Genomic DNA, 288,358 nt, shown 5'->3' with positions numbered 1-288,358 from the left:
AGGAAAATCCCAATACAGTCCAGGAGCTATAGGTAATAAGTATTAGTGAGTAAAACAAGGGTTGAGGTTGAGGAGCAACACAAAGCAGAACAAGTATGCAGAGGCTACATCATGAAGCATATGCTATTGTACTGTGAAGGGAGTTTAGATTTTATTTTGTAGATAATGGGAAACTATTGAAGAATATTGCCACAAAAAGAATTTCATGTCATAATTATAACTAGTGTCTATGTAATGAATTTTGGAGGTAGAGAGGGTCCATAGGTGAGGACATTTGGGAAATTATTAGATGAGCCCAGAAAAGACATTGGTGTCTTCACTAGGGTGGTGACAACTAGAAGGGAAAAATAAGGTAATGAAATGCAGTGTTTTATGAGAAAGGTAGTAAAAACAACAAGACTTAAGAGTTGATTGAATATGGAAGATGTTGTCCTAGAACCAGTTTTGTAAAAATTATCTGTGTGATGGACTATTCAATAAGATCTCCTTAATTCATTACAATTGAGGGCAAAGGTTGATTTGATTTGTCTCATGTCTGAGTTACAGAATATTCATCCATACAAATGGATAAAGAAGATGTGGTATATATACACAATGGAATATTACTCAGCCACAAGAAATGGTGAAATCTGGCCATTTGCGACAACATGGATGGACCTTGAGGGTATTATGCTAAGGGAAATAAGTCAGAGAGAGAAAGTCAAATACCATATGATCTCACTGATAAGTAGAAGATAAAAACAACGACAAACAAACACATAGCAATGGAGACTGGATAGGTAGTTACCAGAGGGGAAGGGGGAAGGGGGAAGTGGGAGGGCACAAGGAGTGATTAGGTTCACATGTGAAGTGATAGACCATAATTAGTTTTCGGGTGGTGAACATGATGTAATCTACACAGAATTCAAAATATATTACGATGTACATCTGAAAGCTATACAATGTTATAATCCACTGTTACTGCGATAAAAAAAAAGTAAAACAAAAAGAATATTCGTCCATACAGAAAAAAATATTTAATATACTTATGCACAGAAAGTTTGCCAGTCACATTTTGGTTTTATTTTAAAAAGAATTAAAGATAATTTTTGCAGAAGGAAAGACTCACACAGGAAATTCTTACTCTATCAGACAGTATTATTGCCAAATTTAAGACATTATATTAATTTGCTAGGGCTGCCATAACAAAGTACCACAGGCTGGGTGATTGAAACGACAGAAATTTATTTTTCTCACAACTTTGGAGGCTAGAAATCAGAGATCAAGGCGTCCACAGGGTTGATTTCCCCTGAGGCCTCTCTCTGACTTGCAGATGGCCGTCTTCTCCCTGTGTTGTCACACTGTCTTCCTTCTGTGTGCGTCTCTGTCCTAACCCTCTGTTCTTCGAAGGACACCAGTGTTTTTGGATAAGGGCCCACTTTCACGGCCTCATTTTACCTTAACACGTCTTATAGACCCAGTCTCCAAATACAGTCACATTCTGAGGTACTAGGGGTTAGAATTTCAGCATAGGAATTTTGGGGGGCACAATTGAGCCCATAACAGATATGGACTAGGGTAATGATCTCAAAAGGTATTTTCATTTTTATACCATTACAGTAAAAAATTACGAATGAGTGTCCTATGACAAAGGTTACATAAATTAAGAAAATTTTAGCAAAACAATTTTCTGAAATTAAAGCACCTAAGTTCAATTTACCTTCCCCAGTTAATGAACGAGAGAATGTCTTCTCAACACTGACTAATGCAGTTTATTTATTTACAAGAAAGCCCTAGTAACAACAGAAAAGAAAGAAAGCGTAAAGAGATCTCATTACACCTCAACGATGTTTGTCAAAGCACTGGTCAGGTTCATTGTACACTTTACATTTACTTGTCAGAGAAATCGGAATGTATCTGTTCAGCAATGGAAGCCAGTTGGAGGAGTTTTGGTAGTTGCTGTTCAGGTGGGTTCATGTCCAAAATTTTAAAGGAACTGAGACTTTAAAATCAAGGTCTGTGGGGGCCAGCCCCGTGGCTGAGTGGTTGGGTCCGCGCGCTCTGCTTCGGTGGCCCAGGGTTTCACCGGTTCGGATCCTGGGCGCAGACATGGTACCACTCATCAAGCCATGCTGAGGTGGCATCCCACATGCCACAACTAGAAGGACCCACATCTAAAAGAAATACACAACTATGTACCGGGGGCTTTGGGAGAAAAAGGAAAAATAAAATCTTTAAAAAAAAAAAAAAATCAAGGTTCGTAAAGACTGAAAATGATCACTAGTCAGAGAACATCTCTATTGTGCTAAAGCACCAATACTCACTGACACGAAATGAGAGTTCACTTTGGAATTTAAGACGGAGAAGAGCTAGTGTCAGGTGTCATGTGTGAATAGATTTGGGGGCCTCTTTATTTAACAGTTTTTTAAAATTTCTATGTTGGAGCACAACATACCGTGCACTAAAAAATTATAGCAGCCTAAAATTTTCTGTGAGATTTTTTTCTTAAGAAAACAAAATGTCAAACCATGTCTCTGGATATTTACACAAAATAGGTGATAAGACATTCCAAGGAGAGAACATGCTCTTATAACGCTTATCTTAACGCTGTGAAAAGCAAGAATTTCAGGTCCTACTCCCACCTCCTTCGTTTCCTCTCTGCAGCCTCAAATTTAACTACTTTTTAGTTCTAGCTCTCTCTTTGTAAGCAAACTATGCAAAAGAATAGCTATTTGTTTCACGTTTTGTTAACGTCGGGGGTGAGGGTAGAGGGTGTAGCAACCAGTAAGAATTCTAAGATTCTTGGAAGTGCATCTCACTGTAAAAACTATTTTAGTCGTGAAAATCAACAACTACCCGGCTGCCAGACTATAACAACAGCAGCAAACAGTAACAGCAAAAAGACCTAAGTGAGGGTGTGGGGCCAAGAAGTAATATTTATTGTATTCCTACTCCGAGTTAAATAGTGTGTTAGATTATTAGTATGTTCTGTTTAATTTAGTCTTTAAAAAAACTGGAAAAGTAAGGCTCAGGGAGGTGAAATGATTTTGCCAGTTTACTATGACCAGCCAACAATGAAATTAGTATTTTAAAATAGGTCTGACTCCCCAGTTATGCTCGTATCCCCACAGCGTACCCTAGAAGGCCGGGGGGGGTCAGTTCTGCCAGCATAACTGTGGTCAGAACAATCAAGAGAGCCAAGGAAGTCATATTTGTCCGGATTAAACAACTCAACCTACAAACCACTCAACTCTAATATAAGGCAGAAAACTGGATTTCAAAATAAAAGAAAAAAGAGGAGGGCAAGGACACAAAACTGAGTTTCAGAGAAGAGAGCAAGTGAGAGATTAGAAATAAATCTTGCCTGATTTGCTCCCACGGGCAAGAAAAATAATATTTTTCAATCCTGCTTAACCCAAAGTAATCTGAGTTATTTAAAGTATTATAACCACTGGTGACCAACCAGAGAGTTTATTCTACCTTCTCATAAGCAAGGCCTCTCAGAAGCAGGAAGTGCATGCAAAAAGGGCCCAAGTGATCGAAATGACAGTGAGTAGCTTCCGTTATGTATGAAGAGGGTCCCATGTCTGCACCTCATGTGTGTCGAGAGTTCCACCCTACACAGCTAGACCAGGAAGTCTCTTCTCCATTCAGCCTGAGAAACCAGGATATTCTCTCTCCTAGGAGGCATTCAAACACAAGCAGAGTCATAAAGCCAGAGAGACATTTGCACACCATTTAGGCCAATACGTTACTTTTCAAAGGAGGGCCAGCATCTTTAGATCCACCAGTGGTTAACAGCAGAATCCCAGATTAGAAAACTCAAGATTTCAGAAATCCAACTTTTTCTCCAAAATAAATGCATAGTTTCATTTGCAAAGTAGGGCATCATTACCTAAAGATAACAGCATCTGCAGAAATACTTACTTAGCAACTAAATCACAAGGTCTCCCTCAGAGCTTCCTTTAGGCTAGACATAGTCCGCGCTTAGCCAGCTGGCCTGAAAAACTACCAACAAACACAAAAAAGCCAAAAGAACTGCAGAGCTCATCCCACGCCCCCATCTACTCAGAGGAGTATCTGTAGCACCTTTTTTTGAGACTGAGGGTTATAAAGCTAATGAAAGGAGAAGTGCCTGGCCTTGCTTCCTCTGTGGCATGCTTTTAATACCTGGAAATACTTACCTTTCTAGTTAACCAAATGCACAACTTTTTATTCAACTGTTTCTTAAATTGAAGGCCGGCACTATTTGCAAAGACCGTGATAGCTATGACCTGTTCAGTGGCCTCAGCTCTGCCAGCAATGAACACGGGCAGACCACAGACACCGGGGTGTGTCAGAACCACCCATAACTACAGTGTCTGGGGTCCACAGGAGTACTCAGTAATGCTGGTTTCCTGGCAGCCTAAGAGGTCTTAAGGGAAGACACCTTCACTGTCCTGCTTCTAAAAATGCATTTTGGAAGCTCCCATTTCTGCTATCCTAATTTCGTCATGTTGTTTTCCTAATTTATTTTATTTGCCACAGGAGCAAATATTTCCATATTAACGCTATACTGATTATAAATAAAAAAATAAGTGTATGTCATACGTATTTCTCTAATTTACAAGAAGCTGCATTTTAAATTCACACATGAACACATACAAAGAAAGAGATGATAATTCTGCAACAAATTATCTGGTAAAAAAATGTTCTTATTTACTTTGACTTAAACACAGAGGCAGAAAGACTCATCTGACAGAGCTTGCTTGAATCACTCACAGCATCATAGTTTCATGGAGCACTAATTACATGAAAGCTGAGGAAACAGGAAAATTTATGAAATAAAGACCCTGCCTCCATGGATTCTGGTCCGAGTAAAGCTGATAAACATGAACTTAAATGCAGTGCGGGTCAGTATATAAAATGTCCCCTGCACACCAAGTGCCTGATTCAGACGGTTTACCACGAGGAATTACATGAGAGAATCTTCTGCCAGAACAGGAGACTGCAAACTGCAGCCCACAGGCCAAGTCCACCTGCCGCCTTTTTTATGTGGCCCATGAGCTAAATGGCTTTTTTATATTTCTAAACAGTTGGATGAAATTCTAAAGAAGAGTAATATATTATGACACTTGAAAATTGTTTGAAAGTAGCATTTCAATGTCCACAGGGTTCTATTGGAACACAGCCCCACTCATTTCTTTACATTTTCTCTATGTCTCCATTCATGTTATAACAGTGTTTAACGGTTGCTACAGAGGTTGTATGGCCCAGAAGCCTGAAATATTTACTATCCAGGCCTTCACAAAAAAAATATGTCAATCCCTGGCCTTGTGGATCAAGGTTGAATTGAATCTTGAAGGATAAGGCAGAATTTGTACTGGTAGGATAGCGAGGGGGGTGATTTAGAAAAAGATGAGCCAGGCGTAGCACTAGGAAGGCACACAGCTTATTCAGAAGGGAGTGAACACGTCAGTGCTACTGGGGTGGGGAGTTGATGAAGTCGGTGAAGAGGCCATCCACTGGAAAGACACAGCAGGCACGGCATGAGGAGAGTGAGGAGGAAAGAAGTGCTTCTCCCCACACCCACCCCCAGCCCCAAACCACTTCCATTTTCCTGCAGAAAATAAAAACCAATAAAGGCCTTTTTAAACACAGAGTGATGTATTCAAAGAAAAGTTTTTCAAAAGACTAATTTGGTGACAATGTGGATGGATAGGAAGTTGGTAGAAAAATGACGAGAAAAAGATAAGGGAAACTGAAAATAAAGATTTAGATAGAAGACCCTTAAATAGTTCTATCAGCAAAGAAGGAAGACAGAAAATCATGTGGTTGCCTCGTTGATGTCTGTATAGCTGCAGGGATCCACATAGAGGGTACTCTTAATATATACTGCTTGGATAAATGCACAGATGGATAAAAGGAAGGAAGGAGGGAGGGAGAGAGGAAGGGGGACAGAGAGGAAGGAAGCGAGGGAAAAAACATTTGAGAGATTTTGTCAATCGACTAAGTGAAGTAAAGAATAAACACATGAACAAGTTTAGAGTTTAGCTTTAGCCATGTAGCGTTTTAGGCAACAAAGAGGCATTCACAAGAAAATGGCTACCAGCAGTGGGAAATGTGAGCTGCCAGCTCTGGAGCAAGATCAGAATGGAGATAGAGATAGAAGCATCCATCTACTCCTTTAAAGATCGGCCCCATGAGTCTGAGAGTCCCAACAAGCTTCTCCTGAATAGTTGGTAGGAGCTTATTACGCTTATATTTACTTTAAGGTGGGTAGGCAACTTTCTAAACCTTCAAGAGAAAGTTGTAAAGGCAGAATCTGTCACTGTGTCTAGCAATTTGCAAGGTATATTAGAGGTGATCTTATTAACATAACAAGCATTAGCCTCTGAGATTCCACACCCGTATCATTACTTCCATCAACAACACAGAGAGAGAGGCATCAGGGCACCATTCTGTTATTTGCAAACAGACGCTTGCTTCTGGAAAATTATGATGCAGACTACGTGAATGGGAAAAAATACTGGTTTCATTTTTTCCCTCACCTGGATATCTCTTAAGTAGAGTCTGGGAAACTGGTTTTAAAAAGTGTGCTTATAATTGTTCTGTATTTATTCTCAAAGCTACCCTGGAACGCTTCCCTGACAATCCCATTTCTAGCAATTATCATTTTAAATTATGTTTTAACAACTAAATGACTCTAGGAGCACAGAAAGGGACATGAACAGTTTCACGGTGTGACACACTTTCTGTGAACCGCACTGAAGCCAGAGGGTTGCAATAAATAAAGTGGCTTTTATCTCGATCAAACTTACTCAAAGATGTACGCATGTATCTCCAAAAACCCGTAGGCAGTTCCCCACTTCCTGATGAACACTGGCTTTTCTTGAAATATATGCTTAGCGGTGGAATCTAGGAAGGATCTGTCTGTGTTTTATAAGCATCATTATCAGAACAAAGGCATTCAGGGAATGAAAAATATCTCCACTGGGGATTTATGTTTGTTAAGAACTCAGAAAACACAGAATCTGCACCTGCTACAAGATAATATTGGGCTTACAAAGCAAAACAAAGATTTCAACACAAAGCTAAAGATATTTATACTCATCGGGATATTTACTGAACTGAGTCATGAGAAAATTAAAACCTAAATGACTTGTTATAAAGGCACTGAAAGTCCAGAATATTAAGACACTATGAGATACAAAGAATAGAGATTTGTGCCGGAAAACAATAGAAAAGATACTATAGATCAGATTACGAAGGAAGGAAGGGTGGAACAGGCCCTGCCAGTTCTTACTATTCATTCTGCCCACACACACATCTTACACTAAGTTTCCTATTTTTAATTGAGGTAGAAAAGGCCTCACATTCTACACTCTGGTAGTCCTGTTATGAATAACGCTGAGACCTCAAAGATGGCAACAAGAAGTTAAACTGGTTTTCTAAATCTTTATCTACAGCATATTCCACATGACATTGTCCATGCTGTCCCCATGTAATAGCATAACCTTTTCCACCTCCATCATGTAACTGAGGCTCTCCTGTCAGCTTTATGCCTGTGACAATGAAATGTACAGGAACCCCCAAAGCTGCCTACCGAAGCTCATAGAAGGTCAAGGGATAAACTAAGCGGTCTGCATATTCCTGCTGTTCTTATCATTGCCAGTAATAATACCTCGAATTTAAATAATAGCTTTCCTCCAAGGAGTCAGAATGCTTTCATATGTATAGTACTTTATTCAGCTTTACTACTTTCCTATAAACAAAAGATAGTGAAGATTTGTTGATTCCATTTTAGATGGAAGAACTGAGAGACAAGTTAATAGTTAACCAAAAATGATGCCAGAGTACGCATGATCCTTTAACCTAGGTTTCTAATTCAAAATCCCATCTTCTCTACGCTAAATTATAATTATGCAAAACTTATCTTTGGCAAGTGGTAGCTTTTTCTTGGATATTTGGAAAAAGCCTAAAGAATTAAAGGTAATTCCTGATTGCAAGTTTGAATGCAAATAATCTTTATTGAGATATAACAAGCCAAGTATTTCCAATCTTATCATTCTAATGTCAAACTTTCTAGTGTCAGAAATAATATTTGGGGGCCAGCCCCATGGTGTAGTGGTGAAGTTCTGCACAATCTGCTTCAGTGGCCCAGGTTCTCAGGTTTGGATCCCAGGTGCAGACCTACACCACTTGTTAAGCCATGCTGTGGAGGTGACCCACATACAAAATAGAGGAAGATTGGCACAGATATTAGCTCAGGGCTAATCTTCCTCAGCAAAAAAAAAAAATAATAATAATAATTGGCCGTATGATGATTAAGTATTTAAGCCTAGTTGCTACCCTGTATCTGGAGACTTTGTTTCCAGTTTTCTAATGTTCTTGACTCAGGAGTCAACTTGAAAAGAATGAGAGAAGATCTCAGTTCTTAGGAGGAAACACAAAATATAGAGTCATATTAATTATTACCGTGTTATTTCACAGGTCAAAAAATACTGCTTAGACGTGATTATTGATGAACCAGAACTGTCTAGAGGCAGGCACGAAGGTGTCAAAATGGAAACAAAAAGTGGGACAGAGGAGCTGCCCAGAAAGGAGAACAGAGTCTTGTGGTTCCTTACAGCAACCATTAGAAGAGAGAGGAGGGCCAAAGGTTGATGATGTCACATATGAACAGGGCATATTACACATGGAAACAGGCAAGAAAAAGTTTATTTACAAAGCAAAGCTGGTACCATCAGATCCAAAAAGATGCTTGATAGGAAATCTCTCACAAAGACTAATGGAGTCCACGATTACCACGTGATGGGTATTATGCTAAGTACCTTCCACTCATTTCTTCATTTGATTCTTACTACTCTGCACATAGGTGTTATTTTGCCCAGTTTACAGGTGAGAAATTAGGTTAAGAGATGCTGCCTGACTTGCCATAGGTCCCACAGCTGTTAATTGATAGAGTCAGAATAAGAGCCTAAAATAATCTCCTTCCAAAGTTTGCTCTTAACCACTCTGCCGTGCTGACTAATTTCGAGAAAAAAGATTAAACCTTTGAGAAAAACTAACAAGGACTTTTTTTCAAGGATTTTATCTCTCACACCAGTTCCTCTGTGTTTCCCTTTTTCTCTTGGACTAAAATACTCCCCCATTTACTGAGGGAGGGGTAGGTCAGAGAAACATTCACATATTACACCTATTACTCATGTCTCGAGGGAACCTGAAGGGCAACTCTGTTGGCATAGTCGTGAGCACAAGCGTAATTAAGAATTTCTAGTACCTGAGTGAGCTCCAGGATTTATCCTCCACCCCAGCCCATTATAGACCCAAATATCATCATGCACACACACATGCCAAATCCAAGTCAGTCAAGAGCATTCCTGGATACCATCATGTGCGGATCTATATAGTAGAAACTGGCCAGCTCTGCACCCTATCTAGTTTTTCTCCTGCTGGGTTCAGCTGTCCCCACCCTGGCACTAGCATCATTTGGCCATCAGAGAAGAGAAATAGCATATTCACAAGAGTGCCCAAGTAGCCAACAGAATAACTAGCTTCCATCAAAAACTAACCCTATCAGTAAAATCTGTAAAAATCTCTCAATGGTTAAGTACAGCATACAGAGCCAATCACAGCCTTGCTTTCTTCCCTGCTTCATCTCCCACTCTTCTCTTCCCACACTCCACCCTAATACATGGAATCACTTCCCAATCCGTAAATACACAATGCTCTTTCATGATACTAGGTTTTTGAAAATGCTGTTCTTTTTCCCAAGGTGGCTTTTTCTCCCTGAGCCAGTTGACAAACTCATTATCCTCCTCCAGATCCAGCTCAAACGTCCTCCCCTCTTTTCTGTATTACCTTCCCCCTTCTGTGCTCTTGGACCTGTAGAAGGCCTGTGTTCTAGTGCCCGTGATATTGCACAGAGAATTTATTCACATGTCTGTCTTCCCAGCGAATCTGCAAATCCAGCGCCTAGAGCAGAGCCCAACATATAGTAAACAATAGACGGAGACTGGATGGTCTGTGAGTGAACGAAGGAATGAGCCTGAGAACTGTGCTTTTGCTCAAATGCTTTACAGTTTTAGTTCAGACTTGTAAGTTTAGGCAGGTACTTTGGGTTACTGACATAATCGTTCTCCATGAATTCAAATAAAAGCTGTAAACATTGGTAGTTATCCAATAGAAAAAAATTCTACTTGAGATGAATGGGACTACAGAATTGGAGAGCTCACAGGACCCAAGCTCAGGAACCAGAAAGAGGTGGAGGAAGAGGAAGTGACTAAGAAGGGCAGCGTGCTAACTGGGTCGCTGTATCATCACACACACCGACAACAGCTCTGATTTACGTTACATTGCTTCAATGCTAGGAGGAGTCTTGATTCTTTGGCTAATTTTCCTCTCAGGTGACAGTGATTGGATTTCTGGCCCTTGACAGTGGTAAGGCCTTCTCCTGCTGAGCCCGTTTGTTGCCGTTCTCTCCGGCATCATTCCTCTACCGAGAATGGATTTCCTCTTTCTGGTCATCACCATTGTTTTCTTGATAAATTCTGCAGTGATTGTCATTACAGTTTGTTAGCACCCTTTGCTCTTAGAAATTACATAGTGTGATTAATGAACATTTTGCCAAAAATGTCTTCATGTTACATTCTCTGATGTATTCTCAAAAGATTGTCTTAAGGATAAAGAAAGAGGTAAAAAAAAAAAAAAAAAAAAGTCAGGGGAAATATACCTCTAAGAGCAAGGACATTTGAGATATGTTATTTGTGTTAACTGACTTTATATTCACAATAAAGACTTCAACATTTTAAGTGAACAGAATTTGCTGGGGGAAAAATAGAGTAATAGACAAATCTTATTATTTCAATAATCCATTCAATCAGCATAAGCCTGGCACTCTGCTACGTATAGATGACAAAGTCAAACAACAGAAATTTCCTAACTTATAGTTGTTCATAATCTACACGAAATAATCTAATTATAATGCAGTGAAAACAGTGAAAATAGAGACAATCTGTGTAATGGGTATAAATCTCCCTTTACAAATTTGTATGCACAAGAAATATATTTGTTATTTTCTGTAATTATGCTTAATTACATTTTATACCAAGTCCACATCTTCCAGGCCAGTAGAAAATTTGCCCTTGGTAACTCTTAGTTCCTTCTCCGCCATCCTCTCACCTGGGTCATTGGAATTGGGGAGGAAAGAAGAGTGGAGAGCTTGCCCTCTGATCTTTGTTTATTGTTTGTCCTGTCTGCAGGACTCCTCAGGCCCAGGGGCCTTCAACCACCTCTGTGACCTGCAGGAGAAACGAGAAGCTCTTACCTGGCTGCAGATAGCTTTCTCTGCCTGAGTTCCCCAGGCAGCTGGTCTTGGAGGCCTCACTGAAGAGGGGCAGAATTGTGAATGATTAAGAAGGCTGACTTCGGCATCACTTGGATTCACATCATGAACGTGCCATATCTGTGTGACCTCCGGCAGATGTTCTTCCATTTCCTAAGCTTCAGATTTTCATCTGTAAAGTGGAGATATGTATATTTACCTACCTCCCAGAGTTGTTGTGAGGACAAAATTGAGGTAATGTAACATAAAGTACTTAGCACAATTCCTGGTACATAGTCAGTGTTCAGTAGCAGTCAGCTGCTCTCATTATCATTGCTGTTGCTATTGTCATTGTTGTTACTATTACTGATCATATTCAGGGCATTGCCGAAAGGAGCGTAGAGGTCCTCTCTGCTCCCAGGACCTACAGATCTCTTTCTCTTCCTTCTTTCCCCAGGCCAGGAAATTCTTTTCACCTGGGAGAGAGGTTCCCATGTTCTTCACCACTTTCACCTGGATTCTCCCCTGCTGGTTGCACATCACTTTATCTTGATATTTCTCCTACAGTCACCTAGGAAAATGGCCCCGATGGCTTTATGTGGTTTTTTGGAGAGGCAAGGAGGCTTCTTTCCCCAAAACATCCTTAGACAAAGAATAGGGAGGAGGGGAAAGGGGGAAATACAGAAAGAAAAAAAAGCATTAATTTGTATCTCAAAATATTATTTAGCTGCACTGATGCAAAGTGGTATGAGAACATTAAAAAGGAAAAACTTAACTCCCTCTGGGGAAAGCAGAGAAAGGTATAGGTGATCACATCTGCATCCTAAAAGATGACCCATGTTCACTGTGGCAAAAAGGCTGGGCAGGTGCATTCCCTCACTCTCCCGTAAGCTCTCCGAGGGAAGGACCAAAATTCTAATTTGTTCTCCAACGTACCTCTAATCTTTCCAGGTGCCTGGCACATCACAGACATTTAATAAACCTTTGTTTGATAAATAAAGTAAATTTCTGAAGAAGAAATAACATGCATAAAACCACAAGCCTTAAAAAAGTTTAGATGTTCAGAGAAGTAACAGGTAGATGGAAGCAAAGCTTTAGAGGGTGAGGGGCGAGAGAGAGAGAGTGACTAATGGAAATAAAACATGTTATAGAACTAACTGGGATGAACTCATTGGTCTTACTAAAAAGTTTCAATTCTTCATGTAATGGAAGTATTGATTTAAGCAGAGGAGTGACCAAACCAGGTATAAATGATGAGGATGTGGGGCAAGGCTGGACACAAGAGAGAGTAGTTAGAGAACTAGGCAAAGTCTGCGGTGGTCCAGGAAAGGAAATTGAACTACTAGACATAATTACCACTCCTCTGTAATAGAATTCTGTAATAGAATTGTAACAGCTTTGTGGAGGGGAGGGCTAAGTGAGCTTCCCCACCTCTTGTCACTAGGCTTGGCCATATGTCTTCCTTTGACAGATAGGATGTTAGTGGGCATGGCTCAAGTATAAGCTTGAAATGTGCTTGTGCACTTGAGGTAAGCTTTTGAGCTGAGGGGATCTGCCATGAGAAGAATATGCTTCAGTAGCCACTGAACCTCAGCCTAGGCCTCAGAATGAGACACATGTGGCAGGCCTGAACACAGCATTCAGCCTGCAGCTCACAACCCAGACTCTGGAGCCCAGCCTCACCCAACTGAGACTCATGAGAATAAATCATGTTGTTTTAAGGCAGCCATTGAATTTTAGAGTAGTTTCTTAAAGGATCCTCTGGATTCTAAAACTTGAGATTTTTTAAAACTTGGTGGCCCCCTCTTCACACTGGTGTCTCTGCTATTTACAGTCTCCACAAAACTTTTAAAATTAAGAGAAAGTCCTACATTCTGGCTGGAGTCCTTGAGGAAGCCTGTTACTTTGTTCCTAGGGAAAAATGAGAAGAGTACCAAATCATTGTTTGGAAGAAAAACCTGAACTTGATGAAAAACTTCCAAAGCAAATGCTTCAGAATGGAAAGTTAAGGTTTAATAATGTAAATTGGGAAATTTTTTAGAAGAGCTTTCACAGATGTGTTTTAAGAAAATGTTTCTGTTCACAAACTGGATGTGAGCCATACTATAAGTATCAAGGACTGCATATTTGCAGAGTCGTCTGTCTCACTCTATGAGTATTTGAAATGGAAAACAAGGATAGAGAAGATGGTATGAAAGTCTTACAGGCCCAATTCTTCCTCCACTTCATGTTACTACTAAAAAGAAGCTAGACTGGCTAAGGCTGGCACACACTTACCTGAATGACTGCATTCACATGAGGTATTACTTAAGGCAGAAAAACTCTGTTGCGTTATGGTGTTATAGGGTTATGAGTTTCAATGGTTCCTAAAGCAAAATCACAGCTTCTTGGCTAGGTGTGGAGTTTTCCTTGAAGAGAGTTTATCTTCTCATTGTCAACCATCTTGGATGAGCTCCAATGGGAGGCAAGAAATGAGGACCTAGGGCCTTAGATCGAGGTGGACAGCATCTTCTCTTTGGTCCTAGGAATTTGGAAGGGGCTCTGAGTCATGGCTATGCTGAGACATTCCTGGCAAGATGTCAGCCAGCCTGAAGCTGGACCAATAAGAGATCTGAGGTCCTGTCTACTTGAAGAATAACCACTTTTATAGCAATAGTAAGTTACTGCCTTTGTTGTACTTTCCTTCCATGGTGCCCAAACCTTTAATAAAGTCTAGTTAACATGTTAACCTGGTCTTAGTTGTGCTGTGGGAAGTTAGGGAGGGGTCTATCTCATTTTTTGGATGGAGGAGAGCAAGGGTCAGGCTTACGTGAGATCAGAAAGGCAGCAGTGGTGGTTGTCTTTCTTGGAGGACAAGAGAGCTGAGACCATATGTTTAGTGGCTTCATGAGCAGGGCCAACAGCAGAGGCAGCAGTGTGATGAGGAGGCCACCTGCCCTGGTCAGATGCGAGGCAGGACCCAGGAAAACGCTCGGAAGTAAAGAAGTCTTATTTCCAGGGATTAGGCTGGCAGAGGCACAAGCTATAATAGTTGGGGAATTAAAAGAAAGCATGATCTTACTTTCTAGTGACTAACTGGTAAACTCTGGAACATTTGGATTACAGAAATTACTCAATTTATCACCAAATAATATTTTTCCAATTTATGAAAGACTTTTTACTTAAAATGTAAAATTAATGCAATCCGATAAGAAAAATTAAGAGCACAATCCAAAATGTAAATTCTCAAAGATAAATATATTTTTCACCTTAAAAAATGTCTAGCTTTGTAAAGAAGACTAACTTACATGGCAAATAACCATGGCCATGGACATATAAACAAAATATAGATGGCTAGGAGTGAAGGCCATTAGTAAGGACTTATCTAAAATTAGATGCTTTTTTCCAATGCCAAGAGCACATTAATGAGAAAGAGGAAATCGTAGTCTTGGCTTTTTAAAGATGCATTTGGCTTCTCTCTTTAAAGACTACTCTCCTGGAGTGAAAGCATTAATATTTGGAGAAAATGTATACTTTCAAAAAATGCAGAACATTGTCTTTTGATTAATTATTTATAGCAGCTTAAAACAGTTTGATTTCTGTAGCCAAGTTAATTTCAGAAACAGATTGAGAAAAAAACAAGCTTGGTCTCCTTGTCCTAAAAAAAAAAGATATGTCTGGTGCTTTTGCCTGAAGTTTAGGTTTTAACTGATAATATTTAATATTATTTAAAATTCTTAAATTTAAAAACAGGTTTTTAACAAACGCATGACATTCTACTTATTCACTTCTAACATTAATAAAATAGAAAACCCAACTACACTGATTTTTGCAAGTGTGTCATCCTTTTATTTTGCTTACATTCTTACCCAAGTAAGGATCTGTTTGAGCATAATGAATGACAAGGAAAGGGATCCACTTCTGTGAAATCTTTGAGAGGAAAGGCGTTCATTTATCTCTCATGCCATTGCACCTTATTGTAGCTCCCTTGTGTGCACATTGTACATTCAGGACCACCATAAACATTTTAAATAAGAAAATGATTTGGTGGGGTATAGAAAATAAAATAAGAAAACAATTTCAGTAGAGTAATTAGTTTAATGCACATCCTTGTTCTTCACAGAAAAGATAATACAGACTTCATAAAAAGCCATTGAATCTTTCCAATGTTCTCTGAAATCATTCTGTAAATAATGTAAGCTCTCAACATGCCAAAAATAAGACTGTCTTATATGAAGGGGCAAATGGAGATACGTTTGCTTCTCACAAAAACGGACAAACAACTGTTCATTGGAATTTTAAATCTTTAAGATCTTAGTACATTTTCTCTTGAGAATCGGCATTACTTTCTTGCTTTCATTTACAATCACAGTCCAGGGCTGCTTCTTATTAATATTTATTTACTTATTTATTTGTCGAACATCTGAACTCATGCCTGATTAGCCCCAGACATTTGTAGGGCCTTGTCAGAACTATAAGTGACAGGACACAGGGGACATAGTTCTCCAACAGTGCCAACACTCTTCTATCTAAAGAGGAAAATAAGCAACCTATATGCACTGCTTAAAAAGTTTATTATTTAAAATCTATTCTTTCGTCTTCAAAAACTGCATAAAAACTAAATATTCCTCCTAATGTAGAATGTATTAAAGTGCTCCTTTATCGCTGCTTAAAAATATATCTATCCAACGCACAATGGTATCACCCTAAATAGAAACACCTGGGGTGGAATATTGGCAGATGCCAGCCAAAGAAACTTTCGTGCATAAAAAGGAAGCGTGTTAAGACTAGAGACCTATCTATTATTGATGAAATGGAGTGTCAGGAGGAAATGCAAGGAGACGAGCAATAGCAAAGTCATGAATTAAATGGTGACTTAAAAGCAAGAGTTCCTAGTTGCCTGGCACATGACACTTCCCTACTAAAGTTTATTCAGTGGGGAACGATAACACAGTGCTGTTGCTTCAAAGAGGTACGTTCAATATACAGAAAAACTACTTCAATAACAAGATGTTAGGGAGAGTGACATCAGGACCTAATGCAGTTATTTTAACAGCTTGTCCACCAAAAAAGTCTCATGCCTTCCTTGGCTCCACACACATCAGGGCTTTCTGTGATGTGTATCTTTCCTACACAGAAACAAAAGTCAAACCTGCAGTTTATCTTGTCTGAACCTGCTACACCAGAGATGAGTTTTGCAACTGTGATAACATTATAAAAATATTAATACTGAAAGAGAAGTCTCAGAATGTGGAGGAGGTTAATTCCTGAGTAGCTCTCCCCAGCAAAAACACCAATAACCAAGCACACGTTTGGATCCGGTCTCTGTGATGTCCTTGGAGCTACTCCCATAACAGTCACTTTCAAAAGCTCACAATGAAGGGAAAGTAGTCCTTCCGATATCTTTGTAACAGAAGGGGAAAGGGATTTGACCTTTAATGAAATTCCTTTTCACAGCCCTTTACTCTTCCCTTAAGTACCTTGAGAAAAAGGGTATGTGTCTTATTCATTCATGATTACTCAGTGCCTATCATGACATTTATTATTTAATTAGTTCTCACAAAAGCTTATTGAATAGAAGAATAAATGAAATAAGTAAAAATGTCTAGGAGACTTTCATCTACATATTTCTTTATCTATAATGTAAGGGTAAGCACAGTAGCAAGCACTCAGTGAATGATCCACCAGCATCATGAGTCAAGTGACCAAAAGCAACAAGGCGTAATTTACTTTATTCCCTTGGAGTCTATGCTTTTGAATAAAGCGAACACAACTCAATGCACCTTAAGAATCAAGGAAAATAAAAGTTAGATCAGTGATTATATCATTTTGGAGTCCTTTAATAATTACTCCTGAAAGTTTTAGATTATGTTCCTAACAAGTTTGACAGCATTTTTTGTAACTCAGCTAGTATGTGTAGAATTGAATTCTTTATTTGGGATGGACAATATCACCTTGAAATAATAACGGCAAATAGCTTTTCTGGACAACCTGTCCAGAAACAAAAAACCATCGAGAGTTCCAGGATAGGCGTAGTTAGTGTTGGGGTAAAATTAAAAAATAAATAAATTACATGACTCACCAACTGATCACTGTACCTTCTGAGCACATTTATTTTTAGAGGTATTCAAGTGTTACCTCTTATTTTCACTGACACTTCTGCCAAAGTATTCTTCAGTCTTTGGAACTACTTCTCAGACTATTGGATACTTTCAAACATAAAATTGCTCTCCTGCACATGCACAACTATACTTCACCCCTACATATCTTCCACTCCTACCCCAACATGCACATCCCCTCCAGGAAAGCAGTAAGATTAATAAAAATAAAATATTGAAAGCAAATAAATAGATGGCACACTTAATATAGTATAGTATGAAGAGGTTTTATTTACAAAGAGATTATTCAAAAAGGAGTTCGTGGCACATATATTAGAACCACAAAGGATTATCGAGAATCCATGGCTATTAGCCGCCATTCGCCCACCTCCATAGACTTGGAGGGATGAAGGAAAGGAGAAGTTACTGGAAGCCAAAAGAAGAGGAGAGTGTATCACAGCAGGCTGCCTTGAGAGGACTAAAGGCTTTCTGTGGAGGAACCGAGTCAGCCTGAGAAAACCTCACAGGAAGAAGGCTGGGAAGCTGGAGAGCGCTGATGTTATGAAAACATGTCAGCCCTGCAGGGAGAGGCAGGGTGGAGTAGGGGAGAGAGTGGATTTGTGGGAGAAAAAGAAAGTTATCTGGTATGGCAACATTGGAAGAAGCCTGAGCAAGGGAGAAAAAGCCACTCATTTGCAACAATGAATGCTTATCTTATTTCCCCTTGGCAGATGCGTTTGGGTATGAATGACCCTGGAAATAATGGGATTCTGCTCCCAGAGAATCCAACAAATATCCGTTGATCAGCAGTTACTATGTGTCAAGAATTACTCCAAACACTAGGGATTAGGATATGAATAAAGCACGGACACTGTCCTGCAGAAGGTCATAGTCAGGGAAAGATTTAGGCCCATAAACAGATCATTGCAACATAATATAAAAAGCACAGTCAGTCAAAGCATGAAGTCCTTAAGGGCATGGACTAAATTGTGTTCTTTTTTGTATAACCAGCACCTAGCAAAATGCCTGGCACATACTAGGGCTAAATAAATGTTGAATAAGTGAAAAGTATTATAGGGAATATACAGGGAGGCAAGCTTGGAAGAGCCAGCTCTGCCCTCTGACAAGTCTTCAGCAAACCTGTGAGATGGCGAAAATGTGCAGTTCACAGGTGTGTTGTTTTACTCCTTCATTTACACAATTTTTCATTATTTATTCCTTAAAAATATTTAGGGTTTCCTTTTAGTTCGTCTATGTCAGTGAAATGCTCCATCAACCCCACGTAGACTGCCGCTTGTCCCCTCTGTTATGAATTATCCCATTTCCTAGCTCCCTGTTCTGTTTTTTGTGTATGTGTGTACATACATTTACATACACACACACACACATTTTTAAACATATAATGTATGTTTTGAAATTATTCAATATATAAAATATTGTAGGTGATAAAGAAGGCATACTGAATCATTGGGAAAAAATGGTCTACTCAATTGCAGTGGGACAATTAGCTGGCAATTTGGGATGAAAGTAAATTTATAGTCTATTTCATGCTTCATATTACATTAATTTCAGGTTGAGTTAAGGTTTTAAAATGGAAAAATGAAGTGATAAAAATACAGGGAGAAAATTAGTACTATGTATGTTCACCTTGAGATAGGAAAATTTTAGTTTGAAAAAAATTACTGTAAATAAAGGTGAAAAATAAATGACGATGAGAAAAATATTTGCAATATGTATGACATAGGGTTGATATCCATCATTAAACAGAGAAGAGGGCTCTGTGACCAGGCTTGGAAGCACCTGTGAAAGCAGCATTTCCCCACAATATAAATAAAGCCAGTGTGTATACTGTTTCTCTCCTACACTGTAGCTTAGTAAATGAATAGAAAACACAAGGTAAAATTATAGCAATATTGGCCAGAGCGTGAGCAAGTTGAGGACATACACAGGTTTGTGAAGAACTCTTACAAATCAAAAAGAAAAAGCAAACATGTCAATAGTAACTAGGTAAAAGGCATGAATAAGCAATTACAAAGTATAAGCGGACATTAAACATATGAAAAAATATTTATTTTTTTTAATCTAACAAGTTGACAATGCTTTAAAAGAGAATAAAATCCAATTTGGGATAAAATTTAGGAAAATTAGCACTAGTATACTTTCTTGTCAATATAAGTTGCTTCAGCTTTTCTATGCAATAGACTCTTGTACTGAATATAAAAGACAGCCATGGGGCCAGCCTGGTGGCACATTGGTTAAGTTCACGTGTTCCGCTTTGGCAGCCTGGGGTTTGCTGGTTTGGATCCTGGGTATGAACCTGTGCACCACTGCTGTGGCAGACATCCCACATATAAAGTAGGGGAAGATGGGCATGGATGTTAGCTCAGGGCCAGTCTTCCTTAGCAAAAAGAGGATTGGTGGCGAATGTTAGCTCAGGGCTAATCTTCCTCAAAAAAATAAATAAATAAAAAATAAGTAAATAAAAGACAACCATGATATTGTCTAAGAGAAGCCAGATTTAAAAAAAAATGAATAGATAAAAACATAATATGGCTCTTTGACAATATGAAGAAATTATTGATAATTTGTTAATGATTGATATTGATACTGTGGTTTGTTTTGTGAAAGACTTCTTCTATTTTAGAGGTAAATATTGAAGTGTTTATGGATGAAATGAAAGGTCATCTGGATTTGCTTTAACATAATTCTAGACTGGAGGGATAGGAGAAGGTAGAGATAAAACAAGATGGCCATGTCTTGATAACTGTCGATGGCACAGGGAGAGTCATTACACAGTTTTTCTACTCTTTGATATATCAAAAAAGATCCATAGTAAAAAATTTTTAAGCTGTTCGTATCCTAACATTCACATTTTGTAAGAAATACGATTATATATGCATTATGGGTAGAAAAAAGAACAGATGGAAAGATACTGAAAGTTAACAGTAGTTATCTTGGGTAGTTTATTTTTCTCCCCTTTGCTTCCCCATGTATTCTGAAATTTTTACAATGAACATAAATTACTTTTATTGCCAGTAAAATAAGTTTCTTAAAAACGCATTCAGTGCAGTCACCTTAATCTTAGAAAACAGGAGCCATGAAAAACCAATTAATATATTTTTTTTTAGGAGACATTTTTATCTTCAAGTATTTCACCATTTTTATATTCCTTTCCTTCCCTCCACCTGTTTTCAGTTCACAACTATTAGGCATACTGTTCACTGGCTTAGATTCACTTTTCTTTCATAATTTATTTTCTATTCCATCTCTTTTCTTCTTCCTACTTGGTACATCTCAATATTAGGTCTTCATTTTAACTAACCACAATTAAACATTACTAACTAAATCCAACATTTACCTCATCACACTTTCATCTGAAACCTATGAGGACTCATTTATAATATAAGCTACAAGAAACAGAGCAAAATGAAAAAAATGCCTTAAGATATTTCAATTATTCAGGCGGACATCATTGTAATGGACTTGTAAGCAGTAACGTTAGAGGCCACCAAAGTAGAAGTGTGCTTTAAACGAATTTTTTAAATAACAGTGAATTATATTTGTCCCTTGCACTTGGGCAGAGCGGAGTAATTCAAGAGCAAAGAGAAAAGTGAGTTTACAATAAAATGTTTAAGGGCACAAAGTTGGGTCTTCTGCCTCCTCCTACCCCCGCCCCCATCAAGTTTGCAGAATACTTGTTTTGCAATGATAATAAGAACCTTATCATTATCTTTATTATCATCCCAACATTGTACTGAGCATATTCCATCTATGGTCACTGATCTCCATAACTACCTCCACAGTTTTATACTAGTATCCCTCTATTACAGTGGAAGAAACTGAAACTCAAAGAAAGATTAAGTATATAGTTCAAAGTTGCACAGCCTGGATTCAAATACTATTTCTATCTTATGTCAAAGCCTGCGCTCTTTCAATTCCACCACACTGCGTTTATGAACAGAGTGCATTACATGGATTGATGGGGAATAAGATGGGAAAATAGTGAGGGCAAGAAAGCATGAGATGTAGCAACATTAAAGGGAGAATAAATGTTCATTTCAGATGTGATGGTTATTCTTATTCTATGTTTTCAGCAGTAAACGTGCACTAAAGGAATTTATAACAACATTTTAAATTTAAAAAGACATCCCTCTTGCCATTTGCTGCATCCCAATGTGTACTGGGACAATTCATGGATTCAGAGGATATTAAAGCTGGAAGGAACAAGAGAAATCATCTAATAGAATCTTTCCCTTCTATGAAAAGAAAAAGCAGCTATAAGAGAATATTGTGAAGTGCTTCTTTATAAGCTCAATTGCTATTGCTACTTATGATACTAAAAAACAATTGGGTGTGAATTTGATTTTGTCTGAAAATTCCTCTAGTAGCATACACATCTATACTCTAAGTGCGGTAAACATGACATATATTCGAGTAAATCAGCTACAGTAGAAGGGGCAAGACACTGAACTGGAACTAGAAGCCTGAGGCTTTGGTTTCCCTTGGGTTTCTAACAAGTCGTGTGTCCTTAATGACTTAGACTGTCAGATTACTGATGAGTAAATAGAAGCATTTGGACTGAGCTCCCTTCTCTTGGACTCTGCAAAGGGGAACAACTTTAGAGTCCTGGCAGCGAGGATGCAGCTCCTTTGTTGACAAGCAAGAGGGTGTTGTGATTAGACTTGAAGTCACCTGGACAAATCACGTTTTCTCAAGATATAAGTAAATCCACAGGTACACACTCTATCTCCCAAAGTTTGGATTAGTAAATGAATAGAAAATGTAAAGGAAAATTACAGCAATACGAGGCAGACTGTGAACAGTGTAAGGTTATCCACAGTCTTTTTATATAGACATTTGTAACTCAGTTAAGATAGTGTAACCTTAACCAACTAGAAAAAAAATCAGGGTGAGCAAGAAACTGAGACTTTGAGATCTCAGGCAACTGACTCATGAGAGAGCCACAGGAAGAGTCAAACATTGATTTGTTTAAGAAATTGGTTAAAGTAAAAGAAAATATAGCTATATAACATTTTCTATATGTCTCCACTCAGGTTTTTAAAAATTAACCTTGTTTATTGCTTTACCTCTATATTGGGATCTATTGATTTGTAAATAAGTGATATAACTTTCATTATTAATATTCTGCATCTACTTTTTATTTTTTAAAGATTTTTTATTTTTTCCTTTTTTCTCCCAAAGCCCCCTGGTACAAAGTTATATATTTTTTAGTTGTGGGTCCTTCTAGTTGTGGCATGTGGGCCGCCGCCTCAGCATGGCTTGATGAGCGGTACCATGTCCACGCCCAGGATTTGAACCGGTGAAACCCTGGGCCGCCAAAGCAGAGCGCACAAACTTAACTACTTGGCCACTGGGCCGGCTCCTGCATCTACTTTTTAAAAATCTAATTCAAATAAATCTGCAAATGATTCAGTAAATAGCTATTCAGACACCTCACTCACTAGTATGTGGGGTATTATGGCATTAGTTACACTTTCAAAGTGTCTGAGAGAAATGGCCTCAACATAAAAATGTGATGCTATTTTTGTGGTGGCATCACCAGGGGCAGGCACCGCTAGAATCTGGAGACTGGAATCTGCAAATTTATGGCCTTCATACATTTTGTTACTCCCACTCACCAATTTTGTTCATACATGCCTCGTTCTTTGACTCAAATGACATGGATAGTAACACAGCAGACAAGAAAAAAATTAACCGTGGCTATGTCTGCTAAGTAGTGACACAGATTATTTTGAGGAAAAATAATAAGCACTATTTGAAGACCCATTTACTCTAGAACACTGCATTTTTCCTTTATTTTGCAATCCTATTCTACTTTAAATACTGCTTCACAGTGTTTTCATTTGTTTATGTATTTACCAAACCAAATTCTCTAGTATGTTGTAGATAAATATAACTAGAAGTCATGTGAACTGCTTGATCTACCTTTTCCGCTTTATTAGTAATTACTCATTTGTCTTGCTAAGAAATATCAGAAGGGCTTATTTTTCAAAATTTGAAATCAGTGTTCAGATTGATCCTCTGAAAGTAAAGTCAAGCTCTGAGAAATTTCTTTGAGGGCAAATAAATACAAGGAAGTCAAAATATGGATGCAGTTTCCTGTTTCATAGAGAAAGCCCTCCCAGTAAGGCTCTCAATGTACCCACTGACTGGATAGCCTGGCAGTTCCATAGGCCATCTTGCTATACTCTGATATACCTATTATACCAATTTACTCATACCCAAATATAATAATATATACTAACAGAGAACAATGCAATGTTGGAAATGTCACTGGGTACCATTGCAGACATAAGGCATACGCAGCAAGGAATGAAAGAAGAGGAAGAAATAAGATAGAAGACAAAGAGACAGATATAGTGGAGACCAAAAAAAAGGAGGGGTAAGGCTAGCAAAAAGTACAGAAAAATAATTTAAAATGAAACAGAATGGTAGTGAGAAGTATAATGTCCAATACCGTGTAATACTTGGCCGTGTGGCTTATTCTCTTATACTTAAAATTGACCTGCAGTCTTTCATCAGAAAAGTGGCTTATCTGAATGATTTATATGGCATATTTGGAAAAACAGTCCTTTTGACAGGCTTTTTTTTTCTTTCCTGCTATTATCACCCCCACTGAAAGGAAAGAAATAGACACATGTAGGATCAAAATATTTCTGAGTGTCATTCAAGAATTTTTTTTTCTTTTGAGGAAGATTAGCGCTGAGCTACTGCCAGTCCTCCTCTTTTTGCTGAGGAAGCCTGGCCCTGAGCTAACGTCTGTATCCATCTTCCTCCACTTTATATGTGGGACAGCCACCACAGCATGGCGTGCCAAGTGGTGCCATGTCCACACCCAGGATCCAAACCAGGGAACCCCGGGCGGCTGAGAAGCGGAGCGTGTGAACTTAACCGCTGTGCCACAGGGCCGCCCCCTCAAGAACTTTTTATACGTCTGTATCCTGGCTCAACACAAGACTAGCTCACTTTGATCAACTCCTAGCATCCTTTAGAGGTAGGAATACATAAAATATTCATAAATCAAGTCATATATTAAATATATAAGTGAAATTCTTCCTGTAAAAACATTTTCTTAAAATAAAAACTTCTTTTGTAAAATAATCCCTGGCTTATATATTATATATTTTTTGTATTTCTTATGTTCATTTATTGTATTTGCTCAGAGCGTGGCAAACCTGAGTTTTTGCTGAAAGACTAAATTTTGCGTTTGTTTTATTAATGGATACATTCCAAAGCTTGTTGGTTTTTAAATTAGTTTATGCCATAGGTAGGCTCCACTTACATGTTGAATTTTCCTACGTATTGATTAATGTGTTTAGTCTTCTTACGTGTCTTTACCCCAGTGAATAGTATTCAGGGTAATATGAAAAGAAACCCTAATTAAATGTAAAAATATTCTAAAGAACTACTCAAAATAGTACTGACAGATGTTCAATGAAATGTTCTATTTTCCTAATAATTAAAAGGCAATTGATTGAAGAGAAAAGTGTGCTTCTTATCCCTTTTGTGCTGTAACTGGTAGCATTTTAATTGCCCAAAGCTTTGCTCATCTTCTTTCATGGTTCATGTTCATGAATGTTCACTACATAGTTGAAAACTGGGGATACATGCTTCCTTTCTTCCTAGAAGATCCGTTTATGTCACTAGCTCTTCAGATTATTTCTTCTTAAAATTTAGGATGAATAAAATACAAAAGCTTTGAATTGTGTTGTTTATTATAACGAAGATGGTACAACAGTATCTCTGCTGAGATTTCTGTATGTTCTTGAGATTCTAAAGAAAATATTCTTTGGATTTTTATGGCTTGAACTTTTTGGTCAATTGCAGAAATTGCTTCGCCCTATGAGAAACTTTTTGGATTGAAATTTGGATAACATAAGGGGTCAATATCCAAAATACACAATGAACTCATACATCTCAACAACAAAAAAACAAACAAGCCAATTAAAAAATGGACAAAAGATCTGAACAGACATTTTTCCAAAGAAGATATACAGATGGCCAAAGGTACATGAAAAGATGTTCAACATCACTAATTATTAGGGAAATGCAAATCAAAACTGCAATGAGATATCATCTCACACCCATCAGAATGGCTATAAATAACAAGACAGGAAATAATAAGTATTGGAGAGGATGTGGAGAAAAGGGAACTCTCATACACTGCTGGTGGGAGTGCAAACTTGTGCAGCCACCATGGAAAACAGTATGAAGATTCCTCAAAAAATTAAGAATAGAACTACCATAAGATTCAGCTATCCCACTACTGGGTATTTATCCAAAGAACATGAAAACATGAATGTGTAAAGATATATCCACCCCTATGTTCATTGCTGCATTATTCACAATAGCCAAGACTTGGAAGCAACCTAAGTGCCCATCAAGGGACGAATGGATAAAGAAGATGTGGGATATATACACAATGGAATACTCAGCTATGAAAAAAATGAAATCTTGCCGTTTGTGACAACACGGATGTGCCCTGAGGGTGTTATGCTAAGTGAAATAAGTCAGATGGGGAAAATCAAATACTGTATGATTTGATTCACAAATAGAAGATAAAAACAACAACAACAAAGAAACACATAGATACAGAGACTAGATTGGTAGTTATCAGAGGGGAAGGGAGAAGGGCGAAAGGGGTGACTAGGCACATGTGTGTGGTGATGATGGTAACTACTCTTTGGGTGGTGAACATGGTGTAATCTACACAGAAATCAAAATATAATATGTATACCTGAAATTTATATAGTATTATAAACCCATGTTACCTCAATAAAATAAAGTTTAAAATTTTTTTTTAAAAAAGAATAACTTTGGGTAAGATCATCTGTCCGCAAATCCCAGAATTAATTATTTAAAAGAAGAAAATAGAATAGCTACAGTTTCCAAAGAGTAGGAAACTGGAAGGAAGCATACCTATCCACTTTTCTTTATTCCAAAGACATCCGACGTCTTTGTGCTAGCACACTGCTCCCCAGGGCTGTCACTGTACTTAGATCTGCTCTGTTGAGCAGGTCTTCACCATTAAGGATTTAACTATGTTGTGCCCCTAAATGGATCTTGAGTTTGTTTGGAGTTTTTGGCAGAGAAACCCAGGTCTTCCCATTGCTAGGGAACCCTCTTCAATCTAGGAAGTCTGTCTTTCCTGACTGGGTGTGCAGCTCGAAAAGGAAAGCATAGGAAGCAGGGAGAAAAGAAGGGCATCGTGGACAAGTTAATTGTCAGTTTCTAGACAGATCACTTGATATTTTTATTCTATACTCAATTAGAGCCTCTCTTAGTATTAAACATGTAGAATTTGAAAGCATAAAAGCATAGAAAAGAGTGGAAATAATTTGGGGCAGAGAATCTTTAAGAATTTCTCGTATAACACCATGTAAACAGCTGCTTCTAGCCTTCCACCTCCACACAGTCAATAACACACATCCAGATAAGCAACAGGAAGAGAATAGAGTTGCCATTGCTATCATGGAGAGAATGTTTCATGAGATTGATTTTCCTGTCACCATGAAATCCCACAATGGCCGTATACACATTGAGACTTTGTGGCTAACTTCATATCTGCAAGCTTGTGAAGTGGGGGTTAACTGCCACTTTTTGTAAATAGTCAGGTAACCTGACTTCTTTTAAGATTGGGATGTGTGAGTCCAAGTGAATTTTCTTATCTTTGAGCAGAATAATTCTTTCTTTCCTTCACCAAATAGAGATTGACAAACTTGAATAAGACATGGTTCCTGACCTTGAGCACTTAACAATTTCATGACAAAGACAAACATATAAATCAAATCAGGCAGATAATCTATCTTGAACCTGAATCAAATAAGTGGAGGCAAAACAAATGCACTGCGGTATGACCAGTGTGTACTAGGGGCTCTCTTGGATCATTCCGAGGACAATATAGTCAGCCTGCTGACGAATGTGCCTATACCGAGGCTGAATATACAGGTCTCAGCACAGTTTCTGAACTAACTCATGGTCCAGAAGGCTGGAATACTATTAGTTTACCCTCCTTCTGTATAATGACAGCTCAGACAATGTCCCCCAGGTAGCATTTCATTTTTACTCATAAGTGCCAAACACAACTGTTATGTTGACCCCAATCACAGACCTCTTTTTTTAATTTATTAAGACTTTATGTTTTTAGTGCAATTTTAGGTTCACAGCAAAATTGAGAGGAAGGAACAGATTTTCCATATATCCCTGCCCCCACACATGCATAGCCTCCCACAATATCAATATCCTCCACCAGAGTGGTGCATTTGTTACAATGGATGAACCTACATTGACACACCGTTATCACTCAAAGTCCGTAGTTTACAATGTGGTTTGCTGTTGGTGTTGTACATTCTATGGGTTTGGACAAACATATAATGGCATGTATCAATCATTACAGTATAATACGGAATTGTTTCACTGCCCTAAAAATCCTCTTTGCTCTGCTTATTTATCCCTCCTTATCTTCCACTCCCCTACAACCAGTGATTTTTTATTGTCTCTATGTCTTATCTGGAATGTCATCCAGTTGGAATAACATAGCATGGAGCCCTTTCTGATCGGCTTCTTTCACTCAGTAAGATGCATTTAAGGTTTATCCATGTCTTTTGATAGAGTGATAGCTTATTTCTTTTTAACACTGAATAATGTTCCATTGTCTGGATGTGCCACTGTTTATATATCCATTCACCTACTGAAGGACATCTTCTTTGCTTCCAAGTTTGGGCAATTTTGAATAAAGCTGCTATAAACATCTGTGTGCAGGTTTTCATGGGGACTTAAGTTTTCAACTCCTTTGGGTAAATACCAAGGAGCCTGATTGCTGGATTGTACGACAAGAGTTATGTTTAGTTTTGTGAGAAACCGCCAAACTGTCTTTCAAAGTGGCTGTACCATTTTCCATTCCCACTAGCAACAAATGAGCATTCCTGTTGCTCCACATCCTTCCCAGTATTTGGTGTTGTCAGTGTTCCAGATTTTGGCCACTCTAATAGATGTGTAGTGGTATCTTGTTGTTTTAATTTGCATTTCCCTGATGACATGATGTGGAGCATCTTTTCATATGCTTATTTGCCATCTGTACATCTTCTTTGGTGAGGCGTCTATTAAGCTCTTTGGTCCATTTCTCAATCTGGTTGCTTTCTTATTGTTGAGTTTTAAATGTTCTTTGTATATATTTTTTTTAAACATATGTTTTACCCTTTTTAACAAGGCCACGTTTCTTTCTTTTTTTTTTTCCTTTTTCTCCCCAAAGCCCCCGGTACATAGTTGTATATTCTTCGTTGTGGGTCCTTCTAGTTGTGGCATGTGGGACACTGCCTCAGCATGGTTTGATGAGCAGTGCCATGTCCGCGCCCAGGATTCGAACCAACGAAACACTGGGCCGCCTGCAGCGGAGCGCGGGAACTTAACCACTCAGCCACGGGACCAGGCCCCGTTCTTTGTATATTTTAGATAACAGTCTCTTATCAAATGTGTCTTTTGCAAATATTTTCTCCCAGTCTGTGGCTTGTCTTATTCTCTCTCTCTTTTTTTATAATACCTAATTTATAGGGCTGTTATCCTTTTTCTTTTTTTAAGATTGGCCTGAGCTAACATCTGTTGCCAATCATCTTTTTTTCTTCTTCTTCTTTTTCTTCTCCCCAAAGCTCCCCAGTACATAGTTGTATATTCTAGCTGTAGGGCCTTCTAGCTCTGCTATGTGGGACGCCACCTCAACATGCTTGATGAGCGGTGCTAGGTCTGCGCCCAGGATCCAAATCAGCAAAACCCTGGGCCACTGAAGAAGAGAGTGTGAACTTAACCACTCAGCCATGGGGCCAGCCCCTGTCTTATTCTCTTGACATTATGTTTCACAGAGCAGAAGTTTTTGATTTTGGTGAAGTCCAGCTTATCCATTATTTCCTTCATAGCTCATGCCATTTCTGTTGTAACTAAAAAGTTATCACCATACCCAACGTCATCTAGGTTTTCTCCTACATTATCTTCTAGGAGTTTTATAGTTTTGCATTTTATATCTAGGTATGTGGTCCATTTTGAGTTAAATTTTGTGAAGGATGTGGGGTCTGTGTCTAGATTCATTTTTTTCATGTGGAAGTCCAGTTGCTCCAGCACCATATGTCAAAAAGACTATCTTTTCGCCATTATATTGCCTTTGCTCCATTGTCCAAGATCAGTTGATTATATTTTTTGGGATCAGTTTCTCAACTCTCTATTCTGTTCTATTGATCTATTTGTCTATTCTTTTGCCAATACCACACTGTCTTGATTACTGTGACTTTATAGTAAGTTTTGAAGTCGAGCAGTGTCAGTCTTCCAATATATTGTGTGGGCTGTTCTGGGTCTTTTGCCTCTCTGCATAAGCTTTAGATTTAGAAGAGTAACTTCCCTGACCTTCAGTTCCCTCAACTGTAAAATGAGGATAATAATAATATACCCACTTCCTGAAACTGTGTTTCAGCATTTAGCAAAGTAACAAGGAAGTAGTATGCACTTAATGTCTTTGATATTTTTCCTGAATTATTTCAATAAGGCCAAAATTAATTAAGTGTGTATATATGCATTCCAAGTGTGTGTGTGTGTTTACAGGGCGTATACATGTCAGCTTCTTGGAGGACAGGGCTTAGGTTCTTATGATTTCACAATCCTTTTTTTTACATATAACCTTTTTATTTTGCACTTCCTGTTTTAACTTTAAACATAGAAGGGACAATTTCTAGACAATCAATAGAACAGCTGCTAGGGGAAAAAAATAGAAATGAAGTGGCTAAATGATTGAAGGTTGACACTTAAAAGAATGGTCTTGCAGTTAACAGCTGTGTATTCCAGAAATAAATATCTGATAAATACACCATAACAAAGAGCAAAAATTGCTATCTAATGTTAAGAATTCATAGCTAGAGAGCTGAGAACTATTGAAAAACAATGGCAAATTTTCAGCATTGACCTTATTTTCTAAACGAGTTATAGTTACATGATAAGAAACAGGAAAAATAAGAATAAATCCCCTGACAAAGTCTAAATTGTGTGGCATTTAAGGCGTACATGAACACTGTGAAATATACTTTAGACATCATCTGAAGCTTTTAAAACATGTTTTGAATATTGAACAATAAATGTAGGTCATTGTAAATGGCCATGTTCTCCTTCAGCTCTAACAATCTGTCTGTTCTTGTCATCTGATCTTGGTCTACACGGAGACATTACACTCTGCATCCCCCCCCCCCTCCCCCCCCCCCCCCCACACACACATACCCACCATTCTCTTGTCTTTTGTCCTTTCAGTGGTGTAGATCTGCCATCTTCTCTGTGTGATGAGAGGGCTTACGAAATTAGAAAGCCTGGGTACTCTTCTGTGAGGTCCCATTTCCTGAATGTGATACATTGGGCAAGCTTTTGCCTCTCTGAGCTTTAGTTTCCTTATTGTAAAATAGAGAGTCAAGTGAGCTAATCTCTGACACAGACCTTTAAGAAAAAATTTTGAAGCATCACCCAAATGCAAGATATCATTATTAATCTCAGGAAATACTGTGAACTGGGTAGTAAAAAGGACCAGTTTCTAGGTAGTATTTCTCCCAGGAAACAAAACAAACCCTGAATCTATTTGGCTTCCTGTTTCTGTATCTCCTAGCTACAGCAAATTCAGAGGTATGTGAAAATCACTCTAGTGCCTTCCTTAGCTGATATGTACTTCCCAGTTCACGTGGATTACATAAGCCTTCACTTATTCACTTAGCAAATACTGATTGAGTACCTTTTGTACCTTTTTAATGTCAAGAACCACACTTGATGTTTCTGGACAGATCTGTGAAAAAAACATAGATCCTGGCTCTCTTGGAGCTTAGCATTCTATCTGAAGGTGGAAGGAGGGAAGGTGGGTGGAGAAGGGAACAGACAATAAATAATAAATATGGAAAATCACTAATATTCACTGTATGTTAGAGGATGATAGTGCTGTGGGAAAAAGGAGCAGAGCACATAAAGGGACGGGGAAGCCTGTCGGGAAAGGGTTGTCAGCCGAGTGGAAGGAGGGGTCTAGTTGCATCATCTAACAGAGTAGGCCTCCAGGAGAAAGTGACTTCTGAGCAAAGACTTGAAGGCTGAGAGGATTACTCAGGAGACTATCTGGAGAAGAATGTTCCATGAAAGGGACACCCAGTGCCAAAGCCCCATGGTGGAGCTTTCTTGGCATGTTTGAGAACAGCTTTGTGTCTGGAGAAGAGTGAGTCAGGGGAGAGCAGCAGGAAAGGAAGTTAGAAAATAACATCATACCTAAAATGTGTGACTCTTATCAAAACTTTCAAAGATAAGCTTCTTTGTTCTGTACATTCTAAAAGCAAGAAGACTTCAGCTTTTGCTCTGATGCCTAGAATTGTTTCAACAATACTTGACTACTTCTTATCCCTTACTGGTGGAAAAACACTACACTGGTGGTGTAGTACCCATTGACTGTTTTCCTTCAGCCCTTTTCCTCTTTTCTGACTATAACCAGCTTTGAAAAGCCTGAACTCCTCTCACACACACCCTAAATTTGCTTTAACAGCTGCTCCCAGTAGGCTGTAGCTTTCTTTCCAGGTTTTCTCCCTGCTCTCCATTAAAGTCCTTCTACCCCAGGGTAGTTGGTCCACAGGGACAATCTTCTCTTCCCCTTTATGCCCTTCATCCAGCTGCCCAAAGAAAACAACTGTCAACAAGAGAGAAAACTTAGGGGGTCTCCATTCCTATTTGATTACAAGGAAGGGGAGAACAGGATGAACCCAAGAGCATGTAATTTAAAAATCAAGCCCATCTCCCCCATGTTGAAGTCAGAGAAATGGAGGCACAAAGATATTCCTTGCTTTTCTTTCATCACAAGAAACCATAAGATACTGTGAGTATTATGATACTGTTTACCCCAGGCAGGACGGGAAACCTTACAACATTACTCTACGACAGAAGTGGAATTATGCTCTCCTCTATCAAATTTTCTTCCTTGGTTCAGACTCTGTTTCATTGAATTAAATTTATATTTATCAGATAAAGCCGTTTAGTATTTTTGCCGGGTTTGCACTGGGAAGGGTTTAGATTTTTTCTGAGAAGTTTTAATAAAACATAAACTGGTTCCACTAAGATTCTTTTTAAAAATTCAGACAATCTGATCTTTAGGGCAGGATTTTTTGAACAGTTGTAATAATTTCCTAACACCTTCTGTAATACATCATTATGCTGTTTTATAGCACATTTGGGTGATAACTTTTATATTCGTTTTATCCAAATCCTGACATCATGTAGATCTGGCATTAAATTATTTTGTTTGGGATTCTACTTTTAAGTAGCTGAATGTCAAAATAACTTAAAAGGATGTTTTAAGAAGAACGAACAAAGAGAAAACATCTGCCCTCCAGTTTGGCAGGTTTCTATGGATACAATCCTGTCTATAAGAGAAAATTAGGTCACTGTGGAATTTAGTATAAGGAGAGCATTCGAAAGAGCTTGCATTCTTTGCTAAGCAGGGGCTGTTAAGGAAAACCGTTCAGAGAAAGAACCCTGAAACTTTAGAGTTATCTAGTCTTACCTAACCTCTTCCACCAGTTTGCTTCATTCTGATTTCTGCACTTCCCTCCCCCTTATAGACGCACTTTCTTTACTAGGAAGTCTATATTCTCTAATGGCAGTGGGGAGACTCGCCGTGACTTTCCAAACCTCTCAGCGGTAGACAGACATTGTTTCCGATGCCCTTCCCTCTGAGGAAATCAAGCTGATTGTTTCTACTTTGTTTGGAAATCCCAAGGCTTCCATTATGCATGGGTCATCCCTCAGGCTCTCCTGAGGAGAGTGAAAGGGATCGGGCAAATGCAAACACTCTCAAAGTTTTCTTCTGCCAATCTTCAAGGTCAATGTGGTTCTTCTTTGGCCAAAATGATGCCATTAGCCAGTCAATCAATGATAAAGGACAGAGGAAAAGAAAAAGTGGGATATCTTGAAAGCCACAAGAAAAAAAATCATGAAAAATATTGGTAGATTTGACTATATATGAGTTTGTCTTTATAAAACTAAATATATTTCCGTAAGTCAAAAAATATCATAAATACATATAGTGTATCTCTGGAAAGAAGTACAAGAAATGTGTTTCAGTGGTCGTCTCCACTGAAAGGAAGCAAGAGATTAATTTTAAAGAGAATAGTCTACTACGCTGATGGTAGTATAGCAAAATGGGCACTCTCAGAATTGCTAGGGAAAGTCGAAATTGAACATCCTGTCAAAAAAGCAATTTGCCATCTCAATCAAGGAACTTAAAAAGTTTCATGCCTTTTATCTTAGTAATTCCATTTTCAGGAATGTATTTTAAAGAAATAAGCTGAAATGTAGAGGAGGGTTTTTATAGCAAATATGTTACTGAAGTATTTTTTATAAAAGTGAAAACATAGGAAAATTTAAAAGCCCCGAATGAGGTAAGATTAGGTAACCCTTTTCCTATTTCTCATTATTTCGTACATACGTTTGTTCTAGCAGCCATCATATTGGGTTCTCTTTATTTGCATGCATGTCTCTTTAAGAGAGTGAGTGTTCAGAGCGGGACAAAGAAATTTCATTTGTTTAATCCCAGAGCCTACTATAATAACTGGGACCCATTTGGCTCTCAGTTAACACTTGTAAAATTAAGGCAACTGTATTTTATTTGTGTCAACCATGCAATCCATAATAATCACTGAGATCATTATTTCTCCCCACCTCCTAAGGCCTACACACCCATAAACATTAGAATAATTCAATCCATTTTGCAGTTTAGCTAAATTAGACTGTTTAAAATAAACTGAATTTAGGTGTGTCCATTTGTATATATAGAAAGCTATTGGCACAGTCACAAACAAACTGAATTATATCTCTGTATTTTACCATGGTTAGTATTGATGTAAAGATAATCAGTAAGACAAGAGAAAATATTTCACGTCAGATTTAAGATTTTACATGAAATTATCAATGCTTCAAAAATCAACAGCTTCTCTGTCAGCTGGATCCCAGGAGATATGTGAAACTGACACAGCATGGAATAATAATTACAGAATTTAGAAAATCAAATATGTATTTGTGTATACCAAGCTTCAGGCTATTTTCTGTACCTTAAAAATAGTTTTAACTAAGGTGTTTTAAAAGGCAGTCTTTTGGGTTTAAGCCTCCTACCTCCGCTGAATTACATCGAGGGCAATGAGAAAAATTGCAGGCGAGATCACAGAGCACTGTTGGAAAACTATTTTTGACTATTATTTGGAAGTTGTCTGTACGCGGAAGTGTAACAGCTGCACTTCACTTCGGTCCAATTCTGATCTTTGCGATTTTCTCTAAGATGTGCCAAGCCTCAGTAAATTATATGAGAAAGGAACAATGCAATCATTATTTACCCAAATTGTAATGCCTTCCTATTTCACTTCAGGAGTAGAATTAAATGAATCGATAAGTGGAAGTGTTCATGTGTGGAGGATTGAGGTGCCCACACACGCAACTTTTACCCAGGGTTTGGGGGTGAGTGGAGGTGAAAAATTATTTTGGTATTAAAGAATTGGAATACTAGTAGCGTTTTTAAAAAGCCTGAAGAATTAAATCCACTTAATTCCTAAGTATCTCTTAATATCATGTAACTCTGGCTTACATATAAAAAAATACAGGAAAAAATAAACAGCTAAATGATGGGCAAGAGGGAGAAAACTCACCTTAAACAACTCAAGCAATTCCTCCAGGAAGGAGAAGGGAAGAAGAAAGGAAGAAAGGGAGGGAGGAAGGAGGGAAGGAAAGAAGGGAGGGAGGGAAGGCAGGGAGGGAGGGAAGAGAGGGGAGAAGGAAGGAAGGGATAGAGAAATCTAGAGCTTGTACAGCACCTAAGACATCTTCTTACAGGGTGTTGACTACCTCCTGGCCAGGTGGGCAGCAACCCTGAAGGCAGAGACAATATGGCACACCAGAAGCACACAGAGAGCGGAAAAATCCACTCTTCCTAAGGTGTGGAGAACCCATGGGGGACAGGGAAGGGAGGGCAAAGCTAGATGACTTAGGAGGCTATTGCAGTAAATGGTGCCAATCTAAGTTCATTGTAAAGATTTTTTTTTTTAAAGATTTTATTTTTTTCCTTTTTCTCCCCAAAGCCCCCCGGTACATAGTCGTATATTCTTCGTTGTGGGTCCTTCTAGTTGTGGCATGTGGGACGCTGCCTCAGCGTGGCTTGATGAGCAGTGCCATGTCCATGCCCAGGATTCAAACCAACGAAACACTGGGCCTCCTGCAACGGAGCGCATGAACTTAACCACTCGGCCACGGGGCCAGCCCCACCATTGTAAAGATTTTTAACCAGTCTTCCCTCTCTGAGAGGCTGAGAAATATACCTTATTTCCCAGAGAAAACTTGTTCTCTGTAGTGAAGATGGAGGAAAGTAGATTAATTGAATATTTAGAAGATAAAATTAACAAAACATAGTAACAGATTGGCTACGGGTACAAGGCACAAGGAATAGTCAAAGATTTGTATAACTGGGCAGATGAGAATGCCATCCATTTAAGGAAAGCTGAAAATATAAACAAAATGGGTAAAATTTATTGAGAATTCATTGTGCAATTGGCATTGTTCTAAATGCTTTCCACATCTTATAAAATTTGTTCTTTACAACTCTGTGATACAGGTACTGCTACTGTTTTCTCCATCCTATAGACGAGGAACTGAGGCAAAGAAAGATACAACAACATGTCCACTTTCGCATAGATAACAAGTAGTAGATCTAGGTATTGAGTCCAGAGTCATCCTTTTAGCCACTTGTCTATACTGGCCCCTGTTCAGAAATGTCCCTCACTGCCCCACCCCCAGACTATCTCCCTTGGGTTGTACAGTCTAAAGGACCTCTTTCTCCTTCTCACCTCATGGCTTTCATTCTCTTACCATGGTCACTTGCGATGCTCACAATAATAGCTTCCTAGTAGCTAAGTTGCTATCAAATCTCCAGGCCAAAAAATATTTCTATCCCTGTGTTGATATCACCTCTCCGGGCCGCAAGTTATCACTGTAATTTGAGGTTGAGGGAAGCAAAGAAGAATATTCCAGTTTGCACACCTAATGGTCAAATGTAGGTTTATGGAAAAAATGGATTATCTCAGTCAGCGCAGGCTACATAACAAAACACCACAGACCGGGTGGCTTAACCAGCAGAAGTTTATTTTCTCACGGTTCTGGAGTCACTGGCATGGTTGGGTTCTGGTGATGACTCTCTTCCTGGCTTGCAGATGGCTGCCTTCTTGCTGTATCCTCATGTGGCCTTTTCTTGGTGTGTGCACATGGGGAATGAGAGAGCCCCCTCTTCTTATTAGGCCACCAATCCTGTCAGACTAAGATCCCAGCCTTATAAACCGGTTTTAGGAGGTACCCTTAGTTACATCCTAAAAGCCCTATCTCTAAATATAGTCATGGCAGAGCTTAGGGCTTCAGCATATGAATTTGGTGGGACACAATTCAGTCTGCACAGACCCAAGGGTCTTCTTTAAGAAAAATCATGCAGAATTAGTACAGAGCCCCTCAAAGGTCCATCAGTCTTTCATTCAGATCTGAGTTGGGGAGGTAGAGGGAAAGGTGCAGGGAACTCGTTGAAAAGAAGAGAGACTTGGGAAGCAAATCTTAGTTCAGTGAGCACGACAGAGTAAAGCAGGAGGCCACCCCTGCAGGAAGTGTTGACAATGGCTGCTTCTGGCTGCTTCCAAACCCCCAAACCCTCCATCACAGTGATGGTCACCAATGTCTATGCCAAACAATGAAGGCTAAGAGGACTTGCTCAATATCACAGTTCCTCCTGGGGCCTCCAGAAATAGAACAGGTTTTGAAGTGAGTTAGAGGGCCAAATAGAGTAGGTGGGGATATCTGCCAGAGAAATCACTGAAACTGTGATACAGTAATGTAGGCTGGTATAGCCTGGGACGCACAGATTACATTACCTGTGACCTCAGCCATGTTAGCATGACTCTGATTTTAATAGTCAAATTTAGGTCAAATATCCTTCTTCCACCTATGTTAAGCTCTGAGAGTCAGCCCCAAGCAGATTATCTATGTATTCTCTTTTTTTAAGAGAACAACTCTAAGTACATCCCCTCTATCAGGATGACCAACCATCGTGGTTTTTCCCAGGACTGAAGGGTTTTCAGAGATGCAGTCCTTCCACTAACACGTAGATAGTCTGGGCAAACCAGGACAGTCAGTCACCCTAAGCCTAGCTCCTACCCTAAGAAGGTAGAAGATTCCTTCTGGGTGGGACCAGAGAAAATGTTATCCCCATAACCCCCCGAACAGGGTGCTGGCCCCATCAGGGAATCCCTAGTTCTGATTTCACTCGGAGTCGAATCTTTCTCCTTCCTTAGACTCGAGAGCGATAAAGAAAGGCCACTGTTTGAAACAGTTTGGAACTCAGAGCCCTTGTGTTATTTACAAGGCTGGGTAGCTGGCCCATAGCTGTAATTTGCTGATTTGGTTTTTTAGAAATTGTATTAAAATACTATTTATCTTGATTACCGAGTTTTGGGTGCCCCTTAAATTTTACTCCAGAGGCAAATGCCTCATTTGCTTCACCCTAGCCGGGACTTGTCAATAAGTAACAGGATTGGAACTCAGTTTCCAAGTGGTTCCTGGTGACCGGTCAGGGGCCCCCAACTGTCCAGCCCTCAGTCTACGTCAAACCCTCAGTCAGACTAAATGAGGTCCTAGCAGCTGGCCAGGTGTGCCTGTGATACTCAAGTATGCAGTAAGTTAAAAATGTTGGGCGGGGCAGGCCTGGTGACACAGCGGTTAAGTTCACACATCCCGCTTTGGCGGCCAGGGTTCGCAGTTCGGATCCCAGGCGCGGACATGGCACTGCTTGGCACGCCATGCTGTGGTAGGCATCCCACGTATAAAGTAGAGGAAGATGGGCATGGATGTTAGCTCAGGGCCAGTCTTCCTCAGCAAAAAGAGGAGGATTGGCAGCAGTTAGCTCAGGGCTAATCTTCCTCAAAAAAACCCCACAAAATGTTGGGCTTATGTTCTAGAAATTTTACCACGCTTGTGTTAAAAGCAAATGATGGTGATTTGATTCTTGGAAAATAAATGTACAGTACAGTACACACTTTTAATTCCAGCAGAGGGGTATAATTTGATGCAGAAAACAGCATGGTGTTAGAAAGAGCACAACTCTCGAAATCAAATGGGATCTCTGATACTAAAAACTACAGGATCTTGGGCAAGTTAATTCACTTTACTGAACCTCAGTTCTATCAACTGTAAAATAAAAACAGTCCTCACCTCACAGAGCTGTGTGTGAGGATTACATGAATGAGCACGTGTGACCCGTACATCGGGCACCTGGCACAGAGGGAGCACACTCTGAATGCTAATTCTCTTTCTCTCCTCGCTTTTCCTGCCAGGACTACTCACCGCTTCTCACCGAAACCATTTTTTGTGACTTTAGTGTTTGTGGATCTAGAATTTTATCTTAAGAAGTACACTGGACATATTTTCAAATATTTGAGAAGGAAAATACTTATGTTGTCATTGCACTATTAGGTTCAAAGTATAGTTTGTTTTGTATTCCCCTGAACTGTTGGATGTCTGAAAAGTAAACGATCAGGCTAAAGGTTTCTAAAATCCAATATGATTTTTTAAAAAAAATATTTATTGAGCACAGCAGTTTTTTCTCTCTAGGTTCCCTTAATAATACTAGTACTCTACTTCAGATTTCTAAATAAAAAATGTTAACATTCAAATGCTGCTGTGTTCAGTGCTCTCAGACAAGAGCTACCCTTGATCAAAAGGACTTCCTCCCTCTTGCTCTGGCCTCTCCCTGAGCTCACAGCTTCCCCAGCGACTGCTTCCATCCTCATTTCTCTGTAAGTCCAGACCCTTCCGTCAGTATCACATGGGAAAAAGCCACTCATAGAACAATCTCAAACATTTTCCAGTAAAAAAAACAACCAACCACTTGATTTAGAAAGTGCATGATAAATGAAGGCGGTAGTGAAATGATGATGACGGCTTCTCTGGCTCTGTTTTATGCAGTGCATAGGGATAGAGGAGCAACCGATTTTTTTTAACCTCTTATTTTGTGCTACAATAATGTCTTCAAGAACACTAGATCTCAAAACAGATTATCATCTGTTAATAATGTCAACATTTCATCAGGGAATACAGTATGTTCAGAATCTGGTTCTTTGCTTGTGACACATTTCTTAATGAAATTCTATTATCTTACAGCAACTAACGGAATCTACCCCATGGCCTGGTGCCATCAGTTGCATTTTAGAGAATTACTGTTTTATAGGAGCACTATTATGCTTATTTTATTTGATGGGGTTTACATTAAATCATCAGAAAATAGATCTCTTAAAGGAACTAGTGGCAATGATGTCTGCATATATACTTTTTCAGAAAGTTATAATGTCATCAACTTTCAAATAACTTTGTGTGTGTAGGTTTGACATGCATAAAAGAATTGGTTTTATCCTCCAATCTTGACTGAATCACAAGAGGTTAGGGCTAGAAGGTATTTTAGAGCTCTTCTAGTCCAACACCTCATTTTGCAGACATTTTAACGTGAACATTTTGATGACTTGCCCAAGGCCAAAAAGCTGGGGTGTGGCAGATCCAGAACTAGAGCCCGGGTTTCCTAGTTTCCAGACCAATGATCGTCCTACTTAACCATACTCCATGATTGTTGCATTGGCTCCCGGCATCTTCCTGTCCACAAATGTACTTCTGTGATAAGGAGAATGAGCCACTCATATCATAGCCTCTCAGGAGAGTGGGGCTGTGTGGTGGCTTCAAAGTGGAAGGCCTAAAGAAATGAATTCTGATACAATAGATAACACAAGATGTAAACATTTGTTGAAATTTCAAGCAAGAAGAGGAGCTCCTGTCCCTTGTCCCCTTTAAGAAACAAAGAAAAAAAAAAGGAAAAATTCTCAATGCCTTGAGTTTCAGGAAAAATGCTCTATTAGTGAGTCAGACTTTCAAAATAATGTTAGCAAAGGAAGTGACTGCCAATGCGTGGGCGAGACTTTTTTTAGAAGTCACATAAAAAAATAGCTCTATGTGCACAGTTCTGAAACATTCTTCCTCCACTCTTCACGGCTTCCTCATATGTCCAGGCTGACATGGATTAATTTAGATTTATTTTGCTTTCTCACCTCTTGCTTCATGTACCCCAAGATTCATCCCAAGAACACTATTATTTTCTTCCAATAGTCCATGTACCTTAACACTTACGTGATTTTGCTGTCGCTCATTTCCCTCCTTCTTCTCTACTTGTCAAAATCTTAATCGTCCTTCAACATTTGTTTAATACCACCTCCTTGAAGCCTTTGCCAATTTGCAAATTTCCGATTAGTGACTATTTCCCATAGCACTTTTGTTGCACCTCTTAGAGAAACCAGTCTACCTCGTTCTGTGAAGTCCATGGCTGTCTCCCCTGCTAGATTCAGCTCTACTTGAGACCTAGGAAAATATCTCCTTTTGATATGTGCCAGGGACATGTAAAGTAAGTATCAGGGATTCCGCAGTAAACACGAAAAAGCTCTTAGCTTCAAGAAACTATCTAAAATGTAGCATGCAAATATAGCGTAGGTTCCAGTCCCCTGACAGAAAGCAGACCTGCCACAGGATCTGGATGCAAGTAATTTATTTGAGAAGTGAGGGGTGAAGAAATGAGATAGTAAAGGAAAGGAAGCCAAAAGGGGGCATATTAATAATAAGCAGGTTTCCATGGAAACAAAGAGTCGAGTGGTGATTGCCAAGGGCTGGGGTTGGGAAAATGGAGAGATGTTGGTCAAAGGGTACCAACTTTCAATTACAAGGTGAATAAGGTCTGAGGATCTAATGTACAGCATGCTAACTATAGTAAATAATATCGTATTGTACACTTGAAAACTTTTAAGAGAGTAATATTAAGCATTCTCACCACACGCACAAAAAATGGTACCTGTGTGAGGTGAAGAATCTGTTAATTAACCATTGTGGTAATCATTTCACAATGTATACGTATATCAAATCATCATGTTGCATACTTGAAATATATACAATTGTATATGTCAATTATAATTTTATATATATTGAAATATATACAATTTTATACGTCAATAAACCTGGAAAAAATAATAAGTAGGTTTCTACTGTGGGGCCCAGTCCTGCCAAGGACTCTCTGAGAAACCACGCAGAATGCGCCTCAGAGTGTCCTAAAGGGAGACGTAGGCGTATAAACGCCTCCATTCTGCCCTCCTTGTTTGAGCGCCGCTCCTGGGGGATTGACTCAGTCACTGCTGGCCAGCCCTATTCTGAGGCCAAGCCCTCCTCAGAGTAGCCGGAGAAGGCCCTGAGGCAGAGACGCAAGTGCCCGAGGCAGGAAGCTGTTGGCAGGTCCTGCAGCTGTCCACCACAGCTGCAGGTGACCTTCAGAGCAGACCAGGAAGACACAGGAGAGCAGCAACAGTATCGGCTACAGGGCCTTCAACAGCAACTGCTGAGTTTACCTAAACTGTCGAGATTAAATAAATCTAGTTGCTACCCTTAATGAAATGTAAATAATGAGAAAGTACTGACTTTACTCTTTTCTAAAGAAACTAGGGGGACTTTTTAAGTATAATTTCCCTACCAAACCAAAATACATATCATATTTGATTTTCTGTGAATTACTGAGTTACACAAAAATTTTACTTTCATGAATAAATTCGATCGTTCCTGATAGAGGCTACTCTCCAAGAGTACGTTTGGAAAGGGCTTCTTGTCAGAGGTATACGCTTTATTTTCCTTGAGATTTCATCTTCCTCGTTTTTAAGAGTAATACATACTAATTATAGAAATGTTATAAAATACAAAGAAAAAAGGAGAAAAAGAAAATAATTCATTGGTGCCACCAAATACTTGCACAGAAAAATAAAATGAAATTATCCTGACTGCAGGGCCCAAGCACTTCCCGTAATGAGATTGTCCACTAAACATGGCGTCGCCTATGCTAGATTATTGATAAACTTATTGTATTGTCAAAAGATACACTTATTACCATTTTTTGAAGAGTTAAATTCCTTAAGCAGAATCAGCAGCCTAGAGAGAATATTGCTGCTTATATTACAGACACGTAGAAGTTTTAAAGCTATTCATTTATTATTGATTTCTAATTATCCCACACTTTGGTAAGAAAGTATAGTCAGGCCGATGTTAATATTTGGAATGTGTAGAAGTTTCATCCCCAGCCTAGCACGTGACAATTTTTGTGACTATTCTGTGGATTCTCAAAAAGGTTTTGTAGGGCCTGGCCCAGTGGCATAATGGTTAATTTTGCACACTTTGCCCAGGGTTTGCTGGTTTGGATCCTGGGCACGGACCTATGCACCACTTATCAAGCCACACTGTGGCAGCATCCTGCATATAAAGTAGAGGAATATGAGCACCTGAGTTAGCTCAGGGCCAATCTTCCTCAGCAAAAAGAGGAGGATGGCAGCAGATGTTAGCTCAGGGCTAATCTTCCTCAATAAATAAATAAATAAATAAAATAAGTAAATAAACAAAAAGGTTTTGCAGTCTCGGCTTTTTGAAGGATATGCTTGCTCTCCCTGCTTCACACTGAAATCCTGAGGATTCCTTAGGTGGCAGTATTGCTTATCATCAACTGCATTCTTCCTGAGAGAGGAATTGTTAAATTGAACACTTTAAAATTACTTATATTTTATTATCTTTCTGAAGAAAATTCATGCTGTTATAATGTATTTCAGGTAGATAAAGTCATATTTTAAGAATATTCACTTTCTATCGCAAAGGTACATTCTTATTCAATGACTTTTAGGAGGTAGTATCAAATTCACATATTATGTTGGTATGGCTTTTAAGACACACAACATAAATACAAAACGTAAGAGAATGGCCTGTGAACATCATAATAAGTCTAAGCTCAGTTATTCAACAAATTTTTATTCAATGCTCATTCTGTTCCTGGAATTGTTTTAAGCTCTAGGAAAACAGGAGTTAACAAAACAGAGTTCCCTGGCCTCATGGCACTGCCATGCAATGCAGAGGAATCCGTCTTGCAGTTTTCCTATTATCTTTGTCATAAGCTCTTAGAACTTTGATTATCACATCTTGCAATCAGACCATACCCCATCCTCCATGGGCTGTTAATAAATATTAATCAAAGAGACTAATAAGTCCTAAATAGAGAAAGCCTTCAATTCTGTTTTTGATTAACTTTACGCAGTAATGCAGATTGACAACTGTGAGTCAGATGCGCTATTAGAAGTTGTTAGTTGGTTTTTACAGAAATGAAATTACATTATGAACCTCAAAAGTAGAAGAATCAAGCGCCAGTGTAAGAAAATGGGTATCAAAGGTATTTCTATATGGTTGATTTATTTTATTTATTTTACAAATAGATTTGTAATCTTTATAAACCCATTACTAATCGTTCCACTTGCGTAACAGAATGAAAAGGAAGGTTTAAGGCTCCAACACTATTACAGTAGCAGAAAAGAATGTCCAGCCATAGGGCTAGGAACTGGGAATTGGCTTTGATTGAAGCAATGATAATCATGCTACCAACATCTAGAAATAATACGGACCAAACGTGGCCTATTCTTACTTAAAACGAATCATTATAACTAATAACATTTTTTAAACACTAATGTAATCATGCACTGTGCATTTCATTTACATCATATTTAATCTTCCCAGTAAGTCTCCCTACAATGAGGGATTCTCCCACTTTATTGATGAGGGAATTGAGACTGAGGGAGGCGAAGTGACCTGTCCAAGAGTAAAGACGGCGTTCATGATGCACATTTGAATCACTGTATCATTTGCCCCCAAAAGTACCAAACTCACTGGTTCCCAGTTAGCCTTCCTGGGCTTATCAAATCAGGCACAGAGGTCAAAGTAGAAAGTCTCTAGTTTAGCACTTAATTCAGCAAACTGGAGCAATGAAAATAATTTGAAAAAGAAATGTAAGTATGTCAGGGTCAGACCTTTAGATAGAGTCTAGCTATTTCCTTGGATTCTACTTTATTTAACTCTTCTTCGCATTCATCCACAAAAGGAGTGAGACTGAAAATACAGATAATCACAACTAATCTTTAGTCGTGGTCATTTATGACGAATGTACTTGGAGAAAACCTTCTCTTGAATTCTCTGAGTTAGCTAAAAAGTCCCAGAAAATCCTATACTGTGACCAATGGGCTGAAATTTTAAAATAATAATAATAATAAAATAATAATAATAATAACCATAAACCAAACTTTTAGTATCTTAAACTATAACTGAGTGTAACTGAATAATTGGGTGTAACAACTGTTTCCCAAATTGCCCCTCTGCCCTTCCCTACAGTATCACACTTGCTGCCCTAGTCAGCTGTATATGGAGAATAATTTACCCATGACGAAGTCAAAGTTTAGCATGACAGGATACATAAAAGGGAAAGAGGCTACTTTTTCCATTGCCAGTGACTTTTGGAGGTGATCCTAATACAAAACGTGTATTTGGGGTGGTTTATATTGCAATGTTTTTCTTAATTATGAACAAAAATACTCATATGGACAAATAGAGCATGCAGAAGTAGTTCCCACTGAAGTCTCATATTCTAGATTTTGGTAATTAAATGGTGAGAAAGAGCTGGAATTTAGACTTGACAAATAGTCAGACACTTAAGGCTATGAAAAATTTGGCAGTAGACTTTGCCATGGTATACATTCAAGACAGCCGTTTCTAAATCCATCTGCCATATTTTGTAAGCAGCCTTCGATAGAGCTGTTTCAAAATGGGTGAGATCTATTTAAATCATTTCCTCCACCCAAAGAATCTGAACTTGACAGACACGGACTAAACGAATCTAACCTGTTTTTCAATATCAGGATCTACTGGGAAGCCAGCCAACCAAGAAGAAATAACAACTGTCTAGTGTAGGAGAAACAAAATCACGTATAGCAGAGCCAAGTGAAAACTGAGTTAGGGGAGACCACACTGATTTCAGACAAAAGCCAGCTGCGTTTGGAGGAAGACTGAGTCCCAAAACCAATCTTTGACTAAAGGTGCCGTGGAGAAGATGATAGCGAAATGTTTATCCGGAAAGAAAAGAAAATTGTTCTTTCTTTACACTGTTTAGTGAGTCCTTCAGAGGTGTGGTCTGGCTGAATGCCCAAAGCAACAGGGAGAATTTCTGGCAAATGTTTTGCCATCCCATACCTGAAGGCTGGTATACCTGTGTGATGAGACTGTGTTTGTATTAGCCTCGGGGCAGAGGGGGTACCTTTAAAAAAAAATAGGTTTGAGGCAGAAGTAGCACCAGTACCGGAAATTCTGGACTAAAATTAAGGCAAGAGGAGAAGTAATACTTTATTTCCATTTTCTGATAAATACTAACATATGGATCTTGACAATATACTTAGATGGAATCTTTCAATAAGATTGCAAGGAAACTGAGTCACTGGAAAAATGAAGATATCTTTATATAAACTCTAAAACCATAAGAATGTAAGAGTTAACAAAACATATTCTCTGTCTTCATTTAGGAAAAGAACAGGCATTGTCTGAAAGAAGGGAGGGTATATATTCTACTACTCAGAACTCAAAATCTTTCTTCTATTTGGACCCCAAGATCTTTTAAACTCTAGAATTCGTTTTCTCTTTGCCTTGCAGTAAGATGCATTTGGATTTGTTATGTGTAAATGACATGGAGAGTTGCGTAAATGATGTTATTTAAGGAACATTAGAAAAGCCTCTCAAAATTTCTCCCACAGTCCTGATATTCCATCATTACACAGTCATCTCTTGGTCCATTGGATTGTCATTCCTAAGAGTACACAGTTAAAATACTAATATTTCTGAGTGGGATAACACATTAAGCTGTTGTGTAGCATAACCTTTCATTGACCATGTGTACACCAGTTTGCATTCCATAGTAGCAGCTATCTGAGAGGAAATCCAGTTGGTGACAAGATACAGGTAAACTTTGATTAGAAGGAAATGAAGACAGAAGATGGACTTCAGTGACTTGATCCCTGGAGAGGCTCACTCCACAATCAGGAATGAAAATATATATGCACAAAGTCTAATAGGCCTGAAAATGTATTTCCAGCCAACAGAATTTATCTTAACCTCACCCTTAGCTTTGCTAATATTTTAATTATATTCCAGATTTTATTGCTAAAAAAAGACTTCAGAGATTATCTAGCTCAAACTGTTCAGTTAGAGAATACGGAAACGGAGATCCAGAAATGTTAAGTGGTTACCAAGGTTACCAGCAGAATCCCCTCCAGATACCTAGGTCAGCTTTCTTCCAATTATTCTATGCCAGTGTTTGCCAATCATCAGTCATTTGTATTTCCTCTTCACTTTTTTTAATATTTTTTTCTGAAAGTTATTCACTGTTTTTTACTTAATACTCTTATATAAAGAAGAAACTTTATATCACGACCACAAATAGAAAACCAGGACCATTTGCCATAAATAGAAAGTAACAGTGAATATTAATACAATAGAGTAAAAATGATTAAACATGGTAATATATTTTAGCCAGTATCTTACTTGCTGAAAAATCTTAGAGGCCTGTTCTGCCTAGTTAAAATAGGCGATCTGAGAAATTTAGACACAGATTAACACCAAATTATGACTTCCTCCTGAATGCAATCACAGGGATTGAAAGGCGGTTGCAGAGAAAGTAGCATAGTCTTTATGTGATTCAATGCTAAATAATGCCATATCAATGAACCGCGTGTCTCATCTGCTGCCTCAACATATCATCTTGGATATTATCAGTGGTAAGTGTCCCACACTTCCAGAAAACACCGTTTAGTGGTATTTTGGATTGATAAACTGAGTTATATAATACTTAAATTTCATAGGATAATGCTAATTGAATTTTAGGTCCAAAAAACAGATTAATTGCCTGATTTGAATGATTTGGTGCTGACTTAAAAGCTTCTTAATTACCACCTGAGAAGGATTTACGAATCACAGCACCCAGTATGAGGGGGTCTGGTCCAGGGGCCTCATCCTGGTGGGGTCACGGCTACTGACCAGGCCACGGTCTGGTACAGAAACATGTCCACACACCCTGCCCTCAGGACTGGACTCTCCTGGGCTCCATTTTCCACACCTGGGAGCAGCACAAGCTGCTAGATGATGAGATAGAGTAAAAGTACCCAAGAAGGATTTCATGTGGAAAATAATCATTTAATATACAGGACATTTTATTCAGTGACTTGCATGAGACCGAACTGCTTGAGATTATGGACTAACCCCCATAATGCTAACTCTCAACTGATTACTTCATTCTGGAAATCAGCTCTTTGGTTCAGCATCGTCACCTCCCAACTCCAGGGTAAACCCTGGCCAGTCTTTCCCCACTCAGAGTCCGCCTTCTACCCTTGTGGATTAGTAGTACTCACTCAGTTAAAAATAAAGTGAAGCTTTGTCTCCCCACCAAATAACAATAATCACAATAATTAGCATAGTAAAGAAAATAAATAGAAGTTTGATTATACTCTTAAGAGCATTTACCTCGGAATTAGAGACCCATATTTGAACAGTTACTTAGCTCTACCACTCAGTAGCTATGAGAGCGAGGGGAAAACACCCAACACAGCATGTTTCCTCATTAAGAAGTGATAAATAATTATACTTTACTCATGGATTATGATGAGAATAAACTGAGTTAACATTTCAGGTTAGTTGGATTTGACTAAATATTAGTTTAATTAATTTGTATATTCATTTATTAAAACAATAGTTCTCCAAAGTTCTTCTCCATTCTCCCACAATAATACTGTGAATAGCCTTTCCAGGCTTCAGCTCTAAAAAGTACTTCACTTTAGAAAAATTGAGCATATAAGTAGATTTAAATATTTTGTATTTTGAAGAACAGGGCAACTAGACTGATGAAACCCACTCTTCAAAAATATTATGCTTATTATTAACATTCCTCTCTTACTAAATCTCATGACTGCTTCTCCAAACAGAGTTTTTTAACGTAATTTTTCTCGAGCTTTGATAGAATGTGACTTGTGGGCAATAGGCCAATAGACAGGCTATGTAAAAGTAGATGATGATTCAAAATACTATTAAACTAGAATAAACTATACAATGAAACAGCTGGATTCGTCCTTATAAATAATATAACTCTCACCAAACTCAATCTTTTCAATAATGTATATTAAGGGATTAGAAACTATTCCTAGCATAGTTACAGGTTTGAAGAGATAGAAAAGAGTACTTCAGTATGTCCTGTGAATGCCATACATATCTGGGGCGGGGGGGAGTATAAATGATATATATATGGAAATAATACTGACCAAAGAATAAAGAACATTTAGCCAAGTGCAGTATTACGACTGAGTAAAGATTTTATGTTCACATCTTACATTATATTCTAGTTGTCTTTCCTGATGTTTGGTATTTAGGCTGTAAAATATTTCTTAAATTTAATTGTAAAACTATATTTCCACCCTGTAGCACCTTGGAAATAAATCCCTACAAAAATCAAGAAATCTACCAATACCTCTTTTTCCTGAATAAGTAGCTCTTTCTAGATAACTTTGCTTATTGGAGTGTGAATTTAATTTTCTCTTTGCATCAACTCTGCTAATTTAAACGAACTCTATTGCATTCATTTGAATTCCAAAGTTGAACAAATATCTCTGTTATACTTAAATATCTAGAAGAGTCTTTCTCAAAATGTTGGCTTGACTGTTTTTATTAGAATCAGCTGGAATAATTGTTAAAAGGCCAGTCTCCTGGGCTCCACCACCCCAATCCCACTGTGGTAGGCAGAATAATAACCTCCTACAGACATCTACATCCTAACCCCAGAATCAGTGACTATGTCATGTTACATGGCAAAGGAGAATTAAACTTGTGGATGGAATTAAGCTTGTCAACTGACCTTAAAATAGGGAGATTATCCCAGATTTTCCACAGGGGTCCAATGTAATCACAGGGCCCTTAAAAGGGGATTAGGAGGCAGAAGAGGAGAATTGATGTGAGGAAAATGTGACTACAAAAGAAAGAGAGGTGTAATGTTGCCGGCTTTGAAGATGGAGGGTGGGGCCGCGAGCCAAAGAATCTAGGCAGCCCTTAGAAGGTGGAAAGGGCAAGAAAATGGATTCTCCTCCAGAGCCTCCAGAAGGAACATAACCCTCAGACACCTTGACTTTAAGCTAGTGAGACCAGAGTTGGACTTCTAACCTACAGAATTATAAGATACATGTGTGTCGTTTAAGCCACTAAGTTTGTGGTAATTTATTACAATAGTGATAGGAAAGTAATATACATGCCAAATCAAGATCTCTGGATATGAGGTCCAGGAATTTGCCTTTTTATCAGCCTGACAGGTGATTCTTTTTTACTCTAACATTTGAAAACTTAACACTAGTTTTGAGTTCTAACACTAGTCTTGGCTTCCTTTTTTAAAATCTGAAGATATTTTTTTAAAAAGGCTAATTTTCTGCCTTAATCTAATAGGCAAAAAAGAAGGGAAAGAGTAATCAGACTTTTGTTTGAAAGACGTATAAACTTGAAGAAGTTAAGAAATAACAAGTTAACGTGCAGTGATATAGACTGAACATTTTTTTAAGAGGATAGGACATTACAGATTCTCTATTCAAGTGCTATAGGATTTAAAGAACAGAAAGATTAATGTTGGTTGGAGTACATGGGAAAGATTAAATGGGTTTTCAATGATAAGAGCACTTGAATATTTATGAAGTGTTAGGGATGAGAGTATTTAGAAAAGCAAGGATATGTTAAGAACTGAGGTGGTGCTTTTTTTTTATTGCAGTAACACTGGATTATAACATTATATAGCTTTCAGGTGTACATCATAATATATTTCGAATTCTGTGTAGATTACATCCTGCTCACCACTCAAAAACTAATTATAGTCCATTACCACACACATGTACCTAATCCCCACTTTTCCTTTCTCCCCTCCCCCCTTCCTCTACAGTAACCACCAATCCAATCTCTGTTGCTATGTGTTTGTTTTTCATTGTTTGTGTCTTCTACTTATGAGTAACATCATACGGTATTTGACTTTCTCCCTCTGACTTATTTCACTTAGCGTAATACCCTCAAGGTCCATCCATGTTGTCACAAATGGCTGGATTTAATCATTTCTTATGGCCCAGTAGTATTCCATTATGTATATATACCACATCTCCTCTATCCATTCGTCCCTTGATGGGCACCTAGGTTGCTTCCAAGTCTTGGCTATTGTGAACAATGCTGCAATGAACATAGGGATACATGTATCTTTATGCATTTGTGTTTTCCAGTTCCTTGGATAAATACCCAGCTGTGGAATGGCTGGACAATATGGTAGATCTATTCTTAATTTTTTGAGGAGTCTCCATACTGCTTTCCATGGCGGCTGCACGAGCTTGCACTCCCACCAGCAGTGTACAAGTGTTCTTTTCTCTCCACATCCTCTCCAACATTTGTTGTTTCCTGTCTTGTTAATTATAGCCATTCTGACTGGAGTGAGGTGATAGCTTGTTGTAGTTTTGATTTGCATTTCCCTGATAGCTAATGATGTTGAACATCTTTTCATGTGCCTGTTGCCATCCTTATATCTTCTTTGGAGAAATCTCTGTTCAGATCTTTCGCCCATTTTTTAATTGGGTTGTTGGTTTTTTGTTGTTGAGATGCATGAGTTCTTTGTACATTTCGTGAGGTGGTACATTTTGAGGGACCATGAAACTAATGTGACTAACATGTGGGAGGGAAGCTGGTGGAGCTATGAGAAGACAGTGGCTATAGTAGGGAATTCTGGGAAATTAAGTCAGAGGGTTAGTGTGGATGCTCATTATACACAGTTCTGTAAGTCAAAGATTTTTGACTAAACTGTGGACAAATTGTTGTTGAATGGAATACTCTTGAGCGTTTCTAAGCATGGTTACCTGATAAAAGTGGTCTTTGAGGGAAATTGATCTGCTAGTGCTATATACAATAAGTAAGGGAAAGAGCTAAGGCCACCACTCAGTCAGGAGGCTTTTAAGTATCTTATGTTTACAGTGCCCAAGGTTGGGTTTAAAAAAGAATGGCAGATACTAGACTAGAGTTGGAGACGTTAGTATGAACTCACGTTTAGCTTTGTGTAGATACAGATGGATGCATACAGAAATGTATAGGTATGTGAATACACACGTCCTAATATACATACATATATTTCCTTGCTCTGTCAGTTGAAAGGGCTAAAAGCAACATACCCCAGCAGCAATGGGCATATCAAGTGCCCAAATCTTGGTTTCTAGTACCATTCTCCAATAAAAGGAACAAGGAATCATTGGAGAAATGGTTGATTCTATGACTGTGACAGTATAATAGGAAGAATAATGGCTCCCCAAAGATGTCCACATCTTAATTCCTGGAACCTGTGAATATATTATATGGTTATAAGAGAGTAAATGAGGAACACGAAAAGGAGAGTGGTAAGAAGAAAACCAAGATAAGGTAGCCAAAGAAAAAGAAGACTTCATTTGTTTCTTCACAAATATTTATTGAGAATTTATCTTGTGCCAGACACAGTATTAGACCCCAAGGATACACAATAAACAAGACACAACTCCTATCTACATAAAAATTACATTCTGTAACAAATCACAGGCAAGAAATAAAAGACCAACAAGCCAGATAGAGATCGTGATAAGAACTACGAAGGGAGATGCAATAAAGAGTAACTACGTACAGTGAAGTCAAGAAAGAACTCTCTAGGACTATGTCTTTTAAGCTGAGACTTAAAAATGAAAACGAGCTAGCTGTGCAAAATGCTGAACTTGGTAGGCAAAGAGAACAGGAAATGCAAAGGCCATGGTGTCAGGAAGCACTTGGGGAATTTGAGAAACAGGAGAGAGGGCAATGAGATTGATGGAGGTGACTTTGTAGAGGTAGATAGAAGCCATGTCCTGCAGAGTCTTGTAGGGCAGCCTAAGAAGTATGGATCCACTCCCAAGACAGTGAGAAGCCATTGAATGAGTCTAAGGAACAAGTGACATGGCCAGATTCCTGTTTTTAAATAATTCCAATTGCTACGTGAAAAACTATTTTTGAATAAGAACAAGAAAGGAAGCAAAGAGACCAGTTGGAGAACTATTTCAAACAGTACAGAAAAGAGATTACGGAGGCTTAATTTGGGATGGTGGTGTACAGAAGGGGGAAACTCGCAAAATCAGATATTTTTTGTTGGTAGAAACAAAAGAACTGAATGACTGATTGGATGTAGGGAATTGCAGAAAGAGAAAAATTCAAGCTGATATCTAAGTTTTATTTCAGGAAAAGGATGAATGGTCGTGCCAAATATTGAGATGAAGAAGAGTAGTGGAAGACTAGATTTGTGAAGAAAAGCTAAAGCTTGGCTTTGGACATTGAGCTAGAAATTTAATTTTGAAATCCACTAGTACGTACAAGGTACTTAAATCTATGAGACCAAATGAGATGACCTGAGGAGAAAGTTCTGATAGAATTGAAAAGAGGGCTAGCTCTGAGCCTTGGCAAAGAGAAGGGGAAAGAGTGAGGTAAGAGGAAAACCGGGAGACTGTGGTATTACAGCGGCAAGGGAAGATGTTCCAAGGAGGGGGTATTTGGCTGTGTCAAACGCTGTCAAGGCACCCAGTGAGAGAGGGACAGAGTTAGGTGTAGCAATGCAGAAACTGTGGGAGACCTTGACAAAAGGCGTTTCAATGAAGAGGTGGAAATGGAAGCTAGATTAGAATGAGGGGAAGAATTAATCGGAAGTAGTAAAGAGGTGACAGTGAGCCTTGATAACGTGCTCAACCTGTTTAACAAATAGATGCAGAGAAATTGGGCAATAGCTGCAAAAGAATGTAGGATTATCAGAAGTGTGTTTACTACTTTTTTTTAACACAGAACACATTAGCTATGTTAATTGATATGATCCAGTAGAAAGGGTGAGAGGAGAGGAGACACAGAGCCCAGTCCATGAGGAAGCCCAAGGGTATTAAATCCAGAGAAGAGTAGAAGGATTTGCATTTGATAGGGGCAGGGCTAATTCCTTCACTGTGACCAACCGGGCACAGGTTCTGTTTGGGTAGATTTAGGGTGGGAAGATGAGGCACTTTACCTTTGGCGCCTTCTCTTTTCTCAGTTAAGCTCAGGGAAGGGGTGTTAAGGGTGAAGAGAAAGTTTGAAATAGTCATCTGAGAAAGTGAAAAGCAAATTAACTAGGAAAACATACAGGAGTCCTAGGCAGTACTGAATGGACATTTGAAGTTTTACTCATGAATGTCAAGTATTATCAGTCAGCCTAGTTTTCCCCACCAGTGTTCAGCTACTGAAGTGCAGACAAGGAGAGGAGATGTGGACTGGAGTTACAGTGCATGTGGATAAAGAGCTGAGGCAATGGGAGACCAGAGTGAATAAAATAGAATAGGAGGCGATAGTCCTAAGGGAGGATGCCTTAAATAAAGACTTAGAAGGGAGTTTCTTTACTGCTGATGACAGATTTCAGTGTAGGTGGCAAAGGTAGAGTTGAGGAAGAGACTGAAGGAGGAGAGGTCAAGGAACAGAGAAGCTAAAGTTTAGGGTATTTCATTCACACAGTTCATGCAATCACTAAGAACAATGATAGGAATTAGGATGTACAGGAAGGCAGTGAATCAGGAATTGAAGTTTTAAGCGAAGAAGGAGAAATGATTAGGAAGGTAGCCAGGAATTACCACCAAGAAGATGTCACAGATGTTAAAACTAGATAGGAACGCACAGAGTACCTGTTCAGCTAAGTTTATAAGGATATTGTCCTAAAGACATTGCAGCATATAAAGGAAAATATACGTACTGCTGCTTAACTAACAATGCTTTCTAAAATAAATGTCTTCATTTTTTAATCACACACTCCTACCAATCAAGAATTTTCAGCATATACTGTTGTGAGGGACTGTTATTGGCCACACCAAGATATGTCTCTCTGGCGTAAGGATTATTTGGGGCTTGTTGCTTTTGATACAGTGGGACAGCGAAGGAGGCTCTGAGGAGTGGAACTTGCTTGCCTTTTGTTAAGAGACATTTACATTGTAAAGGAAATCTTCATCTGTAAAGATACCTCCCTCTCTGTACCGGGAAGAAGAGGGGGATGACTTTATCTCCAGAAACTCTTAATCAATACCAAAGGCAAGGACTTAAATCTGCATAATAATCTTACTCCTGTTTCTGGTAACCTCCTGTAACTGACTCCCCCCCTACCCCCAACATCCGCCTTTGTCGTCAGCTGAGATGATACTTAAGGTGGGGGCTTCAGCCATTTTGGCAAGTTGCTCAGCTTGCCTGGGCCTCCCACGTATACATGTTATAAAGCTTTGTTTAATTTTCTCCTGCTATTCTGTCTCATGTGAATTTAATTCGTTTTCCGGCCAGACGATCCCAGAGAGGGTAGAGGCAATGTCTTCCTCCCCTACACTATAATATTTATTTACTTATGAATTACATATATGCTACTCTAAAAATATTTATGGAAGAAATTTTAAAGGATGAAAATTTATGTAAAATAAACTATATTTAAACCTATTATTTCATTTTATTATGGTAACACCTTTTTGCCCTCACTAGAAAATTATTTATCACTTTACAATGAAAAATATTTCATTTTTTTAAATCCTGATTTAGACTTTTTAAATACGTGTTTTAAAGTTCTGGGACTAAGTTTAGTTTATATCACTACTTGATTTTAATGACTTTCCTAACTGACAAAGAAACCTCATAAAAGCATTCATACCCAAATGAAAGAAGTGTATCATTGACTATGGTTGCCAAATTCTGATACTCATTTTCCAATCCCATCTACCAAATATACAAAGGTTTTTGGTAACTTTTATATAGTAAATTTCAATTTAACCTGGTCTCAATCAGCTTTCCTATAAGCCAATCTAAAGGTATAACATTTTTATGTTTGTAACAAATGAATTTAAAACTCACTGAAATTTATTATTTGGATGGTTTAAAAAAGTTGGAAAATTCTCTTTTAAGCGTACAGATAAGGGATTTTTATATGTGCTTACTTAATCATTTTCAGCTATGAGATCACATAAAGACAGAAAATTTGCAAAGGTTTATATTCAAAATGTTTTCCCCGTAACACAAATATCTCTCAAAAACAACTCACTTTCTCACCAATTGCTAAAATACTATTTTTAACTTCAAGGAACAGATTAAATATAAGCATTTTTTTTTTTTTCTAAAAAGCTGTTAGGTAAAATACGTATTTGGAACAACTGTTTTCACAATGGAAAATGATTTACTCTCTTGGCCTCACCAGTCTCTGGGGCCTCTGCACACTTACTCCAGCAGCCATTGCAGTGACATACTCTGTGGATGTCAACCAAATCCATGCGAGTACAACCCAAGAGTGCCTCTCCTCCAGCCCCTGGGTTCTCTTTTGATGCTGAGACATAAAGATGCCATGAGACTGCTTTGTAGTCACACATGCACAAGCCAGAAGGGCAGGGAAATTAAAGCCCCACAGGGTGAACTTTCGTATTAGTCAGGGTTCTCCAGAGAAACAGAATCAGTAGGGTATATATATATATATGTATATATATGTATAATGAGATTTACTCTGAGTATTGGCTTATGTACTGGTGGAGGCTAGAAAGTCCCATAATCTGCCATCTGCAAGCTGGAGACCCAGGAAAGCCAATGGTGCAGTTTGAAAGTCTGAGAGCTGGAGAGACAATGTTACAGATTCCGGGCCAGGTCTGAAGGCCTGAGAGCCAGGAGCTCCGAGGGCAGTAGAAAGTCAATGTCCCACCATTCAGTTGGGCAGACAGTTCAACTTGTTCTATTCAGGCCCTCCATGGATTAAATAATGCCCACTCACACTGGGGAGGACAGTCTGTTTTAATCAGTCCGCTAATTCAAATGCTAATCTCTTCCAGAAACACCTTCACAGACACACCTAGAAATAATGTTTAACCAGATAACCGGGCATCCGTTGCCCATTCAAGTTACTAGATAAAACTGACCACGATAATCTTAGATTAGTAGAAGGGGGCCAGAAGATTATTACTTCCCCATTTCTCCTCCTAAGGGACAATGAAGGGAAGATGAAGTCACTTCTACATTCTCGTGGAAGATGATCACATGAGACTGCGCTGTGGCATTTGATACTGACAGTGGGAAACTCGATAATGCAACTTCGTATTACCTGTCTCTCATTCGCTGCCTCACTCCCCTTTTCTACCATTCGTGGGCACAAAGGCTTGCATTGCTAGGTGGGGATGTAGCACATAAGCCTTCCCTTCAGGCTCTGGACCCAAGCTAATATAAATACTTATCCCTGAGATAAGGTATGAACCTCTTATTGTAGAAAATATGTTCGGGGTAACACCTCCTCTAATTATACAATACTTCAGATAATATGGGAAATATGATCGTCTGATCTATTTAATCAAGAACATATAAACTGCATCATGTGGTAATATGATTTTACACAAATGTGAGTGCCAGTGTAAAATCGTCCACACTGTGGGACTTTTTTCTCGGTCATACCTCATGTCCTGTATGTGAAGTGTGATTATCGTCAGACCCATATGGAACTCCAGTCAATCAGTATATTAAATGTAAGTAAAGTTTAATATCTCTAGCTACCTAGCTAGCTACCTATCTATCTATAGATTTGACTGCATCCCTTAGGAGCATACATCTCGCTATGGAGCCAAGCCTTCTAGAAGTTACCGTTAATGTCTATTTTGCAACAATTCCCTCCGTGGTGGTAGTGAAGTCATCAGACATCTATGTTCCACAAAATAGGAGAGAATTATAGCCCAGGAGATGGGAAAATAATATTCATAAATTGTGAAAGTTAAATTTAATCACCTCCTAAAAAGATAAAAGGTAATACTTTTTATTGTGGGGAATCCTTTTCTCAAACAATATTTGCTAATTTCTTATTCTGTATTTAATTATAAATTAATTTTCATTTTAAGATAAATTGCTGTATAGAATATTTTGTGTATCATTGATCACTAATTTCATCTTTTAAGTATAGTATTAATTCTGAGCCTCAATTCAAAATATTTGTCATTACATGTGTATATATCAGCGATTTATTTACATTATATTTCCTCTAACAGATATGAGGCATCTCCTGTCCAACGTCATGTACATTTTAACATTTAAACTGATATTTTTCTATTCTATAAAAAGTAGTATTTTATCCCACAAATTTTAACTTTCAGAATTATATATACAAATATATTATTTTGTAAAACAGTAGAATTAATATGTATTTAATTCATAATAAGTCCTACAAACATTTGGGGAACGTTTAGCTCAGAAAACAGCAAAATTCTAACAGCTGCATTCTGGCTCAAGGTCAAAAATCACAGATTAAGTAAATACTGTTGTTTGAAATTATAATTTAAATACCAGTTATAATTAAGTGTATTAAAAAGTTCAGTGTCTAACTTGAAAATAATTGTATATTGACAGATGACATTTTAATCATAGCATCCAATTAGAAGGAATATGTGTAGTTCTTTAAAAAAATCTCATTTGTTCACTTTACATCCTTCCAGTCTAATATGACCCCCCTTTGCAGCCAGTTATAGTATTGTTTTTACTAGTAATATACTATTAACTATAGCGTTTATAAAACAAAGTTTTTTCAGATTAACTCTTCAGAGAAGATGGGTCATAGTTAGGCCACTCTCTTAGCTTGGGTTCCCCAGAAAGCATGGCCTGGCAACATCTTGCATGCTATTACTTTATCATAGATTCCCATCCCAGGGAAGCAAGAGCGAGAAAAAAGGGCTGGGAGGCAGAGGGCATTCAGAAGAGCACGTTACCCAGTCACCGCTGTTTGGTATCGCGAACAACTGATTGTCATAGGACTGTCTTCCAAGTGGCCTTATGAATTTCTGCTTCGCCAGACATTCCATAAGAAAAGAAGAGAGAAGAATTTACATTCCAGCTCTTATTTCCCACTGGAAAAAGTTCTCTGTGCAGGAAATTACTCTCTTGCACCTCCAAGTTGGGCATGCCCAGGTTAGGAGCAGGTCCTACACCATCTTATGATTCAGAGGCAACAGGGAAGTCCTGGAGTGGAAGGTGAGAGGCAAGAGACACCGGCAGGAGGAATAGTGCTGCTGCCTTGCAGCCCTGAGAAACTGGTTAGGTAGACGCAGCGGAACACAGCCTATCCAGGGTTAGTTCCAACAGGGGTGGCTGGGGTAAAACAGGAAGGTCTGAGGAAGTACCTATGTTGCCTGATATAGGCACCAACTGTATATTTTTTTCCCCTCACTTAAAAAAATTAATTACAAAATTAACACAGTCATCATAGAAAAGTTGAATATTTTACAACGAGAAATACAACCAAAAAATTACTATTTACATTTTGTTTAATTCTCTTCCAAAATTGTAGTTTCTTTTTATTACTGACATAATGGATATTTGACTTTTTCTAAAATTGTTTACTTAAGTAAATAAACAATCACATTGTAAAATTTCAAAAATGCAGTAATATATAGAGTTACAAGTGAAAAAGTTACTTTCATACCTCAAGCCTTCCTGCCCCAAACTCTCACCCCTGTCAGAAAGAATTCTTTGGTAGAAGATTCTGCCAGACCATTTTCTGTACACATTACACTTACATACATGTACATATATCTGTATAAATATCCACATACACAGCATATAAATTATGTATTTTTATTTTTATGTAAGTAGGATTGTGTGTATAAATATTGTTCTGTGACCCATATTATTCACTTAATTACATCTTGGATATATTTCCATGTTAGAATATATTAAAATGCCAATCTTTTTAATATTCATTCAAAGAGAGAAAGAGAGATTCAGAGCCTCATCTATGTCCTTCAAAAGAGCTTTATAATTTTCTTCTTGGAAATTACTGACATTCTCTTCTTTACCCTTTTCATTTTCAAATCATAAATATTTCAAACATATAGTGAAGTACACAGGTTAAAATAAATTTGTACTTGAATTCATACATAAACAATATAAATGGATATTTTTATTTAAATAAAACATTCAAATACACTTGATACTCTTTTGGTAATTCTCCCCGAATTCCATTTCTTTTGCAATTCATCTAACATAATCATTAGCCTGAAGTTCGTATTTCTTCTTGCCCATATTTTTATGCTTTCTAGATAAATATGGGACCCTAAACAATATAAAAATTAGCCTATGTGTACTAAAATTTATATAAATGATATATTATCCTTGCATAACTTGTTTTTAATTCAAAAATACATTTTTGAGAAATATCTGTGTAGATACATGTAGATCTAATTCACTCATTTAACCTGATCCAGCTCATTCTACTATACAAATGCACAAAAATTTATTATTCATTTACCCACTAAGGGACTTAGATTGTTTTCAGTGTTTTACTCTTACGATCAATGTTGTAGTGTGGGCTTGCACATATCTCCTTGTGTACATGTGCAATATTTCCTATAGGATATACAAATAGACACGGAATTCCCAGTTTTTAGGATAAGACATGTTCGACTTTACTACATATTGACAAATTGCTTACCAATGTAGTTTTGTTAAGTAGGATTCCATTTGGCTGCAAGTGTAAAAGAACTAACTACAGCAACTGCTATGTTTGCAATTCTCTTTGTCTTTTGCTCATGGTGACAGGCTAGTTGCCATGGCTCCAGCCATCATTTTGAGTATAAATCAGAAGGGTGAACAGGGATAGAGACAACAGAAGTTTTCACAGAAACATCCCCAGAATATTTCTCCTTATATCTCATTGGCCAGAAACGTTTCATATGGAGCCCTTATCTTCAAGGATGACTGAGAGACAGGAGACAAGATTGATATGACTGGGTTAGACTCATCATGAGTCATCATTCGGAACTCACCTCTTTTCGTCCTGGACAAAATTGTTCTTCTGTTCTTTACGAAGAAAGGGGAATGGATATCGGATAGGCAGCTATCCATGTAGTGTCTGCTACGGTGGTTGTACAAATTCATGCTGCTATTAGGTGTCTTTTTGCTTTTGTTTTGAGGCTTTTTATTTTTTCAGTCATTTCAATTTTTAGGTGTCTGTTGTGTGTTATATGTAAACTCAATAGTTCACATTGGCATTTTCCTGATGCTAAAGTAGTTCAGCTCTTGTTCACATGTTAACTAGCCATCTGGATCTCCTCTTCTGTGAATGGCGTTTGTATTTTTGTCCTCTTTTGCTCTTGTTCTTCATCTATTTGAGGAGCTCGTTATATATTCTACATGTGAAGTATTTTATAAGTTGCATACATTGTAAATATTTTCTCCCAATCTGTGACTTGTCTTTTAATTTTATTTTCATGTCTATTATGAAACATAGATTGTTCATTTTAATGTTGTCAAATTATCAATATTTTCCTTTTTGTGTCTGTTTTAAGAAAGCCTTTCCTATCCTGAAGTCACAAATTCTCCTATATTGTTCTAAAAGTTTTAAAGTTTTGTTCTTTATATTTAAATTTCATTCATCTGGAATACATTCTTATAGATAGTGTGAGGCAGAGATTTTATTTTTTTCCCATGTGGCTAACAGTTGTCCCAGCATCATTTATTGAGTAGTCTTTTCTTTTAGCCCTGAATTGTAATGCCCTGGCTGACATACACCAAATTCTCACGTGTGTCAGTTCCTGTCTCCAGGTTTTATTTTTGTTGGTCAATTTATTTCTGAAACAATAACACAGTTTTATTAATATAATTTTAGGATAGCAACATCTAGTAGAGAAATATCACTGACATTGATTTATTCATTGCATGCAAAAATGTTAAGTTGCCCTGTATGTCATTAGCAGCTGCCATACAGATTTCCTATTGATTTTGGTACCTTGCTCTTGTATGCAGAAAATTTGCTTAACTTTCCTATTAGTTCTAGTTGTTTGGCTGTAGATACTATTGGATTTTCTATGCAAATAATCTTTAAATAGTAAATATTTGATTCTTCCTAACCCATACAACTGTTATTTCTTTCTGATTTTATTTCATTGTGTAGAAACTTCAGAGCAATGATAATTACTTGTGAGATAATAAGCATTATTTGCTCATTCCTAATATTAACAGGAATTTTATAATGCTCAAACATTCTTCCTGGGATAAACCATATCTGAACATAATGTATTTTTTAAAATATTTGTTTGATCCAGTTTGTCAATACTGTAAAATATTGCATGTGTACTCATTAGGGAGGTTAACCTACAATTTCCTTTCCTTTATTTGTTTTTCTAGTTTTGGTATCTCAAGTACATTCAACTCATAAAAGCTGCTGGAGAATTTCTCTCTTTTTCTATGTTTTTGTAATGTTTTTACAAAAGAGGAATTTTTTTGTGCTTTGAAATATTGGTAAAACTTGCCTATAAAACTGTCTGGACTTGATGCCTTTATTTTGGTTAGATTTTTGCCTGTTGATTCCATTTTTCTGATGGCTGTCTCCTCAGCCACAGATTTAGGTAATTTAAATTTTTATAGAAATTTTCCCATTTGCGATATGTTCAAGATTTATTTTTGTAAAGTTTTAATATATAATTTTCTTACGATTTTTGGTATTTTAATTTGTACTGTATCTGTAATTACTTTATCTTTATTCCTAATATTATTTATTTGTGCCCTCTCTTTGCATTATTGATCAATATTTCTGAGGATTATCTATTTTATTACTCTTTGGGAAGAACCAGCTTTTGGTTTAGTGATCAATGCAGTTAATCAAGGACCCAGTCATCTTTCTTCTTGTGGCACACAGTCTTCATTGTGCAGTAACCAAGGTCATCTCAGAATGGGAATAGAAAATGGAGGATGGGCATGTAAATGATTTTTGTGTACCAGGAGACTCGAAGTGGCATAGATCACTTCTGTCCACACGATCCCAACCCAACTGTAAGAGATCTGAGAAATATATTTGAACTATATTGTCCAGGAAGAAAAGGAGGAAAGGAATATTCTGTGTTCATTTCACTCTTACTTCTACATGAAGAATATATTCATCTCCTCCCCAGAGAAGACGACCCAAAGTCCCTTCCAGTCAGTGCATTCAGCTCTAAGTCCAAAATATCTGAGGAATGTGCAGTCTTCTCCCATATGTGAATATTTGGTTTCTCCTGAAATGGATGGTATGAACTAAAGACACAATGGGTCTTCACTACCACTCCCAAACATACATACATACAAATCTACTATCACGGACGGAATAATTATAACAACTCTTATCGGTGATGGGAAAAATGGAAAGCACGCAGCAGAACCTAGTGCATATCCATCTCAACAGATCTCCAAAGTCGCTGCAGAATTGGAAGACAGTCTGAAAGGTCACACATCAAGAGTTAATGTGCCAGTCCTAGAAGTGACTAAAAATCAGCTACATGGTCCCAATAAAATTCTAAGAAGCTTGTGAAAGTATTTTAGTTAGATGCCCCCCAAAAAGAGGAGAAAATGGATGTCAATGAACTCCAGCAGTCCTTGTCATCATGGTGAATTGATCCTTTTATCATTAAGTAATCAACTTCTTTAACCCTAATAATGATGTTGCTGTAAAGATTTTTTTCTAGAATCAATGCCAGATTTATTTTGGTTCGATTCTTTGTATGACTTTTTTTTATCCCATTTCTTTCAATCCCTTGAGATCGTTATATTTTAAGTGTGATTCTTGAATAAAAAACATAGCTTAAACTTAGATGTTTTTTAACCCAGTGTGAGAATCTCTATTTTTCAGGTGAACTTAATCCATTTTTGTTTTTACAAGTTTGATGCTAGGGAACAAATATTTTCAAAGGATAAAACTTTCATTCAACATTTATTGAATAAATCTTTGTTTATTCAATGGAAGCGAAATAAAGAAGAAAAGAGTTTACCACTTGCAGACCCCCCCAAGTACTTGGATCTGGGGGTAAGTGAACAGAAACATTCGTGGAAGGTATGGACTCCAGGAATATGTCTGGGAACTACTGATAAAGAAAGAAGAAAATCACAGGACTGTTTTCGGATGAAGCACTTTTTCTAGTAGCGCACTGAATCTACCTAATTCCAGGCGATATAACAAGGTAGGCTAATAGCTCTAATGAAAGGACTCAAAGTGTCCTTGGGCTCACTTTGGCTCAAACACAATAAAAACTCATTTTTCTCACACATAAACAGACCAAGACAGCTGCAAGTTAGTGGGAGGAGCTGGAAAGGATTCCGTCCCATGCAATCTTTCAGGGACCCAGGCTGAAGAAGGTTTTTCCTTATCTTCCCCAAATAACATCCATGGTCACCCGGAGCACCAACATCTAGCCAGTGAAGAGGAAAGGAGCTTGTTTGAGCATGTGCCCATCTCTGTGCATCAGAGCAGGAGGCAACATGATGCTGATAGGTCTCAGAGTTAACATCATCAGTAAGGAGACATATCAACATCATATGCCTCCTGCTCTGATCACTGAGAAGGGCACAACATCACTTCTGTGGTAATCTTGCCAAAATGCCTAACCCAAATGCAATCATGAGGAAACATCAGACAAACACAAAATGAGGCACATTCTTCAAAATACCTCACCAGCACTCTTCAAAAGTGCCAAGGTCATGAAAGACAAAGAAAGACTGAGGAACTCACAGATTGGAGCAGACCAAGGAGATATGACAATGTGTGATCTCTATGCAATTGAATAACATCTATAGATTTGTTAATAGTATTTTCTCAATATTAATTTCCTGCTCTGTAATTGTCCTGTGGTAAGTTGTTAACGTTTGAGCTAACTAGGTGAAATAAATACAGAAATTCTCTGTAATATTTAATAACTTTTTGTAATCCTAAATTTTTTCAAAATTAAAAATTAAAAAAAGAAATGAATAAGCAACTTCCCATCACGCTCCCACACAGATGGACAGTTGTTGCCAGAGAGAAAAAGGATCATAGACACCGCTCAGGTGCCACTGCCCTTTCTGTTTTTCATCCTTTACCTAAAGTATCATTAGATTAGCTACATCTGTGTAAATGTATTTATAATTAGGGTGCCCACCACCCTTTTTGGAGCCTAGCTAACACACACAGTTATCTCAGAGTGTAAATGTTTAATCCCCCACCTTCCTGCACAAATCTAACTCCTTTGGAAGTTTCCACACTTTCCCAGTTATGCCTCCAGTGTTCCCCTTAGGCTCACTAGTGTCTGGAGAGACAGGGATGTCCAGTCCGGCTCTAAGCATTAACCGTAACCGAGTGGCAGCATGGAAGGTGGGTGATACCTGGGGTCTCTAACGCCTCGGACACCAATGTGATGTTGTCTCCAACAGTCTTGACTGCTCCTAATCCAGGATTATTATATTCAGTAGACAGAAATTTTAACTGAATTGACCAGGGCCCTTTGAGTTAAAGGACATGAAACAGTTGAGATTAGGGCTAGAAAGGGCCAGTGCTGTTGAGCACAAGATGCACAGGAACACATTGTTTTCTCTGGAAATGATACAAGAAGCTCAAAGATGAGGCAACAGTGAAGAGTCCCAGGTGGAGAGAGTGGGCCACCGGGAAAGAGTTGGCAACTGTTCTGGTTTATAAAGAGAGAAGAAAACCATGAGTATATTCGCTGGTGGATCACTTTGTCCAGGGCACTGGATTAGTTAAGGTGGGCTAACTGACTCAGAGCGATGAAAGGTGACCCAAAATGTATAATGGTTCAAACAAAATGGAAATTTATTTCTCTCATACATAAACAGCTCAAGGCAGCTGAATATTTTCAGGTGGCACTGGGGTCTTTTTGCCCCACCACAGTCATTCAGTGGTTCAGACTAAAGGAGACTTTACAAGCTTCCCTACATGCTTTCAACATCATCCCGGATGTTGACAGTCAGCAAGAGAAAGGGGAAGGAGCATGTAGGACCACATAGACCTAGTATAAAAGTGACACACCACACTTTCTCTTAGAATCCACTGGCTACATAGAATTTAGTCTTATAGATATGCTTGACTGCAAAGAATGCTGGGTAATGTTTAGTAGTTTGTCCAAATGGCGTGGGGAACAGTAGTTAGCCTGTGCCAAAGACCTCCATATACACATGCTTTGTAAACAATTAAATTTTTAGCATTTCTATCTAGGGTAAAGGAAAATTTTTAAAATATATATACATCAGAGTCTTTGTTCTCTAGAAAATTATAGGGATTATAGATGTTGGGTTATTGGAAGTATTCTATTTACTCCTACTCTTCCTAAGGTATGACCTTTCTTTTGTGATAGATGGGGGAGGAGGTCAGATGCAAAGTACAAACAACTGGGCTCCTTAAGAGAGTTGTTCTCTCTTAAGAGAAGAGCAGACCGCCAGAGGGTATCGGTGACGGCATCAGATTGCGGGTCCCCCAAAAGTTGTTTCCTCTTCACCACCTTTTTCACATTCATATCCCTCTCCAATTAACTTGGATGTTTGTAGGAAGTATCTTAAGCATCATGAAATCACTGTGAAGGATTCACCAGGCCCATCAGATTCCCTCTGTTCTGTGGTTGCTTCTGATTTCTTTCAGTTGATGCTAAGAGATAAAGCAAAGAGATTCACACAAGGAGATTTCCATGAAACAATGCAAACCCGTCACACCTTTCGGAAAGAAACTGAGGAAACTTTTTTTTTTTAATAATGTTAACCTCAAGGCATTATTTTTATAAACTAAACACAGCATACTATAGTAAGAATCAGCCAAACTGTGGGCTGCTTATATATTAAAAGGCTAAATGGAAACAAATTCATTTCTTACGCTGATAGCTATTCTCTCTCCTGACTCTTCCACTTTTCAATCCAAAGGTGGTGGATTCAGAATTAGAAGACTCAGTCCTAGTTCCTGCTCTGCCACTTAGTAACTATGAATTTTGGCAAACTAATTTCTCTATCCGTATTTATTCGTCTGTAAAACAGGGATAACAAGAACTGCTTTGCCTCGCCAGGGTGGTATGAGGCAGGAAGGAGATGCAACAGATGACAACTTTATAAATCACTGTACAGATTACATTTGTACATGATCACTAACAGCCTTGGGATCAGAGTGACAAGGATCTGACCCAGGGTATTTTCTTTTTCTTTTTCTTTTTTTTTTTTTGAGGAAGATTAGCCCTGAGCTAACTACTGCTAGTCCTCCTCTCTTTTGCTGAGGAAGCCTGGCCCTGAGCTAACATCCATGCCCATCTTCCTCTACTTTATATGTGGGATGCCTACCACAGCATGGTGTGCCAAGCAGTGCCATGTCCGCACCTGGGATCCGAACCAGCGAACCCCGGGCCACGGAGAAACGGAACGTGTGCACTTAACCGCCGCACCACCGGGCCGGCCCCCCAGGGTATTTTCTTAGTGCTGACATTACCTCACACTCTTGGCTATATTTGTTGACCTTCGGGGCACTGTGCCAGAGATACCTTTCTGTGTTTTTATTCCGTTTCTGGTTTCCTGATAGGATATGTGTTTTACTTCTGCTTTTTATGCAAAATTTCATTCTTCAGCAAATGCTTTTCAGTTGATTGCAATTTTTATTTTTTACAGAACCAGAGTTTGGTCCCATATAAATCTGTTTTATTAAATTTAAAATCAATTCATTTAAAAACAATGAAATAATTTAAAAAACAAACAAATGTTCAAAAGGTTTTGCAAAAAAAAGGAAATCTATTGCTAAATGAATTATTAAAATGTTATTTTTGACAAAATTTTGTTCATATGAAGAGAAAACATTACAGCGAAGGAAAAAATTAAATTTCATCATATGATCAATGGTAACAAAAAGTGTGTTTGTAAATCTAATGATTTATTACAATGTAATGAAAAAACATTGTTTTCCATGCCCACAAATGTTCCTTTATTTTCAGATCGCTGCTTCAGAGTTACTGCTTTACTCAGACTTTCCCTCGGAAACGGTCACCATCTGCCTGATTAGTCTGTTTCCTTGGTATCCTGCCCATTCTAGCTATTTAAGTTTCTGCTCTATTTCAAGAAATGCACTCATTAGGAATGGTCACATCTGCTATCACTTGAAAAGAAGTACACATATTCAAAAATCATATAACAGAACCTTGATATTTTATTAACTATAAACAGGAAAAGTCTCCTTTCAACTTCTTTACCCTTAAATGCTAACAAAGGATGGCAAGATCTTTAAGGTCCCTCCTCAAAATTCCAGGAATCTGAAATAAAAAAGGAGTGCTCAAATAGTAAAATTACAACTGACATTTTGCTTATGTACACATTTATCAGCACATACAGAAAAAACATGCCATCTGTTTAAGATATTTAACTGAATACCAACAGAGAATAACAATTATAAAAACAGGTATATTAGCCTATTCTGATGACTGTTTATATCTGGCCATCTCCTAAAGCTCCTAAAATAATAAGATACTACATCTTATATATAGGGGGGTGTGTGTGTGTGTATATATATATATATATATATATATGTAATTTTTCCCCTAAACTTTCTAGAATGTATGCTCCACATGGACTGGTATTTTTATATTTCTTCTCACTAATGTGTTCCAAATAATGGAATACATAGTACATATCTGACTCTTAGGTAGAATTCTAAGATGGTCTTCCAAGATTCCTGGTCCCTGATGTACATATATCTTCTTCCACTTATTCAATCAAACACCAATCTATGTATTGCTGTGAAGGGATTTTACAGGTGTAATTAACGTCTCAAGTCAGTTGACCTTAAGATAGGGGGACCATCCTGGTGGGCCTGACCTGATCACAAGTGTCGTTTTTAAAATGGAGAGTTTTCTCTGCTGATCACAGAAGAGGAAGACAGAGAGACACATTCTGACTGGTCTAGAAAAACACAACAGCAGGTTGCAGATAAGGCCAGGTGGTAGGGAATGGTGGCAGCCTCTAGGAGCTAAGAGCAGACTCCAGCTCAAGGCCAGCAAGAAAGCAGGGATCTAAGTCCTGCAACCACAAGGAATTGAATTCCGCCCACTCGAATGAGCTTGAATTAGAACCTGAAGCCAGATGAGAAGTGCAGTCCCAGCCAACACCTTGATTTAAGCCCGATGGGACTTGAGCAGAGAATCCAGTCACGTTGTGTTGTGCCTGGACTTCTGACCTACAGAACAGTGAGTCAACAACTTTGTGTTGCTTTAAGCTGCCAAGTTTGTGATAATTTATGACACGGCAATAGAAAACTAATACACTGCCCTGTAGTAGGCATTCATTAAATATTTGTGGAATGAATGAATGAAATTTTGCTATGCTACATGGTAAAGGTTAGATAGTTTTATGAAAAGAGCAAAGTGTGAGATTATATAGATACGTAAAGTAGTGAGTAAAGCCATCTGGGGGCTATGGAACAGTTTAGGAGCCCTATCAGCTTTCACACTGCACCCTCTCTACGCTACCCTTACCCTCCAGGTCAATGTGCTGTGGCAGATATTAACTCCAACTAGTAACCATGCTGGAGTCTGGGGAGATTATAAGTGGAGCTGCAGCCAGGCAAGGCAGAATACTCTCTACAAAGTTCTTGCAATTTTATAACTAAGTTTCTGATTTTTTTTTTTTTTTGAGAAAGATTAGCCCTGAGCTAACTACTGCCAGTCCTCCTCTTTTTTACTGAAGAAGCGTGGCCCTGAGCTAATATCCGTGCCCATCTTCCTCTACTTTATATGTGGGATGCCTACCACAGCATGGCGTGCCAAGCGGTGTCATGTCCGAACCTGAGATCCAAACTGGCCAACCCCAGGCCGCCGAGAAGCAGAACGTGTGAACTTAACCGCTGAGCCACCGGGCGGGCCCCAGTTTCTGATATTTTTAATAACCACACACCTGCATTATTCATTACATTTATGTGACATTAATATGTCATCTTTAAATAGAAAACAGATACTAAAACATTAATTACAATTCAAGGAAAAGGTACATGTAAAAATAAGTATATCTCCATTCATGTTTTACACTTAAATGAAAGTAAGTCCATAAACTCATCTCAAATCTATGTTGAGTATAGGTGAGCTATAATTTATATATACATTTTTAGTACATGAAATAGAATTTATCTCATTTAGAATAACTGTACTATTAAATTTAAGGTTGAATTTGCCACCAACATTTTGAAATTTTACCCTATCTTCTTTTCAAATATGGCATATATAATTAGAAAAGATTCAAATAAATATACAATCCATGCTCTCAGAAATCAATACTGTAAAGTTTCAGAAAGCCATCAAGGAAAGTTTGACCATAAATGGTTAGAAAGAAACTAAGTTGGTGTTGGGTGTCTTGACGTTACATAGAAAGCAAGGTTATAGGATTCAGGGAGAAATTGTAAAAGATGATGCAGGGGCTGGCCCGGTGGCGCAGCGGTTAGGTGTGCACGTTCTTCTTCTCAGCGGGCCGGGGTTTGCTGGTTCAGATCCTGGGTGCGGACATGGCACCACTTGGCACACCATGCTGTGGCAGGCGTCCCACATATAAAGTGGAGGAAGATGGGCATGGATGTTAGCTCAGGGCCAGTCTTCCTCAGTAAAAAGAGGAGGATTGGCAGTAGTCAGCTCAGGTCTAATCTTCCTAAAAAAAATAAATACATAAAATAAATAAAAAGATGATGCATATTATTCACAATAGCCAAAACTTGGAAGCAGCCCAAGTGTCCATCAATAGATAATGGATAAAGAACATGTGGTATATACATACAATGGAATACTGCTCAGCCATAGAAAAAGACAAAATCACACCATTTGCAACAACATGGATGGACCTTGAAGGTATTATGCCAAGTGAAATAAGCCAGAGAAAGACAAACACCATATGATTTCACTCATATATGGAAGATAAATAAATACATAGATAAAGAGAACAGATTAGTGGTTAGCAAAGGGGAAGGGGTGAGTGGAGGGTGAAACGGTAAAGGGGCACATATCTATGGTGACAGATGAAAACTAGACTATTGGTGGTGAACACAATGCAGTCTATACAGAAACTGACATATAATAATATACACCTGAAATTACACAATGTTGTAAGCCAATCTGACCTCACTAAAATAATTACATATAAAAAAAGATGATGCATAGCACTTTTTAAATGCATTGGCTTCTGTAGTATTATAGAAAATTGATACCTGTTGGTCTTAAAGGTATTTATTTATACACCACTACTTTTCAACAAGGATTTGAGGGGAAAAGATAAGTCATTCATAAAGTCTAATAAACATAAATGAAAAAATTGAAATGATGAAAAGGAGAAGCCAAAGCGTTCATTTCAAGGTCTAATATAGTTGTTATAACTGAGCATTAAATTTGGCTATGGCTACATCTGTTGTAAGAAAGGAGATATACTATTAAAACAATATTAAAGGAAAAAATATAAAAGTGATCTTACAAGTTTCCCTTGATCTGGCCACTCTCATGATTTCTTTTCTTTTAACCAAGAAAGAGGTTGATATATTGCCCTTGGCAAATATATTTTGGACAACTTTATACGTAGCCATTAGGAAAAGAAGTCAAAGAACATGTTATGAAAGTGACGAAATGGTACAATAAAAAGTGTTAATAAAAAACCAAGGCAGAGGCCAGCCCCTTGGTGTAGTGATTGAGTTTGGCATGCTCTGTTTCAGTGGCCCAGGTTCACAGGTTTGGATCCCAGGTGTAGAACTACACCACTCCTCATGCTATGGCAGCAATCCACATACAAAATAGAGGAAGATTGGCACACTTGTTAGCTCAGGGTTAATCTTCCTCAAGGAAAAAAAAAACAAGGCAGAAAGAAGAATTGTTAAACAACATTCTCATGGGAGTATGGTTCACCTAGTCTTGCCCACTCTGAGCACAATTATCTTAAATGAATTATTTAACTATAACAATACATGGCTGAGTTATTTAACTGTAATTTTTATAAAGGCAAAAGGATTTTGTAAGGATTTTGAAGCTATATAGAACAACAATTATATTCCATTAAGTAGTTAATATAAGTATATATATATATTTAATTTAACATATGATATATTTATGTGTGTGTGTGTATATATATATATATAAGGACTATAAAGGCTAGTCACGGGAATCCTCTTTAATAAAAAATACTGAAAACCCCCCATCAAGGAGGTGAAGAATAACTTCTGTTCTAGTCTTCTCTGAATTTTTCTTTTTATACCATCAAACTTCCATTGATTCACTTTTAGTTAATTCCCTATCTTGATCTTATCTTTCAGTATGCAGATATTCAAACTACTCTGATTTTATTAGAATAAGCTTGATAATTGTAGAAAGAGGGCTTTGGGTGTAACCTGAGTTATTCATTCTCTATCTACCATTATGCCCTATTTAACATTATCTGTTCTGCTTGGTTGTTACTGACGCATCATTAGTAGTAAAATATATTGACTATAGGCACTTGTGTATTAATATCTTCAAATAAGCCTGGCCTAGAAAGGTAGGTTATGAAAATAATATGACATATATGAAACTACTTTGAAAAAAGTTAAAAGCATCATGTAAAACAAGATTATTAGCATTTCATTTAAATGTATTATGTTGTCCGATAATACCAGAAACCCTTCTTACCTTTCACATTGAGATAATCCAGGATTAAAACAGCCTAGATCTGGAGCTGGCCTGGAGGTGTAGTGGTTAAGTTCATGCACTCTGCTTCGGCAACCCAGGGTTCATGGGTTTGGATCCTGGGCACAGACCTACACTCCAGTCATCAAGCCATGCTGTGGTAGCATCCCACAAACAAAAAGTATGGGGCAGGCCTGGTTGTGCAGTGGTTAAGTGCACATGTTCCCCTTTGGTGGTCCAGGGTCCACCAGTTCGGATCCTGGGTGTCGACATGGCACCGCTTGGCAAACCATGCTGTGGTAGGCGTCCCACATATAAAGTAGAGGAAGACGGGCATGGATGTTAGCTCAGGGCCAGTCTTCCTCAGCAAAAAGAGGAAGATTGGCACAAGTGTTAGCTCAGGGTGAATCTTGCTCAAGCAAAAAAAGGGAGATTGGCAACAGATGTTAGCTTAGGACCAATCTTCCTCACCAAAAAAACAAAAAACAGCCTAGATCAAAGAGATCTTGGAATGAAACTAAAACACCCTTATAATAACAAGAGAACAAAGTAGACATAAAGTCAAGAAGCATTGCTAGAGAAAAAGAGGGAAATTTTGTAACACTGAAGGGATTAATCCACTAGGAAAATATCATAATTCTAAATCTGTATGCACCTAATAACATAGCTTTAAAATACATAAAGCAAAGTTTGACAAATCTCAAAGGACAAATATACAAACCAACAAGCTTTACAAGACACTTAAACCTCTCTCAAGAGTCAATAAAAAGAGCAGACAAAATATCACTATGGGTATAGAAAATTTAAACAACACAATTAGCAAACTTGAATTAGCCAGCAAAAATAGAACACTGCATCCAACAACATCAGAATACAAATTCTTTCCAAGTGCTTGTGCAATAAAAATAAATAAAAGATGCATTTTAGAACTAAATGTAAAAGGTAAATTATAAATCTTCTGGAAGAAGATATGGAAGAATATCTTCATGTCTTTGAAGTAGGCAAATGTTTCTCAAATGGGACACAAAAGATGATAAACTAAAAGGAAAAGAAAACATTGGCTTAGCTTAAAGTTTAAAATTTGTATTTGTCGGGGCTGGCCCTGTGGCTGAGTGGTTAAGTTCGTGCACTCCGCTGCAGGCAGCCCAGTGTTTCGTTGGTTCGAATCCTGGGCGCAGACCCGGCACTGCTCATCAGACCATGCTGAGGCAGTGTCCCACAAGCCACAACTAGAAGGACCCACCACGAAGAATATACAACTATGTACTGGGGGCTTTGGGGAGAAAAAGGAAAAAAATAAAATCTTTAAAAAAAAATTTGTATTTATCAAAAGACACCATTAAGAAAGTAAAAAGCCAAGCTATAGGGTGGAAAACTATATTTTATTTTGATATATTTAACAAATAACTCATGTCCAGAATGATTTAACATGAAGAACTCATACAGGGGCTGGCTTGGTGGTGCAGTGGTTAAGGTCCGCATCGCTTCGGCAGCCCAAGGTTCACCAGTTCAGATCCCCTTTGCACCACTTATCAAGCCATGCTGTGTCAGGTGTCCCACATATAAAGTAGAGGAAGATGGGCACAGATGTTAGCTCAGGGCCAATCTTCCTCAAAAAAAGAAAAAAAGAATTCACACAAATAAAAAAGAAAATGATAATAATCCAATAGATAAATGAACAAAAGACTTCATAGAACACTTTACAAAAGAGTATATCCAAATAGCCAATAAAATATGAAGGTGAGCATCTTATTTGTCAGGCTAATCAAATTAAAAACATAAAGAGACACCACTTTATATCACCAACATTATTAAAATTACAAAGCGACAATATCAAGTGCTGGTGAAGAGGTAGAACAAGCGGACCACATATATGCCTCTGCGAGTGTAAATTAGAACAACCACTTTAGAAACTGTTTGGCAGCATCTACTAAAGCTGGATATACGCATATCACATGTTCAAGGAATTTCACCCCTAGGCATAAACCCAACAGAAACGTATACATGTGTTCAACAAAGACATGGGTAAAAATGTTTATAGCAGGACTATTTGTAATAGCCAGAAACTGGAAACAAGGCAACTGTCCATCTACAGCGGAACAAATTATTGTGTATTCATACCATGAAATACTACTATATGGCAATAAAAACGAACGGACTACAACCACAACAACACAAATGAATCTCACAAACACATACACATAGTGCTGAGTGAAGGAATCCAGGTACAAAAGAGAAGATGCTGTGTGAGTCCACTGATGCGAGTTCAAAACAGGCAAAGCGAAGCTGTACTGTTGGACGTCAGATCAGAGGTTTCTGTTGGGCAAGGGAGTTAGGAAGTGGAAACGGGTTTCTGAGATTCTCTTATTGTTCTGGTTGCTGATTACTTGGGAGTGAAAATCAACTGAGCTACGATTTGTACATTGCTGTGCACGTTACACGTCAGTATATCTTATTAAGAAGCAGAACTAATGCACCATCCACCTCATCATCCCAATACCTCAGTGGAATAGCGCTTCACTGACATGTCCCTATGTACCTGAGTACGTTGACTGACTAAAAGTTAACACTTGAAAGATTGATAAGCCTATTGCTAAAACTTCAGATAAAATTATATGAGCACTAACTATTTATTTGAAATCAAAAAGCTTGCTAATTACCTATGGATATTCCACCTACACGTGGTTTATTTCTTTGTTTGTAGTGCCGCAGATGACTATGTGTAATTAACTAAAATCTGAACATCAATTTGTATTTTAAACCTGACTAGGGGTCGGCCCAGTGGCGCAGTGCTTAAATTCGCGCATTCCGCTTCGGCGGCCCGGGGTTTGCCGGTTCGGATCCCAGGTGCAGACACGGCACTGCTTCGTAAGCCATGCTGTGGCAGGCGTCCCACATATGAAGTAGAGGAAGATGGGCACGGATGTTAGCTTAGGGCCAGTCTTCCTCGGCAAAAAAAAGAGGATTGGCAGCAGTTAGCTCAGGGTTAATCTTTCTCAAAAAAACAAACAAACAATAAACATACTAAAAATAATATCAATTGAATTATACGATTAACAAAGATTGAGAAGAAGGTTATGGTTTGTCAGTAATAATTAGTCTTCTAAACTGTCCTAAAAAATTAAAATGATAATAATCCAGAAGCAATTTAGCTACTAATCCATGGCAGAGGCCATTAAAGTTTAAGATTTCAGTAATTAAGGACAAAGAAATGTACAAACTAGAGTCATTGGTGTCTAAAAACTAAAAAAAAGAATATGATACAAACATTTAATATGTAAGATAAAGAAGCCCAGTGGATTATAATAAAGTTATAGGTGCCGTGTTAGTTTTCTATGGCTGCATAACAAATTATCACAAATTTAGCAGCTTGAAGACAGCACAAATTTATTAGGTCATAATAAATTTGGGTCAGGAGTCCAGATACAAGTTAACTGAGTCCTCAACTCAGGCTCTCATCAGGCTGAAACCAAGGTGTCGACTGGAGCTACAACGGCATCTGAAGCTCTGGGGTCCTCTTCCTGGCTCACTGGTTGTTGGCAAAATTCATTTGCTTGCCACTGCAGGCCTGAGTTCCCTGTTTTCTTGCTGGCTATCAGCTGAGGGCTTTTCTCAGCTTCTAGATGCTGCCTACCATTCCCTGCCACGTGGTCTTTTCCTCAAAATGGCAAGTCTTTAAGGCCAGAAGGAAAATCTGTCCCTTCAGTCTGCTTAAATGGAGTCATATATAAACTAATCTAGGAAGCGACTGTTCCATCATATTCATAGGCCCCACTCCGTCTCAGGGGGAGGGGAATCTCTGCGGTCTGTATACCGAGGAGTGGGGATTTGGGGGTCGTCGTAGAATCCTGCTTACCACAGGTTCATATTAGTCGTATATAAATTCCCAGCATAAGAAGCATATTTGATGAATTTAAAAATCCACTTTATTGTGATGTGAAGATTAGAAAGAAATGTGATAGATATATTTAAAGGAGGAGGAGAAATTGTGATGACTCAATGTTAAAAATTATACGGAGATAATACATAAATATATTATAAAACTATATAAATTTAACATTATCATGCTAAAGTGCAGTACACAATTTAAAAATAGAAACCCATTTGGATTGCCAATATTTTTGCTTTTTATCCTAAAATAGTTAATTTTAAGAGAAATAACCTATGCAAGGATGTTATTGAATTTTTCTAATATTTTACAAAAAGAATAACTCTAGAAATCATTTGCAACAAGATATAAAAAATTACTTTGTAGCTAATCTACCTGTGAAATATAAGCTGTCATTGAATTTGTTTAATGACTGCAGGCATTTACATATAGCATAGAGCTTAAATTGTTTTCAACATTTCTAAAATAAAATGCAGCACTTTCTTCCCTGAAACTACTGTTCTTTCCTAATTTGTCTATTTCTATTCATGGCATCACCATCCTCCCAGTCACTAAAATTAGAAACTTGAAAGTCATCTTCCATGCCTTTCCCCACCTTATCCCCATCACAAATAGAGTCACTAGGTCATATCATTCCCCTCCTTCATTAAGAAAACATTTACCGAGGGTCTGCTGCCTTTAGGCACCATGCCAGCCTCCCAAACTGGCACAGTGAGTTAAGTCATGACTCCTGCTTCAAGGACCTCAGCATCCAGTGTGGTCGTTTTACAATGTTTCCCTCAATTTCCATTCTTACTGCGCCTGTTTTGTGTTGAAAGCCCCCCACCTAGTTGTCTTCCCTCTAAACAATCCTTACGTCTAGTTCATTCTGTGTACTGCTGCCAGATGAATTATTGATTCATTCACTCATTCATTCTTTGACACCTCTGTTAGGCACTGGTCTAAATGCTAAGACTACAGTACTGAACAAGACAGCCGAAAGCCCCTGCCCTCAGGAAGCATATGTTCTAGAGCAAGAAGGAAGATACATATATAAAGAATATTTCATATAACATCTGGGAGTGACAATTATCCTATAGAGCCTCTTTCACTGTGTCACTCCGTCTCAATCTTCATTTGCTCTTCGATGTTGAAAATATAAGTTCTTGACATTCAGGACCTTCCTCAGTGTGCTCTTTCTTCCTTTTCACTGCTCCTTTTTACAAATTGTCTCCCTTCTAAAGGCTAGCCTTCTGAGTTCTTCATTCTACTGCTTCCATGCCCATGCTTACCTTTTTTTCCTATCTTCTGGCTACCTTCTTCCCCTACCCAATTCTACCTAATCATCCTCAAATTTGCTGTAGTCTTTCCTGACTATTTCAACCCAAAATGCTTTCTCTCTTCCGACCTTCCTGTAGTATTTATTATCTATAACTATTTTTTTTAAAGCCCATATTTTCTGGTAATATAATCTGTTGCTTTTTTGCAAGTATGTATGCATTTCATATTTCCACCAGATCCCCAGCTCCTTTAGGGCAAAAACTATATCTGTCTCAGTATCTTTTTTTTTTTTTTTTTGCTGGGAAAGATCTGCCCTGTACTAATATCTGTTGCTAATCTTCCCCTTTCTCTGTTTTTTTTCCTCTCCCCAAAGCCCCAGCACATAGTTGTATATTGTAGTTGTAAGTCCGTCTAGTTCTTCAGTGTGAGCCACTGCCACAGCATGGCTACTGACAGATGAGTGGAGTGGTTCCATGCCTGGGAATGGAACTCATGCTGCTAAAGCAGAATGTGTGGAACTTCATCCACTAGGCCATCAGGGCTGGCTCTCAGTATCTTTAATACTAATTTTCACGAAGATACAGATGAATTTTTCCTTCTTTCAGAATTAGATTAGTCTTCTATCCAATAAATAGTCCCTTTACACAGTAGTCATTCTCAGATAATTAAACCATTTTGTATACAATTTTTCCTCACAAAAACAGAAGAGTACTCACATAAAGAAAAAAATTACTATCACTAATACAAAAACAGGAAGTTTTTGAAAAAATGTCTTGATAAATTCCTATAGAAAGTCTACAAAAATAGCAAGACCTCTATGTCCAACCTGTTTTTGTCTTCTCCAGTGTACATTCTTCCCAGGATTTTGTAACCTCCAGAGCATCATGGCTTTGACACTGTAGTCACTCACCTCACAATAATGCTCTGTACTGAGCACTGATTGTGCTCCCGGCACTGTGCTGAGCACTTTATGAATGTTATCTTCAAGTCTTTAGCCTCATCCTACAGTAGATACTATTACTCTCATTTCACTTAGAGGAAGACAGACTTCCATGACCAGCAATATGGCAATCTATATCTGAAAAACCTCCAAAAAACACACAAAACAATGCTGGATAAAATATAACAAATATCTTTGTAAATGGATAGCTGAGTTTGCAAGAAAGTAAAGGAAATCCTCAGAGGTTAAACATGAAGAGAAAACTAAAAACTAGAGCTAAAAGTGTGAAGTGATGGTGGGTTGTCTTGGGGCAGGCACGGGAGTCATTCTCATTCACTCTAAGTGTAGATATATGAGTAGGTAAGCCTTGGATCAGGCAAGGTGGGGCATTAGAACTGAGACCTTCTGCAAAAAGATGGGCTCATTGGGATCCAATGAAAGGATGAAGTAGAAAAAAAGTAACACAGCGACACTGGGAGACACAATAGCTTGTCATCTCATTGCATTCTGGGTCAGAAAACAAAGTTTCCTCTTAGAATTTGCCTCAGAACAGCATTCAGATTTGATTTTAGAATTTATACTCTCTGTAGGGCCTGGAAACCTTTAAGCCAAGAAATTCCCAGCCTCAGTGCCAACTCCTTGCCTCTGATTTGTCTAAGGCCTACTCTCCTCTCCCTGTCTGTCCATTAATATCAAAGCTGATAATACTCACGGGGAGACTTGCAGAAGCAAAGACCAAATCAGTCTCTGAAAAGATTCTCTTTATCCTTGTAGTATTCTTTGCTTTGGAATCTATCTTGTCTGTTATTGATATAGCCACCCCAACTTTCCTTTGAGTAGTGTTGGCATGGTCTATCTTTTTCTATCCTTTTACCTTTAAACTGTATCTTATTATTTAAAGCAGATTTCTTGCAGATAGTGCATAGTTAGGACTTGGGTTTTCATCTAATCTGTCAATATCTGCCTTTTAATTAGACTTGAGGAGACCCTCTACAGATCTCGGGAACTCTCTCTCTCTCTGTAATTCTCTCCTCCTTGATATTCTGACTTGTAGACCCTAACCTCCTTGGCCTTTCCACATTCCCAGTTCTATCTCCTCACCTCAGAAAATCTGCCAGGCTCCTCCTGTGCATACTTTCCCTGGAAACCCTCTTTTTTTAATTGAAGTATGTTGAAACCCTTTTAATCATGGAGCTCATCTCATTTGTTTCTTGTCTCTTTGGGATCATTGTCTTTGTTGCTTAATGTTTGTTGTCTTTAAAAACTGTTGTTTCATATATTTTGCCTGGATTTTTAAGTGTTTCAGGCATAAAAGTAAATACAGTCCTTGTTACTCCATCTTGCCTAGATGTGGAAGTACAAACCACTCTAGAAGGACATTCCATACAGGATTCCCACAAATAAAGCTCTGATTAAAATGCACCACCCATCTAAATTACAAAACACATGAGGAAATAATCCATCATGAGTTAAAGTCAATAAACACAAAAAAAAGCATGCTTAGACCCCAAGAACTTTAGAAAGTAGAATTATTAGATATTGATCATAGCATAGTCAATCATGTTTCAAATGATTCAACATATTTTAAAAAATTAGAAACGAAATGACTTTCTCCAAGAGTACCAGGCACTTTTGAAAAAATACCAAAGAGAACTTCTAGAACTGAAAAATATAGTCATTGAAATTACATATATAGAAACAGAAGTTCATTAAGTTTGATTTGCCTAAAATTACCCAACTTGTATGCGGTAGATCTGGAACACAAGCTGTTCTATGTAAAACCAATGCTTGTGATCTTTTTATTACACTGTATCCTGAATTTAGTGGAAAAATGAATGAGCAATGAGTCCTTTCCACATATAATGTCTCCTCCCAGTCTTTTCATTTAACATTAACTAATATTTGAGTCATTGATAATGAAATTAACACAACATGCATATAATAGTGACCTTAAGGATCATCATTAACACACATGCTTTAGGCCAACATAAATGAAGGTCATTTTATTGAACCCAAACTTGAATAAAACTGGGCGTACTTTGTTTCAACTTCAGATCCATGTCGCCTTGGAAATACATCCAAAATTAATACATATATGACTCTAAAAGCAAATTATGCATATTCCAATCACTCTTCAAAACTTCATGAAAACCTTCTTTGCACATCTTGTTTTACTCAAAGTTCCTTTCTGCCTACCAAAATAAAACAAACAATAACAAAACATAACTCCCCTCTTCAGTTTCATATTGTTTTTTTTCTCCTATCTCTTCCTTCCTTCTGTTGCCACTTCTTTATTATATAAAAAAGTCAGTCTTATTCCAGTTCCTCTCTTATACATCTCTGTGATGTACTTGAAAACAATTTTGATTCTTGATTTTTCTTGGTCCCTTCCATCCCATTGTCGCCTTTATTTTTTTGGAGATGGAGATCAGAATAAACGTGATTTAACTTTTGGCTTGAATCACCCACAAGAGGGATCTGGCTTGGGAACAAACCACACCACATTCACCAACCCTTTCCTCTTGTTGTTTTAATTAACATTTTTGCAGAAGTGAATCCTGTTAAAAATGAAGTTGTATGATTAGAAAAATTTGAGTGAGAATTCAGTACAAATGTGGCTTTAATGAACATCAAGCTATTTAAGTCTTAGTTCATTTTAAATCAAAGAATATTTGAATCTTAGCACTGAAATGGAAATCAGAGGTCTCATATATACATATATATGTATACAGACACACATATATACATATATTTTTGTTAATTTAATTTATTTATTTTGGTTCTTACTAATCTAACTGCAATATTGTTTTTATTTTAGATTCTAAATTTGCCTTAACAGTTTAAAACTATAGTAAACAGAAAGACCCTTTGTTCAGAAAAGAAGTAATAGCTACAAAACTCTGACATAATGTCCTAAAAGGTGAGGTGTGACTGACTCATAACAACTAGTCAGCTACACGAGTGGAGTGCTGTAATGCAACTTCAGTGTAATGGAAAAACAATGAGTTTTCAAGAATGTTTGGTAGGACCAGCCCAGTGGCTCAGCGGTTAAGTTCACACGCTCCACTTTGTCGGCCGAGGGTTCACTGGTTCGGATCCTGGGTGTGGACCTATGCACTCCCTGTCAAGCCATGCTGTGACAGGTGTCCCACATAAAATAGAGGAAGATGGGCATGGATGTTAGCTCAGGGCCAGTCTTCTCCAGTAAAAAGAGGAGGATGGGTGGCAGATGTTAGCTCAGGGCTAATCTTCCTCAAAAAAAAAAAAAAAAGAACAAAGAATGCTTGGTGGATAGCTTCAGAACCATTTTGTACAATTCTCCTTTCAAGTTTTTCCTTCCTTTTGGTTGGACAAAGGTATTTCCAAATACTTGGGAAATGATAACTTTTTATTCCCAGTGATTGGTTGATATGAACGCACCTCTCTGAGGTAAGCCCTCATCTCTTGCTGGAACCTCCTCCCCCATTGTTCTAAGGATCTTTATACAAAGTAAGGTATAAATGACTAACAGAAGTTTAAAATATCACTCTTTTCATTATGGAACTTTTCAAACGTATATAAAATAGAATGAATAGGATGGTAAACTTCCAAGTACCATTATCACCCAGCTTCAAAAGTATTCATGTTTTGCCAGTTCTATAAAAAATTACCTTTTCTTGTCTATTAATAAGGATGGATATTATTTTAAAGGAGATCTTCCTGTAAATCTTTGTTCCTAACCTAGATCATAACTGTAAATGGTTATTCTGTTTCTATCTGTAAAGAGAATCAGGATCCATTCAGAGGAGAAAGATACATGAAGCTTATCTCCACTGCAGAAAGCAGGAAGTGATTCCTTCCTTTGGTAAAAATACAGTGTTTGACTACAAAAGGCCTCTGTTCAACTTTTGAAAAGTGTGGTGCCGGAAATCTCTTTGACACTCAAAAGGATTTTCCACACAATTTTGGATAAATCATCATATTTCACTATATTTATAGAGGTTTCTCTTTTCCTTCTTGGTGTTTTCATTCTAGAGTGGATGTTTGTATGAGGTGGAAGAAGAGGATTTCAAGCAGGTTTTTCTTGATCTCCCATTATCCAAACTTTTGAATATAATAGAAGCTTGCCCTGAATACCACAGATAATTAAAATATGAGAGTCCTAATGTTACTTCCTCCTTTAATGATACTTCAGGGACTGGACTGGTGGTGTAGTGGTTAAGTTTGCACACTCTGCTTCAGTGGCCCAGGGTTCACAGGTTCGGATCCTGGGCACAGAGCTACACACTCTTCATCAAGTCACACTGTGGTGGTGTGTCACATATAAAATAGAGGAAAATGGGCACAGGTGTTAGCTCAGCAACAACCTTCCTCACAAAAAAAAGAGAGAGAAAAAATAATATTTCACTCTGACAGTCAAAGACTATTTTTTTTTTAAAGATTTTATTTTTTCCTTTTTCTCCCCAAAGCCCCCGGGTACATAGTTGTATATTCTTCGTTGTGGGTCCTTCTAGTTGTGGCATGTGGGACGCTGCCTCAGCGTGGCTTGATGAGCAGTGCCATGTCCGCGCCCAGGATTTGAACCAAAAAAACACTGGGCCGCCTGCAGCGGAGCACGGGAACTTAACCACTCGGCCATGGGGCCAGCCCCTCAAAGGCTATTTTAAAGCAGGGCAAGTGTGTAATGGTAGAAAAAACAAAGTAAAGACAATAACTAAGTCCATGAAAGACAGATGTTATATTTAGAGAGAGGAAAAAAAGGCAGATGACTACTTCATTTCTTATACCAAAATAAACTTCAGGTGAATTAAAGATTTAAACAACATAAAAATTGAAACCACAAAAGTACCAGAAGATAACTTGGGAGAATTCCTAAACACAGTCTTATAATGGAGAAGGTCTTTTACACTATGACACAAATCCAGAAGCCATGAAGGAACCCAACTGGATCAATGGGCCATGTTTAGTTGCAAGGGTGGCTGGGAAGTTAAGTGTCTGCCAAAGGGACCAGGACTGTTAAAAATTGACTTGGAGCAGTTAGTATTCATTGCTCAGGCTGGACACATTGCCACCCTGAACAAAATCAAGATTCAGCCAGGAGGTAAGGAGGTGGGAGGACATTTATAGATAAACAACTAACAGGATCTGCCATAATTACTGTGTCCTTTCCTTGCAGAATCCTTAAATCTTGTCATAGCATTGCCTGATCTTTATCTTTTCCTAACATTTTACTTTAATTACATTGGCCAAATAAGTGCTATGTCAAAAAATTATCAAAAATATAAATTATAAAATATTTGCTACTATAGAAAATAACTAGTATAAGTTTTAGAAATAAATACTATTATTATAACATGGAACAATAGATAGTCTCAGTTAAAGAAAACATATTTACCTAGTCTACATAAAAAGAAAGAAAATGTTAATACTTTATCGACTTATCAAAAAAGAAAATTTCAAATCAATTTAAAAATAAAAATAATCACTATAAGGGATAGCAAATTATTTTAGATGAAAATGAATCACAGATTTTTCTTCATTTAATACATCTTAGAACTGTTATTCACATCAGATTAACAATATAATATGCAGCCTTTATAGTTGCAAAATATAGAAAAGAAAATAATAAGTAGAAGTACATAATCTTGGGCCAGCCCAGTGGCGCAGCAGTTAAGTTCACACATTCTGCTTCGGCGGCCCAGGATTTGCCAGTTTGGATCCCGGGTGTGGACATGGCACTGCTCAGCAAGCCATGCTGTGGCAGGTGTCCCACATATAAAGTAGAGGAAGATGGGCATGGATGTTAGCTCAGGGCCGGTCTTCCTCAGAAAAAAGAAGAGGATTGGCAGCAGATGTTAGCTCAGGGCTGATCTTCCTCAAAAAAAAAAAAAAAAGAAGTACACAATCTTCCAATAATTATTTAGTTAGGTGAATTTAGTCCTGGGATGTTATGATGACTGGTTTAGTAGAATGGTTTAAAAAGGAAACATACTTATACCATCTAAGAACGAAGATTATATAAGCGGCATATTGCCCCATGACCTCAGCCAGAAAGCTCAGGAAATAAGAACATCAATACATAATGCATTTAAGAAACTTCAGGCCAAAATCATCTCATGCTTTGGTTAATGCCTAGTCTTAAAAGACTGATTATTTTACCTGATGAAAGCACAATTTTGAACAAGCCAGGCTGTGTGCTTAATTGATAAATTTTTAGCTGACTGGGAAAATAATATGGCACTATATTTTTCAACCTACTGTATTTGTTTTGATTTTTCAAACAAAAAAATCCTTGACATGCTTTTCTAGCTGGTCAAGAATCCCCAAAAGTATGGAAATTTAATGGATATCCTTTTTATTAGCTAAGACATAAAAAATATTTATATCAAATAGCAAAATACAAATTCAGAAATCCTCATCAACTTTAGGATTTATTAATAAACAAAGCCTATGGAGAAATGGCAAAACTGAAAATATAAAATCGACTTCTATATCTCAGTCCAAAAGAACAAAGAATCTCTATTCCAAACAAAAACGTAATTATCTATGCTACCTATCATGATTACTCAAACACTGCAGCTAAATCAATGCATTTTGACCTAGCTATGGCTGTGTAGACAGGTATCTAGATAACTCAGATTTTAAAGCCTTTTCATTCAGCAATACTCTTCATAATCTTATGGAAGATATTTTTGGTTATTTCCAAATGGTAGCAAAAGCTTATTTATAATTTAGATTTTAGTTATATAAACTTTCAGCATTCTCCAATCTATTAGCATAATTCTAAATCACCACTACTTTTCATTACATTTCATTCTATTTGTTACAGACCGATTGCCTTTATTAGTCAACTTTGCTTCAGTTACAAATGGTCCCAGAAATCTGTTACTTAAAATAACATGGCTTATTCCTTGCTCACATTACATGTTGGCCGACAAGTTTGCCTGTGGTTTTGCTCCATCGATCTTTTCCTGGGACCCTACTGAAGGAATAGTTTCTGTGTAGAACATCCTATTCTTATGGCAATGAGAAAGAAAAAGATTGTTGGCAGAAAAATCCAATGGCCTATGTCACTTTTGTTTACATATCATTGACCAAAGCAAATCACATGGCCAAATTTGACATTGAGGCAGGAAAGTACACTCCATTGACCGGGAGGCACTGCTAGCCACGTGGCAACGGATGGGGACATATAATCCTCTTACAGATAAGCAGGGAGCAATTTGTGAGGAATACAATCTACCAGTCCTATATTCTTAGGTTAAATATATTGGAGTCATTAAAAAACAAAACAAAAACCTGTCTTCTTTCCTCCTCCCATCCAATCAGTTACAAACTCCCTTCAATTCTTTCCCCCAATGTACTCTGAGTATTGCTTGATTGGAGATTGTCCTAAGAAGGAACTGCCATCCAAGAGAAGTTAGAGAATACAGAATGGGATCATGGTTGTTTTAAAGGGGCTCTAACAATCAGCTTCATAAAAACTACATCCCAGTCTGCTGAAAGAACTTACAGATGTGATGAGGGATTCCCTGATAAGTTAGATGAGTTGTAATGATTATAAGAGAAACCAGAAGATGGATGTTGGATACATATTCTGATTACAAAAGTGCTACGGTATAGCGTGACTTTGGCAAGTAGTTTAAACTTGAGAGCTTTGGTTTTCTTATTTACTCAATGGGAATAGTAATATCTAGTCCGTAATGTCATTGAGAGGCTTAAATGAAACGAGATGACAATAACACAGGGTTGAATTTTAAAATATTAGCTCTTTTCTCTATTAAAAAAAGTTTCCAGAGGGGCTGGCCCCATGGCCGAGTGGTTTAGTTTGCGCGCTCCGCTGCAGGTGGCCCAGTGTTTCATCAGTTCGAATCCTGGGCGCGGACATGGCACTGCTCATCAAGCCATGCTGAGGCAGCGTCCCACATGCCACAACTAGAAGGACCCACAACTAAGGATATACAACTATGTTCCGGGGGCGGTTTGGGGAGAAAAAGGAAAAAAATTTTTAAAAAAAGTATTAAAAAAATAAAAAAATAAATAAGAAATAATAAAACAAGTTTCCAGAAATGCATAACAAATACACCAGTGCCTAACAAAACTTTAGAAAAGATTATTAACCAATTATTTTGAGTGTAGAATGGGAAACAATGATTAGCTATGTTCACCATGAAGCAATTCAGAACAAGACATACCAAGCTTTCTTTTCTTTTCTTTTCTTTTGTCCTTGGATAAGGTTGTTAAATTGATAGGTGGAAAAATGCTGCAGGCATTCTTTTTGAACTAGCAAGGTATTTTTCAAAATCACTTATAATACAGATGAAAATAAGATAAAGGAAGGGTAAGAGGATTTATTGCTTGTTGAACAAATTCACCTAAACAGTATCTAATAATGGATTTTTGTCCACACAGAGATTGGTGGCTTTGTACTTGTTCTTCATTGTATTATTGATTTGGATTTGAGTATACTATACATGATTTGCTTTTCACATAATTGGACACTGTTTAGTCAGGGTTCTCCAGCAAAACAGAACCAAGAGGTGATAGATACATGGAGATAGTAATCTATCTACCTATAATCTATATCTCTCTCTCTAAAGAGATCTCTCTGTCTATATATCTATACGTATCTCTCTATATATATCTAAGAGAGAGACGGAGAGATTTTATTTAATGAACTCACTTACACAATTGTGGAGTGGGCAAGTTTGAAATCTGCAGGGCAGGCCAGCAAGCTGGAAACTTTGTAGGAGTTGACGCTGCAGTCTTGAGGCAGAATTTCTTCTTCTGTGGGAACTCTCAGTTCTTGCTCTTAGGGCCTTCAACTAATTGGATGAGGCCCACTCACGTTATTGAAGGTAATCTCCTTTACTTATAGTGAACTGTTACCCACATTTTCAAAATACCTTCAAAGTAATATCTAGATAGTATTTAATTAAATAACCAGGTAGCAGAGCCTAGCCAAATTGACACATAAAACTAACCATCACAGATACCAAAAAGGTGGAAGAAATAGTCAATATACTGTATTACACAATGTGGAATTAAAAAAAATCCTTAAGCCTGAAATATTAAATTCAAACTAAAATAATGCACTAGATTAAATACTATGAGTTGCACAAATACAGCACCGGGGAAACTTGACTTGATGAACATTCACAGGGAAAATGTTTCAATAGTAATTGCTGTAAACAATGTTTTTCAACAGCAGGATGTGACCTGCCAAGAATTCCAATTTCTTCTTTCCCTCCTTTTTCTTTCATTTTTTTCTCTTCTTCTTTCCTTCCACAGAGATTTACTGAGCACTTACTATGTGGCAGACACTGTCCTAGGCAAATGGAATATAGCAGTTAATAATATAGGCAGAAGTCCTGCACTCATGAATCTTAGAATCTATTTGTGGAGGTAGAGAATAAACAAGTAAACAAATAAAAATATGCCATAACTTCAGGCACTGAAAAGAAAGAAGAAAAATCGAACAGTGTTAAGTGGAGGCTCTTTGTGGTTAGAGCAGCTGGTGAAGAACTTTATGAGGATATGACATTTGAGCAGACTTCAGTGAAGGAAGGAAGGAAGGCATGCGCAGCTCTGTTGAAGAGTATTTCATGCAGAGAGTACGGTAAATCTAAAGGCTCGGAGACAGTACAATTCTTGATATATTCAGGAAACAACAAGACACTCAGTGTGATAGGATTATAGTAGAGGGATAGAAGTGTGTGGGAGGGGCTGAGATTTATGAGAGAGGCAGAGGCCGTGTCACGTATGGCCTTACAGAGGGCGGGAAGAAGTTTGCCTTTTATTATGTGTGATGGGAGGATTTTAAAAAGGGATGTGAGGTCATTTGATTTACATTTTAAAAAGGTCATTCTAGCTAATGTCTGTAGAATAAACAAGAGGAGTAAAAGTGGAAGCAGGAAGACTGCTAGAATAGTCTATTGTAGAAGTCGAAGCAAGAGCTGATGATGGCTTAGCTTGGAGTGCTAGCAATTAAGAGTGAAATGCAATCAAATATAGGATGCATTTTGAAGACAGAGCTACAGAATGTACTATGAATTAAACGTGGAATACCAGAGAAAGAGGGGAATCAATGTTATCTAAGTTTTCGGCCACTAGGGGAGTGGTGATACCATTTACTACATGGGGATTCTGTGGGAGGGGTTTTTATGTGTGGTAAGTTCAAGAGTTCTATTTTGGACATGAGCTATTCAAATGGAGATGCCATGGGACAGTTTGGGCTAAGACGGGAGGTTGGGGTTGGAGGTATTAATTTGGGAGTCATCTGCTTATCTATGATATTTAAAGTCATGGATTTTGATTAAATTATTTAGGAAGAACAGTGGATGGTGAAGAAAACCAAGGGTACTCCCAACATTTAGAACTTAAGAGGGAAACCATCTGCAAAGGGGTTGAGGCCAGTGACTTAAGAGAGAGTGATGTTTTGGAAGCCAGGTAAAGAAAATGTTTCAAGAAGGAGGAAGGGACCAACTTTTAGATGCTGCTGAACAGTTAAGATGAGGATACATGCCATCTTAAGCTGTATTAATAGAAGCTTAGAATAAGGGATATAAAATTTATATTCCATACTAGATTAGTCAAAATATATCTTTACCTGCCATGTAGGGTACCATGATCAAGTGATAGTGACAATGGGAGTGTGTCCAGATTAGGAGCAAGATGGTGAGGGGTCAATATCTGGCCATTTGAAATATCACAAAAGCAACTGAATTTTTTTATGTGAGGAAGAGACATCTTACAGGACTTATTAGTTATCTTCGAGTATTTTAAAGGCTCTATGTTTAATATAAATTTAGAAACATGAACTAGGACCAATTTGAGGAAGTCACCAGGAGCACATTTCTGCTCAATAAAGGGAACTATTTTCTAACACTTACAGCTAATGCCACATCTTAAGAACATCGAATCACTGAAAATTTCACATTTTCACCAAGTCACAGACTTTCTAGAAAGGCCTTTTGTGTTGAGTAGGACTAATATTAGCTGAACTCCAATATCCTTTTCAAGCCCTAAGTCTCGTTGTTCATCCTCAGATTTTTGTTTCCACGATAGTCTTCCTTATTCAACAATCTTCAGCAGCTGCCTATTTGCCTCAAAACAAAATTCAAACGCCTCTGCCTAGCTTTAAAAAACTTCCATAACTTTGCCCTAACTTACAACTTCCTCTTCATCTTCCTTTCTGATTATGAACTCTCTGCTCTAGTATGGCTTGCTTCTTCCTTCTCTACCACAGAATTTGCTCCTCATGTCATCTCACCTTTTCTTATCTCCTTACCTGGGACGTCTAGTTCCTCTTCTTTCACTTCTTTTTTCTTTTTTTCATTAAAAGAATTAGTGAAAGTTAATAGAAGCTCAAGGAAAACTTTGCCCTTTTGCTTCAGGACACAAACCATCTGATTCTTCTCAACTGCCATTGCAGTAATCTAACACTTTACCTCATGTAAACAATTATACATTGAATTTTACATTGTAGTGTAGTATTATGTCACCATTTCAAAAGTGCAAATCTCATCCTCTCAACAAGATTTTTATCCACTACAATAGATACAATTCATTGAGCTCCTACTTTGTTCCATTATCTCGTTATATTAAATCCTCATGAAAACCTCCTAAAGGTAGGTGTAGAAGCTGTCAGCAGGCCCCTCATATTCCCTGGTCACCATTCTAGCGCTTGTCCATGCAGTCTACCTGGTGACTGTCTGGGAGCTTTCTCTTGCCTGTGAACATGGGACATCTCGGAAGCACAGGGAGTTAAGGAATCGAAGAGGATTCTTCACCAAAGATAGAAGGGAGTTGGAGGATAAGTACCTCGAGCTTCCTCACTCCTCTAAGACATGTTTAACATGGTTTCCCATAGTTCCCCAATGGAATCAAGCCCTCATCCCTTGCCCACAGTGACTACCTATCTGATGACACACCCTTCATTGGCTTCCTTTCCGTCCCTGTCTCACTTCCCCTGTGCAATGAGGCTTCCTGGGATCAGCTCCCAAATAATTTACAACCCAGTTCTAGTCTCGGGGTCTGCTTCTGGGGGAACCCAACCTACGCCAACAGGTATTGCTATCCACACATATAACAGATGTGAAAATTGAGACTCAGAGAGATTAAGTAACTTGGCCAGAGTTATAGAGCTCTGCCACAGAGTGGCAGAGGAGGGATTCAAACAGTCTGTCTGCCCCAGCATCCCAGGTTTGGGACTGGTTTACTGTCTGCATCATTACACTGTAACACTCTGTGAACACTCACCAAAGACTTCGTCAAGTGACTATAAAAACCATAAAGATTTCAAGTCAGTTTAGTTCTCTTCCTAATACAATTTATCTTAGTGTTAAATGCTGGACTTATTTACGTGGCTAGTTGATTAAATGTCTACCTCTCTCTCTAAACTGTATGCTCCATGAGAGCAAAGACCATGTCTATTTTGGCTCCCCATTGTTTCCCTGGTACTTAATAAAGATTTATAAGTGGGAGCAAAGAAGTACTGGAAGCCACAGGTAAGCAGGAATCATGAGGTGGAGCGGGGTGGTTGGTACTGAGGGTGGAGTCCGAACCAGCGGTGGCTATGTTAGGCGGAGAAACAGAACGAAGTAGTGACAGCACTTGAGTCATGGGGATGGTGTCGCCCCTGAAAGAGATAATAACACAGTCCCCATTCTTCAGACATGACCACAAGCATGCCTGTTAGTTCCCTAGAGCTGCTTCTGGATCCTGAACAACACAAGACATTATAGTTCCCTATGAGACTAGACATTTTACTGTGGGACAGTTTTCTTGTCCTACCTGACTTCCACAGGAATCTTTATAATAAACTTTCATCACCTGCGGTGAACTGACCACACTTTTGAACTCAACAGCTTACATATCTGTCAATTAAGGATAATAACATTGTCATACTTTTCCAGACTTGTGAAAGAGACACTGCACAAGAAAGCATGTTGACAAATTTAACATTTTCTATGAATACAAGACATGAATTTTGGACCACTTTTAATAAAATAAACATGCTATCAAATTATTTCTTCAAAAACGCTGTTGTAATATTCATGATAGTTTTTCTTGAATCTTTCCCATTTGGCTATCAATAAGCTATTTTATGTCCAATGCATAATCACCGTTGCTCCTATTATATTATCTAGCTCAAAATACATGTTAAAAAAAGAAGACAGGAAATATGTTGGGAATCCAGCAATACATAGATAGTCTTAGAAAATCACTCCCTCTGGTCAGCATTGCTCCAGGGATATTTGCATTGCTGGGAAATGATGAGTTCTCATCCCAGTGACATTATGATTAATGCTGAATAACTTAGCCATTCGTGCTAAATAGCCTTAGTAGGTCATAGAGTAGGATAAATTAAATATTAAAATAGTCAAGCATAACAAAAATAACATTCCAAAGTATCTATAATTAATTGAACTAAGTTCTTCATCACGTTCTCAAACCCTGGTGTAGAAGGTGGTGTCAGTGTGAAGCCCATACCTCCTTAGCACTCACCTGTTCTGGGCATGCAAAGGCCTCTCACTGCAAATATCAGTAACTCTCTACCTGAGGGCTTTCTCTAGCCAGGGGAGACCCTCAGCCTGCACACAAGGCAATCTGGAGCCGTTGGAGAGGAGATGCTTCCAGGAGCAGCCCTCAACCAACGACAAATGGGAACTGATGAATACAAACCACAGTTTCTTTGTCCTTCAGGTGTGACAACCCTCGGGCTGGGGCTGTGTTGTCTCCCAGAGCTGTGCAGTGGCAGTGAGCCCCATTGCTCTTAGCAGTATCCTGCTCATTAAGACATCCTGAATGGCTTCCTTCCCATCCCTACTCGCCTACTGAAATTTCCTGGGATCACCTCCCAAATAAACAACTTCATAGTCAAGTCCTAGTTTCAGAATCTGCTTCTGGGGAAACCCAAACTAAGCTACCTGGTCTGCAAACCAATGCCAACTTTTAATAAATTCATGAAAAAGTGACAAAGAAAGACGTACTATACGATGCACATTTCATGAAGCTAAATTTATGTAACTCAAAAGACTTCTTTTTTTCTGGAATTCTTTCCTTCTCTTTTCTTGTCTTTTTTCTCCCTTCCTTCCTCTCTCTCCCTCCTCCTCCCCCTCCTCCTCTTCCTTCTTCCTCTCTCTTTCTGCCTTGAAGCGTCCTTTTCTTTCATGAAATAGAGTGGTTGAAAATGATAGTTAATAACAACAAAATATTTCTCACTTCACAAAATTTAAAGTTGGCAAACTCGTAACAATTCAATAGTTTCTCAATTTTTGTGGAAGCTTTACTAGTCTGTAAAGTCCAGAAATCTGGAAATTACTGCTGAGCTACATGTTATATTTCATTGTTATTTTAATGATTAGATAAAGAATGAGTAGAAAGTTAAAAAATGAAAAAGTTGTGTTAAGATAACAGGTGAAGTTGAAAAGTTCTGCAAAAGAACATGCGAATTGAGAAATAAGTATAGTTAGAAATACCTTAGAAAGGTAGTTACCAGGAAACTCCCAGGTAGACCAAAGAACACAGCCTGAATTAGAGATTTTGCAGGACTCCTAAGGTGAAGAGGTCAAAGGTTAGCTGGATTCCGTGACCGTGCTTCAGGTGGCCTTTAAATTGTTGCTGACATACACAAAGAACAGGAGTGTAATTATGAGGGAAATATGGACTTCCCTATTTTCTTTCCCCTGAAACCATTCCACTTCCTTTTTTCTTTCATTTTTACCATGGAGCACTGTCATGGAAAGGAACCAAGGCACAGAAAGGAAATATATAAATGTTCCTGGTCAGAGGAAAATAATAGGCAAAGAAAAACACACTAGACATAATGGAGGGGAAATTTCTGATAAAGAATAATGAAAAATCAGCAAATAAAGACAGACGAATAAGGACAAACTAAATAAAAAGTAGAGACATTTTTCTCCCCTTCTTTCAAGAAAAGGGGTATTTAGAGCCAACTGCTCTAGGCTCTTTTAACCATATATAAGTTTAAATGTTTCAAGAGGGCTCCTGATAATTTCCTTTGAAGTTTCATAGCCTCAGAGATGATAATATCCTTTAATTTCTCCAAGGTGTTTATACTTTTCATAAATCTCATTTAGTTATTATACCACATACTGTAATCTCTGCAGAGCTATTTATTTTATCATCAAAATAATCTCCTTTAACCTGTAACTGCTCAACATTACTTTCTCAAAATATGTCCCTAATGAGGAAATTTGTGCTCTTGAGGATTTTGAGATGAGGTCAGCAAATGCAGTAGGGCTATTAGAGGTTAGGAGTAAAGGCTTCCTTTCAAAATTTTTGGGTCATTGAAATCTTCTGATGCTATTTAGATAAATCTGGAAGCCTACTTGTATGGCTGAGCATCTACTGGGGCTTGAAACACAATTTGGGATTCTTCAAACACAGCTGTAAGCTTTTCATCACTTCTTATCTAGTCTTCCTCTCAGTAACTCCTAATATATTTGCTCTGAACCCCTTGAGGCTCTCTAAAATTGTATTAACTCAGAATTACCTTTTCACTTACTGGGGTATCAACACTGCAAAATATTTCAGAATGTATTACACGCATATTTGAGTGGCCAATAAAATCAGAATGAGCCAAATTCATTTTTTTAATTAAACATTCATATTCTTCTCACTCACAAGTCTTTGTCCAGCATTTTCGATTGTTTATTCTTCATTAAATACTATATTTAATTCAATATCTGGAGTAACTTTCCTAAAATTATAGGTTGTTTTACTAAAAGTAAAAGCTACTTTGAATTTTCCTCTTTTCTTTTGTATATTGTTCTGTTTTTCAGTACCTCCCTGTTTAGTATTATCTGTGAATTTAATTAACAGACTGTTTACTTCCCTTTGTTAACTGATGTTACGTAACACCACACCTAACACCAATTCTGTGCTGCAATGTCTCTCTCCAAATAGATTTTTCATAGTTTTTGTTTTAAAAATAGTTCTTGGTTTTTGACTCATGAAACTTTAAGGAATATATTTATGCCAGAAAATTCAAGGGCTTGGAAGAAAAGAACAGGAAGACCTAGAAGCAGAAATTGAGGGAGAAATTAGCAGAAAAAAAGAGAACATGAGACTCTAAATGAGAGCAGGGCAGAAGATCAAGGTGAGTAGAAAAAGAAAAAAGGAAACACAAAAATAAAGAAAGTAGAAACATTTAACCCTTTTGGAAAAAATAAAGTCACTGAAGATAGAAGATGGATTTGAGATGAAGGAAATACACAAGGAATAGTAAAGATCAAAGCCTAGATCTGTCCAATAAAAGGAGTATACAAAATATTTGAAAATAACTCATCTAAAATATGTGGTAATTTCTTTGGATGAACAGGACAGCACCACTCTAAGACTGAATATAAGGTAAGATATCACTATTAGGTTGATAAACTAATAGACATAGTATGTCTTTCCTACTAGTTGAGCAATTGATGTCCAAGGATGTGAACTGACCTAATCCAGGGTTTGTTAAAAGCATGGAGATCTGGGGGCTGGCCCCGTGGCCGAGTGGTTAAGTTCGTCCGCTCCGCTGCAGGCGGCCCAGTGTTTCGTTGGTTCGAATCTTGGGCGCAGACATGGCACTGCTCATCAAACCACGCTGAGGCAGCGTCCCACATGCCACAACTAGAAGAACCCACAACGAAGAATACACAACTATGTACCGGGGGGCTTTGGGGAGAAAAGAAAAAAAAAAAAAAAAGCATGGAGATCTGTTAAAGCATTTGGCCAGGCTAGGCAGTAGGATAAACCACAGGTTCTACTTGCAGTATAGTTTTCTGGATACACACACCTAAAAGTAACTAGAAAATAGTATAACTCAGTATATACAGAAAACAGTATATAATTGGTGTTGGACTGCGTTAAATATTGGCCTTTAAGTGCTATAGAATTTTCAACAAAGGGGAAGGAGATAATTCTGCAAATTAGAGTGGTGAGCCTGACCTGGAATCTCACGCAGCATACAGGTGGTGTGTGGGCACTTAGGGAAGATCAGTGATAACCAAGAGCTGGGGTAACCTGCCAGAATAATGTCCTATAGTCAGAGGCTGATGGTGGTAACTGGGGTGGGAGTGTTGGAGGACTGGGATGCTAACATACCGTAGGCTCTCAAGCACAGGCTACATGAAAATTTGCTGGCAGTGAGTGGAACAGGTACTTTGATGGTCTAACTCTGAGAGTCTAAGTTTAAAAGAAAAACTGATTTCAGCGAGGTGACTGTAAGAAGCAGTACTTCATTATTGTCCTTAAGGATTACGACTTTACTTCATTATGCACTTTCTCATTTCCTAACCTCCTTTCTAGAATAGCACAGAGTTTAGCAATCCAATACCAACATCTCTTATCCATCTACCTAATCAATGACATTGAGCCGGCTTTCTCATCTACTCTTCTTTCTTTCATTCAGGACCACTGCACACCTCCTTCTTGATTAGCATATTATACTCTAGCATAGTGGTTCTTAAACTTAAATGTGTAAACTTGGAGGGCTCATTAAAATATAGATTGCTGCACAGTTTCTGATTCAGAAGGTCTGGGCTGGGGTTCCCAAATTTGTATTTTTGCCAGTTCCTAGGATAATACCGGTCAGAGACTACTCTTGTGACTAGTCCATCTTACTCTCCCAAGTGGTACAATGCATAACAGCACCATGAAGGAGTCCTCAAGATTACTGTTTAATCAAGTTTGTCATGGATTTGGCAAATAGACTCATGCAAACTTCTAAAGGAAAGGAAAATGTCTTGTGTGCACCTTGCCCCCTTTCAGTGGTCGATTCCTTTTCTCCTGGGCCTCTATTACAACCCTTTCCCAACCCCCATGTGGTCCTATATTGATTTGATCATCTTTAGCAGAGAAAATATTGATCTCAAAGATCAATATTTAATGGTATTTAATGTGGGATTCCTCCTGGGAGAATTTAAACGATAAGAAAAATATATATGAATCCAAAAGGGCAAATTACTAGTACTGTAATTTCAAACAATGGGAATGATTCCTCCACCTACATGAACGCACAGAGTAGTTTATTATAGAAGACAAAACAAAACCAACCAACCTTTGGCCATATTAAGGGTGAGACTTCAGTTTAGTGCTAATTTTTGAAACTATACATAATTATAACTGGCACTTGGGGCCTTCTTGACATTTGCGTTGTTGAAGGTGCTCCGTACGTTCGCATGTGCATCGTGGAGCATGCCCTGCTGTCTTTTGCACACAAACGAGGACAAAGTGCGTTGATGAGTGTTGTCTGTGGCATCGCTCCTCTCCACACCTCGTTAGTACTCAACAGACTTGCACTGGCACAGGTAAATGTGTGTGTGTGAGACAGGGAGAGAGATGGATGGTCGGTGGAGAAAATAAAACGTGTACGGTCTTGCTTCACAACCACTATCTCCACCAAAATTCTTAGCCCTTCCCACATGGACCTCTTTAGCCATTTCGTTTTCTTGTCTTGAATTTCAGAACCTAATTTTTTATTGCATTTTAGTTTTCAGTTTGTAGTAGTCGTATAGTGATTTAAATTATGCAACGAAAATGAAAACATAAATATCACTGCCTCGACCTTCGAAGCAATACCCACCCTCCCCCGGGGCCTCGGCTGTCTGGTTTCTGCGCCGCCGGCTAAGGGTGTTTTTTCCACCGGCCCGGAAGCGAGGCAGTGGCTCCGAGGCATCTTCCTTTCCCTTTCCCCATCCTTCCTCCCACCGCCTCCCTGCCCCTCCCGCCTCGCCTAGTCTTCAGCGCGCAGGGGGACCGCGTGCTCAGGTACTCACTCCTCCCCTCCTCCGCCCCACCGGCCCATCAAACAAAGCCCAGGCAGACAGGCGCGCGCCGCCGGCAACACCGACGGGAGAAGCCGCCCCGCAGCCACGCGCTCGCACCGGAGCGGGACGGGGAGCGCGTCCGCGCCCCGCGCGTGCCCGCCGCTTCCTTCCCTCCCGACTCTTCCTTTTCCTCTCTCCAGGCCCGGCCCCCCTACCCCCACGCCGGGAACGCGCCTGCGCAGAAGAGCCGTCGCTCTCCTCCCCCGCCCTTCCTTCCCTCCGCTCCTCCTCCTGTGCCCCGCCTTCCTTTCTCTCTTGTCGATTTCACTGAGAGCTCCAGGTTAGGAGCAGTTCAGTCCATTTCCCCACTACCCCGCCCCCCTTCCTCTTTTCTCCCCACCCCTCCCATCCCCAGCCCGGTGGAGGATGAAGCGGCTGCAGTGGCCCCAGCCCCAGCAGCGGCACCGGCGGTGGCTGCGGTGGGGGTGGCCGGAACTGGGGTGGTGAAGAAGCGGTGGCGGCGGCGGCGGTGGCTGAGGGAGCGGCAGCCGCCCCAGCCGCTTCCCCTGTGCTTCCCTTCCTCTTTAGGGCAGCCAGGAAGTTTTTCGCTTCTGTGCATGTGTGTGTGCGTGAGTGTGGGTGTGTAAGGTGAAGGTTTGGGCGGCGTTTGTGCCGGCGTTGGGTTTTTTGCCCACTTCGCTTCCCGTAACCCGGGCAGCTCCGGAGCCTGGGCTGTGGCCCGAGGAGGGGGCGCGGCGGCGGGCTCTCTCCTTTTGTTGTTGTTTCCTCCGCCCGGGGAGCTGAAGGGGGGACGCGCCTGGGTGGGGCGGCTCGGAGCCCGGGCCTGGTGGCCCCCGGGGCTCCCGGGCGGGCAGGGTAGGGCAGAGGAGAGCGGGCTTCAACATGATGGCGGCCGAGGGCGGCAGTGAGGAGGGCGGCCCGGTGACCGCCGGGGCAGCAGGCGGCGGCGCGGCCGCAGGCTCCAGCGCCTATCCGGCAGTGTGTCGGGTGAAGATCCCCGCGGCTCTGCCTGTGGCAGCCGCCCCCTATCCTGGGCTGGCGGAGCCCGGAGTGGCCGGGACTCTGGGTGGCGGAGCCGCTGTGGGGTCAGGGTTCTTAGGGACCGGGTCTGTGGCGGGGACACTGGGGGGAGCCGGACTGTCAGGGGGAGGTGCTGCTGCTGGCGTGGCTGGTGCCGCCGCCGGCGGCCCTGGCGGGGAGATGGCTCTCACCAAGGGGACCACTTCGTTGCCTGCCGACACCTTCGGGGCGGGCGGCGGGTTCCCTCCTCTGCCGCCCCCTCCCCTGCTGCCCCCTTTGGGCGCGGGCCTGGGAACAGTGGACGAAGGTGATTCTCTGGATGGACCAGAATACGAGGAGGAAGAGGTGGCCATCCCGCTGACCGCTCCTCCAACTAACCAGTAAGTCAAGACCGCTGTTCTGGGACTGGGGAAGCTAGCTCCTGGAAAGGAGTCGGGGAACATACCTCCTTCTTTCAGCTGTGATTTGTTCTGAAAAGTTTTGAAGCTTCAGGTTCCCTGCGTAGGGATTTAAGATGATCTCTCATCTTCCCTACAGGCATACTCCTTGGCGTCTTTGTATATTTATTGCTCCTCTGGGAAGACGTAAAGTTTTTAAGATGGGAAGCATGGGAAAATGTGTCTCCAGTGAGAACCGGATATGGTTCTGCCCCTTCCAAATTGAGGTGGCGGTCTGGGATTCAGCTGAGCTTGCAGCTCCCGAGGCAGGCAGAGTCTGTATCAACGTGTGTGTGTTCCCTGTTGAAGCTAGACGATTAGTGGGAAGCTTTGAATATTTGAATGAGTATTGTACTGATAGCATTTGAAACATGCGTTGGTCAGAATGCTTTGTTTTTGTTGCACTGCAAATCCCAACTTCTGCCTATTGAAAGCATAGAGATGCAGAAAAGTCTGGATGACTGACGAAACTGTGGGTCAGTGAGAAAGGAAAGGAGTTCCGCGAATTACAGGTGTGATTAAGGGCCCATGCTCCAGCAATCTCTAACTTGTGCCATAGAATTCCCATTTATTAATATTAGTGTAATTCTTTTTATAGCTGCGACTTTGTAAGTAGAATATTGAAGTAAAACATAATAGTGTGCTTCCCTTCAACACTTTTTGTTGGTGGCCAATACAATATTTTATTTGAAAATTTGGCAGTCTACTGCACAATATATAGAGCAAATGACTTTTCTGTATGAAGTTAACACCTCCCCCTTACTTCTTCTCTTCCTAAGTGAACTTAGGTATGCGTTTATAAAGGTGGACCTTGAGGAGAGGGAAATGATGGTGGGAAGTGGTAATAGGCAAAACTTGTTTTACAGATCCCTCACCTCTGTCTTCATTGACCTTTAGAATTTCGACAACCTTTAATGAGTATCAGAGGAAAAAAGATTTGGTTCATATGTTGACAGTCACTCCGGACAATTGAAAGGTTTTTTTTTTGGATAAGCTGTTTTGGAGGATTTAGAAAGGACTCATAAAAAGACTTAGGAAAAGATTCTGTAATAATCCATTTTTGACTTAAGGCTGCATCTTCTGATATTTAAGGTGGAAAATGAAAGCTAGTCGTATTTATGTCAACCATGGTATAGGAGTGTTGTATTCCTTTTATATTCAACATGAGTTCAATTTTTTTGTGTAATTTTACTCCAACTTACTATGTTAAGTCTATGTATTGCAGACTTTTCTGAAGGTGTTCTGAGAGTGTTAAACATTCGAATTTTCAGCACTGTTTGCACACTTTCAAGCCATTTTGAAAAATTCAGTCAGGTTTGAATTTTAAGTGCCCACTACCTTTTCAGCACTGTCCTTATAGTAAACAAAGTGCAGCTTTTCATACTGAAAGAATGCTGTCTTATTCCAGTTCATCCCTGGATTGAGTTAGGCATATTTAGTGTATTGTAGTTCTAAGTATTTTTAAGTAGAATTTATTTTGTAGAGCAATTTTAGGTTCACAGCAAAATTGAGCGGAAAATACAGAGCATTGCCATTAAATTTTTAATAATAAACATGAGTGGGTACATAGGAAAAATTGTGTTTGTGAGAAGTCCATTGTGTAAGATTTTCATCATTACCTCATCTGTATTTGGGAATAAAAATAATATCTGTATGACTATGTACATGAGAATTGTTCATGTTCTAAAAAGTATCCTCCGTTTCTGGTGTGTTTTTTAAATTTGCCACTGAGAAGTACAAATTTCCCTCTTTTCTTTATCTTAGATATCAACCCAGTCACTGGAGGCAATACAGTGTAGTGGTTAAGCGTGCAAATTCTGAAGTTAGACAAGATTTGGGTTGGAATCCTGACTCTGCCACTTACTAGCTGTGTGATCTTGGAAAGGTCAGTTTCCCCATCTGTAAAATGGGGATAATAATGGTACTTCCCTCATATGGTCGTTTTTAAAGTTTAATGAAAACCCTGAACATATTCAGCACAGTGCCTGACACATAGTAGGTGTTCAATAAGTAAATAATCTCCCCAAATAACAATAATATAATTTTATTGTGATTAAATTGCCTACTAATTCTATTGGTATAGGCACTCCCTTACTAATATCTATTTTAAAGAGTGTTTTGAGCTCCAAAGGCCTGCCTACCATGATTAATTGTATTAAAAATTTTACTTTTACTTCATAAAGTCTTCCAGCAAATTAAGCAGGTTTAGAGATGAAATTCAAGTACTTTCTATAGATTCCTATTTTTAAATGAAAGGAGGAAAAAGCCTTAGTGACTTGGTTGAATAATGTCAAATCTGTCATAAAAGTATTGAAGAAACGTTTTTGGCCTAAATTAATATTTGATTACTAGTGACTGTTCACCTTAGTTCTTGATAGGATGGTATTAGGGAGGTTGGGGTCACAGGATTGAATCCACAGTGGTTTGTTACACTAGGGTTCCCTGGTCACAGACTTCAACCTTGTATCCAGCTAGTGCGGTGTGTTGGTCACAAGAGAGTCAAGTGACAATATGTAGATAGACCAGTGCAAATATATTAATGCTGTTAGTATTTCGTACATTGTTTTTTTGTGTGCATGGTGAATCATTAGTCTCATGTTTATTAGTGAGCATTTTCATCAGATTCGTTAAGGCTGGAAAAGTTTGTATAATTTTAACTGTTACACTTATTTGAGTATTTTCTTCTGGGGGAATTTTAGATCTAGTAGGAAATCAAGTAAACCAATTAGTATGATTCAGCCTAGCTTAAGATAAATATCATGAGTGAAGTATGTGCAAATGGTCATGAAGGTTAAAAGAATAAGAAGTTTATATAGTTAGGATCAATAAAGTCTTTGAGGAAAAGTAGCAGGTATGTTTTCCCTGCTGCTTCATTTATTTTCTGAACAAGAAGTTATTGGGTCCTATGCCCTTTGCCTAATGATTCTATCAGAAGAGAAAGAGTTATGAGTTAAATGAGTATAAACTTTTGACCCTTAGTGGAGTCTGTCCTACTGAACTCTTAATTATTTACCTGTGGTCTGGAGGGAGGTTGAAGGGGGCGCCTGTAGTTACTGAAAAGACAGAGCCCCAGCTAAAGGCTAGACTTGGTCTGGATCATTCATTAGCCACTCTGGGGAAACCAGGCAAACATTATTGACAGAGACAAAAAGAAAAAGGACAGCCTTAAATTAGGAAGAAGAAAGAGAAGATGCAGAGTAGGCCTTGCTTTGCTCCTGTCTCTTTACTGGCCATTAGGAGAGTGAGAGAATGCCTTTAAGAGCAGCTCGAAGACCCAAAACAATGGTACCTTGGAGGGGGGTGCTTATAATGATTATTAACAATAACAATTATTACTGCTGACATTTCTTGGTTGCTTACTACCTAACAGGAATGTTCTAATTGGTTTACATGTGTTGTTTTAGTTATGTATTGCTTTACTCCAAAACTTAATTGCTAAAACGTTTATTTGCTCTTGATTCTGAAACTTGGGCAGGACCTGATGGGGACTGCTCCATGTGTCATTTCTTGGCCACAATGTTCCAGGTGACTTCTTAGCTCATAAGTGTGGCGCATCAGCTGGGATGGCTAGAACAGCTGGTGGATAGCTAGGCATCTCTCCCTCTCCCCACCCCCCCTTCCCTGTCCCTCCCTCTATCTCCCCTCCTCCCCCTCTCTACCCACTCCTGTAGTCTCTCTACTTCATTAGCTTGAGCTTCTTCACAGCATGGGCGGCTGGGTTTAGCGAGGGAGCTATCCCAGAGGACAAGCCTCACTGTGCCAACACTTAGCAAGACTGTGTGTTCTTCATGTTAATGTTCTGCTGGCCAGTGCTAATCACATGACCCGCTCCAGATTTAATATGGGAAGGGACTGTACAAAGGCATCGCTGCTGGGAGGTGAGATTTCTTGGGAGCACCAAAGTACAGCCGGACTGCGTGTATTTACATGTAGTATCAGATAATACTGGAAGACTAGCGGTGAGGGAGGAGGTGGGAGAAAGGGCAAGTACTGAAGAGTCCTTCCCTTAGGCTCAATGTGGTAGATTGTCTTTTATTAAATGATTCAGATATCCCTACAATATTTTGCTTCTGACCACCATTATATTAATTTTAAACCAAAGATACTGAGTGTAGATGTTGGTTATGGGTAATTATTGGAATATGCATATATATATATGGTAGGTGTGTTATCTTGAAATTACCTGCAGTACATTTCAGTTGTGGGCTAAGTTAAAAGTAGTTGTTATCAGATATAATTTACTGATAACTTCTTCATATGTCTAATCATTATCTCAGCAGGATTTGGGGTATAATTTTAGGTGTTTCAATGATTACATGAATAAAACAATGAACGTTATGGGGGACAAAAAGAAATATAAAAGAATATACAATTAGTGGAAGATGAGGCATTAGTGATAGAAAAATAAGATGATTAAATTGGAGACACATTATATGGATACGTTTTTCAAATTAGAGGATACTTATGGAAAAGTTGGAAGAATGAAAGTGTATGAAAGAATGATTGAAATTTCGTACTGTAATCCTCTTTCACTGAAGTTTTCTAGAAAGTTTGACTAACTTTTGTAGCATTGGTGTTTGATATTATATTAGTAAGAGTGATATGTAAAGATACATAGTATTTTAGTGATAGAGGAAACTCTCAGTGCCCAGGCGCAGAAGCAGACTTAGGTAGAGTGGTTGCTTAGGGTCACATAGCTAGATAGTGGGAGAACTGAGACAGAATCCAGTCCCCATAATTTTTCAGTTAGGTTTAGATTTGAGTAATATTTATAATTAATTTTGGGGTGGAGGGGATGGAAAGGCAGATGCCCAGTATTGACTGAACATTTACCATATTCTGGGCACTTTACATAGATTATCTCATTTAAGTCTCACAACTATACAGTGAGAATAGCTATTCACACTTTTATTGTTAAGAAGACTGAATGATAGAACTGGAATTCTAATGCAAATACTTTACTTTTTCCTTTGTCTTGCCCTCTTCTAATACATATAATACACATGTATGTCCATGTACCCATACAAAACTTAGTATGCTTCAGGGCTGGCCAGTCACTGGGTGTTAGGACTGAATTGTGCCCCCTAGATTCATAATTTGAAGCCTTAACCCCTGATGTGGCTGTTTATGGAGATAGGACCTTTAAGGAGGTAATTAAGGTTAAATGAGGTCATAAGGGTGACCATAATCCAATAGGACTGGTCTTATAAGAAGAGGCACCAGGAGTACCTGTGCGCAGAGAAGAGGCCGTGTGAGTTCGTGGCCATCTGCAAGCCAAGAGGAGAGGCCTCACTAGAAACAAGCTCTGCTAGTACCTTAATTTTGGACTCGGCCTCCAGAACTGTGAGGAAATAATTTCTGCTGTTTGAGCCATCCAGTCTGTGATATTTTGTTATAGTAGCCTGAGGTGACTGATATACTGGGTAACCCTGCGTCTTTAAAAATGGCTTTGGATGATTTTGGAGCAGATTAAATACACATCTACTACTTGAGAAACAGGATCCTCATTCTTTTATTTCCTGTCGTTCATTGTAGGAAAGAACAACTTTGTGCTTTACCTTCTTTCTTTGTGAGTTAGTGTCTTCTATCTCCTCTTTTGGCTCTCTACCTGTGTTGAAAGATGGAAAACATGTTTAAATGCATGTCTGGTTATTATAGTGTGAAAAGATCCTACATATGACCATGGATGGTAGCCATGGAAAATCCTATGGGTGAGACATTACTCCAGCAAATTTTCTGTATTCACTCTGTATTCATTGTTGTGATGTTCAATATAGCTTTTAAAATTCCTTTTATATATCTGTCTCAAGCTAAGGGAAAGACCTAGAGATCCCCCTCGACTCTTTTTTTTTTTTCAGATTTTTTTATTCTTTTCCTTTTTCTCCCCAAAGCCCCCCGGTACATAGTTGTATATTCTTCGTTGTGGGTCCCTCTAGTTGCGGCTTGTGGGACGCTGCCTCAGTGTGGTTTGATGAGCAGTGCCGTGTCCACGCCCAGGATTCCAACCAACGAAACACTGGGCCGCCTGCAGCGAAGCGCACGAACTTAACCACTCGGCCACGGGGCCAGCCCCCCCCCCCCCCCCGACTCTTTTAAGCCTTCTTTGTAGGTGTAATCCATTAGACTGGGTTCACAGTTAAGATGCTTATATAATAGAACCATCTCTCTCTCTCTCTTGCATCCATGTCTGTCTACCTAAATATTGATTCGTCTCTCAGATTTTTAAGTTAAACTTATTTTGAGGTTATTGTAGATTCACATTCAGTTGTAAGAAATAATATAGAGATGTGTCCTTCATTGAATTTTCCTCAGTGGCAACATCTGGTATCACAACCAGGAAATTGACATTGATATATTTCACCCGTTGTACATACACTTGTGTGTGTGTGTGTGTGAAGCATTTAGTTCTATATAGTTTTATCATGTGTAGATTTGTGTAATCATCACCATAGTAAAGATAAAGAACAGTTTCATCACCACCAGGATCCCTTGTGCTGCCCTTTTTATAACAAAACTCACCTCCTTTCTCTCCTCCTTCCATTTGTAACCCCTGGCAAGCACTAATCTCTCTTCATTTGGTTATTTCAAAAAGCTTATGTAAATGAAATCATATAGTATGTACCTTTTGGAATTAGCATGTGTCAGTCAACACAATTCCCTCAAGATTCATCCAAGTTGTTGCATGTATAATATTTTGTTCCTTTTCATTGCTGAGTAGTATTCCATGGTATGGATGTACTACAGTTTGTTCAACTGTTAGAAAACACCCATTAGAGAAGACTCATTAGGAAACGTTTGGTTTGTTTCCAGTTTTGTCTATTATAAGAAAAACTGCTGTGAACATTTGTGTTTATATTTTTGTGTGAACATGTGATTTTATTTCTGTCAGATAATGCCAAAGAGTGCAATTGCTGAATTATAAGGTAGTTGCATGTTCAGTCTTACAAGAAGCTGCCAATCTGTTTTCTAAAGTGGTTGTATCCTTTTACATTCTCCCCAGCAATGTATGAGTGATCTTGATTCTCTGTGTCCTAACCAGCATTTGATGTCATCATTTTTATTTTAGCTATTCTCATAGATATCTAGTGATATCTCACTGTGGTTTTAATTTGCATTTCCCTAATGGCTGTTGACGTTGATATGTGCTAATTTGCTCTCTGTATATCCTCTTTGGTGAAGTGTCTGTTCATCTTGTTTGCCCATTTTCCTATAGGATTGTTTGGGTCTTTTTATTGCTGGATTTTGAGAGCTCTTTAAGTATTCTGTTGGTCCTTTGTCTAATATGTGGTTTGCAAATATTTTCTCCCATTTTGTAGCTTGTCTTTTTCTCCTTTTAATGGTCTGCTTTTGCAGAGCAAAAGTTTTTAATTTTGACGAGACTTAATTTATTGATGTTTCCTTTTGTAGGCTGTGCTTTTGAAGGCAAGTCTAAGAACTCTTTGCCTAGCCTAGGTCTCAGAGATTTTCTCCTAATTTTCCCTAAAAGTTTAATAATTTTATGTTTTAGAGTTAAGTCCATGATCCATTTTTAAAATTTCATTTTAATAAAAGATATGAAGTTCAAGTTGAGGTTCAGATTTTTCCTGTGGATATTTAATTGCTTCAGTGCCATTTGTTGGAAAGGCAAATATCCTTCTTCCATTGAATTGCTTTTGTGCTTTTGTCGTAAATCAGTTGGGCACATATGTATGGGTTTACTCCTGAGTTTTCTGTTGTGTTCCATTGATCTCTATGTCTCTATCTGCTAATGTCATACTCTTGATTACTGTAGGTATGTAGTAATCCTTAATATTGGGTAGAGTGATTCGTTTCACTTTTCAATATGGTTTTAGCTATTTTGAGGCTTGTGTCGTACAAATTTTAGAACAAGCTTGTCCATGTCTACAAAAACTTTTCTGAGATTTTCATAGGAATTGCATTAAGTCTGTAGATCAGTTTGGGGAGAATTGACATCTTAACTATGTTGACATAGTATGTACCTTCATTTATTTAGGTCTTCTTTGATTTCTTTAATTAGCATTTTGTAATTTTAAGAGTATCAGTTCTGTATACTTGTTAAATTTATACTTAAGTTTCCCTTCTTTGGAGCAATTTTGTAAATGTTATTATGTTTTCAATTTCAGTTTTCACATGTTCATTGTTAGTAGATAGAAATGTGATTCATTTTTGTATGTTGGTCTTGTGTCCTGCACCCTTGCTAAACTTACCTTTCAGTTCTAAGAGGTTCTTACAGATTCCTTGGGATTTTCTACATAGATAATCATGTCAAGTGCAAATAGGGACAGTTTTTACTTCTTTATTTGCAATCTGTATCCTTTTATTTCTTTTTCTTGTCTTGTTACAGTGGCTAGTACTATATTGAATGAGGATAGTGAGAGCAGACATTCTTGCTTTTTGTTCCTTGTCTTAGGTTGAAAGCATTTAGCATTAAGCATGATAGTAACTAGAGGCTTTTTTTGTTGGGGTAGGATAGATACTCTTTATCAAGTCGAGGTGGATCACCTCTCCTCCTAGTTTACTCAGAGTTTTTGTTATGAATGGTTGCTGGATTTTGTCAAATGCTTTTTCTGGGTTCGTTTATATGATTGTATGATTTTTTTCTTTAGCTTGTGATATGGTAGATTATACTGATTTTTTTAAATGTTGAACCAGCCTTGCATACCTGGAATAAATCCCACTTGATTATGGTGTATAATGCATTACAAACATTGCTGAATTTGGGTGGTTGATATTTTCAGGATTTTTGTGTCTAAGTTCATGAGAGATATTGGTCTGTAGCTTTCCTGTGACATTTTTGTTTCATTTCAGTATTTGGGTAGTACTGGCCTCATGGTATGAGGTAGGACATGTTCCCTCCTCTTCCGTTCTTTGAAAGGGTTTGTGACATATTGGTATTAATTCTTCTTTAAATAGTTGGTAGAATTCTTTTGTTAAAACATCTCAGATTGGGATTTCCTTTTTTGGAGATTTTAAATTATGAATTCATTTTTTTTTTTTTTGGAAGATTAGCCCTGAGCTAACATCTATTGCCAATCCTCCTCTTTTTGCTGAGAAAGACTGGCCCTGAACATCCATGCGCATCTTCCTATACTTTATATGTGGGACGCCTACCACAGCATAGCTTGCCAAGCAGTGTCATGTCTGCACCCAGGATCTGAACTGGCGAACCCCAGGCTGCTGAAGCAGAACACGTGCACTTAACTGCTGTGCCACTGGGCTGGCCCCTGCATTCATTTTTTTAATGGTTATTGGATTGTGTTTATTAGTTTATTTTGGTAGCAAGTAGTTTTGAGGAATTAATTAATTTCTTTTAATTTGTCTTATTTATGAGCATAAACTTATTTGTATTGTTCCTAATTATCCTTTTAATGGCTGTAGGATATTATTCTTGATATTGGTAGATTGTATCTTCTTTTTGTTTTCTTAGTCTTGCTAAAGACTTACCAGTTTTATTAACTTTTTCAAAGAATTAGCTTTATGTGTTGTTGATTTTCCTCTATGATTTTCTTGTTTTCACTTTGATTGATTTTTGCCCTTATTTTTATTGTACCCCTTCTTCTGATTGCTTTGGGTTTATTTTGCTCCTATTTTCCTAGTTTCTTGAGGTAGGAAATTTAGATTATTGACTTGAGACCATTCCTGTTTCCTAATGTAAGCATTTAATGCTGTACCTCTTCCTCTTAGCACTGCTGTAGCTATATCCCACATCTTTTGACGTGTCTTTTCATTTTCATTCAATTCCATGTTTCTTTTTTTAATTTTTACTAACCCATGGATTATTTAGAAGTATGTTGTTTAATTTCCAGGTGTTTTGAGATTTACCAGTTGTCTTTCTGTGACTGATTTCTAGTTAGAATCCATTATTGGTCAGAGAACATACTGTTATGATTTCAGTACTTAAAAATTTTTCAGGTTTGTTTTATGGACCAGGATATGGTCTGTTTTGGTGAATGTTCCATGGACACTTGAAAAAAATGTGCGTTTGTCCTTTTTTTGGTGGAGTGATCTATATATGTCACATTCTCTTGGTTGATTGTGTTGTTTAGAACTTTTAAATCTTTGCTGATTTTCTGTTTAATATTTCTGTGAGTTTTGGAGAGGGGAGTCTTGAAGTACCCAACTCTAATCATGAATTTGTCTATTTCTCCTTTCAGCTCTATCAGTTTTTGCGTGATGCATTTTGAAGCTCTGTTGTTTGGTGTGTACATATTTAGGACTGCCACATATTCCTGGTGGATTGACATTTTTATCATTATATAATGTCCTTCTTTTGTCTCTAGCAATTGTCTTTGCTTTAAAGTCTATCTAATATTAATATAGCCACTCTTGCTTTTCTTTTGTTTACATGCATCTTTTTCCATACTTTGCTTTTCACACGCCTTATTTTAAGTAAGTTAATTGTAGACAGCCTATAGTTGGGTCATTTTTTTTTAAGTCCACACTGCCAATCTCTGCCTTTATTTGGTGTACAGTAGTCCCCTCTTATCACAAGAGATACGTTCCAAAACCCCCAGTGCTTGCCTGACATTGCAGATAGTACCAAACCCTATATATGCTATGTTTTTTCCTATATATCTGTACCTATGGTAAAGTTTGTTTTATAAGTTAGGCACAGTGAGAGATTAACAACAAAAATAGACCAGTTGTAACAATATGCTGTAATAAAAGTTTTGTGAATGTGGTCTCTCACTCTCAAAATATGTTATTGTACTGTACTCACTCTTCTTGTGATGATGTGAGATGATAACAGTGCCTAAGTGATGACATAGGTGAATGACGTAGTGTTAAGCTACTGTTAAGCTTGATACCTCAGAAGAAGGAGGATCAAGCCATGACAATGGCAGTGGTTGGATGTCAGGAGCAGATGATGTTGATAGTTGGTTGACCACAAGCACTGTGGTACTCTGACAGTTGATCTGATAATCAAGATGGCTACTAAGTGACTAACGGGTGTGTAGTGTATACTGCGTGGATTTGCTGGACAAAGGGATGCTTCATGTCTTGAGTGGGATGGAGCAGAGGATACAAGATTTCATCACACTACTCAGAGTGGCATGCAATTGAAAACTTATGAGTTTATTTCTGGAAGTTTCCATTTAATATTTTTGGGCTGAGATTGACCAGGGGTACCTGACACCACCGAACATGAAACCTTAGATAGGGAGGACTACTATGTTTTAACTATTTACATTTACAGTAATTATTGATAAGTTAGTACTTAAGTCTGGCATTTTACTTTTTGTTTTCTGTTTGTCCTGTTTCTCATTTCTTTTTCTCTTTTCTTCCCTTCCTATGGGTTATTGAACATTTGTTAGGATTTTATCCTGATTTATTCGTAATGTTTTTTGAATTTATCACTTTGTAGAATTTTCTTAGTGATTGTCTTGGATATTAAAGTATACATATGTAATTTCCTGCAGTCTGTTGGTCTAAACATTTTATCAGTTTGAACGAAGTGTGGAAACTGTTCTTCCATTTAGATGCTTTTACCCTCCCACTTTGTAAATATCATTGTCTTGAATATTTCTTCTGCATACATTGAGTAACCTCATCAGATGGTATTAACATTTTTTTATTGGGGTAAAATATTCATGACATAAAATTTTACCATTTTAACCATTTTTCAGTGTACAGCTCTGTGATGTAAAGTACATTCACATTGTTGTTGCACATTACCACCATCTGTTTCCAGAACTTTTCTGTCTTCTTCAACTGAAACTATGCACCCATTAAACACTAACTCCCCATTCCCCTCTCTGCTAGCCCATGGCAACCATCATTTTACTTTCTGTTTCGATGAATTTGATACTGCAGGTACCTCATATAAGTGGAATTGTATAATTTGTCCTTTTGTGACTGACTTATTTCACCTTAGCATAGTGTCTTCAAGGCTCATCTGTGTTGTAGCATTTATTGGAGTTTTCTTTTTAAGGCTAAGTGCTGTTCTAGCCTTATCCCACGTTTTGTTTATCCACTTATCCAGCAATGGATACTTGTGTTGCTTCCACCTTTTGGCTATTGTGAATAATGCTGCTTGAACATGATGTACAAATGTCTGTTCAAGTCACTGCTTTCATTTTGGAAATACACTGGGAATTGAAATTGCTGGACCACATGGTAATTCTGTGTTTAAGTTTTTGAGGGATTGCCATGCTATTTTCTGTAATGCCTATACCATTTGACATTTCCATTAGCAGTGCACAAGGGTTCCAATTGCTCCACATCCTTACCACCACTTGTTGTTTTCTGTTTTGTTTTGATAATAGCTATCCTAATGGGTGTGAAATGGTATTTCATTGTTGTTTGACTTGTATTTCCCTAATAAATAGTGATATTGAGCATCTTTTCATGTGTTTATTGGTCATTTGTTTATCTTCTTTGGAGAAATGTCTGTTCAAGTCCTTTGCCCATTTTTAATCAGGTTGTTTGTTCTTTTGTTGAGTTTTAGGAGTTCTTTGTATATTCTGGGTATCTCTCCCTTTTCAGATAAATGGTTTGCAAATATTTCTCCCATTCCATGGATTGCCTTTTAACTCTGTGTCAGAGGTTTTTAATTTTGATGAACTCTAACTTACCTATTTTTTTTGCCTGTATAATTTTTATTTCATCCATTAACTATGATTTTAAAACCTCTTGAGTAGAAGAGTAGTGTACTGAGTCTATTGTTTTTATTCATATTTCTGCTTTTCCCATTGTTCTTTCTTCTTTCCTGATGTTCCAGGATTCCTTCTTATCATTTGAAGAACTTTCTTAGCCATTCTTGAAGGATATATCTACTAGTGACAAATTCTTTTAGTTTTCCTTTTCCTATTTATGTCTTTATTCCCCCTCATTCCTGAAAGATAATTTTGTCAGATATAGAATTCATGGTTGGCAATTCTTTTCTTTCAGCACTTAAAAAATTTTTTGTCACTTTTTTCTGAACTTTGTGGTTTCAGATGAGAAACGTACTGTTGTTCGAATTGGTGTTCCCCTATACATAATTCATCCTTTGTTTGCGGTTGCTTTCAAGATTTTTCCTTTGTCATTGTTTTCAGACGCTTAGTGATGATATGTCAAGGTATGGTTTCTGGTGGGTTTACCTTTCTGTGGTCTGCTTACTTGAATCTATGGGTTCATGTCTTTCTCTGAATTTGGAAGTTTTCAGCCATTATTTTCTTGAATACTCTTTCAACTCCGCCATCTTTCTCTTCTCTTTATGGGACTCCAGTGGTAGGGACTTAGATCTTCTGTTATTGTCCCATGGATCTTTGAGACTTTGTTAGTTTCTTTTCAGTAATTTTTCTCTCTTTTGTTCAGACTGGGTAAATTCTATTGCTCTGTCCTCAAGTTCACTGATTCTGTCCTGTGTAGTGCCTATTATTGAGCTCATCCAATAAGTTTTTCTTTTCTTATTGCAGTTTTCAGTTCTATAATTTCCATTTGATTTTTTCTAATTTCTTTTTCTTGGCTTGGATTTGTATTTTTTTGTCTGTTTCAAGAGAATTTGTAATTGATTGATGATGAACTTTTATGATGGCTGCTTTGAAATCTTTGTTGGATAACTCCAATATCTAGTGTCATATCAGTGTTGGTGTCTGTTGATTGTCTTTGTCTCATTCAAGTAGTGATTTTGTTGGTTCTTGGTATGATGAGTGATGTTTTTGTTGGGTGTTTTGTTTTCTATATAATTTTTTTCTTTTAGTTTTTAAATTTTTATTTATTTATTTTTGAGGAAGATTAGCCCTGAGCTAACATCTGCTGCCAATCCTTCTCTTTTTGCTGAGGAAGACTGGTCCTGAGCTAACATCTATGCCTATCTTCCTCTACTTTATATGTGGGACGCCTGCCACAGCATGGCCTGAGAAGTGGTGCGTAGGTCTGCACCTGGGATCCGAACTGGCAAACCCCAGGCTGCCGAAGGGGAACATGTGAACTTAACCTCTGTGCCACAGGCTGGCCCCTATATAATTTTTCAAAACTACTTTTTCTTTTAAGTATGGTTAATAGATGTTGACTGTAGAAAATTTGGAGACTGTTGGAAAATACAAACAAAAAAATTGCTCTTACACTACCAAATATAGCTACTGTTGAATTTTTTGCATATTATTTACATATGAAAGAAAATATGTATATATTCCCATCCATCCAAATATAATTATAGCTAATGTTTTTACATATGAGGAAACTGAGATAAGGAGAATTTAGGTAACTTTGCTAGGTCACAAAACTACCAAATTATTTAAACCCAAGCTTTTGACTCCTCGGTTCTATACTTTTAACCACTGTGGTACACTTTCTCTTGTTCTGTTTTTTTTCCTTACCACTTCAGAAAAACTGTTTCAATAGGAGAAAGAACTTTTTTGAGGAGGAATAGTCAATAGCTTAATAACCCTCTTCAGGCATTTTGCATAGTGTTTAAGTAGTTCAATATGTGTTTATAGATATTTGAATATGTTTAGATACATAAACAGTCATCTTTTGGTATCCAAGGGTATTGGTTCCAGGACCCCTCCCTCCCCAGGATAGCAAAATCTGCAGATGCTCAAATCTCTTAGTCAGGCCCTCCATATCCACAGGTTCCCCATCCACAGATACAGAGGACCAACTGTATATACATGCATTTTGGAAGATTATCTTAGGTAGCAGAGAAAGGAGCTTTGATACCTCTTGTTAACGTATTCACTAAGGGATATTTAAATAAATACAGTCATGTCTCGCTTAATGACGGGGGTATATTCTGAGAAATGCATCGTGAGGCAATTTTGTCATTGTATGAATATCACAGAGTGTAATTACACAAACCTGGATGGTGTAGCCTACTACACACCTAGGCTACATGGTAGTAATCGTAGGTGACCATCTTTGTTTGTATACATGGTCTATTGTTGACCAAACATTGTTATGCTGCGCATGACTGCAAATACTTCCTTAAATTTGAATGGGAAGTGGTAATAGGTCTTTTTTTCTTTTACAAGTTTTTGTCTCCTATCAAGAGAATAGTCTTGTTTTTTTTTAAACTAATCATTGCTAGCTTCTTTACTTATTTATTGAGCAATGAATGTGTGGAAATTCCGCACGTTATCTCACTTAAGTGACTGTAACGTTGCTCATCATATCTGTGTAGTAAGCTTGGTTGTGGACCCCCATCAAGTGAATTTTAGTGTAGCTGCCTGAGCATGGATTTAGGGGAAATTCCTAATCACTGGGTTAAATGGTGACTATATGAGGACTTAGGGATATTTTACTGCCTTTTAGTTCCTACTTGACTAAGAAAACTAATCCAGGCGTTGGCCTGGTGGCGCAGTGGTTAAGTTCACACGCTCTGCTACTCAGCGGCCCGGGGTTCGCCAGTTCGGATCTCGGGTGTGGACATGGCACTGCTTGGCATGCCATGCTGTGGTAGGCGTCCCACATAGAAAGTAGAGAAAGATGGGCACGGATGTTAGCTCAGGGCCAGGCTTCCTCAGCAAAAAGAGGAGGACTGGCAGTAGTTAGCTCAGGGCTAATCTTCCTCAAAAAAAAAAAAAAAAAAAGGAAAGAAAACTAATCCAGGTATCTAGAGTGGAATTGCTGCTGCACTTATTTACTTATCAGACACAGCACTGCTTATGGCTGGTGATAAGAGAAATAAAACTTAAATTAGTTTTCAGTACTTCCTTGGAACCCTCTAAGAATTTCTCTACATTTGTCATTGCTGGCAATTAAAGATGAGTTAACTTTGTGGTTTGATGTTTGCTTTTAGTCATTGAATAAATTTAATTTTTCGTGGAATTCAGAAGAAAGGAATGTACATCTCACACTGACAGGAGACTACATCCTGTAATTAATACTAGAATTCCTGAATATCATCCTCAGAATGTTTTCATCGTGAATTCATTTTTGAAATAACTATAGAAGTGAATAAAAAATACCTAATATTTTTTTATTTTGACACTTTTTTTAGGGACCTGTTCTATGTAATGTGATAAAAGAACATTAAACACTAAAGTAGTGTCAGAAATCCTACAAAGTCTTAGAGTGCTGTGGAGAAACAGTGTCTTTTAATAAATTAGTGTTAATTTTTATGGAAATGGTCTTCTTTGCCTCGTGCACAGAGCCTCTGAGTGAGTACAACAAAAGAACAGTTGAAATATAATAGCTAGCAGCCATATGGTGGTATGCTTTAAATGCCACAGAAAGGAGCTGGTGCGTTATAGTGTAAGTATGTGGAATCCATAGAATGTGATCCTCTGCTACTTAACTTTTCAAAACAGTTTTTTTCTTAAAGTTTTCAGTCAATCTGTCTTTTTCTCCTCCCCCCACTCCAATCTAATCATTTATTAGGATTGTTCTTTTCTATCTCCTAAATTGCCCTAGAATCTTTTTTTTTAATCTCCCCCTATGGCTTCAAACTCTTGTTTTCTCTTTCCTCCTGTTGGAGTGGTCTGTTAATTTTCTCTCTGTCACTGATCTCTTTCCCTGACAATTACTACCTCTCTTTGTCAATGGCTTTCAAAATTTTTTTATTTTATGTAAGTAAAAATTAAGAAATTCATTGTGCATTGTGACACACTTTATGTGTCTATAAATACAAAAAAATGAAACTAAAATTGCATGAAACATACCCTTTTTAAAGATTATTACTGGTGACGCATACTATTTTCTTTTTACCTCTGTTCTAGTCTACTTAAAAAAAATACTGGTGGAGAGGCACTAAATTGAATTTGAGACTCCCAGCAGTTTGAAAAACTGCTTGATATTACTGCCAGCATGATTTTGTAAAGACAAATCTTATCATACTCTTTCTTGAAACCTTTCCACAAGTCTGCATTGTCTAGAGTAGTGGCTTTCAAATCTCATTTTGACCATGACTCACCAAAAGAAGTAGATTTTACATCTGTGACCCAGCAGACATATATAAACAGCTATATATAACAGAAACAAAAGTTTCATGAAACAGTACTTACCCTGGCTACTGTGATGCACTCTATTTACAGTTTTGTTCTTTTCTATTTCACTTCATTAAAAAGAATGCTGACTGTGAGTTATTAAATTGATTTCTTGACCCAGTGGCTTGAGACCTGCAAGTTGAGACCAAAAAATTAAAGCGTACTTAATGCTGTTTATTCCTTAAACTTTCTATGCTATTTTCTGTCATTTACTATTTCTTCTGTCTGGGGTGCCCTTCTCCCTACCTTGATTGTGTGGCAACCTCTCATTCATTCTTGTAAACATAGCTGAGACATTACTGAAGGTGATGTATAATGACAAAAATAAAGGTTTCTTCTCAAACGGTGGCAACAGAGCTCTCATTAAACAGACTCGGAAACAAGTGTTTCCTCAGAGCATTAAACCACAATATCTCAATTAAATTAACAATAACAATGAAATTAAATGCTTTCTAGTTAGAAAGACCTGACAGTAACCTGGTTGGTAGTATTGACGTATTCAGATAATGGGGATTGTAGCAGTGACCTGGGCATAGTGGACTCACAGAAGATGGAGACTTCGGCGGGGCTTGGCAGTGATCATCTAAGCTCCAGGGAGTGGGCTTTTTTATCTGGTGCAGTTATTTTTTTTATTACATAATTGTTTTCATTAAATATATAAATTACCTATGTCCTTTGGTCCAGATTTCAAGCTCAATAAGCAACCTTTCTCAAGTTTTTATGTTGAAAAATCTGCAGAAAAGTTGTAAGAATAGGGTACTGAGAAACCATATATCCTTTACCTTTTGCCACACTTTGTTTATCCTTTTGTCTTTATGTGTATGTATCTATTACTTTTACTGAACTGTTCGTGAGTTACTTACAGAGATTCTGTCCCTTCCCCCTTCAATACTTCATCATGTGTTTCCTGGGAATAAGGACAATAGCCTACATAGCCAAATAGAATGAATTTAACAGTAATATAATTCATATTCACACATCCTCAGTTGCTCCTATAATGTCCTTTATATCTGTTTATTTTTTTAATGAATTGCATTTAATTGTTATGTGTCTAGTTTCCTGTAATCTAGAACTGTTCCCTTAACTTCCTTTTTTCTTTTAGGATACTGACATTTTTGAAGAGTGCAGGACAGTTGTTTTGTAGTATGTATCTCAGTTTGTATTTGTCTGATTGTTTCCCCTTCATTAGATTTAGGTTAACCGTTCTTGGCAGAAATACTCCGCAGGTCATGAGTTTTTGGTACATCGCAACCAGGGTCACATGATGTCAGTTGTCCTATTGATGACATACACAAGTTTGAACTTGGTTTAGGTGGATTCCACCAGATTTTGCCATTAACAAAAGGTAATAAGCAATAAGTACCCAGTGGTTTAAGTATTTATTGATGATTTTTACCTGAATTGATTACTCTGTTGTAATGGTATTGTAAAATGGTCATTTTTTTTTTCCTATTTATCATTCCTTTGAAATTTATTAGTTGGCATTCTTCATCACACAACCTTCTATTTATAGTTTGGTTTCCCACTTAACAGGCCTGCAGGGGGAGAGTAAGCTAGGAAGAGATGTATGCAGGCATTTATTTTTTGTCGTTAATAGAAGCATTGTTGCGGTTTCTTTATTAGCCACTTGTAAACTTTGTTAGAGTGGACCAGCGGTCTTGAGTCCAGTCACACCTTCAACTTGACTGACTTGAATTTGAGTTACAGACCCTGGAGAAGTCACCTTGGTTATTGATTCTTTATGAAGTCTCTTGGCAGCCAGCGAGTTAATTCTGCCTGGCACCTTACCCTTTTGTTTCACATGTTTTTACAGTGACCTTTTCAAAATAATTAGGGCTAGGAGGATGCTTATCAGAAAAGGCATTGGATTTTGGTTAAATGTGGTTAAAAGTGATGGATAATTAACAGCAATGCTGTTTGAGTAAAATAGTGAATGCTTGTAGGTAGGCTTAAAGGAGTGTTGCATTTTTCCAATTCAATTTCTTTTTTTCGGAGGAAGAGTAGCCCTGAGCTAACATCTGTTGCCAATCTTCCTCTTTTTTTGCATGAGAAAGATTAGCCCTGAGCTAAAATCTGTGCCAGTCTTCGTCCAGTTCATATGTAGGTCACTGCCACAGCGTGGCTGACACGTGATGTAGGTCCGCACCCCAGATCTGGGTGTAGATTAAGCTGGGGAGAAATGACATCTTGACAGTATTGAGTCCTGTTATCCACAGTCGTGTAATATTTCTCATTTTATTTAGTTCTTCTTTGATTTTGTTCACCAGAGTTTTATAGTTTTCCTCATATAGCTCTTGTACATGTTTTGTTAGATTTATACCTGAGTCTTTAAGTTTTTGGGATGCTGATAAAAATGGTAATGTGTTTTAAATTTCACATGCCACTAGTTCATAGCTGGTATATAGAAAGCTATTGGCTTTTGTATGTTAACCTTGCTATAATCTATTATTAGTTCCAGGAGTTTTTTTATTGATGCTTTTAGATTTTGTATGTAGACAATCTTGTCATCTGCAAAGAAAAACAGGTTTATTTTTTCCTTCCCAAGTTTTTTGTCTTTTATTTCTTTTTCTTGTCTAACATGTTAGTTAAAACTTCTAGTGTGATGATGAAAAGGACTGGTGGGAGAGGACATTCTTGCCTTGTTCCCAATCTTAGTGGGGAAACTTCAAGTTTCTCACTGTTAAGTGTAATGTCAGTTGTAGGTTTTTCGTCAAGTTCTTTAAAGTTGTAAGATTTTTCTGAAGTTAAGGAAGTTCCCTTGTGTTTCTAGATTTGAGAGGTTTTGTCTTATCTTTTTTTCCTGCTGAGGAGGGTTCACCTTGAGCTAACATCAGCTGCCAATCTTCCTCTTTTTGTATGGGAGCTGCTGCCACAGCATGGCCACTGATAGATGAGTGTTATAGGTCCATGCCCAGGAACCGAACCCGGGCTGGCTGCTGAAGTGGAGTGTGCTGAACTTAACCACCAGGCCACCGGGGCTGGCCCTGTCTTATTTAATGAGTGTTGAATTTTTGTCAAATGTTTTTTCTGCATCTGTTTTACGATCGTGAGATATTTCCTTAACTTGTTGATGTGATGAATTACAATAATTGATTTTCAGATATTGAACCAGCCTTGCATACCTGGGAATCTCACTTGGTCATGGTGTATAATTATTTTTGTACATTGTTGGATTTGATTTGCTAATATTTTGTTGAGGATTTTGCATCTCTGTTGATGAGAGATACTGGTCTGCAGTTTTCTTTTATAATTTCTTTGTCTGGTTTTGGTGTTAGGATATTGCTGACCTTATAGAATCAGTTAGGAAGTATTCCTTCTACTTCTGTCTTCTGGAAGAGATTGTGGAGAATTGGTATAATTTCTTCCTAAAGTGTTTGGTGGAATTCACAGTGAACCCATGTGGGCCTGGTGCTTTCTATTTTGGAAGGTTATTACTTATTGATTCAATTTCTTTAATAGACATAGGCCACTCAGATCATCAGTTTTTTCTTGTGTGAGTTTTGACAAATTGTTTTATTCAAGGAGTTGGTCTGTTTCATCTAGGTTATCAAATTTGTGGGCATAGAGTTGTTCGTAGCGTATGCTTTGTTTTGGTGAGGAAAACTGACCCTGAGCTAACATCTGTTGCCAATCTTCCTCTTTTTTTTTCTCCCTAAAACCCCAGTACATAGTGGTATATCTGCGTTGTAGGTCATCCTAGGTCTTCTATGTGGGGTGCTGCCACAGCATGGCCTGATGAGCAGTACTAGGTCTGCACCCAGGATCTGAACCAGTCAACCCCGGGCCGCTGAAGTGGAGCACACGAACTTAACCACTTGGCTATGGGGCCGGCCCCTTTAATTTCTGATATTAGTAATTTGTGTCTTCTTTTTCGTCTTAGCCTAGCTAGAGGCTTATTGAGTTTATTGATCTTTTCAAAGGCCACCTTTGGGTTCATTGATTTTTTTTCTCTATTGATTTCCTGTTTTCAATTTCAATTTTAATTTCAAAATACTGAGCTTTGCTCTAGTTTTTATTTCTTTTCTTCTGCTTACTTTGGGTTTAATTTGCTCTTCTTTTTCTAGTTTCCTAAGGTAGATACTTAAATTATTGATTTTAGATCTTTTTTTCTAATTTATGTGTTCAGTACTATGAATTTCTCACTAAGGACTATTTTTGCTACATCTCACAGATTTTAATGTTATGTTTTCATTTTCATTTAGTTCAAAATGTTTTTAAATTTCTCTTGAGATTTCTTTGCTGCATGTGTCATTTAGAAGTTTGTTGTTTAGTTTCCTAGTAGTTTGGGATTTTCAAGCTATCTTTCTGTTATTGATGTCTATTTTAATTCCATTGTTGTCCGAGACCAGACATTGTATGATGTCTGTCTCAAATTTGTTAAGGTGTTTTTTATGGCTCATAATGTGGTCTGTCCTGGTGAATGTTCCATGTGAGCTTTTAAGAGAATGTGTTATGTCCTGTTGTTGCATGAACTAGTCTACAGATGTCAATTATATCCGGATGATTGATGGTGCTGTTGAGTTCAGCTGTGTCCTTGCTGATTTTCTGCCTGCTGGGTCTGTCCATTTGTGAGAGAAGATTGTTAAAGTCTCCAACTATAATTGTGAATTCATATATTTCATCTTGCATTTCTATCAGTTTTTGCCACACATATTCTGACCTCTGTCGTTAGACATATGCACACTAAGGACGGTTACGTCTTCCTGGAGTATTGACCTCTATATCATCATGTAATGACCCTCTTTATCCCTGATAACTTTCCTTGCTTTGAAGTCTGCTCTGTCTGAAATTAATATAGCTACTCCAGCTTTATCTTTTTGATTGGTGTTAGCATGATATATCTTTCTCTGTCTCTTTACTTTTATTTTTCACAGTTAAAAAATTTTTTTTTCTTGTGATGAGAACTTTTAAGATCTCTATCTTTTTACTTTTAATCTTTATGTGTCTTTATATTTAAAGTTGATTTCTTGTAGACAACATATAGTTGGGTCTTGTTTTTTGATCCATTCTGAGAATTTTGCCTTTTAATTGGTACATTAGACCATAGCCCTTTATGGGCCCGGCACACTTCTGCTGTGCCACTCTGCTATTTTAGACCATTGCCCTTTCAAATGATTATTGATATAATTGGATTAATATCATATTAATGTCTTCTATTTGTTGCCCTTGTTCTTTGCTCTTATTTTTGTCGAACACACTTTTTCTGCCTTTTGTGGTTTTAATGGAGCATTTTATATAATTCCATATTCTCTCTTTTCTGAGCATATCAGTTGTACTTCTTGTTTTACTTTTTCTTAGTTTTTGCCCTAGTATTTACAATATACATTTATATCTAAGTCCACTTTCAAATAATACTATATTGCTTCATAGGTAGTGCGTTTATTTTATAATGAAATATTCCTAATTTCTCCCTCCCATCCCTTGTATCATTACTGTCATTCATTTCACTTATATATGAGCATATGTATATGATATATATATAATCAAATATATTGTTGCTATTATTATTTGGTTAATTTTCTTTTTTTGAAGGTAGATTAACCCTGAGCTAACATCTGCTACTAATCCTCCTCTTTTTGCTGATGAAGACTGGCCCTGAGCTAACATCCGTGCCTATCTTCCTCCACTTTATATGTGGGATGCCTACCACAGCACGGCTTGCCAAGCGGTGCCATGTCTGCACCCGGGATCTGAACTGGTGAACCCCGGGTTGCCGAAGCGGAATGTGGGAACCTAACCGCTGTGCCACCGGGCTGGTCCCTATTTGGTTCATTTTTAACTGTTAGATCAATTAAGGATAAAAAAAATAAAACTTTACTTTCACTTATTTATTCTTTGGTGCTCTTCCTTTCTTTATGTAGATCTGAGTTTTTGACCTATATAATTTTTCTTCTTTGAAAAACTTCTTTTAACATTTTTTGCACAGCATGTGTACTGCCAACAAATTCCCTCAATTTCTCCGTCTGAGAAAGTATTTTTCCTGCACTTTTGAAGGATAATTCTGCAGGGTACAGAGTTCTAGGTTGGTGACATCTCTCAACATTCCAAATATTTCAGTCCACTCTCTTATTGCTTGCATGGTTTCTGGGGCGAAGTTGGATTTAATTTTTATTGTTGCTCCTGTTATGGGTAAGATGTTTTTTCCCTTGTGGCTTCTTTTAGACTTTATCTTTGATGTTCTGAAGTTTGAATAGGATGTGCCTAGGTGTAGTTGTTTTGGCATTTATTTTGCTTGGTGTTCTCTGAGTTTCCTGGATCGGTGGTTTGTTGTCTGACGTTAATTTGGGGATATTCTCAGTCATTATTGCTTAAATATTTTTCTTCCCCTCCTGGCATTCCTTCCCGTTACATATATATCTTTTGTAGTTGTCCTGCAGTTCTTGGATATTCTGTTCTTTTTCAGTCTCTTTTCTCTCTTTGCTTTTCAGTTTTCTACTGTCATATCTTCAAGTTCAGAGATTCTTTCCTCAGTTGTTTCCAGTCTGCTAATGAGCCCATAAAAAGCAGTCTTCATTTCTGTTACAGAAGTTTTGATCTCATAAAATTTCTTTTTGATTCTTTTTTAGAATTTGCATTTCTCTGCTTACATTATCCTTCTGTTCTTTCATGTTGTCTTCTTTTTCCATTAAAAGATTCCTGGTCTGATAACTCCAACATTCCTGCCATCTCTAACTCTGGTTCTGATTCTAGTTCTATCTCTCCAATTTGTTTTTTTTTTTTGCCTTTTGGTATGCCTTGTAATTTTTTTTTTTTGAAAAGTGGACACGTTGTACTGGGTAGAAGTAACTGCACTAGGTAGGCCTTTAGTAATGTCATGCTAAGGTGTAAGGGAAGGAAGTGTTCTATAGTGCTATCATTAGGACTTGGTCTTTTGGCGGGCCTCTGCCCCTGGACTGTGAACTTAAGTGCATCTGTTGTTTTCTCTACCCCCTTAGGTGGGAGAGGATGTCTGTAGAGGCCTGGTGTTGAGTATTTCCCTTCACCTACATGGAAGGCTAGAGCTGGCTGGAGTTGGGCGTTTCCTTTCCCTCAGGTGGATTGGACTCTTGATGAAACCCTAGCAGGTTAGGCTCTGGTAAATTAATTTCCCCTGGGGACAGGTCTTGTTACGAACAGAATGGTTTATTTCTGGTTTATTTCAGAATGGTTTCTTTCCTTCCCCCTGTTAGAAGCATGAGGTGATTTTTCTCAGATGTTCACTCCAAGGACCTCGTAGAACTCCTGAAAATAAAACTCACAAAAGCGTTGGGGGTCCACTCTGTGACTGGGTCACCCTGGAGTTGTTAACTCTCAGAGTTGTCTACACTGAGCCTCCAATAATTCATCAATTACAGTTCAGGTTTCCCTACTCTGGTGCTGGTTCCTAGGGAGGTTTCTGCTCAGATAAGTTATGATTCTCTTCATCTGCCTGTCTCTCTCTCAGTTTCGGGGGCAGCAGTTTGCCCTGTGACCTCACTTCTCTCATGGATCTAAGAAGAATTATTGATTTTTCAGTTTCTTCAGCTTTTTACTTGTTAAGACAGAGTAGCAACTTCTAAGTTCCTTATACACCTAACTGGAACCTGGAAGTGGCTTAAAGGAATTTTAAGTTAAAAGTTTTAAAGAGGTTAAAAAGAATTTGGGGTGTGGAAATTTGGAGGCTAAATCCTTCAGGAGAATGGTAGCCAGAGGGGATGGCAGAGTAAGGGGAGCAGCTTTTTCAAAATAGCATAGAGAAGTAATTTGAATGAAAATATTTTTACTCCTAATAGTAAATATTTAGGTGTCTTTTTTTTTTTAAGATTTTATTTTTCATTTTTCTTCCCAAAGCCCGCTGGTACATAGTTGTGTATTTTTAGTTGTAGGTCCTTCTAGTTGTGGCATGTGGGATGCCGCCTCAGCATGGCTTGTTGAGCAGTGCCATGCTCATGCCCAGGATTCAAACTGGTGAAACCCTGGGCTGCTGAAGCAGTGCGCGCGAACTTAACCACTGGGCCATGGGGCCAGCCCCCTAGGTGTCTTTTTAAACAATCATTTAGCTTGGATTTCTTATTTTTACTCCGGCATATTCAAAAGCAAGTTATGCTTTATTTTTCAACATATGTTAATATATTTAGTCAAAATCTAAAGAATTAAGGTAGAGATTTTATCATTAGAAGAAAGCAATTTTGAACAAAAAGAAGGAATTATTAGCCAGTCAGCAGGTGTCCACTGTTTCTTAAGTGATTCATAGCATTTTGTAAATTGTGCACTGCATTGTTCAGTTATAGGATTGGTATTCTGTGACTTTTTTGACAGTCCGTGTTCTTAGAAATCTAGAATGCACATAATACAAGATTCCTGGCTCTTTAATGTACTAAACAAACTTTTTTGTTAACTCGGCTTTTCCTCAACTTAATTATATGCTTGATGAACTTTGAGAAACGTGGTAATAGCAAGTAGCTAGGTTTCTATCCACCTGGTGCTGACAGGGTTAGTAGTATAGAGGAAGGAACCCATAGTTTAGGCTTTGGAAAACGTGCGTTTCTGTTTTTAATGCTTTTACTGAATCACTGTATTGGAAAATTTATTTAATTTCCTCATGATTCAGTTTTCCTTTTGTGAAACACAGTGACTTTTCTCCATTTCTTATTCATAGTGATGTTGATGTTTTATAATTATCAAAAAGCTTTAGCAGAGCACTTATATACAAAATTTACATATGATTCTTATAGAAGAAGGTGGACTTTTGATTCCTACACTTTCTAGGGGCAGGTGACATTGATGTGAATTGTCACAGAAATCTCTATAAATATTGAAATAGTAACTGAATCAAGAAAAAAGTCAATAGCTTGTTAACTTTAGAGGCAGCAGTGCTAAGAACTTAGGTTTTCATGTAATCTTTTTCTTTGCACACACTATAATATGTGGCCAGGACAAGATGACAATAAAGCAAGAATAAATACACATTTTAGTGTTACTTATTAAGATTTACAGAGATAAGAGGAAGTATCCCTAGCAGGGAAGCTTATCCTGCTTATTAATGACAGAAATGTAATAGAAACATGATGGAAAATGTTGGCATAAAATCATATGCAGTTGTTTTTGAGATAACACCTACATTTCTAATTGCTTTATTCTAGGGAAGTTAAAACTGTATGAGTTTTAGACTAATGCCTACAATAATTGGGGATAGAAGAGCTTTTTGTATGAAGAGAGACTAAAGTATTCAGATTTTTTATTATTGAAAAAGATTAAAAATGATGGATATGATTAAAGTTTGCATAACTACTTAATGAGTAGAGAAAGTGAAAAATGGTGACAAAATCCTGAGAGGTATAAAAATACACGTGCCAAAGAGGCAGAACGATGCAGTCCCATCGTTGCTCTGACCTCAGTGATCATGAGTTGTTAGTCATAGGGAGGCAGAACAGGTGAGACAGGGCTAGGGCCTGGCCCTTTCTGCTATTGCTAGATGTGGCACTTAGGTTGTGTCCAGTTCTGTCTGTTACAAATAGTATACTGTGAATTTTCTTGTAATGTTTTTTGATCAACATATATGTGCCGTTATGTTAGTTGCATACCTAGGATTAGAATTGCCAGGTCATAGGATGTTCATACAATAAGCTTGGTAGATGTTATATATGTAACTACAAGGGTGGATAGCCCTTGTGGTTTTAATTTGTATTTTCCCGATGTGATGAATAATGAAGGTGTGTATCTTTTCATATTTATTGACTTACTTGGATAAATAACCTCTTCCATAATTATTTGTTAAAGTCTTTGCCATTTTTCTGTTGGCTTTTTTCTTATTGATGTCTAGTTGTTTTTTCTGTCTATGAGTTCTTTGTTGGATGTCTTAGAGATACCAGTTCTTGTCTTTTCTGTCTCTTAATGCTGTCTTTAATGAAGAGAAGGTCTTAATTTTAATATATCAATTTTTCCCTTTATGATTGGTGCTTTTTTGGGTCATGTTTAACAAATCTTTGCCTGCTCTAAGGGCATGAAAATATTTGCCTATGTTTTTTCTAGAAGCTTTATAGGTTTTGAGCTTTTACTTAGAGATGTAAGATATGTATGGAATTGACTTTTGGGTATGGAGCAAGGAAGGGGTCGCCTTTTTCTGATGTGGATATCCAGTTGACCCAGCAACATTAATGAAAAGACTCTCTCTTTCAGGTTTATCATTGTCGTAAGTCAATGGCAGTCTGTGTGTGAGTCTCTTGCATCTCAGTTGTATTCCTTTGGTTAACTTGTCTGTCTTTGCAATAAGTCTTGATAAATGATAGCATGACTAATTGTTCTGTAGGACCAATAAGATTTCCCCCTTTTTGTTACTGAAATTGACAATTTGTGACTTTTTTCCTGTTTTGATTAGTCTTGCTAGAATCATCAATTTTATTAATCTTTCCAAAAGCCAACTTATGTTTTTTTCTGCAGTTTTATGTTACGCTTTTGCTTTTATTAATTCTATTATTTTCTACTTTCTTTTTGCCTTTTTCAGGTTTAACTTTTTGTTCTTTCACTAATTTCTTGAGATAGATACTTAAATAATTATTGTCATTCTTTTCTTTTTTTTTTTTGCTGAGGAAAATTTGCCCTGAGCTAAGATCTGTTGCCAGTCTTCCTCTTTTTTTCTTCCATGTGAGCTGCTGCCACAGCATGGCTACTAAAACACATTGGTGTAGGTCTACACCTGGGAACTGAACCCGGGCTGCTGAAGCAGAGGGCACTGACCTTAACCACTAGTCCACTGGAGCTGGCCCTGTCATTCTTCTTTTTTGATATAAGCATTTAAGGCAACAGATTTTACTCTATAGCTTCAACTGCACGTCGCAATTTTTTATATGTCCTTGCTTTATTATCATTCATTTAAGTACTTTCTATTTTCCATTGTGATTTCTCCTTTGACTCAAGAGTTAGGAAGTATATTGTGTAATTTCCAAATATTTTTAAGTAGGTTTTTTGTTGAGTTTTGTTGTTGGTGGTGTTTTTTGGTGATTTCTTGATTCATTTCATTAAGGCCAGAGAACATACTCTGAAATGATTTCAGTCCTTTGAAATGAGGCTTCCTTTTTGATTCAGCATATGGCAGTTTTGATAAATGTTCCATGTTCACTTGACAGGAATATATATTCTTTTGTTATTGGATGCAGTTTCTATATAGATCATTACATTATATTTATGAATCTTTTTATGTTTACTGATTTTTTTTTTCTTTTCTTAGCTTATTCTGTTAAGAGAATTATGTTAAAGTTTCCCGACTGACTATGGTTTATATTTTGATGCCACATTACTGGGTATGTGCACTGTTAGCTTAGCATAAATTCCTGGTAAATTGGTCCCTTTATTATGATGAAATGCCCCATATTATCTCTAATAATACTTCTTGTCTTAAAATCTAATTTTTCTAACATCATTTTTCTTTTGATTAGTGTTAGCATGGTATAAGTTTTTCCATCCTTTTACTTTCTTTTTTTTTTGAGGAAGATTAGCCCTGAGCTAACATCTGCTGTCAGTCCTCCTCTTTTTTTGCTGAGGAAGACTGGCCCTGAGCTAACATCCGTGCCCGTCTTTCTCTACTTATATGTCATGCCTACCATAACATGGCTTGCCAAGCACTGCCATGTCTGCACTGGGATCCGAACTGGCGAACCCCGGGCCACTGCAGCAGAACATGCACACACTTAACTGCTGTGCCACCGGGCCTGCCCTCCAGCCTTTTACTTTCAACCTTTCTGTGTTCTTTTATTTAAGATGTATCTCTTATAAGTGTTTTATTTTTTATCCGTTCTGGCAATCTTGATGTTTTAGTGGTTGCCCTAGAAATTACAACACTTATCATTGACTTATTGCAGTCTATCAAAAATACTTTTACCACTTCCTTAACAATGCTAAGAACCTAGAACACTTGAACTCTACTTACACTTCTGCTTTTTACATTGTTATCTTGAATTTTCATTGTGCATGTGCTTTAATACTCACTAGATACTATTGCTTTACACAGTCACTGTTTATTTAGATTTACCCATGTATATTTACCCTTTTTACTTTATACTGCATTTCCATGGGAACCTTTTTTCTTTTTGCCTATAGAACGTCTTTTAATATTTCTTTTGGTAAACATCTAATGTCCTTTACTTTCTGTTTATCTGAAAACATACTTCTTTTTGTTTTTAAAGGATATTGTTGCTGGGCATAAAAGTCTAGGTTTGAAGTTATTTTCTTTCAGAAATGTGATGATATTCCATTCTCTCAGTCTTCCAGTATTTCTATTGCAAAGTCAGCAAATATTTTTTTGTTATTTCTTTGAAGTTAGCATCTTTTTGTTCTGACTCCTCTTAAAATTTAGTCTTGTCTGGTTTTTAGTATCTTTACTATGGTGTGCCTAGATGTGGCTTTCTTTTTTTATCTTGCATGGGGTATACCAAGTTTCTTGAATCTTTGGGTTGATATCTTTCATTGGGTTTGGGAAATTCTTGACCATTTTCTCTTAAGATTATGCTTTTGTTCCGTTGTCTTTCTCTCCTCCTGTGAGACTCTGCACATATGTTAACCACTTTTTCTTTATTATGTCCCATTCATCTTTTATGCTTTCTTTTGTATATTCTGTCCCTGTTTTCTTTTTGTGCTGTAGTAAAAATATTTTCTATGAGTGTTGCTCATTCATTAGCTTTTTAAAAATGTGCTTGATCCACTGTCAATCTCATATATGTAGCTCTTAATTTTGTAAATTTGATTACTTTTTAATCATTCCAATTTTATGGTTAAAGTCCATTTTTATATCTATTTTATCTTTTTCTATAGTTCTGTGAATTGTTAAATTCTCTGTTAATTTTAAGTTTATTCACCTGTGGGTCTAAAATTGATAATTTGTGACATTTTTCTTCTTTTGATCAGTCTTACTAGAATCTGTTGATTTTATTAGTCTCTCCAAGAACTAACTTTTGAATTTTTTCTTAAGTTTATTATTATATCTTTGTTTTATTTTTTGGCTTGTTTGTTTTCTTTTATTGGATCCTGTCTCTTGGCATGCTGTTAGTTTTTAACTAAATGCCAGACATTGTGTTTGACAATTTGTAGACGATCTGAATGATAATTTGCTGCAGAGGATGACCTACCCTTTCCTCTGCTAAGTGGATAGAGTGCAGTGAAATCATTTTAGTTAGAAAGTTTTCCAACACTCCATTTTGCTCTGCAGAGTCTTTGCTGGACTTCTTATCCCTCCAGCTCCAGAATTCAGTAAATGTCTCTAGAGGGTAACTAGTTTAGCCTGTGGTTCAGTTCGGTCTCCTTTGTGACCGGAATCCTGGCCCTTCAAGTCTCTTAATATGTGTTTGAGCAGCTTTGTGAGACTACCAGAAGCTCTCCTGGATTCATTTCCTCCTAATAGGACCCACGCAGAACGCCTGGGTCTTTTGCATGGATCCTCAGACTCTTGCTTTGTGACCACAATTGGCAAATACTCTGAGGGAAAAAGTGGCAAAGTGCCTGCTGAATGGCACTCTACTTTCACTGAAGTTTTGTCTCCTCATGTTCTGATTATCTCAGGAACTCTTGGATGACTTGAGATAGAGAAACTTCTTCTTTTTCTCGTATTTTATTTGCTTTTGCTAGTTATTCTTGGTGGGAGGATCAATCTTCTGCAAGTAATGTTACAAGTATTACATGAATACCTCCTGTGGAAAAAACAAAACCAAAAATGAACAATATGAGAAAATGTCTCCACTACTTCATACCTCCCTAATCTGTTTCTTAGTAGTAACTGTTGCTATTATGTATGTGTATGTTTGTTCATGCATATATATGTGTAACATATATATGATTGTTGTGTGTTAAGATTATTAAGTTTTCCAATAGGCTATATATATTTGCACACAGGAAAAAAAGGCAATGTGTATAAAATGGTATAAAAAGTTATTCTGTGATTAAAAAAATCCCCTTCTACCACTCGCTCTCAGTTCTCCAGTTATACTTTCTAAGGTCAACTATTTACCACTCTTTTGTATATTTATTTATGTAACAGCTAAATTTTTCAGAACCCAGTTATACCAGGCACTGTTCTAGATGCTTCGGATAAATGAATAAACACATGAAGATATCTGCTCCTTTGGTGGTTACGTTTTGCTGGAAAGAGAAAGACAATAAACATTAATAAATAAATAAGTTGTACAAAATGCTAGAGGTAATAAGTGCTATGACAAAAAGAGAGGAAAAAATTGGACAGGATAAAGGGGGTCATTGGTAGTGCCAGGAGGGAGGGTGCAATTTTAAACAGGGTGGCGGGAATAGGACTCATTGAGGAGATTTTTGTGTAAAGGTACCTTAAGTACCTTCAAGTCCTTACATTTGTCTACTTATGTATGTTTGAATTACCGTATTCTTTTAAGTAGCTACATAGTTTTCTATTGGATGTACAAAGTTTATTTACTCAGATCTCCAATTGTTAAATAATTGTTATACCTAATCTTATGATGTTGTAAACAGCTACAGTGACCCTTCTTGTGTGTGTTGTATGAGCACGTGTGTGCATTTAATATTTTGCTTACTTTTACTTTGACATAGTTTTTGTGCTGTCAAATCTCAGTCTTTGTGTAATTTTTTCTTTTTTCGCTTTTAAGTGTAGATTGGCATATATCAAAGCTTATGTATAAACTTATAGATTTTGTAGTTTGATTTTTTAAAAAGTTGTTTAATTTCTCTGGCATTTATTTTGTTATTGCTTGGGAATCTGAGCTGATTACTTTCCAAACATCTAACTGATTGTTGCAGGACTGTTTATTGAATATGTTTTTTGATATGCATCCCAGTGTATATTAAATTTTTATGTGTGATATGGTCCTTTTCTGTGTACATGGTGATTGAAATTGTGTTGCTGTTTGGGTAATCTGATCTGCAGGGATGGCTTTAGAGAGGAAGCAGCGGAAGCAGATATATGTAATGTTTTTGCTAGAGGAAAGACTTAATGTTATTGGCTATGGCAAGTAATGTCAAGGAGCTTATTGATTTTGAAGATCAATTAGGTGATAATTGGCTGCTGTGAAGTTCATTGCTTTGTGCATAAATTTGTGATCCATAAGTAAGGCAATCCTAAAAAATTGCTGAAAATATGTTAAAAGTAAGGAACATAGCAAACTATCAAGTAGAAACTAAGGAATTTTCAAAGAATTTTAAGGAATTCCCTAAGCCAGTGATTCAGCTAAAGAAAAATTAGTAATCTAAAAAGAATGGAATGGTCGTCAAAATATTAGTAAGCAGAAGAAAGACGCCAAAGCTAGGAAGTTAAAAAAAAATCTGAAACATATCAGTAAAATAAAATAATGTTTGAATTAATAAAGTATTGGGAAATTAGGTCCTTTATAACAGAGTAGGTTTTATTTAAAAATGGTGACAACCAAAAATTCATAACTAATGGAGGCTGTCTGGGCTTGGCATAAAGAAATAGAGAGGAAAGAATTAACATTTTCGTTAAGATATTGGTGATGGCCTTGTCTTCCATATGAAAGTTGACAGGCTTAGCTGAGACTCTTCAGCTAAGAGGTTGGATTGCTTCCAGGGGGTTGATAGACTCTTGTCTGCTTTGACTAGGATATTGGTTCCAAATCCTGAGGTTCCTTGAGACCCTTTCAGGAGGTCTGTAAAGTCAAAATGGTTTTCATAATACTAAGCTATTATTTGCCATTTTGCTTTGTTGACGTTTGCAATGATGGTGCAAAGCAATAGGAGGTAAAACTTCTGGTACTTTAGTATAAATTGATGCCGTGGCACCCAGCTGTACTAGTAGTTATTGTAGTCATCACTTGCAGAGAAAAAAGAAGCCAGTTTCAATTAAGAATGTCTTTGATGGAGCAGTAAAAATTGTTAATTTTATTGTTACAATCCCAGTGTATGTCTTTTTAATATTCTGTGTGGCGAAATGGAAAATACACATAATACTACATCCTTAAGTACATTGTCTTGAGGAAAAGCAGTTGTGTGATTATTTGATTAGAGAGCTGAACTAGCTGCCACTTTTAATGCACACTATTTTTACTATAAAGAATGACTGACAGACAAACTATGATTAGTCAGTCTTGAGTATATGACAGATATTTTCTTGAAAAAGAACAAAGTGAGATCTGTCACTTTAAGGAAGATAACTGACAGTATTTGGTGTTTCAAGCAAAATTTGAGCTTTCAAGTAAAAAATAGAATTTTGGAAGCCTTGTGTCTGCAGCTGTGACTTTGAGAGCTTCTTAATGACTTTTCTAGTGATATTGATGGTTGTTGTTGGAGGTCCTTACAACCACCCTGAGGTTCAGTGATTTTCTAGAAAGACTAACAGAACTCAGCAAAGCTGTTAAATTCACGGTAACAGTTTATTATAGCAAAAGTATACAGATTAAAATCAGCAACGGAAGAAAGTGCATAGGGCAGAGTCCAGGAAAGACTAGACACAAGCTTCTAGTTGTCCTCTCCCAGTGGAGTCATCTAGACAGTCCTTGGTTCTCCCAGCAGCAATGTGTGACAATATGTATGAAGTATTACCCATCAGGAAAGCTCACGTAAGCTTTAGTGTCTAGAATTTTTATTGGGAGTTGGTCATGTAGACCTGGAGCCCCCGTGTGGCTGACCTTAGTTACTCCATCAGTTTGACTCTAGAGATCAAACGCACGTTATCTGGACCAAGGGCACCCCCCCCCCCCATAAATCATGTTGTTAGCGTAAACAATCTGGCAAGGCCCAAGGTTCTCAGTAAATAAAGACACTCTTATTTGGCAGGATATTTTAAGGGCTCAGAGTTGTCTCCCAGGAGCTGGGCAAGAGTCGAATGTGCAGAGTTTGGACAACCTAGGCCTACTTTACTGCATAGTGGTAACGTAAAGGATGTGACGTCTTGATATTATAAAACAAAATGTGTTAACACTTAGAAGATCTTCATAGCTCAGTGAACCAATATTGCTAAATGACTATGGCATGGTACTACAAAATATGCATGAATAAATGATTGACCAATGGATTTTAATAGATCAGAGTTTAGAATGTTTATAGGCATGGTCGGATTCTACATTTCATCTCCCTTTTGTTTTTAATTTTTTTCCTGCTTTTTCTCCCCAAATCCCCCCAGCACATAGTTGTATATTGTAGTTGTGGTCCTTCTAGTTGTGGACATCTGCCTTTTAAGTATTAAGGTTAAATAACAGTTTTCATATACTATGAACCAAAACAATATGCAGCAAATGATTGAATGCAGAAACAGATAGGAGAATCCACCTATCTTCTGTTAAGTTAGCTGTTAAAGAACTCTATAAAAATGCTCTCTTCTCACTAAATGTGTTTTGGAAAATATAGTTATTTTACACAAGAATATATTTTCTATATTAACAATAACTCCATTATTTGTTAATTTAAAATTAATAGTAAACATATTTTAAATGTTTTAATTTCTAAAACTGTTAATATTGATAGATATAACCAACACAAACAACTTCCTTTGGGGGTCCAGTAGTTTTTTAAACATGTGAAAGGACCTAGAGTCCAAAAAGCTGGTTTAGAGGTAATAAAAGGGTGAAATGAACAACTGACCTAAGGGAAGGGTAGGCTTGTAACGGATCTCAGAGGTAACTGGAACCAGGGATTTTAATGATACCATAAATCTCCATTTCCATCTCTTTATCTGTTTGGCCCCATTAGCTTCACTTTGTTATTATACACTGGCTCTTCCAAGTAGTGGAAAACCTAGCAAATAAATAAATAAACAAAAACCCTTTGTTTGACTTGGCATCCTATAGCTTTTGCCATCAGAGAAAGACTGACTCGTTCTCAGTTCCAGGGTGCAAAAAATACTTGAAAAGAAACTTTGACTCTGCTTAGTTCAGGTGCTCCTCATGGAATGATCAATTTTGACTGGGTCAGGTTCTTCAAAGAAAATGAAAGCTTCCTCAGAAGCCATGTTTTTGGAATTGGGGGAGAAAGAGGTCCCAGAGAAGGAGGTATGAGTGTATATGGGATGAATGATGAACAGGCAACTCCCAAATCAGCATCTTTGAGTATCAGCACGTTGTATAGATTGCAAATATGATGAGAGTTTGAGTAGGGGAGGTTGGGGGTCCAGGTGAGGGAACCAACAGGTCTGCTTCAGTCTTTCTACTGAGAAAATGGATGTAATCACAAGGCGCTATATGCTAGGTGGTTTTTAGATTTAAAACATCACTTTGGGCAAGAGTGGTCTTGAGATGATTCCTTGGAGGAGGTGGAATTTTGGCTCTGCCTGAGGCATGGGTGTTCCTTGGAGGGAAGAGTGATAAAAGAATCTCTAGAATGGGGGTGGGAGGACAATGCAGGTTGAGGAAATATCTTGAATGGGAGAATGCAAGGCACTCTCCAGTTTGGCTAGATAAGTGGATTCCAGTAAGGGATTATGACTTTAGAATTTCAGCGTAGGCAGGCATTTTTGACAAATTTGTTTTTCTCAGCTTCCCACCTGTCAATGCCTACTATGTTCAAAGCGTTGTGCCAGGTGCTAGACTAGAGGATTGTGAAGATGGTGTAAGTGTCCCCAATATCCTCAAGTACCTTTCAACTAAATGGAGAAAATAGATGTGAAAATGACTGACTATATTACAGATGAGATAAAGTGTAAAAAAAAAAAAAGTATAAAAAATAAGCTGGGAGTATGGTAGAAGCAGATTAATTATGACCAGTGGATCAAGGAGATGGCACTTGAACTAGGCATTGAAGGATGGTGTGGATTTCCGTAGGCAAAGGGCTGGCAATAAGGGCATTTCAAATGAAAGGAATGGCACGATCAAATGGATGGAGTCTTGAAAGTAGTGTGTGCTTAATATGTTTAGGAGGTGACAAGTAGTGCTGTGGGGACTGGAAAAGTCATAAAAATTACTGAATGCCGTGCCAGTAGTTTGGGTTTTATTCTATAAGCAGTGGGACCATTTCAGTGTCTGAGTTGTGATTCAGGTGTAGCTGTTTCTGGAGGTGTTGATACAGATGTATAAGGAAATGGAGGAGCAGCGAAGCTGGAAGACCTCTTGCAGGAACTGCTACAGGATGTGATGAGGAAGGACATTGACAGTGGGAAAGGGAAAAATGAGATAGCTAAAAGGGCATTGAGAATTTGGAATTGTCAAGACTTCGTGACTGGTTGGATAGGAGGGAAACAGCATAGAGTAAGTCATAGGTACTGATGAGAGGTTTCCACCAGGTGGAACCATCTGTAATTGCTTTTTTGACCTTAAAAAAAAGCACTGTATTGTTTTGCCTAATAGCTTGGGTAAATGGACTGATGTATGACATAAGTAAAGATGAGAAGCAGGAGAGAAAGAAGAGGTTAGGAGAGGGATGTGGGAAGAATGATGATTAGGTCGCTGTTTTAGTGTGTTGGGTTTGAGTTGACTGTTGAGACCTCCAGATTGAAAGGTCCAGCAGCTGTTGGAAATGCAGGTCTGCATTAAGGCCGACTGGAGAGTTAGGAATGATTACATTGGTAAATACTCTATATCGTGACACTAGATGAGTATGACAGATATGTGATCTAGTTTATATAAGTGGCACTCCCCTTTTTGATTTGGAGATCCTAAACAAAATCTTGAATATTATACCTGTTTTTGAGGACATTATATTTGGATTTAGGCAAAATGAGGTTTCCAAATTAGTTAAAATGTAAGGGGTTTTATATTAAAATGGATATATTCTGATTTTCATATTCATTGTGTTCCTAAATAAGTACAGAATTATGTTGCAGCTCTTACTGATGGCTAACAGGCAAATACTTCCTTTTAAAAAATCTTGTGTTTTTAAAGAAGCACACTGTCTTCTGGGGTTTTTACAGAACATCTCAATCTCGAGTAGGTTTAGAGTACTGTTTGATATCTTTTGTTAGAATACCTGATATGGGAGAGGGTTGAACAACAACTGTTGGTGTTATTATATTTTATAGGCTACTAAACAGGAAGTAGCTTGAGAATAAGTCTTCTTTTCCTTTGTTTTTCTATATTAATTAAGCAAATTAAATACTTCCTAGCAATTGTGGTTATTGTTTTGCTTAAGAAACAATGTTGATATAGAATAGAGCACACTACAGGTAAAAAATAAACCTAATTTTAAAAATGAATATGCAGGCTGATCCTTTGATTTCTGTTACAGAAAGTTCAAAATTTTAATCAAAATTTTCTGTGGCTTCTTAGAAAATTTATTTGTAATTCAATTTATTTGTAATTGTATTAAAATTTAGAAAAAAATTAAGACAGATGTTCAAATCTATCAAAGTAATATATTTTAAACTGAAATTTTTGTGAATAAATTTCAGAGAACTATTAATGTTAAATTTCTTTGTGCTAGAATGCCTTGAGAGCAGATCTGTTTATTTGAAAAGAAGCTAGAAGCGTATAAATTTAAAGCACATACTATGAGTAATAATTATCACCTGTGCCTTAGCTCTCGTGCCTTTAACAATGCCCTCTAAGGTATCATTGTTTTGGCCATGGTACCTGGGGAACAATTCTTTCTTCGAACGGTTACTATGGTTGTCTTACTGAGGGCCTCTTGGTTTCCTAATGCACTTGAAGAAATGTAAAAAACAGTTGTGGAAAAAATAACCAGCTTTTCAAAAGTCAGTGAATAGCTTATTCTGATTTCCAGATCATCAGTAGACAGACAGTTAAATTTGACAATCACAAACATACTTCAAAACCTAACCCTCTTTTTCTCTTTCATCTTTCTCTTCTCTAAATTCTGCACCCCTCACCCTGATAGGTAGGTGGAGCCTTTGTAGTGGCCTTTGAATGCCAGGTTGACTAGTTTGTACTTCGTTTGGTAATGGGTAGCCATTTGTAGACTTTGGAGTTGTTAGAGTGAGATGATTAAGCCTATGGTTTAGGAAGATGAATCTTTCCACAGTTGTAGGAAGAGTTAAAACAGGCTGAGAGGAAAAGAGGGCCTGAACTAGAGTAATCGATGAGGGAATGGAAAACTGGAGAATAACTTGTATAATACAACTCCAGTGATGTTGGAGATGCAGTATACAAGTTGATGGTTTTATAGTGAGAGAGGAAGGAATCAGAGTAGTTTTTGAAGTTTTGGGTTGAACACTAGGAAGGATGCTGGTGCCATTAACAGTAGAGGAGTAAAGAGGTAGAGGAGTGTGTGTGTGTTTATGTTTGTAGGGGTAGTTGCTGATTTTTTAGATTTAGACATATTCACCTTAAGGTGAAGATTCTTAGCAGCTACTTGTTACCTTAGGCCTGAACTTAGGAGGAAAGCCAGGTTTAGAGAGAAGGATTTGGGAATTGTCTTCATAGAGGTTATAGTCTGAGCTGAGGAGGTCCTGTTATTTCCCTAAGTAAGAACAAATAGAGAAATAGAAAATTCTGACGGAAAAAACCCATAGGAAACAGCTTAATTGTAGGATGACCTTTGGCTAAATCGCATAATCTTTTCACCCTCATTTTAAAAAAATGTTATATAGGAGGAAATAACTCGAGAAGGCACAGAGGGAGAAAACCAATGTCTAAAACAGGCCTAAAACCTATAGGTGCTTAAAAAATATTTGTTGAGGAATAAATGTAATTTGGTTAGGATGTAGGGGACTTCCAACGGGCGCATAGTGGAGAACTTTGAGGGCTGTGGTATAATATGCATCCCCACCCCCACTCCCATGCTGGGACCAGATGAGAGGATAGATCTGAGAATATTTTGAACTTTTAGAATGTTTTTTGAGATATATTTCTGTTTGAGGAACTGATTCAGCAAGTAAGGTTATAAGTCTAGCCTAATTCAGAAGCTTATATTCTTTCCATTTCATCTGATAAGAATTAGATTTGTAAAGTAATTTTTGGAAGTTTAAAGTATTCTCATGTTCCTATATGTATATATAAACTTTTTTTGCCTGTGCTGTTCCCTCTGCCTGTGACATCTTTCTCACCTTCCCAGTCCCTTGCTTTCTCTGAATCACTTGCTACTTTTAGGTTTCCATGTGGCCATCAGTTTTTTCAAGAAGTGTGCACTAAAACCCAATGACTGATGTTTTTCTGTGTGCCCCCACGTGCCAGTACTTACTGCAGCAGACTGCAACTGCCTGTCTGTCTCTATTCTCCACTAGATCGTTAACGTCCGTCGTGGTGTTCTGTGGTGCTAACTTGTTTTTCTACCATGTAGCACGATGCTCGGCATGTAGTCGTCGGAGATGGGCTAAATAAAAGGCAGTGTTAGAGTAAAGTTTGCTTTTAGCCTTCAGAGTCAGTGTTTTAAAGGTCCATCTTAAAATACAGCTTAAGAAATGTTTTGGTTTCAATAGGTAGCCGCTGAATCACCATACTCTCCAAATTTTACATTGAGCATTGTGAAATTTAAAAAAAAAAATGTTTGTTTTTAAGTAAAGGATTGCTTCCGGGTAGCTTACACCTGTTGCAGCAGTGCTTTGGACCAGATGGCTGCAAGTCATTTTCTTGCCCTGGTTTCATCACATAGTTGCAGGTGTAACACTGCAATTGATGAAGTTCTTAGAAAAACTCAATTGTGAGAATTGGTAGTTTTTGAGGAGTGAAATTACAGAGATATAAGTAATTGAAGATGTTAGGTAGGAATTGATGTTAGCCTCCTACTAGTAGGTATTGTGCTTTTTCTTGTTTTTTTTGTTTTTCTTTTTAACATGTTTGATTAATGCCTAACATTTTTGGAGAAGGTATGGCCTTTTCTAACCATCATTATCTGTTTTCTAGTGTGATGGGTGTTAAGGGTAGTGAGAATGAGACTGTCTTGGTGGATAGCAATTCACTATAAGCATTGTTATAAGCATTGTATTGGGTCCCACCTTTTGTATATTAGTCTTTCAGTGGATTGAATTTTTAGGTGGATAGAATATGTGATGATGCTGTTTCTTTACTTCCACAGAACTACAGACTCTGTAATTATGTTCCCTGTGGCAAAAGGAGATAGAATTTCTGCTCTTGCTATGTACTAATTTGATCTGAGATTTATAACTAAATATTTACACAAACACACACACATACTGATATTTGCCTGAACACACAAATGAACTCAAGATCTCTAACATATACACATGAGTGTTCTTCTCAAGTTTCAGTGATGTAGTTGGTCTAAGGGGTATGGGTATTACACCTATAATGCTTAGTTTAGTGTTTGTTCAAGTGAGTTTACTAGTGACCAAGTTTTAATCTCTGCGTAGTGATAAGAAAGAAAAGACTGAGTAAAATCACTTAGTATAAGGTATATTGTCTTTACTTTTCCCTTCACTTTACAGAGTAAACTTCTTTTTCTTAACCATCAGCTCAGACGGTATGACTGTAGAAACATGTTTGTTAAAAGGAAATATGGGGGCTTTAGGAAATGTATAGTAGTTTTAGCAAATTTATAGGTCTATGTCTTATCAGCCTGAAGTAACCAATTTAATTTCAGAAAGGACAGCATTGTAGGGAAATCCAAATCATTGAGAGTTAAAGAAGAACTTTAGAAGTTTGTGGTATGATCAGGCACAGAGTCGTAAGTGATTCAGGTGACAAAAGAGATTTCTTGGCAATTGGATTTCTGCATATGTGTTTCTCTGTAAGGACTTTGGTACCTTCGCTGGCATCACTAAGAGGAAGAGCATAGTGGAAAGTAAAAGTGATCTGCTGGGAACTTCAATTTAGTTTCCTTTTCAGAAGAAGGAAGTCTGTTGAGGATAGCACTATTTTAATGTTTTTCTGCTGTATTAGGCAGTTTCCATTTAGAATTGTCAAGTTAGTTTTAAATAATCATGTAGTTTGAATGAAGTGTCTGCCTGTGTTCACACCAGGTTATTTTCTTATCGCCTGGAGTTCTGTATTATTCTTCCTGATCAGGAGAGACAGACCAAAAAGTATGAAGGCCCCTGCACTGCTCCTCAAAAGTGCTCCAGCAATATACAGCATATGTTTATAGAAAACATTCATGTCATTCCAGACTTAAAAATAAAAATGACTCCTGTAGCTTGTCCAACTTGTCTCTTTCATTGACTTATTTGATATGTAGTTTCATCTTGGAATGATATTTTAGATAAACTGTGTAGTTTCTAAGAAAATGAAATCAAGGGACTCCATATCTGCTTGTAAGATTTCTCAACAAAAATTGCAAAACTAGGTGAGAAAAATGTATTTACTTCTTAAATATCCTGCCTTTTCCCCCATCTTCCTTAAATGAGAGAAAAAGAGATGTTTTACTTTTAAATAGGAGAATATTAGATATTTTATTATTAAAGTGTTATGTTAGGCAAATTTAAGTCACAATATCTCATGCATCCTGTCTTGCTATCTCTCCAAAGAAGATATCCACATTGGGGAAAGAGTGGGTCTATTCGTTCTAGAGTTGCCAAGAGAAATGGAAGACTTTCTAGTTTATGCATAGCATGGTGCCTCTAGCCCCAATCATTATGTATGATCTGTAATGTGTAAAAAAGGAGTTTTGGGAAAAGAAATTTCCTCTTAAAATCAGTGCTTTCGCAGAAACAGATTGGTTTCTCTTGCTTCCCAAAACTTGATGAAAGATAATCAAGACTGGAAAATAGGAAGATAATTGAGGCTTGAGTCACCACAAATTAGTTATCCATTATGCAAGTCATGAAATTTGAGATTTTCATTGATGAAGTTGTATTAATCAGTCCTATTGTCTTTTATATGTATCTATATAATTTATATGTATATAGTTTAATATTATTCATTTAATAATAATATCAAGGCACCCATCTATGAGGTAGGTACTGTTATTATATGCCTTTTATAGATGAGGAAACTGAGGCTCAGAAATTAAGTAATTTGCCCACATTTGTACAGCCAGGTAGCAGAGCTAGGATCAAACACAAGCTGTGGCTCCAAGGTCTTTCCTCTTAACCGTTATACTATGTAGCCTGTGTAGTACGTTTCCATTTTTATATATTTTTTGAAGGAGTTTAGGATAAATATTTATTCTGAGTTTGAGATGGAGATTATTTACTTATTTTACAAGTGATGGTAATGAGGTCCAAATGTAGCAACTTGACTATAGTTATGGAGGTTTCTGGTAAGTCAGCTTAGTCTCTTTTTAGTAAGTTTAGGAGGTGTCAGTGTAGCCATCCTTCTTTGAGCTCTGTCACCCTAAATTGTTTTCATGTTCTTTTCAGACATAGCAGTCTTCAAAGATCAGAACTTGCTTAGTGTGGACATTGAAGACTTTTTTCTTTTTATATTAGCAAGGAAGTTGAACTAGCCTTCTAAAGTCTTTTCCAACATTATGTTTTGTGATTCAACAATTCTTTCATTCAACAAATACTTTTCAAATTAATATTACTATGTGCCAGGTACAGTCTGTGAGTTATAATTGCCACAAATATAAACAGAGTAAAAAGTTTACCTTAGTTGATAGAGCCCATAGATATTTGGTAATTTCATGTTACACTCAGAATATCCTCATACCCCTAATATGACACTGTGGTTATTCTGTGTTCCTTTGAAGTATTCTAGATTCCAGTTGCGTTTCTTGTTTTATTTACTTATTTGAAAACAATCACCAGCAAAACTGCCCTTAAAGAGATACAATAAGGCTTTGACTGTAACGTCTTAAGAGAATAGAGGAGATGATTGAATATGTTTTCTTTCATGTCCTTGTAATGATGCTACTGTAACTATTTGTACAGTCAGAAAGTTTAGCATTTTTGTTAAACTGAAACTTTTAGACACATATCTACTAAGGAAGTGTCTTTTCTAGGAGAGTGTCATATCTTTGGTCTGGGGGTATGTTTTGACAAGGCATATGCCACGTGATTTTTTGTATAAAAATGAATTATGTTACAAATTTCAGAAAATCAAGGTAGGCAGCATTTTCTTGGCTGCTGGGGTTAAACAGAATAGATAATGATCCTCTATGAGAAATTGCCACCTTAGGGACTCTGAATCTCCTGTGAGGTGAAATTTTTTATGTTCATCAAAAAGATCATAGGTTAAAAAGGGGTTGAGAGAGATGGTTTGAGAGTAAACCCAAGGACTAGTGCTCAATGGATATAGAGCTTTGCTTAGGTTCTAAAGATCGGTGAAGTATTTGAATAAAATCATTGGGTTTATGATTTATTTATAAAATATTTGTTATAGTTGCATATCATGATGCTATATGCAATTTTAATAAAATGATTACTTTTATCTAGTATGATACTGATTTTTTTGATTTCCAAGTTTTTAAATGGGGTAAAGATTGCATATGGTAACAGTTTAATTTAAGTGCTTTTTATGCCTCAGTAGTAACTTTAAAATATCTGTGCAGGCTCATTTAAAATATTCTTGTTACTATGATTCACCTTGATAATTTGAAGTTAAACAATAAAGATAATTCAAGAAACTGAGTTTTTTTGTTTTTTTTTTAAAGATTTTATTTGTTTCCTTTTTCTTCCCAAACCCCCCCAGTACATAGTTGTATATTCTTCGTTGTGGGTCCTTCTAGTTGTGGCTTGCGGGACGCTGCCTCAGCGTGGTTTGATGAGCAGTGCCATGTCCGTGCCCAGGATTCGAACCAACGAAACACTGGGCCGCCTGCAGCGGAGCGTGAACTTAACCACTTGGCCACTGAGTTTTGATGAATACCATTCAATTTTTTTCCTAGAACAGCCAGAGACTTATAACAAGGAAATGTTTTAACACTTTTTGAGGATCAGCCTCAACAGCATGTGTGCTTATAAGCCTATTATTGGATAATTTAATTTCAGTTTATAGTCATAAGCAAGAATTGACATATTTTGCTCTTTGTCTTTGAAGCTTATGAGCTTTGCCATAAAGGGAATGACCTAATACTGAAGAAACAAAGTGATTTATTTAAGTTAATGTGTCTGTCTTGAACTGAGTAACTATTTTAATGCCAGGATCTTACAGAAATGTAAGATGTAAAAAGTAAAAGTCGCAAATATATCTTTAACGTATCAGTAAAGGTCTTTAGGTGGGTACTTATTATTAGTAATTGTGTAATGCTTCAGGCACCTTCGTGTGTCATCTCATGGTGAGTTCACAAGATGAAGAAGATTAAATAAAATCTTTTAATCCTGACATTTTGCATAAGACACAATAGAAATTAAACAAATAACAAGTACAGACAAATAGGGACTTTGCTTAAAATTGTTCTTAATTTTGTCTTTGTTCAGTGTGTAAGTCTGCTTTGTGGGATAGCTCCACTGCTGTCCCAGGTAATAAAGAATGTGCCAGTTTCATGTTCTAAGGGTGTCTCATATACTTTCACAACTAAATAAGCTTTTAGCCTGGAATTTCAAAATTTTGTCCTGATCATGTATCATTAAATTTTAGCTCTTCAAGGGACTTTTAATGATTATTAGTCTAAACTTTTCCTCTTGGAAGCTAAATTTACTGGTCAGTAGCCTCAAAGATAGTGGTTGAACTGAGAGTAGAATTTTAGAGGAATTACAGTTTTCAATTATGTTTTTCCTATTAAGTTATAATGAAGCTCCACGACTAAGTTTCTCATTATCTGATTTCAGTTTTAAGGACAGACTTCCAAAGAAGTGGGTTGGTTTTTAGAAGAAAGCTGAAAATAATTCTTTTGAGAAGTTTTAAGTTTTTTTTTTTCTTTTTTTTAAATTAAGGAGTCAAGAATAGTAAGCTTTCATTACAGCAGGCTTAGGAAAATAGTCATAGTAGTATAATAGTTCAGACTATTGAGTTAAGGCTGGATACTAAATGTCAGTGTAAGATGAAAGTTTATTGTTTTCTGAATGTTTCAAGATAGACTACAAGTACCAAAGGATAAGTTTGGATGACTAACATATTAAAAGTGTAAAAAAATTTCATAACAATTACTTTGCAAATTTAAATTCCAATCTGTTTTTAAGTATGCTTCTGTTTATATCAATCCATGAGACTTTTATAGACGTAGTTTGGTAGCATGGGTTATGCTCATTATAGCCACTCATTGAAGCAGATCATGGGGTAGCATGGTGGGTAGAATATAGTTAAGTTGAGAGCAGGAAAGTTAAAGGGACAAAGGTATTATTTATTTCCCATGTGTTTGTTAAGTAAATTTGAGGAGTCGAGTTCAAATGTGTGGTTATGGAGTAGATCATCCTAAAACCAAAGAAAATAATCTGCTTCATGTTGAAAGAGGAAATTAGAATAGTAGCCTTTAGACAGTGTCCTTCTCTTTCCTGGTTCCAGGGCACAAACGCTACATGGAATAAAGTTGTATTTTCTCACATGTACCATGTGCCATGTTATGTCAAGTCTTGGTTCCTTCGTATACAGAGAGGCAGTAAATTAATCATTCGTTTGAATTTGTCCATCTTACTCTTATTTTTCTAAGTAAGGATTTGATCGTAAGAAGTGTTCGTATTTGAACAGATAGATGATGCTGGAGGTAGAGAGATGGGCAGAAATAGAACATGTTCATATGTGAGGTGATTAGGCCTGAGGTTATAGAACAAATTTGAAACTGAGTAAATTAATTTTTTTTAACACACTGAAAAGTTAAAAATAATTGAGTTAAAATTGGCGGAACTGGTTCAGAGTAAAATGTAAATGTTTAAGTTACATGTAGGTATTTTAACCTCTAGCAGTATATTTTTCTACCAATAGTAATTTTATGATTGCCGTTTTGATTCTAATCTGTTAATTTTTTCCCTTAGGTGGTATCATGGAAAACTTGATAGAACTATCGCAGAAGAACGCCTCAGGCAGGCAGGGAAGTCTGGAAGCTACCTTATAAGAGAGAGTGATCGGAGGCCAGGGTCCTTTGTTCTTTCATTTCTTAGCCAGACAAATGTTGTCAACCATTTTAGGTAAGTCTTTATTCCTATTATGAGGCTATATAATATAGCTATTTTGCTGTAATAGTCATAAGTATACCTGCTTTAATAAAGGTGAATGACTCAGTGACATTTACATAATGGAGAAGGAAATTTGTTTTCAATTAAACGATTTAAGTTTTAGAGTAGATATTATTGAATGTTTACATTTTGGTTTAAAAACAATATTATTACTAGTGTCACTGTGCTAATCCCACATATAATCATCACTTTTAAAGTATAAAGAATTGCAAAGAGACTTTGAATGGTAAAATAGAAATAAAGGAAATGTATACTTTTAGACTAGGGAGTAACAAAATACAAGAAACAGTATTTAAGAGTCAAGCTGTGTGCCTTTAATTCATTTTATTTTACTCTTCTGAAACTCTTTGCAAACAGTCACTTCAATTAAACAGGCATGTAGATTTTCAAGTACAGGTATCAAAGTCTGCATGTGCACGTATATTTACATATATTGTATTCAATTTCATTTTTATGAGAGACATTGAAAAAAATCATCTAGTGTCTATAACATTAACTGATAAAAATGTTTGTATATTTTTGATCTTTAGATTTGAAAATAAGCTTTAAGAATGCTATTATACCACATGTAGAATGTGAAATTATCATTACACTCTGTAAACATTTCAAGAGATCTGTAAGGTACTTTTAGCCAGAGAAAATTTGTTAAAATAGTATTTAGTCTTAAATATGGAAAGTGGGAAGAGATATCCGAGCCTACAAACATTTTAATGAATTATGTAATTGAAGTTTATAAGTCAGATATGTATTCATATCAAATGCATACATATGTATTTTTAAAAGAAATCTCAAGTAACTTACATATGCTGATGGTATTAATAAGTGGTATTTTAATACAGGGATGCAGTTAAAGGAAAAGAGTATGAAAATTATGGTTTATAATTCCTATGGAAATTGGTCTTCAAAACTGACTCTAAAGGTGTTTGTTAATGCTGTATTTTTTTTTCCTGTACCAATAGGATTATTGCTATGTGTGGAGATTACTACATTGGTGGAAGACGTTTTTCTTCACTGTCAGACCTAATAGGTTATTACAGTCATGTTTCCTGTTTGCTTAAAGGAGAAAAATTGCTTTATCCAGTTGCACCACCAGAGGTAAGTAAAACTTGAATAAAATATCTTTCAAAACTTCATTGTTTCGCTCTACTGATGGGGTTAGCTCTTGTTCAATTTCCTGTGATGTTTATTCTGGTATAATTCAAGAGGTATATGTTGTATTAAATTTTAATTCTGATTGTAGTGTCAGAGCAAAACTGACCACTTCTTTAAAAAACAATAAAAAGTAATTTTTATTTTGTATTTAAGTTATTTTATATAATACTGTATGGTGATAGCCTAAAACATATTGTTGAATGAATGAGGAGTAATTACTGATATCATAGTGCTACTGCTGAAGCTGCTACAAGGTTCTGAAAAGCCTTCTACATCATCAGAGAAAGGTTAATTTGTATGTTCTGTGTAGTTTATTTAAGATTAAATGATAACTCACATTACTTGGAAAAAATATATTGGGTACTACTGTTAAAAGAATTTGTATAAAAAGACAAACATTTCTAGGCTTCGGATGTTTAGAGTCTCACTAAAAAATAGTTTGAATGATCCTGTGGAGTTTATAATTTGGATTTTTATTGGCTTTAACTTTGTGTGGACATACCTGATTTTATTTTGACATAAAAAGGTTATTTATATTTAGTAAATCAATTTTTTATGGTTTCTAGCCAGTAGAAGATAGAAGACGTGTTCGAGCCATTCTCCCTTACACAAAAGTACCAGACACTGATGAAATAAGGTATTTTATAATATATTTTCATTTATAGGCATTTGAGACAGGCATGTGAAAGACTTTGAAAATTTATTGCTTTTGGACTAAGAGGGTTTTGGAGTTGAGGAAATAGCAGGCAGCAAGGCAAAAGTGCTTTTCATGTTGAGTCCATTGTTCCTGTACTCCTGTGTTGGCTTGTCAGTCCACGCTGGATTTGGATGAGTGGCCACAGTGAAGATGATAGGAGAAATATCTTAGCTTTTATTAGGCTATCTCTAACAAAGTAAGGAGAGTTCTGCTATATTCTATACTCTTTTTAAATTTTTCTTGCTACGTGATATTTATGTCCTAACGGTAAATGGTACTCAAATGATGATTAAACTTCTATTTTACATCACGGGTGAATAATTTTAAGTGTTATTAATGGTATAGAACTATAGAACATGATAATATTTTGTTTTTATTTTTATATAGTTTGATTTATATATAATTTGTTTTTAGTGATTAATGCATAATGTTACAAAATTATGCACGGGTAAAGGATCCAGTCAAAGTGCAAGATAGACCAGTAGATCTTACTGGAATGTGCACAGAAAATTCATTGATACATAGCTTTAGATTCTACGTTACAACTAACCTTCAAGAAAGTACTACTTGCTGAGTTTTTGGTGTAATATCATAGAATATCTCTATCTGAAAGGCTGTTAAAATACTCATATCTTTTTCACAACTGCATATTTGTGTGAAGTCAGATTTTCTTCATTTGCTTTTAAGCAAAAAAAATAGCAACACATTGAATGCAGATACAGATAGGAGAATCCAGCAGTTTTTAGTTAAGCCAGACACTGAGATTTGCAAAAATGTACGACAATATTCTCACTGAACTTGTAACAATTTTAATTATTTTCATATTCTTTGTTATTATGTAATGGGGTATATAATTATTTTTAAAGGGATTAGTAAATATTTAAAAACATTTATATTTTAAATTCTAATATGGTAAATATAAATAAATGTAATCCATATAAATAAAGGCCTTTTAGGATATCAGTTTTTTTTTTTTTTTTAAGATTTTATTTTTTCCTTTTTCTCCCCAAAGCCCCCTGGTACATAGTTGTGTATTCTTCGTTGTGGGTCCTTCTAGTTGTGGCATGTGGGACGCTGCCTCAGCGCGGTTTGATGAGCAGTGCCATGTCCGCGCCCAGGATTCGAACTAACGAAACACTGGGCCGCCTGCAGTGGAGCGCTCGAACTTAACCACTCGGCCACGGGGCCAGCCCCCTAGGATATCAGTTTTTAAGAGTATAAAGGGGTCCTGAGAGACACCCCCAAAACTGAGAACTACTGATCTAGTTTTAAGATAAATTTAAGATGAAAATTTAAACAAGAATTAAAATGTATAAATTTTGATTTGATGATATAAATGTGTTTGAAGTTATTAGTCTTTTTGAAATTTGTATATACCTGTGAAGTTTTTTCTTTCAGGTAAAAACATCTGAACGTTAATGAGATTTAATAAGCACTTTAACTTCTTTTTGGGAAAAATGCAAAATAATACAGAATGAATCTTATGATTATGTTGTTTGTTCTAGTAAGCTTTTTATTTTGAATTTTTTTGTTTTTTATGCCCTAAAAAATTAGTAGTAGAGCAACAGAAATGTGCACAGAAGATAATAACAGCATAACAGAAGTCGAAATTAAAAAAAAAAACCTCTTACAACTGCTTTTGATCAAGAAATGAAATTTAGTTGAAATGAAACATTTCCCATTTCTTTTTTACTTATTGTCCATACGTACTCCCTTTTTACTCATTCATGATTGTTTTCTTTACTTATTTAGGTAGTTGGTTCTAGAAAGGAATAATTTATTTGGTTAAGTGGTAAGTCTCTTGCCATTCAGCTAGTGAAATATTGGTCGTTCTTATCAAGGGTTGTAGAATAAAGATAGAATGCAGTATTCTGTGTTTGTTCAAATAGAGTGCAGCTAAAGTGTTGGGTACAAGTTTTCTATTCTTGAACTTGTCCAAGAAACAGTGAGACTTGAGATATTTTAGAGAAAAACAAAGTTTTCAAAGGTATGAGAAGAGGTTTACTTAATAAAACGTTGGTCTGTGAATATTAAGACTGAAAGGAAAATTGATAAAAAAATATAATAGATATGGATATAGATGTAGGGTCAACGGTAGCAGTCAGTCATTCTTGAAAGCTTGAGGCGTTTCTTCAAACCTAAAAGGAAAAGTTCAAGGAATTGCTGATGGTTTCATATTGGTGACATACATCAACAGCTTATTATCAACAGCTTATTTCTCCTGTGATTATGTGGAGGTTGAAAACATCTGCATTCCAATAAAAAGAAACTAGGTCGTGTGTGCATCCCTCTACTAAGAAACTGATAACAGAAAAGCATGCATGTGTTCTCATAATATATTCCTGTTGCCGCTTTCAGAGAAAGAATGTTATGTGTTGAATCATGGATGTCGGAGTAAATTAAATAAACTCTAATGAGAAAAAATGTTAATTCTCATAAGCATCTGCCTGAGAAGGCTAATTGTGCTTATTTAAAATAAACTTTTTCTAAAGTAACTGTATCTTGTATATGCATAATGAATTAATTATACTTATTTTATGTTTACAATTTTATATCTAACCCACATCTGAGAGAGTAATAACACTGAAACTGAAATTTTTAAGTTCAGTTTTCTTGGAGTTATACCCCAAAACCTGTAATACATGTACAATTACTGTTTACGAAAATCCCAATTTGAATCTAACAATAATACAGTGATATAGATAGTGCAGGTATCATTATTAAGCCTATTTTGCATATAAGGAAATTAAGATTCAGATTTTTAAGTGTCTTCAAAATTTTACATGTAGATAATGCCAGAAACAAGACAAAAATCTAGGATATTTGACTTTAATCCTTTGCATTTTACAGTATCATATTATCTGTGTGGTACATGATTACTTAAATTTCTGTGTTTAAAATTTTTATTTAATTTTAGTAACTTCATAATTGCTATTTTCAGTTTCTTAAAAGGAGATATGTTCATTGTTCATAACGAATTAGAAGATGGATGGATGTGGGTTACAAATCTAAGAACAGATGAACAAGGCCTTATTGTTGAAGACCTAGTGGAAGAGGTGGTAAGTTTTTTTTCTTTCTTCTCACTCTCAGAATTCTAAATATTGTGTAAAATTTTGGAACTTGTCCGTAATCAGAGAAATTAGCTATGAATATATTTCTTTTATGAAAAACCTCAGTTCATAAGTATAAAGAATTTTCACCAAAATGCATTTACTGTTAGTAAATACTATTTATTTGTAAAGAGCATAACCAAACTAGCCTGTTTTAATTTGTAGCTGCCAATTTTCAGATTTCATGAGTTTCTAAGAATTAAAAATGTATTAGCAGGGAAGCCACCCTGGTGGTGCAGTGGTTAAGTTTGCACGCTGTAATGTGGCAGCCCAGCGTTCACCAGTTTGGATCCCAAGTGTGGACCTATGAACTGCTGGTCAAGCCATGCTGTGGCAGGCGTCCCACATGTACAGTGGAGGAAGATGGGCACAGATGTTAGCTCAGGGCCAATCTTCCTCAGCAAAAAGCAGAGGATTGGCAGCAGATGTTAGCTCATGGCTAATCTTCCTCAAAAAAAAAAAAAGTATTAGCAGGACTAGCCCCGTGGTGTAGTGGTTAAGTTTGAATGCTTTGGCAGCCTGGGTTCACAGGTTTGGATCCCAGGTGCAGACCTAACCATTCGTCAGCCATGCTGTGCCGTCAACCCGCATAGAAAGTAGAGGAAGATTGGCCACAGATGTTAGCTCAGGGCTGATTAATCCCATTCAGCAGAAAAAAAAAATTATTTTTAAATGTATTAGCATCTGTGCTTATCTGTATCCCTTTTTGTTTTCTTACTCTTCCTCATAAATGATGTTATGTTGAACTGATCATGGAATCTCAAATGGTTGCACATATTTGTTTCAAATTCCTTGTCTCCCAAATTTTCTAGTAACATTGGGAAAACTTAGTTATATTACACGTATATTATCACATGGTTTTACGTTTTGAGTATTCCCCTTGTTTTCATTGTCATCACATATTACGTTATCAGTCATCTTATCACACAGTATAAATTATGGCGTTTTTAGATAGCGGGTCAGCCTTTAAGCAACGTTTGCATCGCAGAGACAATATTCAGCATCACTGAAACATTATTGAACATTATATTACAATCTTGGAATTCACCCTTCCCTTTCAGATTTGTTCAGCAGGATGGAATGGTTTTCTGTATTTTTTACAATCCTCAGAGCTATTGTCTTTAATATGCCACGAACCTGCCAATATGCTGACACCTGTGCTCTGATGATTGCTCCAGGAAGACGGCAGTGGAGAATAGTTTTCTCTGCTGTTAATTCTCTTGTCTGCCTATTCTGGCAGCCAGATCTTGATATATAGAAGTAAAACACACTGAAGAAAAGTGGGTGGAGTTGAGGAAATGGTATGATACATTGCATACTTATAGTCACATAGTTACTTAGTGCAAGAGCTGGGGTTAGAACTCCTAATTCCTGGATTAGTATTCTGTATTGTATAGTAGGAGAGAGATTTATTCCATATAAGCAAGAAGTATTCAAACTGAAGAATCTGACTTATCTGTGTTGGTTGTACTACAAAATTTCTTAGTTAAAACTTTTATGTTGAATTTTCTTCTCCCTGCTGTAAACCCCTCCCCCCATTATTCTAAGTATTTAAAGGAATTATGGTATAAGTTGAACTTTTCTTGAGCTCTTGGAATTCTGTGTCAAATTTAACAAGGCAGACTTTAGTAAGGAAAACCAGAAGTTATCCAATGAGTGCAGAAAAAAAATATCCCAATTTAAGATAAGGAGACATGACGTAACATCAATAAAAGGAAAAAAAAAGAAAAAAGAGCACAAGTTAACAGCTCAGAATGAGCGAACAAAGTGATGTGGCTGCTGGAAATAAATACAGTCATCCTTTGCATTAGTAGTGGAATGGTTCCAAGTTAGAGTTACAAACAGTTTTTACCTCGATATTTAGAATAATTTTTCATAATGATCTTCATTGGCACCTAGTGATTCCCTGTAGCTTGAAAAGCCATTTTGAGATTGTCTAGATTTCAGGCATCTGGATGGTGGTTGGATTTAAGGAATTTCCCACTCTGAAATTCTACTTACTGCTCTCTGAGCACATTTATACTTTTATGTCATAACTCTAGCTGTTAGCTCTGTGAGGATCTTTGTCTCTGATTCAAGGACGTGTCACTGTTGCCTAGAATAGTGTCTGACATTCATAGACATTCAGTAAATGTTTGTTGAATGAATGAATGTCTCGTGCCTATACTTCTTCCTCTTCCTTGACACTCCTGTCCTGCTGGACTACCTTGTAAAATGTGATTTATCTTTGTTGGTTCAGCTCAGATGTCGCCTCTTCTTTCACAGAGGTTTTCTGTCTGTCTTAGGCTAGGTTGTTTCCTCTTGTGTTTCTATAGCACCTTGTTAATTCTACATTCCATTACATTGTATGAAATGAATTTATTGTGTAAACCTCTTTTATAGAGATTAACTCCTTTTGTGTCAGGATAATGCGTTTTGTTTTTATGTAATTTTTTTAGCATACTGCTTTGTAATATAGTAGGCATTCAGTGAATGTTTGATTTTAGTTTGGTTAGGTATTTGGTGAGTAAGGACCAAGTTGAGAGAAGTAAATCCATGCGTAGTTAGACAATTTTTCTATTTTTTCCTTCATTATTCAATGAAAACTTGGTGCTGGGTACTAGGACTATAGTTCAACAGATGTTCAGTGAAAATTATATGCCCAGCATTGTGCTAGTGGTTGTGGTGGTGGTGGGTGTTAACAAAGAATGGCTAAGATCTTAAGATGCTTACAACCTCTGTAATGGAATGAATAACACTAGTGTGTCTTAAACGATAGAAATATTGAATAGAGTAAGGTATAGTTTAAAAGATGATGAAAGAAGGATGCTGCCTTTTTCTATTCAAAATAAAGTTTGTATTTACCTTTTAGGAACTCAGTCTCCCTGAGGAGGTAGTTATTTGAGGGAAATCCTGCCTACATGGTTTAGGTTTTAACTAATAGGTCAGAAGCAGTGAGTGGAAAGGACATTTTGAGTCAAAAAGAACAAGCTACAGTGGTGGGAGAATGTAGATTAGGAAGTAGGAAGTTTTGTGTGACCATGGTATAGATAGCCAGAGAGAATTGGTCGTATGAGTCAGTAAACTTAGACCTGAGTCGTATGGTAAAGGATTTTGATTTTAAACTGAAGAGTTTCTAGACAGTAGAGAAGTACTGTTAGGTTTTTAAAATTTGTTTGTTTTTGTTTGGTTTGATGTTTCTTAATGCAGGGCAAAGTTGCACTTGAAACCCATGAAGATACCCAGATTGGAGTGGTGGGGTGGGATGGGCCACAGAGGGCTGTCCTAGCTGGGCTACTGTAATCGTTTAAGAAAAGGGAGGCAGGGGCTGGCCCCGTGGCCGAGTGGTTAAGTTCGCGCGCTCCGCTGCAGGCGGCCCAGTGTTTCGTCGGTTCGAATCCTGGGCGCGGACATGGCACTGCTCGTCAGACCACTCTGAGGCAGCGTCCCACGTGCCACAACTAGAGGAACCCACAACGAAGAATATACAACTATGTACCGGGGGGCTTTGGGGAGAAAAAGGAAAAAAAATAAATAAATAAAATAAAATCTTTAAAAAAAAAAAGAAAAGGGAGGCAAAGGGCCTGAATGAGAGTAATGGCAACGAGGGAAGAAAAGTAGTAAGGGAGAGGGTTTGGAAAGACATTTCTTGAACAGAAACACCTTTTCTTGTATACTCATAAATAAATATGAAGGGCAGGGTGGAAACATGGTAGAAGATGTTTTTGATTAATTTTAATAAAGATCAATAGTTAATTATATATAAAATATTGTCTTAATGTCTTCCCCTTTAGGGCCGGGAAGAAGATCCTCATGAAGGCAAAATGTGAGTTTGTGTTAATTATTAAAAGCAAAAAATATATATATTGTAAACCTACTAATTGGAAAACTTTGGCCAAACAATATTTCAAAGAAAATTGATACTTTTGGGGCTGACTTAAATTTTTTTTTTATTTGGCTCAGGAGTTGCTATCTAAATATTTTCTTAAGGACCTAGTGATAAAGTCTTTCTTTTAAACAATGAAGGAGGCTCATACCTATATGTACAACTCTTATATCACCAAACTGAAGACTTTCTGATAAGCATTACATTAATAACATTATGAATGCACAATTCCTCGCATTTTTCTCTACTTCCTTGTTGATTTATTCATCATCTTTCTTGTTTACATCACCACATCTTTTATATATTTTATGGTTCAGTTTTTTGGTTTTTTTAGTCAGAGAACTTTTCCCTAAGATCATAGTTGTCATATTAATAAGATTCTGCAAGTACTTTGTTTTCATAATCTTTTCAGGCTGATTTTAAGTATCTTATGAGAGCTCATTCAAAGACCAGGTGTTACAACACTTACTGCTTGCCACATTCTTCTCTTAGACTCCAGAAGTTATCAGCTGTACCCAATAACTTCTTATGGGAAATCACTCCATCTGATATTTCAGCCTTGCTCTCATTTTATTATGGTTCTTGAAGATCTGTTTTGTTGTCCTTCTCATCCCTTGTGACATTTATTTGTATATAAGTTTTCTTTTAAAGACCTTAACTCTTAATCCCAATTCTGTTGTACTCCTAGTATTTTAATAGACTGTTCATCTTCTAATATCTTTTCAGTCGCACATTTTTCCCTTACCATCCTGTCAGCATTTATGGATGGAATTTGTCTTACCTCTCAAGTGTTTTCTTATTCTTTGTTCTAACCATTAGGACATAGAACCATAAACTGAGTACTCCACTTTCTGTCACCTTATTTAGTTTCCCACCCTTCCTTAAGTGGAACGTATGAGTTATTTTCTGAGTTCATTTCCCTTGTTGTTCTATGTAGCTGCAAAATAGGCTCCGTGAGTGAGACTGTACCTTGTTGACTGTGTTAGTTTGAAGTCTCCCCACTACCTGTGTCGGGAGTTACAAATTCTGCTTAATGCTTGGCGGAGGCATACAGATAATGTAAGCAAGTGAAGTGAGTCAGGTGTGTCTGTTCCTATTTTTCTCAAATTACAATAATCTTGATCTTTCTTATTTTCCTTCTTGGATAGAGACCGAGGTACATGGAACTATTTCCTTACTGTAAGAAAACAACCCTGCAAGCGTGGGGATTAAATGGCAGCTAACATTAACTCTTTGTATTAGGGAAGACTGCAGGAAGTTGAAAACTAGAAAGTAATTGCCTCCAGGAAAGTGACTGCCCTGTCCAACTGATGTGTGCAGGAATGGGAGTCTAGTGTTTGTGAAATCTTGATTTTCCAGAGAAGCTAGAAATTTGTATTTTTCTCCCTATTTAAAATAATACCATAGATTTAAAAAGAAAAGAAGAAAATGTACCAGTAAATATTTGAAGCTACATCCACTTTTCTCATAGTGTAAAGTATAAATCCCACTTTCACTGTGAAATCTTTAATATCATTGTGATCGTTCCATTTTCTGAACTTATAATTTTCTACTCATTTGGTATTTAGCATAAGCTAAATTTGCACTGTTGGTTTCTTTTCTGTATTTGTCAGCTCCCTCTCATTTCCTAAGATGGAAACTGGCAGTAAAGTGTCGTCTGTGACATCCACAAGTACCCTTTGAGGCTAAACAGTCAGTGTAACTTCAGTTGTGTTTCTTTCTGGCTCCCTATTTCCATGACACGGGTACCAAGTCCTGATCATTTTATCTTCTAAAATGTTTCTCGAATGTATGGCTACTTCTCAATCTTAAGCAACTGTATTCTAGTTCAGGCCCTTTTCATCTCTCACCAGGGCTGGGTGTAGCAGTAAGCTCCATGTTGGTCTCCCTTGATGCCTTAGTCTCCTCAAATCCTTTTCTCCAGTAGCCAGAATCATCTACCTAAAATGCATTATCTAACTATCACTTTTTCATTTAAAATTCTTCAGTGGTTCTCTGCCATCTTTATCTTAGCAGAGCCTAGAAAGATCATCTCATCTAGCTCTTGTGTCTTCCCTTGGTCCTATCTCTTGTCATTTCTAGTTTTATACTCTACTCGCCAGTTTGCAGATCTTCACATGCTGCAATAGTACTGTTTTTCTCCTTTGCTCAAGCTACTTCCTAGGCCAGAATTCCCCTCCATTGTGTTTCGTTAATTCCTATTCTTACTTAAAGGCTTAACTCATTTATCATTCTTTCCAAGAAATCTTCCTTTATGTTTTCCCTGACACACTCTACCGAATTCGTGCCCTTGTCTGTTATTCCAGAAATGCCCTCAGTGTATACTTATCACTGCATTTTATCATATTTTCTACATTGCTTTTATATTTATACAATATTTGTGTCCCTTTTTCTTATTAGAATGGGGACTTCCTAAGAGAAGAGACTCATTTCTATCATTGGTGGAAACCCTGTGCTTGAAATATATACATTTTACACATAGGTAATAAATGTCTGAATGAGAAAACTCAGATCTAATCCTTTCAGAAACGATATTGTCAGTTTGTTCTCTAAACCCCATTTGTTGCCACCCCCTTTGAATTCCCCTTTTTTCTTTTATTCTAGCTGTAAAAATACACAATTGGCCTTCTAAGTCATCTAATCAACTCTCCCCCAGAATACAGAAATCCTGTTGTAGCGTTTATAGTAAATGGTCGTAATTTAGACTATTAAAATGCAACATGGAACCTCACCACCTTTTAAGGCAGCCTGTATTGCTCCATTTACTGTATACTTGCTTTATATTATTCGTAATTTGCATTGGGAGCCCCAGGAAATCTGAATTAGGGAGTTAATGGTTAGAATAGAGTTAAGGAGAGAATTTAAAAGTTTAAGATTTCATTCATTTGAAAAGGTAAAACAGTTATATTTTATACTTTGACCAGAGGTAATGTGGATGATTTAAAACCATGTGAACAGCCTTTAAACTTGGAACATTGGGCTTTAGAGCACTTGTAGGTTTAGTCTTGTAGTATTTTTACTTTCCAACTTGTTCTTTAAGCCACTATTAAAAATAGTTGTAGGGGCTGGCCCGGTGGCATGACGGTTAAGTTCACATACTCAGCTTCAGTGGCCCGGGGTTCACGGGTTCAGATCTCAGGTGTGGACCTAGCACACTGCTCATCAAGCCATGCTGTGGCAGTATCCCACATACAAAGTAGAGTAAGACTGGCACAGATGTTAGCTCAGGGACAATATTCTTCAAGCAAAAAGAGGAAGATTGCCAACATATGTTAGCTCAGGGCCAATCTTCCTCACCAAAAAAATAAAATAAAGTAATTGTAGACCCTAAAAATAGATGGCAAAGTGGTAGAGAGGTGATCTGGGGTTGTCAGCTTGGCATTAACATGTGTCAATCAGCAAGATAGATAATAGTCCTTTAGGTCAATGAAAGGAGGTTTTATGTAATTTAATTACTAGTAATTAATTTTTAAATCAGCTATGTCATTTTATTTTAGGGTAAAATTTAAATCATTATTATATGCAGTGGATCTTGACTGTAATGGCATTTATAATAATTTATAAAGGCTTATTTTAAGTATACAGAATATGAAGTACTTCAGCAATCTCATTTGCTAGGCCATAAGCTCAAGTAGAGATAGGAATACTAAGTCATTCTTTTCTTTCAGTTCTTGATGTTGGTTTCTACTCTTTCTCATCATTCAATCATATTTTCTGACTTTCAGTAAAGTATGTATCAGCCATGTTGATTTTATTTGAAGAGAGAACTTATCACATATTATAGGAAAATTTACTTTGAGAGAAATATGAGAAAAATTAATTCACTATATTTTTTCTGGGCAGTTCTATAGTGGGCTGTACTTGTACCACTCTTCCCTCTCAATAAAAAGAAAAGAGAATGCTAGCTATGTGTGATAACAGTATGTCATTATCAGAATTAAAATCATTGCTGTTTTTGTACTGGTAATTAATATGGAAATTATAGTTCATACTAGATAGTTGTTAATTTTTCTATATTTTGTTGAAATTATACGTTGAGAAAGTGTTGTAACAAATGTAAAAGGAATGAGATAATTTGATCAGTTGCATTACATTTATCTCATTATGTCAGCTTGAATTAAACTTATATTTTGTTGGTTGTTTAGTTTTGATCCTATAACAGCAAAAAATACTTTTGATTTACATATTTAATTTGTTCTCTTTTTAAGATGGTTCCATGGGAAAATTTCCAAACAAGAAGCTTATAATTTACTAATGACAGGTACTTGTATATTTACTTGCCTTTTCTAATGTCTTTATTTAAAAAGAACAATAAAAGAACCAATCATTTATCATATATTTTCCCTTTAGCGTTCATTTGATATTTATGCATATTGTAATTTCTTGCCCAGTGCAGAGACACTGGTGTTTTTTTGTTTTTTCATATTTTTAGTAGAAAACATAAGTGTAAAATTCATCGAAGTGTGTTTTGCTTCTGCCCCAGACCCCTGTCCTCTTCACTAGATGAGAGTTTTTTCTCTGTTTCTAGAAGTTTTCTGTGTGTGTATCTCACTTCCTCACTTCTGCACACATGCACTCCCAGGAACATGCAACACACCTTTTTCATGTTAGGATATATTTTGGGAGATCATTCCATATCTGCATATATGAATTTTCATTATTCTTAATGACCTAAGCTTTCCCTTGTATAAATACCATAATTTGTTATCAGCCTCCTATAGAGGAATGTTTTCATTATTTGCTGTTCAGCTGCAGCAGATGTTCTTGCATTTATCTTTGTGCACTTGTGGAATTATAAAGTTGGACCGTATTTAAAATATATTAATTTTGACATTTCCCAGAACTTTGTGGTTATAGTATATGCAAAGTAAAACCTGATTTTTGTATGATGGGTTTATTATTTAAAAGAAAAACCATCCTGTCATCATGTATCCTAACTAAATATTTAAGACTGAATTAACTTAACTGCCAAATATCTCTTCAGTAAACCATGCCTTATGAGGATCTGAGACAAGTTTAAGCCGTAATTTGTAATTTAGAAGTCTTAGTTCTTTAAAAAGAACCGGAGTTCAATAGTTTCTGTATATGGTGAATAAACTACTGCTTATTAAAGATGGTATCTCAGATACTGTCTTAAGCCCCAAGGCATTGCATTTTAATGTAATTAATACTTTGCTCTTTTGAAAGATTTGAGGTAGTTTTAAAAATGTTCAGTTTTATTGTGAAGATGTAGGTTGAGTAGGTTAAACATAAATTAAAGAACATGAGAATGCTATATGGTAATAATAGTGACCAAATGCTCAACCAAAATGACATGCTATCGGCTTTCAAAGTGGGACTAAAATATGTATTTTAGTGGATTTGCTGAATTTTGAATGTAAGTTTATATTTTCGAACTTGCACCACCAAATACTTGAGGCACTCACTCTGGTTTTAGGCAAGTAAAGCTGAAAAGGAACTAAACTTAATTTCCTTACATTAGTTTTTATTTTCTTTGGGTCATGTGCACTTTGAAGAATCTGGTGATTTTCTTCCCTGAGAAGTACACATAGGTACTTGCATGCACCATTTTACAGTAATTCCTACTCTTTGTACTGAACATGAAATTACTTGGTACTGAGTGCCTTGGCTAGATGATTGGAACTATTAGTAATTTACATAAAAATTACATCTAATACTCAACGTGTTCATTGTACTTTCCTAAAAGCAATCAAGTTCTGATCTTTTCTATGTCATTAGGACTTAAACAGAGAAAAGGCAAAGTATCTTAGTGTTAAGAGTCACTGCCAATTGAAGATAGCAAAAAGACTTCTCTAAAATCAATATGAAAATATTTAATATATGATAATTTGCTTCTACATGACTTTTCAGGATCATACCTATTGAATGAAGTATAGTGCATGCGTACTGATTTTGATAAGATACACAAATATTTCAGTTGTTTTCACTCTACCTTTGTAAGTTTTTGGTACTATTTTATTACAGTTACTACTTTTTACTGTGTAATCAGAAGCATTAAGTACAGAGTATTTCTAAGCAAAATTCACTTTAACTTTTTTAGACTCTTCCTATTAAGGGAATTTGCAAACAGAATATAGCAGTGTGAGCCAGTATCCCATGGCTGTGGTTAGAGTAATCTAACCTGTGCTTAGATTATTCTTTCCAAGTTATGACAGGTATAGACATTATTAACCAGAAGTCACTGCTACAAACGTCTGCCCAGTATTACATATAATAAAGACAAGCAACATCATAGGTGGTTGTGGCTCATAAACCAGAAAACACAAAAGAAAAAAACCCTGTCTTAAAATTGTCTTTATTGTAACACGAGTTCCTGGTGAAAATTTACCTATGTTTATGACTTTTGAATGTACTTTGTAATTATACTACTTAACACTTTTTCTTTTTTATTTGATAATTAGGGAATAAAACTAACAGCTTAATTTTTACAGTTGGCCAAGTCTGCAGTTTTCTTGTGAGGCCCTCAGATAATACTCCTGGTGACTATTCACTTTATTTTCGGACCAATGAAAATATTCAGCGATTTAAAATATGTCCAACACCAAACAATCAGTTTATGATGGGAGGCCGATATTATAACAGGTAAGTTGTGAGAAATTTTTATCTTTTACTTTTGGCAAAAGTAGTTGAAATCTTGATATATTAGTATATCAGATCCAAAATTATATAAAATACTTTTAATGTAATTTAGTAGTAGTCATGTCCAAGAATTCTTTGATAATGTCAAACATGAATATAAATTGATAACTTGTAACTTTTCCTTCCAAAATAATTTATGTTAATTTTTTTTGATTATGCACAAGCTATTCGCTAAATCCATATATTATCTTCAAAGGCAGCAAAACATCTAATCTAAGAAAAAGAAAATACATTACATTCTTTTATCAGTGAGACATTTTAATAGCAAGAAAAGGTTCTTGGAGTAACCTGACACTTACTACAAATGTCACCATTTAATTGGGTTGTTCTCAAGTTGATATTTCTTATTTGTAATTATTGGTTCCTACTACTCACCTTTAAAATTCTGAGTAAACTCTTTGCTTGTACCAAAACCCAGAATGGACTTGAGCCACTTGATTTAGGAAGATAAGTTAATTAGAAAAACGATATGATATAATGTCAGCTATTTCTTTCTGTATAATAGAAAGTAATCTTTCGTTTTATTTCTGAATGTAAAGGTTTTCCTGTACCGGATAACTCTAGGCTAGCATTGTTTTCCTCTTTTGGAAGCTTGCATAAATGAAAATGCTGGCGTTTGCCTCATTTAATCCCCTAATACCACAGCAGCATTCTCCATCCCATTTAGAAGTTCTCTCAGTTCCAGCTTGACCTTTGGGTGTATAGAGATCCAGCAGCTGGTTAATCTGGAAGACAGAAAACCAAAACCAAGTTCTAACTGCTTGCCAGAAGTTCAGTGGACACTTATAAGACGTGAGATGGAACATATGAGTCTATAGACAGTTGGATCCTTTTGCACATGTCATATATAAGCTGCTTGAGTACTTTGTGCATTACAGTCTGGTCTAAGCATCCTCACTGAAAATCTAGCTAGCTGCAATTTGAGCTCTTTGTCAAGGTAAATTAATTTTTCCCATTGTTTAGTTTTCCAGGGACTTGGAATATATAAAACTATAAATTGAAAACATCATATTCTTAATTGAATTGATAAATGTCTACCGGGAGACTTTGTTTAAAAGATAAAATAATTAGCAGTCATATACCACATAATGATGTTTTCAGTCTATGATGGACCGCATATATGATGGTGGTTCCATAAGGTTAGTACCGTATATGGCCTAGGTGGGTAGTAGGCTATACCATCTAGGGTTGTCTAAGTGCCCTGTATGATGTTCACACAACGACGAAATTGCCCCATGATGCATTTCTCAGAATGTATCTCCGTTAAGTGGTGGGGAAAGTTTGTTTTATTGACTTAAACTTCCGTATGATACACATTCTGCAAAGATGAAAGTTCTTCCTACATAATGGAGGCGGTCTGTAAAACATAACAAGGTAGTCTTTTTTGTTGATGAAGACCAGAATGAAATAGGAAGAAGTATTTGATGTATATTTCTTTCCAAAGTATTGCAAAATTATTAGTCTGACTTTAAAAAAATTTAAGCATGTTAATTTAGTGTTCATGTTCGTTCCCCCAAATCTTTGACTTTTTGACTTTTTATTCCCTATGGGTATGTTTATCTTATAAAATTCAGGAGTATTGTTTCTAGTTTTAATACTAAAAAAAATGTTTTTAAGGAAAGCCAGAATTATGTGAATCTGATGCCTGGATAGTGGCAGTTTTTATAATTGTTTTGGAAGTATATGTTCCATTTCAGCATTAGTGTCAGTAATGAAGTAATTCCCAGGAAGATACACCTTTATGATTATCATTTATTGTGTAGATATGTTAGTATTAAGTTGGATTATCCAAGAAATCTAAGTAACAGAGCCATACTCCGCTGTCGCATCTCCCCATTAGCCCTACGTTAGTCTTCATTAGAGTGGTAGCAGTTATTTCTGTTTCATTTAGAAACTGCTTTGTTGAGACATAACTTTAAACTTCCTATGTTCAAAAGTTTAGAAAAGTAGGAGAGGCGTTTAACAGTGGGTATAATTCAGCAAACGTTTATTGACTAATCTACTTTGTGAAATTTATTATACTGATCCTGCACCTATACATTGAAGAAAAAGATACTGTTCCTACATTAGGAGTGTTCAGGTCTGTTAGGAAAGATGGTTGGCTGGCTGTCATAAATTTAGGGATGTACCAAATACACATAGGAGAATCGGTGGGAAGAGTGTTGTTCAGATGGCGGTGAAAAGGGAGAGGGAGGATTTTGGTCAGACCTTGAAGATTACTAACATTTATCTAGGGTTCAAGAAGGGAAAGACTTGGTTTTATTTATTAAGTAAATTACTGAAATGAAAGTATAGGACACAGTATCTCTGGAAACTCACCTTTATTTTACAAACAAATCTATAGTGGACTTAGTTTAGTTTTCTGAAACATAGGTCTCTGATTTCATGGCTAGAACGTTTATGGAATGTGTAGGAAATTTTGGTCTGTTGTGTCTTCCTTGACCGTTCCTGTAGGTGTGTCTGGGTAGACTATAAATTAAAGAGTAATTTTTTAAAAACCTTAAAAGTCCAGCTCCTTGGTAAAAATATATCTGATTGGTTGCCACACACTTTCAAGTTTTCTCCTGGGCAATCTGAAGTGCACTCCACAACAGTATACTGTTCTTTCAGCTCATGGACAAGAATTACATTGAGGCGCTACCACACGATTGATTGCATTTTGCAGTTACTGAGCCAGAAACCTTCAATATTTACTGTTTTTTCATAGATTTGATGCTTTTTGCTTTGAAACACATCGTTATCTCTGTGGTGGTATCTAGCTATCTTCAACTATATTCTTTTCTGATTTTCATTTTTCTTTTTACATTTTTAGATTTATGTGTGGTATTACATTTTTCCTTTAAAAACTTGCAATCTTCCTTGTCCTTTTACGATAATACCTTTTTACTTGTCTCAACCACCATCTATCTCCTCCTTGTGTTAAATGCTGCCTCTGGTATTTAGTTCCTCTTCATTCATATTCATTTTTTAATTATCTTTTCAAGTCTTTATTTTGCTTTTTAACATTATTTATATTTGGTTTAAATTAATTTTCTGGTATAGCAAAGATACTTTATCTTTCGAGAGAGAGAGATGTGTGTGCATATATATACGTGTGTGTGTATATATATATACATATACACACACATATATATGTATATATACGCATATATCTCCAAAGATAAAAGATATATATCTGTTCTGATTATTCTATCAAGTAGGAAGAGCTGTGAAAAAAACAAGTGACATCTATATTCAATTATCTATCTCTATATATTCTAATTATTATATCAATAGGAAGAACATGGAAAAATCAAGTGGTTTAGGTTAAATAAGATCTGTATTGAGAAATGTTTCTGAGCTGTCCCTAAAATATCCATTCCTTCAGTGTATTAAAGTTTAAAATTCTAGGGTTTAAATATTCAAGACAATAAAATGGCCTACTGATTATAGAGAAACACTTTTATGTTAAAAAAACTCATTATGTCATGCAAAAATTTGTGTTAAAATACATTATATAGTCATTTTATTTTCAGTTTTGTTTTATTTATAATGTTTCCCAAATATTAAAAATATTTTTAGCACTTTTTACCAAAATCATCAATAAGCCTTTCCTGTTATAGCAGTAATCCTGCATGTAAGATTAGCTCCTGATCTGTCTATCTGGTTTTTTTTTAATTTGCTTTTGATTTTGCCTGCTGTTTTTATGTTTTATGACTGAACTCCATCTGATTATTATAAAAGCAGAATATGTAGACATTTTGATGATAAAAATTTTTAAGTTTACTTGAACTCACCACTTGTTAATAAATGCCATTTCTCTTTAAGTTCTTCTTTCTCAGTCTCTCAGAAATACTCTTGTAAAAAAAGTGAACTTTTAATCCTTTCCTCACTTACAGTGACTTTTTGACTATGTCTATGGAAAATTGAATCTCTGACTCAGGTATTCTGACCTGTAAATGAATATTGGAAACATTCTTGTTTTTGTATATTTGGGTTATATGCTTTGGAAAAAACTTGTAAATAGATAATTCTTTCTAACAGGGTTTGCATGTATTTTCAAGATTTGCAATTTTTAATGAGATAAATTATGTCAATGTTGGTAATTTTTATTTTAACAGCATTGGGGACATCATAGATCACTATCGAAAAGAACAAATTGTTGAAGGGTATTATCTTAAGGAAGCTGTACCATTGCAGGTTAGTGTTGTTTTTCCTTCTGCAATAATTAAATTTTATTTTAAATGCATTTTTCGTGGTATGTTCTGCACACATTCATGTATTTAAAATCGGGTAAAATTTAAAACTGCAGATTATTCAGATTATTTCAGGAAATGAATTGTAAGAGATTGCTTATTTTTTATTTATGTTGGGTCTGGATAATTAGGAAGTTCTTGGTGGCTTTTTGAGAATACATGCAGTGGTGGGGGCAGAAGCCAAGTTGTACTGGGTCAAGGAGTGAGTTTGAGGCAAAAGTGGAGACAGCAAGGATAAATCACAGTCAGGCTTATCTAGGTGAGCTTGGGGAGTAAAGAAAAGGGAAAAAATGGTAGCTAGAAGATGATGTTGGGCCAAGAGGGGTTTAAACTTTTTATTTACCTATAGTTTAATGTTGAGAGAGTTTTGAGCGTGTCTGTAGACTCTGGGAAAAGCCAGTAGTAAAGAGGAGGGTGACAGTAGTGGGTGAGGGATGCGGTGTTGGCAGTACTTGATGAACAAAGTCCTAGAGAAGGCAAGAATGACTAAAATCTAGAACATAGGAGGAAAGATGGGTCTTGAATGATGGGTGTTGAATTTAGTTGCTTAGTGCATGAGGTGATTGATTAGCCTGTTTCTTTCTTCTCATACTTTCTGAAGTGTGCTGGGGAAGGTTATAGCAGGGCTTAGAAAAAGATACTTGAAAAGAGTGATTAAGAGTTTTCCTAGGTGGAAAATGGAGGTAGTGACATTCCAGGGATGTAAAGAAGGACTGAGGGGTTTTGGGTTACCCACCTAAACTTGGGTAGCAATTTATAGCATCTCTGGCTTCTCAAGTTTTCCTCCTCCTAACAAGTTAGTTACAGGTGGTTGTACCTACTACTCAGTCATTACAGCTGTGGGGGCGGTGTGTGTGGGGATCATTATTCTGATGCCTAATATAAACTAAAGAATCATCATCTGATCATATTTTAATCTATCTTGCTTCATTTCCTCATGCTTTTCTGGTCAAATGTGAGGGCCGTGAAAGAGGGGTTTTGTGTTATATTCCCACTGCCTAGAATAGTGCCTGGCGTTAGGTATTCAGTCAGTATTAATTGAATGAATGGTTGTCTGCTTTCCACTAGGAAAGCATTTCAACCTCTCTGTATTATCACTAGTGTGGCCTAATCCCATTGTGCTTGCTGTTATCTCCGTGTCAGTCTCTTCCTCTCTATCTAAATACCGCTAATTTAAGATCCATTTCAAGTTTCATGTCCTGCTTGACACCTTCCTAATAAACTAGGCAGCCTTGATGTACCACTTTTGTTGACAGTTCTGGCAGACCTTGGCTGTTCACTATTCTGATTACTGTATATATAAAACTAACCCTTTTTTCCCCCTAACCGCATGGTGTGGTAGGTGCTTTCTTAGAAACCACTGCTCGGGGTCTTTTTCTTAGGACTCAGAGGTGCCTTTATCTCTGGACGGCAGATCCTGCCACTCAGTCCCCTTGTATACCTTGAAGTCTGATTCACATTGGCTGTTTGAATTAATGATAGTTTTAATTTGTTTCATAAGTCCACAAATTTTATTTTGTCTACAATTAAGCCATACATTTTTCCCATCCTGAATTTGTGCTTAGAATTTTCTAATTTAATTTTTTGTTATTTAAAAAGTAAATAGCATATGACGTCTAGTAAACTTTTGTACTTAAGTTTTAAGGTTTCAAGAACACTTCCGGGGTTGGCCCTGTGGCCGAGTGGTTAAGTTCACGCACTCTGCTTCGGCGGCTCAGGGTTTTGCTGGTTTGGATCCTGGGTGCGGACACGGCACCGCTAGTCAGGCCACGTTGAGGTGGTATCCTACATGCCACAAATAGAAGGACCCACAACTAAAATATACAACTATGTACTGGGGGGATTTGGGGAGAAAAAGCAGGAGAAAAAAAAAGATTGGCAACAGTTGTTAGCTCAGGTGCCAATCTTAAAAGAAAAAAAAAAGAATTACTTCCAATATACAGCGTGGCCCACTCGTGTTACTGTGTCATAACTGAACAAACCTCAAATTGTTGTCATTTGCAGAAGTGCCTATAATGCGTTGAATACTTCAGAAATAACTGATGCTGATTACAAAGCACTTGATTATTACATAAAAACTATTAAATGCTTTGTGAAGTCTATTATTTTGGGGCTGGAGTAAAAGTAGGTTACAGTAGAAGTTTGGGAATCGTAACGCTTACCTATCCTTCCCAGCAGGATTCTACCTAGTAAAGAACACAAAGGCTGGTAACCTCCTTCTGTTAATTGAAAAACTGATTAGCTAGCAGAAATAGTTCACTTCCCCTGAGGTGACCATGCATACCTCGACTCGGGGTGAGGTGCTGGAACAGAAGGAGCAGAGTCCCAGCTAGCTCTGCTTACTTTGTGGAGCTAACACTGCTTAAGACAGATATTAGAAGAGAAGGAGGAGCCTTTTGAGACAGTGCACCCACAATAAAAATAGCCAACATTTTTTGAGCACTATGTTTCAGGTACTGTTTCTTATATGCATTAATTAATTAAAATTTTCATCAATTTGATGAGGTTGATACTGTCATTATGCCCATTTTACAGATAGGGAAGCGGAGACCAGAGAAGTTAAATAAACTACTTAAGGCATCAAGTCAGCCTTGACTCTTCTCTTTCTCTCCTCTACTCTATATCCAAACTGTCTGAAACGTCTTGCAGACTCTGCCTTCAAAATGGATCTAGAATATGACCATCACCAGAATCTGACTTCATCTCCCTGTTTCTACCTTTGCCCCCTTAATGCCACATAACAGTCAGAGGGATCCGTTTAAAATGTGAGTCAGATCACGTCACTCCTCTGTTTAGTGCTTGCAGATGTTCTTCATTTCATTCAGAGTAAAAACCAAAGTCCTTATAGTGGCACAAGGCCCCTAGAAGGGCATCGCATTGGTCCTCTGAACTCATTTCTTTATGCCATCCTTCTCTCTCACTTGTCTCCACTCATACTGGCTTCTTTGCATATTTTTAAAAATATGCCAGGATCTTTCCAGCATCAGGATCTTTGCTCTAGCTGTTCATTCTGCTCAAAATGATTTTCCCGCAAATAGCCACTTGCCTCACTCTCTTCTTTCAAGTTTTGCTCAAAAATTAGTTTCACAATGTGACTTACCCATGCACCTTATCTTTAATACTGTTACTTGCCCTACTTTTAAAGCACTTACCATCTGTTAACGTACAATACGGTTTACTTACTTGTTATGTGTGTTATCTCTTTCCCTCATTAGAATATAAGTTCCTTGACAGTAAGGATCTTTGATTTGTTCACTGAAATATCTCAGGAACTAGAACAGTGCTTTGCACTCAACAAACATTTATTGATTTAATCTGGAGTTTTCCTAGCAGTTAAGTGACAGGCAGAATTTGCAACCGAAGTCTGGCTTCAGGAACCTGCATACCTAACTTCTCTGCAAAAGCTTGCTTCCGTGGCTGTCAGACTCTCACCGTCAGATTATCTACTTCCCTTGAGGAGGAGTATATAAGAATCCCTTCTCCAAAACTGTGTAAAGAATAGATCAACAAGCCTTCCCTCCTATCATGCAGTGATTTTCTAGAACTTGGAGGGTGACCTGTGCCCTTGCTCATAGTGTCTTGTAATACATTGGAATCCTTTAGGAGTTGTAGATCAGTACATCAGCCCCTACCTTAATATAAGTTAGAAGAGACCTATATAGATTATCTTGAAATCAGATATTTAAGTCCAAATATTAGTGTAGTATTATGTTTTAAATAACAGTCTACAAATAGGCCTCATTTTACTGCTAATACTAAATAGTATCACTATTGAAATAAAGACTAAGTACAAATCTATGTAACCAGGAAGGTAGTCATCAGTATCATCTGGGCCCAATGTGTCCTTTTTAAATTTTTATATTCTTAAGTCATTTTAAGAATAATTTGTAGAAGTAGGAATAAAGAGATAGTCCAAAAACAACTTTGTTAGAAAATGTAATAAGAATTTCAAGGTAGCAAACCCAAATTTTTGTTCCATATTGCCTTGGTTATGAAGAGTTACTACATACCTGAAATGGGCAGTGTCTTTTGAATGCAACTAACTGGTCGGTCATCCACTGGCTTGCATGGACCTGGAACATGGCCATTTTGTAAATCCTAATACCAGATTTCAGATCAATCTCTAGTAAGTTCTTTCTTTTACTATTTTTATTTTTACTATTATTTACTATTATTACTAGAATATATAATTTACTCTGATTCTTCTTCTCACACTTTCACTGTCAAAATGCAATACTGATTCCAGATTTTAAATATATCTCTACTGGGTTCTAGTTTATGATTCTTTCTTGTTGTTCTCCTACTTGCATTATCAAATGCAATAGTTTTGAAAATTTTGATGGTTCATAATTGTGTTGGAAAGTATAGTCTTCTTTGGTCCGTAAGTATAAAATACATTTTATGTTTAGATTGATAAACATCAATTAGAATGATCAATATGGTGAATTTTTTTATTTCTACATTATATGTTTCCTCTTAGTAACCTTTGGATACAAAGTTCCTTTTGTCCACTTAGAAATCATATTAAGTAAATCTTGGTGCATAAACATACATAAAATTTAAAGAACCCTCTTTCCTTTTAGCAAAACAAGATAATCTAGATTCTTGTCACAAAATATTGCATGATGTCCTTCCTACTGAATTACTAACTAGATGAGAATACCATATTTCGTTTTTTTCCTCTAGAAATATATCATTCACTCAGCAATTCTTGAGTTTGAGAAAATTTATCAAGGATCTTCGAAGAATTATCATCTGAGATTTTGCTTATCGAAATCACTTTTATCATCACAGTGGAGCTTAGAGCGCTGCTGTTTCTTTGCCTTCATCTTCTGATTCTTTTCATGCTTGTCAAACATCTTCCTGTGTCAGTTTTTCTCTTTGCTATTATGAGCAGAAAATTCAGAGTTCTGAATTTTCAGCTGTCTTCAATGGAAGCTAGTAAAAAGACAACAAAGATGGTGTTTCATACTTTTTTGAAAAATGCTGTGATAGTTGGCAACACGGTAAAAAAGGCAAAGGGTGGTGCAGTAGAGATACTTTATTTCACTGCTGCATCGTCCTCTAGGCTGAGGGTTAGCAAACTTTTCTGTAAAGAGCTAGATAATAGATATTTTAGGTTTTGTGGGCCATTCAGTCTCTGTCGCAACTACTAAACCCTGCCTTTGTAGGTGAAAGCAACCACAGACAATATGTAAAGGAATGAGCGTGGCTATGTTCCAGTAAAACTTTATATCCAAAAACAGGCAGTGGGCTGGATTTGGCACGTGTGCCATGGTTTGCCAACTGCTGTGCTTTAGCGTACTTGGGAATAATTGTTGAGTGATGATGAAATGCTTCCTAGGATGATAAAGCAGCAGAGTGTTTCAGGATATAGGAAAAATAAGATTCACGAAAATCCCATATCGTAGATTTTATAAAAGGATCAGCTAGCCCTGTGAAATCTCTAAAGAAACAAAGTGATAAAATATTAATCCTCGCGAATAATAAGAACTGCTCAGAAAAGAAACTGAAAAACTAAAACTGAGTCCATTGGAGCCCGATGGCAATACTGAAGATTGCTTTATTTTGGAAAGGTCATTCTAAAGGCGCTCTTCTCTTTATGTTCTTCCTGATGTCATAATTCCTTTTGTTATTTGTGGGGATTTAGCAGTTAAGACACATTCCTTCCTAAAAGTCAAGATGTTGCATAAAATCATGCAATAAAAACCACAGGGTTTCAGAAAAGTGGGGTTAGGGGCACAACACTAAAAACTTCATCAGTGACACGTAAAGACAAGAACCTAATAAAAATGTAGCGTAGTTTTTATACATGCTAAATGGTTAAGAAGTATTTAAATACTGCAATAAATATGGCACTTTACCTTGAAAAAGACTTGAAGTTTACCTGTGAAAGAGGCCATCAGAAGGATTGTGAATATTATGAAGTGGTGGAAGGTGGATTATCTGAAATCAGTCAGAGTTGTAACACCAGCTGTGGATAGCGGGGTATGGCACATAACACGTGGAGAACTGAAGGGGCTCGTGGGTAGTCGAGTGTGTGTTTGTGTGTTCCCACGCATCTCACTTGAGCTGGGTGCGGTTTTCTGCATTCACCTAGTCTTTCTCGTGGATGTAATTGGGCGTAAGCAAATGTGAATTTCCTTTCTGCTTAAATTGGCTCCCTCATTTATCAGTTATGTTGGGACAAATTCATGTTTTCAAAACAATGTTATTTGCTGTAAACACAACAAAACTGACTGTATTTTTGAAAACAGCTGATTAGTTGCCCATGTTCTTGAGAAATGGTAAGGGAACCTTTTTGAGAATTTCTCTGGGAAGCAAAAGATCTCTTAATATATGTGTTGCACGGTTTTAGATTTTTTAGTATTAAAAGCATTTTTTTAATGTCTAGATAGACATACCATCTGGTTTTTAATTGGTAGTTTACTAGATTTTACTTCATTTCCATCAAGAATTCATGAAATAATTTTAATATTTTTAAAATTCAGGATCAAGAACAAGTACTCAATGATACAGTGGATGGCAAGGAAATCTATAATACAATTCGTCGTAAAACAAAGGATGCCTTTTATAAAAATATTGTTAAAAAAGGTTATCTTCTAAAAAAGGGTAAGTGTAAACTTTTAAGACTGAAGATCAATTTCAGTATTTTACCATTAACATTTCCTAGATGCGTTGTAAATATTGGATACAAAGCTTGTCATTGAGGTATGTATTTAGTAAGCTGTTTTGATGTGAATTATTAGTAGCTGACCCTTGTTTAGAGCTTTTGTGTAGGCATCCTTTACAGTCTAGAGCCCGGGTGTGTTAAGTGTCTATTTCCACGCAGAGGTTTAGGAGATAAGCTACATACTTCCCAGTAAGTCTTGACCCCCTCTCTGCCTTATACTTTTTTTTTTAAGTTACTGCTTATGGCACTTGGCACATTCACGGTATTGATGTTTCTGTTTTATAGATTTGCCTCAATTTGACGTTAAGAAATGTTAAGGGATTGGAGGGGGCATGTGGTTAGTGGAAGAGTTTTTTTTCTTATGATTGGAAAAGAATTACTCTTAAGCAAGAATTTTAAAGATTAATCATAATGAAATCTCCGAAGATGTAGTTAAGGTGCCCTTGTCATTTACTCTGTGATTCATTAAAACAAGCAGTGTAACAAAAGTCATTTTTCTACAGATAAATCAGGCATATTCTCATTTTGTAAGGAGTGGTGTGTTATTTAAACTTTGGAATAAAAGTTAAAATATTTATTTTCAGCAATGATAATTTTTATGATTTTAATATATGTTACTTCACAGTTCATTATCTGGCTAAGGGAAAACAATTTTGTTTTTAACAGGCAAAGGAAAACGGTGGAAAAATTTATATTTTATCTTAGAGGGCAGTGATGCCCAACTTATTTATTTTGAAAGTGAAAAACGAGCTACAAAACCAAAAGGATTAATAGATCTTAGTGTATGTTCTGTCTATGTTGTTCATGATAGTCTCTTTGGCAGGTAAGAAATTGTTTTCCTATTTTTTTTGAATTCTTTTAATACTAAATAGTGATCATTTCAAAGCATAGCAAACTAATTTTGACAGCCCTAAAATCATCTGAAAATGTCAGATTTGATTTTAGACTAACCTATGCATAAAATTCTACTACACTGTATTACATAGAAGTCTTTGGGATGACATTTCCAGTAGTAAGACTTGATCTGTGTGTAGCATGTTTCTTCCCTGCCCTGTACCTGACAGTATTGGGTACACTCAGTTGTACTATTAACTTGATAGGCATGTTCCTAAGAAATTTGAAATTCAGAAACAATCATAATATAAAAACAATTATTTCAGTAGGAAAGAGGAGAATATTTCGGAATTGAAATGAAAACATTTTTTCTTACATTAATTTCATAGTTTTTTGAAAAATAAATAAATAGAAATGTATAAGCTAAATCCTGAATCTCACAAGGCAAATCCCGCTCTTAATTGCATCTAGTTTTTTGTTCAAGAAGAATGGCCTTTCTTTACCTTTCACCATTGGTTTTATCAGTAAGGCACTTTAGAGTCTTTTTAGGTATACTTACCACTTTATTACCTATAGTTATGATTTACAAAACACAAAGCAATTAAAACAAATGTTTTTAACAACTGGTTTTTCTGCTGCAGGGTGGCTTTCTACCAGGCAAATCTAGTTTTATCCTATTTAAGTTGGGAAAACTTCAAGAGAAATACCTGTAGAGCATACAGCCCTGTCATTTCTTTTTTCCAAACTGTGTTTAGGAGATCACATTAGTGTCATTTGTAATTTTAATAGATAATTAGTTTTTTTTAAATGATCAAATAGGTTTGGGAAATGCTGAACTGAACAAATAGTTTTCCTTACAGGAGGGCTTTTTGGAGTCTCATCCAGTGGTTTGCATTGTGAATCACTAAGAGGGGAGTATAATACAAAGTATTTTGTGAATTCATTTGACCTTGATACTCTTTTTTTTTTTTTGAGCACTTTAATATCTCATAAAAGCAGCTATTTAAAAAAACAAGCAAAAAAAGTTTGGCTAAGATAGGATTTCTTAAGACTTTTTTTCCTACCATATTTCCATATTTCCCACAATATGGGAATCTTGGCCTGCAGGCGTGGTTGGATCAGATCTCTAGCTCCTTTTCCTCTTTCTGTTCTGCCTTCCTTTGTGTGTGCTGGATTCGTACTCACAAACCAGTTTCCTTCATGGTAGCACGGTGGCATACAGTTTCAGAGAAAGGAGAAGTAAGCATTCCCCCAGTCACTATTGAAAATCCTGAGAATATGCTATAGAGCCACCTCTGAATGAGTCTCTGGTCTTGACTTACCTGAAGTAGCAAAGGAATGAGATTATTTTCATAAAGTGAGGCCTCTGGGTGCCCAGCCCTGCTGCTGGAGATGATCCCAGCCAAATAGTGAGGCTTCTATACTCTGGGGGTGGGTGACATGGATGCTGGGGAGACAACCACACTATTCACTGCCAAATGTAATTTATTAGTGCTATGAGCAGTTGCAAGAGGGAAGAGATTTTGGGGATAAGCTTATTGAGAGAAGTAATATGAAATAGGTGGTTCTTTAGCTGAGTCTTAGAGGATGGGTCTGAATTCATTTAGATAGAGCAGCTTCCGAACCAGTGTGCCATAAATATGTGATAGGTGTCTCTTGAGATATTGGTTGTTGTAAAGTGTTATCAGAATAAAAATATTAAAACAAATGTTTCACATTTCAAATATTATACAACTTGAAATTATATGATTCCTTCTGTTAACTGTTCTAATTCATTATTATGGCAAAAGAATTGGTACATAACACTTGTAGACAGAAAGCTCCCTATAGTGGCCATACCTCAGTACTTCCCTCTGACTTTCTTCTTAAATCACCCAGTTCCTCTGAATATTACTTTATTCACAGTTTTTTGTTGATCATCAATGAAGTTACTTTTTGTGTTCATATGTAAAACTGTTTCATTTTGCTTTTTACATTTTTTAATTAAGAAAAGTTAAAATTGTTTTCATTATTGTAAAATATATGAGAGTTCTTGAAGTAAATATAATTAACTTAGTTATTTCTTTCATTGTTTCTTCTTTCGGAGCAGCTTCAATGTACAGATATTTACTTTTTCCACCAGAAAGGATAATTTAATGATTAAAGCTAGAAAGTCATTAAATTCAGAAGATAAAAACAGTAGCAGTAATTTAAAAAATTCAACCTATTAACTAGGCGGCTTAATAAGAAATGTATTGAATTTAGATAGCTAAATCCAGTAATTCTTCTCTTCCTCAGCAAAAATATTTTATTTGCATAAAAGTTATTGAGTAAATCATTGGTGTCAAGCACATTGTGCTGGCACCATACCACTAAAGAACTGTAAAGCTGCAAATAAAACAGTTTCTTCCCCCTCTCCCCCAGCCCTCTTCTCATAGATCTGTTCCTACAGTATCAGTTACACTTGGAAAGCTTGTTGGGAGAACGTGCAGTTAACAGCTAAAGCTAAAGCCAGAATGTTTCACATAAAGTTGCAGAATTGCTTGTTCTACCGGTCTGCATGGAAATTGTCCACTCTATGTTTGAGGCCAAAAAATCAAAAGAGATAGAAGAGATACCACTTTCAAATAGTATGAGACAGTTTGTCTAGACCTGAATTCTACATTAAATAATATTATAAAATGGAGACTAATAAAATGCAAGCTATTTCAGCTGCATGTGTTTCCGGTTTTATGGGAGGAAATGGGATCAGAACGCCACCTGCTGTTTGATACCCAAGTACATAAGCTGTCCAAAAGAAGAGTTTTGTTAAAGTTCGTTATCTACAAGAAAAAACTTTTTGGTGAATGATTCTCACTTTGCAGATTTATTGAAGAATGAGTGAACTTCCTTAAAATTACAAGTACAACACAAAAAGATATTAATGTGTTCTGACAGTTTATGGATTCAAAGCAGAAATTCAACTTTGGAAAAGTGAGGTTAAAAATGATTCACTAGTAATACTTATTATAACTTGAATAAGATGAATCTGAAAGAATTATTAAGAGTAATAAAGCAGGATCTGTGTAAGTTTAGGGAAAAGCTTTTACCATTATTTTGACATACTGTATATGAACAGGTGCAACTGGATTGAAAACCTGTTTGCACTGTCAAAAGAGAGGTGAACATTACACTTGCCAATTAAAGAAAAGAACTGCTAGAGTTAAAGATCAGATCTTTGAAGTACAATTTAAAGAGACTGAATTATTCCTCTTCTGGTTAATATCAAGAAAGGAGTTTGTCAGGTAGTGAGAAAACAGTAAATACACATTGACCATTTACTACAAGATCACAGCTTGCTTCTTATGTAGAGTTTCTTGTTGAAGGTGACTTTCAGGAATTTGAAGGCATTTTAAAAGTCTTGGTCATGAATTGTATTTAATAATACCCAGTGTAAACCTGATATGAAAAAGTTATGTCCATGGGAAGCAAGCACAAGTCTTTTATTTTAAAAAACTGAGTTTTTCCCAAAGTCTGCCCGTTTACCATCACCTATATTTTTGTGTGCCTTACTGTGAAATAGTTGGGAAGCACTGAGAAAGACTGAATGCCAAGGAAAACAGCATCGGCAAAGTATATTTTAAGGAAGTGAAAAGACATCACTACCAGATAATAGAACTGGTAGAAAATAGGTCGATGTCAAATTATGTGTCATAGAATGCAAAATATCAGAGCACAAAAGGGGAAACTGGATGAATGCTGTTATCTTCTTTGTTGTGTTATCAAGTATATATAAGGCATTGAGCATTTCTTGCTTTGTTGTAAGCCTACAACCCAACACACTGACTGACTTTGGCGTGTGGATGAAGTCTCATGTGGAAGTTACCAGCAGCCTTCTACAGTGGGGTGCTGGCGGCGTGCTTAGCCCGTGGGGCAGGAATGCTGGATAGCACTGCTCATTTGCCTCTTTTCCTGCACCGCTTTGGTTGCACAGCTGTACAATTTTTTCAGATTATTTTCAGTATATGTAAGAGATCTCTAAGCACTCAATTTCTTTACATTAAACTTCTTGCTTTTAATACCGCTTTAAGTGTTAACCATTTGAGAAGCACAAATTGAAAGCCATTTCAGTGATAAGACTTGTCATTGTAGTGAACATTTATGTGGGATTTCTACGCCTCTGTCTTTTCATAGGCTGAATCTTTCACTTTGGCAGGATTTATTGTTGTGTCTTCACTTATGAAGGATGTTTTTGCTGGATATTAAATTTTAGGCTGGCAGTTTTTCTTTCAGCATTTTAAAGATTGTTTTCTGCCTTCCAACATTTTGTCATTCTGATTGTTTCTCTTTTAGAGATAATGTATCTTTCTTTCTCTTCAAGGTATACTATATTTCATCTTTCTCTGGAAGTTTTGAGATTTTTTCCTTATCTTAGATTTTCAGCAGTTAAACCATAATGTTCCAACTGTGAAATTAAAAAAAAATTATCGTAATATTTGTAGAGCTGCTTCAATCTGGGACATGATGTCTTTTGTCAATTTTGAAAAATTCTTGGTTGATGTCCCTTTAAACAGTTCTTTTGCCGTATTCTCTTCCATCTTCTAGGATTCATGTTACATGTTATACCTTTTACCGTGTCCCATGTGTCTATTATAGTTTTCTATGTTTTTCATAATTTGTTCCTCCCTGTGCCTCAGGCTAGATATTTTCTTTTGGTTTGTCCTTCAGTTCACTAATCTACTCTTCTGCAGTTAAATGCATTTGTTGAGGTCTTAATTTTATTTATTACAGTTTTCAATTTAAAATTTCCATTTGATTCTGCTTTTATAGATGTAGTTTTGTGGGAGAATTCTCTATTTTGTTATCTGTTTCCTTAAACATTTTTATTGCAGTAATTTGCAAGTTGTATCTCAACTCAATATCTGGACTATATGTAGGTCTTTCTCCTTTGTCTGTTTTTTCCTTTTGGCTTTTCAGTCATTTGATCTTGATTCCTGTTAACGTCTGCTTAAGTTTACTGAATGGTGGGCGCTGTGTATAAAAACCTGTGGAAGCTGTGGGTAATGTTATTCCCTCCAGAAAGGGTTGTTCTTCTGCCAGATAAGTTAGAGTAGGGGTGCTTCATCTTGATCCCCTGTGGCTCAGGTGTTGGTCAAGGCTGTTCTGTTTCTGCTTGGCCCTTATTCTGAAGGCATAGCCCTTCAGGGGTCTCAACTGCAAGCTTTCTCTTTTAAAGGCCCTGAACTCATTTGTCTTTCCTAGCACGTTGAAACTGCTGAATGTGCTGGTTATCTTTGCAGCCTCTTAGATGCTGCTTTCTGCCTTCGCTTCTCAGCTTCTCAACTTCCTGCCCTGCGCAGTTTAGGACTTGGCAAATGCCTTGAAAGGAAAAGCCATGGGGAATTTCAGGCTCACTTCACTATCATCTTGGCCCCTCAAGTCTTAGCTGCTTTGGTTGTTATCCAGTGACTTCAAACAGTTGTTTTTTGTTTTGTTTCGTTTATATTTTATCCAGCCAGGAGGGTTAGTCTGATATAAGCCACTTTCAGAATCAGTTTTCAGTTTACATTTTCCATTATTTTATGGCATTTGTAAAGCGTGAAAAGGTTTTTTTTTTATCTTTAATAAATGTTAAGCTTATACTCTGGGTGTTCTGCTATGGCCTTCTAACACTAAAGTATAAGATATAATCTTTGGTTAAAGTAAGAAATAGAAACATTTATTGAGTTTCAAATACATGAAGGCCCTTATTAAACATTTTATAAGCATTTTCAAGTCTAGGAGGAAAGACAGCACCATCAAATCTTCAAAAAAAACCCTGCTATCTAATATTGTACTTACGTGTCAAATGAATTATAGTACAGCGCATACTATAGGAGGGCAAAAACTGATATTTACTATATACCCCTGGTAGGTCATTTAATCCTCAGAATAAGCATATGTATGAGTAGATGTTGTTTCCATTTTAACAGATGAGGAAAAATGGTCAGTTGTAAAAAATTTGAAAATACACAAAATTATAAAGAAGAAAATTAAAATCACCCACAGTCTACTGAGAGATAAGCACTAAGAACATTTTTGGTCTAAGAACATGTCTAGTTTGTTTCCAGTGCGTATGAATGTATGTTATGTATCATCTTGAGGCAATGAGCTCAGAACATTTTATTTGCTTTAAAAAGTGTTTAGTGGCCAGCCCAGTGGCACAGCGGTTAAGTGCACACGTTCCACTTCAGCGGCCTGGGCTTTGCCGGTTCGGATCCCAGGTGCAGACGTGGCACCGCTTGGCAAGCCATGCTGTGGCAGGCGTCCCACATATAAAGTAGAGGAAGATGGGCATGGATGTTAGCTCAGGGCCAGTCTTCCTCAGCAAAAAGAGGAGGGTTGGCAGTAGCTAGCTCAAGGCTAATCTTCCTCAAAAAAAAAAAAGTGTTTAGATTGGCTGTGTGCCCTTCTAGCATTTCTCCTTCAATTTCTTTGTAACTTGTCTATTTCTAATGTCTTTTAAAATTAATTTACACAGTACTTAAAAACCTTTTTAACTTTGAAAGGTTGATAACGTTTCAAATAGTGCAGACAAAAATGTTTTCAGCTGATATTTTCTTTCTAGTAATGGACTGGTACAATGGACTATTATTTCTCTGAGAATTAATGTTAATTTTATATAAATTATAGAATTATATATTGTGATTTTTTAAAAAGTTGGTATTAGTGTTTTAATATCATTCGTTAAGCTTCCTAATAACTTTTTTGTTTGTATTTTAAAGGCCAAACTGTTTTCAGATAGTCGTTCAGCACTTCAGTGAAGAACATTACATCTTTTACTTTGCAGGAGAAACCCCTGAACAAGCAGAGGTAAGTTAATTGTTTCTTCAACTACTGTAAACCTTGATAACCTTTATTTAGCCATGTTTTGTGTTTAACTAGAATAGAAAACTGTTGCATTTAAGACAAAGCAATAAAAAGGATACCTGAAATCTAATCATCTTTTTATTTTAAGGAATGAGAACTTGTATGTGTAAAAAAATTTTTTGAAAGAAATGCAGAAAAACGCAGTGAAGGGTCATTAGGAATGAAAACTCCGTTTTAAATTGACCTTTAAATCCTCTATGGTGTTGAGTCCAACTGAGAATGCTCATTTAGACTCCTCTCTGCAGGAGGGTAAGAGACATTCTCAGTGCAATCAAAAGGTAAGCCAGTTAGTTTTGCTAACAAGCGTTGTTGCTCTTCGCTGGTTGAACTCCATGTCTAAAAACAGAAGTTCAGTCATCAAAAGGGAAAATATTTTAGGAATTTCTGTTTTTCTCTTAAGTTTAGAGAAAATGTCTACTTTCAGCAGTGGCCATTTATCATGTACAATGTTCTTCTTAAAACTTTTATTAAATTGTAAGTAACGCTGTGAAGAAATAATGTTTTTAAAAATCTCCTTTTAAAAATATTTTGATTTCTTTGACCCATCATGCTTCTGGTATTTAGTGTTTAGTGGTATTGTAGAAATAGGGCAGTGTTTCTTCTGTCTGTACTATATGGAAGGAACCTGAAGGTGGTTAAGAGGTCAAAGAATGCGAGTTTGTTGAAATAGAAGATAATTTGCCAACCCTGGATATGACGCAGATGCTTTTAAAACTACATCCTGATTTGGGCCCCTGACTCATAAATTAGGAAAATATCTTAGACTCTAGAATAAACTTGATGAATGAGCCACTATGTTTGATGGCTCATAATTGAATGTCAAGTTTTAAATGTTTGCAGAATATCTCAAATACTCATTATTAACATATAACACACATAAAACTTTGTTCTGTGGGTATGTATCCCTAATTTTTAGATGCAAAAAGTAGGGCTGAAAACATTTCAGTAACAGACATTTTTGTAAAATGTTATAAATTAAACTTCAGTATGATATCTTCCAGCTATTTTACCATGTTCCCTCTTTCTAAATAAAGGTATGTTACATACCTTGATGACATTTCAGTATGTTTTGCATGCCTCACTTAGCTGTATAAATAGAACATTTTTTAATTGTATTTTTATATACTCTTTCCATATTCTCCATTTCCATATACTACTTAAAGTCCAAAAATACCACTGGTATTTCTAGTTTTTGTTACTTTGATGGCCTGTGGGATCTCTGGTTACTCTCTTCTATTTCCAAAAGCTCATAGTAATTGCTTTGGTCTTAATTTGTTCTATTATAAAGATGTTTTCTAAACACTGACAGAGTTCAGATTCATTGAAATAGCCAACAAACTAAAGACATGATAGAGTACAGCAGTAGTACAGAATTTTCTAGAAACACATAAGCCAAAGTGAAATATTTAGATTTATTTTTGATAAACCTAAAACTATTCTCTCCTTTCTCCAGAGCACTAGATAGTTAAACGTTTTGAAATACAGCTGCAATTTAATTTAAATATTAGGCTGAAATATTTTTTTAAATCTAATATTATATTTGAAAGGCTTACAAATAGCCCAGATCCCTTTCTACATTTCTGCCTATATGATGATCTGAGGTGAGGATTAGAATGAAATCAATCATCACATTATCAGTTGGTTTTGCAGTCAGCCGTCCTTTGACAAAATGCATCAAGTTAAATTCTGCCTTAGAGTACCGAGCGTGACAGCTTAACTGTACAGAAATTTTACTTTTTGGCTAATTAATGGCCACTCATTGGTGTACTTAACATTAATTTAGAGTTTCAACAGAAATACAATTTTTTATAGAATTATTATAATTGTTTTGGGCATTGTTTTACTTTATTGTGGCACAGATATATCAACGTGCAGCATACTCTATAGAAGTGGCAGTCAAGGGAAGGAAAGAACTATTGAATTTAAAAAACATTGATGATTGGAAACTGAATGGACTATCGCATAGTATATTTCTTTGAAATGGTGTTATTTTTTTTGTAGGATTGGATGAAAGGTCTACAGGCATTTTGCAATTTACGGAAAAGTAGTCCAGGGACATCTAATAAACGCCTGCGTCAGGTGAAACTTAATTTTTTTTGATTTGTTATTGTCACATTTTGCTTTATCACTTTGCTGTATTTTTATTTCTGTGGGAACGATTTTAGGCAACATTTCAAACACTGTAGAGTTCTTGAGAGGTTAATCTTTTCAGGCATTTTATAGCCTTGCTTCCACTTCTTCAATAGCAGGAGAAATGGTTATTTCTTTATGAAAGAGAATGTTCTTTATATACCTGCTGGGGTATTTAGGCCATAATGCCATCTTTTGAATATATACCAATGATTGTTTTTTTTCTTCCGCTTAAAATAACAATACCGAACCAATAACAATAGAAACTATTCTGTTGGGCACTTTTTTTTTTTCTTCAAAAAATTATTTTGGCCTATTTCAAAAAAGTGGAACCTAAAGGTACTTAGTAAAAAGATCATTTGACTTCAGAGTGTACTAATTCCAATAAACTTTTTGGTTTTTCATTTTATAGTAACTGCTTTTGAAACCTGTTGCGTAACTCTGAGGTCATCTCCTATCTTATTTAAAACCTTAACATGTCCTACATGTTGATTTATGGAGAGTTAAGCTAGACAGTCTCTCTTTCTAGGTATGTAAAGTCGACTTTACACCCTCTATTTCTTTGCTTTTTTTCTTTATAGTTCTCTCCAGGTAATTGGAAAAAGGGAATTTTAACATTCTTGGAGGGTTTTTTTTGTGGAGGATTCGCCCTGAGCCAACATCTGTTGTCAGTCTTCCTCTTTTTTTGCTTGAGGAAGATTAGCCCTGAGCTAACATCTGTGCCAGTCTTCCTCTGTTTTGTATGTGGGTCCCTGCCTCACAATGGCTGACGAGTGGTGCAGGTCCCTGCCTGGGATCTGGACCCACAAGCCTGGGCAGCCAAAGTGGAGTGCACTGAACTTAACCACTATGCCATGGGGCTGGCCCCAGCATTCTTGGAGTTTTAAGGAAAGTTTAGTACAATATTTATTTACCAGAGTGATTCTTGCTTTATTTATGGGAATTTCCAGTCAGCTTAGAGAATTTAATATATTGTTCTGTTGGAAGTAGATAAATTGTTAATATTTAGGTGACTACAAATTATATTCCCTGCAGCTGAAAGTCTGATCCTTTCCCCAGGGACATTTAATTATGCACATAATCATTATGTGTTCTCAAAACAGTTTACAATTTTTTAAGCTGTGGAAAATCAGATTGAATTTTTACAAATTGTGTCTTGTGTGAAACTGTAGCCATGAAGTTATCCTTTGTAGGTATAAAATGATATAACCATAGCTAACATCTCGAGCCCTTTCTATGTGTCAGGTATTTTGCTGTGTGCTTTACACATATTATTTCTAATCTTTACAACAATTTGCAGTGGAGACTTTATCCTAATTTTATATTTGAGGAATGCAAGGCTCAGAGAGGCTGACTTGTTCACAGCCCACTAGCAGGGGTGGCAAGGGGGAAAGAGGCCCTGATGCTAGAAGGTACATGGTCTTAGTTTTGGCGTCAAAACTGACAGATAACTTCTTTGGATCTGTATCCTTTTCCGTAAAATGAGAATGTAGAATGGGTGTTTTAAAAATATTTTCTAGCTGTGAAACTTTTTATAGAAATAAAATCTTCCAGATGAGCATTATGTAACATACCGGATTTTGATTTGGGTGGATGATAGTTGTTTACTTATATTAATAAGTAAATCCTCTTCTCAGCTTCACTTCCTCTGAACCATTGTTTTATAATAGAAAAAGCGTATTTCATTATTTCTGTGAGAATATAATTGGAGGAATAAGTTGTAAAACAAAATTGCATTTTTTTTTTTTAAGATTTTATTTTTTCCTTTTTCTCCCCAAAGCCCCCTGGTACATAGTTGTATGTTCTTCGTTGTGGGTCCTTCTAGTTGTGGCATGTGGGTCGCTGCCTCAGCGTGGTTTGATGAGCAGTGCCAAGTCCGTGCCCAGGATTTGAACCAACGAAACACTGGGCCGCCTGCAGCGGAGCGCGCAAACCTAACCACTCGGCCACGGGGCCAGCCCCAAAATTGCATTTTTTTAAGTAGGAAGAATTAAGTATGTGAATGTTGTATTTTATATGTCACATAAAAGGGAAAATATAATTGAAGGTCATATTTTTGCCAAAAAGGAAAAATAAGTCACTATTTTGGGTTTTTATTTTATGGTAATTGCCTCTGAAACCTAATGCATAATTCTTGAACTCTGGGGTAACTATTTTTGTGTTTCCTTCAGGTCAGCAGTCTTGTGTTACATATTGAAGAAGCCCACAAACTCCCAGTAAAACACTTTACTAATCCATATTGTAACATCTACCTGAATAGTGTCCAGGTAGCCAAAACTCATGCGCGGGAAGGACAAAACCCTGTGTGGTCGGAAGAGTTTGTCTTCGAGTAAGTCTGCTTTTATCATTACACGAAATCGTTTTTCTTTACCATATTGCATTCTCTTTCCACTTTTTTGGTCTCTGTATCTAAAATGTCAGAACAAGGTACCAAGTTCAGGCATTTTAATAGTACATACATTTTTTTCTCTATTGTATTTATTCACTTGTATTAGTAAAGTGCTATGTCCTTGGTTTTTCACCTAGTTATTAACAAGAATTAGTATTACTAGAAAGTCCAAAAACATTTACTAACACACATAACGAAAATGTTTCCAGGATTTGCTCGAGGAGGTTAAAGATGGTAGGGAAAGTATAGTCTGCTTGTCTGTACTCTTGTATACCAGATAATAAAAGGTGTTTGAGTCTAGTTTTAAATCCAGCCTATTCCAGGTGTTTAGCAGCAGAAATAGGGGCTTATTTGATACTAGAAGTAAAGGAATGAGACAGCTGGATGCCAGGACGTTGTTAATGCCTTTTCTCCTTGCTCCTTTAGTGATCTTCCTCCTGACATCAACAGATTTGAAATAACTCTTAGTAATAAAACAAAGAAAAGCAAAGATCCTGATATCTGTAAGTTAATACAGAAATTTCTTTCTAAAGTAAAAAAGCATGTTTTATATAGTTTTTAAATTCATAATGAAATGTAGTCTAAAATGAAAATTAAAAAATACATAGAAGTGCAAGTAGTATAATTTGAGAGTTTCTTTTTGTACCTCTAAAAGTATCGATTGTTGTGAAAGAAATGTCTAAGAAAGAAAAAAAGGCCAGAATTGCTAAATGGTACAAACTTTAGCTCAGGACCTTAAGATGAAATTACATGTCTGTTCACCCTCTGCTCCTCAGTGAACGGGCTGAAGAAAACAGCAGCAGTGGTCATCTTTTCGTGGTGCTTCCCCTATATCTCCTTTCTCCCTTTTACGTTTTTCCTACTTTCCTGTATTTTGCTTGTAAGTGAAAAAAAGCACTCAATTAAAAAAAAAGTCTTTAAACCACAGTACACTAGTTATTGTTTTCTGGTAGTCAGACCCTCCCAGTTCTTGTTCTCAGCGGCGCGTCTCTTCCCAGCCTCTCACTGAAACAGGTGGTGGTGGGATCCAGTGGCTCATATCAGTGAAGTAGGTTAATACCGTCTTAAAAGTCAGGCTCAGGGGAGGAAGTGGTAACAGTGCTAACGGACAGATCAAAGCCTAAGTTTTCCTCTATGTTTATTCTGTAATTTCTGTACTGTTTAAGTGCTTAACATTTTTTAGTGGTTCCCCATTACTTTTAAGATAAAATCCAAACCCCCTAGTAATGACACAGAAGAAAGGCCCTTTCCTCATCCACTCCACCCCCACTTGCTCTCACTGTGTCATCTTTTGTATATCCTTCTCTTCAGCTGTACCAGCTGTCTTATGGCTCTTAAATTATCCATGGATTTTAAAAGCATCCACAATCCCTTCTATTTGGACTGCCCTCCGCCCCCTTCTTTTCTACTTAGCTATACTTCCAGAACCTGTTACAAGTCAGCTTAAGGGTTACCTGTTTGGAATGGATTTTTTTTTTTTGGAGGAAGATTAGCCCTGAGCTAACACCTGCCACCAATCCTCCTCTTTTTGCTGAGGAAGATTGGCCCTGAGCTAACATCTGTGCCCATCTTCCTCTACTTTATATGTGGGACGCCTGCCACAGCACCTCTTGATAAGCGGTGCATAGGTCCACACCCAGGATCCCAACTGGCAAACCCAGGCCGCCTAAGTGAAATATCCGAACTTAACCGCTGTGCCAGCCCCTGGAATGGATTTTTAACCTCCAAAGGCTGAACTACATATTATTTCTCTGTTCTCCAGTAGCGTTAACCACTCTTAACAGCACTTATCACACTGAATAATTGATTTCTTGCCTAGACCGTGACCATCATGCAAGTCAAAGACCATGTCCTAATCACATCTGTATTTCATATCCCTGTCTGTCACAGAGTGTGGCACATAGTAGGCATTCAGTGAATTAATGAAGCAAAGCATTAAGTATTGAATTTGTGATATCACTGAAAACTCCTTTAATAAAAAGCATTTAACACTATAGAGAAGACAGAACATCAGGAAAATTTGCTTGTGACTAATTATACTGTCGTCTTTTTAGACAGTAATCATTTGATGTTTTTCTATCAAAGTATTTATGCGCTGCCAGTTGAGCCGGTTGCAGAAAGGGCATGCCACAGATGAATGGTTTTTGCTCAGCTCCCATATACCATTAAAAGGTATTGAACCAGGATCCCTGCGTGTCCGAGCACGGTATTCTATGGAAAAAATCATGCCAGAAGAAGAATACAGTGAATTTAAAGAGGTATTAAGTTATTTTCCCGTCTAATTAGTTTTGATGGCACTAACAGAAATATTTAATATTTAATAAAAGATCCATAAGTTAAATATAGTAATTTCATCGCCTAGTGGCTCACTGACAGGCAGAGGTTGAAAAGCTTTGTGGTAGTATGATGTTGGTCTTAAGAGATTATAAATACATAGGCTACAAACTCATTCTATTTTTAATAAATTTATTCCATAGAATATATTCCTAAATATAAGAACATATTTCCTGTCAGTCTCACTGAGAATGCCAAATGCTGTGTACTTTCAATAATCTGTCTTGATGTCATTTTTAGCTTATGCTGCAAAAGGAGCTTCATGTAGTCTATGCTTTATCACACGTATGTGGACAGGACCGAACACTACTGGCTAGCATCCTACTGAGGATTTTTCTTCATGAAAAGCTTGAATCATTGTTGTTATGTACACTAAATGACAGAGAAATAAGCATGGAAGGTATAGTATGGATGTGTTAGTGTGATACTTTTAAAAACTGGGTTAACAATTAGGTTTTATATATCAAGTACATATGGACTCTTTCTTAGACTATATTAAATAGTTAAATAATTTTGCACAATAAGTTATTCTGTTTTTCCTTCATTAAAAATTACAGTTGGAATGTCAGTTTTGATTTTTATGCTGGCTAATATGGGGGGGGTGGTTAGAACTTCCGATACAGGTTTTTGTCGTGGCAAATTAGTTTAGAAGCCATAAGAAAGTGACTTCTATGTCCAGAGCAATGGCTCACAGTGCTTGATTGTTAAGAATAGTTTGTATACTTAGCATGTTCTCATTACTAATTCGTTGCATAAAAGTTGGTGTCAGCTGCGTGTTATTTCCAGCTTCTATAATAGGTAGTTCTCAGGCAGGATGGCGGGGCACATATAGTGCTTTTTAAGGGCTTACAAATATATCAGAATAACCCATTTCCAGGACTTCGACTTAGTAACAGGGCTTGCTTCTGTTCCCCAAATAAACTGTAAAATCTAGAACTATTTACTCCTAAACATAGAAAATGTAAAAATATATAGATTTGTCAGGAAAGATAAAGTCATGGTGCATATTTTACACTGAAATTGTCTTTTCTGATAATATTTGTATTTCTTAGGATTTTATTAAACAGTCATTAATTAGCCATATTTTAGGCTAATAATTTATACTGGGATTTTATGTTATATTCTTATTTGGAAATCAATTCAGATTTTTCAAAGCATGGGCTCAGCGGAGAGCAAAGCTGGATTCTGGTCCTAGTTTTGTCACTAACTGGCTGTAAGGCCTTAAATCATATAACCATTCGAAGCCTTTGTTTTTTCATATGAACATGACAGTGTTAATCTCTAATCATGATGATGATCTAATGAAGTAATAAAGTCTTTTGAAGAGTTAAGTCTGCAGAAATATAGATGTCATTATAATCAGTACTTCACTGCTGCATGCAAATAAGCATACTTAAATGGCTGTAATTGTTAAGGAAAAAATGAATTCATTTAATTTCCAGTTTGGTTCACATTAGTACAGTCCTTTAAAAATAATCTTTTAATATTTATGTAGATGAAGCCACTACCCTATTTCGAGCCACAACGCTCGCAAGCACCTTGATGGAGCAGTATATGAAAGCCACTGCTACACAGTTTGTTCATCATGCTTTGAAAGACTCTATCTTAAAGATAATGGAAAGCAAGCAGTCTTGTGAGGTAAGAATTGAATGTTTTTAAGTATTTCAGCGAAGAGCACATTTTAATAGGTAATACTTTATAGCTAATTACATTTTAAGGAAAATATATTAGCTTTCTAAAATTATTCGTCAGAGCAGTTATATCTTTTGTAATACCTTTAGAAAAATGTTATGCAAAACAGACTTTTTAAAAAAGATGTACTTTATTTGGGGATTAAAAACTTCAAATTGCACCAGAAATTCATGAAGGTATTTTATTTCTCCTACTGTACTAATGATAAAAAGTATATGCTACTTTCAGAAGGTGTGCATAACATAAATTGAAGTTTTTGCTAGAGACTTCTGTTGTATAACCTAGGTAAGTTCTATGTGGCATTTCATAATAACTTCTAGGTTTGTCCTTGAAGGTTTTTGGTGGGGAGCAGGGGCAGGGATATGAGATAATCCCCTCAAAAGCAAATAAAAACATCCTCTTAGGATTCATTATTAAGGCTTTAGTATAAATTCATAATAAACCATTAAGATAAAGAATGGAATCTCATTTATATGGCTGCTGTCACATTTTATTTGGAAGGTAGAGCAACTACAGAAGGAAGATACTAAATATATTTTTTAGATCTGATACAAAATTAATAAAATAAGGAATTGCTTTTGATAATGTACACTGGGGGAGCTGTTAAATGTTAATTCTGCACCAAGTTGTCAATTTTTACTAATTAAAGGGTAGAAATCGATGATTTAGTGTTGAAAACCTGAGGTGGCCCCATAGTGGACGGACCTGTAAAGGACCCAGCAGAGCAGCAGGTCTGCAGAGTCTCTGGACGTGGGATCCAGGCTGGGGAACTGAGACTTCCCGGATAAATCTCCTCCACTGATTCTAGATCAGAACGCTCAGATTTTAAGGATTGCTGGAAAAGTTTTGAGAAAGGTTCATGATTCTGCTTAAGGCATTTGGTATTTTATTAGTCATTAAATAAATCTTATTCAGAAAAGCTTTTCAATATCAGTTTTTTCCCTGAAATAAATAGAATTAACATAGCTTTTATTATAATAATATGGTGATCTTTCTTCACATTTAAATACTCCAGGTATATTTGTGAATTTGTGGTCACTGAAACTGGGTTTTTTGTCTTCTAGTTGAGAATACTATATCTAAAATAAAGTCTAATCCAATTTTGTGTGCCTGTAAAAATCTATGGTAAAGTGTGGTAAATGAATAGAACTTTACATACTGGTATTAATCCCAAAGCAACTGAAAATTGTTGAATAGTCACTTCTTGCTCTTCAGTTGAGTACTTGAGAATTGATGGTAACAAACCCATTAGGAGGAGTTCCATAGAGCAAACTACTTAAAAATTCCCATTTACACCCACCCCCTAGAAAGACTAATGCAGAATGAAAAATAGAAAACCTTAAAAACTAGAACTGTTTGATTACCTTGCATTTGCATTTATCATTGCCAAGGTGCATTTATATTGATTTATTCCTTCTCTTAGTTAAGTCCATCAAAGTTAGAAAAAAATGAAGATGTGAACACTAATTTAGCACACCTATTGAACATACTTTCAGAGCTTGTGGAGAAAATATTCATGGCTTCAGAAATACTTCCACCGTAAGTGGTGAAATTTTAATTTGACAAGAAATTGTATATCTGCATTTTGAAAAATCTGTATTTCTAAAACGTGTAAGCTTTTTCACTGTCCTGATGTAATATTCTGAAAAAGTTAATCTTTATAAGATGAATTGTGTTTAAGGAGAATGATTTGAAGAAACCATAGTGAAATAGTTACGTTAAAATAAAACAAATCATGTTTTTAATACAGGCCAGTGTCTGCTTTACATAGTAACTTGGGGAATGAATAGAGGCTCACAGTCCAGATTTGAGGAGATCATATAAAACATGTATCTGTCCAGTCTCTACTTGACTGTCTTCCTTAAAATGTCCACCGGATAAGTACTCAATATCTGCTTAGTGGCTCCCAGAGTTCGTAAACTCACTTATTCACATAGAAGTTGTTAAGTCAAAATCTGTCTCTAAGCAGTCTCAAAATGGTAAGATTGTTTAATGTGAAGGATTGGCTAAATGAATTGCTGATGAAAATTTATTTAAGTTTTCCTTATCCCTTGCTAAATGTGTCTCTCATTACTTTTAGCAAAGTACTTTTTGGGGGGAAAAGGCCAGTTGCATTAAAATGTTGTGTATTTGGTGAATTAAGCTTTTGGCTGCACTGAGATCAGTAGTGTCCCTTCTTTCTCGATTGAGATGATTGTGTTATTTTGGCAGGACACTGAGATATATTTATGGGTGTTTACAGAAATCTGTTCAGCACAAGTGGCCTACAAATACTACCATGAGAACAAGAGTCGTTAGGTAAGGCTCATCAGTTCATTTGTTACATCATTGTATACAGCATGTACTGACAGTCAAGGGGGTAAAAATATGTGAAAATTTGAGACTAACAGTACTAATTCAAGACCTTTCTCTTTTATTTTTATGTCAGAGCCCTGTTGAATATTTTCTGGGTTCAGATGGCTCCTAAACTTTCACTTACTATGTTTGTTGTTTGGAAGGCACTATGCATTTCCTAAAAACCTGAACATTCATTTACAGTCTATTTACTATTTGGGATTTTTTATCTTACAGAATGAAGTTAAAAGTTATATAAGCAATAAAATCTGTAGGTAACTTGATATAGTACTCTTGATACACACCTACATGCTATATACATACATATAAGAAGAGAAGAAGAGGGAAAGAGAGATTGATTTGGTGCTAAGAAAGAAGAGCAATAATTGAACCGTTTACATATTGATTAATTAGTTTCTAATATAGTCTGTCCCTCTGGGCTAATCTCCAAGCAGAGCCTCTGGTTCTGAAGCTGTTTCAGTGTGCGCATTGTGCAATAATTAGGAGGAATAGCTTTGGCAAGTCACAGAATTTTGTAGCTTATATAAGGGGACTTCATTATTATTATTTTAACTGATTTTTCCAAGGAGGAAGCAAATCCGTAGAGGTTAAATAGTTTGCTTAAGGTTGTCTAGAAAGTTGGTGGCTAAGGCAGAACTAAAGGCAAACCTTCTAGGACCCAATCTAATATCCTTACCAGTACTACAGGCTTTTGTTAAACACACCCCAACTCCTTCAAGACAATTGGAAATTTAGTGCAAAAACACCAGAGAATATGGCAGTTAATAATAAAATAATTTATTATGTAGGATATATACTGCCAGTCATGTTATATCCCATGGAAAAAAATTAGGCAACCAATAAAGACACCAATATCATAAAATTAGTTTTGAAAACATGTTAATCCTGCCTCCAACCTAAATTTTGTAAAAAAGCTTCTACTCTTTTTAAAGGTAAAATCTCTGTTGGTTAGTAATGATATGACAAACATTTAAGAATTGTAGATTCTGTATTTCTTGGCTTTAGTAGTGATTGAGAGGAATAGAAAATTACAAGCATATAATGTTTTATCACAGTTATCAGTGTAATGTAAATTAAAACTATTCTATAAACTGTAGGTTTCAAACAAGTATAATTGTTAAGCAAATACAGCAGGAAATTCTGCTATGTGGATTGTTTGATACTACAGTGTTTTACTGGGTAGCTATGCCCAAGTTGATGATTTTTGTCCCTAGAGCTTTTAAATATATGTGTAGGTACCTAGTATCCCTCTTAAATTTAAAAAGACCTCTCAAAACTCTCAAAAAGTAGATGTGCACACCGAAATTCTTGTATGTTTGAACATTGCCAGGTTATATTTCAGATTCAAAGGTCTATTTAAGCATCTAAATGTTTTCAAGCAAGATTCTTCATAAATTAATTTAAAAGATTGAAATTTAGACTGAATAATTGTTGTATATTATAATTGCAATAAATGCTGTTGGAGAAATAACATATTCATTTTCTAAGAGTCCAAAAGTTAGCACACTGTCATGTTGGAAGGTAAACGCTGAGAAGTTGGGTCATCCACTCTAGCAGACAACAGAGACTGCACGATTAGTTTAATCTCTAGAAAGAATTTGATCAACTATTTTGGGAATAATGCTCATCTTTACAAGGAGCAAGTGAGAGGTCAATTATTAGTATGGATTCCTCTTAAAAAGAAATTAGAGAATAATGTACATGATGACACATACTCTCTACCAGTAACTTAAGGAGGCAGACTAGGAATTGCCATAGAAGCTCACAGTTTTACATTATAATTGTTCCCTGAGTAACATTAGCAGGTATTTATCATATATGACAACGTTGTTAAGCCATGTGTTTTTATACTGATTTTTGTTTTTGCTATTATCACTTTATAATTTGAAAACTTTTTCTAACTTTAGAAAGCCTAGCGTCTTTTTCTTTATTGCCATGAAAGCTTTCAGCTTTCTGTTGTATATGTTTTCATTTATCAAGAAGTCACTTTTTCCCTAGTACAGTGGATTCTTATTTTTATATGAGTCATCAACAAAATTAATATAATTGATTTATAACTGCCTTTACTGGGTGTTCTGTTTAAAGAAAGAAAGAGAAGTGAGAGCAGGGAAGTCTCAGACCTTAGGGGACTGTGCGTCTGTAGGAAGCTTTATCTGTAGTCCTCTAGAATTTCAGAACTTCTTAGTGTTCCTAAGCACACTACATCCTCAAAGTAAGCAGAAAAGGCGCTACTAGCTTAGAATAAATAAATAATAGACAAGACAGTAAACTATACAGATATAACTTAAATCCTGCCAAGGTAAAGCTAAAATTCCACCTTTGGGAAATGAATAATATATTTTAATGCAAATAAGTATGTTCTTAAAGTATGATACTTTAGCTTATTATTTTCTTGAAGCCATATTTGGGCTTCCCTACCTTAGTTTAAAGTTCATGGTTCTACGAGTATAAAAATTTTGTTTATATTTATTATTTTAATGTAACACTTATGTAGTAGTTTTCTAAAGAAAAATTTCCCTCCCATTCAGTGGTTTTGTTTTTCTTCGACTTATCTGTCCTGCCATCCTGAATCCACGGATGTTTAATATCATCTCAGGTAAACAGCTTTTGATATATTTTGAAATTTAAAAAATTAGAATGAAGTTTCATACTATTTTAGTAAGGTTACTCATTTTTCCTTTTTTTTATTATCCAATTCTAAGACTTGGCATAAAACATTCCAAAGCACCTTTTGCTTCTTTCTTCTTTTTGCTACTTTACCTTTTCTTTCCATTTTGTTTCTTACCCTCTTTCCATCTGATACCTGAAGTCTAAGATGGCATGATTAGGCACACGTTACTTTTTTCCATTCCTACTGTTCTCAAACTCTTTTATGATGACTTTTTCCAGTTTGCAACTTGGCTTTTGCAGGTTGGGAAGAAGAGCTTTAAGCCCTCTCTAGACCCTGTCACTGCCCCTGCTAGTTGAATTTTAAGATCAAATTAAAATTATAGCTACAGTTGCAGTAATGCTCTGTGAATACTTATGAAAATTGCCTCTTTAGAGATTAGAGATTTCTTGTCACCAGTTGTGTTAATTGGCCATTTTAAACTCCAATAAACCAGATGTGGTTTTACTTATCACCCATGTATGTCCATTATGGAATGACTTTCCAGTGTTGTAGGCTTTTTTCAAAGAAAGGTAAGAGTGATATTTGTGACTATGAATGTAATAATGAGCCATCAGTAACAGAATGTTAAAGCGGAACCTGAACCACTTTTTCTTAATTTGAAGCTCAAAGTTGTATAAATAAATATTTTGGAATACTTAAGTTTTCCCTTTATAGCCATCACATCTCTGTAATTATCTTCTATTGCTGCTAAGACAGTTAAATCTATGGGGCTAGGTTTTAGAATTCTTCTGGAGAGATTTATTTATCTAAATGTTGGCCTCCGAACCACTAGGCAATACTATTTATAGTTTACCAGCTTAAGATACAAAGTAAAATCTAAACCAGTCAGTCAGGCAGACTACCCACAGATTTTTACTGTTAAATAATTATCTTAAGTTTCAGTGCTTATATTTAATAGCCATAAATACTCTTCATTTATGTTCTAGTATCTGTATTTTATAGGGGAATGTTTCCTGACTAATCTTTAAAATATTTTAAAAGTTTATTAAATTGTATGTTTTTCTTCTCAAAATAAAGCAGAGGTCTCAAACTTTATCTTTGTTGTTGAGCTTTAAATGAAGTATTTGTAGTCAGTGAAGGTTGCTCAGATTGCAAATTGCTAACCTGAGTGGGTTGAAATTATCTTTGTGCATTGTCTCGAAGTGTGTGCAGTGTAACAGTCTTTTTAGCAATAAAGATAAAGCTTTGAGGTATTTTGAAATATTATCAACCGGTTGGGAATTGCTGAGTCTTATAGAACCCTTTTCACAAACCTAGAAGCACTGATAAGTATATTCAATTTTTACCCCTTTAACTCAAGTTCTTTTGAATTATACAGGTCATACATTTACCAAAAAACATTATGAGTTCTGAATAGAAGAATGTTAGTACTTTTAACAGTAAAGAAATATTAAAGTGCTAAATTTATCATGGCTTACTTGGAAGTGTCTTTGGAGTTGGTGTCATTAGCTGTGCCCAATTCTCTTACAGATTCCCCGTCTCCTATTGCTGCAAGAACTCTGATATTAGTGGCTAAATCTGTGCAGAACTTAGCAAATCTTGTGGAATTTGGAGCAAAGGTAAAAACATTTTGATACTTTAAAATGTCACAAGGAATGAAACATCGACATGATAAAGCCGTAAAACATAGCTTAAGTAAATTTTTAACAGTGGATATTTCATAAAGAGAATTTAGGTTTTTGTTGGTATGTTCACATTTTTAAAATGTTTAGATTTTACATTTTAATAATGGAATTTTTTAAACCACCATTGTAGGTATTATGGAAAAGTATTTTTTCAATTTCCAGTATACTCAAATTCTACCACTTTTAAATACAGAAAATCAATGAGCGTATTTTTAAATGCACCCCAACCATTTTAATATTTATTTCACAATAAACTATTCACTGTAAATATTAAAACTTGGACTAGTTTTTAAACACCTGTATGTGATCCCACTACCTAAGGATGATGACTCTTAATATCCTGGTAGGGATCATACTATCACACACCTGCTTTTGTCAACATGTGACAAACTTCTTGCCGTACCTGGAAATATATAACTATTTTATTATTCTGAATGACTATGTAGTATGCCATCATGTAGATGTTAAGTAGTCCTCTGTTGGATATTTAGATGGCTTCCAGTTTGTCACTGTTATAAATATTGCTGTAACAAATATCAAACTCATCCATTTATTTCCTTTAACTTTGGAGTAAAATTACTAAGACTTTTTGCTCCCTACAGCCTTGCGAAAACTCAATGAATATTATTCTTTTTAATTTTTGCTGATCTGAAAGGCGTAATATTACTTTCTAGTTCGTTATTTCATTCCTCTTGGAGAGACTGAACGACTTTTCACGTGTATTTTGTTGGAATTGACTATTTAGGTCTTTATCTCATCTTAAGTTTCTCACTGATTTTGAGAGAGCTTGTGTTAATACTGACCCTTTACTGTATTACAACACAGCATATTTTTAAACAGGGTTAAGATTTTCATATGAAGAGCAGTTTATATGTATGGCTTAACTTTTGAATTTACCTGAATCCTGAGGCAGGTTATGAGGGATGTATTTTCGTATTGCAGTCCTCATCACACTGGATTTCAGTTTCCTATCTTCTCTGTGAGATTCTCACCTCTGGGTTGGCCTCATGTTTGTCTTGGTGCGTGGCAAATAAGTTTCCCAGTAATAATTTTTGAATGAATTACATATAGCAATTTGTGTCTGCTAGGCTATGTGTTTTGATTTGTTTTCATCCAGAATTTATTTTTTCATTAAAATTACTCCAATTCCTTAGTAGAGCTGCTTGTTTATATTAGAAGGAAAATACTGTTATTGTATGATTAATTCTTGTAAACATGTTTTGCTGTTGACAGACATAATTAGATTTGTAAGAATTCTTGTTACATGTATGGTTTTTTAATAGATCAGACAATAATGTTTGTTCTTGATGTATATAGTAAACTTTTCATTTTTACATTTTTAGGAGCCCTATATGGAAGGTGTCAATCCATTCATCAAAAGTAACAAACATCGTATGATCATGTTTTTAGATGAACTTGGGGTATGTATATAATCTTTCAAGTACTTTGAGAACTATATTTAGTATAACTGAGTAAGCTCATTTAAGCAACAACCTTTAGAAAGATTTTCTATCTAGAATTTAAAAAAAAAAGAAAAAGCTACATATTTTTGTCTACCTTCCTAAACAAATTATTATAACCATTTACTCTTACGCTAAATAGTTGGCACCAAGCATACACTATTGTGGCTTTTGGACTTGTGTCAGTTTTTAGTTTCTATCTCATCTTTCATTATCCTCTCAGCTGTTCATCTCACAGCTGTGACATTCTTTTGCCACTTTAGCTACTTTTACTTTGCTGCTACTTTCTGGAATGTCAAACAAGATGGATGATCTACAGTTCTGACCAGGTTAAATAAGTAAATGCGTTGGAGAACGAGTGTTCTTATGGCTTTTCTAGGAATAACATACTTCGTTGAGTGGGATTACCTATGCCTTATAAATAAAATAGTGATTATAAAATTTAAAATAGGCAATTTTTAAATAATTTCTAAGACTGGATTTCTTAGTAAAGTTAAGTTTTCTTGATTGTTATAGATTTTCAGATATTGAATTGATATAAAACTAAATAAATAAATTAGTAGTTTGGTTCATATATATAGAGACCAGAAAGGGAGCATACATCTGTGAATTTAGCTAGGTGTATGCTGGCTATAGAACTCTGTGTTGCTATAATCTGTGTCTTCTCTACTAGACTGTGAGCTGTCTGAAGGCAAATACTGTAGTGTCTTCCATCTCTGTGCTCCTTCATTCTCGGAATGAATAAGTGAATAACTGCAGCAATTAATGAATTAAGAATGAATCCTATTTCTTTATACCATAGAAAACTATGTCTTTTCCAATTTTTAGGAATGTGCAGTTTTTAGGAAGGTATTGGCACCACTAGGGAGAGGAATAGATTTATTCAAAACTACTGGTGATCTGAGCACATGTTAATGCTCTAAATAACATCACTGGGTGCTAATAAAGTATATCAACTTATTATAGTGACTACGTTACTTTATGAAACCTATGTGAAGATATCATATTGAATACCGATCATTTCCACACATTAGCAGGTGTTTTGGGCACAGTCCACAGATAATTACAGCCCTGACAGAGTCTCATCACACTTTCATAAAGTAGCTCTTACTTGTACATGCTGGTCCATTTGGACAAACTATAGTAGGTTAATAATGAAATTCAGTCTGAAGGAGTGGAGGAATTTTAAATTTAGGTTACATTTAATCCAGATTAGCAGTTAATGCTTACATTGTTTATCTGCCATATGTTCCAGATCTAGAAAAAAAAACACTCTTTATCAAGTTTAGGAAACCCATTTATTTGGAATAGCAGTAATACTGCACAATGGAATGCACATGCTATGGAAGAAAATGGAACCTGGTTTTGATGTGAATGCTGAGGTCACAAAATCTATGTTTTATCAGAATTAGCACTGCATATTACATTTCAGTGTGTCCTTAGAATTTCAAGAGACGTTTAAGAGAATATTATATGTTAAAAAGTCTATCTACTATAACTAATTAGGATATTTTCAGAAGAGACTATAAAGATTTGTATTTCTAAATGCAGTTTTTTGATTCCCTTAAAGAATGTGCCCGAACTTCCCGACACTACAGAGCATTCTAGAACTGACCTGTCCCGTGATTTAGCAGCACTGCATGAGATTTGCGTGGCCCATTCAGATGAACTGCGAACGCTCAGTAATGAGCGTGGTGCACAGCAGGTAGGTTTTCGACAGCCTTCGTTAACAGTGTTTCATTAGCACTTAAGCAGAATGTCAGCATAAGACTCTGAGAAATAATAAATAGCTGAATTATAGTCATTTTTATTTTATCAGTTACATTAAATTTTTAAGAATCTGAATCATAATCCAAAAAGATTGTGACAAACAGGGATAACAGGCACAGACTAAGATATGTATTTTTGATACCGCAAAATGTCAAATCTTGGTGTTGAGACTAAATTAATGTTAATGTTTTGCTAAGAAATGGTGGTGCTCATACACTCTAGTGGCATGTGTGAAGATGGCAGATGAGCTAATGATAAGTCAGTAGTGATGTGGTTTTTTCTTTCTGTTTCTCTCTCTCTCCCCCACACAGTGAGTCTGTGGCCAGATGATTTGCAAGCTGTCAAACACATGAGAATTATTCAGGAATTTTAATAAAAATATTTCAAGCTCCAGATCCAGAGATTCTGGAGTGTGGCCTTGGAAGTTAACATTTTTAATAAGCTCTTCCTGACTACTGTCACTACACTGGCCAACCATTTGGCAGGGAACCTTGTAGAAGAGATTAAAGCATTGAGTTTGGCAATTCTGAGTTCTTTTCAACAGGAGATACTAAAATCAAGTTTAGATTGTCTGGCTCATTAAGGTTTCGATCACTTTAGAAAACTTAAGCAAATATGCACCATGGGCCTACTTAATGTGCTCAAGGCATGCATAATGTCTTCTTGCTACACTGAGGCTGGGTTTATTATATGACTTGCTTTAAATATTAAACTAAAAATAAAATTCTTATCGGAGAATTTGGCCCAAATAAGACTTTTAAAGAAAGGTAAAGGAGCTGTTTGGTTTAATTTTAGGCCCAAGGTAGTCACATTTCTTCCCTGATTCTTTAAAGCATTCACTTGGCTGCAAGTTAATTGCGCTTTTGTGATCTTATAGGGCCTAAGATGTGTCATTTATAATGATAAATCTGTCTTCTGGCAAGATGTTCCATCCTGGATTGTTCTAGCATAAGTAGATCTGAGAACGCCAAACAAGTGAATTTCTATTCACTTCAGGGTACAAAAATTCTATTATGACCAAAGAAAGATATTCAGTCAAGGGCTGAATAGGAACTTTCATAATTTTATGCTTTGAGTAGAATGGTAATGTTATTTTATGAATTCCTTTGAGTAGACAGGGCATTTATCAAATACAAGTTCCCATCCTTGAAATTTCTGACTGAGCTTTCATTTACTTACTAATTATTTTCATACTGTTTTTCCTTATCTAGCATGTATTGAAAAAGCTTCTGGCTATAACAGAACTGCTTCAACAAAAACAAAACCAGTATACAAAAACCAATGATGTCAGGTAGCAGCCTTTGCCCAAGTGTTCTGCATGGATTCAACATGGCAATTCACATCAGTATAATGTCTCCTTTGCTCTTGCCAAAAAATAGCACACCTTTCCACATTCCAGTGATGTGTGAGCTATGCAAACAGAACTCAAGATTCTGCTGGTGAATAACTGCCAGCAGCTTTGTAAGCTATCTGTGCAGGATATTTGCACTTTTTCCACAAATGGAATCAATCTTTACCAACCTCTGAGCCTTGGTGTACAGATCACCTTTCACACAAAATGCTATGACTGTATCTTGAACTTTGAAAATATATTTTCAATACATCCAATTGCCAAAGTTTTGCTGTCTCTTGGAAAAAGAACTATGAAATCAACTGACAAGAAAAAGCATTCTCTGTTGACAATTGAGTATAACTGGATTCCAGACTGTTCTTACTGTAACTTCTTCCTGATTAGGAATATGACCATTTGACTGTTCAATGACTTCATTTGTATTTACAGTTTCCAGAGTTTGCCATTATAATAGGAACAATCTTTGCTGTATACTTTTTTAAAATACTGTGTGCTATTTCTTGCTGGAACTGTTGAAAGAAAATATATAGAATGGATCTATTGCTCATCAGCTTTATTTTTTAAACATACACTTATTTTGTTGGAATTGTCAAAGACTGTATTTAGATCTCATAATGCTTTTGTTAAATGTTTACAACAGTAAATAGTTTGAATTCAATAAATATTATTGGTCATTGTATTGATCAATGCATGTTACCCATTCAGCCATTTTCTAGATTACCAATTTCTTTATGTGTTAAAAAATACCCTACAATGCTTTTGTTGAAAGTATTCATTCATTAATTCCAAGTTGATTTTGCAAACCAGTCACTTAACAGCTATCCATCTTTGAACTTCTGACTACTTGTTTATCTGCTGGATATTTAGTTTGACTGTATAGTTTTATTTGCTTCTATATGTGTATTTTTGTGAAGTATTCACAAGGGTTAAGTTAAAATAAAACCAAGGGATATCTTGAATAACTGATTACTTTTGTCTAAATACAGCTAAGCATTTAAGTTCAGTATTTTCTTCCCCTTTTAGGGGCAGTTCAAATTTAGAAGCAGACAGAGCAAGGCCTAGGGAGAGGCTGAAACTTCAGATTTTTTTTTTTTTTTTTTGGCCAATTGTCTCTTTTGAAGGATTCCATTAATGTATTCATTATATATTTGTTAAGCAACAATTCCTTCCTTCTCATAAGGGGAGAGAAGGCACACAAAAAATGTGGCAGAATATCATCCGTAGTCAAAGTGAGCAAGACAGGAGCTAAAGGAGGTAATGGGAAAACTATTTCCACAGTAAAGAAAAATTTTCTAAAGGTCTGGATTCCAAGAGCAACAGTTTATTCTATCCCTCTGACGTTCAAAATATAGGAAAAAACAAAATGTTACCTAGTCGAGGGTTTAAAAGCTATCTGCATAGTATAATTGTAAGCTGTAAAAGGCTGTGATTTCTGTGAAGGCAGCTAGCTCTGATGCAGCTGCAGTCACAGCTGAACAGTGGCAGCAAAACACTCACCACACCCTGTGCTCCTTTTCCTTGATGTCAGCTCACTTCCATTTCTTCCCTTCTTGTCTCTGAATCACACTCCTTTCCTCTCTTCCATCTCTCCTGCTTTTCAGCTAGACTACCACAGTGGTATCCCACTTGGTCTTGCGTTACAGGATAGACCAGCAGGGATATAGACTGTCACATCTTTGAAAACATTTCAATAATATGCAAAAAGGCCCAACTTCTAGAGTGAGGCCATTTGGTTCTCTCCCAGTAATCACACTTCATTCAGTCTTCAGCCGTACTGACCTATCTGCCATTCCTCAATCTGAAATGCTGCTCCCTCTTCTGCCTTTCGTTTTTAAAACAACACAAACCTAAAGACACCCTACTTGGTCTATTTTAATGGCGTATCTGTCTCTTAAGCTGGAATAGGTAACTTGTCATTTACCTTTGTAGGCCTTGTAGTAACTAGCTGGTCAATGATGAAATAAAACTAAAATGCTTTTTAATGGGGCTGGGTAAGAAAATTTTCAAAGATAAATATGGACCTTGCTCTGATGCCAAAGTTTATTGACCTAAAAGAGAAAGCAGCTCAACTGTGAACAGCCTGCAGTTCTGTCTAGAGCCTAACAGCACGGCTCCCTAACCTGGACCGCACTGGAGGAGGACTGTCGGCTTCGGCTTCGTCTAGTCTGCTTCCGTAAACTTGCACTCCAAGAATTTTATTCCTCTCGTTCCACAATGAGCAGACTCAAAATAAACCAAAAAACTCAAACGTAAACTGTAAAGAATTATTAGAGAGAATATGCCTATAGCAAATGTTGCCGTCAAATACTAAGATATAATTAAAATGGTACCTACTCTCTTCTGGAAAGGACAGCCTGGGATGCACTGATACTGAGGAGAGGTGTGTATCCATAAAACTTAGTTAGATTCAGAGCAGTTGAGTTTCTCAGAATTTCTTCAACACAGTTTGCCAGAAAAAATTTGACAGACATCCATAGTTTGGTTCCAACTTCGAAACTGAATAAATAAGATCACAGTTAAATAACTGAACAAATGCTATAAACCCAAGAAATCCGGTGCCATCATTTGTGCTTTTCTATTTTTATATCTGGATTCACTTAGGTGAATGAACAAGTTAATTATAAAACTGAATATACAATTTGCTACTACCTACTTACCTATTGCAACTTAAGATTTTTATCTAGACAACTACTCAAGACTGTACATTTGATAATTTGATTTCTTCTTTTTGTTAAAAACCCCTTTGGAAACGCTAGATAACTCACTGAGGAAAACAAAGATTCCTTACCGTGGGTGACTAGCTTTCAGTACCACCTAACAGGTGAAGTACACTCTAGTTCAGTAGTAACACGCAGATAGCTAGGTTTATCAGGATGGAGGTTGAGGAGCCATTTATAAAGATTTCCAGAGGGCAAAAAACATTCCTCAGCACATTTAAAGCTGACTACTAACCGTGTTTAAAGCTGTTTTTTGTGGTGCATTTTTAAAAGAAGGATAGGTTTGCTTATCCCATTTTTTTAAAACAATATAGGCAATAAACAACAATATAGATAAATTACACCTTTAATTTGGCTATACAGAAAAACTAATTTATATTAGTCACAATGGCGCAAGATTATCCAAACCAGGTGCTATTCTGGCTTCTTTGGAAACGTTTTATTTCACAAAAAGCTACCCCGAAAGGAAGAATATTTACATAACATAAATAGAAAAATTTAATATATTTAGATGCTTTTACATTATTTCATTTTACAAAGCCAGATATGCTTCCCCCTGCTGTTGATGAGTTAGCATTGACAAGTCAATTTGAGACGGTTAGAGAGAATCTACCAGGTCATCGTCGGTCCATTCTTCCTAAGAAGGAAAGAAAATGCAGTTAAGGACAACATTACACGGAAACATGACCTATACTGCTCACCTCCTTGCCTCCCTTTAGGAAAATGTTCTTTTACTATGCTGGTTGATCACAGACGGAAAATAAACCAGGAGAATTTGTAATAGCTTGATCTTATAGTAATATGGCTTGATATTACCAGATTACTTCAATGACAGAAATAAAGGCTACAGAGTTGTGACCCTCTGCCTCTGATTATTTAGTTATATCCGGATTGCCAGGTACAATTTTTTTTGAAAGGGTAGAACAATCCGTGGAGAGTAAAAAATGGAGCAAAAATTTAGCATGTATGTATATTCCTGCTGCCTTCTATGACCAGAGGAAGGATTCTTCATCAATTAACTATTATACTGCTTCAGAACAGGCTGAGACAGAAAGGAGAAAAATCCCCGTAATAATGAACAATGTACATAAAGGAGGATGTAAAAAAAAATGAAGGCTTTTAAAAACCCACACCTCTCTATCTACACTGCTTCGATTCTGGAATAAAATCGTAAGAGTATGGTCACACCAGAACGTACAACAAGAGTAACTTAGAATTTATCTTTAGAGAACATACCTCCTCATGTTTGGATTTCTTTGAGATGTAATCATCATCTTCATAGCCTTTCCTCTTCTTCCTATAATTGAGCAACCATCAATAAGAATCTAATACTGGCAACAGAAACTACAAAATAAACTAGCAAGACTATATGAAATATATCTACTGAAGAACAAAGCCTGGATAAATGGAAAGAAGAATAATCTTTCGAGTTAATCTTTAAATTTAATGCAATTCTAATTAAAATCCTTTGACCTGGGAAAGGTTATGTGAAGACAGCAAAAAGAACCTGAAAAAGAACAGTGTGGGAACCTTGTCCCAATTATCATCAAAACACACTATGTAGGGGCTGGCCCCGTGGCTGACTGGTTAAGTTCGCACGCTCCGCTGCAGGCGGCCCAGTGTTTCGTTAGTTCGAATCCTGGGCGCAGACATGGCACTGCTCATCAAACCACACTGAGGCAGCATCTCACATGCCACAACTAGAAGGACCCACAATGAAGAATATACAACTATGTACTGGGGGTCTTTGGGGAGAAAAAGGAAAAAAATTTATTAAAAAAAACACACTATATATAAGAGCTATGGTAATTAAAAGTGTGGCATTAGCAAAGAAACAGAGCAATGATGAGAGCAAATAGGCAAAAAAACAACTATGTATATATAGGAATTTAATCTGTAAAGAATGAATATTTAAAATAACTAGGGAATTATGAAATACTAAAAAATGGCTGGTACAACAGGTTATTTATTTGAAAAAAAATACTATTAGATTTCTACCTCAGCATTCACAAACAATTCTAAATAGTTTAACAGCTGAAGAAAAGGAAAATAAAATACAGATTAGGGCAAGAAAAATGTATTCAGATATAAAAGCATAAAGCAAAAGACAAATTTTCTATATATACAAAGAGAAAGAAACAGAAGAAAATAGCTATATGATATATAAAAAGATGAGTATATAAAATATATGAAGGGGCTGGCCCCGTGGCCGAGTGGTTAGGTCTGTGCGCTCCACTGCAGGCGGCCCAGTGTTTCGTTGGTTCGAGTCCTGGGCGCGGACATGGCACTGCTCATCGGGCCACGCTGGGGCGGCGTCCCACATGCTACAACTAGAAGGACCCACAACGAAGAATATACAACTATGTACTGGGGGGCTTTGGGGAGAAAAAGGAAAAAATAAAAAAATCTTCAAAAAAAAAAAATATATCAAGAACTAAAATCAGGAAAATAACACCAAAAATTGGGCAAGGATTCTAAGCAAGCAGTACAGAAGAATACAAATGACTGTTCAACACAGAAACATCAGTGCCTCAGAGTAACGAAATGCAAAGTAAAATAGCAACGGAATAGTATTTTTTCACCTTGACTAGCAAAAGTTAAAGAATGATACTAGTAAATGTACAATATGAAAACATTAATGAAAAGAAAAAAACAGTTCACACACACACACATTCATATGCAGAGAAAAGGCTGGCAGAGGTAAACAGCAAAACTAAGTTCCCTCTGAGATCACAACTGGGGTTTGGGTTTTGGTCAAAGAGGACTTTGGTTTACCTGACTGACTGACTTTAATAATGACAATATAGTTATTACTTGTGATGAAAAAGCAAGATAAAAGAATTACAAAGACCAAGGAAAACAAATATTTTATCCTAAAGTAGTGCTTATAAAAGTGTGGTCTATGAACCATTTCCAGGATGCAGTCAGAGAAGTACAGAAATTGAGTATGTGTTTAGAAACCTTTACAGCAATTTTATAATTAATTTTATGACTTCAATCTAATAAAATTCAAGCTTTTATGTCTTAATTTCATTTTTCTAGTAATTTGTTTTTATTGTTTTGAAAAAGTATAGGTCTGTAATGAATTTAAAAAAAACAGCAGCCCCTTACAGACAGTTTGAGAAGCACCCTCAAGTACTCATGTAGAATTTGGTTGGCACAGTACAAAACAGATGGGAACTTGGAGTAAGATACAAACTGTGGCAATTAGGAATTTTGGATTATGGTCTATTCAATTACCCAGCTTGAAGGGCAGGATTAATAGTTCAATTGTCTGATCTAGAGATTGCTGAACTTTTTCTTTAAAGGGCCAGATAGTAAATATTTTAGGCCTTATAGGCCATACAGTTTGTCACAACTACCCAACTCTTCTGCTGTAGTGTGAAATAACCATAGATAATATGCAGACTAATGGGCGTGGCTATGTTCCTATAAAACTATTTCTAAAAACAGGTAGTAGCCTAGATTTGGCTCATGGGCCATAGTTGGCCAAGCCCTGGTCTAAGTCCATTTCAAAGTCAAAGTGAAAAGAACATAATCAGTGCTATTAATACTTTTATTCATTAAAGTCAGTATTTCTTTACTCCTCTGTAACTACTCCTTCATTCCGGTTGGTTACTACTGAAACCCAGGAGTGAAATCTACCAGTTTTAAGTTCTATGCTACGCCATGCTTTGCAGTTACAGCTCTGAATGTCACAGTCCCATCTTTGCACACTTAAGCCCTTGGATATTCTCCTACTATAACTGTATAGTTAAAGAATTTGAGTCATGTGTACCTGCTGTGAAGGCCTTGGAATGTTGTTCTGGCTTCTCAGACATTATCCAGTAGCATATATTCACCAATTATAGGGATCAAAAACATCTAAAAGGCACCTTAACTGTAAGACGATAGAGCTCACTCCCACTAAATTTTAATAAATAAGGTAGAACAACTTTTAAATCAGAACGCATTCCACAGAAAATAATAGTTTTACCATTCCTGTTACTTGCCTAGGTCCCCAAATGTTTAAACACTTAAAAGATTAGGTGTAAGCAGATCCTTCAATTTGCAAAGCATAAAGAGCCTGCATATGATGATTTCCACATTAAGCCTACAAATCAGTGAGACATTATGGGTGCTCCTTACGGCAGCAAGAGGATTTCTTAACAGCACATTTTCCTACTAGTTCTGTCTTCAATATAACGTTTACCACTGAAAGACAGTATGTCAAGTTTCTGTACTCTAGCTAAAAGAAAAAAGCCTGGAACAGTATACTTGTTCCTCAGAGGAGCTATCAGACCCAGAAAGAACCCAAAGATTAAAAGGGCAAGAAGAGGTTCAGAGATCCCCTAGGAAGACTCTGCCCCATGGGATCCTATGAGGAGTAACAGGACAGGGCCTGTGAGCCAAAGAACACATTAGTCACAGCACCAGCAGACCTGTACTATGAAAACCAAACTATTTATCTCATTTAATCCTGTAAGAAATATCCACTCAATAAAAAAACCTGATTTAATGGGTAAGTCCATTTTTACCAGATATGCAAACATTTACCAATTAAATGATTTATTTTAAGGACCAGCTGAATGGGATAAAAATTACATCTATTTTTGAATAACACTGTCACATCTACTTACGTAATTACATTAAGCGCAAGCTCAGCAGAGTGACATCTCTCTAACTTCTGTTTTAGAATAGCAACTTCTTCAGGTCTGGGTGGTTCATATTTTTTTACCAAGTTTCTCATGCCTATATGGAGATTAAAAAAAGGATTGATACTAGATAATAAAAAGCCTTGTTCTCATAAGCTGAATAATATTTTAACATCTTGTTATGGGGGAAAAAAACAGTCTTGAATTGATGTGATGATTATTATCAGAATTATATTGTTTTGCATAAAAATCCAATGAACACCATACTTCTAGTCCAAGTAATTATAGCTATATGCTGCTTAGCCCATGTCATGTACAGCATAAAGATAAGCATGCCCTACAATTTAGTCACTATTTTTTTCAAATCCTCCCATGGTCACTTTTTGCTCAGTTTTAAGGCTTTTTTTAAATCTCTACATGATTTAGTGAACATGCTTTGTTCCCCGCCACCAACCATATTCACAACATTCCACCTTAGAAATTGTGGACCAAAAGTGTACTTCTCGTTTACAAAGGAAACCATTATTACCTAAGATGATAAAGGGAAGATGCCTAGTAAAAATGTGTCCATGATCCTTTGCTTTAACAAAATGCAGAACCTATACAATGAAGCATCACCAAGAAAACAAAAATGTCCTCTTTAGGCTAAAAGCAAACTAATACAGCAGTGACTTTCTAACTGCAGAAACATCCTCCACCTGGTCTGCTATTCAACCACAAGAAATCAAGAATATAAATCCCAAGGTTTATTAGGAGAATGATAAGAGATCCAGGGCTTATTGTTAGCCAGCCACATGCTCCAAATGGGTGACTATGCTGCTGACTTATTTCATAATGCAAATAAAGCAGTGTTTTCAACTGTATTTATACTTGTGACGCAAGACCCTTAGGATATCTTTTGTTCCAAAATAAGGAACCTTAATAAGATACCTCATAAGATAACCTAAATAAGATACCTTAATATTGGTAAAGGTCTGAGTATTTTATCAAGGGCTGTTCTTACTTCATATTAAAATAAAGGTACTAAGAAGAAATCAGTAATAAAACTGTCACCTATAAAATGAGCATAGTGGGTTATCTTTAGGGCCCCTTCTACTTACTAAATTCCATGATCATAAATCTATGGCCGAATCACTGTTAGCTTTGGAAGTGAACCCTCTAGTGGTATAACTGAAGACATACGGTTTTATGATTCATCAATTACAAACCCACCGTTCTCAACTAAAGAGGGAAGCCCTCTGGGGCTGCCCCATGGCCGAGTGGTTAAGTTCTCGTGCTCCGCTTCAGTGGCCCAGGGTTTTGCCGGTTCGAATCCTGGGCACGGACATGGCACCACTCATCAAGCTATGCTGAGGCGGCATCCCACATGCCACAACTAGAAGGACCCACAACTAAAAAGACACAACTATTGGGGGGGGGGGCTTTGGGGAGAAAAAGAAAAATAAAATCTTAAAAAAAAAAAAAAGACAGAAGCCCTCAAGACCATTTCATGCAGAGAATCCAGAAATTTACCCATATGCCCTGAAGCATCTTAACTTTTAAACTATAAAACATACAGAAAGTATACCCATTTACTATTATCTTCTAAGATCAAGATTTTCAATCTCATATTTTATTGGTTTATTCAGTATTGACTTAAACTACAAACTTAATTAACAAGGACAATTGGCAAAACAGTTTTGGGGACAAGCACAATTGACTTTTAACCCTCAAGGGTAGTCTAGTAGCCATGAGGATTCAATGTGACATGGGCAAGAACGAAGAAAGCAGAGGGCCTGGGGCCAGCCCGGTGGTGTAGTGTTTAAGTTCATGTGCTGGGCTTCAGTGGCCCAGGGTTGTGGGTTCAGATCCTGGGTGTGGACCTAGGATGGCTTGTCAAGCCACACTGTGGCAGCATGCCACATAAAACAGAGGAAGATGGGCACAGATGTTAGCTCAGCAACAATCTTCCTCAAGATAATAAAAGGAGGATTGGCAACAGATGTTAGCTCAGGGTCAATCTTCCTCAAAAAAAAAAAAAAAAAAGAATGGAGAGGGCTGGCAAATATAGCCAATCAACTAAGTGGGGGGGTCTGTTGAACTCTTAACGCAGGGTTTCTTGACATGGGCACTAGTGACAGTTTGAGCTTGGTTGTGAGGGGCTATTAGTTTCCTGATATCTTTTGGGGAGCCATTTTTCAGTCAACCAAGGGGCTAAACTATGAATTGTACGATGTTTAGCAGCATTTTTACCTCCATTCACTAGATGCCAGCAGAAGCCACCCCCTCCCCCGCCAAGTTGTGACAGCTGACAATTCTCCAGACTTTGCAAAAAATCACACCCAGGTGAGAACCACTGCTTTGGTAATATAAGTTAACAAAATGACTAGCAAATAACATGTATTAACTAGTTAAAGCTGATTTATTTACAAAACAGAAGTTCCAAATTTAGGTGTTATCTTTAGTTCCCTGTGGATGTTTTTCAGTGCTTGGCATACATTTGTGTATACTTTAAAAGGGTCCCAGTTTGATTCTTTGACTTTCCTGATTCTGATGGTATGTTCACCTTCCTAATACATTGTGTGAAAACTGCTTCCTTCCACGTACCTTGTGTTTGTTCTCCACCAAGTCTCCATGATATAATAATTTAACGAAAGTAAATCTAAACAATAATCTATGTTATCTCAAGTTAAATACCAAAATGATATTCACTTAGAAAGTAGCTTTGTAATAAAATATTTTGTAAAGTGTTTTGTTTTACTTACTTTTCATTATATCTAGTAACTGTGACAAGCAAGTTCTATTCTCTTTCAGCATCAGACTTTCTGATAAATAACTGGAAAAAAAGGAAGAGAGTTTTAATTCACTGAACACACACACAGCATGTTAAGAAAACATGACATCATAAGTTATTTTCCTCCATGTTCATTTCATTATCAAGGTCACTTTTAAAATTATTTTAAAAGTATTAAATAACAATACTTTGAACTCCACAAAATATAATCTCTAACTCTTATAGTCTCAATAATTTACTACAACTTAGACTAAAAGATGTTTATGGGGCCGGTACCACGGCATAGCAGTTAAGGTTCAGTGCACTCCATGTCAGCAGCCTGGGTTCTCAAATTTGGATCCTGGGTGTGGACCTACACCATTTGTCAGCCATGCTGTGGCGGTGACCCACATACAAAATAGATGGAGACTGGCACAGATGTTGGCTCAGGGCTAATCTTCCTCAGGGGGGAGAAGAAAAAAAGTTAATTAAATTCTGTAACATAAAGCTTTCAGGGGGAAAATGGCATGAAAATAACAGTAATAGTCAAGACTTTTTTTTTTTTTAAAGATTTTATTTTTTCCTTTTTCTCCCCAAAGCCCCTCCGGTACATAGTTGTATATTCTTCGTTGTGGGTCCTTCTAGTTGTGGTATGTGGGACGCTGCCTCAGCGTGGTTTGATGAGCTGTGCCATGTCCGCGTCCCCAGGATTCGAACCAACGAAACACTGCGCCGCCTGCAGCGGAGTGCGCGAACTTAACCACTCGACCACGGGGCCAGCCCCAATAGTCAAGACTTTTAATATTAAGTGTATAATATATAAACCCTATTGAGTCTAACCTCATTTTGCAGATGAGGAATCTGAGTCACAGGGAGAGACAAGTCATGAACTTGTAATCTGCCCTACATCATAAAGCTAGGAAGTAGGAGAGCTGGAACCTGGCACTGGAAAGGATTCTCTCTCCCCTTAATATCAAGTCCACGTTAACTATAGTTGTTCATAGGTCTAACAGGTATTCAAACCAGTAAGAATATCACTCCATTCTTTACAAATCTATTATATCTTACTTGCATCCAGTCCAAATCAAAGGTGTTAATACTTTTCCATAAATGTGATATAAAGCCCAATTACCTGTTTTTCTCAAAACCAGTAATACTAGTATGAAAAAAATAATTTCTATATTTAAATTTTTAGTTATTCTGAGGTTTTATGTACCTGAACTTGATCTGTAATTAATAAAAGCCCAAGTGAATAGATTCTCTTTCTTTCAAACATGAATGCAAAAAAATGTTAATTTTTCTCTTTCAACAAGTACTTGTAAATAGTTACAAAAACAGAAGGATGTCTTTAAACTATCCAGGTTATTTAAATCACATTAAAAAGTTCTGAGAAGTTTGATAGTACATCTTGATTATCTATTGTGGGAATTATTTTAGATATGGAAATCAATAACTCCCTTAACAACTAATGCATTTCTGGTTAACCATAATTCAAAATAACGATTAGTTTTTTCCTTTCCCTTTTCTCCCTAAAATTCCTCACACTTTTGGCATTTTTTGCTTTATACTTCTTTTTCTTTCCACTTAAGCATAAGAGTGATAGATACATTTGATTCTAAAAGTTAGCTGACCAGACTCTCTACCTCCACGAAACTTTTAAGTTAGCAACTCTCAATCTCAATCCTGAATTAGAAATTTAATATTTTGATTTTTTTAAAAAAAATCCATAGGCAAGCAAGAATATCTAGGAAGTCAAACTAGAAGATGAGAAAGAAAGCTCTTAATCCAATGAAAAAGAAGAAAACCTGGAACTAACAACAACAGAACATCCTATGAGTAATCCAAAGGATCACCCAGAATGTAACAACAGTACAAGGGCTTTCCCTTTTTTATTTCAGGAATAAACGTAATTTCCATGTATTCCAAAAGTCTGCAAAGTAAATCAAAACTTAAAAATGATTTAAAAGCACTTCCCCAAAGGAAAAAAACCCACCCAAATGTCTACAGTTCCTGGGAATGCTACAAAAGATTATTTAATTTGCAGTGAGCTCAAGGTACCACAATTTCAATTTCACCTATCTGAAATTATAACTAAACTTCTAAAATGAAATAAACCCTAATTTGGACCGTAGGATGCTTCATCCCTATTTACTTAAGAAAAATCTCACCACTGGAGAATTTGTATACACACTGTACATAAGATACAACACTTAACCAGATTAATCAAACATTTGGTTATTTGAATTGTAGAAGAGAGGCTTTCTTCCCTTAGAGAATGTAGGCTCCACACCTAAACTCCATTGATATCAATTACTAGCAGGGCTATCTTTCCTAACTAGAGCCAGGATTTATAGCTTGTTCATTCTTATATGCCTAAAGTGTAGTACAGTAAATAATGCTTAGTAAATAAATGGAGGTATAGATCACTGTGGTATTAATGTATATATTTATATACAGTTGGTGAGCTGTGATTGTAGAGAAGAGGAATACCATAAATTAAAATACAAGCCCACAAATCCCTTCTCTTGGATTTGTTTTGAAATTTGGAATTGTACATGTCTTAGAAAGGTAATTTGGCACATATACCATGAAACATGAAACACTCCAGTGATGTCTGGGGCAGTATCCTGTAATCAGTAATATCAATATTTTTGCAAGGAAACATAAATATTCCCATTAAGTCAAATAAAGACTAAATTACATCTGTTCCTGTTTGCTGCCACCCTATCAACAGATTCTGAAATTATGGATGAGGGATTACAAACATATAGAAGAGTTTAAGTTTAGAAAATTTGATCATCTTTCTTCCTCAGCTATTTCTAAGAATGAAATCAAGCAGAACTTCAAAGGTAATAGAGAAATTAAATGTAAAGTCTTAAAAAGTCTAATTTGCTGCTAGCCTGTGCTTGAGTTAGTTATAAATGACTATGAGGATATTTAACTAATCTGTGCACAAGATATTGTTGTAAGAATCAAGTGAATTTAATTCACATGAAGTGAATTCTTTCAGAGCCTGGTTCTCACTGTCCATTTATTTATCAGCTATTACTATTTACAGCTCAATTCCAGCTCATTTGGACATTTCCTAAAGCATTATTTGTTCCACAAATATTTACTGAATTCCATGCGCCACACATGCTCCCCAGGAGGAGAATAAAGATATAACAAGGCGGACACATTTGCTGCACTCATGTTGCTTACGAGTTCATAAAACTTCCAAATTTGCCATATACTGATAGCTATATCAGTCTTTCAAGGAGCAACTAATTTACTGCCACTTTAGTCATAAAAGCATCCTCTTAGCTCAAAGATATCTTACTCAATTGTTAAAGATTCCCTTAAAAGGTGATTTCATTTCTTCCCTCAGTTGCCCTGACCAACCCTCCCAACCAGAGGAGACATAAAGGACTATAGCCACAAAGTGAACCTTACTGAAAAACTCGACACTAGGACTCTGATCCAAGTTAAAACACAAATTAATACCTTTCCATAGAAATTCCTGCTCTGGATGCACTAGATAGAACGGCAGTCAGGGCAATCTGGGAAGGTGTGTACAAAAGGTAAGCATCCGTCAATGCAACTCTATTAAGAAAGTCATCAGCTGTTTTCCTCAGCATCTCTGGATTCTCCAACATGGGATAGCGAGTCTAGAAAGTAAGTTTGTAAATGTTATCACTTCTGAGGGTTTAGTGGAGTAATAACAGTTCAAAAATATTTATATAACCAGAAAGTGCTTAACACAGGATGCTATAAAAGTAACTCCTTTTCTACACTCCAGCAACAACAAACAATCTTTCCATGTAAGATTGTTTTGTACTCAGAATTACAACATACCAAAAGTGCAGTCATTAAATTCTGCATGTTTTAGGAATCTGTCTTTTACTCAGTGGCTTTCAAACTTTTTTGAACACAACCCATAGTAAGAAATATATGCGTCAAGGTAATACATCTAACGTTCCCAGTATAGTTACTTGGCACTATTCCCATTAAGTTAATTGCTCTCCTCGTCCTTTTCCACCTGAGGAGGAAAGAGAAAGGAGGCTCTCAGAGATTTGATCGGGTCTGAAGTCGACCTAAGAAATACATATTCCCAGGTAAACGCTTCCCAGGCAATCCAGCGGATTCAGATGTAAGGCCACATTTAGGAACAAAGCACCATCTCATTTTGATTTGAAATTTAAAGTTTACTTTTGTGAAGAAGTGGAAATGAATCTTGGTTTGATTACAGAATTATTTTTAGAATACACCCAAGAAATATAGAAGATCCCACATTTTCTGACAATTCTTCTTATCCTTTAAGATGAACCCTAAATCCTAAACCCTGATTTACTTCAGATATCCAAATTCAAGTCCCAGTGCAGTTAGAAATCTTTTGTATACTCTGAAAAAACTATCCAGAATCAACTGTAGTCACACCCAGGTCTTGTCATTATCCAAAATGCCTGACCTCTGAAATGACAAATTCAGACATTCCACTCTGACCACAGTGCTCCTTTTCCTAATACATTTGTTCAATTACTTCACAGCTGTTCTTTGACTTCCTCCTCGGAGCCTTTAGTCTCTTATCCCTCTACTTGGTCCTACTCACCAGTGTCCACTGGTCCACATTTCCCTCCTGAACTCCCTGCCCTGAAATGCTACTAACACATTTCTGCCGAACTTCAAGAGTGGGTGAATTCAACCAACCTTCTGCTTTGCAACTATACCCAGATTTCTGGGTGCTGCTAGAGAAAACAATACAACCAAGAAGTCTGGTAACATTACTAAAAATTCAAGTTCACTGACCTCAGCAGGGCTCTCAACACTGCCTAGCTATGATAATGTTCCGCAGAATATTTGTTCTCCCATTTTTCAGTGACTATGTTAAACACTGCCACCTGTCTCAATGTCTAATAATTCTCAGGAATTCCATCACTCTCCAAAAATTATCTCTGCTCTTGACAAAGAAAGACACTCTATTTCCTGCCACCACCAAATCCCCAGGCACAACACTACCATCACCCATGCTTTCCTCCTTCCCCATTAAAAGGAGCTATTCTTATTCTAAGGCCAATTCTTCTATCTTGCTTCAAATCTCACACCTGCCCCTTCTACTTCACTCCAAAGAGAAACCTGAGCTACCTATTTTCCATTTTTTCCTTTAAGCTTTCTCCCACTGCCAGCTCCCTGCATTAGTTTCTGCCAAAAACAAAAAACCATCCCTTCATTTCCAGCAGTTCCTCTATCTTCTCAATCATCCTATCTTTTTTCACTTCAAAGACAAGCTGCTGAATCCAAGTTATATATATTCGTTTTCTCATCCTTCTATTTATTGTTCCTCAACCGACTCCAATCTGCTTTCTTCCTCCACATTCCAAGGAGACTAATTTCACCAAAATCACAAATGACCTTTCTGGCACCAAATCCAGCAAACATTACCCATCTCCTTCTACTATGCCTGAATTCTGAGCAGGATTAGAGAGTTGCCTGTGCTCATTTTCTAAAAGTATTCTACTTTCTTTTACTTCTCCAAAAAGTCCTACCTCTCTAGAGATTCTTCAATCTCCTTACTAGCTTTCTGTATCTCTCTAACTACTCTTTTAATTGACCTCATGGCCAAATGGTCCTTTAAATTTTCCTGAGGCAATGGCACCCAAATCTCTCCCTCCACCCTAGCCATGTTCTCAGACTTCCACCCACAGATGACTACCCACCCTGGATGTCTTGCAGGCAAGGGAAATTCATGATGTCTCAAAACAAATTCATCAACTCCCCACTCCTCCACCACAAACAAATCTCTCCTGTGCCAGCGTTTCCTGTATCAGTAAGTGTACCATCGACCTATGTGTTCAAGCTAGAAACCTGAGGGTTTCTCCTGTCTTCATTCTCTATATGCAATCAATGCTCAAGCTCTACTGATTCTGCCTACTATCTCTGAAGTCCAGGAAACCCTCTGTACCCACTGCCACTACATGAGTCAAACCAGCCACCATCTTTTGCCTAGACTACTTTAACAGCATCTTAACTGGTATCCCTTCATTCATTCTCATCCATTCTCCACCTTATGCCTCACACATACAGATGTGCAATAAACATCTGATGCAGACTGATGCATGGGCTCACCAACATGATTTTTTTAAGCTACAAACCTAATTATGCCACTTTCCAGACATAAACCCTTCACTGGCTTCCCATTGCTCTATTCAAAGGCCTTAATATCACCTCCACAGTCTAGACTTTGACTTCCACTCAGGCAGCACTCCGTGGCAGGCTCCCCCCTCTATCTCTAAGCTCTGTTTAGGTTCTTTAGTGCACCACGGTATCTTGAATCTGAGCCTTTGGCCAAAGAAGTCTCTCTGACTCAGATGCTCTTCCACTAACTAATTCCTACTCTTGCTCTGAATTTCACTCTAAATGACACCTTCCTAGAACTGTCTTCTCTTCCTCTCAACCTGCTATCTCCTTCTAACGTACCCTCTGTTTCCTCCTCTGTAATACTTAATGCCCTGAATATATGATTGTCTTTCCCATCAGATTGTAAGGCCTATGAAAGTTGAGGCTGTTCCTGGCTAAATCTTCAAGCACAACATTTGGCATATAGAAGGTACCCAAATTTTGCTGCTCAATTGAGATAAATCAACCAGTTTCTGACTTCTGTTTGATTTTACTCATACTATCCAAATCCTCTTTCAGGACCAAAACAACTTAAGTCACTTTTGTTAATGTTTATTTACTTATATTTTTGATGCCTACATATTGATTCAAGTTCACAATGCATAAAAAACCAAGTCACTTAGCAATCTTCTATTTAAAATTAAGAATTTTTTATGGTTTTTAAAATCAGATCCATGATAGTATACTTCAAAGTGAGAAGAGTTCTCTTAAGTCTTTAAAAGCATTGCTGTAAACTCACAATGACTCTCATTATAGTCCCTGGACCGGTATTTACAGATGTGCTAGATCAGAAGCTCTGCAGCCCAACAGTCCGAGCTAACAGGCCCTCCGGGTGACTGACGCACACTGAAGCTGGAGAACCACTGCGCTCGAGGTTCAAGCCAAACAATATTTTAATTTAGCCCATGTTCTAACAATTAGGATGATGACAGGTTAGAATAAAATTCTTGACTCTTTTGGTTAAAGAACAATAGCAAATGAGTATACTCTACTAGTTTACTTTATACCAACAAGATTACCTTTATATCAATGAGGAAGCCCTCAAACGGCCTATAAGGATTGTGGACAATAAGGTGGAAATTAAGCTGCTGTATAAGAAGTAGTTCGTATTCCAGAATCTGTTCAAGTGCCTTCTCCTGTCCAAGAGGACTCTCCCTCAGATTTCCAACAAACTGTGGACTAGAGACATTGAATTCATCTACTTTGCAGGCTAAAAATGCACAAGTAAGCCTAGAGGAGAAAATAAGGGGAGGGGAGAGGGATATGCATTTACTTTGAGAAATAGCTAAATATTTTATTACTAAAAGTACTTTCTAAAATTGCCTAATATTCACAAGTGATTAAGCTAAACATCACAGGCAAATTATTTTTTAAAAAAAGAGTTTCCTGTTCAGACTTTTTATCCATTAGGAGACTATAAAATTAGGTTGAACCATATAATATTGCTACAACATTCAACCACTATTGACTTAATGGCAGTTTCATATAGTTCAACCTAAATATATGGAAAAACAAAATAACTGAGGAATAAGAGTACTTTGTATCATGAAATGTAGATGGAAGAGGAAAAATACAACAGCACATGCATATGTAGCTTACGAGCACGGGAAGAAAGCTAGGTTAAAGGAACACTTTGTGGAAGGCCACCAGTGGAAGTCTCCAAGGGCATTTGAATAGAGAATTATTACCTCAGAAACAGACCTATGAAACTCTCATGGCTACCACATACATTTCACAGTGAGAAACTAGTAATAAAATCACCACAAAAATCAAGACTGGAAGTAACGAGGGCCTGACCTAGATTGGTAGAAATGGGAATGAAAAAGAGAAACTAAATAGGGACAATGTGATTAGCAGCAAGCTCTTTGATGAGTCTCTCCCTAATTTCATCTTTATCTTTAATGATAAGCACAGTGCTCAGCAGAGAGCAGAAACACAAGAGACCTTTGTTCAACAGAAATGAATATGGAGCTACAGGACTTGTAAAGTGACTGGACGTAGAGGGAGAGAGAGGAGGTACCACAAATGCTTCTCAGAACAACTGGGAGAGGAAACGTGCCACTGACAGAAAAGAGACATTAGGGAAGCTAGTTTGAGAAAAACAGAATTTGACTTTGGACAAGTTGAAGTTCAGATGCCATGACTATTATAGGGAGGGAAGTATTATGAATATACAAGGAGTACAAAGAGGGATTTTAAGTTCAGAACACAACGCACATCTAAATGACCCTTTATTAGTAAGTCATTTTTACACACACACGTGCACACAAATAGTATGCAGGTCTTCTTAAATGAAAATCAATAAATTAGACAGGCTTATACTCACATTATTATCCGGGGGTGATACTCCATTACTGAGTTATTAAGGTAAAAACGCTTGAAATACATACAAGCTGTTCCCTAAAGTTAAAAATACACATATTATCAGAATTTTTCACACATAAATTACACGGTAAATTTTGAAGGGAAAAAAACATACTTATGCAAAAGTTTCACTGAAAAAGTTACCAGAACTTACAAAATACCAAAACTTGTTAATTTTTCCTTAAACAAAATAAATTGTGATAAATTACTACAGAAACACCACAGCCAAAACACCCTTTGTTGTCTTTCCCCACCCACCCTGGGTTATCCTTTCTATGTTCACTGACTTAGTTAAAAGTGTGTGTGTGTGTGTGTTTACTTTAGAATTCAGGGTAACAAAAGTAGCCCACATTATAAAAGTTAAAAGAGAAAAAAATACAAACGTTCACAACTTAACCAATCAATCTGATCAAAATACTGACAGAATAACACAGTTGGGGCAATAAGACTTCTTTCAAAATCCACTCCAGATTTGTAATATACTGCTCCACACCAAACAGCAGAACACCACCTACCATTTACTGACCATGTCCCATGTACCAGAGTCTGTGCCAAGCACAGAACTATCATCTTAGTGTAATCCTTACAGCAGCCTGGTGAAGTACTGCTATGTCCACTGTACAGAGGAGGAAACTGAGTGTCAGCGAGGCTAAGTGACTTGTTCAAGGTCACACACATAATCAGGGACAGGACTGATTCCACTAAGACTTGACTACCTTTAAGCACTATGTCGTCTGACTAGAACTAATGAAGTGAACATCTATTTTATGACAGAAAAAAAAAGAGTATTTCCTTTTAAATATTTCAAAAGTTTAGTTTGACATTTTATGTGAAGCAAAAACCAAAACTCTTCATCAATTATAAATAAACATGTTGTATAACGACAAATCCCACAAAGAAGTTCATTCAAGGATTCAATTTCTTCACCTGAAAAGATCACTGAAACCTACTACCTCATGTTATAGTTCTTTTATCAGAAAAGAATAGAACTAAATCTGGAGATAGAAACTTATCAAGTGTATCTAAAATTCTTTATGAATCTTTGATCTCTCAGATGAAGGTCGAGTAAACTAAGAAAACACTATGAATAATAGTTTTGGATTTAATATTTTCAATAAACTTCAATTTTTTCAACTATAAAAATGGAGATTTCCTAGAGGGTTATTCTCTATTGGGTTGTAAGTTACTCACTCTGTATAACTTTAAAACTTAAGACAGACTTTCATATTTGATCTTCACATCAATCCTGTGAGATACTAAGGAAAAAATATTTTATACTCTTTTATTTCAGCTTTTTAATCTCATCTTATCTTCCATAAACAAGAACACACACAATAGGAACAATACAGTGTATGTGAAGCCATATAGCCAAAAAGTTCTAACTACCTGTTTCTCACCGCTGCCCCACCACAGTAAACACACAGACACAAACACACCAATAGAGTCCTCAGAACCACATGTGAAACTACCACTAGACAATTTTTTACCTAAAGATAAATCATCAGCCTCTACTAATCAAAGTTTAAAAATTTCTTATGGCATGAGCTTCAGCTGGGGCATGAGTTCAAATGACGAATGTGTGTGCTAAGAGTTGAAAAGCACCAGTTTATGTTCTGGTCCCAGTTCTACTGCTCACTAGTTGAAAACCTGGAGAGAAAGTAATTTAATTTAATTTTTTCTTTCTCTATAAAATGAGGATGTAATGACCTGTCTAGCAGACCTCAAAATTCTTTTGACTATGAAATGAGACTTCAAACACTTCATAAGATATGGTATAGGAATTCATAATTTAAGGCATTTATTGAAAAATATATGTGACAAAAACTTAAATACATAAATATTTATTTAACTAACATGCATTTTTGAGTAAAATGGATGGAGAAAATGATTTACAAATTCAGAAGAGGTAAGATTTCAGAAGTCAGCTAAAAGATATCCATAACTTACCACAACAGACCTTGGCATTGCTGGCTTAAACACGGAACAGAATTCCAATAATCTTTTCTCATAATATTTGCAGAGTGTCATTTCTTCATGAGGTTCAAGAAAGACTGGATCATTTGGAAGAACCTTTATATCAAAAGTTACAACAAAAGATCAGTGAGTTAAATAATCAACATATTTTTCTCTGTCCAGATTAAATTTAGTTTATGTCTCCAACTAAAGGGAAATATACTACACCTCATTTTCTCTTCACAGAATTGCTAATTATTACACAAAATAGCTTTAGGAAAATATTTAATAAACCAAAACTGTACCATCATTTCACAACTTCTCAGAAAGTCAGCTGGACATTTGCTTCATTATGATATAAGCAATCATGATGGAGTTTGTGCACATGCTTACAGGTTTGATGTCATCAATTATAAACCACAAAGAAGATACACATCGTCAATGGTTGGAAAGCTTTCAATAGCCCTTTCTCAGTCACTCATTAAGTCACACAGGTTGAAGCAAAAATCAACAAATGTCTCAAAGATCATTTTGACACCTAAAACATTACCTCTTATCCATCTTTGTAAACTGTTTACAGAATACACTAGATGGTTAATAAATATTACAATTTTACAATAAATATCCATTAGGTGCTGTTACTGGTTTAACTACGACTACCAAAAAAGGGTATGTTGAAGTCCTAATCCCCAGTACCTCAGAATGTGACCTTTTTGGAATAGGGTCTCTGTAGATATAATTAGTTAAGATGAGGTCAAAGTGGAGGAGAGTGGGCTCCTAATCCAACAAGCCCCGTACCCTTACACGAAGAACACATGAAGATAAGAGAGACACAGGGAGCAGATCATGTAAAACCTGCAGGTAGAGACTGGAGCTACAGTTCAAATGCTGGCTGTGCCACTTACTAGCAATGTTGCCTTAAGAAGTTATTCTACCTGTCTGTACCTCAGTTTCCTCAGCTGTAAAGCACAATAATAACAGTATCCTCCTCACGGCAGAGTTGTGAGGATTAAATGAGCTAACACTTGCTAAATGCTTACAACAGTGCCTGGCACACAGCACAACATGTACTGTTTTATGCAGCACAAAAATAAAGTGCCATGAAACAGACGTGACTTAAAGGTCAAAGTACCTCCTGACCAATAGGTCTAAGACGAAGACTACTTGCCGGAGGGAAGCTTGAGCTCCAAGATTCAACTGCAGAGGTGGGAGCTGTAACAGGAAGACCTGGCTGGCAGGCTGTATTCCAAACCATTTTTAGTCAACTGGTTTGTGCCACTGGTCCCCTGTCCCCCTGCCTCCACCCTGCCCCATCCAATCCATTCACCACCACGTTGCCGAACCCTCTTTCTACAACCGAATCTGAAAAGGTGAATTTCCCATTAAAAATCTTCCAAAGATTTCCCAACCCTTCATGGTAACTTCCAACTCCTTACTTCCGCTGACAAGTTCCCTGCCTACCTTCTCCAGCCCTTCAGGCACAGGTACTCAGCTTCCGCCACACCCGATCGTGAGCCTTCTACGGACCGCCCTGAAACTTCTGACCTCCCACTTCGGACCGGGGGCTCCGTCCGCCTGGACTGTCCTTCCCCCCTTCTTCGCACCAGCTACCAGGAAAAGCCTTTCCCGACATTCCCTCTTGACAAGTGAGCGGCGCTCGGCCCGCACCACGTTAGCATCCTACAAGTTTCCTCTTCGCCAGGTTACTGGTTGTCTGTCTGCCCCTCGACTACGGGGGTGGCGGTGTCCGTCTCTGTACCCACAGCAGACGGCAAGCTGCCCGCCTGTTATTAAACAGATACACGCGCTCGGCGCCGCGGAGGCAGAGGGAGCAGGGGAGGAGGAGTGCGGGGGGCCCCACCACCGGGGGCCCCAGGAGGGGGACGGGGCGGGCCGCGGCTGCTCCAGAGCGCGGAGGCCGGGGCAGGGGCGGCCGCCGGAGTCCTCACCTTCCCGTTCGCCACCGCTTTGCATTTGAACTTGCGGTTGGCGTCGGCTCGCAGCCGTGCCAGCTGCTCCTCATTGGCAAAAGTCCAGTGCCGCTTCTGGCTGCTGTTGTGGTACATGGTGCAGGCCGAGACCAGGCCCCGGGCGTCTGGAGAAAACCACCACCACACCCGGCCGTAAAGCGTCCAAGCCGACCCCGGGGACCCGCGGAAGCCCAAGGCGGCAGGCCTGCCAGCGCGGGCGCGCTGACGTCACCATCACGTGGGAATTCCGTCCGCAGTCGCGTTTCCGGAGCGGACTAGGAGGAGAACCTCTCGCGCGTTCGGCGGGCCGTCGCCCGCGACGCAAGAGAGCGGAGCCTACGGAACGCTCCTCCATTCTGCGAGCCTCAGCCCTAGCTCCGCCTCTTCCCGAGAAGATTTAAAGGGGAAGCGACAGTCGGGGGCGTCCGAAAGGGACGTCAATTGAGGGTGTGTTTGGGCGAGTGTAAACAATTCACACAGGCAATCGGAAGTGGGCAAGGTACTTAGGGTGTCATCTTTTAAAAAGGGTGTTCAGAGTAGGCCTCACTGAGAAAGTGACATTTGAGCCAAGACTTGAAAGAATTGATGGAGTAGGCCTGTTAGCCAGGTGGAGGTGATTTTGCGGCCGATGAAACAGCCGAGGTCCTAAAGCAGAAGCATCCCTGGCTCTTTTGAGAAAGAGCGTGCGTGAAGCGCTACTAAAAATCTCGGCCTCAGAGAGAAGGGAACGTGGTTGGAAAACTAGAAGCAGTGCACGCGTATTGTCCTTTACTATTCTGCCGCTAATGTGACCCTGTCTGTTCTTTTCTCTGTGCCTTTTTCTCCCCTCCTGTTGATCACTAGCCAGTCCTCTCCTCCTATTTCCGTCTCTGAAGCCACAACCTATGGTAGTTTTAGGATTTTCTTGAGATTCCCATCTTCAGTATTGCGCCAAGGGAAACTTACAATAAGCTATCATTAATACTTAAGAGATTTACAATTGTTTTCACTACAAGTACTTTCAAAGTTGCATTTGAGACACAAAATTTACATTGATTCCAAAAGCTTTTACCAGTTTTGATATTTGTCCGATTTAGACATACCTTATTCTCTGTGTATCATACATCCAGTTAGAAAGATGGATTTCCTACAGCAAGTAGTTTTTCTAAAAACAAACAAATAAAAGGCAGGTAAAGATGATAGTAAGCAGAGTTTAGGTCTTCAAAAGGTCACACAGGAAAAAAGAGATGGCAGGATATCTCTAACTGTTTTCTATGAAAATGTTTTTAGCAGCTTAAGGGAGAGCTTTTTCTTTTTTGTTTCATTTGGTGGGTGCAGTTGAGGGTAGAGCTTGCCACAGCTATTTGAATTCCTCAAACTTGTACCATTTGTAGTTTATAATTTTGGAGATCCAGACACTCCTTGAACATACGGTGGTAATTTGGACTAGTAAATTGGCTAAGGAAAGAAAAAGAGAAGAAAATGTGATTATGTTAACGAAGGATATGGCAAGTTAAGACCCTCATGGATTGTGGGTACCCTAAAAGATTGTATAAGGGGGGAGAATAATTTAAAAGGAAAAACAGAAAGGTACAAAAGGTAGGCAAGAAAAGAGTGATTCAGATAAATGAGTGTATGTGTAAAATCTTAGACCCATGACAGTTATATATATCATGTCAATTCTTTTTATTTTGTTGTTCTGAAAGACATTTGACAATTTCTTTAGTTTTATGTAAAGGGAAATAAAAATGGGCATTTGGGAGAGATGGCAGAATATGATTTCCACAGGGATAAAAGTAAAATTGCTAAGTGTCATAGTTCATTTAGGAAGACAAATATGAAAAATCTGGTGTTGCTGGCATAACTATTTTTTTAAACCTTTAACAAATCTTAGTCTATGAAAATTAACACTGACCATATTTTTGGGATGTAGAAAGAATTGTACGTAAATTAGCTACCTGCGGAATAAAGCTGTTGCTGATGCCCTCATATATGATTTCTTCTTATTAAGGTGAGCAGGTTGGATGCTGCGTTAGTCCATCTGCCTGAGTGACATTGCCCTGTTCAGCATGTTAAGCACAAGTTTATTTCCTGGGCTGTTTCTACAGTGGAAGGCAGACTGTGGACTTAGAACTTGGTGCCTTTACTTATTTCCATTGCTAGTTCCAAATAAAAAGTAGCAACTGTTTCTCTCAACTCTTATTTTTTTATGGAAAAGTTCAAACATAAAGAATAGAGAAAAATGTATTTCAACAATGATCAATACCTGGCCAATTCCCCTCCACTTCCACCGCACTCTCATTACTTTTAAGTCACAATTTCCCTGCTACGAGATGGAGATGTTTCAAACAAACAAAAACCAAAACAAACAGAATCTTATTAGAAGAGTAATAGAAAAATCCAAAACTTAAAACAAAGATATTACTATTTCATTAGGCACTACCCAGAAGTGAATGTTAACAGGAAAGATGACAAGTAATTTTTTAAAGTAAACACAATCTCTTTCATTGTGCTGCAGTTGTTAAATTGTGTTACAGTGTGTTATTTGTAGACAAACTCTAATTTTGACTGCTGGCCTTACCTCTAAATCAATCAGAGATGGGTTTGCCAATCAGAGATCAGGTGATGCAGAGCAGATGTCATCTGTTGGTCACCTCCCAAGGGCTTTGGACTTTCACGTGCGATGCCAGTGTCCCATGAGAGCATTAGGAATTCTCTCTCTCGTTTTAGGACAATCTTCCCTCTTCTTCAGGCTCTGCTCTAGTGATCTTAACATTTTGGGAAAAATAAAGAAGATCAGACTGCCTGATCTTAGCAGTAAAGGAAGAAAAGGGGAGTGAGAATGGTGAGGGAGTGACCAATAAATGTATGGAACTTGGAATAATTTTGCAATAATTTGTTAAACTCCCTGATTAATTTATAGTTCTTATTTCCCAAACATGTCAGTATACTCATATCCACATAGTTTCTGATTTCAGGACCACAAAGTAGAAAAGGGAGGGGGGAAAATAAATTACATCTATGCTCACAAAAACACGTAAATGTCTTTCTTACTTTAAAATCTGACATGAAACTCTACCCCTTCAGTTACTGACATGAGTTTCTGACATTCAAAATATAGCTTTGCAGTGATATCCAAAAACAGTTAAGCCCTTTGCAACTCTATTTGATATATACAATTAGCATTGGCTCTAAAATCCTTTGCTGTTGTCAAGTTATGACTAAGAGAAGAAGAGGAGTTACCTGCAGCAAATACCTAGTTTCTCCAAAAGAGAGTACTACTAAAGGAAAAGAAAGAAAAAGAAGAGACAGCACTTAAAAAAATCCTTGATCTAAATGTAAGCCTCAAAAATTGAAACACTTTTTTGTTTGTTTGTTTTAGGACTATTTAAAATGAAGGTGTAAAGAGGCTTGACAACATATTGAGGAGAAAACTCTATAAATCCGTGTCCAGTTCAGTATATCTTACTAAGTCACCACTGTACTCAAGGCCTGGTACTAACTGATAGGTAGTGGTGATGATGGTGATGGGACATAAAAATGGCTATTTCACAGTTCCTACCTCAGGGTCCTTAGAGTGTAGGAGAATGATTCTGACATGCACAAATCCCGTCACCTCTCAATGACAGTAGCTTTGGGTAGGTCCCGGTAGGGGACTGAGTAATACAATTTCTTGCCCCTGAGTGCTGATGCCTGGTACTAATGTAGATAAGACCCTTATGTGGTTTGAAACCAATGAAAGACCCAGAGTCTAGTTCATTCAGCTTCAACTAGCCTTAGTTCAGTCACAGGCTGTCTCTTCTGCCAGCCAGGGATAGGTGGTCAACATGAAGGAAACACCTATGCATACTTTTTTTAAATCACTGTTAATCCAAAAAACAGGGTTGGCCTTGGTTCTGTTACAATCGTGATTGAGAGTGATCTGTTATCACCTTATCCTTTTTTAATGCCAATTAATCAAGAGTGAATACTTCTATTATATAAAGTACCACATGATCGTTTCCAACACAGTTTTATAGCAATTTAACAGTGTGGAAAGATTTCATCTGTAACTCAGGAGACCTAGCATTTCAGAGCTCAGGATCTGAAATCAGAATCGCAACTTTACCACTTGCTACTGTGTGTTCTTGGAAAAGTCATTTCAATCTGTTTTATTCTGAGTTTCACCCTTTGAACAGTGAGGAAAATAGTTGCATTACTTCATAAGGTGGTTGTGAGGATTAAATTAGTTAATGGATGTGAAGATATGGCAGAGTGACTGGCTCCTACAAATTGTTCAATAAATGTTAGTTATTGCTTAATTGACACACAGAATAGACTAATTGGAGGATATGTTTGTGGGAATATGAACTTGTTATTCATATTGAGGGAGAGGGCATTCCAGATGGATGGGACCAGAAAAGAGCATAGCTTGGTTGCTTGGAGAATAAGGTGAATTAACTGAGATATGAATTAGTAAGAAGAGTAGCAGAGGGTCTTGAATGTCAAGCTGAATGATTTGTATGTAATAGTCAAAAATTTTGAGTGAGAGAGTAAAATGATCAGAATTGCATTACTTTAATCTGGAAATTATTTGTGATTGTTTTGATAATGAGGACTTTATAATGTCCACATTAAAGTAAATTAAAATGGAACAAAGGGGTCAATTCTAACCATGAGACCCAAATGTCTACTCTTGGAGTTGCTACATCAGAATCAGGATTATGAAGGTGAATTCCTCATCCTCCTCCCAGATAGAGAGATAGATAGCATATCATATATACCATATATCATATATGCCATATGAGATGTAATATATTCATATAATAGGTTTGTGTAATTCTGGAGCAGGGCCTGGGAATCCGTGTTTTCAAAAATCTTCGGTTTTTCTGATGATTAGCATTAGGTTTGGAACTTTTTGCAAATATAAAATTTATAGGACTTGGCAAAGTCCTATAGGTTGTATGGGGTGGTGGGATGAAAGAGAAGCAGCAACTCTAAAGTAGTGACTTTCAAATAGGAATGAGCATAACAGTCATCTGGGAGCTTGTTAAAATGCAAACCAGAGATTCCCATACAGTAGCTCTAGAGTGCAGCCCCAGGAATCTGGGTTCTTAACAAGAATTCTCTCAAGGTCAGTGGTTTTCAAACTTTAAGGTTCAACATACCCACTTGCAGAGCTTGTTAAAACACAGATTCCTGGGCCCCAGCCCCAGTCTTGGGGAGGCCCAAGAATTAGCATTTCTAACTAGTTCCCAGGTGATGCTGGGAACTTGGATCACACTTTGAGACCCACTATTCCATGTCTGTCAATGGAGTTGACTTTTCAAGCCCAGGTGGTGGAGAGAATGACAGTGCCCTTATTATGGAGAGCCTTTATATTTTCTGTTAGGTTGATCGAAGGAAACCATACTTTTATTCCAGGTTACCTTTGTGAGAAAAAATAATCGAAGATGCTTAATCATTTGTTGGTCTTACATTATACACATGCAACATGGTGAAATTTAATATCCATTTGAAAAAAACTTAATAAACAAATTCCCACTGGCTAAAAAAGGTGAAGAAAAAATTCATTCTCCTGCAATGGGATTGAAATATCATTTAGTTACAGAGGAATAAAAATTACCAGCCTCTTTAGTTATTACTCTTCTACTTTTGTAGACTCTAGAATTTAGATAATAAAAATAATTGAAGGGCTAACTTGTTTTCAGGATCTCTTTTGACTGCTCAAAGACAGGAACTGGCGAACTATACCTTACAGACCAAATCTAGTCAATGTCTGTTTTTGTACGGCCTGTGAGCTAAGAATGGTTTTTAAATTTTTAAATGGTGGAAAAAAGTCAAAAGAAGAATAGTATTTTATGACACATGAAAATTATAGGAAATTCAAATTTTTTTTTTAAAGATTTTATTTTTTCCTTTTTCTCCCCAAAGCCCCCGGTACATAGTTGTATATTCTTCATTGTGGATCCTTCCAGTTGTGGCATGTGGGATGCTGCCTCAGCGTGGTTTGATGAGCAGTGCCATGTCCGCGCCCAGGATTCGAACCAACGAATCACTGGGCCGCCTGCAGCGGAATGCACGAACTTAACCACTCGGCCACGGGCCCAGCCCCAGGAAATTCAAATTTTGATGTCCATAACCATATTAGTCAGGGTTCTCCAGAGAAACAGAAGCAATAGGAGACATTTACATATATATATATGAATCTTATAACTTATTGTAAGGAATTGGCTCATACAGTTATGGAGACTGAGAAGTCCCATAATGAGCTATCTGCAAACTGGAGACCCAGGAGAACCAATGGTCTAAGTTCCAGTCCCAGTGCACGAGAAGATCAACACCCCAGCTTGGAAACGGACAGGCAGAGTCAGGTAGAGAGAGTCAGGCAGAGAGAGCAAATTCACCTGTACCCCTCCTTGTGTTCTGTCCAGGCCTGAACAGATTGGATGAAGCCCACCCACACTGGGGAGGACCATCTGCTTCACTCTGTCTACCAATTCAAATGTTATCTCATCCGGAAACATTCTCACAGACACACCCAGAACAATGTTCAACCCAATACCTGGGCACCCCTTGTCCTAGTCGAGTTCATAAAATTAACCATCACAATAATAAAGTTTTATTGGAACCTAGCCATGCTTGTTCATTACATATTTTCATCTATGACTGCTTTCCTGCTAAACAGCAGAGGTGAGTAGTTGAGACAGAGACAATATGGCCTACAAAGCTAAAAACAGTTATTATCTGACCCTTTACAGAAGAAAGTTTGTGGACTGATACTCTGAGTGCTTTAAAAATTTTAATGTTAAGTGCAAATTGCCTAGGGTTCTTGTTAAAATGCAGAATTGGATTCAGTAGGTCAAAACCAAGATCCTCCATTTCTAACATGCTCCTGGGTGAGGCCAATGCTGCTGGTCTACAAACTGAGTTCTATTGCTCAGTTTTTGCTCTCGTCACCGTCCCTGACTGCAATACTCCAAACTCGCTCTGCCTAAACAAATTTCTTTTAGGCGCATCCAGCTTAAATCCTCTTACTTCTTTTAACTCTTCCAGCTCACTGTGATCGCTTCCTCCTCATTGCTCTCACTTTGCTTCACTCTTTTGGCCTTTAAATGTAACCTGTGTTGCCTTGTTATTTAACTTTTTAATATATGACTGCCTTAACTCCTCGCAAAGATTTAAACTCTCTCAAAGTAGCCGTCCTGTTTTTGGACATCTATCAGCTATGATGCTCACATAGTACCTTAGATCTGGCAGACACTCTAAAAATATCCATTAAGTTAATTACTGTCCCACATCTAAAGACATTTTTTGTCAACAAGACGTCATTATAGCAAATGAGGCAATATTATCCATTCACATTTTTAGACCTAATTAATTTTTTTCTTTAATAGAGTTCGATACATTTCAGTGGTGAGAATTACGTTTCTTTCAGAACAAAAACAGTTTTGAAGTAAAATGTGATTCTTTGGGATGATAGGTTAAATCATATTATAGACTTGAAATTTAAACTTGGTTCAAACCTTTGGATGAAAAGTACAACTTAATTATGAACTAAAAAGTGCTTATTGAGCAAATTGTCTGGAGGCTGGAGAATTAGAAATGCAATGTTAATTTCACTAGTTTAATAATCTCATTTTCAGAATTTGCTTGAAGAGATATTGATAAATTACAATAGCCAATCATGTATGAAAGTTTACAGACTATGAAGCTGCGTTATTTTGCCATTAAGAATCACACATTCCAAGCTTTTAAAGAGAATTATGTGAGTAGTTAAATAGGATGAGAAACTTCTGCAGTCATAAAAAATTAATCAATTTATTTTGCTCTTCTTCTAATCAATTTAAAATTTCTACCTGAATTATTTCAGTATATCCCAAGAATACAAGTGGTATGATTATGAAGTTACTTTCAAGGAATCCTATGGAGATAAAAAGCAATTATAAATGTTTGGTATTTCATGTCCTCGAAGCAACACTCTTTATATCTTTTACCCAAAACCAAATGTGATAATTTCACTATTTAATAGATTTTAGACTTAATAAATGCGAATAAATACTTTTTCCATAAATGTATGCCCAAGGAAAAATTATAAAGAAATTTCATATGTAAAGCGTGATAGCAGATTTGAATAAAGTATTTGAGTTCTAAATCTTTTCAGGTATAAGTACATATTTTTCTTCTAAACAACACACTATGTTCAGCTTTTTAATTTATTTCTAATATGCTTATCTTAACAGCAAGCACGATCAGAGGGAAAAAAGCTATCAGCTGACTTGATGCATCACAGTTTATCCACATGGTGGAGCCATGTGGCTAGATGCTGGAGACACCAGTTTTACTATACTCACCGTTTTGAAATAACTCCTCATAAATCCAGCCAACCAAATTTCTTGTTCCTGCGTGCAGTTTTCTCTGGTATTATTAGTTTAGTTCCTATTATCTCTCACTTAGCGTAGTGCAGTCTCGAGCCACTCCAGTCTTCTGTAGCAGCGCTTCTGGCTGCACGTTAGAATCGCCCAGGCGGTTTTGATACACCCTTATGCCTGGGGCCCTACAGGGCTAATTGAACAGGAATCTTTGCAGGGTGGAGTCTGGACATTGGCATGTTTAAAGGTTCCACAGGTGATTCTATCCTGAAAGCAAGGTTGCAAACCAACGCTTCGTTAACACCACTATGGATATCTTTCTAAATTATACATTTAATCACACCATTCCTCCAGTTAAAATCGTTCGTTGGCTCCTCATCAACTTTAGGGTAAAATCAACCTCCTTAACAAGGGCAACAATCCCCTTCAAAATCTGACCGTTGTCTTGCTAATGTCATCACCACATCCCACCCTCCCACCCCGCCCCCAACACACACCAAAACTCAGCCAACAGAATTGCTTGCAGGCTTCTAAAGTCACCAGGGTTTTTTCACACTTCCGGGCTTGGCCTCATATCCCTAGCAACTAATACAGGAGGCACTAATTGATGTTTATTGACTAAATGTATAACGTAAAATGGCTTTGTCTTATTTAGGACAGGGATGTTTATTTCTGTCAAACAACTCCCAAGTGTTTGCTTATCCTTCGGAGGCTTGGAGTGCAGAGGGTGGCATCCGATTAACCGAGTGTTAAATATATTCTAACTCCGACACTGTGTCCTGCCAATTTATTCCATTCAAAGGGAACATTTGAAAGCTTCCTTAGTAACAGCTGCTTTACATTGTACGTGTTTTTGATCTAAATTTTCAACTCTAACATTTGTGTTTAAGTCAACAGAGAACGGACTGTTTGCCTGTGGGTGACGATGCTCCGCAGTTATTCTTTTTAAATTAGTGGATCCTCGGACTCACTGGTTAGTCATTTAGAATCTTTGGTCTTATAATAGTTCTCACCCTGGAAGTGCCAAGAACCTAACTGAACTAGATTTTCAAGGCTGGAATCCATGCCCACTAGAAGGCATAAATGCTGATAGTGGTTGCCAAGGTATCTTGGTCTTTCTTTTCAGGGCATCAATATCTATCCCAGGACAATTGTTTTTTTTTTTTTCAGGAGAGGCGGACGTAGTTGCTGGTACTCGTATGTCAAACAACTATAGAATGTTCCTCTAATCATCCCCTTAACCTACTTTTTCATGATGACATGTACCTTTCTTATATCCAAGTGAGTCACTTGGTATATAAAAGCCACTATTTTTGAACAGACACATCTTGATGTTGCTCTAATAAAAAGGCACCAATATTCGAAATGGGGGCAATCAGTCATAAAAATAATGCAATCCTATGGTGTATGCTCAACCTTCAGAAGCAGTCTTCTAAAATGCCTTCTAGTGAAAGAGGTTGCCAAAGTTTTTAGGTTGGTAAGAATAAAGGTTTTTGAAAGTGTTAATCATTGTAAAGAGCTCACATTCAGCTGAGCACCTTTGACGTCAAAATCCATGATTAGAATATGGGTGGTATTTACGTGCAATACTAAACAAGTGGTTTGCTTTTCTCATGTAAATTCAAACGTGCTACTGAATTAATTAGCTAGTGTTTCTATTAAAGACAAATAATAAACTCTACTGCTTTTATTGGCCTTACCAGGCAATCCCTTTGTGGTGATAGGAATATTTTAGGGTTGATAATCCTTGATAACTACAATGTGTGTAGAATACATTTCTTGACTACAGAGAGCATCCTTTTTTTTTTCTCAGTGCCATGCTCATAAACAGTAGGAGGCTCTTAGCTATGTGGGTTCTGGCTCCCTAGATGGCTTTCAAGCTGCACAGTTGAATAGCAATTGATCTTCTTTCCTTGCAAAAAGCACACCAATGATATTGATAAGGTTCGTTTATAATTTTAAAGCAAGGATGGACTCATAATTGTCTAATCTATTGTTGTGGATATTTCTTTGCTTGGTTTGCTGAGCATCTTTCCCTTCTTCTGGGATTAAAACTCGACATTTAGTATAGGTTGCTACTGTAAGCACACCATGGCCACAGTGATTAATCCAAGGAGTGAGCACATGATATATGTTGTGCCAATCAGACTCTTTCCTAGAAGTTTAAACTTCAGTTAGAAGGATGAGCCCTTTCATCTCAAGTGGCGAAGATGAGAGGATGAGTCCAGGAGTTTCCTGTGGTGGTGATTCAGCCGTGGACTGTGAGTTCCCAGAAGACAAACAGAATAAAAGAGAAGAGGGAACCAAGAAAAGAAGACAAGAAACAGAGTCCTGAGGAGGCATTCGCATCTCTAGTTTCAACTCCTAGTTTCCTTGAAAAACAGTCTTTGTGGTTCTTGGTCTCCGTTGTTCTTTTCTGATTGGAGAGCTAATCCAATGTCCTTTGTATATATCTGCGGATACGTCCACTCTCTTCTTTAACTCTATCCTTATCCTAGGCTTAAATCTATCCATAGCTTTAAGTAGAATATTGTAGAATACAAACAAAGGATGAAACTTCAGACATGTTATTAATTGGCTGAAAAAAATTGAGGATGATAGGATTTTAGGATTAAATGAGATATATCAAACATTTGATCAGTGCCTGGAATATGATAATTCAATAAGACACTGTTTTTAAAATTATTATCTTTCTTGGTTACTTGTACAACACATCTTTTGAGACCTATAATAAATATATATATTATATTATTTTAGAACTCTTAGTTTCACAAGACAAAATGCCAACTTGGGTACATTCTCTGCTTAAAAGCATAAGTAGCTATTCAAATAATGGAAGTCTACTTAGGGCCATCCCTAGAGTGTACAGCAGCCAGGGCAAATGTTTTTTGTCAGGCCCTGTCTCTGTGGCTAATTTGATTTTAAAATGTACTATGAAATTCACAGGCCTGTGTGACTTATAGTGATATATTGGTGAAAATTTAGAGTACAGTCAAGTGTTGCATAACAATGTTTTGGTCAATGACGGACTGCTTATACAATGGTGGTACTGCAAGATTAGTACCATATAGGTTAGGTGTGTAGTAGGCTATACCATCTAGGTTTGTAAGTACACTCTATGATATTTGCACAATGACAAAATCACCTAATGATGCATTTCTTAGAATGTATCCCTGTTGTTAAGCAACACATGACTGCAATGAATAGAGAATTTTATGTATTTGTGCATTGTCCAGCCTGAAAAGTCTTTGTAGTATCCTCCAAGAACTGTGAAGGCTGTGAGAGTTTACCCTTCTTGCAATCTAAGAAGTTAGTTTGTTCCTATTTCAAGGATGCTAGCAAAAAACAAGAGACTCCTGGGTCCGAGACAAAGGACTTATTTGTTCACAGCACAGAAAACAGCATGATCATCAGCATATTTGCATTTGTTCATCTTGCCAGGTCACATGAGGTGATGCAATGGGTCCAGATGACACCTGCACATGCAGTGGGTTGCGTTACAGGAGAGGACCCATGGGCCAAGAGTGCAGAATTTTTGAAAAAGTTGCAAAACATTGTAGCAAGCAGCCCTACCTCCCGCCCTCAAGTCTTGCTGCAGCCACCATGACCTACTTAGTATCTATGTGACTAGTTACAGAACCTGGGATCAGTGTCAGAAGATGGATAAACCTTGTAATCTGGCACACAGAGCAACAATGTGCAGGATTGCTCAGGGCCCACAGCAGAAGGCCTTTCCCAATAGTATCCAAGCATTGTCTCTTCCTGCTCCGGTTCAGGACCATCTCTTCATGTTCTGTACTGTCAAATGCATCGCTCCTGGCTAATTTCATATCTCTCTCTAAGAAAAAAGGCATTAACATTGTTATTACTCACAAGGTCGTCACTCTTTGCAACCTGCTTATATTGAAAAATATAGATCTTGCCTCTACAGTTCTCTAATACTATTTATTTAATTCTGGTTACATGATTACTCATAACTGTATCATCCATAGTGCCTCCTATGATTGTTGGTTTCCGACTATCTCAAATGTTATCACTGTGCTTCTGTGATGATGGCCACAAACGTGAGCCTTAGTTAGACTATGCAGGAAAATGTGAACAACAATTCAGTTTCCGCTAATGTTAAATTTACCATTTAGAATTTTATAGCATGCACATAGAACAATATGTCTTCCAACCATGTCGTCTCTTAAACCCTTTATGTCACAATAACTGTATTCTTAGAATGTGATCTCATTCAGTGTTGGCTGCCTGTCTTCCACACACCACCACACTGAGAGAATAGGTGAGAGGCTTGGGGAGAGAGGAGAGCAGAAGAACAGTCCAATTTGTTCAAGGAAGTCATCTCAGAAGAGCATGGCATTACCACAATGATCAAAGGCTCAAGCAAATATTGGTCCAAAGCCCTTGGATAGATAAATACAGCCACAGCCAGAGGCTGCCAGACATGTGGCATGGATGGAGCTTACAGAATGGATGCGTGACTGTGCGAGGGGCCAGTAGCCAGAGGTACATAGGGTAAAGCACACCCTTGGATGCTAGATCAGAGGTGGCACTGTGGTCAGAACAGAGATGAGTGAAAGCTCACACACAAGCCCACACACATGGAACATTGGTAGCCCAGTCTTGAACTTGTCTTACGTCTGGTGATAGAGTCAACCAACATCTGCTGCTTGTAGGTGCCATTATGGCAGCCCAATCTCACATGATCCTGAAAAAAGACATGCTGTGCTGAGTATCAGGAGTTTTCCACTCATCCGGCTGTCCTTCTGGAATGGGGAACATTTCTGGGTACAGGACAACTCCATTAGTGTGAGTCCCAGAGCTCCTCAGGCATTTTGTTGACTTCACATCCTGGGAAAAGGATCGGCGTGTACCCCAAAGAGGAGAAATGAGGACTGAAGCCCCTCTGGTTCATGATTTGGGCTCAGAGAACACCGTGTGGATGGCACCACCAACCCTGGCTAGTACCAGGGACCAGAGGAGGCTTTAGAAAATATGAGAAAGGCATGTGAAAGCGCGAGGCCTTTCTAGAACTGGAAATGTGCAAACTTATGTATATTCTACAGCCTACTATTTTACTGTTTCAAATCTGGCTTTTAAAATTTTTAAGCTTTTAGACTTGAAAATCAATTTATTTGCTCCTTGTACTAGCTCCTCTTTAAAAACGTTGCACCATGCAGAATTTAATGTTAATTGAAAACATTTCTTTTAAAATATCAGTACTTTTCCACGAGTTTGATATACTTTATCCGTGAAAACAACAGGTATTCCATGTCATTGGGATGAAAGCTGATTCAGCACATGAAGCTGCTCTTCATAAATGCTGCTTCACTGTTTCTCTCACTTCTGTTTAAATACTCAAGTTTAATATTTGCATTTTCCAATTTTACATGGATGGCTCAGCTGATCTGTAGTTGCTAATCAACATAATGTTGTGGTTGAGTAGAATTTGCCTATAATAAGGTGTATTATCTCATTAAACCATTAGACTAACTTGTATTTTTATGATAGTTTTCTATGATCATTCCCATTATTTTGTTTGCTCCTCATAATAACTATAGGCCACATGATTAGCTGCCTTTGACAGATGAAGAAACTAAGTGAGTGACATAAGGTTGTCCAAAGTTATCTATTTGGTGTCACAGCCATGAACAGAACTGGGCTTGCTGGCTTTCTCATCTGATGCTCTGGTCCTTCTGGTAACTACCATGTGCTTTCCCCTGGCACACCTGTCATGATTGAGTTAGTATTTATTCTGAGTCTTTTTCAATGTTCACTGCGGCAAAAAAGATAACATGTCATTTTTCTTTCTTTCTTGATGCCTCTATTGCTTCAAGGGAATATAGTTTTAATATTCAATAGTGACTATTAAATACATCTATTAAACATGATATATGACAAGAAATCTATATCCTGCATTCAGAATTTTACTGTTAGCCAACATTCTAATACATGTGTCAATGTGGTGAGCTCACTGGATCCTCCTGCCAGTCACCTTTTAACTACGTAACTCTCACAGTTTCTCAGGGCTGCAGGCAGGAGGAACTTGCTGCATGTCAGATTTGATGCTCCTGTGTCCCTTTCTTGATTCTGAACAAAGAACAGAAAGTATTGGTATCCTTATATGGTTGGTAACTGATAAGCAGAACTCTGCTCCACATTTTCAAAAGAAGTGATGTTGTCACGACCTGCCCTCAGGGTTCCAGCAGGGCTTCTTGTCACTCTACAAGATCCCAGGGAACTGATAAGTTCATTATGATCTCTCAGGTGTGCAGGCTGCCTTTATGCACTTAGGGGGTGGTTCAGCATAGTGGGATCCAGCAGGAGTTCTGGAGTTGACAAAACTGAGCAGATTCTTACTTTCTTGTTTACTAGTTGTGGGTTATGGTCAAGCGACGTGTTTAATGCCCATTTGTGCTCACATCAACATGTATTTTTTCAACAGAATTTCTCAAATGAAAATCATTTCACATTCTTCTCAGAATGAGTTGAAACCATGGCTTCTTTGGCGTTACACTTTTATTATAAAAGTCTCCAAGGTTCCAACAATGAGTTTATGACAGCCCACGTTCATCTGTAGAAGGTTGGGGGGAGAAGGAAGTTCAGTGAGTTCTGGGAACAGAAGTTCAACATTCTACACTATTCCTTTCTAGTTCTTTTTTCCTTCCCCTTTTTGAGGATAAACGTTCAGTTTTAAAAACATTTTTTTCACAATACCTAATATAGTATATAGGAAGAGGAGACAAGGAAGGCAATGGCATACCTTAGAAAAAATAGATACAAGACTTTACTATGACTTTTTAGAATGATGTTCACGCACTTCAGGTCCCCTCGGGAAAATGGTGCTATTTGCCAAAGTCCTCTGCAGAAGACGTATGTCAAAGTGATGCAGGCCCACTCCACCTTTATGGACCTGTTCCTTACTTATTTCTACATCGCAACCACCACAAACAGTTATTAAGTTGTATCTGAATTTATTAAAGGGTTGAAGACAACTAAAAGTAATGAAGGAAAAATTGTAAATGAGTATGTTAGATACAGCTTTCGCATAGTTCAAGGGGAAAGCAGCCGAGAGTTTCCACCTTTCCTGTGGGCCTCTTGGAAGGTGTCCCAGTTCCCAACCTCATTCTATCCCCAGATTTTTAAGAATTTCTCCTTGGCAATCTCTCCAACTACTGTTAGGAACTCTATACCTTATCCATAAGAGTTAGTTTTACTCCAGAATCTATTTCCTTCCCTCCCAGAACTATATTCTTCCAAGTGTGAGTTAGAATAATCCCGTGGGGGCTCAAGAAGGACAGTTCAGATTTGGCATTCACACTCCCAATCTCGTAGAAAGGTCTAGAGTGGGCCTGGCCTTTCCAAGCTTAGTCTCTAAACGTCTCCCAAATGGTGTGAGCTGCAAATGGGCATCTTTATTCTTAATGTTCAGTGAGTAGCTGTTGAACCACACACAGACAGACACACACATGCACACACACCCCATCCCCTCCCAGGGCAAATATTAATGTTCAGGGACGGGAAAGACTAAACCCATAAGGAAGAAGAGAATTAATTCCCTTCCCTATAATTTTTGAGGCCACCATTATCCAAAATTTTGCCTAGTATTACTTCTTTTCATTTAACTCCAATTTTCATTTAACCCCCATTTCCAAACTGTATCTCCTAAATCTACTAGGTATAAGTAAATAACTAATTCATGTTTGTAATGGCTGCTTCCTTAGCCGTATAGACCAAACCAAACAAGGACATTCTTGCTCTTAAATAACGCACCATTCCCTCTGGTCTTCAAGGGCAGATGGCAGGGAAGAAGCAAGGAATGGGAGAAGAGATTTTATTTTTTCTAGTTAACAATTGTAGAACTGAATTGCTTTGGCTAATGTACATATGGGGATAATGTTTGAAGTAATAGCCAAATAAAATTTATTTTGGGGGAATATTGGAAGATAAAGACTCTTTCTGTGCTTAACAGTATAGGGTAAGCACTAAACTTGATACTGAATTTTAACTGTGCAGCTAGAACTCACTTAGCAAAAATGTAGTAAAGGGGTAGATCCCATTATTTGCATTTTGTTAAAGGATAAACTTCTGTTTAATGATAAATTTAATTATTGAAATAACAATAAAGAAGTAACATTGTTTGAGACAACAAAGACTCAAAGATTGTGAATCTGCTCTATGGAAGAGTATTTTCTATTCTTCGTGTGAACTTCCCTTTTGTAGAAATATTACCGTTTATTTAATTTTTGACACACAAAAACATGGAAAGAGCAAAGACATTGATTAGGCAAAAGAAAAGATGTAATTATAGCTCCAGATGATGTCTAATTTTCCCATAGCAAGTAACACAAAACCCTGAAATCAGGGCCAAATGAAGCCTAAATTTTATACTTAGCCAGAGAGATACAAAGTCCTTTTGCTATTATATCATCCATTAAACCTTTTTTGAAAATATAACATAAAATAATAACTGAACTTGAGGTTTTCACCTTAACTCTTTTATTTTGGGTGAAGATCAGAAATATAGTTTGATATTTTACTAAGCTATTGATTTTAGAAATTTATGTTTCTGTCACTCTCTCAGTGTTGGGGATAACTGTTTACATATTTTATCATCCGTTTTCTTACATTAATATATTTTCGTGTGGAAAAACTCTTGCGCTTTCCTTGATATATGTCATGATCACATATAATTTTGAGTGTTTTTCACATAAGGTTCTCAAATTTTAACTCTCTGGCCTGGTAGTTTACACATTCTAGGCAGAGGCTCTTTTAAGTGGTTTGACCTTATTTCTGGGATGGAACGGTTTGGGTTTCTGGTGCAAAGTAAATCACTCATGGATATATCTTGTAAAAATGAATAGCAGACTAAAATCAAACATCTATTCAACCTACACCCTGTGCTATCTATTAATGTAGCCAATTAATACACATTAAGCACCTTTAAAGTGTCTGGCATGTAGTCAGAGCTCAAGAACTGCTAGGCTCAAGGAGTTGTGATTTTTCCGCCCCACAAAATTGTAAAATAATAATTTTGAACTACGGCAGTGGTTTTCAACTTAAGCATCATCTGAGGAGCTTCGAAAAGTCACCATGTTTAGGCTCCACCCCCAACCAATTAAATCAGAAATTTAGAGGATGGGACTCAGACATCCATTTTTTCCTAATACTTTATTTTGAGAAACTGTCAAGCCCACAGAATATCCACTGGAATAGTTAATCAACATCTATATACCCTTGCAACATTTGTTTTAGCTCTCTATTTATGTCAATATTAATTTTTTTTTATTCTTGAAACATTTGAGAGTAACTTACTCTCAAATAATGAAGTTTTACCTCCACATATTTCTGCATGTAACTTGAAGAACACGGACATTTTTCTTTATGAGAACAACATAATGCTCACACTCAGGAAATTCAACAATGATATACTAGCATCCATATTCCATATTCCAAATTCTCAACTCATCCTAATTATGTCCTTTATAGCTTATTTTTTTCTTTTTAAATCAGGATCCAGTCAAAGATCTCACATTATATTAACTTGCCTTGTCTCTTTTTTCTTTTTTAATCTGAACAATTCCCCAACCTGTCACTGACCTTCATGAAATTTGGTTTGTCCTTCAACTTGGATTTGTATGGTTCTTCTTCATGATTAGATTAGGTTAAATATTTTGGCAGGAAGATTATTTCCATATCTGAGGGCACATGATGTCATTTGTCCCATTGTTGGTGATGTTAGCTCTGATCACTTGATTGATGATTTTTATAATAAAAATGTACCGTTTTTACTTTGTGATTAAAAATGTGATAAGTGGGGTGACACTTTGAGACTGGGTCAACATCCTGTTTCCCAACAACCTTTCACATGATGGTTTTAGCATCTATTGTTAATTCTTGCCTGAATCAATTGTTACAATGGTGTTTGTAAAATGATGGGTTTTTTTCTTTTTTGGTGAGGAAGATTGGCCCTGAGCTAACATCTGTTACCAATCTTACTCTTTTTGCTTGAGGAAGATTGTCACTGAGCTAACGTCTCTGCCAATCTTCCTCTATTTTGTATGTAGGATGCTGCCATAGCATGGTTTGATGAGCAGTGTGTAGATCCATGCCCAGGATCTGAACCTGTGAACCCTGGGCTGTCAAAGCAGAAGGCACCAACTTAACCACTATGCCACCAGGCTGGCCCCTAAAATGACGATTTTTAAAATTATTATCACGCCTTCTACATTTATAAGTTTGAATCCTAAAGAAATCTAAAGAAGACCTCTTCTTTCTCTTCTCCCTGTTCTTTAATTTTCACATACATATGCATTTTTAAATTCAGAGTCATATTCAATATCTGTCATTATTCCTTGTAATGCTCAGATTATCACAAACTTGACCCATGGGAAGTTTCAATGGCTTTCAGATGGCTTTCTGTCCTCTTGACATTTCCCCATTCAATTTTGGGGGCACTTGTTTCTTTTCTGGAGCAACAGGGTGTTCTAAGCTCTTGTTGCACTCTTACTGCCCCAGACCGGAATCAGTCATTTTTCCGAATCCTTGGTTCCTTTTAATGGGAAATGGCATCTTGATCTGAGAGCTTGGTGTGCTCATGTGCTATTGGGATCATTGTTTCTAGGGCCATTTAGTGGAGAGAGGTAGGAATTTTATGTATGTTTAAAAGTTCATATGAATGTTTCTATTATTTTTTTCCTCTTTGTCTTCTATTCAGAATCTATCTTGTCCCACAGCATGAAGACTGGTTCCCAACCGCATCAAATGTTTACGCATTTCTCAGACCTATAAGACACAATAAAATAGTTTGAAATTGCCCCACCGATGCTACTACCACCACCAACAAACCTACTGAGTAAAGTTCAATGTTTCTTTGCAGTTCCTCTGGTCCTTAGAATATATTTCATTGAGCATGTACTGTCAGAATACTGCGTTAAAGAGTTAGTTGAATTAATTTAGTTTTTCCTTCTGTGTGATTATCAATTTGATATATAGATGGGTCCGTTTGTTTGCCTTTTTGTTCAATTTTTTTTCTATTTGGTTGATTTTTTGGAAGACATTAACAATTTACAAAATCAAAATTATATGAAGAGATAATACCATAAAAGACATGCAAGAATGTTCAAAGTAATATTATTCATAAGAGCCAAAAATTGATTATAACACAAGTGGCCATCTAAAGAAGGAAGAGTAAATCAATTGTGGTATAGTCATGCAATGTGTCACTAAACCATAAAGAAAATGAACCAATCTGACACCGTGGGTGAATTCACCCATGGAGTTATAAGAGGAAGAAGCCAGACACGATTCCATTTATACAGAGTAGTCAAAACCAGGCAAAACTAATTGAAATATACACTTATGAATTGTGCGCTGTTCTGTATGTTAAAAAATTGAGTTTATTTTTAAAAACTTAAACAGAATCATGCTTAACAAGTTAAAAAAAAAAAAGAGAGATTATCAGAGAAGTTTCATTTGCTTCCCTCCCCCTTCTCGCCCACTCCTTGTAGGCAATCATTTCATTATTTTCTGGTGTATTGCTCTTGTGTTTCGCTTTGCAAAAATAAGCATATATAGAATATAAAAATACATTCCTATTTTCACTTCTTTCTTACACAAAAAGTTATATATATATAACTTTATATATATAATGTAGATATCCTATATAGCATTGCTTATTTCCCTTACCAATAATCCTGGATAGTCTTGGAAATCACTCCGCATATATCAGTACTTAGAGATCTTCCACCTTTTTTATGGCTATTTACTCATAGTTCTTCATGGTGTAGACATATAGTTTATTCAACCAATGTGATATGTATAGTAATTTAGGTTTTTCCAATATTTTGCTATTACAAATAATGCTTCAGTGAATAACTTTGTGCATATATATATGTATCTTTGCAAATGTTGCAGGTGTATCTTTAAGGTTAATTCCTTGACTTGATAGAATTGCTGTGTTAAAGGTAAAATGCATATGTAGTTTTGTTAGACGTTGTCAACTCCTCTCCTTAAATGTGCCAAATGACAAAAATAAAATAATTTAGTAACGAGTCTGATGTCCTTTATTCAAGGGAACACAACCCATGGATTAGGGGAGTACAGTGCCTCACAAACAGTGGGAGCACTGTTCCCAAGGGTTGTCGGGCAAGAGCCAGTTTCACAGTGTTAGAAGCCGTTCTGCGGAGACAGTTCGTGATTGGCTGGGGTTGCATATCTGACCTAATCTAGAAGGATCAAAGGAACAGGAAATGAGTATAGAGCCCACATTGAGCTTGGCGGTTGGGAATTGGCTGACTGGACATGCTGCATGTCTGATCAAGCGGAGCATTTCAGAGAACACGAAAGTTCTGTTTGGTTTGTTGAGATGGCACCCCAGCGGGAGTGGCTCCATCTTGGGCTTAGAAATTTATTTCAAAAGACGTTATGTCATTTTGCCCTTCCACGAGCAAAGTATAAGAGTGCCTGGGGGCCAGCCCGGTGGCACAGCAGTTAAGTGCGCACGTTCTGATTTGGCGGCTCGGGGCTTGCTGGTTCAGATCCCAGGTGCGGACATGGCACCGCTTGGCACACCATGCTGTAGTAGGTGTCCCACATAGAAAGTAGAGAAAGATGGGCACAGATGTTAGCTCAGGGCCAGTCTTCCTCAGCAAAAAGAGGAGGATTGGCAGCAGTTAGCTCAGGGCTAGTCTTCCTAAAAAAAAAAAAAAGAGTGCCTGTTTTCCCATAGCCTCTGCATCAGGGTATATGACTTTAAGTTTCAGAATTTTTCAAATGTTATCTCCCCATAATTTCATTTGTATTAATCTTTCTATAAATGAAATTGATTGAAATTGAGCATCTTTTCACCTATTTAAAGGCTATATCGATATCTTGTTACGAATGTCTGTTGACGTCTTTTGCCCATTTTTCTGAATTTTGTTCTTTTTTTATTTGTATAGTTCTTTATATGCTAGTATTACAGATATTTTCTTCTTGTTTGTCATTTGTCTTTTAACTTACCTATGGTGTGAACGTATGTGGTGGGTTTTTTTAAATTTCTCTCTCTGACTTAGAAAAGTTTTTAACATTCTTTAAGTGATTCCAAAGTGCGGCCACACTTGAGACCACAAATAACATCAAGATCTGAAATTCCCGTCTCCTCCCACCCACAAAAAATTGCTTAGATTATCAAATCTGAGTAATGACCAAAAATATCATTGACGTTTTATATTGTAATGCTAAATTCTTTTTAAAAGTTCTTGATCTATATATTAGTCAATAAAAGATTACAGAAATGCTATGATATTTTAGGAAATGTCACAGCGAAAGGAACGGGATGGTAGCTGACTGGGAAGGAGTGGATGACTAGGAAGTGCTTTCCTTAAGAAACAGGCAAGGCTCTCAAGACTGGACATGGAAGCCAAGGAGGTCTATGATTTTTTTCCTCTAACGTTTTTTTAAGTTTCTCATCTCACCACAGTTTTTGTCTTTTCTTCAAATCTCACTTTTGAATGTTTTCGAGAAATTTTTTTCCAAGAGAATCTTTGCTAGAAAGAGCACTTTTCAAACTTCTTGCATCGAAAGGCACAAGAATACAAACTTCCTCTGGCATTATTACTGTGTTATGTTTTTAAGTAGAAACCTGACCATGTGCCTATCCTGGTCCTATGTCCTGGGCCTCTATTACCTTTAAGGTATGGGAGCAACTCCTCGGCATGGGATATTAGGCTTTGCCTCTTTTCCCTTAGTTTCCAGACCCTACTATGTGGCACCCCAGTCTCCAGCCACTTGGGGTTACTTCTTGTCATAGATTCCTCTCTAGCTTCACAAAGACTAGTGCCTTCCCCTGGAATGATGCGACCTCGCCTGTTTGATGGGGGAACAAGTGCAGCTCCTGTATTAAAGCCCCTCTTTTGACCTCTCTCCCCATTCACCAAACACAGCTAATCATTCCTACCTTTTTTCCCGTCATAATTGACCCTTCAATAGATGTCCTTCTGTTCGGGCACTTAGACTGGGCTTATTTTTTTCATGGTGCCTTCCCCTTGGGGTTATGAGCTCCATGAGGGAAGAAACTTTCTTAATCATTTGATTTCTCCAGTGTTGAGCCCAGTACTTTACATATACAGGCAGTGCTCCGTAAATATCTGACCAATGAATGAAAGCTAGCAGACTAATTATTGATTTAATAGTGATTAGAACCTAGGTTTCAATAACGGGTTAGACTAACCTTTCAGTTTTCTAAAATGTTTCTCAAGCTTCAGTCATGGTTTTGGCCATATTTGATAGCGCTTATTATTTTAATATTTTAATTTAAAATTATTATTTTTTAAGCTGAAATGCTTGTTTTTTTTAACCTCATCCAAAGCAATATTAGCTATGACACTATGGTTTTGATGTGGTAGTTTATTTTTTCTAATGTACATTAATATATATTCATAACAATTAAAGATTTTTAAACTGCCTGTCTTTATAGCACCTAAAATCAACTTTTCTGTCCCCAGTGGTACACATATTATTCTTTTGGAAGATTTCTCTAATCTCAAGCTTAGGCAATTCTTAAAGACATGCAGCCACTGCACATTTTGTAGCTGTAAAGTAGATTTTATGACATTTGAGTTTAGAAGACCAACAAAAATTTATAGGCCAAATGAGTCTCCTTTTCTTGCTACTTAAAGTTAGACTCTAGAGATATACTGCCTAACCAACATTTTTACTGGGTCATCACATTTTTATTAGCCTTATCCACTCTTTCTAATATTACCACAGTTGCTCTAGTGGCAGGAAAAATCATCCAGATGTTGCCAGATCAGTCAATCAAATCATTCAATCGAGTAAAGCACATATACACATATGTGTATGTTAGGTGATGTGCAGAATACTTAAAAGCATAAACTCAACACGTGCCTTCAAGGAATGTGGGCTTTAATTGGGTGTATTGGTTATGTTAGATTACATATTAAGTATAGTATACAGGAAGAATATAGGATTTTGTAATAGGGTACATAACTATTTTCATTTAGATAAGTCAAGGAAGGCTTCTTGATGGAGTTGATATTTGAGCTGATAATTAAAGGATGGATAGGCAATTCTGAGATAAAGTACCACAATAGAAAGCACAAAGTATGTCCAGTGGATTGTGAATAGATTCATTCAATAGATTCATTTATTTACTTAATAATTTAATTATGTATTAAACACCAAATATTGAGCACACTTAGTGTGTGCCAGGTGGTCAAGCAGACTCTGGGATAAAATGGGCACAGTCCCTGCCATCATGGAGTCACGATATGGTGGAGTGAGTGGAATGGAAAATGAAGCTGGAGTTCACCAGGAGGATTGCTGTGTTAAAAACTTTTGTCTTTATTCTAAGAGCAATGGGAGACAACCGAAGGATTTTAAGCCAGATGGGGACATTATCAGATTTGTGTTTTGAAAATAATTCTGGCTGTAGCATGGAGAATGATAGATCGGTTGGTGATTATAGTGGATAAAGGTCTTTGGAGGCAAGTATAGAATAAAATCAAGAGATGATGGTACTCTAGACTAAGACTATGGTGGTGGAACTGAAGAGGAACAGAAGGAGGAATATGTTTAGGAGGTGCAACCACCATGACTTGAGATGTGAGATGGGCAAGAAGAAATGTAATGATGACTTCCAGGTGTCTGGATTGCACAACCAAATGGATGATAGGCCTAGCCACTGATATAGAAAATCAGAATAGATAAAAAATTAGGAGACAATTATAAGTTCAGTTTGGCTGGATTCCATCTAAGGTGTCTTTGAGACATCCAGGACATGACTTTAAATGGATATATATATTTTAGGTTTGGAACTGCAAGGAGCTATAAACTTGTAAGTTATCTGGTGTGTGATTTTGGGCTCTCTGAGAACTAGATGCTGATTTGAAGCTAGAAGTGCAAGAAGTTTATTGATCAGAGATATGGAGGGTTGCTAATGCCAATAGAGGTAAAGAATTGAGAAAAAGATTGGTCATGGAACACTTTCATACCATGATGTGGATCTGACACCTGACAGGAAAAAGACAGAACTGGGGAGTGAGAGTGCTGGCCTGTGATGCAGACATGGCAAAGTCCTAGACAACTCAATGGTGAGCCCCAGACCAAAGACTGACCGTTAGAGGAGTCCCTCACTGGGCAGAAGTGGCCAGGCCCTAGTTCATCTACTGTTCTCAGTCACTGGCTGGGTGCTTCCCAGGAAAAGAGTAACCTTGGCTTAAATATTGTAGTGAGTTTTGAAAGAACTACAGCTAGAGGGTGTCACCTAACAGCTCTCCTCAGTACTGAATGACGAGTTCTTTCCTGAAGGAAGATCTGAGTGGCACACCTTCCTGGTTGTCACATCTAGTTTAGGTGCTATCTGAAGACATGCATGTGTATGAGATACCTTAGCAAGAAAATTAACTGTGAGAAAATCTTTGAAGAGGGATTTATTAAAGAATGATTATATTTAGGTGAAAAGTGGCAAAGTTAGGTGAAAACCATGTTCTGAAGTGTCGGAATGACAAGAGGTTTGATTGGTACATCTATATATTTATGTATTTTCCAAATTGTTCTCAAGAATAATTAAGTCTGTTTATATAAATATGTTCAATATAATAATAAAGTAAAATTTAAAATGTGATGAAGGAAACGGACAAAGAGAAGAACGAAAATAGGTGGAAAATGATGTAGCAGGAGTAAGTTGTTTCAAAAATCATATGTCGTAAAATTAGATACACTGAATACATGGTTCTGAACTTTCTAGTTGCCAAGGAAAGAGAGGAAAATGTAATCAGCTATATGACTCACAGTGTCCGTAAGACAAAAATAAATCAATTGCTTAAGAGAAATTCATTTTTTTTATACTGAGATGAGGAAGGATCTTTGGGTCCTCATGAAGAACACTCCACGTAAAGTAATGGGCAACATCTTCACTATTATCCTTACAGCAAACACAGGAAGGAGCTACATAACTGATTCTTAAATTTCCCTCCAAGATGACTAGCACACTTCTACGTGGAGGTCTAACTAATAATTCAGTCAGAGATTTAAGAAAATTCAGAAGGAAAAAATAGATTGAATGTGCTGTAGACAACTCAAAAAGGTTTAGGACTGAAATCATCTCATACAATCTGAGGACCCTGGTACAGCGACAGACTCAGAAGTATAAGCCACCCCACTTCCCATAGGATTAAGGGGCTATCAGTAAACCAAATCAATAATCTAATCAAGAAGTAGATTTTGTTTCCTTGAGTACACAAACAAGACATTCTTGCCTTAAACATTCTCTGCCTTTGAGTATGGCTGCAAAAATTTTGGCATGGAAAAGATTTAAAACAGATAGTGAACTGAATATTTATCTCTTTTTAAAAGAAAATATTTGAAAAGAAAACCCCTAATCTCAATAAAATGTTCATAGGGCATCTAACCTATGGTATTTCTAGCTTCACTTCATGAAATCTTCTTATAAAATCTTCTACATTTAAGATTTTCTGTTGATTAAATTTTTCTTTGTGTGCTGGTTTTAAATTATGTCGACAAATTCTTTGATTTTCCCTTCAAGCAGTGGAGCTTAATTCCCTTCCTTCTTGGATCTAGTGACGCTCTTCTCATGAACTGAATGAAGCTTAAGTGATAGTGTGTTTTAGGAATATTCTCCTTAAACATATTTAGTAAATATAAATCTGTTCTCCCTAAATTTCAATCGAGGAAGATATCCTCCTTAGCAGTATTTTAAGAAATATTCAAACTTTTGAAAGCAAAGAGTCACAACAGATCTAATTTCCTTATTTTTGGTATATTGAATACATTCTTAAATAAACTCAGTAATATAATTTCTGCGAATGTCATTTTCTGAGGCAGTATGGTACAGTGGGCCCTATTCTGCAGCTTATTGGCTGTGTAACCTTGGGCAAATCACTCAACTGGACTGTGCCTGTTTCCTTCTCTAGAAATGAAGATAATGGAATATACCTTAGGGTTGTTGTGAAGAGTAAATAAATTAATTTGCATAAAGTACTTAAAATAGTACCTGACGCATCTTGAGTCCTCCATCAATGTTAGGGACAAAAAGACTAGATTCAGCAGATATATTTAAAAGATTTATTTTTATTAAATATATTCTAGAAGAATATTTGTTAAAAACAAGTTTTTGGTAAATTTGATCAGTCAATTTGGCCATTCAGGAATTGGTTATTAAGTAAACCAATTTTAACAGATTAATTTTCTGTTAATTTCTATGCTTTTTGTTGATGCTGATTCTCTATTTATGTATTTATTGTTTGTTATTGTACTTTAAAATTTTGTTTCTCCAAAAATCACGCTCTAGATGCCGTATGTGATAAGTATGCAATTACTATTTTCAAGGCAGTAATTAGCATAAAAAGTCCTTGAAGATTTCAAGAACTGGTATCAGAGCATGTATGATTAGAAATCTGATTCATCAACCCACCAGAGAAAATTTCTCTATTTTACATCTTCAACTGAAAAATGAAATATTAAGAACATCTTGTTATATTATTTTCAAACTTATTGTTTGAAAATAAAGTTTGTATAAAGTTACAGAAATAGATGTGGACGGCATGCGTTACAAGTAAAGTGCAGGAGTTTGTTGTAGAAAAAAACACAAACCCTGAATCTGCTAAATGACAATTGATCGAGAGTCACAAGAAAATATCTTTGGCTTTGCAGTACTGTACGATGTTTTCCATTGGAATTTAATGGAAAAATTTTATCAGATCATTCTTTAAGGTCAGGGAATGAGAGTCCAGATCTCTGTCTTGTTTGGTTTTGTTTCTAGCCTTGTGAAGACTGGACATTAATTAATAGTTAATAGCTGAACAATTCGAGCAGCCTTTTTTGGATCCAAAAATATTCTTAAAGATGGGAAAGCCATATTAACTGCAGTAAGCTGAAATATGCAGCTGGTTCTGCTGATCCCAAATCATAGGATTTTTGCTTTGCAAGGGGCTCTGTAAATCATCCAGCCCAAACCTTCAATTGAGGCTATTTAAGGGAAGTTTTTAGAGACTTCAAAGGCTTCATAAGACCGTATATTTGCTAGGACTACTTATTACAGCTAAATCCTCCAAGGCTTTTGAATGTACCCATGTACTCAAGAAATTATTCAGCTTGTTGAAGGTCACTTATTAAAATGGGGCTCTGGGCTACTTGGAGAGAAAGAAAAACGTAAGAGGCAAGGGGAGGCTAGAGGAAGGGCTCGTGTTTGGTAGCCTCTGCTGCTGCCCAGGCCGTGGCTTAGGTGTGCAAAGATGATTTTATACATAATAAGTAAGCTGCCAGTCTACCAGGAGATCAGGCACACTTGGTTGTCACACATGACATGATACTGCTATATTCATCCAAGTTATGGAATTGTTTTGTGATTTTCTTTAGCCTTTTTTCCCCCCCCAGAGGGATCATTGGGTTTGAAGAAATTCATCTAAAGAAATTTCTGACCTGAATATCACAGATATTTACTATTATGTGTAGTGCTTACAAAAACTTACTATTATGTGTAGTGCAAAGGGTCTAGTCTTGCATGGGGCTAACATTTCAAGAACACTCCAAAGAGGGATTCCAAAATTCTCACATGTCCTTTCCTTCCTTTAGCCTCTTATGCTCTCTGAATCCATTCTCCGTCATACTGTGCCTGCCCACGTGGAGCCTGCAGACACTGCACCAGCTCCCCCCACAGTCAGCCTCCAGTGAAAGGTAGTCGGTCTTTGGCTTTTGCTCTTTCCCTCAAGACTTGTTTGAATGGCTTTCAGCCTCTCTCTCTCTCTCAGAGTTGTAGAGAGCAGGAGAAGCTAAATGGGGCATGTCCAAATGCACTTTCACTGGGAGTGTGGTGGGGGGGCATGAGATGGTGAAGGAAAGGGTACAAATTTCACACATAAATTCTTGTTCCATTGGAAGATATGTAAGATATCAAACATTCTTTCACGATATATGCAGTCTCCTCAAATAGCTCTGTTGTTTCTATGCATCAGTGACCAATATCCGAACCAATCAAAGAAACCACAAAGTTAATTCAACCATTTGCAACTCATAAAGGACCTGATTAGCAAACACGGAGATGATGGCTATCAGAACTAAGTTACTGAATTGTATTTGTGGTTCATGCCTAAAAATAAAATGATAAGATTATACTAATATTAGAAATATTAATGGTAGAAGGAAACAACATCACAAAGGGCTGTACTCGCATCAGATTGTGGAGTAAAATAAAAGCAGGCGACTTTGGAAGACTGCGACTTGTCTTGTGTATGACTCCGACTTTCATGCTGTGATGCTGAAGCTGCATTTTGGGGAGCAGAAATGGGTCACATTTAGGCAGATAGTCTTGAAGTTTCCCTGCCTCTTTTTCTGTCTCTCTCTATTGCCGGAATAACTAAGTAGCTCCTACCTTGCATAGGCATAGGGTATTCATTACATTTGCAACTAACTTCTCAAAATCTCAGGAAGGGAATCCTATATTTCACGTTAGGTCACTGAGAAGAGAGTCTTTATCCAGAAAAAACATAAGGAGAATTGAAATTCTTACGATCAATAGCAATTTGTTATTTTCCTCTCCATACTCTTTTAACAATGAATTTGGATTTCTCTCCCAGAGGTCTCAGACCTGTCTCAGAATCTCAAAGGTAATGACATAAACATGTAAAAAGGGAGTTCCAGAAGACAATTTAGATATGTTTACAGCAGGAAAATTTGAAGGCCTCTGTCTGTTTTGTGAGACTATATGAGCGATCAAGAAACTGTTGGATGAGTTTTGGTTCTGTCTGGGCTGACAGAGATTTTGAGACGACGTGCCTCTATTTTTGTATATTTGATAGAGAGATTGCTACAACATTGTGCGGTGGTGATCTGGTGAATGCACTGTGGGTTTGCACAGAATGCCACTCTTGAGAGCCTGAGGGAAACAACCTTTTCGATTGGTATGGTTATGGGAGGAGGTCTTCGTGGGAGCTCTGCACAGCAGCAGTGTTCAGGGACGGTTCTCTATCACCATTCTAGAAGACGCAGCACGTATGTTGGAAGGCGGTGAGTCAAGCGTAAGGTGAGAGGTCCCACGCTTACACAGACGTAAAGGAAGCTGGCTGACTCTGAACAGACTCTTTGAACGTGGTCCCAAGCTGTACCCATTAGTATACCTGGTTCACAGTAAACAATTTTCAATTAATGGTTCTTTCAGATTAGTTTAGTTTTTTTTGGCAGTCTTGTTAGCTGAGTTAGTATCTACTATGGCTACAGCTCGTTTATGTCACTCATTGACTTCAGAATTTAGCAGACATTGTTTACCCTTTGGTATACTAAGTCTCGTGCGTTCAATTCAATTTAACAGATGCTTATGCAACACACATGCACTAACACTAGAAAACCAGAGTAAAACAAAATTTTAACAGTAGAGGAACAGATTATTCGACGTGTTGTAGATGCACAGAAGAACTGTGCTTTTAACTGTACTCATTCAAATTAATTACTGCGTACTAACACTTTTCAGAGTTTTGGTTTTCTGTTTGTTTTTTAGAGCCAGTTTGGGTCTTTAAGTTGCTAAGATGCCCAGGAGGAAGCCAATATTGGATTTATTAGAATAGCTGCCTCTATGGCCTATGGTTCTTTTACCAGCACACGTCCACTTTCTTTTTACCTACTCATAATGATGCTCTTATTTGGCTACCTGGCCTGTTTCATACCTCAGCCTGACCCCAGGACCTAAGGGGTCTCAATCCTTCTTGTACTGGTTCTCAGAATCTACTCCCACAAAGTCACTTCACTGATCACACTGCCTGCCAGTGGCTCTGCCTCTCAGAGAGATCACAGGGCTGCCTACTGACCCAGCAAGCCCTGGCACTCTGATCTGCCAAGCCCTGTCCTGTCCAGGCCTGACACATTATATTCTCTTCTGCAATCACAAGTGTGACTTGGAAATTGGTGTTTTTGCATACTTGTATGTGTGAATGCGGTCTCTTGTAGCCACTAGCACATGTGCTTATAGCAGTTTTAGGAGACTGGTTTTGCTTTTTGTTTCCCAGAAGTCACTACCATGTAGATTTTCTGAGAAACATTTGCGTGTAGCAGGATAATGGACTGGTTTTTTGTCCTTTTTGTTTCCTGCTCTTCTGCCATGCTGTGATGTTGCCCTTCTTGAGAGGCAATGATGCCAGATAGTGGGATGGACAGGCTGAATGCAAGGATTAGAAGGAAGTGGTTTCCCTAGCAACAATAACCATGCAAGCAGACCCATACTACTTATCCACTACTCAGGTCTCTTTTCCTCTGGTTTAAATAACACAGAGGATCTGAATGCTAAGTATGTGATTCTGAATCATTTCTAGGGGATGGAATTACAGCAAACCAGCACTGTCTAGAAAGAATTGGAAAATTTGACGAGTGTGCAATATACTTTTATATGTTAATAGATACCTCCAAAAGGATCTCTTTCCTATTAGTGTGTTACTGCTTTTGCACTTTTCATGACATGAAGCTGAAAATAGTTTCCTCTCTCAAAGACAAAGCAGGTAAAGAATTTGCAACAACCAGATTTTTAGAAAATTATTTTAAAACTCCCGTTACACCTTTATTATTTAAAAATTATCCTTTCTACACCAGTGGCCAAAAAACAATCTGTAGATTAAGTGATAGGAAAGGCAAAAACATCACTCTAACTTAGTAACTTCATTTAATTTTTTATAGTACTTTTATTTTAAAGTCTTTATTCTTTTCTGAACTGTGCACTTACTTTATTGGTATTTTGACATTAGAAAATTAACAATTTGATGTGATTATTAGTCATTGTTTATTAAAAATTTATTAGATAGGAAGTGGCATGCTGAACATGGCTCTCCATACTTGCCCATCATCACTTTACATTTTATATATGTATATCTCATACCACACAACCAGACGTAACTTTGGTATCTGAGTATTGCACACAGCCTAAGTCAAAAAACTATTATGATATCTGAAAACAACCATTGATGAAAGAAAAGATCACTTGTCAAACTATTACCTTTCAAACACTGACCCATCTTTGAAAAATCAGTTGTTATCCTTTATTTTCTTAAATTTTCGGACTTACTAACAATTGGTAAAATCTAGAATAATGAAGAGACTGCTATATATTCCTGAAAAAATATTTCTAATTTGAGCAAAACTGGGTTAAGGTATAGAGCAATGCTGTCTGATAGAAACATAATGTGAGACAGAAATACAAACCACATATGTACTTTTAAATTTTTCTAATAGCTGTTTTTATAAAAAGGAAAAAGAAACAGGTGAAATTAATTATATATCATTTAAAGAAATGTCTAAAATATTATTATTTCCACATATAATCAATATAAATACTATTAATTACATTTTTATATCATATTTTTGATCCTCAGTCTTCAACATTTGACTTGTATTTTATGTTTAAGTACATCTCAATTTGGACTAGTCATTTGTCTAGTGCGTAATAGCCACATGTGGTTCATGGTTACCATATTGGATAGCACAGGGCTAGAACATGAAATATCACCAAAGGCATTTTGAAGTTCAGTTTCTTAAAAGTTACCATACTGACCCTAAAGAAATATGATTTTTCTTAGTAAGATAAAAAAGTCTACCTTTAGAGGTGTTTGGAAAGTTTAGTAGATTGGCAGTGTTTTCCGGATTCAATATTAGGTACTCCTGAAAAAAATGTTTAAATGATCATGAGAACTTTTCCAAGGTTCTTCCCAGAGACTGTAATTAAGTTGATGACAATATGCTTATGCAGATTAGAAACCAGTGGCAAACTTAGCTACTTCTGTTCATCCCATAAAATATTCTTGGAAAAAAATTCTTTGCAGATTTAGTATATCAGATTGTTGTATTAGCATAATAGAATTGAAAATATCTTGCAGAAACTAGCTCTTTGCTGAATTTCTTTATAAGTACTATTTTTGGAATGTAAATGTACTCTGTGGATTGAGTGACTAAACTGAGGAAACTGTAAGTTTTTCTGAAGAAAGTCTCATTCCAGCCTCCTTGATTACAGGGAGCGACTTGCCTTCTCTGAATGACATTACAGAGAAGAAACAGAGAAAGAAAGGACACGAGTGGGTTATCTCTGCCAACTGGCTGAGTCAAGCAAAATTTCTTTTTCTCCCATTTCCTGTAATATTTAGAAATCATTTTTAGAAAGACTGACTAGCAAGAATAACAACTAAGTTTTTAATTTTGCATAGATGAAGATACCATAATTACAAAGATATCTAGAATAAATAAGGAACTATTATGTGAGCTCACAAACTCATTTATAAGCTCTCTATTTTCAAAAAAATTTGAGACAAGTGTTTCATTTGGCAGTTCTGTCCCTTATCATTTGCTAATTCTATCAATGGCTTGACTAGATTTCTGAGAATCTATTCTCAGAAAACTTGAACAAGTCCAAGTTGGCAGAGATTGACAATAAACAATTTGTGAATTAAAGTGAAAAGTCATCTATTATAAAATTGATCAGACTAATGGAAGAACTAGATTTCTACAAGTACAGGGATGAAAGTGACTTGTATGATATAGAAGCAAGCAGCAACAATAATGTGGCACATTACCAATATGTAACCATTTAACTTACTGAGCCAATAAATATTTTTTGGAACTCCTACTATACACAAATTGATTGTCTTTGATGCAGTAGAAACTCAAAGACACATCAGATGTGAATTATATGTGTACATATAAGGATTTATAATTTAGTGGGTGGAAAAAGATCATAAATGGCTAGAATGGAGGCCCAACAAGTTTGAGATCTGAAAAAGGGAGATTGGTTTCAAGAGTAGGGGCTGGTATTGTCTGGAAAAGAGACAGAGCAACCTCCTAGAGGAAGAAGATTTGAGTTGGTCTTGATGAATGGGAAGAATGCAGTCTTAGAAAAAAGGAGAGGGCATTTAAGTAGAGAAAATCCTAACAAAGACCAGGCTCTAGCAGCAACATGGGAAAAATTTGATCCAGAAGTGGTGACATATGTCTACGCATTTCTCAGATTATGTTCTGCATGGAAAGAAGTTTTACTATATTAAAAATGGTGATTCTATGTCATTTTTCAGCATCAGTTCAGACTTGACTCATTAACTAAGGAGTCTTTTTTGATCATAGCTCCCAGTAAAATAAATGTGATTTGCAAATCACAAGCATGTGCCTGTACCTCAAATTTTGCCCTATGCCAGGGAGTCAGATTCGTCAATTCATTCATTGTTTTTGTCAATATTGATACTAGTGGCATTAAGGTTTAGCCAGCAAAAAGGAAGATTATTCATATCAAATGAGAAAGAGGGGTTAGTTAAGATAATATGAATTATAATTTGATGTTACTATCAGTAAAATATATAAGCAATATTTTATCCAGTGACTTTTTGCTTTATATGTAGTATCTGATATTTTATTTAAACCAGATCTATAGACACTTTTCTTAATGATTTCTTATACTATTTATAAGTTTAACTTGAACTCCCTCTACCATTTATATTTGCTAAGTACTCAATTGGTTTTATTTGAATTGTTCTATGGCTTGATTAGATCTAATTCATAACATGTAAGATGTAAGACTTCTTCACCTTTACTGTATTGAGGCTCGACAGCAGGCGCGTAGGTACTGATTTCTTTTTAATTCATCTTCCTTGCTGATATCATAGCCCTCACGTTTGAGATTCTTTTTCCCTCCTCCAGTAATGTCATTTCCCCTGCAATAGGCTAAGACGCTCCTTGCTGCTGTGAACAGCACAGACACTGTTTTTAGATTGATGAAATACATATTGGTAGCAGATGCCCTTTGTGCCCCATGTCACATCCCCTCAGCCTACCTCTGTCCTGAGCAACAAGCTATAGTGGACAGTTTCCATGCATAATACCACAGCCCCGCCTCAAGTGCCTGCCGGGTCTCTCTGCATTTATATTTTAGGCTTTTTGCAAGCACAGGACATTCAGCCAGGAGCTGGGCAGTGTGGAATTGCAGGGGAGTTAATGCCTCTGGGAGCAACCCTCAAAGAGTGGAGGACAGGAGCTGATGAATAAGCTCCAGCCTCTATCTGTGGAGGGACAGTTCTAAGGTCATGGCTGCTTAGATGGTCCCCAGCTGTATGGAGCCTCAGTTGTCCACAGCATTAACCAGCTCCATAACACACCCTTGACTGGCTTTCTCTTTTTTCCTGCCTCACTCACCACTCCCTCACTCCTGCTTCTGGGTATCACCTCCCAAATAAATTGCCTGCCACCCAAGTCCTCGTCTCAGGCTCTGCTTTAAAAGAATCATATACAGGTTTCCCTTGCTATAGGAAAGTTTGCTTTATGCCACTTCATTTTTATGAAGACCTACATTAGTACTTGGTTTTGCTAACCAAAGGAAATTCAAAGGGGATTTTTGCTTTTACAAAAACAAAGCGAAAATAGCACTCGGCGTTTGCTTTACCACTAGCCGTTTTAGAGGCTAAGCAGTCAAGCACACATCAAGTCAAGCCTGCCACATCAGCCACAACAGATGACGAACCTCAACCTATGACGTCGAGGCAGGGAGACATGGAAGGTGTAGACGTTAGTGACCTGCCTACCCTGACGGATTCAGATAATGATGAGATGACAATAGACGACTCTCTTCCTCTCTCTTCTACAGCCCAGTCTCCCGTACCTCCCACCGCCCCAACCTCCAACGACTCCGCCTGACACTGCATCACCGCCACCTCTCAGCCTTCCAGTGTGCTTGCTGTCTTCCCTATTCTGGTAAGTGAAGCTACACTGTACATGCATTATTTCTACTTTATATAGGCTCTGTATTTATCATATCATTTCTACTTTTACAATATATTTGTGTTGTTTTAGGTTTTATGTGTTATTTGGTATGATTTGGAAGGTTATTTTTTATTTTCTGGAAAATTTTATTTTCTGGGAACACTCAAAAGTTTTTCTCATATAAATCGATGGTAATTGCCTCTTTGCTTTGCACCATTTTGGCTTACAAAAGGTTTTGTAGGAATGCTCTGCTTCCAGATAGCAGGGGAAACCTGTATCACCATTCCTGAAAAGAATGATGTACTTTTTAAGAAAATCAAAGTTGAGTAACAAAATGCCTAAAGAACTTACATCAGGGCCTCTCAATAGAGCTGAGATGAGAAAATCTGAGCCCCGCATACGTGAATGGATTGTAATCAAAATGCTAATTTATAAGTCAGTTGTTTGAAACGTGGAATGTATTTCCTAATGGAAATGACATCATAAACGATGGCTAGGTTCCCAGTTAACAGAAACAAATTAACCTTGCAAATAACTAAAAAATTAAGTAATTAATGTAATTTATCCTGTTTTATAGAATCATATGTATTGGTTGGCTGGGTCTGCCATAATGAAATACCACAGACCTGGTGGCTTAAACAGAAATTTATTGTCTCACAGTTTTGGGGGCCAGGAGTCTGAGGTCAGGGTGTCGGTGTGGTTAGTGTCTTCTGAGGCCTCTCTCATGGCTGGCAGAGGGCCGTCTTCTCGATGTGTCTTCCCATGTTCTTCCCTCTGTACATGTCTGCGTCCAAATCTCCTCTTCTAATAAGAACACCGGTCATATCAGATTAGGTCCCTCCCTGATGACCTCATTTTAACTTAATTACTTCCTTAAAGCCTCTGTCTCCAAATATATTCACATTTTGAGGTGCTTGGGGTTAGGACTTCAACATATGAATTTGGTGAGGGGTGGGGGGGGACACAATTCAGCCCATAACACACATTTATCTTTAAATTTTTAGTTACAAAATATCTGACACATGTAAATAAATTATAAAATAAACACCATTGAAATCACAATTCAACTTAGGAAGAACATTATAGATAAATACTTTGCAACTACTTGTGTGCACCTCCCCTCCCCATGCCCCTCCATCTCTCCAAGAAGTAAACACTAGCCTGAATTTTTTTAATCAGTTACTTACCTTTTTATAGATTAATCGTATATCAGTGTACACTTAAGTGATGCATTGTTTTTTAAAGCTTTATAAAAATAGCATCCGTTTGTATATAGTTTTATGTGACTTGCTTTTCCCTCTCAATATTATATGTCTAAAACTTGTCTATACTATGTGCAATATTATGTGTCTAAGATTCAAAGCAGGTAGGTATGGTTCATTCATTTCACTATTGTATAATGTTCTATCAGGTGACGACACCCATACATACCTATCCGTTCTCCTATTGGTAGACTTTAGCTTATTTCTAGATTTTTTGTTCTTATTAACTATGCTGCTCTTGTCATATGTATCTCTTTCATATATGTAAGAAAGACGCTCTGTACCCAGGAGTGGAATTTCTGGGTTGTACAGAATGTGATTATTCACCTTTACAAGACATACCAAGTTTTTTGCCCAAAGTGATAGTGCTAATTTGTGTTTCCACCAGCAGTGTTTAAGATTACTGAATGATTTGTATTGTGGCCAATACATGATATTGTCAGGTTTGTAAATTTATGCCAATGTAGTAGACATCAAATGATTATCAAATTGTGTTTCTAATTTACATTTTCCTGACAACTAATAATTGTTATGAGCCTCTTTTCTTAAGTTTATGAGCTGCTTGTGTTTTCTCTTCTATGAAATGCTTGTTTTCTTTCTTTTTATTTTTTTTCTGGCCTATTTTTCTGAATCCTCTTTTGATTTATAAGAGTTTTTCCTGGCCTAGATACTAATCCTTTTCTGCCTATGTCTGTTGCAAATATTTTCTTGCAGTTTGTAGTATATTTTTGTTTTCTTTATGTGTATTTTCATGAACAGAAATTCTTAATTTTACTGTAGTTGAATTTAGAAGTCTCTTCCGTTATAATTATTATTTTGGTGTGTTGTTCAAAAACTCTTCCCTGTACTGAGGTTGTACTTTTCTCCTAAACCTTTTACCTTATGAATATTGCTTTCTATGTCTTGTTTAAGAAAGCCTTTCCTATCCTGATGTCATAAATATACTTTCTCTATAACGTTTATGGTTTATCCTTCACATTTATATTTTTATTCCTTTGGTAATGGACTTTTGGGTATGATATGAGGTAGAGACCTGATTCCATTTTATGTCTACGAGGATAATCAATTGCCCTATCAACGTTAGAATAAAGTCACCACTATGCTTTTGTATGTATTGTGAAGTATTCCGATTGGAACTGAAACTTTAGAAAGAAGGGCAAATAAATAAACAGTCATAAGAATATAAGTATATAAGCAGTCGGTAACCATTCAGCCATTTTGCTGTCTGAACACGTAGTGGAGGCTATGAAGGACACGGAAAAGTGATTTGCACTGGGGCTGCCCCGTGGCCGAGTGGTTAAGTTCGCGCGCTCTGCTGCAGGCGGCCCAGTGTTTCGTTGGTTCGAATCCTGGGTGCGGACATGGCACTGCTCATCAAACCACGCTGAGGCAGCATCCCACATGCCACAACTAGGTGGACCCACAACGAAGAATATCCAACTATGTAACGGCGGGGGGCTTTGGGGAGAAAAAGGAAAAAAAATAAAATCTTAAAGAGGGGGGAAAAAAAAAGTGATTTCCACTGCAGAGACAAGCACCTTTCAATGCTGTGTTGAAAAAAAGAAGGTAGAAGGAAGGGAAAAACAAAAAGTAAAGGCGTGTCCAGTTGGGGTGAAGACAATGAGATGTAGCCTAAATTGGAACCATTTATAATCTACGGGACATTCACAAGCATGAATGCAGAATTGGAAATCGTCTGACCTTAACTTTAAAATCTATATGTTTTCAAGAAAACCCTTCTCTATTGTCTGCTTTAATTCATCTTATCAGAGACACGTGTAAAACCCGGAGAAATGAAGTGACTCCCCAAGACACGAGATGAGTTGGGGCAAAGCTGTAACTATAGTTTGGTTAGACTTGTGAGGATGGTGGACCTATAATCAAATAAAAATGACAGGGACACATGTTTTTGGTTTTTATCCATTAACAGCTGGAAGACTTTTTGGGGCTATTCTTTATTTGCTAAATGTATAGAAATGTAAACTGCTAGCATGATGCAAAAAAATGCAGCTTGAAAATTTCATTCTTTATGCTTATGCCAAGAAGGAAAGTTAAGCCTAAAGATAATTTCTTTGATCATATTCCTAGCATGAGCGGATTTCTTCTTTTAAAGCTTATCAGTTTGCTTCAGTGTGGAAGACATAAGCAATAAAATATCTCTCTCTTGATAAACAAGTTGAACTTTCTCACTTCCAGCTAGCATGAACAGTTTTGTTTGGCTACTGACAGATAATAGTTTGAGGATAGCATAAAACAGTAACCAAAAAACGTACATGTTTAGCTTCACTAGACTTCTTTTATAGTTGATAAAATGTTACAAAACTCACAAGCTATGATCCATGTATTTATGACTTGAGATTCTATAACTTTATTTTCACTTGTGAAAAAAAGACAATAGCTATAACAATTTGTCTTATAGATAGAATTTTCATTCTTTTACAAAGATGTTCTGTCTAGTATGTGGGTTACTGCACTTGGCTGCCAGCAAATGATGTCTCAGACTATCTGGAATGGCAACTTTTCCTTTATAGATATGCACTGGGGGCTTTGAACTCTGGAGGGCGTTTCTTCCTCTCTTCTTTAAAACAAAATTATTCTCCAAATGGCTAGTGAGCCATTGACTTCTTAGGTTTATGAAGTAGTGTTCAAACTGTTTCTTATTTTTTTGCATACCTAAAACTCAACACGATCTTAACATTGTTTTATCAGAAGATGGACCAAAACCATAAAGTGAGAACAGATGTTTTAATGGGGAAGTGAAGAACAGGGTGAAGAAAAAGGGAATGTTATTGGTAAGAATTTATCTTTAACTAAAAATTATAATAAGAGCATTAAATAGAAACTTGAAATAGTCTTATAATCCCACTTAAAAAATTTCTTTTTTCTCACTAATTAAAAAAAGTCTCCAACTTTATTGAAGAGTAATTTACATACAATAAATGCACTCATCTTAAGTGAGCAGTTCTATGAGTTTTGACAAATATATACACCCAGGTGACTACCACAATCAAGATATAGAACACTTCCAACATTGCAGAAGATTCTGCGTGCTCCTCCCTAGCTAGTCCCTCCGCTGTCCTCTGACTCCAGGCAACCAGTGATTTGTCTATCGCTGTAGATTCAATTTGCCTTTCTTCGAGTTTCAAATAAATGAATCAAAAGGTACATAGTCTTTTGTATCTAAAGTCTTTCACTCAGCATAAAGTTTTTGATATTTATTCAGGTTGTTGAATGCATCAGAAGTTCATTCCTTTTTATTGTGAAGTAGTGTTCCCTTGTATGGATATTGTAATTTGCTTATCCATTTACCTATTGATGGACAGTGGGTTGTTCTGACTTGGGGCTATTATGAATACATCTATGAAATTTCATAAACAAGTCTTTGTCTGGACCTGTTTTCATTGCTCTTGGGTAAGTATTTAAGAATGGAATTGCTGAGTTCAATGATAAGTAGACATTTAACTTTATAAGAAACTGCCCAACCATTTCCCAGTGATTGTACCCTTGTACATCTGCACCAGCAATATATGAGAATTCTTACTCCATATCCTTGCTTACACTTAGTAGTATTAGTTTTCAAATATTTTACCCATTCTATTGGGTTTGTGGTTGTATTTCATTGTGGTTTTAATTTGCGTTTCACTAATGACTGAGATACTGACCATCTTTTTGTTTCCTTATTTGTCATCTATTTTCTTTTCTGAAAGTTCTGTTAAAATCTTTGCCTAATTTTGACTAGATTGTTCGTGTTCTTATTATTGAGTTTGTATATTCTGGATAAGTCCTTAGTGAGACATACTTTTTACAAATATTTTCTCTCAGTTTGTGGTATTTTCCTTTTTTAATGATGTTTCTCATCAAGTAGAGGTTTTAAATTTTGATAATGTCCAATACATCACTTTTTTGGTCTTTTACAGTTTGTACTTTTTTTGTCCTAAAAAAATTTCACCAACCTCAAGGCTGCAAGGATTTTCTCTTATGTTTTATTCCAGGAATGTTATAATTTTAGAGTTTGCATTTAGTTCTATGGTCCATTTCAAATTACTGTTGTGTGTCGCATGGGACAAGGATCAGGGTTCATTTTTTTCTCCATGTAGCTGTCTAGTTATTCTAACACCATCTGTTGAAAAGACCATCCTTTCCTCATTGCATTACTTTCATGCCTTGTAAATAATTAATTGAGGATGTATATGTGGGTCAATTTTTGGACTCTGCTCTGTTCCATTGATTTGTTTGCCTATTCTTATGCCAAATACATTGTCTTGATTACTGTAGCTTTATAACTAGTCTTGATTCCAGAGAGTAAAAATCCTTCAACACTGTTCTACTTTTGAAAATTCTTTTGGGTGTTTTGGTTCTTCACATTTTAATATAAATTTTATGATCACTTTGTCAATTTTTAGCAAAAACCTGTGGGGATTCTGATTGGAATTGCATTAAATCTATAGATCAATGCTGAGCAATGGGAATATAAAGTGTCTAAGTCCATTCAGGCTGCTACAACAAAACACCACAGACTGAATGGCTTAGAAACATCAGCAATCTATTTCTCACAGTGCTGAAGGCTGGAACTCCAGGCGTAGGGTGTCTGCATGGTCAGGTTCCGTGTTTGGTGAGCGCTTGCATTTGATTCCTAAGCAGCAGTCTTCTAGCTGTAACTTCACCTGGCAGAAAGGGCAAGGGAGCTTTCTCAGGCTGCTTTTATGAGGGTACTAATCCCTAGGCACCTCCTACTACAACCATGGACATTAGGTTTCAACACATGAATTTGAGGGGGGGGGGGACACAAATATTCAGACCGTGGTACAATCCAAGCCAAAATATGCGAGGCACATATATAATTAAAATATTTCTGGCAGCCACATAGAAAAAGTAAAAATTAAAGCCTGTGAAGTTAATGTTAATATGTTTTATTTAACTCAATATATCAAAATATTATCATTTCAACATATAATCAATATAAAAGTACTGATGTGATATTTTACATTCTTTTTTGATACTCAGTCGTCAAAATCTGGTGTGGTTTTGCACGTACAGCACATCTTAATTCAGACCAGCCACATATCAAGTATTCAATAATCTGGTGTGACTAATGGCTGCCACTCTGAGCAATGTAACTATACATCAATGTGGGGAGAATTGGTAAATTAATAGCATTTAGCTGTTAATATTTATTATAACGTAATATATTGTTTTTATTTTCATTAAGTTCAAAATATTTTATTTCTAGTCATTTCCAGACCTAGTCATTTCTTCTTTAGTCCATTAGTTATATAGAAGTATGTTAGTTTCCAAATATTTGGGGATTTTTCCGGTGTCTTTCTGTTATTGATTTCTTTCTTTTTTTGGAGAGTATCTGTGAATTTTATTTTTTTATTGCTGTAAAATTTGTATAAAACACTATATATTTCAGGTGTATGACATAATAATTCAGTTTTTGCGTACACTGCGTAGTGATCATCTCTGTAAGTCTAGTTACCATCTGTCACCATACAATCGATCCCCTTCACCCATTTCGTTCTCCCTTCAACCCCCTTCCCCTCTGGTAACTACCAATCTGTTCTCTGTGTCTATGTGCTGTTTTGTTTTGTTTTATTTGTTCTTTTCTTTTCGTTTCAAGATTCCATGTATAAGTGAAATCATACAGTGCTTGTCTTTCTCCATCTGACTTATTTTGATTAGCATTATACCCTCAAGATCCATCTATGTTGTTGCAAATGGTAAATGTTCCTTCTTTTTTATGGCTGAGTAGTATTCTATTATATAGATACCACATTTTCTTTATCCATTCATCTATCATTGGACACTTAGGTCATTTCCACATCTTGGCTATTGTAAATAATGCTGCAGTGAACATAGGTATGCATATATCTTTTCAAATTAGTATTTTCATATTCTTCAGATAAGTAACCAGAAGTGAATAGCTGGATTATGTGGCAGTTCTATTCTTAATTTTTTGAGGAATCTCCATACTGTTTTCCATAGTGCCTGCACCAGTTTACATTTCCAACAACAATGTATGAGGGTTCCCTTTTCTTCACATCCTCTCCAACACTTGTTATTTCTTGTCTTTTTGGTAATAGCCACTGTAACAGGCGTGGGGTGATATCTCATTGTGGTTTTGATTTGCATTTAGCTGATAATTAGTGATGTTGAACATTTTTTCATGTGCCTGTTTGCCATCTATATGTCTTTGGAAAAATGTCTATTCAGATCCTCTGCTCATTTTTTAATCAGATTTGTTTTTTGTTGTTATTGAGCTGTGTGAGTTCTTTATATATTTCAGATAGTAACCCCTTATTGGATATATGATTTGCAAATATCTTCTCCCATTCAGGAGGTTGCCGTTTCATTTTGTTGATTTCCTTTGCTGTGCAGAAGCTTTTAAGTTTGATGCAGTCCCAATTGTTTATTTTTGCTTTTGTTTCCCTTGCCTTTGAAGTCATATCCAAAAAAACCTTTCAAAAACTGGTGTCGAGCTCATCGTCTGTTTTTTCTAGGAATTTTATGGTTTCAGATCTCCCATTCAAGTCTTTAATCCATTTTGAGTTAATTTTTGTGTATGGTATAAGATAGTGGTCTAGTTTCATTCTTTTGCATGTGGCTGTCTAGTTTTTCCACAATCATTTATTGAAGAGATGGTCCTTTCCCTATTGTATGTTCTTAGCGCTTTTGTTGTAAATTAATTGTCCACATATGTGCAGGTTTATTTCTGGGCTTTCAATTCTGTTCCATTGATCTGTGTGTTTATTTTTATGCCAAAACCATGCTCTTTTGATTACTTTAGCTTTGTAGTATAGTCTGAAATCAGGAGGCATGATACTTCCAGTTTTGTTCTTCTTTCTCAAGATACCTCTACCTATTTGAAATCTTTTGTGGTTCCATACAAATTTCAGAATTATTTGTTCTATTTCTGTGAAAAAATACCATTGGAATTTTGACGGGGGTTATACTGAATCTATATATTGCTTTGGATAGCATAGACATTTTAACGATAGTAATTATTCCAATCCATGAACATGGAATATCTTTCCACTTATTTGTTTCTTCTTCAGTTTCTTTCTTCAATGTCTTACAATTTTCAGTGTGCAAGTCTTTCACCTCCTTGATGAAATTTATGCCTAGATATTTTATTCTTTTTTTGATGTAATCATAAATGGGTTGTTTTCTTAATTTCTTTTTCTGATATTTCATCACTAGTGCATAGAAATGCCACGGATTTCTGTATATTGATTTTGTATCCTGAAACTTTACTGAACTCATTTACTAGTTCTAATAATTTTTTGTTGGAGTCTTTTCTATGTATAGTACTATGTCATCTGCAAATAGTGACTGTTTTACTTCTACTTTTCCAGTTTGGATGCATTTTATTTCTTTTTCTTGCCTAATTGCTGTGGCTAGGACTTGCAATAATATGTTGAATAAAAGTGGCAAGAGTGGACATCCTTGTCTTGTTCCTGATCTTAGAGGAAAAGCTTTCAGCTTTTCACTGTTGAGTATGATGTTAGCTGTGGGTTTGTTATATATGACTTTTATAATGTTGAGGTACACTCTTTCTATACCCACTTTGTTGAGAGTTTTTGTCATAAACAGATGTTGGATTTTGTCAAATGCTTTTTCTGCATCTTTCGAGATGATCATACGATTTTTATCTTTCATTTTGTTAATGTAGTGTATTACATTTATTGATTTGTGGATATTACATCATCCTTGCATCCATGGAATAAATCCAGCTTGGTCGTGTGTATGATCCTTTTAATGTATAGTTGAATTCAGTTTTCTAACATTTTGTTGAAGATTTTTGCATCCATGATCATCAGGTATATTGGCCTGTAATTTTCTTTTTTCATGGCATCCTTGTCTAGTTTTGGTATCACGGTAATGCTGGCCTCATAAATTGAGTTTGGAAGCCTTCCCTCTTCTTCAGTTTTTGGAAGATTTTGGGAAGGATAGGTATTAAATCTTTGAATGTTTGGTAGAATTAACCAGTGAAACCATCTGGTCCTGTACTTTTGTGTGCTGGGAGGTTTCTTTTTACTGATTCAATCTCCTTACTAGTAAATGGTCTATTCAGATTTTGTATTTCTTCCTGATTCAGTTTTGGAAGATTGTATATTTCTAGGAATTTATCCATTTCTTCCAGGTTCTCCAATTTATAATTGTATAAATGTTGGCATATAATTTCTCATAGCGGTCTCTTATGATCTTTTGTATTTTTGTGGTATCAGTTGTGGCTTCTCCTTTCATCTCATATTCTTTTATTTCAGCCCTATGTCTTTTTCTCTTGGGGACTTTAGCTAAAGGTTTGTCAACTTTGTCTATCTTTTCATAGAACCAGCTCTTAGTTTCATTGATCTTTTCCATTGCTTTTTAAATCTCCATTTTATTTATTTCCTCTCTGATATTTATCATTTCTTTCCTTCTACTAACTTTGGGCTTCATTTGTTTGTCTTTTTCCAGTTCCTTTAAGTGTAATGTTAAATTGTTTATTTGAGATTTTTCTTGTTTTTTGAGGTAGACCTGTATTCCTATGAAATTCCCTCTTATAACTGCTGCCCATAGATTTTGGAGTGTTGTATTTCCATTTTCATTTGTCTGTAGATATATTTTAATTTCCTCTTTGGTTTTTTCATTGACCCATTGGGTGTTCAATAGCATGCTGTTTAATCTCCACATATTTGTGATTATTCCAGTTCTTGTTTTGTGATTGATTTCTAGTTTCATACCATTGTGATCCAAGATTTCAATCTTCTTAAATTTATTGAAACTTGTTTTGTGCCCTAACATATAATCTATCCTGGAGAACGTTCCATGTACACTTGAGAAGAATGTGCATTCTGCTACTTTTGGATGGAATGTTCTGTATATATCATTAAGTCCATGTGGCCTAATGTGTCATTTAAAGCTAATGTTTCTTTATTGATTTTCTGCCTGGATAATCTCTTCATTGATGTACATGGAGTATTAGAGTCTCTTATTATTGTTTTATTGCTGTTGATTTCTCACTTTAGGTTGGTTAATATTTGTTTTGTATATTTTGGTGTTCCTATGTTGAGTGCATATATATTTATAAATGTTATATCTTCTTGATATATCATTATCATTATGTAATGTCTATATTTCTCTTTTATTACATTCTTTGAAGTCTATTTTGTGTGATGTAAGTATAGCTACTCCACCTTTGTTTCAGTTTCTATTTGCATAAAACATCTTTTTCCATCCCTGCACTTTCAGTCTGTGTGTATCCTTATATCTGAAGTAAACCTCCTGTAGGCAACATATATGGTTCTTGTTTTTCTATTCATTCAACCACTCTATATCTTTTGATTGGAGAATTTAGTCCATTTACATTTAAAGTAATTATAAATAGGTATGTACTTATTGCCATTTTGTTAATTTTTTCTGGCTGTTTTGTAGTTCCTTTCTTCTTCTCTTATTATCTTTCTTTGTGATTTGATGGCTTTGGTTTAGTGTTATGTTTGGATTCCATTCTTACTATCTTTTATGTATCTACTGTAGGTTTTGCCTTGTGGTTACTATGAGGCTCACATACAGCCTATATACATTATGGTATATTTTATGTTGAAAGCAAGTTAAGCTTTAACTCATTCTAGAACTCTATATTTTTACTCTCCTCTCCCACGTTTTATGTTTTTGACGTCACACTTAATTTCTTTTATTTTGTGTATTTCTTTACTAATTGTTGTAGTTATAGTTATTTTTCACTAGTTTTGTCTTTTAACCTTCATATTAGCTTTATAACTAATTAGTCCTCTACCTTTACTGGATATTTACCTTTACCAGTGAGATTTTTACTTTCTTATGTCTTCTTATTAATTAGTACCATTTCTTTTCAGTTTAAGGAAATCCCTTTAACATTTTTGTAAGGCTGATTTAATGGTGATGAACTCTCTTAGTTTTTGCTTGTCTGGAAAACACTTTCTCTCTCTCTCATTCTGGTTGATAACCTTGCTGGCCAGAGTATTCTTCGTTGGAAATCTTTTGCTTTCAGCATTTTGGATATATCATTCCATTCCCTTCCAGGCTGCAAGATTTCTGCGGAAAAATCTGCTAATAGTCTTATGGGGGTTCCCTTGTTTGTAACATGTTGTTTTTCTCTTGCTACTTTTAAGATTCTTTCATTATCTTTAACTTTTGACATTTGATTATAATGTGTCTTGGTGCGGACCTCTTTGGGTTCATCTTATTTGGAACTTTCTGAGCTTCCTGGATCTGGATGTATATTTCTTCTTCAGGTTAGGGAAGTTTTCAGACATTATTTCTTGTAATAAGTTTTCTGTCCCTTTCTCTCTTTCTTCTCCTGGAACCCCTATAATGTGAATATTGTTCTGTTTGATGTTGTTCCATTAGTGTCTTAAGATATCTTCACTTTTTAAAATTTCTTTTTCTGTTCTATTTGGACAATTTCCACTGCCCTGTCTTTCAGGTCACTGGTCCTTTCTTTTGCTTCATCTAGCCTACTGTTGAACCCTTCTAGCATATTTTTTAGTTTAGTTCTTGCATTCTTCAGCTCTGTGACTTCTCTTTGGTACTTTCTTATATTTTCTCTGTTTGTTGAAGTTCTCTGTGTGTTCATCCATTCTTCTTCTGAGATCAGTGAAAATCTTTGTGACCATTACTTTGAACTTTTCATCAGGTAGATTATTTATCTCTGTTTCATTAGGATTTTTCCCTGGGGTTTTATCTTGCGCTTTCATTTGCAACATATTCCTCTGTTTCCTCATTTTGCTTGACTTTCCGTATTTGTTTCTATGTATTAGCCAAAACAGCTATCTCTCCCAGTATTGAAGGAGTGATCACTGGAAGACTGGGGGTATGCACTTGTCTGTGCAGTGCCTAGGGAGTGGTAGCCAGTCAAGAATGGTCTCTTTGATTGTTTCAGTCCTGTGGGACCTAGAAATGCAAGCCCTCCCCATCTACCAGGGCTAGGTGTTCAAGAGGCATCCTTTGTGTGGAGTGCACACACCCTCTGCTTCTGGCAGAGCAGGGGCCGTGGTGGAAGGGTGCCAGGCTGGTTACCATGGTGGAGGAGCACCAGGTCTCGGTGGCCAGGTTGGGTGGGGTGGGGTCACAGGTGAATGTAGGGGCAGGGCAAGTGGTGCTAGTAAGTAGACGGAGAATGCCAAAAATGGTGCCTTTCAGCACTGAGCTAGCAAGGTAGAAGAAAAGTAAAATAAATGGCAACTGCCAGAACTCCCATTCCCCGATAAAGTTCAAACAGACCCTGCCCCTTCAGTATATGCCCTAAGGTTAGTCAGTGAATCTTCTTCATTTATGACTTCAGGTACTTTTCAAACTGCTGCCTCTGTGTTGGGACTCAAAGCGAGGGAGTCTGTATGTGAGCCCTTTTAGAGCTGAATCTCAGTTTCCTATAGCCTGTTGGTTCTTCTGGACATAAGCCCCACTAGTTTTCAAAGCCAGACATTATGGGGGCTCATCTTCCTGGTGTAGTCCAAAGGGCTAGGGTACCTGATGTGGGGCTCAAATCTCTCACTCTTCAGAGAGGAACTCCACATTTGTGATATTCTTCTAGCTTGCTGGTTGCTGCACCAGGGGTGTGGGTCCTGATGAGACTGTGTCTCTGCCCCTCCTACCTGTCTTGATGTGGCTTTTTCTTTATGTTCTTAGTTGTGGAAGAGCTGTTCTGCTGGTCTTTAGGTCATTTTCAAAGACAGTTATCCTATATATAGTTGTATCCTGTATATAGTTGGTGTGTTCATGGGAGGAGGTGGGTACAGGATATTCCTGCACTGCCATCTTGAACCACCCCATTATTGATTTCTAATTTGAGTCAATTGTAGTCAGAGAACATAGTCTATCAGACTTCAATCCCTTTAAATTGGCCCACAATGTGCCCTCCCTCAACAAATGTTCCATGTGCATTTGACAAGAATGTGTGGTCTACAATTGGTGAGTATTGCTGTTATATTTATGTTAATTAAATGAAATTGGTTGATGATGCTATTTAAATCTTCTATATTCTGACTAATATTCTATCTGCTTGTTTTTATCAATTACTGGGAAAAGAGTGGTAAAATCAGCAAGTACAATTGTGGATTTGTCTGTTTCTCCTTTTAGATCTATTAGTTTTGCTTCATGTGATTTGACATCTGTTTTTAGGTATATATGCACTGAGGATTGTTATGTCATCTTGGTTAGTGACTTACTTCATCATTGCAAAATGTTCTTTCTTATCACTAGTAAAATTTCTTGTTCTAAAGTTTCCTTTGTCTTATATTAATGTAGTCACTCAAGCTTTCTTATGCTTAGTATTTTATGGTATATTTTCATACCATTTTAATTATTTGTATCTTTATATTTAAAATAATTTTCTTGTAGACAGTTGGATCTTGACTTTTTATTCAGTATGGCAATCTTGCCTTTTAATTTGTGGGTTTATGCCATTAACACTTAATGAAATTACTAGTATGCTCGAGTTTAAGTCTGCCACCTTGTTTGTTGTATATTGTCCCGTTTGTTCTTGGTTTGTTTTCCTTCTTTTTGTATCTTTTTTAATTAAATACTTTTTAGTATTTTATATTGTCTCTATCATTGGCTTATTAGCCATATGACTTTTTTTTGGTGGTTGCATTAGGGTTTATGATATCCAACTTTTACGTATCACCATATTTCTTCAAATTATATCATACCCCTTATTTATAAAACACAAACTTTAAAGCACTATACTTCTTTTCTCCCCTTCTGCCCTGGTGCTTTTTTTTTTTTTTTGAGAAAGATTACCCCTGAGCTAACATCTGCCAATCCTCCTCTTTTTACTGAGGAAGACTGGTCCTCAGCTAACATCCAAGCCCATCTTCCTCTACTTTATATGTGGGAAGCCTACCACAGCATGGCTTGCCAAGTGGTGCCACGTCCTCACCCGGGATCTGAACCTATGAACCCCGGGCCACTGAAGCAGAACGTGCATACTTAACCACTGCACCCCTAGGCCGGCCCCCCGGTGCCTATTTTTGTCATATGTTTTAGTTTTAAACATGTCAAAAAACCCCACAATACACTTCAAACAGTAAATCATCCTTTAAGAAAACAAAATAAGAAAGAGGTCTTTTATATTTACCCAACGTTTACTATTTCTTGTGCTCTCTATTTTTTTGTGTAAGTTTATGTTTTCTATCTGGTGTTATTTTCCTTTTGCCTGAAGAACTTTCTTTAACATTTCAAGCCATGCCAATCTTCTAATGACAAATTTCTCAGCTCTTGTCTATGTTATTTTCACTGACTAGATAATTCTAGATTGACCTTTTTTTCTTTCCCTGTACTTTAAAGACATAATTCTTTTCTCTCCAGCTTTTATAGTTTTTAATGAGAAGTTTGTCTTATAAACCTAGCCCAGAGAGAACTCACACGCTCTGGCAAGGTGAATTTCTAGACACAATAATTTTATATTGTGTGTTGTTTCCCAGTACAACAATAACAAGATGTGTGTATTTATACTCTCTCCTGTAAGACTGCAATCTCTATGAGGGAAGACTACAGGCCTTATTTATCTTTGTAGAAAAAAAGTCCCCAATAATTATTTTAAATTAATAAGTTTCTTTACACTCATTGTGCTACATAAGATATTTGGTTAGGACATCTTAGTTCTAACTGCTATAAGTGCTAAAATGGTGTAGCTGAGATATATAGTGATTGATTTCAACATGTTACAATAATAGATACCATTTTGAATACTTTGTATGTGCCAGACACTGAAAGAATCCTATGAGATTTGTATTGTTATCTCTTTTTACATTTGAGAACACTGAGTCTCAGGAGTTTATGTAAATTGCCCAAAGTAACACAGCTAAGCTCTAGCAGAACCAGGATTCAGATTATGTGAGCAAACCTCATGATCTGAACATCTTCATAAATGCCACTTCTTCTGTGAAACAGATCATTAGGAGCAGCGATTATATTATAACACTATGTATCTTGTATGTATTGCATATCATATATGCCTAGAGGCAAATATGCCTTTCCTTTAAAAATTCCTTTAAGCTGATCAGAGGCTACTAGGTTTCCTGAAAAATATTATTAAGACTTCCAGGTATTCCAGGGTTCAGAACTCTTATTTGGTTATTTAAAACACTTATAATTGCAAGTGACAAAAACTCAGTCAACTTAAGCAAATATGAAGAATTTATTGTCTCATGTAACCAATCCACAGCAAATGAAAGAGTGGAATTGGACTCAGAGATGAAAGGATTCATGGACTTAACCCAATCAAATTTCTTCCTCTCACTGACTCTTGTCTTTAATGCTTTCTGTATATCAGACTTTTTTTCCTATTCCAGATGAATTTTTTTCCATGATTGAGAACATGGCTCTAGACTACTCCAGACTAAAAACCTTTCATCTATACAACTCAAAAAGCGATAGGGAGATCCTGACAATGTTCTATTAGATTCTACTAAGAAGTCCTCTGGTCCAGCTTGAGTCACCCATTTGGTGTTGGAACAATCAGCATAACCTCAGGGATGGAACAGTACCTTTGGTTCAGTATGAGTCAGGGATGCACCCAACTTTTAGCTAGGGTCATGGTGTAAAAACACATGGATGGGTGGATTGGAGAAGGAGAAATTCCATAAAAGAATGGGATATTGCTATTGGGATAATGTAATGTGGCACAGGGTGCTAGTTTAACAAAACAGCTGCTGTACACTATATCATGCAAGCATTTCTAGATACTAGGATTTTGCTGGGTTCCTCTTTTTTTTTTTTTTTTTGCTGAGAAAGACTTGCCCTGAGTTAACATCCACTGCCCATCCTTCTCTATTTCTTTGTATGTGGGACACCTCCACGGTGTGGCTGGTGAGTGGAGGAGGTCTCTGCCCAGGATCCAAACCCCTGAACCCCAGCAGCCGAAGTAGAACGGCAGAACTCTAACCATTCAGCCGTGGGGGCAGGCCCTGGGCTCCTCTTTTTTAAAAAAGGAAAGTTTAAGGGATTGAATGGTTATCCACTTTCCCTTTAGACTTATAAATCTGGCTTCATCAACTAAGCAAGATGTGGAATTAGAAGCACTTTGAGTTCTGTTGCCAAACTCCACTACTCCCATAGAGGGAGAAGATCTGGTTCAGATTGTCAATAGAGAGATAATTGAGACAAAGACTGCTTAAATAACAATAATCATATTTCAGATAAACCACACGAACCATATGTTTATAAGCTAACCCTTTCTAGAAATAATTCTCAATCTCATGTCAAGAATTCACATTTTAAAAATGCCACCAGACCTTATAATGTTTCAAGAGGGTTTAGTTCTTCATAGAAACTCTTATCACCCAAAGGATGCCAACCTACAGGTCAAAGAATGTATGACTTTGAAGACTGAACTCTCAATTTTAAATTCCTCTTTAATTCATGTTAGGCTACACCATAATATAAGAAAAGAGAGAGGCTGCATATGTTGTCAAACTCAATGGCAAAAGTTACATAGAATTGGCTAATTAAATAATAAGTGGATTCTGACTTATATTGAGGTGAATGTCACACTTCATCAGTGTGAGTGTTATTTGACAGGGGTGATAAATCTTGTTCTCTAGGGTTGATATTTTTCAAAACTCTGGTGCATCCTAGGGCATTTCAAATACACAAAGAGGGCTAGATTAGCAGCAGCCTGACTTACTGATAACTTTAGGGTGGCCAATCTAATTAGTGCGTATCTGGGATCTTTAAAGAGCTTAAGCTGGATTCATGCAAAGTGAAAGAAGATGGAGAAGATAATAGTATGTGACTATATGTATAAAGATGCTTCATATAATAGGAGGAGATGCCGGTGGAGGTGGGAATGGGTAAGGAAACAAAATTGCTGTACTGAAAGGCTTTCTGAGAATGAAGAGGATGGAAATGAACTATTTTCAGGGGTTACGCTTCACTGTCAAAACCTCAATGAAGTGAATTTCAATTAGTCAATGTAAATATTTTACAGTAAATCATTGATTTGGATCTTAAATGGTGCAAGTAAGTGAACACACAGAAATATTTCATACTGATCACTCTTCATTCCCCTTTCCCTCCTCTATAACATTTTCCTTCTGTCATCACCTCCACTTCGTTCTAGACCCCACTGCCTGACTCTGTTGTAAGAAGTGATAGACCACACCCTAGCCTGTGGGAAATGTTATAAGTTCATTTATTCTTAATACAAAATATAAAAATTTCAGATAAGAGGAGAAATACAGTGTTATTAGTATTGGGACCCCTCCACCCATGTAGCCTTGGCCTCTAAGAAGTCACAGGGATAATCTAGTAAAGACTAACCAGTCTAATTTTCAGAATTCAAGGAAACCTACTAACCTCATCATGTACAATGGAATCATGGTGAATATGATGCAATATATCAAGCTAAGCTCTCAGAAGTTTCACAAAACTTTGTATATGCTCTTTCCCCATTGAAGCAGTTTTCACTTTGCCAGTTCTTGTAGCCTTCTTCCCATTATTAGCAAGGATGGAGGAGGAAACCTGCAAGTGAGAAATCCCCTTTCGATTTGGAGGTGACTGTCTTTGGCAGCCCCTACCCCTGAGGACTTGCAGATGGTGACCTGATAGTTCCAGCCAATCCACAGTTAAAAGCTGAAGGACTCCAGTACCTGGGGTCCAAGGATACTATTCAGGTCATATGCTTTTTCCCTAATACCAAGCACAAGTAAGTAAGTTGAACACCAAGAATATATTGGTACTCCAAGACAGATATAGTGAATCATAAATAATATAGGTTGTTAATGAGAATGCAAGATGTTTAAAGACCAGTAGTAATTGTCATAAATGAAATTATCTATGAAGCAAAGGGCAAAGGACTGAAGGCATTTTTTAAAGTATAAGAATGGAGAGAAATTCAGGCCAGAGCAATAAGGCGATGTGAATTATTCACTGTAAGATCTTTGCCTGTGGCCTGGGCACACAAGATTGCTCACCCCAATTCAATTTGTATAGCCCCAGTTTTACAGTCCTTTCAATAACTCCATCAGCAGCTAGGGCTTAGATGTTTTTATTATTCAATATTTGTTGAACTCTGTTTTGGAGATCACTCAAATACACGTTAACTTTCCTAAGTTATTGAGAGGCAATAGAGTGAAGCAGAAAGCAAGATGATTTTTTTTATCAATTTTATCAACAACAGAGGAAGCAGCAGTGTCAGCAACAAACAAACAAAAATGTTTTGTGTTAGGCACTGAGGATGAAGAGAAGCATACAGCTCAGGACCTTAATGGGCTTATAGTTAATTTCTAAATATCCTTTATAAAAGGAGGTGTTTGTGTAAATCAGACGCAAAACAAAAAAATTATCTACTTATTAATGGTACTTTTTAGCTTTTATATGTTACTGAGGCCTTCAATACTTTTCATCATTTAGAATTACATTCCTAAGTGCGCCTTTAAAAATAAAACAAAACGAGCTTCCATATATAGTAGCTCAACTCAGCTTGTTCATGGCCTCTTAACTTTCTCAGAATTGGGGTCTAATAATTAAAAAACAACAACTAAGAGCCTTTCACCTTTTAAAGGTCACATCTATGCTGAATTTAAGTAACTAGTGTACTAATTCTTATCAATTACTTAAAAGAAGAAATAGATCCTTAAACATACCTAAGCAAAATTCAAGGAGCAATCTGGATATCTGTAAGAAACAGATTTATTACTCTGGGCATGGAAGGCTGATATACTTACTATGACACTTATGTAGAAGTCAATGTAAAGATCTACCAAGCACCAGTGTATTTCAAAGTTTTGTGAGATGTGTGTAGTCTGGAAACTAGCCTTAAAAATAAGATGTGTAAGACGACCTTGATTATGGTGGGCTGAATGTATAGATTTATGAAGTGATACACATTGAAATGTAAAGTTAGTGGTAGCCTTACAGATGGACTTTATAAATTCTTTATAATTTTCTTTGTTTTCCAAAATTCCCACAATAAGCAAATATTATCTTTATGTTATAAATTATTAAAAATAAAATGTTCACGTGTTATCAGTATGTGTGGGATGATTAGCTGATACATAATTCAGGGAAGTTGTGAGTGGTCTGAACTCTGCCCAGTAAGCTATCTTACCGTCATTCGGGTGGCGCTAGTGGTACACTGGAATTTTCAGCCACAGTTGCACTTCCAAATCATAATATAATGTCTAATGGTGTCATAAATAAAGAAAAATAGCAAGTAGATTTCTAGAGAAATATCATTAAGATTATAAGTTTTGGCAAGCAATTCAATAGGAAGTAAAGCTGATTTTTTAAAAAAGCTATTAAGTATATATGTAGGTGATAACAGACAGATTTGGTTATAACTGTTAGGGTCTTTTCATTTTAAAGTTTAGAATCAGATAATTTGAGCATCATATAACTATTCAAGCAAAATTTCCCATTTATTTCTCGTCATGCACTACCTGTGTAATTACAGAATGGTTTTATTTCTTCTTTGTCAAAAGATGAACATCCTAAGAAAATAAAAACATGTATTTAAAAACTCTTAAAACAGATCACCAAAGTACAAATGAAAAATCTACTACTATCTGTAGGATCTTCCTAAATTGCTGCAACCCACTTATCTTTAGCTGGTGAAAAATTTTGCTAGGTGAATGGTGACAAATGACCGGCTCCTGAGACTACTGTAAGCAAAAGGGTGAAACTGTTATGAGTTTAACACATATTTGCAAGCATGATTTGAGATAATTCCAAAATTATTGCTCTTCGGAAGTATATGAGTTATGAGGAATAGATCTTTATATATTGATGTGGTTGGGTGATCGATAAAATGTTGTAGGTTGCGAGAGAGAGAGTTGGAACACTAACTCATTGTTCATAATTTTGAAAACTAGAGGAAATACTTCTAGAGAAAAATATCCTTTGCAATAGATTTTTTTGAAGTATGTTCAGTATCTTTTCTAACAGTTTTAAAAATAGCTCTGAGGGACTTCCAACAAACTATTTATTGTTACTTACTAAAAAATAAATGACATTAGAACCATTGACTTATAAAGGTTATTAAGATTGAAAGACAGTATATGTTCAAATTACAGTAACTTGTTCTGATAAGTTTGGGTACATTCCTCTGACTAATAAATTTATTCTGAAGTTTCATTTGAATTATTTTCTAGGACTTTTTTTATTTTCAGAAAATAAATAAGTGAAGCTTTGCCTTTTGCATGAAGAAAATATACCAAAGATATTTTGTACTTCCTGAGTCTGTGCTTGGAATTGGTCTTCCTAGGTGTAGTATGCTTGTTTACTCATTGGTTGCAAGAAATAACTTGACTATAGCAAATTGTTTTCCTGGAACGAATGGTACTAATACCCATTTATTTATAGAGCGTGGTGATTATATTATTTATATAAGGTAGAGATGAATATATGAAGTTTTTGTATATTGATCCTATTTCCCATTTAAAACTCTGAGATGCATTTCAGTGTGAAAAGGATGGTTGTATGATGTAACAGAACTGTCCATTAAGGTTGAGAAAAATTTTACCAATATATACTTTTTCTTTTAATGACTGGGAAAATAGCAGCTAAAACACACAATCATTGCCCTGTGTTCTTAACTTCAGTTCAGACAGCTACCTTTTTTGAGTCAGCAGCTGTTAGGCTGGTAGGCAGAGGAGTGGGGAGATGGGGCCCTAGAAGCCTAGAGCTCTTCCAGGTCTGGATGGAGAGGGCTGTACTGAACTTTTCCTCCCTGGAATGGACAATAGCTTGTGGACCAGTAGAAAGAGCCCTGAAGCATCAATCAGAGAGAACATTTAGACTAATTTTGGCTCATGGACATTCATGTGACTATTTCTAGAGGGTATATTGATTTATAAGTACTTGAGAAGCTACAGGGGAATCTGATCAGGTAGGTTGGCCGAGTTCTCTCTACTCTGTGTATAAGATGCCTAGAAGACTTTGCAGCTGAGGGGTCTAGAAGCAGAGAGACCTCCTTCCATTGTCAGGCAGGGCCCTGGTGACTTGCTGGCTGCTCTGCAGCTAGCCCACAGAGGTAGAGACCACTCGGATTACCACCACTTTTGGTATTGCCACTGCCTAAGGTACCCTGGTGGCAATCTGAACTCCAGTGAGTAGTCAAAGAAAAATATCAACTCACTTAAGAGGATCCAACAGCCATAGAGAGAAAGAACTAGAAGAAAAATGGAACTGTTAGAAGAAACAAATGAAAGCTTAAATTTAAAATGTAAGCAAAGATCAATAACCTAACTTTACACCTTAAGGAACTATAAAAAGAAGAGCAAACTAAACCAAAAGCTGGAAGGGTACTTCCTCATAATGATGAAGGGCATTTATGGAAAATCCATGGCTGACGTCATACTCAATGGTGAAAGAATGAAAGCTTGTCTTCTAAGACGAGGAACAAGACAAGCGTGCTGGCTTTTCTCCCTGCTGTTCAACATTGTACTGGAAGTTCTAGCCAGAACAATTAGGCAAGAAAAAGAACTAAAAGGCATCCAAATTGAAAACGAAGGAGTAAAACTATCTTTATTTCCAGATGATATGATCTCATATATAGAAAATACCCAAAATCTGCACGTACAAAAACGTTAGTAGAGCTAGTAAACAAATTGAGCAAAGTTTCTGGGTACAAGATCAAAACACAAAAATCAATTTTGTTTCTATACACCAGAACAAACCAAACAATCTGAAAAAGAAGTTAAGCAAATGAGTAAATTAAGTAAACAAGTAAATTAAGTAAACAACTAAGTAAACAATTCCGTTTACAATAGCATCCAAAGAAATAAATACCTTCGAAAAAATTAGCCACGGAGGTGAAAGATTTATATGCTGAAAGTTACAAAGCATTGCTGAAAGAAATTAAAGAAGACCTAAATTGCCAGAAAGACATCTGTGTTCATGAATTGGAAGACTTAGTATTGTTATGATGTCATTACTACCCAAAGCAATCTATATATTCAATGCAGTTTCTATCAAAATTCCAACTGGTCACTTTTTAAGAAATGGAAAAGGCAATTCTCAAATTCATATGGAATTATGGGGGGTTGCTAATAGTTAAAACAATCTTGAAAAAACCAACAAAGTTGGAGGACTCATACTTCCCGATTTCATAACTTCCTACAAAGCTATAGTAAAAACACTGCTTTGAATGGCATTGATATAAGAATAGACATATAGACCCATGGAATAGAATTGAGAGTCTAGAAATAGACTCATACAACTATGGCCAATTGATTTGCAATAATTGTGCCAAGACCATTTAACGGGGAAAGAATAGTCTCTTCAACATGTACTGCTGGGACTACATGGCTGGGGTACCTGGCAGCAGGTGAGTGTCCCTTCAGGCCAAATCACAGTTCAGTCCTTTGGTGGCTATGAGAGCCTGTGCTTGCCCAGGAGTATTGCGATGCCCCAGGGAACATGCATTTAAATAGCAAATAGAAAACTCCATGACAGGTCAAGAAAGAGACTGTGGGATAAAGGAAAACTTTCTATATTTTAGTGCCTTTCATGGCACACTTTTCTTGCTTTTTGAATAAGGGACCTCATGTTTTCATTTTGCACTGTTTTGCACAAATTATGTAGCTGATCCTGGTGTCGGGAAACACAATATAAGGATCTGTAATTTATGATTTCAAATAGAGCATAGTCAAATTTCATCTTATTCAGGATCTTTGTTTTAGTCTGATTAGTCAGGTAATGCTTTATTTTCAAGTTTATGGACTTGTAAATATTTTCTATCTTCCTTTTCAGGATAGTGAAAAGCTATTTATAGCAAAGTTTCTGAATAAACAAAAGTATCTTTAGGTTTATGAGATTGTTTCTCCCTTGTGCAAGACTCCTGGTCCATATCAAATTGTGATTTAGAGTTCCCTGCTATAAGACTGCACAAGAATCTCAACGAAGATTTTTTAATCAGAAAAATGTAGGAACTATACTTAACTGTGGAAGATTATTTGTGCAAAATTAATAGCAAATATCGCTCTAAATGGTGAAGAGCAAAAATTAAAATTAGTAATAATGTACACCTTTATTATAATTGAACTTGTTTTGGGGGTCGTAATGAGTGGAGTAAATCAGGAAAGTGAGTTAGAATAGAGATCCTGGTACACATGAAATCGGTACATATGGCACTTTAATATATGAAAGATGGTTTATCAATTCTTTGGAGAAAGGGTACATTTTTAATAAGTGGCACAATAGGCTAACCATTTGGAACAAAATAGAATCATCTCTTACCTTTTGTAAAATGCAGAACATAATTCCAGATGGAGTAAAACTTGGAAGTAAAAGCAATGTAAATTTTAAAAGAAAACTTAGGAGTAAATGCTGAGGTGCTAAAGATAATGTTTTAATCAAGACAAGAACCCCCAAAACATTAAAGACAAGAAATGCATACTTAACCATATAAAATGTTTAAAAATAGCAAGATACCAAAACTAAAGTAAATAGACAAAAGAGAAAATGTGGAAAAATATTTGCAAATTAAGGCTTTATCTATAATATACAGAGAACTCATAAATTATTAACAAAATGATTAAAAATGGGAAAATGAACAAAGGCTATGAAGGCAATTCACAGAAAAGTAAATTCAAAATTGCTAATAAATGAACATATTCTCAACCACTTTTACAAAAGGAAATGCGAAATAATGTAAAAATAGGATATTAGTTTGTATCTGGCAAAATGTACAAAGAGAGATGACACCTACTGGTGGCTGGGATTCAAGGAAGAGTGTATTCTCAAACACTTCTGGTAGAAATATGAATTATTTTGAGGAAAATCTTGTCAGTATCTATTAAAATCGGGACTAGCCCATGCCCTTTGGTCCCCAAGTCCCATACCTGTCAATCCATGCCATAGAAAACAAAAAGCACTAAAATGAAAGTATACACATATAAGGACATATATTTGGTAGCCAAAATATACATAAAATATACAATCTATAGTGGTCAAAAAAGTACATAAAACAAATGTCTATGAATAGGAGAATGGATGAATAATTTCTGAGCATCTTTATTATGGAATGTTATGTAGGTATTGTAAATACTGAGTTAGGCCTACAGCAGTTGACTTAGAGGATTTCTGTGATGTATATAAAAAAGTAGATGCAGAGAAATGTGTATATATCCCCCCTCAACATACATAATCCACATGCACACACATTATATATGTGATTATATGGCACTTGTTTATTGGGAAGCCAATTTTTAAAAATTATAGTCATTTCTAAAAATTACAAAACCTTGTAAAAATTAAAACAATACAGCCGTGTTTAAGTTTAAATATGAAAAAATTTGTTTTACCCTATGTCACTAAGATTTTGATGTGCATTCCTCCAGAACTTTCTCTACACACATACACATTTGTTTTTCTTTAAACATAGAACCGTATCCTAGTCTTTGCAATTTTATTTAACTTGCTTGCCCTTTCCTCCAACGTAACAGCACGTCTTAGAGACTTTTCCCCCATTCCAATAATCATGCATCTAACTTACTCTTCAAGAGTTATTTCATAAAATGGATGTGTCATAACTTACTGAATCATTTTTGCATTTCTGAACAAATAGGTTGGCTCCAATTTTTTGCTATTACAAATATTGCTGTAAACATTATTCTTCCTCTAAGAACTTTTCTTGCCCTCCCACCAAGGATCACCAAAAAATAAGTTGGGCTTATTGTTTGTTACAATAAGGGAGATGTACACCATAGAGAACCATAGGGGAATCTCAGCAAGATGGTGTCAGACGGCACTTACAGATTTGGGTTTTGGTTAGGTAATTTTGGTAAGATTCCAGGAAACTGTCTTTTGCTTTGTTCTGTTTGTTTGTTTTGCTTTGGTCTCGCTTCACCAGTCACAATGTGATCTTGTCCGATGTTGACGCTCTATGAAATTATGTCCAATGGAAGAACACCTCCATCTAGCTGTGGGTACCAGGTGGGCAACCAGCACCATGAAGTCCTCGCTGTGAGTGTTAGGCCAGTTCCCGGATGTCAGGGGCTGCTTTTCTCTTTCTCAAAATAAATCCTCCGGAAATATTCATACAAGTGTCAGGATCAAGGAGTGTGTGTTTTTTAAATTTTAAAGATATTCTCAAAAGGCTATACCAACATATATCTCACCAACAAGGGAGGGGTGAGGAAAGGAGAGATGGGAAGCCCCGGTGGGAAATGTCTTCTAATGAATAACTGCTCAGAGCTGATGCATATAGCCGTGATGCTTTCATTTGTTATCTCTGTGAAGGGAAAGTGAGAAGGAGGAAAACCAGGGAAAGTCTTTATTGTCTAGAACCTTAATCAAAGCTTTTTATCTCTGTCTTTGGACCCGGGTCAGCATGTCACTGAAATGCAAAACAAGAGCAAAGCCTCATGACTTTTTCATATCTTTGTCTATTTTCTACAAAATGGAGAAGAAAATATTTTGTTATAAATAATCCTTTAGACATATATCATTCTATTCAAAGTGGAGCCTCTGTCTGCCATTTTTTTCTAAGGAAACAGATCTGCTGCTTTTACAACTGGCAGTCAGTAGTTTCTTATCACATTCAGGTTTTAATTGATGAGGTCTGCTTGATATTTGACAGAAACCAAGCAAGAAAGAGGACAGGGTTGTTTGTGGCAGAGAACAATGAATGGCAAAAGGGAGAGGATGAGCATGGCTTTGCAGAACAGCAGAGAGAGGTATCACAGGCCCGTTAAATAGTCCATAAATGTGACTTTAGCTGAATTAATTCCCTCCTGCGTACATTTTTTGGTAAAGAAATTTAACACGTTGGCTTGCACTGTGCAAAGGATAACTGAGTTCTCACAGCATTGGATGGTCAACCAAAAGGGAAAAAAAAGGAAATATTTTATTAAATATAGTTCTGATGCTATCTGGTCTCTTGAAAAATGCCATTCTCTATAGGGGTAAGGAGATCTTAGTTTATCTGAGATTCATCCTGCCCATGGTTATAACATATAAGCAGGGATTATTTCGCTTGATTTCTTGATGTGCCAACAACTTTTTTCTTTCTTTCTTTCTTTCTTTTTTTTTTTGAACAAATTAATAGTCCCCATATCCTTGCAGTCATAGCAAAGCAATCACTGCACTAAGGGCTTCTGAATGTTTAAAAATTAATTTTTTCCGCTCTTAATTATCACCTGTCTCCTCTTCTTTGTACCTGGTCATTTGTTTTATCTTTCCTCATGGTGGTAATAAAGACCTTAAAAATAAAGACGGGTTGAGGACAGAGCTTGTTTTCTTTGAAATGCACTCCCAGGGTAACACTAACCCATTCTCAAGGCCTGCCTTACTCTGGCCCTATCCTACCTATTTGTTTTAGAAAACCCAGATCAGGGATGTCTTCTTTCTCCATTCAGGTCCCAATTAATTAGTTAGTTATTTTCACAATCAGTTGACTCGAAAACTCAGAATTTGAAGAGGCAGAACCAAGTCAAAGGAGTTCTCCTTTTTTTAAACAAAACCTTTTTTTATTTTTAACTTGTTAATTTTTAAATTACAGTACATAGCATAAAATTTACCATTTTGACCATTATAAGTGTACGATTTGGTGGCATTAAGTACTAATGAGTTAATTTTAGGTAATAATTAGATAGTATGCATTTTGGGTCTTGGCTGTTTGCTGTTTTTTTATTTGGTTGCTTCAAAATTCATCCTCAGTGTTATGAGGGGCTACCAAAAAGAATCTTTTGTCCACAGCCCAAATTCTGGGAAAGTGATCGGTTGACTACTTTCAAAGAAGGTGAGGTGATGGGATTCCCTCTTTATGAATATGATGATGAAAGTGATGCCATCCAAATGTAACTATTCTTATTTAGGGCACCAAAAAGTGGTTTTCTTTAATATCCAATAGAAATATTATAAAGTATAAAGATACAATTTCCCCAAACAGACAGCAAGACTTGCAGAATATTCCATGCCTCTGTTTCCTCCCACTGTTATATCTCATGTAAATTATCTTGCAGGAGGAAAGGCCAAGGCCATGTGGTCACCTATTCTCAACTTAGTGAAAGTTTTCAAATCAAGGGTAGACAAAATTCTTTTTATGATAAATAGTCTCAAAGCTAGATTTCCCAAGTCTCTTGGCATAGTATTTAAAACTATTTCCTGTTAATTTCAACATACAACTTCTACTCTGTACTCAAGACAATTTCTCTGTCCTACACTTTATTCATACATTTAATTCATCACATTTTTCCAAATAGATTTCTTTTTTAGTTGAAAAGACAAAGCAGGAGAGCTCTAAGGCATATTAATTAAAGGGGATTGGTGGTTAGAGTGGATGTCTGGAGCTGGAACCAGTGCTGGGCCTGCAAGGTGGTCTGGAAACACACCTAAGGCCTGGTCAGTCTGTCTGGCTTATGTCAAATCTTTTCTTTGGTCTGCATTTCTACATCATTCTCCAGTCTACAGATTGGAGTCCTTTACTTGAAAAAGTCAGTGCTCTTTCACAACCTTGCTTGGCTCTTAGGCTAATTCACGGCACCTTCTCTTGGTCTGTAGGCTGCCAAGTAGTTCTGTTTTAATTTCAGCTTCCCAAGAATGAGTTGCTGGTTAGGCTTATCTTTTCACAGGCCCAAAGAATTGAAAAAATTATGGTGCAAAACCTCAGACTTACATGTGTGCACTGTGTTCACAATCTCTAGGCAGATGGATGTGCTCTGAATGACCCTGAGATCATTTCTGCTTGGGATGAGACTATAATGGAAATAAACCTATACTGCAATTTTTGCAGTTTAAATTCTTTTTTATAGGCTTGTTTGGGGTTAGGACTAACTTTAGAGTTCTTTTCTTCGACTGAGGTTCTTTCCACAACCCTAACAGATGGTGGAAAACTCGCCCAGTACCAGAGGCTCTCTTCCTCACCAACTTGTTCCAGAATGTCCATGAGTCTCAGTATTGAATGGGTTTAAGAATTAATAAGCAGTTAATGTTATTTTTAAAAAGTTAAAAATTATTAAAAGGTCTTCAACAACCATCAGAGCAAGATATTTTCTTCTTTATATGTAAAAAAAAAATCAAAAGAAATTGGCTTTACTAAATAAGAGGAGTAAGGCTTTAAGTGATGTGGTCTGACAGTAATTTGTATTAGAGTCTAGAAGAGCACATTTGTAATGTCTTGTGGTAGTACATTTATCTCTTGGTGACAGAAGGAATAATTGCTTTAGAGAGCATATCAGTGGCTGTTTAAAAATTTAACTCTTTATTTCCTCCCACCTAAGGTTACAAAATTAAGAGGAGAAAAACATGAGAAATATAATCCAGGTAGAACAGTTACGAAATACTGGTGACCAGAAAAACATAGACATTGTCCATTTTCAAGGAGTGATTAAAAGACTGGAAAAGTCATGATAATACTTTTCACTATATCTAGGTATATATTATTTATTTTTGGGTATTACTATCATGTACTATTATCATTTCTGCTTGTTTGGTCTCTGGAACATGGTTTTCAAGTTAAACATACCTATCTAAAGCAGTTTTTCTCAAAGATGAAACTGCATCTGGTAAGTTAATGAAGCTTTGCTGTCCTATGTTCTCAGATTTAACAGCTTTAATGGCTTCTTGAGTACCAGCTCCTTTTTATCTATATCTCCATGTGAAGTTTGTTCGTCCTTCAGGTCCTTGATTTCCTCTGAAAAAAATCTGTTGATATTTCTGTCTCCCCCAGTGTCCAGCCAATTTCCCAAGGGCGGGAATGGCCTATTTGACCCCATCAAAAGGTACAGTGCTGGCTGCAGGTGAAGAGACACCTCAAGGTAGCGGGAATCACATAATTTATTGTTTAAATTGATTACTCTTGAGAGTGAAAGAGATTAAGTATGCTGGGAAAGCAGCTGTAAACCGTCCCAATCAAAGAAGGATACGTGATACTCTTCTTCAAGGCAGCCAGGATGGAAACAAAGGCAGGGCACTACTGGAATCAAATTTTTAAAAGAGAATTGAGCATTCCTGAATTTCGGCAGACCAAGATTGACCCAGTAAAATGTCTTTTTAATTACTTTTATTATAACCTTATGGTAACCCCAAATTAAGCATTAAATATGACTTATTATGTCTCCCCAAAGTGACTCACCTTTAAAATGAAGGAAGATTGTGTATGTGTGTGTCTATCTATACATAGATATATCTATATGTAAGATATGTGCCTATCTATGTATAGATATATACAGATATATATCAGTATGATGCTGGTATTTCTTGATCTTCTCGTATTTTTTTCTTCTTAAGTTTATTGGTTTTGCACAATGTAGCAACATACAATTTTGAAAGAGATTGATTTCCTAAAAGGGGCCAGTCAGGCATTGAAGGAGGGCGCAGATTTCCAAACTAAAAATGCATTTGCGTTAAATGATATTCAGCTCGTGACTGGCACATAGTAGGCATTCAATAAATATTTGATGAATGAGTAAATAAATGAGTGATGAATTCTAGCTTAGATTTTTTTTTTTCTTCCCTGTAGGACCTGTGGCTAGCCAGTATTTTCATCTGGCTCATGCTGTTTCTTCAATTTATCGAGGTCACTTTGAATTCTGATCTTTTCTTCTGAAGTGTTAGCAACCCCTTCTAACTTGGTATCATCTGAAAAATACTACCTGTATGAAATGTGTGACTGAGTTAAGCTAGGAGTGTCATGTTGGACATTTTCTTAAACTAGAGCACAGCTGGAAATTATTACACAACCAAAGCATACTCCATTTCAGTTTTATCAGACCAGCCTTGTCCACATTTGACTGATTTTTTTTCTCTTATCATCCATTACCAATCACTCAGCGTCTTCAGTAAATAGAAAATAAGACGCATGATGGAGCCTCATGACAATTAGAGGACAAGAAAGGTAAGAGGTGAGGGCGTTATAGAAGTACCTTGTAAGCATATTTTATAAATTATACTCTAGAGCATATCTGTTATATATGCCTCAATAGGCAAGTCTTGACATGTAATGTATGGAAACAATCTACAATAGCTAGTCCCATAGGGCAGATGTAAATTCTCTAATACTTTCACATGCCCTCTTTCAAACATTTGATAGAAATATATGTTACTGCTAAGAGCTTAAGTCTCTTCAATTTCCAGAGCCAAATCACTATTTTCTTATCAAGAATCTTTTATTTACATCAAGAAGTAATAATAATCTTCATTATGTTAAATTCAAAATACTTAGCTTTCTAAAAGACACAGAGCAAAATTTTTAGTTTTTTTAAGAGTTAGGATGAATTGTAGGAGATAAGCTAATTGGTGATTATGTATGCAACGTAAAGGAGATAACTGAGCGGATCATCCAGGTAAGTTAAAACAAAATTCTGTTTTGCCTTTTTATTTATTTACGTCTTTGATAAATGAGGTAAAAGTTTCCCCACTTAAGTTTATATTTGTGGACTCATGTCACTATGGAAACTAAAAAGCCATTGCTCAAAAATTAGTGGATTGTATCTACATTTTGATCTTTTTCTTTCTTGTGCTTAAATTTAAAGAAGATATTTTAATTTTCTTACTGTTAGGAAATGTACAGTGCTGTTTACTAACATATCAAATAATTAAAAATTTTTATTTTTGTACTATATGCCTTTTTCAGTTGGGGAAAATATGACAATGTAGGTATAAGATAAATATTTTCATAGGATAAGTTTATAAGAGAATTCTTTTTGTTTACATAACAAAGGAAAAAACATCCTTTTGGTGATAAAGACCCCACTTCTAAAACGTGTTTAGAATTCCGGTAGCGTGATGTGTTTTATTAGCTCAGGACTGCAGTGGCAACAGTCCCTTTGATCCATAAGTGGCAGTGTGTATTTGTACGAGGAGGTACACTTGGCAGTGTGAATTCCCAACGTTGATGATGATCTGTATGTCACAGGCTTCATTTCCAACAATGCTATATGCAAATTAGTTACAGCTTCATGCCAGGGTGGAACGCCATTCACAGAGTAATTGCCAGCATTTTCCCCGGTCATTCTATACATGGAATGAAAATAATAACCATTTAGGGACCTATTTCTATAAATTAGCAGAATAAAAGCATTATGTTGTACACATTCTTCACATTATTTTTTATCACAATTAGAGATGTTCATTTTTTGTTACATATTCAATATTCTATAAAAATGGAATTTTACTACACCTTCAATATTTAATCTACTCTCAGCATTTTTTAAACACCTAGTGATTTTACATAGTTTGGTGTATGAGAACTATTTAAAATAAAATAAATTTTGTTGCAAATTATTTGAAAGACTTTAAATGCCATGAATAAAATACATGATGATTAGATATGTGATAAATTGCTCTCAGTTTCTGTGGTAATACATAGAGAACAAATGTTTAAATTAATTTTTGCCTAACCTAAAAGCGTTTGCTGTTTCTGAGGTTTTCTTTTGATTTCTAAGAGCAACAGCGCAGGTGGACTTAAGCACGAATAATGGAAGGGATAATTGTTTCTAATGACAAGAGCTTAAAATTCTTAGGGAGGGAAATTCAGCATCAGATTTTGAAAGTCTGTGAAGTGAGAAAAAGGTACTAACAGGTGAATTCAAAACAGAAAATCTCTATTATAGCATCGGTGGGCTTTCCTCATTCTAAATTTTCTCTCATTTTGGAAATGCAGTGATATGCACTCCTTTTCAGTGTCACATATACAGAAGTGAAGGCAGTGCTTCACTTACGCAAAATGATTTGTAAATGCATTCCGTGAATAAAACACATTAAACGCCATTTGCATATAGTACGTTAACACACGTGAAAAATGGTTCACACAGTACATTAAGAAGGGAGTAAACAGAAATGACTTTAAAATGCCTGCTATATTTATAACAATTGAAAAGATAACAGAGCAATGAATTTCAGGTGCATTGGACTTAATTCATTGACAATGTTTTCTTTGGAAGCCCTTACTTATTAATTTTTTTTTCGAAACACTCCTTTGCCAATTGCGGTGCTAAGCTGCCAAGATTTTCAGAGCTGACCAGGAGGTGGAGGGCTCATGCAAATGAGCTCTTCTCTTCCGCTGGCAGCCCACAATGACTGATTCAAAAGAACACTTTAACCCAGAAGATGAGTCTGAGCTGAATAACACCAGCCAGAAACCACTACAGTGTTCCACGTTAGGTGGGAGGTTGCCTTCCAAATAGTATTTTACCTTCCAAAATTCACTGGCACGGTGTTCAATGATGGAAGACTTCTTTTCCTCCTTTTTTTTAGTGGAAATCCCCATACATTAAAAGCCTTGCTATCTTTAAATTAAATTTCTAGGCATTATTTCGATTTCTCTCGACTTACATGACACCCATTAACAGGAATATATATGTACATCTTTATTCCCAGGCTGTCTGAATTATATATGGCTAAGTTTCAGTGTTTAATAATATATTGAATTTGAAAGAAATGTTGAAAAATATACAATGTGTGTAAGCCTCAAAGTTTTATTTGGTTTCCTAGTGTGAACTGGCACGATGTAATTTTCAAGAATAGTATAACGGGGGTATGTTGAATTGGCGAGATGCAAGTCCAGCAGTATATTACAACATCGTCATTTTACCTCAGATTCTGGTTTCGTATACACTTCCGCCTTTGGTAATTTACATAAACATGCATAGTCTATGAATTATGCATAAACCTTATTTTAAATGCAGAGCTTTCAACTCTCACAGTGCACTAGTATACACACCCATTTGATTGGCTCTGCCCTGTTTTCATTACTCGCAATTTCTTGGAACACAAAAGAGGTTGAAAAGGCTGACAGGAATGGACAGTATTTTTTCTTGTGTGTATGGGAAATATTTGTTTCCTTTTCAAG

At 36.9% G+C, this 288,358-nt stretch overlaps 2 protein-coding genes and 1 long non-coding RNA gene across 5 annotated transcripts; 1 reads left to right on the top strand and 2 right to left on the bottom strand.

Annotated features, from left to right (window-relative positions):
- Nucleotides 1-10,675: 10,675 nt before the first annotated feature.
- On the bottom strand, nt 10,676-30,882 carry LOC124241661 (uncharacterized). Of its 3 annotated transcripts, XR_006889283.1 has the most exons (5): nt 30,638-30,882; nt 14,094-14,306; nt 13,562-13,805; nt 11,559-11,926; nt 10,676-11,477 (listed from the first exon to the last, which is right to left on the bottom strand). It is a non-coding gene; the product is annotated as an uncharacterized LOC124241661 (long non-coding RNA). The 3 variants fall into 3 exon arrangements; XR_006889281.1 differs by having other exon boundaries at nt 10,676-11,926; XR_006889282.1 differs by lacking the exon at nt 13,562-13,805 and having other exon boundaries at nt 10,676-11,926.
- A 66,138-nt stretch (nt 30,883-97,020) lies between these two features.
- On the top strand, nt 97,021-198,432 carry RASA1 (RAS p21 protein activator 1). Its single transcript, XM_046666010.1, has 25 exons — nt 97,021-98,114; nt 143,658-143,810; nt 144,818-144,953; nt 145,577-145,647; nt 148,649-148,766; nt 152,591-152,622; nt 156,891-156,943; nt 159,135-159,285; nt 163,443-163,521; nt 170,069-170,189; nt 170,917-171,073; nt 177,807-177,894; nt 179,953-180,030; nt 182,253-182,410; nt 182,897-182,973; nt 184,556-184,728; nt 185,045-185,204; nt 186,300-186,442; nt 187,920-188,035; nt 188,708-188,794; nt 191,380-191,447; nt 192,993-193,081; nt 194,491-194,568; nt 196,178-196,312; nt 197,589-198,432. Exons 1-25 carry the CDS (start codon nt 97,597-97,599, stop codon nt 197,670-197,672), a joined length of 3,123 nt encoding a protein of 1,040 aa, XP_046521966.1. The 5' UTR covers nt 97,021-97,596; the 3' UTR covers nt 197,673-198,432.
- A 2,437-nt stretch (nt 198,433-200,869) lies between these two features.
- Nucleotides 200,870-220,532, bottom strand: CCNH (cyclin H). Its single transcript, XM_046666011.1, has 9 exons — nt 220,251-220,532; nt 218,296-218,418; nt 216,311-216,384; nt 215,004-215,214; nt 211,315-211,478; nt 207,824-207,894; nt 205,065-205,176; nt 201,682-201,742; nt 200,870-201,082 (listed from the first exon to the last, which is right to left on the bottom strand). The coding sequence occupies exons 1-9, from the start codon at nt 220,365-220,367 to the stop codon at nt 201,044-201,046; spliced, it is 972 nt and encodes a 323-aa protein (XP_046521967.1). The 5' UTR covers nt 220,368-220,532; the 3' UTR covers nt 200,870-201,043.
- Nucleotides 220,533-288,358: the final 67,826 nt, after the last annotated feature.

This window comes from Equus quagga, chromosome 7, assembly GCF_021613505.1.
Source record: "Equus quagga isolate Etosha38 chromosome 7, UCLA_HA_Equagga_1.0, whole genome shotgun sequence".
In the NCBI taxonomy this organism is placed as follows: domain Eukaryota; kingdom Metazoa; phylum Chordata; class Mammalia; order Perissodactyla; family Equidae; genus Equus; species Equus quagga.
The sequence above is the reverse complement of the archived record's forward strand: the minus strand, read 5'-3'. Positions and strand labels throughout refer to the sequence as shown.

Bases quoted from the DNA above. Each gene is read 5' to 3' on its own strand.
- CCNH (XM_046666011.1), bottom strand. From the start codon at position 220,367: ATGTACCACAACAGCAGCCAGAAGCGGCACTGGACTTTTGCCAATGAG. The intron at 218,419-220,250 runs GTGAGGACTCCG...TTTGATATAAAG, and splicing joins AAGCGGTGGCGAACGGGAAG to GTTCTTCCAAATGATCCAGT. The intron at 205,177-207,823 runs GTAAGTAAAACA...ATCTCCATATAG, and splicing joins GTTACTAGATATAATGAAAA to GCATGAGAAACTTGGTAAAA.
- RASA1 (XM_046666010.1), top strand. From the start codon at position 97,597: ATGATGGCGGCCGAGGGCGGCAGTGAGGAGGGCGGCCCGGTGACCGCC. The intron at 152,623-156,890 runs GTGAGTTTGTGT...TCTCTTTTTAAG, and splicing joins GATCCTCATGAAGGCAAAAT to ATGGTTCCATGGGAAAATTT. The intron at 184,729-185,044 runs GTATTAAGTTAT...TGTCATTTTTAG, and splicing joins AATACAGTGAATTTAAAGAG to CTTATGCTGCAAAAGGAGCT.